We start from the raw sequence: 288,358 nt of genomic DNA on the forward strand, positions 1-288,358 counted from the left end.
TAACCTACAGATCTACCCATTTGTAGAGATGAATTCTGCTTTAGAAGAATGGTAGAATGACCAATTATTAATGATAGACATTCCCTGAAAAATAGGAGCTCTCCAAATGACAAATACTAAACTGACTGATCAATGAGATAGTAATTGGCCTCTCCAAATAATCTTACCATCTCACAGGCTATACAGTACGAGATGCCTTGGCCATATCCCTCCCTTTAGCACAAGGGAGCATCCCAAGATCACTTGGCCAGATTTCATCATAGACACCACTTCAAGGACACACACCAGTTTGGAGGTTCGCAGCAGTATTTCTCTTTTACCTTGTTTCATCATGTTTCCTTTGGAGTATATTCATAACTCTATTGTAATAAAAAATTGTGTTGAGAACTTATTTCCTTTGGGGGAATGATTCAGAATGTGTCGGAAATGTGGTAGTGCTTTCTGGCTAAATATTAAGAATAAGAAAGGAAATTCAGCAGAAATCCAACTCTGAAGATAGTGTATCACTCTAATAAATACAAAGAAGTTTATTATACGCTTCTTAATGATTAGTTTTGCTAGCTGGATAACTCTCGACAGACCCTCCATTAACCCCAGCTGTATTAATTTCACCACAGTGATTAAAACAGGAAGATCATCATGGTAAAAGACCTAGTTGGCCTAGGAAGTTTTTCTATGATTCCTCTTTTGTGTTAGTATATATATATATGATGGAAGTATTTATCTGAAGAGTGCAATTTTCATGAGGATATCAAGGAGTTGAGTAACATGTTACCCCAAGGAATGTCATGAGGGGAAATCACACATGTGCACATGCACATGTGCATATATGTGCATATTTACACATACCCTAACATACTCTACATACCTTCTGATATGCCTATGACATTCCTTCACACAAGTGAGCTCTTTCATTACACACACACACACACACACACACACACACACACACACACACTTTCAGATGTTAAGGATTCTTTAGTCAAATAGTCTCCAAAGTAGAAAATTTAGTTGAGCAGTGTTGGGCTGTAGAAGATCTTCTATCAATGTTACTTGGAAGATAAGGCTTTTCTCTTCTATTTATGTACTTACTTGTTTATTCATCCCCCAAGTTATGTTTACTTTATGGATGCATACATATTTATCTTACTTGGGGGGTTATAATCCAATGTAGTTAACTATTTTTGTTCTCTAATTGCTATTTCTTTCTCATTGGGAACTACTTAGGTCTGGCTGTTGTCTTCTCTGTAGATTTACCCCTGGGTGAAGGTAGGCTTCACAGACAGTATCTTTTTTGGGCTTTGTGGTATAGAAAATGCTTTATTCATTGGTGTCATTAGGCTGGAAAGTAAATGGCCACATTTTACTTGTAACTTAACAAATACTTGAGTGTGCGATTGCCCCATAAGCAGCCTTTCTCTGGGACAGTTCTCCACATGTGCAGAGTGCTTAATGATGTCTAAAGTATATCCTGTTACATGGGGCCATTTCACTTCCACATGTCCTGGATGCACGATGATCAAAATATTTAATAATTCTTACGGATCTAAGCATCACCAATTAGTCAGAACCCACCCTGCCCTTGGCAGAGGAGCAAGGTCCCAGAAGCCACTACCCAGAGTCAATCCCTTAGCTGTGAAGGGGTGGGCTCAGGTTTGGGGGAGGGGGTGTTGCTAGGATATGTGTAAAGATGGTAAGGACAGGAAATAGAGGATATCCTGCTGCCTCCCAGCATCACTGAATATTAATGTTCTTTGTCTGGGAGGTGAGGGTTCTTGTCACTCCACCCCACCCTCTATTATTTTTAAGCCCTGGTCCTGGGGCTTGAACTCGGCATGGATGCTGTCCCTGACCTTCTTTTGCTCAAGGCTAGTGCTTTACCACTTGAGCCATAGCTCTACTTCTGGCTTTTTCTGAATGGTTTATTGGACAGAAGAGTCCAATGAGTCCATTCTATCCTGGCTGGCTTCCAACTGCGATCCTCAGATCTCAGCCTCCTGAGTTGCGAGGATTATAGGCGTGAGGCACTGTTGCCTGACTTTTGCACCCCTTTTTCCAAAATTAGTAAAAAAAAAAAATTATGCTTAAACTGCAGAGGTAGATGTTAGTCCCTGTTTGCCCCAAATATTGCCTTCACAACAGCATATATATTTGGAGTAAAAAAATTGAATTTTGTATCTAAACCAGATTCAACAGCACCTTCTACCTTTTATCAAAATCCTTCACATGATAGGAAATGGCACATTATCAATTTGAATTCTAAACCAAGGATGCTCAAATTGACTTAACTCTTTTCTTTTTAAAGATCTTTTACTTGTGAGGGAAGAAAAGGTATTTTCACACACACACATAGTATGTATTATATACATACCATGAAAATATATTTTTTCTACTTTAATCGTTTTTCTAGAATACACTGCTCTAAGTTAGTGCCAATAATGGTCTTCTTTCGCTCTCTCCTGCTTCTCTCAGCTGCCTGCCACTCTGCACGTTTGGGCCTGACAAAAGACTGCTGTTCTCATTGGGCAGTTTTTCCATTTTCTCATTTTATCGTTCATTTTCCAGAACAGATCCCTTGGGTAGAGGTGCAAGTTTGCATTTTCTGCTTCAAGTTGAGGCATGCACCTGTGTGTGTGTGTGTGTGTGTGTGTGGGTATGTGTGCAGGTTTGTATCTGTATGTGAGGAATTGTGGATTATTTTTTTGCTGACTCCTTAAAAACCTCAGAGGTCCCAACTCTGAACAGGTGCAATTAAAATACAACCCAAAACACAAGCTTGGCAGATAGACTTGTATGAGAATTTCAGCCTTACTCATCAGGCTGTGTGAGAACTGGGTATTGACTTTATTCAACATAATATGCAGGCAAGATGACCACAATGCTTTGGACTGTGGTCAGAGCACCCAGTAAAAACAAACACGATTGTTTATCTATCCGTTTTATGTGGGGGTGGAGGTAGATGGTAATGGTGTTTATTTGGTGTGGGTGTGATTATTCAGTTTCTAAATCTAGCAACTCTGCTTCTTTTTTAATCATAGGAATTAGAAATAGGCCTCAAAGAATAGTGCTCCTGGGGAAACTGAACAGAGCATGGGCACTGTGTTTATTTCAAACAATAGAAGGTCTTCGGCTTCTTTAAGAAGGCCAATGTTTTTCGTATTTAAAAAAAAATCCAAGTTGAATCTATTTCCACTAACTCAAAAACTATGTTTTATGCTACTATCATTCCCTTAGTGGGAAATGTAATAAATGTGTGAATGTACCTGTTAAGAAAGTCATTGAAAACAGAATGCATTTCCTATGTACATGTGTTTCGTAACAATATTGGAAATAAGTTATTCCAATTATCTTAAAGAAAACATTTTGAGGCAATAGTATTAGATTCAGAATGATAAAGATTCTTAGAAATACAATTCAGGAAAACAGTGGGATAAAGTAGAACCAAGTTGCTTTCATCTTTTTAAAAAAATCCTGTTTTAAATAACTGTATAAGGAAGGAATTTAGAAATCATCAAGTGAGTAGATTCAAAAGCTCAGCCATTCAATTTTAAACTTTTATAAAATATGATAACCATATGTTTAGCCACTTTATTATCTGTAATTTTCTACATTTAATAAAAATGTGTTCTCTTCCTATGGAAGCCATCTCTGCCATTTTCTAGTGGTTGCTGAAAAAAAAAATAAACCACAATGACAAAGTCAAGAAAAATGTACCTGTTGACCTGTGTTTATAGAACTATTCCATAGCCTGGTTCCTTCCTGTGTATCTACCACTGTCCACAATATCTTCTAGAGCTGTTCATTCCTGGGCCCCCATGTCTTCTAAGAGGAACAAGACCACTGGAGGTGGAATCTTATGCAGAAGATGCAGCAGTAATTAACTTTAAGGTTAGAACTCCTTTAAGATCAATATTTACTGCCTTAGCTCAGGTTCGCCAGCTTTAAAGTTGAGTTGTTAATAGCATGTCACTCATGGGGTTGTTTTGAGAATTAAATGAAATTAGAAGCTAAAGGTTCTTATCCAGCAGAGGTTAATGCTTAATTAATGTAGGCTACCAATGTTGTGCATTTCCTACTGGACCATGGATAAGGGAAACCAATGAGTAGGCTCCTCTGTCAATAATAGCATAACTTGAGCTGGAAGCATGGTTCAAGTGGTAGAATGTCCAAAGAGCAAGCATGAAGCCCAGAGTTCAAACTCCAGCACTATTGGAAAGAAAAGAACAAAAAGGACAGCATAACCTAATCAGCCATCTCAGAATTACTGAAGCTGGCAGGGAAGACACTGAGAAAGGTGACACCAGGAATCCATGAAGAGCTATGGCCAAACATAATGTCTAAGGCGTTCTAACCCTGGCCCCCTATGAACACTGGACTATCCAATTTACTTAGTCATCATACAATTTTGCTACGTTCAACTTTTCATCATGTGCATTATTTTTGTGTCCCTGTGTTATATTGGACACATCTGATAAGATGACTGCAATGACTAAAGGTATTTCAAACACAGAGAGTTTAATACAGGGAAATGGTTACATCAGCAAAGATAGACCAAAAGTGCAGGGACTATGAGATTAATAGTAGCAGGAAGTTAGTACCATCTCTAGGATTGAAGAAAGAGAAGAACCAAGCACTAACACCCTGGATTTGAAGCCATCTTTTGGAAGGTGGAATCTACCAATAGATTAGTAGGCAGGAAGTTGTTGGAGAAAGATAAGGATATCTGAAGAAATGCAGTTACAGAGTTGTCGCTCCACTGCCAAAGATACCACATGGAACAACATGGAAGAGAAGTTCTCTGGCTTCTGTTGTCCTCTTGCCCTTCAGCCTTGTACTCCCAGCCACACAGCAACAGAGGCCTGCAGAATGGAGATGAGAGGCAGAAGGCACAAAACCGGGCAGGCCCAATCCTGAGAGCTGCGGGCTTGTTTCTTCTCTGCTTCTTGTGATAGACATGTGTAATTGCCTGTTTGCAGTGGGATTCTCTCTTTAAAGATAGGAGCTGCTAAAAAGGGTGTCCTGAAATGCCATGGGTAAATTGAAGAGTACAGACCTAAAAGTGAAAAGAATATTAAAAATGAAAAACAACAACAATAAAAAACCCTCGTACAACTCTGTAGATTGTGTTTCCAGCAACAACCTGATGATTTGGAATTTCTTCGCTATTATGTTTTGTTCCAGTAAATCTTGATTATCTATGTGATCAGCCTTCTCTCTAGGACCTAGAGATAATTATTAGAAAGAGGCTAGCTGTGAACTGATCTAGATAACTTTGCACTTGATAGGGATTTGGTTTGCCTCCTTATGTCAAGAACTTTTAAAGTAGCATTCAAATAAATGTTTGCATATGACCCATGTGGATGATAGATTTTAATTTTCTATAATCTCTTTTTATTTTTTTATTGTTTTTTTAAATTTTTATTGTCAAACTGATGTACAGAGAGGTTACAGTTTCATACGTTAGGCATTGGATTCTATCTCTTTTAAAAATTATATTTTATTATCTTTACGTACTTGTACAAAGGGTTACTATTCAATGAATCACTTTATAAGTACAATACATCTTGATTAACATTACCCTTTCCATCATTCTTCACACCTATTTTTTTTTTTTGGCAGTTCTGGTTCTTGAACTCAGGGCCTGGGCACTGTCCCTACGCTTCTTTTGCTCAAAGCTAGCATTCTACCACTTGAGCTACAGCCGCATCTGGCCTTTTCTGTTTATGTGATATTGAGGAACTGAAACCAGGGCTTCATGCATACAAGGCAAGTACTTTACTACTAAGCCACATTCACAGCCCCTCCATACATTTTATTCATATTATTGAGGCACTAGGGTTTGAACTCAAGGCTCTGAACTTGCTAAACAGGTGGTCTACCACTGAACCACGTCTAGCCTTATAATCTCCTATGTAATTGCATTAGTATCTTCCCAGTCTCTCTGAGTTGTGTGTGTGTATGTGTGTGTTGCACCTCAAATAAATATTAATGCTCTTGAGATTTCCGAGAAGTATCAAAGCAAAGGCAGTCCCTACATTATAGAGCTCATTTGAGTTAATCTTCACAGCACCAGAAATTCTATCCCCTTCTAGAATGTTATTGGGTGACACAGGTTTTCCCATTTCCATTGCTTCATGGCAGAGAGCTAGGTTTCAACAAGACTGGCTATTAACAGCCTGCTATTGCTGGACACCAGCTAGTAAAGTGAGCTACACATCAACATCTGAAAACGTGGAGGAACTCCTTCCAAGCCTGGTTTTAACTCATCCTGACACTTGTCTGATGGTTCATACTTTGCCTCCAGGAGTTCATCCACAGTGTATTTATTTTTAAACCAATCTTTGCAAGAGCTATCACTTTACTGACAAATCAGAGAGTTACTGGATGTTCAGCTGAAAATATCTCTGGGTATTCAAGGAGCCTTGGGATCACAGAGCCTTGGCCTTCATTGTTTATACCATAACTTGCTGCTGCATTTCATACACCTGTTTTGTTTTTTTTTTTTTGTTGTCGGTCCTGGGGCTTGAACTCAGGGCCTGGGCACTGTCCCTGAACTCTTCAGCTCAAGGCTAGCCCTCTACCCCTTAAGCCACAGCGCCACTTCCGGTTTTCTGGTGGATATTTGGAAATAAAAGTCTCACGAACTTTCCTGCCTGGGCTAGCTTTGAATTGCAATCCTCAGATCTCAGCCTCCCAAGTAGCTAGGATTACAGGCATGAGCCACCGGCACCTGGCTTCATACATCTGTTTCTTGAGATCATTCTTTCTTGTTTGGAGAAATATTATCCTTCCTGCCATTTCTTGGTGGAATCCATCCAGACATGTGGATATAAGTCTGTTTTGTTTTAGAAGATAGGGAGGATGTCCTCTTGCTCTCTACATTACTGTCTCACTACCAATTCCTCAACATGGCGGCCATGGCTCCTCCTTCACGCCTTTAGGTATGGTCAGGAATGTCGGGTTGGCTATTTACTAGCAGAGAAAGCGTCAGCTTGTTGGGATTGCAAGCTTACTGGTCCTCCTTGGTCCCGCATTTTTTGTCTAACCTGAGGGAGTTGGGTAGTGTTGGCTGATGTGTGGCCTGGGGCTGGGCAGTTCCCCGTAAAGAGTTTTTAGTAGAAGGAACAAGAGCTGAGTCACCTGAACAGACCTGTGTGCATGGCATGACCTAATATCTTCCTTTCTCTCCCCGTTCCCATCTTTCCTTCACCCTAACTTCTATTATCACTTACTCTGTTTTCAGTGTTGTTTTCTCCTATTAGTGTCCTGAGTGTAATTAATGACAAGGGTGTGTTTAGTTGAATGGATCAAAGTGCCAAAGGATTTCTGATCTCCTCTTGGATGCCTGGGAAAAGTTCCTTCTGAGAAGATGGTGGACGTGCCACATATCTTCCTACATTTAAACACATGTCCACTTAACACTAGCACCATGCCTTACATAGATTTCTGAATAGCAAAATTAAAAGCTTCTCATTTACTTATAGCATTGTTTATAATAGCGAAATAGTAGAAACTCAGAAAGCAGAGGTAGAAAGATCACAGCCTGAAGCAGACTTTATCTGGAGAAACAAACCAAAACAAAAAGGATTGGGCTTATGGCTCCCTATTTAGTGTGAGGCTTTAGTTTAAAACCCAAGAACTGCCCCCCCCCCCAAATAATAGTATTTCTAGTACTGTTGTTACTTTTAAAAGAGAACTCTGTGTGTGAGTGTTAATAAGTGAGCAATTATTGACTTGTAAGTTGATTGCAAAGCATTTAATTTTCAGTTCTTCTAAAGTTTGCACATATTTCTTGTTAACATTGATAAGGCTGGGCTATAGCTCAGCAATAGGGCATTTGCCTTTCATGCCTCAGGCCCTGGGGTTCTTCTCCAGAACATTAAAAAACAAACATGAAAGTAGTGACAGAGGAAATACATATTCTAGTTCTTATTGCTCAGACTTGAAAAACCAACACTTTATAAAGGTGTCATTGACCCACAGGAAGCTCTACGTACTGATTGTATACACTTTTCTGAGTTTGGAGACAAATATCTATTGCTCAGCCTTCTCGTGCTGTCTGGTTTTTATGGTTCTTTAACCAAAGGTAAAAATAAATATGGGGAGTGGATAAAAGGAGGTTGTAGCTGGGCACCTTTGGCTCATGCCTGTAGTCCTTACTACTGAAGAGGCTGCAATGGCAGTTAGCCTGAGCAGAAAAGTCTGTGAGACTCTTATCTACAATTAACTACCCCCCACCCAGAAAAACAAGTAGTGGTTCAAGTGGTAGAACACTAATGTTGAGCAAAAAAGCTTAGGGACAGCTCTCAGGCCTTGAGTTCAATCCCCACGACTGGCATAAAACAAGAGAGATGGGGGAGGGAGAGGTTATATATCAAACAATAAAGATAATCATGAGTTAAATCTTTATCATCTTTCCTCACCATAACTATTGCCATTTTCATCACTGACCTAAACAATATATTTAAAATATTATTTTGATTACTTCTCCTGCTTTCATACATACATATGTGTGCATTGTAACAAAATAAAGCTTTTCAAATGGGTGGCTTTAAAAGTGAAATTATTTTATATTTTTCTCTCAGCCTCGATAGCCATTAATGGGTTTATCTATGTGCACTATTGCCTGTATTGATAATTGCCTAGACTTGGTTTCTGAATTGAAAGCAAAAGCAACATACATTGTTTCACAACATACTTTTTCATGTACAATTTATTTGGGACATTTTTTATGTCACCTCCTAGAGCTCCATCTAGGAGATGTTTTTAAACACATGGGTAAAATTCAACTGTCAGGCTGTATCCTAATGTACCTGCAAGCCATATGTATGTGTTGGAACATCTTCCCCCTCTTGTGAATCTGTTATTCCAATATTATAAGAAAAATGCTGCCATGGAAACTCTGTATTTGTATCTTTACACTCTTATGAGAGTATTCTTGTAGTATGGATTTCAAGAGATGGAATGCTTCTTCTTAATTAGTTTTCACCAGGTGGTTTAGTTGCAGATTCTGTGTCTTAATCAGCATGTCATCTTCATGGAATCCTGCTTAACTGAACCACTTAAACATTCAGAAAATATAACTGTCTTAAAATGGCAGGAGCCAACATGTTTGGTTTGGTTTTAATCACAATATATCCAGGCAGAGAGTGCCTTTATCATGTTCCCTCTTTTTGATCTCCATCTGAAAGAGAGAGAGACAGAGACAGAGACAGAGACAGACAGAGACAGAGACAGAGAACGCACCCTGGGGTTGAGGAAGACTGGTCAGATTGATAATCAGGGAGACGCTAGGTGATTAACTTGTCGGTGGAAGTTGCAATAATCATTCTAAAAACTCCTTGTCTGGGTGATTCAGTATAGTTGGCTTATTACGATTCTGATGGCAAATTTGGCCTCCAAGGTAACCAAATACAATTCACAACTTATACTTTCCTCCTACAACTTCATAGATCTGTCTCAAATCAGAAAGTATCTCCTTTCTAGTGCTACAGGTTAAGAATTCTCCATACATTCAGAAATGTTCATGAGGTCTATCAAAAACCATTCATGTCACAGGCAACTTCCTACTATATAGAAATAAAAGTACATGCACTAAGCTGCCCACTATGTCATGGATGAAGTTTTTTCAAGTTATGTAAAAGAATGAAGATGTAAAAGAATCGTTGGGTTTTGAATGTTCCCTAAAGGCTTATGTCTCTAGAAAGTGCTATTGGGAGAGGGTGGCTTCTTTAAGGGGTGGAGCCTAGTAGGTGATCTTCAGGTCATTATGGGTGTGACCTTGAAGGAGATGCTTTTGTTTTCCTTCCTGGCTATAGGCTGAGTAATTTTGCTTCACCATGCACTTCCACCATGAGGTCGTCCCGCAGACCAAAAAGCACCAGTAAAATTGAACTTTCTTGCATAAGGAGGCATACTATGTGTCACAATATAGGAGAAGAAAATGATTGTCATAAAATTGGTTGTGACTCAGAAAGAGGAAATTGCAAGTGGGCAAGGATCACTCTTTGTAACAGTATACTTTTTTATTTATGCTTATTTTCAAAAATGCATATTCATATATCCAGGAAGTTTCTTAAAAAATAAACTGGGTGAGAATTGAAAGGAGAATCACAGTTGTGAAATACAAATCAATGAATATGCACATACAGGTTTATTTAAAATATGATAAAAAGTAGAGTAACCACAGCCATGACAGTAGTTACTACAACTACTATAAAATATGCCAGTAGTTTATTAATTACAGATGACTAAAGCAGTTGTTTTATATTGATTCTATTTTTATTGCTCTCAAAAACCAATGTGGTTCTATTATTTTATTTTTACAAATGAAGAAATTGAGAATCAGGGTGACTTCGAAATGTTGCTCAAATTCAGTTTTGAACTTTGAAGAACCAGGTTTCAAACCCACCAGTGTTATCTTTTGATGCAGAAAAAAAGGCCAAATAATTGGTTTGCATTTAAATATTTATTTGTTTTTCCTAAATTGAGCAAGCTTTGAAATATTGAGCTAGTAGGTCAACTTATGTCTCTCAGTATATGACTGGCATCATATAAATATTAAACACATATATGTACATTGATTAAAAACAGTTTTTTTTTTTGCTGTTGATGATCATGGGCTTGAACTCTGGGCCTGAGTGCTGTCCCTGAGCTCTTCAGCTCAAGGCTAGCACTCTACCACTTGAGCCACAGTGCCACTTCTGTGTTTTTGGTGGTTAATTGGGAGATAAGAGTCTCACAAACAGACTTTCCCACCTGGGCTGGCTTTGTACCTCAGATCTCAGCCTCCTGAGTAGCTAGGCTTACAGATGTGAGCCACTGGAGCACAGCAAAACCAGATTTTTTTTTCATTAAAAATTTGTGCAATGCTTATTATATGCCAACCAGAATTCTGCATGTTTTACAAGTGTTAAGTTGCCTCTAGTCAGTCCTCGGTGTCCTAGTACCCACTCTATTTTATCCCTAAGATGTTGAGAGCTAAGTATCTAGTTAACCTCCTTTCTTCATTTGCCTACAGAGAAGTATCTTTTTCTAAGATCTCCATCAAGATCCCTATTTCTGGAGTTTAGTAGTTTATCCTACTACTCCTACAGATCAATCAATTGGAAGTACTTAGAGCATCATTTTCTTGCTGGATTCCAGGGGAAAAGAAAAATTATATTCCTCTGCAAGCTAACAAATGACTATTTGTCTTTTAAAACTTTCTGACAGCTTTTTTTTTTTGTGCTACGTGGAGGGGAACATCAAATCCCTTGAGGTTTATCCCTGTAACCTTCACAACAGGAAATGTGCATGCATCTTGGCTTTTTTTCTTCTGCATCTGATTTTATTTCCTTCAGTAAGTGCTAAATATGCTCATTCAGTTATTTTCCAGCATAATATTTCTCCAAATCACCCAGTAGCAAGTCTTAACGTGTCTGTGTGTTGATTTAATGAAGAGATCACAGCCTCTTTCTCTGCAATGCCACAGGGACACAGGCTAAATTCTACTCTACAAGACAATTAAGACAAGGGTAAAGCCCCAGTGATGGAGGAGAAAACAGTAATTTTATTCAATCATTATTTGCCTGATGTACACATGAACACAACAGACAAACTAGTTAAAATTCAATTTTCACTTGTATTAGCCATGTAATCGCTAGATAAAGGAGCAAATGTGACTGCTTTGGTGAATTTGGTTTAGATTAATGTCCCCCAAAGGGCCAATTAGTAAAAGACTTGGCGGCCAACCTATGGTGTTATTGGAAGGTGGTGGAAACTATAGAAGGTGAGGCCAGGAGGTTAGGTAACTGGGGACAAAACCTTCAAGGTAGTATTAACACTCTCAGGTTTTTCTCCTGTGCTTCCCAGTCAACATTAGCTGAACAAGACCCTTCCTCCATGATGTGCTGAGTTCCTATCTCAAAGCCACTGGTCCAAGTGACCATGAACCAAAACCTCTGACAGTGTTAGGCAAAATAAACTTATCTTCTTTACAAGTAGTTTGCACTGTATTTTTTTTGTCACAATAACAGAAAGTGGAATATCTTCTTCTATTTATGGCTAATCCATTCATTGCTCAGTTGGCAACCGTTGAGTATCTATCACAAGCATAGTCCCAGCCCTCAAGGGGCACACAGCCCAGGTGAGCATGAGAGTACATTGTGTGTGTGTGTGTGTATGTGTGTGTAATGGTGGTGGCGGCTACATATGGAAAGCTTTGAAATAATTATACCACAGTTTATCAAAGACAGTATATTAGGGGGATTTGGGAATGGGCTCTCAGAGCAATTGTGGGGATCTGATAAAGTTGGGCAGGATTTCCCCAAAGGACTTATTTAACACTTGAGTTTTAAACACTAACTGATTGTATTGAGCAAAAGAAAAGCTAAAGGAAAAGACAGTTTGGTATTTGGGAGAACACTAAGTCTCAAAGCATTCTTTGTGGCCACTAGAATTTTTTAATATGAAACTCAAGGAATGAATTAATAGATGAGAGAGGGGTAGGTGCATGTAGGATATGAAAACTGGCCTTAGCATTTATTCTTTATAATTTTTGTCCAGAGAGGGATAAAACAGGAAAAGGCAGTGTGAGATCTGCATCCTAGAAAGAGTTTTAAAAACTATGTGTGTTTGGGGCCTCACAAGTCAATTCTGAGGAAATCATAGGAACAAAGATTTGTCTACTGGGGAAAAGAGCAAATGTATGTCTACTCTTAACTGTGAAAATTTGTATGTATTCTAAAGGCTCAATGAGGTAGAAACTAGAAATAAACTTTAGTAAATTTATTTGATGGAAAGTATTATGTATCTTAAAATATTAAAACTAGCTCTTAAACAAGGAAAGCTGCTTAAAATAAATACAGCAAAAAAGTCAGTGACAAAGCAGCAAATTTACAATAGTCAATGTCCAGTTTTCAAAGCAGCATATTCAATAGTGAATATTTCTTTAGGCACACAAATTAGAACACACCAATTGACACATCCTTAAAATGAATACTTCTGAAAAGTGGATTTATAAGCATTTAATTTTTTTCTTTTTACTTACTTACATTTTGTAGTTTTTTTTTTTTTGTTTCTCTTTTTCTTTTTTCTTTTTGTTGCCAGTCCTGGGGCTTGGACTCAGGGCCTGAGCACTGTCCCTGAGCCTCTTTGTGCTCAAGGCTAGCACTCTACCACTTGAGCCAGAGTGCCACTTCCACCTTTTTCAGAGTAGTTTCTTAGAGATAAGAGTCTCATGGACTTTCCTGCCTGGGCTGGCTTTGAACTGCGATCCTCAGACTCAGCCTTCAGAGTTGCTAGGATTACAGGCATGAGCCACCAGTGCCCAGTTTCATTTTGTAGTTTTAAATAATAAATCATTTTACCTCTCTAGCCTGAGAATAAGATTATTGCAAATACTTTATATAAGACAAATAACCTCACTTTGGGAGCAGTTTGAAGAAATATAGAGGAGTAGAACTATTCCTATGTTAGGGTTAGAGTTAGGGCTTAAATTATTTCTTTTTGATAGTATGTCTGTACTATCCAGCTTGCTCCAGTTTCTGGGACCTTGGGCACTTTAGAACAAGAATCAGAAGCATGGCTGCAAGTCATTGCTCAGCACTGGGTTTGGAATAAATGGGTCTACACAGGAACTGACCACTTCTGTCACTCTGCCTTGGCAGCTCTGGAATGACTACCATCTGCCTGGCGTGAGCTACCAAAGGCTCTTTCTTGCTTGAAAGAAGGCAAAACCATACTAATGGTACATATAGCTCAAGAGGCAGAGAGCTTGCCTAGCATGTGCAAGGTCCTGGCTTTAATGCTCAGTACTGGAAACAGCTACAAACTCACCACTCAGCCTGTTGAACTACGGCTCATTGATTCCTGTTGAGGTCCATGAAGACATCATTCTGAAGTCATTGAAGTCACCTTCCAGACCTCAGCCCATCCTTTCTTAATATGCAGATCCAAGCTTCTCAACTATCACTTGGTTTCTTTTAAAAAGTCATTTTCGTCTCACCTTTTCTTTTTTCTGGACTCATGTCAATACTTGCCCATTGGTTGTTCTTTCTTTCTGGTTTGCCTTCTTATAAAGTAATAGTTCCAACATTTCCATGTGCAAAAGAACCAGCTGTGCAGCCAGCTGTAAAGGCAGATTCTTCCCACCAATCTTTTCTGCTTGGCAACCTGCATTTTCAATGGCAAGTAATTCTTGTTTTTTGATGATGGTGAGGGGAGCAAGCACAGGGGATTAAACACAAACTTTGCAAAGCAGGTGCCTTACCACTTGAGCTATTGCCCCAAAAAGCTACTGCTTTTTTTACACGGGTTATTTCTGAGACAGGATTTTTACACTATGTCCAGGCCTGGACAGTGATCCTCCTATCTGTGCTTCTCCACCTTGCTGGGAAGAACAGGTGAGCATCAGTGTACCCAACCATTGTGCTTCCACTTTAGCTGGGAAAACGTGTAGGAGCTGTGATGCTCATCCATTGGGCCCGAAGGAGTTTCATAAAATTTCTTGTTTGACTGTGCTAGTCTCAAATTATGATTTTCCGATCTCTGCCTCTCCCATAGCTAGGAGGCCTATATAGGCTTGTGCCACTATACAGTACATCACTTTCTTTTCCCAGTATGTACAATATAATTCTCTCCTTCAACACATGTGTCCTCCTCTAGTAGCTCCAGGAAACTGCATTATACAAAACGTGCAACTACAATATATTTATAGCTAGGTCAGGATCCCCCAAATAGATTCCTGGAAGAAGAATAGGCGACCATAAAGAAGGAGGTCCTTGGCACTTCAGAAGTTGCCTAGAACAAAGTTCCATAGTTTCCACTAGTTCTCAAAGAAACTGCTGTCTGATATGTTAAAGAAAGCCTCCAAAGCCATTAAACAGATTTGTGCCTTGAAAACGAGTCACCTCCACATTTGACACGCTTCATCTCTGAACATTGTGCAGCTTTGCTTGTTTTCTTGGGGCATGACCTACATCTTGGCTTAGATTCTACTGCCTTGGCAAATCCAGGAAGAACATATGCTGGAAAGAGGTGCAGAACACTGCCTGCCGACCCCCTCCTCCCCCACCCAGCAGCCCTCTCCCTTGGCATTGTCTGTGGTTACATTCTTCTTCTTCATGCCAGCCTAGCTCACCCTCTTTTAGGCTACTGGCATCCTCCTGTTCATTTCTGTACTCTTTAGAATGTGTTTTAACAAAACAGAAACAGGTGCTGAATTATATTTTAAAAGGGGAAGAATGAAAAGATTTATGGGTTTTGGTATACATATCTACATTTATTGCTGAGATTTTGGCTAATATATATATACAATTTCTTAAATACATATACAAACTAATGTATATGTATAAGTGAATATATATAGTATATATATTTACAATGTATAAATATCTATTATATATCAAGTGTATAAAACTATATATGTTTGTTCACTTTATATATGTTTATACACTATATATATATGTTGTAGTCTCTAACATAGTGAGAGAAGGTGATTAGCATTCATTGTAGATATTCTAGATCTGCCAATGAAGTCACACCTTGAATTGGAAGATAAAGGAAGAGACAATGTCATAGGTACTTGGATGAATCCATTTTCCTGGTGGTGAACATGGTTGTATCCAATTCCCAGTGGCACCTTGTGACGGTGTCCGGTGTGTCACAGTGATGGCCTGGGTGATGGCTCATTAGCTCAGTTCTGTGGTATAGTTGGCAGTGGTTTCTCATTGCGTATATCTATGCTGCTCTTCCCCAGCATCGGAGAGTTACTCCATACAGTTCCCATCTATCTCTTTCTGCTTAAACTATGCTTTGTTTCTGTTTGCTGTTCTGCAAATATCCCATATGGAACCAGCTACTATATATCTTTTAGCATCTTTTTGATGACATCCTTTAAAAAAAAAAGATTTAGTGTCATCAAACATTGTCCCTCACTTAAAGATCGTTATGATAATGTGCCTTTTCCTTTCTCATTTAATTGATCATGGAAATGTCCAAACTTACCATAAAGAAGAGTGAAAAGTTCAGTAAATTTATGCATCCCACCACCCAACTTCAATGATCAACCACTAATTTATCATCTTTCTTTATTTTGTACTGTGTGTGTACGTGTGTGTGCACGTGCCTGCACGTGTGTGCACATGCTAGTTCTGAGGCTTGAACTTGGCCTGGGCACTGTAACTGAGCTTTTGTGCTCAAGCCGAGTGTTCTACCACTTTGAGCCACAGTGCCATATACAGCTTTTGGGCATTCAATTGGAGATAAGAGTCTCAAGGACTTTCTTACCCTTGCTGGCTTTGAACCATGATCCTCAGATCTCAACCTCCTGAGTAGCTAGGATTGCAGAGATGAGCTACTGACATTTGTCCTTTTCTTGTGCCTTCTTAGGAATAGCAGTGAAATATTGGGATAATATGGCAAATTCAGGACATCATATTATTTCACCAATAAATACCTCATAGGTATTTATAACAGAAAATAACTAAAACAATAGATAAGTGGAACCAAGGCTGTAGCTCATTGAGAGATAGCTTGTCTATCATGAGAAGGTCCTGGGTCCAATCTCCAGAGCCACTTCTCAAAACAAACAAATAAAAAACCCCTCACTCTTATAAGACTTTTTATTTGGTATTACTGGGACTTGAACCTGAGGCCTCATCTTTATGAGTCAGGCACTCTGCCACTGAGCCAAACCTCCAGCTTTTATTTTCTTCTTGTTATTTTTGAGATAGGGTCTTGTTTGCTGTTCTATCCAGACACATGCCTGAACTCCAAGTCTATTTCATGCTTCTTACTGCAACTGGTGTGAAAGTGGGACCCACCATGCCCAGCACCTTCTATTGGGATGGAGTCTTGTGAATTTTATTGCCAGAAACCGAAAACTACAATCCTCTTGAGCTGAGCCTCCAAAGTAGCTAAGATTGCAGGTGTGAGCCAATGATACCCAACTTCTTTCCTTTTTTTTTCTTTTGAAGACTTACCTTAGTCACATTTTCTCTAAAAATTCTTCATTACCATTCCTACCTTTACCAGTTTCTCTTTACTTAGACACTTGTTCTGTGTACCTGCTTATTGTCTTTACCTATTAAATTATATCCAATTCCTATTTCTAAAATGGTAGGAAGCATATCTTGAGGGCAGGGACCACGTATGTGTTAATTTTGCTGTCTCCTCCATACCTAGTACACACTGTTCCTGGCACAGATTAGATGTGTCATAAATAGTTACTGAGCTGGGTGGGTATAAAAGTACAGATCATATACCAGCTATCTGCTGCTTAGCATGCTCCTTTGTGTGAGGCTGTCAATGGGTCACACTCTTCTGTTTCCATTATCAATAAATATTCCCTGCTTTCTTCAGGGGCATTTTCTGTTATATGTCAGTAGTTATAGTGAAAGACTGAAAGACTAGAGTTTTGTAATTGCTAAGCTGATACAATGTGTCGCTTGCGCTTTCCCCAAATCCCAGCTCTCAAAACCAGCCCATTTTATGGTGAATATTTACTAGTGCTAAATAAAAGACATGCTAACAGGCAGCTCCTGGGAGGTGCCTAGACACTAGTGTAGCCTTAGAGTTTTCACTTAGGTGACTTAGTTAATTACTTCTGAGAGGACAAACAAATCAAGTGAGCTGCTAATCTGCAAAGAATATGTTCAAGATTGAGTTCACAACAACAAAAGGACCATTGAACAGCTTTAAAAGAATAGATTCCAAACCACTTTCTCTTACATTTGACCTTACACCATCTTCTAAAACAAGTTTCCCAATTTTTTTCCCCTTCATAAATGGGGAAACTGCAGCTTCTAGGAACCGTAGGACATGCCTAAGATTGCACAGAACTTCTTAGAAGAACGAGGGATTTCAACTCTTGGGTTTTATACTTGCAAATGCTCCTTTAACTTTCTGCTGCCTTCCGATGCCCCAAGACACTGTTTTGTCGTCGTCGTTGTTGTTTTGAATAAAAAGAAAACTTCCTACTGGAACTAATCAGAGGGCAGGACTGGGAGTACAAATGAGCCTAAAAGCGAGTCTTTGATCCCACCACCTTAAGTGAGTGTTGGGAAGCTCAGAACTGGGTGGACACACTCCTGACAAGTTAGAACAATCTCATTTGAACTCCCAGCCAACTGAGAAATTGAAAGCAGACCGCCACGACCCTGTTTTGTAACCTCGTGCCTTTTCCAATTAACCAAACCTTCCAAGTGCTGCTTTAGATTAGGGGGTGGCTAATTGGATACGTGGGGAAGGGGCAGCACTCCGCGGGTGAATAGCACCGACAAAAGCCCCGAGTTCGTTCGTTCCAGAAAGAGAACGCACAAGAACCACCTCCCCCCTCCCCCCCTCGCCCACTGATAATTTTCATCCGAAAGCGAAGTTCCCATCCCCGGCTCCATTGGAGGACGGGCGGAGAGGTCCGCAGCAGCCCCGGGAAGCGGGAGGGCTGCTTGGGAAGTCCTTCTATTTGAAGGCAAGCTCCAGTGCTGAAACTTTCCAGTGCCAATGCCCTTTAGTATTTTATTTTTAAAACCAGGACCTCAGCGTGCCCAGAGAAGAGTAACGGTAGGACGGCAGGCCGAGTCCTTTCTGATTAATATTAAATATCAGGGTCTGTACCCTTGAGGCGAGTGGGAGAGGCGGGGGGGGGGAGAGGAGCTGCTGACATTGACAATGAATCCAAACAGGAGTTGCACTAGCGGTGTCCACCACGTTGCCTCAGCCCGCGCACGGGCTTCTGGGAGTGGTAGTTTTCTAAGGCCAGCCGCTTCCCTGATGATCCCGGATGCCCTCGCGTGCGAGGAACTACAAATCCCAGTCAGCACTGGGCCTTCGGCCCCTCCCCGCCGGGGTGTGAGTGTAAACTCCCCGCGCCGGGGCGGGCTGCAGCCGCGCAGGTTAGCGGGGCTGAGCCGGGCACTGCGCGGGGCGCACGTCTTTTTTTGGGGGGTGGGGTTGGGGGGGGGAGACTCAGGCTCCAGCACCTTTCCTTCGTTCCCCGGGCTCTCTTTCTCACTTTCCAATAGTGAAAGGCGGGCGAGAGGGGGAACCATGCAGTCGGAATCGGGGATCGTGCCGGATTTCGAAGTCGGGGAGGAGTTTCATGAAGAGCCCAAAACCTATTACGAACTCAAAAGTCAACCTCTGAAGAGCAGGTGAGCGGTGACAGCCCGAGGGGGTGCGGCGGGAGGCCCGGGGGGCGCCCGCGCCCGCCACGCGGGGCCCGGAGACCCGACTTCTCGAGTTCTGAGACAAGGACCCCGTGCCCTTGCCTCGGGGCGCAGACGACCGGCCCCCCGTCAGGTGGGGGCCGCAGCCGCCGGGCCCGCGTCGGTCTGGATCCCGGGACGGAGCGCGCTTTGGAGGGGCGCCGGGGACCCGGGGCTGGCGATGCCAGCTGCTGAGACCGGGTGGGGGCTGGGGAGCGACCCGGGTCCAGGTGCGGGGAGGGCGGGAGAGGGAGGGCGTGGAGGGGGCGGAGGAGAACCTGGGCGGAACGCGTGGCCAGGTGTGCTGAGGGAGGGCACAGTGTCTCCTGAACCCCTTTTCTGAAGACACTACCCCCCTCCCCCGACCCAGCGGGCTGAGGGCTCGGAGAAGGGGACTTCGGAATGGGTTGGGAAGCCTCTGAGCTCTCCAGGAGACTCTGCCGTGCGGCCCCGTTGGGCAAATTAACCTTCGGCGGCCCATTCCAGGTGGAGGAAGTTCCCTGGCGCCCCGCCTCTCACCTGCTGGACCGCACGTGGGAGCGCGCTGGGGACACGGGCAGGGGGCGTGTCTCCTGGTCCAGGTGAAGCTCCCTGGGGAAGAGTCCAGAGCCTTCCATGGATGGGGTGTGTGTGTGTGGGGGGGCGGGGGGCTTTGGACCTGACAGGATTGTTGGGCATGCTCTCTCCTTGGGAGTGACACGTGTTTATTTCGCGAAGCCCGTCACAAACTTTAGGGAGAGGAGTGAAGGCAAGCCCCCCCCCCCCCAATGTGGCGCTCCCATCACCCTCCCCAGCTGTGCCCACTTCCCTTGTGCCACACTTGTTGGCCACTTCTGTTCCCGCTTGTCTGGCAGAATGGGGTGCCATGCTTTCCTTTCTCACCAATCCGCCGGCCACCCCTCTGGGACCCTGGAACTTCTCATTTTCTCTTTTTACCCAGGGAGAGATGGTCATTCGAGTCTGAGATAAAGCAGGGTTTATTTCCATCTCCTCAAGTTGTGAGATAAGATAAGGCTGCAACTAGAAGTTGATCAGTGGAGCAACCATCACAACCTTCCTGCCCTGGCCTAGCTGTGACTTAGGGTCTGGGCAGTGGGGGACCCGCTGGCAAAAGGGAAGCTGGTCCCGAAATCAGGGTTAATAAAGGAGGGCACAGGGGTCAGGAATAAGGCGGTGAAATCTTTGCTTCTGGAGACAAGGAAGGTGGATGGCTCCTGGTCTGTTGAAAAGTGGATCTAGGTTTGTTTCCCTCTGCACCGAGGTAGGACTTTGAGCCCTAGTCGAGGGTGAAAGTCTGGGGATGAGTAGACCTTTTCTGGCTGTGCTGGCTGGAACACCCTTTAACACACAGTTAGGAGGGAAAACTCATAGGCAGTTAGATGCATGAAGCCAGCCTTTAGTTGGTGGTTTCTCTTCATAATAGCTATTCTGTGAGGGAGCATAGATTGTGTGTGTGTTGGGGGCTGGGGATTTTGAGTAATATTGTGTAAAGGGGTATTGTTGGTTATGCTCATTGGGGCTTTATGTGCATTTGGCTGAAGGGACCAGTGTTTTACTGAGCAATCTCTGCTTTTGCCTCTATAAGCAAATGCTTACATGGCCAGAATGAGTGTGTGTGTGTGTGTGTGTGTGTGTGGTTCTGAAAGAAATGAATTAACTGGACTGTTTGGAACATTTTTGATGGTAGCTGATACATAACATTAAATGAATTTGAGGGAGTGAGGAAAATGCCATCTGGAAAAAGCCAGCTGAGTGCCACCACGCTCTTGGTGAAGGATTTGGGCTTGTTCTTTTTACAGAGTCAGCAAAAAGGACTTACAAGGGCACACATCTTCAGCAGCTCTCTAGTGAGCACATGTAAGAGAAAAAAATGTAGGTACGTGGGAAGAGATGGCTTCACACGTTGGTTCTTGAAGCAGGTGCAGGGGCTGAACCAGCTTGAAGAAGGCTAATTTTTTTTTAAGTTGTAAATCTTGTATGTGGAGCAGACACATGCTCTTTGAATTAAACCAGTTAAATAAAATCTGTGAATAATAGATGGAGCTGGCAACGTTTCCCTGTGCTGTTTCCCACAGTTGTCGAAGGTATTGTCATTGACATCTGTTGTGTGACAATCTGTTGAGCTGCACATTGCTGAGACCTTCTTGTTGCTTTTATCTGAAGTCTTTGCTATAGCATTTCACTCCTTATATGTCGTAGTTAAAAAAAAAAGTTTTGTAATTCAAAGGTTAACATTGCTGCTGAAGCCTGATCAGCTATCCAGTGTATTTTTCATGGAGTGGGGAAAAAGATCCAGAATCTGGCCCATTTCTTGCCAACTCCTATGTTTCTGCTCTGAGCCAAGCCACTATCAGCCCTTACCTGAGTTATTGCAGTTGTTTCTTAGCTGGTCTGCCTTCTGTACTCATCCAGTTTTACCAGATTTTCAATTTGGAAGCTGAACTGTTCCTGTAACATTTTTTTTTAATCAACAAGAAAGTGACTTGATTCTGTCACCCAGGAATCACTTGGCAACCTCTGGAGTCTCTTAAGATCATCACAGTGAATGGGGATTATTATTGACCTTCAGCTGGTAGATGCCAAGGATGCTGCCGTCCCTTCTACAGCACACAGGACAGCTCCCTCAACAAAGCATCACTTGGTGCCTGTGTTGAAACTGAAGGTGCATCATGTCATCATCTGGTGAAGGCCCTGCTCTCTACGTGGCTTCAAGTTTTCCTCAGTAGCCTCAAAATTCTTTAAATGGCTCAAGGCAGCCTGCATGGTCATACTGGCTTTTTTTCTCTTGCTGTCCACCGCGAAGCTCCCTGTGCTTCAGCCAGATTGGTTTCCTCATGTTCCTAAAATTTCCCGGGCTCCACCTTCACCTCATGGATCCTTGTATAATGCACTTGCCACTTCTCGACCATCTTTTGCTTAGACAGCCACTCCCTGTACCCCCCAGCTGCTAGTATTCCTATACATGTGCCCATTCTTCCTACCACACTGCTAGTATGAACCTTCTGTAACTCTCGTGGTCACCATTTGCTATCTGCATTCTGGGTCTTCCTTGTCCAGCTTTGCCTTTTCTGGTAATACAACCTAACCTAGTACCTATTTGATCAATCCATTGTGTTGGTTGTAGGTGTCTCCATACCAGACTGTAAGCTGAAAGGGAACAAGGATTCTGCTGTGTTTCTTGTGAACTCTGGGATCCCACACCTAAGAACAGTTATTCATCCTCTGTACATTTATTTATTTATTTATTTATTTATTTATTTATTTATTTATTTTTGCCAGTCCTGGGGCTTGGACTCGGGGCCTGAGCACTGTCCCTGGCTTCTTTTTGCTCAAGGCTAGCACTCTACCACTTGAGCCACAGCGCCACTTCCAGCTTTTTCTGTTTATGTGGTGCTGATGAATCGAACCCAGGGCTTCATGCATGCAAAGCGACTACTCTGCCACTGAGCCATATTCCCAGCCCCCCTCTGTACTTTTAACATATTGGTCCGGGTGATTCTCTGCATTTAGGGGACTGTCAAATGTATTGAAGGATGTTTAGTAGTACCCCTAGTCTTTTCCCCTGAACTGGGCACAATCGTCTCCACTGGCCTAAAATTGTGTCTGCAATAAGTATTTCTTGTTGGATTTTAGTTTTTTTGCACTCAACATTGGGTTCTCCACCAGGCTTTTTCCAAAGAGGGATTTATATGTGCTCTAGTGGGGCTCAGCTATTGAAGTATTTATAAGAAGAGGCACAGTTAATTCCTAATCCTCCTTGACTTTAGGAATGAGAATGTAGATTGTGTGGACCTCATTTCACTCATATTAGCTGATGAAGCTGTGTGCTAGGAAATATTGTATTGAAGAATTGGTTTGGGAATTGGTTGTATTTTTGAGTCCTCTAACAAGGTTTTCAGAACCTTTGTGTGTTCTCCTGAGAATGAGTTCTGAAAAGTGGGTGGAGGAGAATATCAGAATAAACCCCAAATTCAAACACTAGCATAGTCATGTCAGAGAAACAAATGTGGATTTGTTCAGTGAGCTCCTAGGAGCAAGAGAACTCTGTAAATCTTTTTGGATGGAAAAACAACATCTTAGAACATGGTAGCTCATGGTTCCTTTGTTTGGTTTCCCCTACAAAATTCTATGGCTTTGTAGTTATCTTTTCCTAGGCAGAGTTCAGGATTGGCTTATTCGAATTCCAATTTCTTTTTATATTTTTATTTTTTTCAAATTTTTATTATCAAACTGATGTACAGAGAGGTTACAGTTTCATACATTAGGCATTGGATACATTTCTTGTACTGTTTGTTACCTTGTCCCTCATACCCTCCTCCCTCCTCCCCCTTTCCCTCACCCCCCCCCCCAGCAGGTGTTCAGTTCACTTACACCAAACAGTTTTGCAAGTATTGCTTTTGTAGTTGTTTGTCTTTTTTTACCCTGTGTCTCGCAATTTTGGTATTCCCTTTCAATTTCCTACTTCTAATACCAGTATAGACGGTTTTCAATATACTCAGATAAGATTACAGAGATAGTGTAGGTACAACCACAGGAAGGTGATAAAAGAACATCATCAATAATAGAAGCTACAGATACATATGGGACGTTGAAAGTAGTTAGAACTGTGATATAACGATTCTTTTTATATTTTTAATACTCTTTTAGACAGTTCTTATTAAACTTCTTGTAAATTCAAAATAAGAATGCAAAAGTATTAGGTTAATCATAGAAAGACTGGATGACAACACTGGCCCCGAATATGGATTCATAGATGTGTAACATTTATACTAGCATGTGGTAAAATGAGAAAGACATGTCACACTCATGCACACATACAAGTGGGTACAAGGTCACTATTATTTCTTGGATTTGTGCTGAGATTTTCCTTTCTGTCTTCATATTAAACATACTTTCTTTGTGTGGCAAAACAGATAATCAGCTTCTTTTTTTTTCTTATTTCTGGAAGTCATCTTGGCTCCCCCCTTCCCCCCAGTTCTGTCTAGTCTACAGGGAATCATTAGTAGGGAGAGTAAAGTCTTGTTCTGGCATCAGCTGGATGACCTTGGGCAGACAGGCTGACCTACAGGTTTAGTGTTCTCATCTGGCAAATGGAGGCCTTCTCCCTGGGTGTCTTAAGAGCATAAAGTTTAACACTGACTTTGAGAAGTTATTAGGGTGGTACCTGGCATGTAGTGAGTGCTCAGAAAATGTTAGTAGATGTGGTTCTTGTTACTTTCTTTATTACTTAGCAGTGAACTCTTACATTCTGGAATGTGTTTGTACTTTGTTGACTATAGCTAGCTTCTCGGGGGCAAGTATTATGCAATAAATTTCTCTCAATTACTTTTTTGCTTCTAATGAAGTGTTCACAGAATTAGTATTACTATTGACATTTCATAATTTTGACCCAATTTATAACAATTCCTTTTTGCTGATTGTGGCATCACCATATACATACAAATTCTCCTTTAGCATGCACTTTTGAGTCCTAGTACATGCCAATTAATACCAATCATGATACTGATATTTATTTAATATGAACCAGACTTTATTCTGCATATTTTATTGTATTAACTAAGTAATTCTCATGTCAGCCATGGACAAACTGTATTTTTAATCTTTATTTGACAGGAAAGGAAACTGAGGCATACTAAGTACTAGATGGGACCTGGTTTTAAACTGAAGTGGTTTATGCTCTTGTCACCTAGACTATATACCACATGAAAGGCAACGTACATGATGGTGCAGAATTCAAAGATGGTCCACTCTTCTCTCTCCAGAACTGCAGTAGGGTTAAGGGAAAAGAACACATGGGTCCAGCTGTGCTATGAGACAATGTTTTCAAGTAGGTGTTTATCAGTAATGGGAACTTACTGGAAGAAGGAGAATTGGGGACTATTTTGAGGATGAATAGTGATACTTGTGTTTGACTTTCAGGGTGAAGCAATACTCAAGCCTGTTCTTTTTTTTTAAGTTAAATGTACTTTTTTTGTATTATACAGGTGATGTACAGAGGGGTTACAGTTACCTATGTAAGGCAGTGAGTGTATTTCTTATCCAACTTGTTACCTCCTCCCTCATTTTTCCCCTGCCTTCCCTCTCCTCCTTTCCCTCTCCCCCCATGAGTTGAACAGTTGTTTACACCAAATGGTTTTATAAATGTTACTTTTGGAATAGTTTGTCTTTTTATCCTTTGTCTCTCAATTTTGGTATTCCCTTTCCCTTCTCTAGTTCTAATGTACATATGTACAGTATCCAGGGTACTAAGATCAGATACAGCGATAGCGGGGGTAAAACCATGGGAAGGGAATATGAGAGAAAAGAAAAGAAAAAAAAGAATACTGTTTCACATAGCATGTTGAAAATAATTACAACAATGATATACCACTTGTTTCCATAATGTGGAGTTCATTTCACTTAGCATCATCTTATGTGTTCATTCAGGTATAGCTATTGGGCTATTGTGATCTTCCGCTATGACTACTCAAGCCTGTTCTTTTGTTTTTGGTTTTGTTTTTGTGCCTGTCCTGGGGCTTGAACTCAGGGCCTGGGCACTGTCCCTGAGCTTTTTTGCTCAAGGCTAGTGCTCTACTACTTGAGCCACAGCTCCACTTCTGGCTTTTTGGTAGTTAATTGGAGATAAGAGATTCATGGAATTTCCTGCCCTGGATGGCTTTCAAACTACAATCCTCAGATCTTAGCATCCTGAGTAGCTACAATTATAGGTGTGAGCTACTGGTGCCCTGCTCAAGCCTGTTCTTTATAGGTAATGGCCTATGCTTTGGAGGGCATCAAGCCACAGGAATGGTAGCAGGAGTGGAGGGAGTCATATTGAAGCTTTGTGGTCATGGTTTTGCACTAGCTGCTGCATTGGTATTCATGGTTGTTGAGTCTCAACTTCTTTACCTGTGAAACAGCATCAGTTGAATTCATCCTTGTGGGGTTGGCACATGTTTTAAAACTGGGGCAAAAATGTGTAAATCTAATTTGCATGGTATCTAGTACTTTTGATACATGATATAGTTCTTTTCTGGTAGAATTTTACTGTGATCACAGTTCTTTTCTACTTTCCAACAAGAGCTAAAACATGTGTAGAATCATGTATCTGAAGCAAAAGACACAGACTTAGGTGCCTGAACCTGGCAGATGTTCAAATCTTATTATGCAGATTCGTTTTGTGGGATGATTAGATGGAACTCTTGATTAAAGTGGGATTCTAAGTGTTGGTTTTGGGTGTTATTGGAGATTTCCTTTGCCCGAGTACTGCTATTTATAGAATTTCTTTAAGTGTGTGGATGTTTAATTTCCCTTTGAGTTCTGCAGTGCAGTTTGTACAGGCTGATGTTTATATCTGCTCCAGTTGTGCAAGAAGTGGAAAATATCCTTTTTTTAGAACAGGTCACATGTGCTTACTGTCAGGAATAGGACCTCAGTGTAAAAAAATGTATCTTGGGACAAATCAAAGTTACTAAATTTCTCTCTCCAACTGCTTTGTTTCAGAACTGGCAGTATTAGGATAAATAACAGGACAAGAAAATCCTTGGCTACCTTTTTTTGTGTGTCACTTTTCAAGGACAACAAGCAACTTCATTTGTGTGTGTGTGTGTGTGTGTGTGTGTGTGTGTGTGTGCATGTTTGTGAGTAGATGTTAAGTAGAAAATGTACTTTATTGCCAGGTTTGTTTAACCAGAGTAAATTATAAAAATATGTTTGACAGCATTCCAAATGTGCGTTATTTGGAGAAAATAAGAAGGCAGGACAGGGATATTAAGTGCAGTAATTAAGTCTTTGATATTATAAAGATACATTTGCAGTTTATGACTTTGTGGAGTGTAGTCAACATTGTGCAATGAGAGGAAAAGTCTATCTCAGGGCACAAAATCTGTGTCTCTGTGGAGACAGATGAGGGCAAAAAGACCCCGCAAGGCAGCCTGGGATCTCTATTGAAATACCTCCACTCTCTTTTGTTGCCAGGCATTTCAGAAGGCTGGGTTTGGCTCCTTAATGGAAAGCCCATTTCTCCAGGTTGGTTTTAAAATTTTTATTTAAAAAAGTTTCTTTTGTTTCAGTCATGGGGCTTGAACTTGGGATTTGGGTGCTGTCCCTGAGCTCTTTTGCTTACCACTTTGAGCCACAGAACCACTCCCAGTTTTCTGGTGGATAATTGGAGATCTTAAGCGTCTCATGGACTTACCTGCTTGGGCTGGCTTTGAATTTCAGTCCTTAGATCTCAGTCTCCTGAGTAGCTAGGATTATAAGCTTCAGCTACTAGCACCTGGCTAATTTTTTTTTAAGTAGTTGTACAAAGGGGTTTCAATTCAATATGTCAGTTTATAAGTAGAATGGATTATAATCAATGTCACCCATTCTATCATTCTCCCAACCCTACCCATCCTTGCAATTTACCTAGTTCCATTTCATGTATGTACATTGAATATTATGACTGTATTTTCTTACCCTTTCTCTCTCAATTTTCTACCTTGAGTTCAACCCTTCCTTCTGTGACAACACAAGTTGTTTCTTTTCTTTCTTTTTTTCCTTTTTGTGACAGTCCTGGAGCTTGAACTCAGGGTCTGGGTGTTGTCTCTGAGGTTTTTTACTAAAGGCCAGAGTTCTATCACTTGAGCAACAGCTCTACTTCCAGCTTTTTTGGTAGTTAGTTGGAGACAGACTTTCCTGCCCACGCTAGCTTTGAACCGTGATCCTCAGATCTCAGACTCCTGAGTAGCTAGAATTATAGGAGTGAGGCACCAGCACCTTTGCAACTGATTGTTTCTTAAACATGGGTTTTTAAAAATTTCCTTGCATCAATTTTCTTTCCTGTGGCCTTTTAGGCATGGCATTAAGAATAAAGAAGTAGCCTTTGGGGGTATTGTTATGAGACATCTATCCTTAGATTCAGGATGGCGAGATTCTTCTAGCAGTGCTTCTGGGGGCTTCTCAAGAGCTAGACGTTGTCTGCGGGGTTTTGTTGATGATGACTCCCGGCTGCTGTCCATCTGGGCTGGAAGGTGAATCCGAGTTGGTGGTGAGGAATGTGGTCCTTTGGAGAAGCTGGGGTTAATGGTGAGAAAGGGGCTCCCATATCGTGAGGACCCTGCTTGTCTTCTCCAAGTGCCTTTGAACTCTATCCTCAGGCATGTTAAGCAGAGGCAGAATAACTGTTAGGTCAGAAGGACCTGGAAGTATTTGTTTTTCTTAGTCCTTCTCTTCTTCTTTCCCCTCCCTTCTTCCACCAGTTATTTATTAAGTACCTTGAGTGTGTCGACCTCCAAGCTGTGGGGATGCCAATGTAAACTAGATAGACACGGTTTCTGCTAGCAGGCTGCTTCCATCTTGGAGGGAGGGACTTGCCAAGTTAATAATGAACCAAAGAATGAAAACTAAACAGGGAGTTATAAGTAGAGCACGAGTGAGAAAGGAGCAGGCTGGATGATCAGGAAGGACTTCATGCGGGAGGTGTTTTGAGGCAAGACCTAAATGGCTGACATAAAGGTACACATTACTTCTGTGACTTTGGACAAGTTATTCAACATCTCTGCGCTTCATTTTCTTCTTCAGAGAAATGGGGCAAATAACTACCTTGCAAAGCTTCTGTGAAGACCAAAGGTAATAAAGCGGCTAATGTTAGGTTGATGTTTAGGTGTTCAAGATTGTTCATAACATAGGATGTGATGTGTTCATAAGGCTGGATATGAATGAATAATGGAGCACATAATGTAGACGTTAATCTACAAGTGTCTATACTTTGGTGTTAAGTGGTTTCCTCATGTTAAAGCCGGCACCAGTGGCTCACACCTGTAATCCTAGCTATTGAGGAGGCTGAGATCTGAGGCTCAAAGTTTGATGCCAGCCCAGGCAGGAAAGTCCATGAGCCTCTCATCTGTAATTAACCATCATAAAGCCAGAAGTGGAGCTGTGGCTTAAGTGGTAGAACACCAGCCTTGAGCGAAAAAGCTTAGGGACAGTGCCCAGTCCCTGAGTTCAAGCCCCAGTGCTGGCAAAAACCAAACCAAAACAAAACTCCAAAACAAAAAAAAAATTAATATTGAGCAGGTCAGAGATTTCATTTGTGTCTTTTAAAAACCAACCCTGAACTAAAGGTGGAAACAGACCTTGTTATTTTGTTATCCTTTTCTTTCCTCTAGAATTTTCTTGTTGACTGCTGTTCCTTTACTCCTCTGCCTGGGGCTACCCTGACATCCTGTCTGATCAAACTTACCCTAGGATTTCTTTATCTTTATTTTTGGGGTGTATGCGTGTATGGGGATGAATTATTTGAGGGAGGTGGGTAAAGGAATGATCCAAGTAACTGAGGCTTCAACAACATAAGATTGGTTTTGCAAAATGTTCACACCAGCCACCAACTCCTGACTACTCCTAGTTGTGTGTCTCAGCCCTGGCCTATCCAACTCCTGCAAGATGTCAACGTTGATGCAGAAATGAAAAGAAGAAGCTCTCCTCCCACACGCCCTGCCCCCCTGCTCATCTGCTTGACTTACAATGGCATGTTTTTTAAGGCAACCTCTTTGAAAGTGGCTTTTTTTTCTGTCTTTTGTAAAGAACATTTGAGTTTTAGTTGTGTTCTTGGATTCTTGTACCCATGGAATCGGAAGTTGGAAACAGGAAGATCCTGGGTCATGCAAGAGCACATGTTTTAGATCCAAATGTACTGCCTAGGTCTAGAGTGCATTGGTAGAGTCCTGCCTTTTTGGAAGATGTTGTGGCTTGTTGAGCAATTTCAGGGAGGCATCTGTGGTTGTGACCCTCCTCACCCCTGCTCCTTCCCCCCAAATGGGGTAAATTGCTGAATCATTGACTCCACCTTCCCATCTGATCAAAAGTGGCTTAAGAAGGTGCTTGCCACAACCATCTGAGAATGTGTGCCTTGGATTTGTACCTTCTAGAAAGCTAACCTTGTCTCAATGGGAAGAAGCTATGAGGCAGAAGATTTATTCAGTATAATGGCTAGATTTATATTTGAAACTATAGAACAAAAGACAGATAGGGGTGCTGTATGGCCTTTGGTACATTTACACCAGGAAGTATTAGCAATGTTTTTTTTTTTTTTTTTTTTGTGAAGCCTGTTTGGGTAAGACATGGCCCGTTACTCCTCTTCCACCATCAATGTCTTCCTCTTCCAAAATGGCACAGACAGCATGCCCAAAACTAAGTTAGTCAACAGTAGTCACATAGTAATAGTCACCCTTTCTCTGTCAAATATACTGTGCAAGCGCACGTATGTGTGTGTGTGTGTGTACATATGTAGTTAGCACTTGTAAGCAGCAGGTGAACAGTTTTGTTTCTCTCTTGTACTCTGAGTGTTCAGAGAAGATCCATCCAAATTTAAGATGTTGGTTCTTTGACCAGTAGAACCCTTTGCAACTAGCTTTTGGCTAAGAACAGCTATGAATAAATGACAAAATAGTATTGGCCAATTGGGTCCTTTACTTGGAAGGGATAAGGATGGCACTAACCGTATATTTTTTGACAATTCGATGTATTTCTTTGTAAAGGAAGAGACCCTAGGAGCTTAAATGCAGCCACCTTTACAAGTGTAAGCTGCTGGCACGATTCTTTGTGGCATTGCAAATATGAGTTTGCCGACTGCTGCAGGAAGGTACATGTGCGGCATAACGTAAGAGGTTGGCTGCTGGCTCATAGTGTACTAGACAGAGTGTAGACTTTTTGGAACCATACCTTGCATCATTGTAGCATGGTAATTTCCCCTGGTCATTCCACTAATAATATTTTCATGTAGGTAAATGCTAGGTGAGTAAATGTTGAGTGACGGGATCTTGGAATGCACATCTAATGACACTGATTATGGATGGGAGTTTCAAATCTCTTGTTGATTTAGAAGTAAATGAGAGAAAATGGAAATGAAAGGATTTTTCTTTTTTTTATTAACCTTTTTTCTTTATTGTCAAAGTGTGGTACAGAGGGTTGAAAGGATTTTTCTTAGTTCTTAGTTTTGTTTCCTTAGTTGTTCATTTATCTGCCTTTGGAGGAGGAAGGGGGCACAGAAATGGAGGGACAAAGCATGAACAAATGCAGCAATGGTACTTACTAGGCACTATGTTGAAATGACCATACAACTTGTGGGTGGGAACAGGAGTGAAAAACTGGGAGAGAGTGAGGGAAGGGATGACACTATCCAAAAAGAAATTTACTCCTTATCTGACTTATATAACTGTAACCCTTCTGTATATCACCCTTACAACAATAAAAATTTTTTAAAATTAAGAAAAAGAAGCAAATGAGTTTGGTGCTTTCTTGGTCATAGGTTCAAAGTCACTGAAGTGCCTAGGTTAACAGGAGCTGAATGGCAAGGACAATTAATTGGAATTTGGGGGGAAGTCAGTGATACTACAGATCATTCTGTTGGCTTTAGGTCATCTCTTATGACCTTGTCTTTCTCATTCTTGGATACATATAACTGACATCTTTCTAATCGGGTATAGGCAATCATTTTTCCTTTCCTTATACATTTCTAACACGTGTTCACTTTTGTTTTGCTACTACTACTCTTCCCCCCATCTGAAAACTTTTATTAGTGCATGCTAATTGTACAAAATGTTGAGTTCACTGTGACATTTTCTCTTACGCATTTAATGTACTTCAATCATATATATCCCCCTATTGTTGAAATCTATCCCCTCCCCATCTTGTTGGTCTATTTTGTTTTCCAAATACTCCTCCAGCTACTTTCATGCTTTATTTAAGGCTTAAGACTCCCCATACTAGAGAAAGCATGTGATAGGCGTCTTTCTGAATTTGGCTTATTGATGTGATTTTGCTCCTTTTAATGACTGAATATTCACCCCATTTGTAGGCACCTAGGCTGATTTCATGACTTGGCTGTTATGAATAATGTTCTAATATGGCTATGCAGCTATCTTTATTGTATGCTGATTTTGATTACATTTGGTATACACCCAGGAGTTGGATATCTGTGTCATATGCTAGTTGGATTTTTACTTTTTTGAGAGATGTCTATACTAAGTTTTAATAATGACTGAATTATTCCTACCTCCATTCTTACCAGCTCTTTCTTTTTTTTTAATGATAGCCATTCTAACCGGGGTGGGGTGGAACCTCAGTGTAGTTTTGATTTTTGCATTTCCCTGATAACTGACGATGTTGAGAAGGTTTTTATGTATTCATTGGTCCTTTGTATTCTTTTGACAAGTGTTCAGCTCATTTCCCCATTTATTGGTTCGACCATTTGTTTTTATATGTAATTTTTGAGTTCCTTATACGTTCTGGCCATTAATCTGACAGAAACATAATTGGCAAAGATTTCCTCTTGTTCTGTAGGCTGTCATAATTGTTCCCTTTGCTGTGTAGAAGCTTTCAAATTTGATGTTATCACATCCAGTTTTGGGGAAAGAACTCATTTCAAATGCTCAGTCCTATGGTTTGGTTTCATGGCTTGAGGAGTGGAGAATTAGACACAAGCCTGACTTATATGTCCTTATATGCTCCTTGGCTTCAAGGAGCTGCATATTACCCAGGCCATGGTGAGTACATCACTAGTGTAGATCTAATAGAATTTTTATTTTTGTGGTATTGGGGATTGAACTCAGGGCCCCGTGCTTGCCAGGCAGTTGCTCTACCATTTGTGCCACACCTCCAGCCCCATTTTACACTGTTTTAGGATCTTGCTTTATTCCCAGCCCAGCCAGGTCTTTCATCTCCTTCCTTCTGTTTCCCTGTGTTGCTAGGAATGATAAGGTTGTGCCACCTTGCCAAGTCATTGTGTTTCCCCTGTAGTTGGGAAGACAGGTGTGTGTCACTGAACCCAGCCATTGAGATGAGTCTCCTGAACTTCTGTGCCTGGCCTATCCTGGAATCATGATCCTCTGACCTCTACCTCCTAAGTGGTGAGGATTATAGGCTAGAGCCACTGCATCTATCTTAATACCCCCCACCCCTTTTTTTTTTTTTTTTAAAGTGAGAACTTTACTTTTCTTAAACTATTAGGTAATTATCAATGGTCCATAATTATCTCTGGCCAGATCGTACAAGCAATACTCCACTATTGAGTAAAAATACTGAATGTATGCTGATCTGGTCCAGGAATGTTTCATTCCATTGTAGCAGGACAACAATAACTCATTATGGAGGCACGGGGAGTTAAAGTAAAGCACTGTAGTGATCTCAACCTCATGATCATCAGCTCCCCCTGGAGGTCTTCCGGGATACCTCACTGCAGTTTCTGCCCCTTTGCCTTTCTAGCAAGCTACTGTTGGGTTTGTGGGAGGCTTCACCACAGGGCTGTTGACACTGTGAAAACCATAGCATGAGATAGTATTAGTAGTATTAGTAGTAGTAGTAGTAGTAGTAGTAGTAGTAGTAGTAGTAGGTGATTTTCGCTCAATGAACTTGAAAGTATTACAGAGATGTGTGATATAAATCATATGTTGGCTTGGGCTGTGTCCTATCAAGTGGTAGAATGCTCAAGTTAACCATGCTTAGGCCAAAAAGGAATCTTTTGGTTGAATAACAATGAAATCCAAGTGACTTGAAGTTAACTTCCCTTTAGCACATGAAGGAGCCCTAGCTCCATGTCAGAGGGGAGGGCAGTTTAATCCAGACTGTGAAAGTGCGAAGTGAGGCAGACTGCAAGTCACTTGACTGAAAGATTTGGTTGAGAAATCGGGTGATGGTGGTTTGGGGCATGTCCACATGACCAGATTGTTTTTCACAAAACTTCTGCTGAATAAAATTTGAAATACAACTGTCAGCCTGTTTTCCCATCTTTAATAAATTCCAGACAGTTTGTAGAGTGTGGGAGCTTCCAAAACAGAGGGGTGGAATGACTGGGACCAGCCAGCATCCATTTCATCCCACGTAAGGCTGTCCTGACATGGTAGTCCTTCCCTTTGTTCTGAATCTCAGTGAGTTTCTGGTGGTGAGGGAGAGACGGAGAAGGGAGGGGCAGGGCCAAGGCCAAGGGTGTGTCAAGACAAATAAAGCCTATAGAAAATTTCCAGACTCCCTTTTTATCTGAAATGCAATCTGCCCCCTGTTTAGTCCACTTTGACTCAAGTATTTTGATTATTTTTTCTGTTGGTGCCTGCTGACCTTCCTTAGACAAAAAGCCCTGGTCTGTTTCTGTTGTACATAGGTTAAGAGTTCTAATCAGCCAAAGAAGTTTTAGGACTAAGACCGATTGGAATTGAATTTCCGGTTTGATCATCTGTTAGCTGGCATACGTTTGGTTAGTTTATTCTACTGGTCTCTTAACAAAAGGCAATGGATGAAAACATGATCTGAGTTATTAGGGTCACTATGTGAATTAAAAGAAGTATGGGTAGAGTGCTCAGTCCAGAGCCTGGCTCAGCCCTTACTTCTCGTTACCTTCATATTCATAGCTGTCGTTTGAATGGATTTGAAATGACTCGTAACTAATTTAGATTTGGAATGAAGGTTTAATTTTTGACACCACCAGGAGGGCGTGATTCAACTATAATCAGCTGAGAAGGAAGAGGGTACTAGAAGAGAAGGAGGCCTAGATCATCTTTAAGTTGGGTAATCAGCATGAAGATCTTGGAAGCAGGGCATATAGTGGGGAACGGTGGCATGCCTCAGAGGTTGCTGTTTAAGGATGGCACGAGTTATTTACATGCAGGGCGTTAGCTTTTGTTGCTAGCACAATCTTTATCAATGTGTTTCCTTTCATCATAATTACAGAGCATCGCTGGGTGGAGGATGCATAATAAGCTGCACTAATTGGGGTTGTGCAATACCAGGGCAGTGCAGTAGCTCAGCGCCATTGCTGTCCTGGCATGGGTACCTGCAATTCCTAACTGTCCCACTCTGGCCTTGTCTGTGCTGACTTCCTGCTTTAGCTTCACAGGTTTAACACAGCAGCCTCTCTAGGCAGTCATCCTTATAAACACAAGGTCTGGGTGCTGTCCTTTTGCTTTATTTCTCAAGGCTCACAAACAGCCACTTGAGCCACAGTTCCACTCCCCAGCTTTTTGGTGGGTTAATTGGAGAGAAGAGTCTCATGCACTTTCCTGTGATCCTCACCTCTCAGCCCCCTGAGTATCTAGGATTACAGGTGTGAGTCACTGGTGCCCAATAACATTATATGTCACTAACCTCAGGATATCTGCACTTTCTGCTCTTTTGGGATTTTTCTTTGGTAATTGTGCCACATACTGTTTAAGAAATTAACATCTAAACCTTATAAATTATAAGCATTTCCCTGATAAAACAATCTTCCTAGAAGGTAGTTCTTTCTTTTCTTTTCCTTTTTTTGGTGGTACTGGAATTTGAACTCAGGGCCTCCCATTGAGTGCAGGTAGGCAGGCATTCTGCCACTTGAGGCATACTTCCCCCTCTTCGTGCCCTGGTTATGGTTGAGATAGGGATTTCACTCTCTTCTTGAGCTGGTTTGGACTGCTATCCTCTTTACACTTCCTGTCAGAGCTGGGACAACAGGTGAATTCTAATACTTCTACTTTTTTCTGTTCAGATGGAGATTCATGAACTTTTTTGCCTGGGCAGACTTGACATTGAAGTCTTTCCAAGTTAAGCCTCTTCCATAGCTGGGATGACCAAAAAAAAAAAAAAATACCATGGTGCACAGCTATTGGTTGAGACAAGTATCTAATTTTTTTTTTAAATGAGGCTGGCCTTGAACCTCAGTCCTTCAAATTCTTACCGTCCGAATAAACTAGGATGATAGGTGTGAGCCACTGGTACGTTAGCGTTTTCTCTCATTACCTATAGACCTTGTAATGTTTAAAAAAATGAGTCTCAGTTTTCTCACTTGTAAAATAAAACTATTCAATAATAGAAGTTTCTTCTTGGGACCATTGTGAGGATTCCTGAAGCTAATGTGCGTAGGAACTCCTCCTCTGTACAGTGGGTTAAACAAAGAGATATAGCAAACTACATCCTCCTTAATTCCTGCAACCATGCTCTATCAAGTCATTCATTGAATTGGTGAATACCGAGCCACTGGCACCAGGGAAATGAAGATAAGTTCCTAAGAGACTCTGAGGGCAACGTTTTTGTATTTAGCAGTGTTGTGATCATGTCTGAAGAATGCTTGATTTCTCACCTGCATTTTCTCTATAGGGCACTCTACCTTAGCACTGTGCTTTAGGCTATTTCATCCTATATTTATTTGTTTATCTGTGTGTGTGTGTGTGTGTGTGTGTGTGTGTGTGTGTGTGTGTGCTGGTACTGGGACTTGAAATCAGGGCCTGGGTGCTACCCTTGAGCTTTTTTGCTTATGGCTGGTGCTGTACCACTTGAGCCTCAGGTACATTTCTAGTTTTTTGGTGCTCAATTGGAGTTAAAGAGCCACATATTTTTCTGTTTTGGCTGACTTTGAACCATGATCCTCAGATCTCAGTCTCCTGAGTACCAGGAGCCACTGGTGTCCAGCTGGGTTCTTTTAATAGTGGAGTCACCAACATAGATTATAAAAGTGCAAGAAACATGACACTGTACAGACCTTGAAAGGACACTTGTTTGCAGTTCTGTCTGAGCTCTGAAGAGAGAGTGGGGACCGTCACCCTGTTTGACCTCACTTGAGAATGAGCTACAGATGTCTCTCATTCTGTGTTTGTCTGAAGTTGACTTTGCAAATGCTGAAAATGTTGATGTGTGTGTGCTGAAAATGTTGATGTGTGTGTGTGTGTGTCACATGTAAGTATTAGTGAATAGTGAATTAGAAAATGGACAATCTACAAATAATGAGTTGACTGTATTAAAAATTATTCTTCTCTGGCCTAAAAAGCTGGGAAGATAGGTTCAAACATTACACGACACAGATGTTGTAGATTACATAGTATGGCACACTAATAGAGCTATTCCAAACCAGGCATTGGTGGTTCACCCCTGTAATCCTAGCTGTTCAGTAGGCTGAGATCTGAGGACTGCAATTTGAAGCCAGCTTGGGTAGGAAAGTCTGTGAGAGTCTTACTACCAGTTAACCATCCAAAACCTAGAAATGGTGTTGTGGTTAAAGTGATGAGTGAGTGAAATAGCTCAGGGACAGTGCTCAGGCTCTGAGTTCAAGTCCTAGTACCAGAAAAAAGCAAATCAAAACAACAACAACAAAAACCCCTTCAAACCAAACTAAAAAACACTTCCCAGAACCTGAGTTTCTATTTTTTGTTGATTTTTTTTTTCTGATAAAAACAGCCCCTCACTGGAGCTTTACTATGCAGCTCTGGTACTTTTTATTTTGCTATCTGTTCTGTTCTTTATATATTTAGGATGGTGAAGTTTGAGAAAAAAATAAATGATGGGACTTTTGCTGGAGAAATCAGCAGAAAGCTGGTGGATGGCTTAGAAATGCTGGTGTAGACAGTTATGAAGTCCCTAGGCCAGGCCCACTTAGGGTCTAGTTTCAAAGTGATGATCTTGACTTCCTCTTGTATTAGAAATTAGCTTAGTGCAGTTCTCAACAGAGTCATCATTGTAAATCTTAACTGAATCCTTTTAAGAAATGTTTGGAGTTCTTTTAGGAAGAAGAGTTACTTGTAGTGGTTCTTTCAAGTTGCAGAGCAGATAGAACACACTCTTTTTTTTTTTTTTTTTTTGGCCAGTCCTGGGCCTTGGACTCCGGGCCTGAGCACTGTCCCTGGCTTCTTCCCGCTCAAGGCTAGCACTCTGCCACTTGAGCCACAGCGCCGCTTCTGGCCGTTTTCTGTATATGTGGTGCTGGGGAATCGAACCTAGGGCCTCGTGTATCCGAGGCAGGCACTCTTGCCACTAGGCTATATCCCCAGCCCTAGAACACACTCTTTAACAACAGCAAAAACACCACAACCCTCGTAACAACAGCAGCAGCATCTGGTGTTTTCATAGCCTGCATTACAGGTGTCCCTGTGTTGTAATCCGACAACGAATGGCTTGTTATTGTTTGTGTGTGTGTGTGTGTGTGTGTGTATGTATGTTTGTGTGTGTGTCTGCATCTTGTGAGGTAAGGAAGATAATTCCCCCCCCCCAATTTCTCTGTTTTAGAATTGACAAGAAATGGAAGTGGCAAGGACAGATAATTCAGATCTCATTGAATTTTAGACTTATTAGAACACCTATTACTCTCCAGCTAGGGTCTGAAACCTTTAAAGTACTTTGTGCCGGGCTGGAGGTATGGCTTAAAGAGTCAAGTGCCTGCCCAATTAGGGCCAGGTCCTGAGATGAAAAGCTCCAGTGCCATTCTGTGGCCCAGACAGTGTAACTGGAACCCCAGTACCACCAAAAGAAAAAAAACATACACACACACACACACACACACACACACACACACACAACGTTTTGTGTAATATAATCCTGATGTGAGGTGAGTAAAAACCCCGTGTTATAGAGGAAAAAGCTGAGGCTTGCTTATCGATGTCTCTTGGCTATGTTAAATCACTCAAATAAAGGTGGCAAGGAGATTTAAACCAAAGACTATCCAACTGCAACTGCAAAGCTCACCCCCTTCTGCACCGGGCCATGGTGACGCCGGTGCTCTGCGACTCTGAGGGAGAGGCTGGACGGGAAGTGACTAGGAATGACAGTTCGTGTTGATTTTGGAGTATACGGAGGTTAGGTTTCTGATGAAGTAAAGACAAAGGACTCAGGGTGTGGTTGAACACTTGAATCCAAGATAAATAGATATATCTATTAAAGGTGCTCATTGCGTTCCTGGCTCTGTAGTCCTTTGTTTTCAAAGGTGGCTCTGCAGAGGGAAGGGTGGCAGGCTATGAAAGCTCCATGAAAGGTAGCAGAAGGTGGGCTGGTGGCTACTTAATCATTCCTAAGGGTGTGGTCTGTTAAGTTGTAAGTTTTCCCTATTCCTTATTAAAGATCTTTGAACGCTACTATCTGATTATATCAGCTTGTTATGCCTGCACACCTGTCCTGTGTTCTACTACCACTGAACATGTAGCTCCCGACATCTTCCTGTTCTTCACCGCTCCCATCCTCTCAACCCCTCCTAACCTGACTTGTTAATTGCTTTTCTTGTGTGTCTTCCTAAAGTTGTAGCTAGTCCGTTCCATTTTGGACTGTTTATCTTTGACATGCCAGAATTCTTGAAACATCATCATGTTGTGTAATGAGCATAACTTCTGCCTTGACATGTGGGTGTTAATCGCATTAGTCATCGCAAAGTATTGAGTTAAACATTTTCAATAAAAAGGATATAATGATCTAACAGAGAGGAAGAAGTTATAAAAATCCTAGTTGATGACTTTAATGGTGGGTTCCATGAATGATGAATTAGATGGGCAGCATAAGTGTAAAAAAAAGCATTCTTATTCTTAATTAGTAGGATAGAGAAAGAACCAACAATTAAAAAAAAAGGGACTTCATTCTTGTACATAACAAGAAGAGCATAAATGCTTCAAATTTCCATTGCTTCTGTGTTTGAGTCTTTATCTTTTGTGTATCTTTAACTCCCACAGGAAATGTTAAGGGTTCCCATGAGACATTATTGATAGGGACTCCTGGGCTGCAGCTAAAGCCAAATTAAGATCCCTTCACTTTGTGACGATCCCCGCCTGGGAACCCTTTGCAACATACCAGAGAGCCCAGGCTTTCCTGAGCAAATGAAGTAGGTCTTTACCTATGGAGTTGGTTTTATGAAGAGTTTTGGGCAGCATTACTCATTGTGAAGTTATGAGCCTGCTGCCCTGGTTTATCTCCACCGACATCGCTCCATGGCGGAAGACTGAATCCTCATTTGTCTGCGTCTCTGGGCATCTAAAGATGGTAAGCTACATTGGTTTTGCTTCTTGCTGGGGAGGGTGTTGTGGGCATTGGTTTTTTTTGGGGGGGGGGCAACCGGCTTTCTGAGATCATTGTCTAGATGAGCATTTGGGCAATCAGTGTATTAGATTGATGTGCTTCTGTTTTATTTCCTGGGCCAGAGGTTTAAATGAAGACACCGAATGCTACTCCCGGTCTTTTCTTTGCTAAGCAGTCTTTAGTTGTTTTGGCGAACAACTTCTGAGCTATATGTCTTTTCTTTCCTAGAGAGCTTACAAAGAAGGAAATGGTTTCATTGTCTGAAGAAGGGACTAAAACAGTAGCTATGACTGCTGTTTGAATTTTCTCAACAGCTGATGTTTTCAAAGGAGGTTTGGCGAAAACACATAATGTATGGGGATCTTTTTTTTTTTTTTACCTAGTAGGATACTTGGACATATTGATCAGGGTTGTTATGATCTAATTAGCAAGTGATGACATTTTAGGAGGATTTGTGAAGAGGAGATGTACTTTTCATCAGATTCCTTTGTATTCTTTCCTTGCTCGGATTATCAATGGCTTGTACTCCAAAGTAAGATGTTGAATTTATTTGCTGTCTTTATTCACTGAATCTGTAGATAAGGACATGGTTTTGAATGGGAGCCCAGTAACCTGTTGATGTAAAGTCTATTTTACCTTTCATGATTACCATCATTAGCACCTCCCTCCTTCCTGGCTGAATTCCCTGTCATTTTAAGTAGGCAGCAATTACGGGTTTGCTAAAGAAGCTGGCTCCTGCTGCCAAGGCTCCTATTAATCATCACTCTATCTCTAATTCAGCCTTCTTAGTGTTGAGAGAAGGTGTGTGTAAGCGTGTGGCAGAGCAGCTGCGATGGCATCTCCGTAATAATCTCCTTTCAGAGCTGCTTGAAAATGTTCACTGGACTCAATGTTCAGCCAAAGGGTCAGGGCGGCCCTGGTGAGTGTTTTCAGCCCTCTTCTGTAGGTTGTTGGGTCGGTCAAGTTTGGTGTGGTTTTCTTCTGCCTTTGATTCTGACCTGACTACCCACTAATGGTTGGTTTTGGTGTTGGGAATTCAGACTTCTTTACAATCTGCCTCTGAACGGAAATGGGACATCTTGAAAGCATGTAAGTAGTTTTCTCAGGAGTTGTTTTCTCTGCCTGTCTTGAAGAGACTCTGTGCTTGTCTTCTAGGAGGTAACAGGAATGATAACCCATGTAACTCAGTGTTGTCAGTCCTGACTGGGTATCGAATCTCTTGACTGGTTGTTCATGTTCGTTTCCAGAAGCCTTCATTTCACTTGTGTTTTGGTGAACATTTTTCAGAAGTTCCGCTGGATCATTTGATTAGGGCTGTTTTCCACTGTTGAGTGTTATTTTTGGCACAGTTCGTGTTTGAAGCTGTAGAAGTGATTCACTGAAAAGGGAATAAACTTTCCACCATGTTGTTCCATGCATTTTCCAGTCCCCCCCCCCCCAAGTTTCTTTTCCCTCTCTCAGATGACTCTGCACTTGTAGTTCTGTCATCTCTGCTGGCTCAGATCGAAGTGCTGATGTCACCGAATTTCTTAAATTACAGCTGGTAGACATGAACAGAAATTGTAAAAGAATACCACTTCCTCATTTTGCCATTTTCTTGACTAATTATTGCCCTTTCAAGGCCTGTAGGAGGCTGGGGATTTGGTAAATTCTTGGTCTTGAAGTTCAAGCAGCAAATTTTGTTTCCTTTCTGTTATTTTTCGAAGATAATTTAGTGCCAAGGCCTCTGCTCTCATGTGCCCTTTAACAACCCCACACAGATTTTATTCTCCTGATTTTTGGCTTTGAACTGTCTTCTATGCTGGGTAAAGGGTTTTGAATACTTTCCTTAAGTAAGTTTCCTTATGTAGAATATTGTTACTCAGCAGGCTTTGACTACCTCCAGGCTGTTACTGGGATTAGGTGAAGGGTTCTCATTATTTTTCTGAGTTTCTTTTTTCTTTGAGTAATACTTACTCTGGTCCCCATGGTCTCTCTCTTTCTTCTCCTGTCTTTCTCTGTCTCTCTCTCTGTCTGTCTCTCTCTCTCTTTTTTTGCTTGTACAAGGGCTTGAACTCAGGACCTGCCTGTTAGCTTTTTTGCTCAAGGCTGGTGCTTTACCACTTGAGCTCCATGTTTGGGTTTTTGCTGCCTAACTGGCAATAAGAGACTCAATGGACTTTCCTGCTTCAAGTCTGGCTTGAAGTCTTCATCCTCAGACCCCAGCCTCCTGAGTAGCTAGGATGACAGGTGTGAGCCACTGGTTCCTGGTTCCCTTGTTTTCTTATTTAGATTCTGAGTGCACTTTATGATAGTTTTGATTGATGGATTCCTTCAAACATTGATTTTTCTTTCTTTCCCTATTCTAACATCTGGAGGCTGGGGCCTCAGGCTTTCTTACCTTTCCTTGGAGTTTGAATGGTGGCTCCAGGAACCTTTTCCTGGGACTTCTCTGGGCTTTTGGTGAAATGTTGGGAGCTACCTAGATGCATGCATGCAGTATGGTCAAGCATGGCTTGGTGCTATTGATTGAACTGCAGTCCTGTGGACACAGAAATAGAAAGGCTTCAGCATTTGCACTTTCCTCTGGTGGTATTTTTGCTTATTTTGTGTATTTGTATTTAGAAAAAGCAGCCATATGCAAACTGCTGACTGACTATTTTCCCTGGAATGGAAACCATTTGGATTATTTCAATGAGTTCTAGCTAAGATTTGTTTGTTCACAGTATTAGTTTTGTTTTCTGGTATCCTGCTTAGAATACGATCAGAATGTGTCTTTTTATTTTATGGAAATAAGTACTGCTTGGTGCCTTGGAATTTCACAAAGCAACATGAATTTAAAAGCCATATGTTTACTTCACACAGTCAAAACAGAAAACTTTAGTGAAAATTATAGATATATAAATATTTTCATCTTGGGGCCTTTTTTTTGGATTTTTAATAAACTGAATTAGTTGAAGATTTTAGAGCAGTGCCTTTTTTCTGGTTAATTTTCTTGCTAATAGATTTCTCATTTTTGAGAGAAAAGTAAGATTATACAGAAAAATTTCAGATCAAAATCAGATGTTCTAGAATATTGGATGTGAGGTGGTAACTGTTCCTTTGCTATTTATTGTCTTTCAGGATGGACTTAATTTAGTTTAACTTTGAATTTTAAGGTTTGGATTATGAATAAAAATTGGATTTCACTATTTGAAGAACTAATAGCTTTGATTTAAGTTCTTGAGGATGAGTTACACTTGTACAACATCTGGAAAGTTGGCATTGTAAGAAGGATCTGGATACATGTAGCTGGCATTTCTTCTTAACACTGTGAAGAGAAGTTGTTTGAAATAGTAAGCTGTTAGGAATAGTATAGCTATCTGCAAAGCACTTCAGATGTCCCTGGAGTTTTTAATTTAAAAGTTTTGACAAATACAGTAAAAAGTGGAAAGAATGAATAGTTAGAATTTGGATGGGTTGTTTGGTATGAGATTTTTCTTTACAAAAAGATTTTTTAAAAAAGTTATCTAGAAAGGTACCTAGGAAGATGTTAGAGGAACTATGGATTAGGCAGTAAATAAGCTACAAATTTTACTAGGATATCTCATTATTTCATCCTAGCAAATAGTACCTTGTTGACGTGTCACTTCCTCAGTAAGTAAATGTTGAGGGGATGGGAATGTGGCTTAGTGGTAGAGTTCTTGCCTAGCACGCATGAACCCCTGGGTTTGATTCCCCAGCACCAATAAACAGAAAAAGCCAGAAGTGGCACTATGGCTCAAGTGGTAAAGTGCTAGCCTTGAGCAAAAGGAAGCCAGGGACAATGCTCAGGCCCTGAATTCCAGGCCCAGGACTGGCAAAACAAAACAAAAAAATAAGAAAAAAATAAATGTGGAATGAATGAATGAGTGAATATATTGGGAGGTCTAGTCTCAGGCTCCTCTGTGCACCCAGTGTGTGAGCCTGGACTAATAATATATGAGTGCTCTATCTCTTACATGCAGGATAAGGACTAGCTCAGGGATGGCGGGCTCCCATTGATTCACTGTTCAATGCACTAGGCTTTCTTTGACTCTTCTGTCTGAAGTACCTCATCTGGTTCTTTGATTTGGGGCCATTTGGTTTTTAGTACCTCAAGCCCCATTACAAGTCAGCCACATTTTGGGAAGTTTCTTGGTCAGTAGGCATTCACTTAGCCAAAATGACAGCAATATGCACATGGACCCCTCCATTTGGTACTATTTTCTAGGCAGAGTTAGCACATACGAGTAGAACTTAGTGAATGGGTTCCAACAGTATTCCTTTGGTGTCAACAAATGATATGCTTCACAATTTTTTTTCTTTTGGTCCTGGGGCTTGAACTTACGGCCTGGGTGCAGACCCTGAGCTCTTGTGCCCAAGCTAGTGCTTTGAGCCACAGCGCCACTTCTGGTCTTCTAGTGGTTAATTGGAGATAAGTGCCTCACAGACATTCCTGCCTGGGCTGGCTTTGAATGGTGATCCTCAGATCTCAGCCTCCTTGAGTAGTTAGGATTACAGACATGAATCACCAGTGCCTGGCCAACCTCCACAATTTTTTGCTTTTATTCATTGAAACCCAAACTTAATTCTTGAACATCTGTAGCATGCCAGATACTATTGCAGTGATCAGATGACTGGCCCAGAAGACATGAGCTCTTGGGACAAGGAACAAGCAAGTCTCTTAGAAGTACACTTTGAGTTAACCAAATGATTCATGCCCAACTAATGAGAGGAAACCATTCCAGGTGGATATCCAGCATAGCACCTTTGGGGTTGGCTGGAGGCCCAGGCAGCATGGCGAGCCTTATTTAAAGAAATAGCTCTCTGGCTGACAAATGAAGGCTAGGTTGGAGTGTGGTTAGATCTAGTGTTCCAGAGGCTAGTTAGGATGGTTCCAGCTGAAGCATCTCTGTGAGCAATGATGATACATTACACACTGTGAAGCTCTGAGGACAAGTTATGATTGCAAGAAGGTACAAATCTTAATCCCAGGCTTCAAGGGCAAATGGATCAGAAGTAAGACTGTCCACGCTGCGTACTGGTGATAGTTAAGTGATTGTTCATTCATTCACTCATTCATTTTGAGGTGCCTCTTCTGTCTCCAGTACCTGAGAAACAAGATAGGTGTGGTCTTTGCTCTAAGAAAACCTCTGCTTTAAGAGAAGACACAGCAGGCAAACACTGTTATGTATTTAATTTTTTCTTTTTCTTTTCTTTCTTTCATTTTTTTTTTTTAAAGTGCTGGTACTGGGGCTTGAACTTACGGCCTCATACTCTTTGCTTGGCTTTTTCATTCAAGGCTAGCATTTTACCACTTGAACCACACCTCCAACTTCTGGATTTTGGCTAATTGATGATAAGAGTCTCTCAGATTTGTCTGCCTGAGCTGAATCCAAACTGGGATTCTCAGATCTCAGCCTCCTAAGTAGCTAAGATTACAGGTGGGTGCCACCAGTGTCAGGCTTGAGTAAATGAGTAGAATTCTAAGGGTTCATGCTATTCACAGCCCCTCTATCTCCCACAGCTAATTAGTAGTCTGATAGCACATTCTGCTTCCTGAAATAACTTTTGGGGAATAAAATAGATAACCCTCAAGGCCTATAGAGAGGCCTTGCATTGAATTCACATACACATACACAAACAAGATCCTGCTCTTCATTCTAGAGATAGATTAAATGCCTAGAATAAGACATATAGGGAGTTCTATAGATAAATTTGTTCCAAGCAAAGTTCATGATAGTATCGCATTGTTTCTAGACTGTACTTCATACAGAATAATCCTGATCCAACAAAGGAAGTGTTGGTCCTTCCATACATATTTGGATCTTGAAGCAGCCTTTGGTGGTTGCTACAAATTAGTTTTTAAGTCTGTGTTACAGGTTATTGCCAGAGCTAGGGATTCATGTTTAGCAGCAGACTTGGCCTTGAGACAGTAAGACCGACAGACATGAGATTAGTGGCATATTGTAAAGAGATGTTTTGGTACAGAACTGGCAGTAACAACCAGTTCTTCCCCTAAGTAGAAATCTTCCCTACACTCCTCATCTGGCAAAGAACCACCTGTTATAGTACATAGTCAAGTTCAGCTGAATGGATCTGATGAAATTCCTAGAATAGCAAGTCATTCAAGTGCTGTACTTTGTAGAAGAAACATTCTAATTCATGATACCATCAGTGATGGCTGATGTTGCTGGAGGGATCAACCAGTCCCAGTTTGTGTCATGAGGACACACAGCAGACTGTTGGGGCTAAAACTCTGGCTGTCCTAGGTTTGAATCTAATTACTAGCTGTGTGAGTCTGGATGAATTACTAAGCCTTTCTCTTTCTTTACCTGCAACATGAGGTAGTGGTTAAGTGTGTAAACTCTTTGTTCAAGGCTGCCTGGGTTTGTTTGTCTGACATTGGGCAACTTGCTCCTGTTTTGTCTTAGCTGCCTTATCTGTACAATAATAATGATGATGATGATGAAGATGATGGTGACAGTCACTACCTCATAAAGATGTGTTAAGAATTAAGTGAGATTATGTGCACAAAGGGCTTGACACAGTACCTCGCATGTAGTTAGCACTGAGAACACCTTACTCAGCCCTTTTTCCTATCATTGTTGTACTGAACTTTCTAAAATGTTCTGTAATACTATTTGATTACTACTTTGTTTTTTTTTTCCCCTGAAAGTTAAGGGTTCATAAAATATACTTTCTACTATGTGATTTTTGTCTTTTTTAAAACTGAAGATTTAATGAAAGAATTTTGGGGTTAGGGATAAGTGCTAGAGAAAATACTGCATTTCCAGTAAAATTTTAAATTTGTAAGATAGTATTATGATATACTTACACTAAAAAAAATTCTTCACTAATTGACATTTAAATGTCATTAGGCATCCAGTATTTTTATTTGCTAAATCTGTTAACTCCCATTTAGGAGTAAAACTTACTCATTTAGTTTTTCATTTAATTTTATACTTAATTTTTAATATTTTGGTTCCTGATGCTAGGGCTTGAGATCAGGGCTTTTGCATTTTGGATTTCTTAAGAAAAATTTAAATACATTTATTATTATTATTGTAAAGGTAATGTACAGAGGGGTTATAGTTATATGTCAGATAAAGAGTACATTTTTTTTTTGGACAATGTCACCCTATCCTTGGTCTCTCCCAGTTTTTCTCTACTGTCCTCACCCACAAGTTGTATGGTTCATTTTCAACCTAGTATCTAATGAGTATCACTGCTGCATTTGTTCACCCTTTCCCCACCATTTCTGTGCCCCTCCATTTCCCTCCCAAAGACAGAAAAGCTAACAAAAAAGACAAAAGGAAAATAAAAAGAGCAACAAAGGAAAGAAAACCTCTTGTTTTCATTTCTTGGAATTCATTTTGATAAATATGATTTTTTATGATCAGAAGCACATATGGCCTGTGCCTTTCTGTTCCTCTCCCAAGAGTATCCTCCTTTGGTCTCACTGTGTGGTGTGGTGATGTCTACAGTCCTGTAATTCATCATGTCCCAGTGTATTTTAGATCTAGCTTCTGCATATGAGAGAAAGCATGCACTGTTTGTGTCTCTGAGCATGGCTTTCTTGCTCACAGCTAGCACCCTACCACTTGGGCCACACTTTCAGTCCAGTGTTTTGTTGGTTAACTGGAGATGGAGTTCTGCAGACTTTTCTTCCTGGGCTGGCCACAAACTTTGATCCCTGTGGTCTCAGCTTCCTGGATAGCTAGGATGACAGGTGTTGAGTCACTGACACCTGGCCTTCTCATTCATTTTTTACGCATACACATAAGCTTATGCAAGCAGTGAATTGGTCTCATGGAATATAAAGTATAGAAATAGTTAAACAAATTTGGAAGAGTATTTCCTAGAATTTCTTGTGTTTCTTTCTTGGAATTCATAAAGCAGTGGAACCACCAATTTAAGATTGTATTGACACCTGAATACATAGTGTGACATTGCCTGAAATTCTGAAATGTGCTGTGTTGCTTCTACCCAAAGGGATCTATTAATAAGAGCACATTAGTGGGTAGGTATGCATTCCAGAGAGTCCTGAAAATCTCATCATCTTCAGAGGAAATTACCTTAGTACTTTTAGGAGTCATCTATCCAGGAAATGTCTTTCCTGATGGTTGGCTTGTTTTTCCAAGTAGGAAAATAAACATGTTGTGTGGTTAGGCTAATAACTTGGAGTGATTTCATTGTCCTTAGCAATTTAAGCTAATTTTGAGTAGGTTTGGTCTTTAATCTACTAGACTAGCTGGCGACTTCAAGAAAGACACATCCAAGACTCAGATCTTTTGAATTCAATCGCTATCAGGTATTTTCTGTGCATATAGAAGAGGCAAATTTACAGTGTAGTTCCTGCCTTCAAAAGCCTTAGAGTTTAATAGCATACTACAACAAAAAAACATAATTGTGAAGAAGGCAGATTAAGCAAGGTAAGGATCCAAGGCAAGTGAAACCGGGTCCCAGGAGATTGATTATAGGGACTGATTAAATCTGGTGGCCATGTAAAGTAGGAATAGATTAGAAGTAGCTTCCTTAAGGGTAATATTCGAGAGTACTTTTCAAAGATGAGAATGATTCCATTCGGGAAATGAAATAAATGCACTAGTTGCAGGCTAGTATTCACAAATAGCTAGAAGTAGCTACACTTTGAAATGAAGGAATGACAAAAGGATACATGGTATCATCATCACTTCCCCCAATCCTTCTCCCTCAGGTGTTACTGTTTATAGTGTTGAATTTCCAGATGAGAAACTTGACTTGAGGTACGTGGAGCTGGATCTATTCCAAGTTGGCTCCTTGAACATTTGTCCTGCACCTGCTCTTGCCACATAGGAGAAGCCCAGAGAGTCTTGGGCAATATTTAGGGACAATCTTACATGGTCACTTAATCAATCTGAAAGTTGTAACTTTAAACATATTTTTTTTCTTCCTAAAATGAATGGTTCTAGGGATCTTGGATTTGTATTGGGAAAAGCAACAGCAGAATTCCGTGAGAAGCCTCTTGTGAGGCACCCTTGAATTTGAGTATTTGCTTAAATAACTTGAAAGCCAGCTTAACTCATTTCCTGCTGAGATGACACTTGTTTATTGGACTTGGCCGGTAGCAGAGTTAATAGCCTTAATGGTTTTGAATGGTCCCAAATGATTCTCCAGCAGCATCCCTTTAGTAAGTGGGAGAATTTTCTAGATGGGGGAGGAGGGTTGCAGCACCTGCCTTGCTGTTTCAGAGAAGACCTCCACCCATCCTAGCTTCAGCTCTGGAAGTTTGGAACCCTGTAACATTAGTTACCATTGCAGTAAATGCTCAGGTAATTCCCAAAGATTCTTTTGGGGGTACTTTTTCTTGTGTTAATTCCTCGTGAAGTTAACATTTGAAAACAACCTTAAAGCCAAGCATCAGACACCTTTAATCCTAGCTACTCACGAGGCTGAAATGTGAGGATTATGGTTTGAAGCCAGCTGGGGCAGGAAAGCCGGTGGAACTCTTCAACTCCAAATAATTGCCCCAAAGCCGGAAGTAGAACTGTGACTCAAGTGATAGAAGTGTAGCCTTGAGCAAAAAAAAATCTCAGGGACAACACTCAGGCCTTGAGTTCAAACCCCAGGGTCAACAGAAATGAAAAACATAAAACCGAAATGACCTTGATATTGACATTTAGAACTTGTTGAAGCCACCTAACTTGATGTCTGTAGCATAGAAATGGAAGTGTGATGGGGTGAGCATGCTGGTTAAGTGATGTGGTGTGGAGAGCTGGATTGGCTGGCCTGCCCAGTTCACGAGTGAGATGCTCAGGGTTAGCATGGAAATCTTTTCCCTTTTAAAATGTACATATGTGTTGGACTAGAAGGCTTTATAGTTGGCTGGAAATAAGCTATTTAGCAGTCTGTGCCATTTTATTTTAGTCCAGAGTGGCGTGTGTCTCTCAAGTTCAGACAGGCTGTTTGTTGTGGATGTTTCTGCTCTTTCAGCTACTGGTGGGGTGTGATAGAGCTTGGCTGTAAATCTTTATTGGATTCTTAAACATGAAAGAGCATAAACTGCTTATTTAAGTTTGGGTCTGACTGAATAATTATTAAAATTTTTTTCCTCTTGATGGCCAGACCAAATATTAGGTAGTTTTCATATCTTCCCTTGGTTCCTACTGCCTTGTTTTTGGCCTCTCTTAGCATCTTCCTTTATATATCTGTCATTAAGTTATAATTGAAAGCTTCGTGTTTTATATTTAGAATGATGCATGGAGGTTCAGCTGTGCCAGCCATTCAGACTTAATGGCAAATGTTGGCCTCTGCCAGAACAGTTTGGAAATCTGGTTTCATTTTGAGGACGTCCGATTGAAGAAACCATTCCCTTTCCTTCCTAAGCTGAGCTTGCACAGGGATGCAACTCAGAAGTGATTTCCACTTCTCTACATGTAAGAGTATTTTTTTTCCAATAAAAATGTATTTACTTACTAGCTTTCTCTTCCAATCCAGAGTCATATAGCCTCAAAGGGCTTGGCTCTGGTGAGTGTTGAGGTCGCTTTCTTCCTGAGTTTACTGACTTTTGGACAGAGTATCAGTGAAGGTCAGCTCTGGCGTGGGCGCACTGCGATGACAGATGCCACTCAATACACACACGGAGTGAGTGTCCCAGAAGCTGCCGGATGCTATCAGATATTTCATAGCTCTCGACTTTTCTGGGTTTGGGCCACTTTTGAACTCTGTCCATCAAGCCATGGAACTGGCCATTGAGCTAATATTTACTGACATTTTGCTCTGTGCCTGGCACTCAGTTAGCTTTGAGGAATACAATGGGAGAAATCAAACTGTTAAAAATCTTGGTACTCATAGTGCTTATTCTGTGTGTGTGTGTGTAAATATGAAAGTAAGGTATTTAGGTTTTAAATGATGAAATATGCTAGAGAAAAGGATAAAGCAAGGATAGATTTCAAGAACCTTGTAATTTAAAAGTTGAATGGACAAAGAAGCCTCACTGAGTAACTGACAGACCGGAAAGATCTGAAGAAGGTGGGGGAGGGGGTCACAACGGTGTTTTGGAGAAAATGCAACAGAGACAAGGATAGGCCTCTGATTTCTAGACAGGAACACAACATTGAGGAATGGCATGGCTGGGGCAGATTGTGCAAAGTGGGAAGGAATGCGAATGGAGATTGGGAGAGAAATGGGATTGGAGCCGAGGCAGCCACCAGGGGAGTTGTAAGACTTTGCTTTGTCTGCCTAGTGAATGGGGAGCCATTGCAGATTTCCAGCTACTGGAGTAACATGATCAGACTAATTCAGTTAGCACTCCATTGTCTTGAGGGGGTGGGTGATTTATGAAGTTGGGTATCATTAAATTCATTACTTTGTCTAGTGGCAAATATGTTGGGCATCTAAGCTTCCATTTTTTTTTCTTCCTATAAAGCCATGATAAATTTTAATAGCTTTTTAGGTTTTTAAAAAAAATTATTGTAGGGGCTGGGTATATAGCCTAGTGGCAAGAGTGCCTGCCTCGGATACACGAGGCCCTAGGTTCGATTCCCCAGCACCACATATACAGAAAATGGCCAGAAGCGGCGCTGTGGCTCAAGTGGCAGAGTGCTAGCCTTGAGCGGGAAGAAGCCAGGGACAGTGCTCAGGCCCTGAGTCCAAGGCCCAGGACTGGCCAAAAAAAAAAAAAAAATATTGTAAAGGTGCTATACAGAGAAGTTATAGCTACCTGTCGGGGTTTTTAGCCCCCTGCGCTCCCCTGACCCGCGGGAGAGACAGGGAAGTCATGCCCCAACCGGACAAGCCAAGCAAGGAAAGGGTCGGCAGGCCACCCACACCCAGCCCTCCCTCACCAGAGGACAATCAGATGGCCTGGGAGTCAAGTTGGCGCAAGATCTCGTTTATTGGGGAAGTACATGCCACTAATATAAGGCACAGGAGCCAATCAGGTCTAAGATCGGCAGGAAGGAGAGGGATGAGCTGTCCATCAAAGGCGGAAGAGCCGGGGTGTCACAGCCCACAGAACCGCCTCCGGGTTATAACCAAAGACACTTGTAGCAGCTGCGTGTTGTTGTTAGGCACCACCATCTTAGCCACATGTGGCCCCAAGACTGAGAAACAGGCAGAGCCAGCTAGTTGACTTCCAGGTGTACCCCACATCTGCCACTTTTTGTTTTACTGGGGGGGGGGGAAGAGATTGACACTCAAGAGGGAGTCCTGTTACTGCGTGGGGCAGCTGTCCTTGATCGAGCTCCTCAGTGCCCAGCAGCAGGTTGCGTCCTCGGCGTTCTCGGGGCCGCCATTTCTGCGCCACGCGCTCCTGCTGGGGCCCCACAGTTGGTTCATGAGCAGCTGCGCGTTGTCCCGTGCCAGCGCCCGCAGCGCTGTTCAGCGCCATGTACTCCCTCGTGGGAGCGCCGGTCCCCAGTGGCGCCGCTGCTCGCCTGCTGCCAGCACGTGGGAGGCCGCGTCCCACACCAGGCCACTCTTGTTCCAGGGGCGGATGCCTTTGAGGTGCGCAAACTCCCTTGCGCTTACTCCCGGGCCCAGCCGGCCCCCTTTCCTCTTGCCCTTCTGGCTGCTGCTTCTCCTCTTGGCGGACTCCTTCTGGTCCTCCTCTTGCATGTCGTTCCTCTGGCTGGCTCCGGTAGGCTCTGCACCACTCCTTCAGTCAGCCGGGTTCAGCTTTCCACTCTGCTCCTCCAGTCCGTCTGGTTCCACTCCACACCGCTTCATACCCCTCCTCTCTTCTTCCTTAAACAGTCTTCTTTGTTCATTTTCCTATCGTCTAAAGCTTAGTGTGAGATTGCCCCATCTTTTCGGGGATACCCTTGCCTTGGGTCATCTAAAGCTTAAGTGTGAGATTGCCCCATCTTTTCGGGGATACCTCAGAACTTGCTTGGCTTGGATCGACGAATTTCACTTTTAGTGTGAGATTGCCCCATCTCTTCGGGGATACCCTTACCTCGGGTCATCTAAAGCTTAAACCTACTCTTCCTTGTGCCCCACATTGGGCGCCAGTTGTTGGGGTCTCTAGCACCCCCACGCTCCCTCGACACATGGGAGAGACGGGGAAAGGCATGCCCCGACTGGACGAGCCAAGAAAGGAAAGGGTCGACAGACTGCCCGCACCCAGCCCTCCCTCACCAGAGGACAATCAGATGTGTCTGCAAGTCAAGTCAGTGCAAGATCTCGTTTATTGGGGAAGTATGTGCCACTAATATAAGGCACAGGAGCCAATCAGGTCTAAGATCGGCAGGAAGGGGAGGGATGAGCTGTCCATCAAGGGCAGAAGAGCCGGGGCGTCACAGCCCACAGAACCACCTCTGGGTTATAACCAAAGACACTTGTAGCAGCTGTGCGTTGTTAGGCGCTGCCATCTTAGCCACACGTGGCCCCAAGACTGAGAAACAGGCAGAGCCAGCTAGTTGACTTCCAGGTGTGCCCTACAGCTACCTAAGTAAGGTAATGAGTACATTACATTTTTTTTTGAACAGTGTTACCCCTCCCTCATTTTCTCCCACTTCCCTGTCCCCCTCCCAAGTCGTAAAGTTCATTTCCAATGTAGTGCCTAGTGACTATCACTGTTGGCTTGGTTCACCCTTTCTCCCACTGTATGATACTACCGACTCTGGATTAGGTAACCTCTTTCCCCCATTTTGATTTATATGAATATTTCCTATCTGTAGCTGTACATTTCCCTTTGAGTATGCAGAGCTGGATTACAGATGTGTAAATTATTTCACTGCATTTTAATTTTCTTTTCCTTTCTCCCCCCCCCTCTTTTTTTCTTTCTTAAATTTTTTTTTTTTGCCTGTACTGTGGTTTGAACTCAGGGCCTGAGCTATTTCCCTGAGCTTTTTTGCTCAAGGCTAGTGCTCTACTACTTGAGCCATGACTTTATAATTGGCTTTTTTTTTTGGCCAGTCCTGGGCCTTGGACTCAGGGCCTGAGCACTGTCCCTGGCTTCCTTTTTGCTCAAGGCTAGCATTCTGCCACTTGAGCCACAGCGCCACTTCTGGCCGTTTTTTGTATATGTGGTGCTGGGGAATCGAACCCAGGGCCTCATGTATACGAGGCAAGCTCTCTCACCACTAGGCCATATCCCCAGCCCCTATAATTGGCTTTTTTATGGTTAATTGGAGATCAAGAATCTCACAGACTTTTCTGTCTGGACTGGTTTTGAACCATGATCCTCAGATGTCAGCTTCCTAAGTAGCTAGGATTACAGGTATGAGCCACCTGAGCCCAGCTGTACTTCAAACATTTTTCCATAAATATCTCACTGAAAACCTTGCAAACTGTGAAGTGATTTCATATATTGAGGTTAACAGTGGCTTGTAGACTAAATAGTGTGGATAATCACGGATTTGAGCATGATTTATAGCTTTTGTATCTCATCATTACAGGAAATAGAATTTATTTTATTATATATACATTTCTTCTTTATTGTCATAGAATTTATTTATTAAGTGTCACAGTGAACTATCACCTGTGACATAAGGATAAATAAGACACTATTTCTCCTCTCCAGTTGAGGAGATTGTCTGGGTTAAGGTAGTACCAGCAGTGTTAATGGAAGTAAAGAAGGCAGGAATCCAGGTCCAGTGTGAGGCCTAGATAGACTAATACACAGGCACATTTTCACACTAGTATTTTTTTGTAAATGTACATAAAGTAGATTTTTATTTGTACACTGTTGTCTTAAAAAAACACAAGGAGTGGGTATACTTCCACACAAATAATGTACATGATGAACCTAAAATATCAATTTTAAAGCTTTGAATTTTTTTATTAAACTTTTTTCTTTATTGTCAAGTGTGGTACAGAGAGGTTACAGATTCATATGTAAGGCGGTGAGTACATTTCTTGTTCAACTTGTTACCTCCTCCCTCATTTTTCCCCACCTTCCCCCTCCCCCCAAGAGTTGTGCAGTTGATTTACACCAAATGGTTTTGTAAATATTGCTTTTGGAATGGTTTGTCTTTTTGTTCTTTGTCTCTCAATTTTGATATTCCCTTTTTCTTCCCCAGTTCTAATACCCATATAAACAGTATCCAGGTATTTAGATGAGATACAGTGGTAGTGGGGATACAACCACAGGAAGGGAATTTAAGAGAAACAAAACAATAAAACAAACACACTAGTATTCTTTATGTTTCCAACATTCATTTAGGCCTCGTGCCACACAGGGCAGGAGGTGTCAGGCCCTGGCAGCCTTTCTTCTATAGCCCTGAGTAATTTGGCTCTGCCCCAAACTTGCATCCTGTTGTTAAGCACATCAAGGGCCTGCAATCACCCATCTCTAGAAGGCAGTGTAGAGACCATCTTTTATTACACAAGCATAAACTTTGGGAATCTTACCCTGCCCGCTTCCGTGAGAATGCTTCATTCATTTCCTGTTATGTGTTAGTGCCTCTTACACATGGTGGCCCAGGTAGCATGTGGACAAGTAGCTTTAGCTTTGTCTTGTCTTCCAGTCTCCAGGGTGAATTTTGTCAGGTAGAACTACAAACATTTTATCCAGTGAAACAACCCAGTCCTCCTAGTCCATCAAACTGGCCTCTTTTTGCACAGTCTACAAGTATTACAAGTTCCCAGGCCCAAGCATTCTAGAAACACCTACCCAAAAGGTAGGAAGGCTGCTACCAGCTCAGATTGGTCTCAGCAGAGTCCTGGCAAATACTGACCGGTGGGGAATTGGAGGCCTTACTGAAAGGAAGTGACCATGGTCTCCAGTGCCATGACTCTCAGGAGGATGGGGCTAGATCTCCATACCTGAGCTGTCCCTGTAGCCATGCTTAGGGAGGGAATGACTATGTCACTGAATAGGGTGAGAGCTGAAGGGAAAATAGAGGCCTAGAAAGGTGAAGGGGCTTTCCATTGTTAGTGGTGGAGCTGGAAACAAATATAGGAGCTCCTACCTTCCACACCACACTGTCCCTTTCCAGTTCTTTCCACTTCAGCCCTTGCCACAAACTCTTCCTGCCATCTCAAGACACTTGCCAACCAGTCTTCTGTTTGTTTTCTACTTAGTCTTCAGCCTCAATTTAAAGGTTGCTTCTTGATCCATCTCCTGGGTCCCCTCTTCTGGGTTTAGGTTGCTGGGCTCTTTAATTGTTTCCAGATCCTTCTTGTCCTACTGCTTCCATAGTTATCACATTTATCCGTGCATTCCCAGTGCCATGAGACCAGGATGTTTTGGCTATTTTGTACAACTCTGTATTCCCAGAAGTTAGACAAGGCTCAGAGAGAGATAGGTGATACACTAATATTCAGGATTAAATATTTTTATAAATGAAAAAATAGATTACTTCGGAAAGGAATGTAGACTTTGGATTTTCTCTTACCTATTCATACTAAATATCTATGCTTACCGTAGCTTAGGTTAATAGTAGCTACTGACTTTGTATATTATTGAAGATCCAGATTCTTTTTTCTGTATATGTAGTGCTGAGGAATGAAACCCAGGGCTTCATGCAAGCTAGACAAGCACTCTAACACTAGGCCACATTCCCAGCCCAAGATCCAAAAGATATAATTTCTGTTTCTAGTATGACCAAGTCTGTGGCCTTGAAATATTTTATTAATGTTGTCTCTGTATAACCCAAAACTCAGTGAAACATACAAATCACCATTCTTTAATTAGTACAGGCTTGACATGTAGACCTATGGTTTATCTATTTATTTTGCTATCATTGCATTTTCATTTCTTCTGTTTCCATAAAAAAGAGCTTTAATGCTATTTGGATTCCCTCATTTTATTTATTAAAAATGAGCAGGGAAACTGTTGCTTACTTTTAATATTTATAATGCTTTTTTGGAGGGATTTGTTTTGACTTCAGAGTGAATCATTTAAGGGGGTATGAATAAAAACTAAGCTTTTTTCTTGAAGAATAAGCCCAAGTTTTCTACTGTGTATCAAAAAGAAAAACAACAGAGGACTTTATTTCCAAAACTAAGCTGCAGTAAGTGTTCGTATAAAGAATGGGCTTTCCTCACGCTGAGTTGGCATGCTTAATTTATAGAGAAAGCAGGCATTGTTTTGCAGTGTGCACTCTGGTTATACAGGCTTGCAGAAAATTAGCTCAAAGCTATATATGAATAGTCACACCCTAAATTACACAAACTGAACACTTCTAAAATCTGACTTGGAAACACTTGGAAAATCTGATGCATAGTATTTACCAGCCACTCAAGCCCCAGGAAAAAAAATAGTGAGGATATGGGAAGTGAAGGCTAGAGATTGCTTCTTTATAGTCCCTTGTGCAGCATTTGTTAGCTGTGTAACTTTTGGTAACTAAATTAACTTCTCTGAGCCCATCTAAGAGCTCCCACCCAACTGATAAAAATATCAGCTGCTTTTGTGAGGGTTTTATGATAGAAAGTGTAGAAAATATCACAATGTTTAAGCACGTTATAAATGCCCTATATGTACTGTTATTACTCAAGGAAGAGTACAGGGAGCTAGGGACACAGACTTTGGTAGCTGCTCTGGCCTAGATTTGTCTCCTGTAACTCACCATATTTGGTGAGTTTCTTGACTTGGCCATGTTTGAGTTTGCCCCCATATGCAGCACAGTAGTATTAATACTATAAGGGGTTATAGTATATAGTACATATATACTATAGTATTTACTATATAGTATATGTTATACTATATAGTATATATAGCATATATACTATATATAGTATAGTACATAATACTATAGTTTTATATAGTATAGTATATAATACTATATATACTATATTATATAGTATATATACTATATACATAGTATATATGTACTACATGTAGTACATATATATGTATATATGTACATATAGTATATATACTATGGTATATATGTATATAGTATAGTATATACTATAGTATATATGAGTACTATAAGGGATTGTGCAGAGTAACTGAGTTAGTATTTGTTAAGTACTTATAACAACTCCTGGTTCCATAATAAGGGCTATGCAAATGTGCAGACCGTGATTGAGAAGACTAAGCCCTACAGATAGAAGGTCTGGGCTCTATTACATTATATGCAACGATGAAGAAGTTGCTTAACATCTCCCAGCCTCAGTTTCCTCATTTATATTATGGGGATGGTTCCTGTTACAGTATCAAGTTTTATGAGAAGCCAGTGAGATGATGCATATGTTAAATGCTTAGCATAAGACTTGGGTCATGGAAAATATTCATTAACATGTGGGTATAGAGAAGACGTCTTATAATTGGTACTAGAATTAGTGTTATTGTTTCCATTATTTTTATTTCTGATCCTTTGTCACTGACTAGAATTCATTCACATTTGATGGTGAATTCCACAAATATGATTAGTGTACAAAATATAGTGCTGAAGTGGGCTTATTATTGTAACTGTTGACATATTTACCTAAAGGAAGCCTTTCCAGCCAATTGAAAAATACCAAAGAAAAATCTTATAATAATACAGGCACAATTGTAAAGGTAACAAAAGATCCAAGTCTGGGTCAGCATTAATTGTAGGGTTTTATATTCATAGAAAATGAGTCAGGAAACAACAGGAACTAACTTTTCCAAAATAAGAAACAGAAAGTGAACACATCAACCATTGAAGTTAAGTCTGTATCTATTTCTTATCTTGGCTGGGTTTGTTCTCAGACACTAAAGTTTTGACCTGGCTTACATTTCCAACATTAAATCCCAGCGTGGTGGTAGCTGTGCATCTCCGGAAATGGCTAAGCCCAGATCCTAGCATTGGTAACATTTTCCACTTAAGCCATTGGGGTTGCAATAGCCATATTTAGACCTTTCTGTTGTTTTGCAATATGCCTTTAAGTTCAACTTCCTTTTTTTAAAAAAGGAAAAAGAAAAAGAGGATAAAGAAGGAAAAACAGTAATTATAGTACAGATCTATAAATGATACTTGAGGGAAACAGGGCTTTGACCCAGAGTCCCCTGTGGTTTAATGAAAGGCAGGGCGTGCACTGAGCAATTGAACATATAAATGGTTGTGTCAAGGCTGATTATTGGGTACTTTTTTTTTTTTTTTTGGTGTGCTGGTACTGGGACTTGAACTTAGGGCCTTGTGCTCTGGCTTGGTTTTTTTACTTAAGGCTAGTGCTCTACCACTTGAGCCATACCTCCACTTACAGGTTGTTTTTTGCTGGCTAATTGAAGATAAGAGTTTATGGATTTTTCTGCTTGGGCTCGCTTTGAACTGTGATGCTTAGATCTCAGTCTCCTGAGTAGGTAGCCAACAGCTACAGCTTGCCAGGTACTTTCAAGTCAAATATGGAAGTGATGATGAAAATCCTAAATTAGATGTTCTGGAAAGATGAGCAATGTTATTCAATCAGAAATGTATGGAGAACTTCCTCTAGATATGTGTAAATAGCTTTTCATAGTGTGGCAGAGTTTGAAGCAGAACCTAGGAAAAAAGAGATGAATTTGAGTTTGTTGTTCTTGGGTTCGAAAAATTGGAAGACTTAAAGCCATGATGAGTGGGATAGACTTTTTATTCCAAGGCCAATATGGAGGCATTGCAAAGCTTTAGGAAGGAGAGCTGGGATCCTATTTGTGTCTCTGAATAATCACTGTGGCTGTACCAGGGAGAATGGTTTGTATTCTTCATGGTGCAGAAGAAATTCTGTTTACCATTTGTCACCAATTTTGCCACCATTTTGTCATCCACAAAAGCAGTAAGACATGGTACAGACAAGAGATAATGCCCCCCTGAGCTGGCGTGGTGGTTGTGACAGTGATGGAGAAGACGAACGGGAATGGGAGATAGTGGAGAGGCAGGATGGTGGCCTGAGTGATTGGCGGGGACTGAAGGGATGGGGCGGAATGATGGTTGGAGCTCTACTTGGGCAGGTAGAACAATGGAACTGTTCATGGAGATGAGACTTGGGGAGAGAACAGGTTGGAGAGAGTAGATATTTTTCTTTGTGTATGGGACATAGGCACTGGAACATTGATTGCTTGAGACAGCTTTAGGACAGGAACTACTCCTGGTAGTGTGTATTCATCTGATTTTCATTTTCATGCATGAAATCTAGTAGCCAGTTAACAGCTGTTTACACAAAGAAGGATTCATTTAACTCCATACAAGAAGCCCATGAGTCTATAATCACCGCTATTACTTGGTGGCTCCATGTTTCCTTGACTTTTCACTAATGTTTGTCACTTGTAGTGTCAGTGTGGTTGCAGCTTCTCCAGGCATCATATCTGCTTTAAGAAGAGGGAAAGAAAGACGAGTTTAGTGCTTACAGCAGGAAAACACAAGCTTTCTCAGAAGTTCCCTGTAGACATACTACATTTTATTGGGGAGCACTGTGCCAGATTGTAACTTCTCCACAGACAAGATCGTGATTCTTTCTTGTTAGTATGAAACCAAGCAAGTGCAGATTGTATATGCAATTAGAAGTGTTGCTTCAGCTGGGTTTTAGCTAAGGGAGGGAAGGAGATACAATGTTTGAGGACATAGAAGAGTTTAATCATATGGGAGAGGAATATTAGTGCTCATATTTTCTCTCATCTCTGCAGTGAGTCCTAAGCTCTTGTCTCATTAACATATAGATTATGAAACATGTTTAAAATTTGACTGTATTTTTCTCAGGTGTCTTCAAACACACACATCTCTGCTTTGTCTTTAAAATATATTAAGTAGATCTTTTCCCAATCGGGTTAAAATTCTAACCTGCAAAAGTTTCCCCTTCCCCCCCCCAAAAAAATCCAAATCTTTCTTCTAGTAAAAGTCTCAGTGGACCTCTCTAAGTTTAGAGCAAATGTGGAAAATTCCACTTAGCATTCACAAAATGATATGCAAGTCAAAGTAGGGAATGTATGATGGAAAATGTCATACCCTTTCCTGTGACTTTTGTCTCTGTGAAGGATACAATTATCCTGTGTTTTAAACTAGAGACGGGAAATGTACAATCTGAAGGTAACATTGTTCAGGATATTATAAGATGTAAATATTTGTCCTTCACTAGAGCTTAACTCAAGTATCTCATCACCCAACAAATGCAGAATTCTCATGGTGATTGTTTAGCAACTGGTGGTTCTGGAGATAATATCCTGTCGCTGAAGTATAGGAGAAGGAGCAGAGATCTTGGAAAGAGCCTACCATTTATGCTCTGTGATGTCTCTGAACTAGTTTTGTTTATGACGGTTGATTTCCTTATCATCTTAGATACACACGCACATGCGCATACACACACTCTCACAGAGAAACAATACTGTGGCACATCGAAGGTACAAGTAAAGCACAGAGGGATATGGAATAGAGAATGATTAATTTCTACTGAGAGACATTGTGGAAGGACAGCGTTGAGCTCCTTGGTGGGCACTTCTGAGTATTTACAGGGTGATGGTAGATGACTATAACCTAGCATGTGCACACAGTAGATGGTGATTCCAGGGATTTATTGTCTTAAGTAAAGGACTCAATGAGGCTAGACCTGATAGTCTATCTGGCTAGGGTCAGCGTAGGTTGTTCATGCTGCCTCCTGAAGATACTGTCTTCCCACTGAGCTCTCTTTCTGAAGCATCCAGAATGGATTGCCTGTCTAGAGGAAGGCTTCCGAAATTCCTATGGAATAGACACTTAGCACAGTTACCCCCGGGGATTTGGGAGTCAGCACCTCTAGAAAGAAGTTGGTGGACTCCAGACAAGTCACTATATTGCATACTTTCAGTGGGCCAAATTTAGATCATGGTTTACAGATGGCAGCCCTGCCATATGCAGTATGTCATCTTAGGGGCCATAGAGAGTGTACCAATACTGTAAGATCCTCATTCTATTGTAACCACTTTACAAAGATGTTCATGGAGCTGAGTTGTTAAGGATGTGTCAGCCACTCAAGTTACTTATTTGCATCATATGCTCTTAACTTTTTATATCATGTCTATCAATCAGTGGAAGCCAAGGCCTCATTACCCTCACACCCACATGCCTAACCCTTGCAATAGAATAATAGTAGCTAACATTTATTGAACGCTTATTATATGCTAAGGGCTCTGCATGCATTATCTAATTTTATCTTCACAACAACCCAGGTAGTTACTGTTATTCTTCCTTTTAACAGATGAGAGCACTGACATTTACAGGGCTTGCATGACTTAGCCTAAGTCACGGAGTTAATTGACAGGCAGTGACCCCAGCCTAGCACTGATTTCCAAGCCTCTCAGAATGTATGAAGTGTATTGCTAGGTATATGCTTTCACGTGCTATTTTTCACTATTCTTATTTTTTGTAGGCCTTGTATTGCCTAGCGATCATTTCCTGATTAAGTATCTTTGATAGTAACATTAAACATTTTTAATATTTAAAATTTAATATTCCCTTTTATTTCTTAGGATCTCTACCAATTTCTAAGGTAACCAATGGGCCCTTTCATAGAATTTGTTTTTTTTTTTTTTTCTTGCTCTCTGTTGGAGTAAATCTAGGAATACGTACTCTGTTTTAATTGAAATTACAAATAGTAAGCTTTGAGGGGGATTGCTTTCTAGCCATGTGTTTTACAGATATCTAATGAACATGAAAGGCAACTTATATCCTTTGTACAGATGAAGGTAGAGCTCGTCCTGTTCATGATAAAGGAGACTGCTCTGATCTCACTGACACTGCTTTTTGGTGCCAGATGGTATAGCTGAGAAGAAGGAAATGGGTTGGTTTGACTTTGTTCCTTCTTTCCCAGGTAGCACCTAGAATTCTTTCTCCATCAGTAGGATGTCCAACTATGTAAATGCATGTGAGTGAAAAGATAAGTTCTTTTCTAGGTGTGAGAAAAACGCTGATTGGGAAGCAGAGACTTGAATGTCTTCTGATGAGTTGTGGGGAAATTCAGGTACCAGAAAGTATATGTGTGTGTTTATACACACAGCACACACTCACACTCACACCTCCTCTACATGAAGGTTGTGCATGGATGGTTAAAACATGCCAGAATAGATATATTTTTGGTTTGTCTAAAAGTAGTGTTTCGTAAAGTATATTTGAGGACCAACTGTCAGGTTTATCTGGAAGTGTGACATAGATAAAGATTCTTGAGTTGTGATTTGAGGTCTCCAGGAATCTGCATTCTGCTCAGCTTCTCTGTGATTCTTTGCTACATCACTGTCTTTGAGAACCAGGATCTGAAATGTATCAACCTGAAGATAAAAGTTGAATGTAACTTTGTCCTCTTTTTGTCGTTTTCCTTTTGGCCTATCTCTCTTTCTCCTTCAAATATATTAAAGAAAACAATTTTACAGTTTATCATGGTTTTTAAAAAATTGTTGATAAGAAGCTTTTATTTTTTAAATTTTTATTGTCAAAAAAATATGGAACGCTTCACGAATTTGAGTGTCATCCTTGTGCAGGGGCCATGCTAATCTTCCCTGTATCGTTCCAATTTTAGTATATGTGCTGCCAAAGCGAGCACTAAAAAGCTTTTCTTAATTTTACCAATATAACCATTCAGTCTTTGTCCTTTACAATTGAACTTTTTTTTCCTTACTCTTTTTTTATACCCAATTTTCTCTACAGTACATCTCCAGCAAAGAACAATATGCAACTTATTTTTTTCCTCAGGATGAACCATGGCTTTCTTGGCCAGTGGGTGTTATAGTCAGTGTCTGCCAGCAACTTTTTATTCCTTCTTACTAGAAATTACAGAATTTAGTATAAACATTTCTAAAATTTATTCAGTCTATTTTTTTTTATTTTTGAGGGGAGGGGAAGAGAAAGGAAGAGAATCAGAATTCTTTCAGAAATCATGTTGCCGTTTCTTCGGGACCTCAGGCAAAATCTCATAGTCTAGAAGACATTGACAGAGCTAAAGAATTTAAATGGAATGTTTAAAATGCCAAGTTCTTCCTTGAAATTATTCCTGAAAGATGAAGTCTCTCTCTACTTCATCGTATTATGGGAAGTCCTGCTGGGGGCAGAAGCCAGTTCACATTTTAATCCTTGCTGTCCTAGATCACCCATCAGTTTGAGTAGATACTTCCTAAAAGATACATTAAATTAAATCCCCTAACATACAAAGATGATAATTCAAGTGTTCTAAGGTTAAGAAACTATGAGCTTTTGAATAGTCAAACCCAAGGACTGTATGCACCTCTGGAGACCCCCAGGTCAGTCTCAAGGTCACACGACCTCATCTGGGAAGATGACTGATAGTTTGGCTTTGCTTTGTCTGGCTGGGAGATAAGAGGGAGAGCCTGTTATCTTAGTTACAGCCCTTGTTTGGAGTTAATCTTAGTAGCACAACCCCATTGTCTTCCCACTGTGCCTCTTCTACGAAAGCTTCACGCTGGCAGAGTATCTTTGGCTCCAGAGCTGGGCTGACCCCGAGGTGCTGAGCAGAATTCAGGTTTCCCCGAGAGGGACTTGAACATTCCTCAGGAGGGCTGAGCAGGGCAAGCTGAGTGGAGCCATGAGTCATAGCGTGCTGGGGCAGTTATGACCTGAAATAACAAGACAGCTCTACCAGCGGCCACAGCAGTAATTTATTACCAGTAGCTAGCATTTATTGATGCACCCAGCATGCTAGGCACTCTACTAAGTGCAGTACGTGCATTATCTCTTTTAAATCAGAAGAGCCCTGTGAGCTAAGACCATCCTTTATCCTTTATCTCAGTTTTGTAGATAATTATCTCAAGGCCATGTGACTGTGAAGAAATAGGAGTCAGACTTGAACTCTGATCTCATAGAAGCTTGGCTTCATTCATTTAATAACACTATTCTCTTTACCTAAAAATACGTTTTGTAACTAGCATTTTTCATTTCTTTTTTTGTTCTTGTCTTTTCTTAAATCACATCATAGCCAATTTTGCTTTGTAATGTGGACTTCTTGAAGATTTTCTTTTTTTTTCTTTTGCCAGTCCAGGGCCTTGGACCCAGGGCCTGAGCACTGTCCCTGGCTTCTTTTTGCTCAAGGCTAGCACTCTGCCACTTGAGCCACAGCACCACTTCCGGCTTTTTTCTATATATGTGGTACTGAGGAATCGAACCCAGGGCTTCATGTATATGAGGCGAGCACTTTACCACTAGGCCATATTCCTAGCCCCTTGAAGATTTTCTTGTCTTTTTTTTTTTTTTAATAAATTGAAGTATTGAATGAAAAGGGAATATGATGTGAAAAGTCCTTCCTTGATGAAACTGAGCAAGGCCTTTAGCCCGAGACCATGTCCATTTTTGTTTTTTGTTCAAGGAATCTTGGGAAGTAAAATGTTGGGAGGATCAGATAAGAAAAAAAGGGATAAAGTAGATACATCTGAGTTATTTATTCCTCCTTTTTAAAATTTTATTTTTATTTTTATTACTTTTTTTTGGTCATTCCTGGGGTTTGAACTCAGGGCAGGGTGCTGCTGTCCCTGAGCCTCATTTTACACAAAGCTAGTGCTCTACCACTTGGGCTATATAGCACCACTTCTGCCTTTTTCTGAATAGTTTATTGGAGATGAGCATCTCCTGGACTTTCCTACTTGGGCTGGCTTTGAACCATGATCCTCAGATCTCAGCCTTCTGAGTAGCTAGAATGATAGGTGTGAACCACCAGCACCCAGCTGATTTATTTCTTCTTAGAAGAGAAAAAATGATACTAAATATAATTTAACAATTGTAGGTCAGAAGTCAATAATAGTACCACAGGAGGTTTTCTTTCTTTTTGAAGAAATGTTTTGTAAACCAATAAGTTTGGGAAACTGTCATTCTAACATGCATTCTGAGAACACTAACACAAGTGCTGCAAAGTGCCAGACCTATCTTGAATGCCTCCTGTATGCACTGTACACCTTTTATAGGCATGGACCGGGTGATGCGGGTGCTGTTTTCATCCTCTTACCCGGTGAGGTCAGGTCAATTGTGGTTACTCTTGCTGAACTAGGATCTTCACCAAGGTAGTGAGCTCCAGACCCTGGATTCCTGTCTGCCAGTACCTGTTCTGATACCATACACTGAGCTCATTTGTATGCAAAGCATTCTTTCCCTGTGTGTTTATATCTAATGCCTTTAGCCTTTTCCACTATCCTAATATGCATCCGAGACTTAAAGCTGCTGAAACATCCAGCACACCAGCAAATATACAAATACCTTTGTTCACAATCTGAGATATATCAGACTATGGAATTATCCTAACTTTATGAAGGGGGAGGAGAGTTGAAGGGTGGATGCCTGCCAGATGGACTTGGGGAATTACCATACACCAGGACCATTGTATTCTCACTTTGCTTCCCCTCAGACCCAGGTTTGAGACATCAGGGAATGTATTTGTGCCCCCAAGGAATCCCTGAGAGTCTGCTTTCTTTGAGCAAGTACTCAGTATCTGGTCATCTTTGTAAGTGGCTTCATTGCTGTCTCTAGAGCCTGAATACCTTCTTCTATCTGTTGTATGGGAATGTTGACCACAATGCTTTTGGGGATCCTTAGAAGAAGGATGTTTTTGAAGTCTTCAGAATGTCACATCAAACCTTCAGACATGTCTGTTAGCATAGGACAGAGTTAAAGCTTTTGATTATTCAGGGAAGGAAGTAAAGTATATCTGCTTACTGCTTTGGGGAGTTATATCTTCAAATTTTTGTATTTTTTTTTTGTCTTTTCTTTTTTTTGGTACTAGGGATTGAACCCAGGACGTTGCACTTGCTACGCAAGCTCTTTGCCACTGAGCTACATCCCAGCCCATATCTTCAAATTTTTATAGATGGTGTTGAGATGATTGGTGTTAGTTTTTGAATGGCATTATTGTTTCTTATAGTACAATGGAAGTCATGCGTTTGTTTGATTGTATCCTTTTGAAGTCTAAATATTTGGGGCTAGTGTCCCAAATGTGTATGTTGAGAACTTATGTGATTGATAGGAAATATGTTTTTGTTTTTGTTTTTGTCAGTCCTGGGGCTTGAAATCTGGGCCTGGGTACTATCCCTGAGCTCTTCAGCTCAAGGCTAGCACTGTACCACTTGATCCACACAATACCACTTCTGGTGTTCTGGTGGTTAACTGGAGATAGTCTCACAGACTTTCCTGCCTGTGATCCTCAGATCTCAGCCTCCTGAGTAGCTAGAATTACAGGCATGAGCCACCAGCACCTGGCTATATGTTTATTTTATTTTATCTTTTTCTCTTTTTTATTGTGAAAGTGATATACAGAGGGGTTACAGTTTCATATATAAGGGAAGTACATTTCTTATATGTTTATTTTAAAAGCCTTATTTTGGAATTAGGATTTGGTCAGTCTGTCAGGTAAATTCTATTGTAAATGGAAAAGTCTATGTGAAACAACCTGAAAGATTTACCCAGTAATTGAGGTGAATAGTCCAATGCCGGGCTAGATTCACCTCCCCTGGGTCCGGGGATTACTCTCTCTTAAGTGTGTTCCCCTTTTCACCCTCTCCCCTGGGCCAGGGTGGAGTGAAGGGACACGGGTAAGCCTCAGTGCATGTGGCCGAACGAGACTCCTCATGCCCTTCTAAGAAAAGACACGGATGGGTGGGAGTCCTGGAGAAAGCCTCAGGGGCGTTCTGGTTTATTCAAATGAGGAGCCAACAGATATACCCCCAAAGGCAGGCACAGGAGAGGGGCCACTGGTTGGCCACAAGGACTATTCCTCAGGTGATGTCCTGGGACTTCCTTTATGGGCGGAGACCCAGCTCCCCAAGGGTTGGGTTCTGGGGTCCCCCGGCCATCAGACATGTGCTGGACCCCAGGGGCAGGGGCTGCCTTGCTTCTCTTCTGGTTGAAGCCGGAAGGTGGGAGGGACTACCTTCTGCAGCCCCAGGGCTGGGGGAAGGGCAGAGTCTCTAAGGGAGCCCTAGTTGCCCTTCCCCCCCTTAAGGCCAAGCTAAATCCCCAACAGTCCAGGGTCTTTGGGAGTTGCTTTGCCCTTTGGGGTTGTTATGATCAAGACATCCACTCTGCCTGCATGGCATCTGTAGGCTGTGGTTTGTTTTACTTCATATCAAGATGTCTTCCGTATACTCCTGGGGTAAGGTCTGAGGGGAGAGATATTTCTAAAAGCTCATTTAGAGTATCAAACCTTTTTTAGTGGCATACAGATGTCCTATTCCCATTTGTGGGCTGAGGTTTCAGATGGAAATGGGTTGAGGCCGATTAGAAAAGACACAGGCACCATATTCTTTTCCTATAGTCTCAGGTAAAGTGAGCCTTGCCAAAGGAGATGTGGATCCTAGAAGAATCCAGGGTGTTTTGCAAAGTCAGAGAACATGATACAGATTTAAACAGATGAGATTCATGACAATTTACCTGATAGTTTTCTCTTAACACGTGCATGTTCACAGTTATATATGAAACTGGCCTTTAGTCAGTCAAAGGTTAGATCAAGAGTTATTGCTAAAGGATCTGGTTTCAAGTTCCTGTTCATCTGTTAGTACCATGGTCTAGGCTGGACCAACTTGAGGGGTTTTCTTCCTTTTAGCTTGTTGAAATGTTTTTGTGGTTTGTTGTTGAATTTGTAAAGTACTACATCGGATTGGTGTCTGGCCAGTGGTTTTTGACTCTACATGCCTTTTGAATGAGTGAACTTGAGGTTACATTAAGGCAGGAAAAATTACCCTAACTTTCTCTTTTCTTATTGATTGCAGTATGACTGCTCAGTGTTTCTGACATTGGGCTTTATAACATTACATTTTGTTCCTCAAAAATTACACCACTCATAAAAATAAAACAGTTACTACTAAATGCATAATAGCAAGAATGGTGATCATTGCCAAAAGTTCTTGAGAGCTGACTATGTGCCAAATAAGCACTGGGCTCAGTGCTTTATATACACTGTGCTGTTATTCACTGCATCAGTCCTGGGAAGAGGTGTTGCCACTGTCTCACAAGATGAGAAAACTGAGGTTAAATAAAGTATACAAGGCTGAGTAGACAGGAAAGGAAGTGGCAGGGCCCCAACCCCTTTGACTCTGGGAACTCCTCTTCCTCACAGTTCCTTCCATCAGCAAGGCCAAGATACATTGGGTCTGCTTCACCTAATGCTGAGTTTCAAAGTGTTGAGAGGTTGCATTATTCCAAAAGTCCATGTAATGTTCATTAGTGCTTCTACATATTAGGGGTGTAGAGGATCGGAAGAGAGCAGTTTACAGCTTGGGCCTTGGAAAAACATGACTCAGCAATCTTTCAACAAAAACATTTTTCTGTTTTAGAAAACACAATTTTTAAATTATGTTTTTATTATTTCTAAGTAGTTGTACAAAGGAGTTACTATTCAACAAATCGGCTTATGAATATAATGCATCGTGTTCCATGCCAACTCTTTCATCATTCTCCCTCATCCCTTGGGGGAACCCGGCCCCCCCCCCCCAGTTCTCCTAATTTCATAGGCTATGCATTGAATATTATGACTGCATTTTCCCCTCACTTTTTCCTCTTCATTTGGCTTAATCCCTGCATTCCTCTTTCAAGTATCAGTTTCCTGGTATTCATTTTGTTGGACTGTGAGTTTTTTTTTTTTATGGAATTACACCATTTGAATTCTCCCCTACAAACACCATATTTCAGTTAATGCATTCATTTACACTTGCATACAACCCTGTTGTGTTTACTTGTACATTTGTAAATTAGTCCTAGCTTCTACATATGAGAGAAATCATGCTTCCTTTGTCTTACTTCATTTAATGTGTTTTTCTTTGCAAATGATGTAATATTCTTCCTAATGGATGAGTAAAATTCCAGTGGGTGTATATACCATGTTTTCTTGATCCATCGTCCATTGAGGGGTATCTGGGCTTTTTCTATGCCTTGGCTACGGTGAATAGTGATGTGATGAACATGATTGTGCAGGTAGGTGGCTTTATTGTATGCTGGTTTGTAATCTTTTGGATTTTTGAAAAAAAAAACAACAACACCCAAGTTAGAAGATGCTTTGTCTCATAATCTCAAAACACAAATCCAAAGTGATGCTACCAATATAGTGCTGACAAAAAGATCCAAGTTGGCAAATAAAATAGAATAGAGTCCAGAAATCAACCTTCGCACATATGTGAAAAGGTTGCCCAGAGACTGATATACCCTATGCAAAAATTATCTTAAAAGATTAATGAAAATACCTCAAACTATAAGAATCTTACAGAAAACATAAGGAAAAAACTTTATAATATCAAGGTTGACAATAATTTTCTGTATATGAAAAACCATTTGATTGTGTCAGCCTGATGCCAGTTGCTCACGTATATCGTCCTGGCTATTTGGAAGGATGAGTTTGAAAGAACTATGGCTCAGTGCCAGCCCAGGAATGTATACTAGACCCCTTCTTAACCAATATCTGGGTTTGATGACCTCTGCCTGTTATCCCAGCAACATGAATGGCTGAGATTGGTGGACTCATGGATCCAGGCCAGCCTGGGCAGAAAACTTCCTGAGACACCATGTCAGTGGAAGAAACTGGGTATGTTGATGACCACCTGGCGGCATCCCTGCTAAGACAGGTGGCTTCAAATAGGTGGGCCATTGTACAGGTGCTCATCCAAGCAGGAAGTAAAACCCTATCTTTGCACAAAAAAAGGGCTGGACATGTGACTCAGGGTAGAGTTCCTGTCTGTTAAGTGTGAGGCCCTGAGTTCAAACTTCAGTACCATATACACACAAACACAGAAAAACCATGACATATATCTATCAAATGACACAATTAACAGAGTACAAATGGATATAAACTATGTAAAAATTATGGAGCTGATATAAGGTCATGTCCTCAACTAATGAGAGATGCCTACAACTCAATGACAAAATAATTATAAATATTAATAAAATCCTATTGAAGTAGACAAAGGATTTGTGTAGACATTCTCCAGAGATGATATACAGATGATCACAAGCATATGGCAAGACATTTATGATCACAAATTACTAGAGAAATGCAAATCAAAGCCACAGCTATCTTGTCATATTCATTAGGATGGTTACCATCTTTTTTGTTGTTGTTGTTGTTTAAGAAAGTGTTGGTAAGGATGTATAGAGATTGAAGTTTTTGTCCACTGTTAGAGGGATCATAACATGGTGCAACTACTATACAAAGCAGAGGGAGGTTTTTCCAGAAATTAAAAATAACAGCACCAGAACATGCAGTCATCTCACTTTTGCATATATATCCAAAAGAATTGAAAGCAAGGTCTCACAGAGACATTTTGCACATTGGTGTCATGGTGGCTGAGAGATAGAAGCAACCCAAATGCCCACCCACAGATAAATAGGTGGTTGAAAGACATTATGTGAACAGTGCGAAAGTAGTCCCTCTTTAATAAGATGAAACTCCTGCCACATGATATATTGTGGATGAATTGTGGGATCTTATACTGATGGGATAAGCCAAATTATAACAAGAAAGAAATACTCTGCTTGTGGGTGCTAGTGTATAGTGGGTGTAGAGTTCTGGTCTTGTAAGATAAAAAAAGTCTGTGATACCTGTTGCATGGCAGTATGAATGTCTTTAAGATCACCAAACTGTACACCTAAAAATGGTTAAAATGGTAAAGCTTATGCTTCATGATGTTCTTCTATCACAACTAAAAAGTGTGTGTTTGTTGTCTGGGACTAATTGAATTACTTCATTGACTATTCGAACATCGTACTTGAGATTGAAAACCCCAGCTCCACAGGCTGACTGTGGTACGTAGACACACTTGCATGTCTCCACACTTGCTGCTGAAAGAAACAGTGGTCAGCATTTAAAGAATACTAAGAAATTTCACACAGCAATCCCTATTTCTAACTTCTTTGGGGGAAATCTGGGATATTTGGAAATTCTGGGGCCCTATTCTGTCCAGTCATCAAAACACTGGAGCCAGAGTCTCATGGGGCAAGTAATTAGACTGTATTTCTTAATTCATTAATTTCTTATACCTGCTTAAGGTATAAGTGTATTCTCGAGGCGAGCACTCTACCACTAGGCTATATTCCCAGCCCAGTGTATATGAATATGCACTCAATGCATACACGTGAAGACTAGCTTCTTGATTTGTAATTTAAAAAATATTAAGCACCTTAATTCCTAATGTTGTGCACGTGGTGCTGCAGGCTTTGCTAGCTGTATACAACTTCTTAGCGTCACTAAGCTCTTAAGTCTTCTGTTTTTGGTTTCATCGTTATTACCCCTGGCTTTCTATAGGAGCATACAGAGCCCTTCATGCCCCCTTTCTTTTGCTGTTTGGCAGGCAGCATATGTTGTCATGTTCTATATATAGACCTGTGAAGTTTCAAACGTGAACGCTTTTGATGGGCCTCAACTCGGTTTGCTAATCAGGGAAAATGGTGTGATTGGCACCGGTCCTTTCAAGTCCCAATGGGAATTGTGAAATCCGGCCTCAGCAGGCAACTGTGATTCATTTCTGGGATGAAAGCAAACCTTACAGCCACTGAAGGGTTCTCCAAGTTGTTTTTCTTTTAAGGGTGGTGGTGGTTGGTGCTTGGTGGTTGTTTGAGTGTCATAACTTAGAAAAGAGAAATCCATGTTCCTTCGTTCCTTTTTTTTTTTTCCTTTTCTTTTTTTTAACTAATGCTGGCTTAATATGATCATAAATCATTGTTTTGCAAGCCCCAAACATATCCGCCTTTGTGATTGTTTCATGTGTACACTGTTAGAAATGCCATTCTACAGAAAGAGTCCCAGAGAACCAAGGGGCTATCTCTTCATGGGGAGCTAAGAATGGTTACTTAAGGATATAAATTTTGCTTATTTGAAAGTTCAAACTGTCCCTAGTTTTAAACGATTTACCACTTAAATATTACTACCCTTTTGTCTTTGGAGATATGGCTATTGGAATCTGATGATTTTTTTGGGGGGGGGGGGGGTAAGAACCAGAAACACAGCAGTCATGGCGTTTTCAAAGCTCTGCACTGACATGGATGTGTGTGTATGCATGCAGGATTACACATGGCTGCACGGTTCTTGCCGAGTATCTCATTTGTGCATTTGAACTTGGGAAAGGCAGTTTTGCATTTGGAATGATAAAATAAGGGGCCTTATTTTCTGGTAGTGGTAGGACAGAGGTGAGGTATTCAGGACACATTCTAGAAATGGAGACATGCCTCGTTAAGGTCTTGTGTCTTGAGAGTTGTTTTTCAAAGAGGAGACTGAAGTGCTGTGTTCTTATCTCCTCTTGCCAGAAGTGAGGCTGTCATCTTGCACGGTTAGTGTCTGTTTTGAAAAGAGATATGATTCTCCTTGATCCCATCGCTTTCTGCCGAACAACTTTTGAAGATGAGTAGAGGATCTGAGCCACAAGACAAAGCCAGCCCCTTTGGACTCAGCTGTGCATTGCTAACTGCAGGGGCCCCAGAGCTGGAGGAGAACACCAGCTGTTTCTGTTGCTTTTCTGATTTTTCTTTTACCGCTTTCGTCCATTTAGTTGGTCAACAGCAGCACTCACTGGTAAGAGCAGGAACAACAGACTGAGTTGTCCTGCGAATTGCCACAGGGATGCTCCGCTTTTCTTGCTCTCTCCTCTCTGAGCTCAGCTTTGCTTTAAAGGGTTTTAAAAAAATGAACTCCAAAAGATGAGGAATATATCAGTGAGAAACAATCCAGTTCCTTCCACTGTCATTCCTGATCATCCTTTTCTAAATATATCACGAGGAATAGTCCAGTTTGTATCAGTAGTCTCTCCCCTGTACACAAGAAGAGATTATGTACCTTGAGAAATTTAATTCTTATAAAAGTAAGCCAGGTGTCGGTGGCTCATGCCTGTATTTTAGCCACTAAGGAGGCTGAGATATGAGAATCAAGGTTTCAAGCCAGCCCTAGGCAGAAACATCTGTGAAACTCTTATCTACAATTAATCATCAAAAAGCCTGAAGTTGAGCTATGTGTGGCTCTATTGGTAGAGTTTAGGGAAAAAGCTCAGGAACAGTACTCAGGCCCTGAGTTCAAACCCCAGTACTAGCGTGCACGCGCGCGCACACACACACACACACACACACACACGAAGAAAACGTAGACTCATGCTGTGTACAGTGTCCTATAACTTTCTTTTAAGATTCCTGGTTCTAGGGATCAAACCCAGGGCCTTATATATGCTAGGTGAGTGCTATATCACTAAGCTACAGTCTTGGCTCAGTATCTTCTGTCTATATTTCAGTAGTCATCTCTATGTTATGGGCATTTTTCTATGCTAATCTATGCTGTAAGTCATTATTTTTAATGGGTGCAAAATTTTTCATGGTATGCTTCGATAATAATTTACTCGTGCAATTTAATTCCCTATTGATCGATTCAGATTGTGTGCAGTTTTTCCTCCCACTATAGCAAATAGTGCTGCATATTTTAGTTGTGCTTCTTTTTTTAAAGAAAGTTTTTCACTATTGTGATATTTGAAGGAAAGTTAAAGGGTTTTGTATGTTTTCTTTTGTTTTAATATATCTAACATTTTATCTTGTTTTACCAGTCTTTAGCTTTTCAAACTAGCCAGTTCACTTCTTAGACTCTTCGCATTTTAGTGATGTGTGCTATTTGGAATTTTTCAATGTTGGCACTGTTGTTTGATTGGGATAGTTCTTTGTTGTGGGTGGTTGTCAGATACTACACAGCATCGCTGGTTGGATCCAGATATCCAATCCCTGGAAGACTCCACTATCCCTCAAATTGTGAGGACCAAAACTGTCTCCAAACACCACAAAATCTTCCCTAGGAGGCAAAATGATCCTGGCTGAGAACCAACACTGTGTGTATTTAAAAGCCCAGACATATGGCAGATAATTAAGTTGGTTTTAAAAACATGTATTTCTCTACACTTGGCATCATAAACCTAATTAGTGTCACACAGGACTTTGATGAGGTGTGTGATGACATTTTGGTCTGTGGTGGACCATAATGACACTTCTAGTGACTCTGGAGCCATTTTAGTTCAGATAAGTACACCTGATGGTCAGAGATCAGCAAAATCACCTATGGACACATGCCTTAGACCGTATCCCTGTTATTATGCCTTGTGGGCTTGTGTTGGAATGCATGTCGATAATGTGTTCCAGATAATGAGCCTCAGCTCCTTTGTCCAAGTTGGTACTGGAACCTTCTTGAGTTTATAGAATTTTGTGCTTAGATAGGGTGTCTTTACTCACAAACTGTCTGCGTCAGGATGTGTGAAGGTTTTCTGGTTTTGTTGAAGCAATATGTAGTCAAATTAGTGACAGAAACGACATATTCCATCATTTTATCCGAAGAGATTGGGGTAGCTCACAGGGTACATAGGACTCACAAGAACGTAGGATACAGTGGTGTCCCAGTAGCCATCAACTCCTCGTCCGTTTCCCACAGGGTCACCTAACTCTGCCCTGGAGGGAAATAGCCCCACTTGGGAGGAACCTTGTGGAATCTGCTCTGTGATTCTTCTGTGAAAACATGAGCTGTGTAGTTCTTTAAAGTGTCTCCATATTTTTTCTTTTTCTTTTTTTATGCTGGTACTGGGGCTTGAACTCAGTGTCTGGGTACTGCCCCTTAGTATTTTTGCTTAAGGCTGGCCCTGTACTACTTGAGCCATAGCTCACTTTTAGCTTTTTGATGGTTAATGAGAGATACTAGTCTCATGGACTTTTTTCCTGCCTGAGCTGGTTTTGAACCTTGGTCCTTGGATCTCAGCCTCCTGAGTAGCTAGATTTATAGGCATGAGCCACAGGCGTCAGGCTTCATGCTTTTTCAAATGACCATTTAATTGATATTTTTAATTTAAAAAGGCTATGTGTTTTCATATGGAAACAAAGCTAGGCATCAGGCCTTTAATCAGAAGTGTGACTGCTTATTTAAGCTTTGGCTTTTGTTTACACAATAAGTCAGATGGCCTGGTGTTGTTTGATTTAGGAGCTTTCCAAAGGGGTGCTTATAGAGATTACCGAACAGTTCTGTGGCTTGGGGTATAATCTGTGTGTGTCTCTTCTTTTGCCTAAGTGGCAAGCTAAGGTGATTGACAATTAGTTGTGATGTCTTTCATTGGCATTTTACATTTGTGACTTCTTGGTCTTGGACTACCTTGGACTTCAAGGTAATAGACAAACATGAAAATTCACATGCATTTAGAAAATAGCAGTGCCATCTACACTGCTCTGCATCTGTAATTTATTAAAGAATTTATTTAAACATGAATACTGTAAAATGTTCTTTTCTGCCTGGAGTCAGCAAGCATCTCCAAAAAAATAGAAACCACTAGCCTAAGCTCTTTCACTCTGGCTTGGTTTTGCTTAGTTTTGAACTGCTTGGAGGTGGAATCAGTGCTCCTTTGCGAATGTCTTCTTTCATTGAGAAATGTTCTCTGAGGGATTCATTTGTCTTGCAGCAGTCAGCAGGAATGTGTGCCTTTTGACAGCTGGTGTAGTAGGCTATATAACCTTTCTGCTCATTATGTGCCCATTTGGGTTCCTTCTCATTGTTTTTTTGGTGTTTTGTTGTTGTTGTTTTTTTGCCAGTCCTGGGGCTTGAACTCAGGGCCTGAGCACTGTCCCTGGCTTCATTTTTGCTCAAGGCTAGCACTCTACTACTTGAGCCACAGCCCCACTTCCAGTTTTCTCTATATATGTGGTGCTGGGGAATCGAACCCAGGGCTTCATGTATGGGAGGCAAGCACTCTACCACTAGGCCATATTCCCAGCCTGGGTTCCTTCTCATTGGGAGCCAGGAGGACCAGAGCTTCTCCGAGCACCCTTGTACAGCTTCCTGAGTAGTTAGGATTACAGGCATAAGCCCCCAGTGCCTGGCTTAAATGTCATTTAAAAAAATCTATAAATATACAATAAGCATTTTAGAATGTAGTAGTTTCTCTTATTTTGTCCATGTGCATACCATATGCATTGATATGGGACAGGGGTCTCTAACATAAAAAATAAAATCATCCTTACAAAACAACATTTTTTTCTTATTATAGTTGAAGATTGAGGTGTGTGGCAATGTATCCTTTATGGTTCAGGAAATGGTATCCAAACTGGAGGAATTTTTTCTTTTAGTGCCAGTGAGGAATCCCTTGAGGTAATTTTTGTACATAGTAAAATGTTCAGTGCACTTAGGCTCACTGCACTTTGAGAAGCTGACAGTCCATCTTTTTAAGATGATCCTGAAACAAAGCATGTGTGACAGGTAGACTTTTCTGTCAGACAACACTTCCGTTGTCTTGACAACGAATGAAACATTTCAACATCCTGGGGCAGTGCCATAAACAAGTGATACCTAGGGGCTGTATAGTTAAAGGAGAATAAGACCACTGTGATAATATAAAGCTTTCAGAAACCACCCCTTTCATGGGAGATGTTCCTTGTAGATTTTCTGATTCCAACATAAGCTAAGTACACTAGCAAAAATCTTCTGTTGTAAGTTGGTAAATTATTTTAAATAATGATACACAGGAATTGCACTGTGTTTTAGTCCAAATGAGTCACTTTGAATTATATGGTTTTCTTCAAAATTATTTACTGTCACAGATAAATGGAAAACTGTATTACACATGTCCCAGTTGCTGAAGGTCTCATATAATGATTTGGAGGGGTATTTTATTTGGTGTGGAAGGCAAGGTCTATAATATAAGTGGAAATGGAGCTGTGGCTCAAGTGGTGTAGTGCCAACCTTAACTGAAAAGGCTAAGGGATAGCACCTGGGCCCTAAGTTCCAGATCCAGTACTGGCACGCACGCACACACACACACACACACATACACACACACACACACACCATCCATATAAGTGGTGAGTTATTATACATCAATTATACTAAAGATTGTTCACTAAGTATTTCTGGGGAATTCATAGGTTTGGCAAAACAGGAAGGGTTTTCTATCTTGATAGACTTGATAGGAGAAACCGAAATAAGTAAATAAAATCTTGGTTTTGCATTAACTTGTTGAAGGGAGCTAGATATGATAAAGGGGTGATTAGGAACTTGAGCCTATTTCATTCTTTTTTGTTCTCTTGAATTTTCATATTTTTTTCCCTCTCAAGGTCCTCTGGTTGAAATTAACATTTATTTTCAGTCTTGATTTAAAAATGTGGATGCTCTGACCACATAATTCATGGAAAAATGTTTCCCTATAGATGACTAGATCAAATTTATTTCTTTTGCCCATTTCAGTCACTTTTCATCTCTGACTGAGCTTATCTTTGTCATCCTGAGCTCTCAGTGGTGTGGTTCTGTGTATGACAGTGATAGAAATCTTGGGGACTCCTACTGCTGTGGGTCAGAGAGTACAATGAAGATATGGATGTTGGTTGCAGAAGTAATGCACATTGTAGGTTTTAACAGAGGGCCTTAAACTGATCACAGATAGAATGGAGAGAGGGGTGACTCACAGATTTAGTTTTTAATTAATGTTCATCCAAATTGGAGAGGGAAAACCATGTCAAACTTTATTGGCTTCTGTGAGCCCAAATCCCAGTTCTGTGATTTTCTAAACTTAGGAACTTTTATGTACTCAGTGTGTGCCTGAACCTGACTTAGTTCTGTCTCACTCTCCATATCCATGAGAGGGGAAAATGTTCTTACATCATAACAGTTATTAGGAAGATTAAAAGTCCAGCTGAGCCAGGCACCACTAGCTCATGCCTGTAATACTAGCTATTCAGGATTCAGGAGGCTGAGATATAAGGATCTCTGGAGTCAGCTCAGACAGAAAGGTTTGTGGGATTATCTCCACTTAACCATCTAAAAGCTGGAAGTGTAGCTGTGTCTCAAAGTGATCGAATGTTAGCCTTGAGCACAAATGCTCAGGCAGAGCACTTAGGCTCCGAGTTCAAGCCCTTGGATAAGCCCACATAAACCAAAAAGTCCAGCTGAGGTAAGTGTGCTCAGCACCATTCTTGGCACCATCGTAGCTGATATTCTTACCATTTTTACCTTGTGTTGATGGAAGCCAGGCAGATAGACTTCTCTAATTCCAGTAGTATTCATCTACCACCATGACATAGCTGAGTGATTTAAGTCATGTAATCTTGATTTCCTCACATGCAAAATTGGAATCATAGTATATGTCATTCAGGGTTATTGTGAGGAGTAATGATAATGTATTTAAATGCATAGCATGGTTCTTGGCAGGTAATAAGCATTTAGCAAATGATAGCTGCTGTATGACCATGATGGTAGTTGCTGTTACTATCATAGCCATTATGGTTTTATTGTGTAGCCACGTGTCACTGTTTTCTGCTGTGGTTTCCACAGGCAAGCCACTATCATCTTTCTCTGGAATTACAGTAGCCTTCCAACTCTTCTTCCTGTGTTGGTAGAAATACCTTACATGGACTGCCCTTTGTTAACCTCCCTAGTTTCCCACATTACCTCCTCACAGTGCTTTCTGTGCGTCAGCAACAGTGCACTTTATTTACTATTACGTTACATTCCTCTCCTTCCCTCAGGGCCTTCGCATATCCTGAATTTCTTCCCTTCCAACAGTCCATGCTTCCTTCTACCTCTTCTTGTACCCTTTCTTTTACTCATTCACTCTTTAATATTCTCTTGTTCTTTACCTTAATCTTGTCCCATACTTCATTGTAGTCACTTGTTATTTTGCATTTGTGTGATCAGTTGATGGGTTATATGTCTTATCGTAAGGCTGGCTGTAGGTTGTGTGAGAGAAGAGACAAGGTCAGCTTTGAACTGCCATTGCACCATTACCTAGATCCCTGCCACACTCATTGGTTGATAGGATAAGGAAATCAATCATCACTTGATGGGATGGTAATAGAATGCAGCTAGGCAACCTTGCCGGAAAGAGAGGAGGCTGTAGTTAGGAGCCTGGTTCCTGGTAGGACACATGGAGAGAGGGCAGTTTGCTCTGGGTCTGGAGCTCCATGGAGAAAGATGATGCAGGTATGCAGGAGGAAGGAATGAAGACCTGTAGGGAGGAGGGAAAGAGGATTAGCAGGAGATTGTTGTAGAGTGTTGAAAGGAATGAGAAGTGTCTGAATAGAACATTGTACATTTAGTTCCTTCCCTGTAGTTCTTATTACTTGGGTTATATAAATGATACCTTCTTTTTTTTTTTTTTCCCAGCTCTGGAACTTGAACTGGGACCTAAGCATTGTCCCTGAGCTTCTTTTGCTTAAGGCTAGCATTCTACCTGTTGAGCCACAGCTCCACTTCCTGCATTTTTTGGGCAATTTATTGGAGATAAGACTCTCATGGACTTTGCTGCCCCGACTAGCTTCAAACCCTGTTCCTAAGATCTTAGCCTCCTGAGCAGCTAGGATTATAGGCATGAGCCACCAGTGCCTGGCTAACATCTTTTTTCTTGTCTTCAGGTAAAATTTTTTTTTAATTTATTTATTGTCAAAGTGAAGTACAGAGGGTAACACTTTCATACATTATGCAGTGTGTACATTTCTTATCTAACTTGTTACCTCCTCCCACATTCCCCCCCACCGCCTTCCTCCCCCCATGAGTTGTAAGTGGTTTATCATAATTGTTATTTTCAACATACCATATGAAATTATGCCCTTTTTCTTTTGTCTCTCTTTCCCATGGTTTTACCCTGATATCACTGTAACTGATTTTGGTACTCTGGATATTGTATATACGTGTATTGTAATTAGGGAAGGGAAAGGGAATACCAAAATTGAGAGACAAAGGATAAAAAGACAAACCAATGCAACAGCAATACTTACAAAACTATATAGTGTAAACCAACTGTAACATCTTTTCTTTTAAAAGTTATTTTTGAATCTGCTTTATAATATTTCCTTTTATCCCAGATTGTTGTGTCCATTTATTTATATAAACAAAATTGTACACCAAAAGTAAAGAAGCAATAGTAATTTAATCTTTAGTTTGTCTGCCTTTCCTAGGACAAACTTTTCCTTCCCTTTCTCAGTTTCTTTTACTGTCTTTTTTACTTCTTTTTTTTTTTTTTTTTTTTTTTGCCAGTCCTGGGGCTTGGACTCAGGGCCTGAGCATTGTCCCTGGCTTTTTTTTTTTTTTTTTCCTCTTCTCAAGGCTAGCACTCTGCCACTTGAGCCACAGCGTCACTTCTGGCCTTTTCTGTATTTGTGGTGCTGAGGAATTGAACCCAGGGCTTCATGCATGCTAGGCAAAAAATACTCTTGCCACTAGGCCTATTCCCAGCCCCAACTTCTTTGATTAAAAAAAATCTCCAGGGACTGTGTCCTGCTTGTCTCTATAAATCCTTCCATTTAGTTGCAGGTTTATCCTTCTTGTTACTCATAAAAGTCCTTCCAGAACCAGGGGCTGTACTGATATGTTTCCTTTCCTTTTTTTCGTGTGTGTGTGTGGTTAGTTGTAGGGCTTGAACTCAGGGCCTTGGTGCTGTTCCTGAGCTCTTCAACTCAAGGCAATCTCTCTACGTCTTTGAGACACAGCTCCACTTCCTATATTGATGGGTTTCTGAGGGGAGTTTTCAAATTGAGGTTAAAACTTAGGAAGGAAGAATTCTTGTTGGACATTTGCTGAGCTTTGTGGTTTCCTTTCTAGTAATTATTTTGTTATGAAATGGTTTTCTGGGATTTGTAGGAAATACCATGAATATCTAATTTTTCTTAGAAATATGATTAGTTAATTGAAAAGATAAAATTTAATAAATATCGGGGCTGGGGATATGGCCTAGTGGTAAAGTGCTCACCTCGTATACATGAAGCCCTGGGTTCGATTCCCAAGCACCACATACATAGAAAACGGCCAGAAGTAGTGCTGTGGCTCAAGTGGCAAAGTGTTAGCCTTGAGCAAAAAGAAGCCAGGGACAGTGCTCAGGTCCTGAGTCTAAGCCCCAGGACTGGGAAAAAATAAATAAACAAAAAAAATAAAAAATATAATTAAAAAACTTTAATAAATATCTTATTTTTTTTAAAGTATCTCAACTGATAGCAATTTCTTCAGTGACAGAAAATAAGAGTATAATCACATATAGTTGCCTTAACATGGAAAAGACAAGGCCAGGATTTTTCCCTACTTTGCTGTTTTATCACATGAAAGAGCAAGAATTGCTGCTGCTGTTATTTTTATGAACTCCATTCACCTAACTACTCATACTTATTTCATTAACCAGAAGGTTTCCCACAGTGGGGAAGAGGTAAACTGTTTCCTGGATGTTGGGAAGTCCCTTTCTTACAAGAGTATATTCATCATGGATGAATGAGTCTCATTTACATTTTTTCCCTCTTTTTTTGTCCTCTTGTTGAAAGAAAAGAGACTCCATGTGCATCCACGAATGATAGGAACAGCACCTAGGCCCTGAGTTCAAGTCTCAATCCCAGCAAAAAAAAAAAAAAAAGATAGGAGGAAGGGAGATTTTTAAAGGAAGAACAATACAGATGTGGTGAATTTGATCAAAGTACATTATGTACATCTTGTAAATGTTTACCACAGTAAACTATTTTGTACAATTAGTTTAGGCTAATGGAAGTTAAATTTTAAAAAAGGAAAACAACTGTACACTAGCACTTGGCTTGACTCTTATGTTTACTCTTTTTAACCGGAGCTTTAAAATGCTTATGTACAAAGCAGGGGCTCACGCCTGTAAGCCTAATTACTCAGGAGGCTGAGATCTGAGGATTGTGGTTTAAAGCCAGCCTAGACAGGAAAGTTTGTGAGACTCTTATCTCCAGTAAACTACCTTAAAAAAGCCAGAAGTAGTGTTGTGGCTCAAGAGGTAGAAGTGTAAGAGTGCTAGCCTTGAGCAAAAGAAGCTCAGAGCCCATGCCCAGAGTTCAAGCCCCAGGAGCAGCAACAAATAAATAACAGTAGTTATGCATAAAAGTGCTGTTGTGTTGACAGCTTTAATATGTGATTTGCTTTTGTGATAAATGAGGGAAAGATTTTTTTTTTTTTTTGGATCCTGACATGACTACTTTCAACTTCTTTTTGTGCTGCTTTTGAAGGACTTCTGCAGGTTATAAGAGGGGACCCAAGGACCATTGGGGTCATTCTCAATGAAGAACTCTGAGCATGAGGAAGGACATTTATGATGATGAATTTGATATATGTATGTGTTTTTCTCTTCTGCCATATGCTTTCAGTGAAGGAAGAATATTAGTATAGCTCACAAGACTCCACTTTTAAGGCTCGTACAATATGGAATAGATTATTACAAATATTTGAGGATTGAAAAAAATGACATGTTTAGAAGAGTTGATGTAGAGTTATCATAATTTAGTTTGTTTAATATAGAATAGTTGTGGAAAAATCTACTTTGCAAACAAATTTTGGATGTAGAATTTTTTTTTTTTGCCAGTCCTGGGGCTTGAACTCAGGGCCTGAGCACTGTCCCTGGCTTCTTTTTGCTCAAGGCTAGCACTCTACCACTTGAGCCATAGCACCACTTCTGGCTTTTTCTGTATATGTGGTGCTGAGGAATCGAACTCAGGACTTCATGCATGCTAGGCAAGCACTCTACCACTAGGTCACATTCCCAGCCCTAGATGTAGAAATCTTAGCAGCACTAAACTTCTTTTGATGTAATGATTCTTTTTACTATTCTTTCAGCAGTGTTAGTTTTTTTAAGTCAGGAATTTGATAATAAAGGCTTTAAAAATAACAACAACTTTGTAGGCCAAGAATCAATTTAGAATTTAAAGACAGGAATCTTTCCCACCATAAAACATACTTAGCCCACTATAAATTTGTACATACAACCACAAGATTTATAGATCATTATAGGTGAGGGTCTTCAAACCCATATGGTAAGAACTCAGGTGAAAAAACCAGATCAGATTTGCAGGAATTTATGAGGATGATAATTCTTGCAAAGATATAAGATGTGTCCGATACAGAGTGAGACAAATGCTATCTGCTGAGAGATTTAATACTTGCTTTCATTCTGTATAAGGCCTTTCTATAAATAACAGGATTTGATGGTTTAAAGATGGAGCTCTTTTACTTAAAACTCCATGAGCCTAGGAGCTCGTAATCAAAACCGCAATTATTGTTAGTTTGGTTCCATGTGTAATTAAGACAGGAAAAAATTCAAGCCAGTAAAATGAGTAATGCAAGGAAACTCTGATGTGCAGCTTCCTTTTGAAGATGGCTTTTCACATTCATTCCTGTCTGGGTCTCTGTTGAAGATTCTTATCTTGGCTGTAGAGATTGTTTACGATACTCAACACAAAGGAAAATACCTAAAGTGGTCTGTCTTTTCTTGGGGGAAGCCCCCTAGGGAAGTATTTTCTGCCTGGGCCATAATGTCTCTTGACATGATTTTACCTGGCATGCTGATAGGTGGTCTTATTCCCTGTCTTTCTCATTTTTAAAATTCATGTTGTATGTTGTAGCTTTCTGGAACCATAGGAGGGATGACGTAGCCTATCTCCAAGGCAAGGAATGCTTGGATGTTATTTTTCAGCCTTTAGCGACCCGGGGATATTTTTTTCTTCAGTCTGAAATAGGCAATTTAGCACTATGGTTAAAGTAATATGGCTTTGATGGAATTAATGATCCACTATTGGCGAATACCCAAAGCAGATTCACAAACTGTGATTAATTTTACATTTTCCTTCCCTGCTCTTGCTGCTGAACAAAGGCTTTTTGTGTTGATTAAAGCCTATTAGTAAATGGAAATGTAATTTCCTGTCTTCTACCCTAATGGTTGAGTTTGATGAGTCTTGCTTGTCTTTACTGACGTATGTACAGGCAACACCTTCATTTACTAAGTCTGGCAATTAAGGCAGAGCACTCTCCTGAATGCCTATGATGGATAAACTACTTTGATTCCTTTATTTGGGTCAGTGTTCTTTCCACAGCCTTTGAGGCACTGACCTCACCAAAGCAGTTAATCTTCCAATGACCCATTTTGGAGTAATAAACATTAAGGTACTTCTCTGAACTTGAACTGAAGTGTTAACTTATGTAGTAGCTAAGCTACGTAGATTCTAATGCTACAGACTGTCATGAATTGACTGTATTTTGATGGTGCTTTCTGTTTAGTAATTTGGTGTGTTAGCTGCTTTGTGGATCTCTCTCTCTTTTTCACTGATAAGGAATATGTATTTAAAATTTGAGTACACTGTCCTAAGATTTAATACTCAATAATTCAATCAGTACTTCTTTCTATAGTTTTTATATTAATGGTGTTCAGTGGTGAACTAAGATTAACATGACCATATAAGTTTTAGTCTAGTTGGATACCTTTAATAATCAAAGGGAACACTTGTAATGATCATTGTGGGACAGCAGCAACAGATAGGAACTTCTCGAGGAACAATGAGAGGAACAGAAACCCTAGTTAAGATGTCTCTGTCTTTGTGGAGCTTGGGGTCCATAGAGAATGCCTCGATGGATCTAGTAATTGATAATATATACTAATTTACAGCTGTGAAGGAATTATATAGACACATAGTATTGAACTTGGTTATTGGTTAGGGAAGGTCTTCTGAAGAATCTAAGGTTTGTATTGAGAATTTGGAAAAGAGTAGGGAGAGAATATTTCAGAAAGACAAGGCATGTGGGAAATGAAACAAAACAAAAAACTTTGGGTAGGAAGATAGATGGGGTGTTTAATGAACCATGAACAAAACCAGAGTGACTTAAGCCACACCATATGGGACTCTTGACTGTCCTGATAAAGTTTTAAATTTTTATGCTAATTGCAGAGGAGCTATCATAGAATTAAAGGAGGGTTATTAGGAGAGCTGAGTCACATGATTGATAAGTGCCAAGTTCATTTGAACTATAGAATGGAGAAGAGACTGAGTTGACATGGGTGGAATGAAGCAGGGCTTGGAACAAAAATCTAGGGAGTATGGGTTTAAGTGGCTCTCTCTTAGTCCCTCTGGGAGATAACTGTGACTTTAGGGTAGAAATAATAGTTAGAACCAATGGGCAGATTTGAGAAGTACTTAAAATGTTTAGGAGAAAATCTCTTCAGGACATATAATCAGGCTGTTACGAGGAATGTAGGATTACAAAATTCTTTTGTAATACATGATGGAAAGTCAGCCTGCTTTGTAAATTTCATGGTAGCATTGAACACAGAACACAGAACAGGCAGAATTACCTTTGGTGACTTCTGAGATGGTCCTTAAATGAGTGAGTTTCTGGGAAGTAAGAGTGTCTGAGAATATTCAGTTCTTGGTTAGCACCAGGGTACCACATACTGTATGTGATGGGAGTCAGGCAAGGGGTTTGTGTGGAGGAGGGGACAGGTTTTCAAACTCTTATGCAAGTGGTGGACATGACCCCAGCCAGTAATGCCGTGTCATTGAGTTCTTACCTGATTCTTCCTTCACTGATGCCTCTTGGGCATCATGACTAAGGTGTCATTTGGGCTCCAGAGCCATCATTTTCTAAATAATACCCTAGTGTTTTGAAGGGGTTAAGTAGACAGCTCCCAGGTGCTTCTTCTATGGTCAGGGCACATCTTAGACATCGAGCCCAAGTGGTTTATCACATGACTCTTTTATGAGGCTGTTGTTCAAACTAGAGTGATATAATAGAGCTTATGAATTAAAAATAAAAACCCCACAGGGTCATGTGAGAACTAAGTTGTTCTTTTTTCATAGAACCTGAGGTTTCATGAGTATGAGAGTTGCTCTGGCGCTCAGCATTGCTGTGGCAGGACTCACTGCTGCTTCAATGTAAATGTTTGCCACAAGAGGAAATACTATCGCTTGCTCTTTTCTTGGGCCCTGGGTGCTTTTTTGATTCCTTCTGCTTTTATTACTTACAGGGCTTTCTCGTTGATTGGGCTTATCGTTTGGGTTTTCTACAATCTCAGCTCAGATCTAGTACTAAGAACATGAAAATTTATACTAACAAGCAAAATTCTGCTTATACTTTAGAAATTAAACCTCAATTTTATGGCATTCTAAAATAGTTAAGATTGTATCTTGAACATCCTTCCAAAGTAGTGTTTGAATTAAATACAAAGCACAACTGCTTTGTGGGTTTCTCTTCAATTTTTTGCTTAGCTGTATAGTATAGTCTTGATGAGTGGTAGAATGTCTACTCTATATGAAGAGATTATATTTGTTAGCGGGTTTTTTTTTTTTAGATTGAATGAAGATATTAGAAGTTTTGATTTTGACCTCCTCTTGCACTCATTTTTGGTTTGGTTTTGTTCTCAGTATTCATTTCAAGCAGGCTCATTTGCTTGAGTTTAGCACTGAATGGTTAAGAAGCATTTGTCTACTATGTCCAAAACCTGAGTTCAGATTTTCACATCTTGTTGCAGGATTTGATACTGAGAATTATTGAGGCCAGTGTTTAAAAATCATTTAGGTCGATTTGATTAGTTCTTGCCAGTTCATTTTTTTTTTATACTAAGCTTTGAGTCACACTTTACATTAAATGTGGCTAATGTTTTCCATTCAGTTCTTGAAACCTTTCACACTGAATTGGATATGTGGCTTAAGTTCAAACTGTTTGTCATAAGCTGGATCCTTGGATTATTACTCATTGTGAGCTTGGCATCCCAGAGATGTTTTCATACATAGCACTATGTTCAGCTTGTAGCATTAAATAATAGAGCTGCTATTTACTATAACACTTTTGTTTTTGTTTGTTTCTGCTGATACTGGGGGTCATGCTTCATGTCTGGATTGGCTTACTTGCTCATGACTGACACTCAACTATTTGAGCCATGCCTCTACCCTGGCTTTTTGCTAGCTAATTAGCTATTGACTCTCAGAGATTTTTCTGCCCAGGCTGGCTTCAAACTTTGATCCTTCAGCTTTGGCTTCCCAAGTATGCAGTATTGCAGGTATCAGACACTAGTGCATGGCCACTTTACCTTTGTTCAAAAGATAAATAAGTTTTAATTTCTGAAAAGGTAAAATTTTTATCATTATCTGTATGATATATGGGACTCACATGTTCCTTTATGTTTGTTGGGGTCTTCTATGGTAAACATTCTGAAACATGCCTGTAATCCCAGCACTAGGGAGGCAGAGGCAGGAGAAATGAGTTTCAGACTAGCCTTGGCTGTTTAGTACAATCTTCTTAAGAAGACTATATTGATGGTATCGGTGACAAAGGAATAGTAATGCCTACTTTGAAAGGCCATGAGGACTAAATGAACTCTTTGATTTGCTTATACAACATATATTAAGCATTGGCTGTGTCTGATACAAAAACCCTACTGGAGATTGAGAATTAGGCAGAGAACAAAACTTAAGTCATCACCCTTCTGGAACTTACATTTCATATTTTTATAGCAGTTTATATAGGACCAGTAAAAAGTAGATTTACTTTACACAATTTGGCAAAATCATGTAAGCTAAAATACTGTGCTAAATGATTGGGGACTTTTCTCATTTTGAATTTGAAGTAAAAATGGAAGGTTGATACGATCTGAACATGAATTTTAAGGTTCTAAAGCAATGTGTTTTAGCTAGAACTGCATGGTAAAACCAGCTGGGAAGCTTTTAAAATAGTAAAATAGCTGAGTTGAGAGAGATTTGGATAATTAGTGTAAGGTAAGCGGTTGTGGGTTACTTTTTTTTTTTAAGAAAAGCTTGAGACCATTGCTTTAAAGGTAGGAATATTTTATGACTTTTTACACATTGGGGTTAATGACAGATTTCCTATTTCTGTATCAAAAACTATAGCTTGATATAGCTAAGCTATTAGGTATAGATTGAGCAACTTTGATAATATATTTCAAAATACCATCTATATTTTTTAAAATTAGGGGTTTGGTTAAATGCAATGAGGGTGACTGCGTAGTGTTAGTATTCTGCTGTTTTACAGCATGTTGACTTAATGCCTCCATGGATGAATTATCTATTACTAGAATGGTTCCTGCCTTGCTGCCTTGTTCTTTCTCTTCCCTGTAGCCAGTCAAACTAGTGATGGACATTTGACCAAAGCTTATCAGATCATCAGTCTGAGCTGATTCACTTTTGCGAGAATAAAGATACAAATACCCTTATCATCTGTGCATGTAGAGGCGGGAATGGGATCTTGATAATCACCTAGGACCATGTGTGAGCTGAAGACTGTGGCCCATAAGATAGAATGATGACAGTGATACCTTGATATCAGACCTGATGCCACTTCCAGTCCCCATGGGCCCAGCTGTGCTCCATTCTTGTCCTTGGGCTACTTTGAGAATTCTTGTTCTCTATCATTTCTCCTTTCCTCAAACTCTCCTCAATAACTTTCTGTCCTTTTGCAACCCCACATGCTTTGTGTGGATCATTAGGTCAATAGAAACTTTTCAGTAACCAAAGGGGGCAATACTAAAAATAGGAGTGGGGTTTGGAACAGTAAGAAAAATATTACAATATTGTGGAAAGAATGGGATGGTAAATTCTAGTCTTAGCTCTATCCTAAAATAGCTCAGTGACCTTATCCAAGGTGGGTGACACTACCAGGTTTGTCTAAAATGGGAATGGTGCAGTCTCATAGGGATGGCATCATGAAAAAAAGAAAACATTTCTTAGTTGTAGAGATGCTTAAAAGGTAAAAGGATATGTCAGCCAGGGCTTCACCCTGCTAGCACCTACTTGGAGATTGCAAGTTTTGCTGTTTGCTCTCAGTCAGAGGTAGTACACAATTGTGAAATATGCCTTGGAGGCCATATTTGTAAGTGTTTATTTCACTCCAAACTGAATGTGTCTTCCTCTTGTCAACTTTTAATATTCGTAGCCTGAATTTTCCCCTAATGGCTGTGCTTTTCATTCTCATGATTTCTAATTGTTTGCTGGTCTAGATTTAGTCTCAGAACTTTAAAAGTATATGTTAGGGTGTAGTTCTACTAGCTTATGAGGTTCTGCTGAAAATATGGGTAACAGAGTTCTCTGTGTTATGACTTAGTGGCAAAGGAATTGTTTTTCTTTGCGTTCAGTGAAGAGCATGATTTACACATAAATAATTTGGTTGGCTGGTCTGGTCTTCTGTTGTGGCATCCAGAAATCATTGTTTTGTTTTCTCCCTGGTGGATTGGACCACCGAATCTATTGCTTGGTAGTCAGGTGTAGTGACAGACTGAGGAAAATGGACTTAGCTGTGACTGGCTTAGTTTTTGGACACCCTGAAGCCTGACTCTTAGGAAGGTTTTCTCATTCTCCCAGATGTTACCCTAGAAGATCACTATCCTTTGACACAGGTAGCTAAAGAAAGATAAAGTAAAGAGAAGATTGATCTGTCAGTAAGTAGGTAGAATGTAGACATAACCCTTCCTATCTTTTAATTCCTTTACACATTTACAGCAAGTGGTGATGTTCTTATTTTCAGTATATTTGGAAAGTAAGTCTTCCTCAAAGTTACCTCTAAGTTCAGTTTATGTGAGAGACAAAAAAAAATATTAATTTTGGATAGATTTTACCACTGAAAAGACCTAAGTCAGTTTTCTTTGTTTTCTAAATTACTTTCAGTTGCTTCAGTACAAAGAAAGGTTCTTTAATGCTGCTTATGGATCTGAAGTTGGACTACAAGTCTCTTAAATCCTTAGCAGCTTTTCTGGATTTACTCACTCTCAAATATTTGAGATTTCTTTATAAGGTGTGAAGTTAATCATCACTGGGAAGTATGAGTGAAGTTGGCAGTACTGGTTTTATTGTCTTAAGAAACAAAACATAAAAGCAGTAAGAAGTTGAAATAGCATTAGAATCAATGGAGAAATCAGTAATTTTGTTTATAATTATCTCATTTTTAGGTGGGTATTACAAACAAAAAGGATGCTGAAAGGTCTTAGATAAAATTCTTACCTACTGGTTACATCTTACTTTAATGAAGCACTGAAAGAGAATTTCTTTTTTTTTTTTTTTTGGTGATGGGGCTTGAACTCAGCTTCTGGGGGCTTTCCTGAGCTTTTTTTTTTTTTTTTTTTTTTTTTTTTTGCCAGTCCTGGGGCTTGAACCCAGGGCCTGTGCTGTGTCCTGGAGCCTCTCTATCTTCAAAGCTAGTACTCTACCACTTGAGCCACAGCACCACTTCCGGCGTTTTCTGTTTATGTGGTACTCAGGGCTTCATGCATGCTAGGCAAGCACTCTACCACTAAGCCACATTCCTGGTCCCTGAAAAAGGATTTCTTATTCATTATCTTTTAGGGGCCCATTAAGAACTACAAAAGCTTGATAGAGGGCCACAAAGTGTTGGAGTAGTCTTGGAAGATACTAAATGCTCATCAACAATATTTGTTATTCATCAGTGTTTCATCTGGCCTTCAATCCACAGAGTAAATATAGTGGTTGATTTGGCTCATGGAAAACAGAAAAAGAAGTATATGCTGATTACTGTTTAACTGGGAAACTTTTCGATTTCCCTCTTAAAGAATTTATTCTCTACAAACTTAGATCCATTTCCATTGCCGTGAGCTCATTCGTCATATCTGATGACACTAACTTGTGGCACATTTTATAAGAATGTATAACTTAAGTATTAGTTGACCAATTCACTTATTTAGGCATTTAATACTTAGCAGCAATGTGTAATAAGATATAGGACGTGTTGCCAACCAAAGAAGCTCGTAAGGGCTCAGTGTCCAGGGTTTTTATTGAAGGTTATACCAGTGTGAGCTGAGTAGTGTCAGTTCTTCAGATTCCAACTCCTTTCCCCAGTCAAAAGCAGACATTTATTCTAAAACATAATGGAGGATAAACTTTTCTGGAAGTCCTTAGAAATAAATATTTACTAGAAATACAATGTAACGGCAGACCTCAGATATGCAAAAATATTTTTAAAGCAGAATATTTCCTGGGCTTAGCAGTTAGTTCCTAGAGCCAGTCTTGAAGACAGATAGGGCTTTCTTTGGAATGTACAGGGCAGGAACAACTCAGGCCTGGTGAGTTTATCCTTTTCCTGCTCACATGTCTAGTAATGTGTTGGAAGCTAGTCATTGTAGATATTATGTTGTTGGGTGTCTAGAGTTGGTTATCTGTAGGAGTGTTGAATTTTGCTCTGATAATTGGTTCATTTACTTGAAGGTCAGTTTGACTCTTTTCCTTTTTTTTTTTTTTAAGTTTTCTGATAGTGCATCTAGAGGAAGCAAATTGTAGGGCTAATTTAGCCTTCCTCTCAGTGTGTAGCAGGGGGTGTCTGTTGAATATCCTGGGGTTTTAATGAAATATCTCTGCTTTGGAGAAACTTCAGATTGAAACTTGAATGTCTCCCAGCCTTTTGTGAGCTCTGAGAGTTGTTCAGTGTGTAGCTTCTTTAGAGAAAGATGTTGTTTTTTTTCTTCCTAGTAGTCAGCTTTTATCTCTGCCCAGATTCATAGCACCTTACCCTTTACATAGTACATATTTGTAATTTAGCTGAATTTGTATGCATATTACTATTTAGCTAAAGACATATAAGGACTCTTAGAAAGATTTCTAGATCTTCCTCTTCACATAGCTCATTCTTGGTCTATATATTTTATTTACCTATTCTTCTTGAATTCTAAACCTTTTCTTCTCAACTCACTGATGTTGGGGCCTCTGCTCAGGCTCCCACTCTCTGCCTCTCACAACCTGTAAAGTATTTCTGGATTGAAGCCTAAGCTATCATCCTTCTCATCTCATTTGTCTATCTTTCTTCAGGGATTACAGTCATAAAATGCTTGTTGTTTAATGGCCAAATGGTAACGTTCTATGCATTTTAAAGCTATAGCTGAGTAGGAACAGGGCTTTGAGAATCATGGGCTTCAGATTTTTGTCTCCAGTGCTTGCTATCTTTTGATCTTTGGCAGTTAGCATTTCGAGTTAGCTGCTTTATCTGTAAAATGGATATCAAGACACCCAATTTACAGGGTTTTATGAGCCTTGTTTATGATAGAACAAGTTAACTGTTTAGTATCATTTCTGAAATATGCTGAGGCTCAGGCATTGATGATGATGGTGATGAGAATGATGGTGGTGGTGGTATTATGGCTGTCTATATTTATTTGTACTATGACATAAAAATGATTTTTTTTTTTTTTGCCAGTCCTAGGGCTTGAACTCAGGGCCTGGGCACTATCTCTGAGCTTCTTGTGCTCAAGGTTAGCATTCTGCCACTTGAGCCATGGTGCCACTTCTGGCTTTTTCTATTAATGTGGTACTGAGGAATTGAACCAGGCTTCATGCATGTTAGGCAAACACACTACCACTAAGCCACAATCCCAGCCCAGAAAAATTATTTTCTTACATTAAGAAATGCACTGCTGCCAGTGTTGTGATAATTAATTGTCACAAGTAAGGACACATGATCAAGCAGAACATAGACATTTCTTTTTGACTGCTTGCAGATCTATAGGAGACATCACAAGAAGATTCAGTGATGGCATGTAGGTGGCAACTGAGACTGTTTATACTTGCTCTGAAGCCATGAAAGTCCTAGACTATTAGAAGTGCTTTGAAAAGCCATTGTAACTTGAATTTTTTAAATAAGTTTCCTAGTACATATATGTATTGTTTAAATAAATGAACTGAAAACATGATTGTAAGGATATGTGTATGGAAAAAAGTCAGTATTTTTATGGATTTAATGAAATTGTGTGTCTTACTCTTCAATCCCATTTGATTAATAGATTAAAATATCATAAGATTCATTTTGAAGAATGTTTATGCGTATCCATACTATACTGACTTAGGGAAAATATCTGAGTTGAGGGTAGGATGGAACTCACACTAAAATGACTTTTAAAGTTGTGATTGGCTAAAAAAAAAAAAACACATCTGAAGGGCACAGCGCCTCTTCTGGTGTTAGCTGTATTTCCTGTAACCTTCTTCTCAAAGAGCCATCCTAAAAAAAGGCTCAACCTTGCTTTCTTCCTTCTTTCCAAAGACAGTATATCAAAAAGTAGGACTAATTTAAGCTCTGCTAAATGTCCAGATGCAGCACCTGGGAAAAACGAAGTTCAGAAGTTCAGAATTTGGAACTGCTTAAGCTAGGGGAATCTTCTTGCTGTGGTTGCAAGAAATGGGTCTGGTTCTAGAAGCTGGTAACTTCTTTTGGGCTAGCATTATTCTGTTATAATAGTTGGGGCTGCAGCATGCCTGGGCCAGTAGCTTGTCCAAGAAGTTGAAACCCTTCTCAGAATATCTGTCCTGAAAATAGCTATGTCATTGCAACTAGAATTTGGAAGAGCAAATTCAAAGACAAGGAAATCTTCAGAGCTGTATTGTCCTGTACAATATGTCTCGCCACAGGTGGCTGTTGAACCTTGAGATGCATTTAGCTCTGATTTGTGCTGTAAGTGAAAAAACCCATACCAGATTTCTTAAAAAGATGTAAAATACATTGTTAAAAATTTTTGTATGAATCAATGTTAAAGTAATTGGGGTATATCAGGTTAGGATAATAAAATTGATAGTACCTGTTTCATTTTGTCTTTTTTCCTAGAACTTCTTGAAAAGTCAGGTGTGTGTGTGTGTGTGTGTGTGTGTGTGTGTGTGTGTGTGTGTGTGTGTGTGTGTGTATATATATAACAGTGTTTCTATTGAGAAGTACTGCTTTTTGGAGCATCTTTCCTGGGAATGTATGTGGAACTTTTCCCTAATAATAATAGATTGCCTTTATTTTGAAATAGATCAAGTCAGGTATGGTTTTTCCACCTTGGAATTTCGAAGTTAGTTCTTGGTAACGTGTAGTTTAAAAATGCAGTAGTAAACACAAGAGTATGATTTTTTTTTCAGTCCTAAGAAATTTCTCGAAACTCAAAGCTGTGCAGAGCTAAAAATTCATTCTTCATTGTTTTTTAATTTTTTTCCAGCTCTATTTTTAAGTTTCTGCCAGGCTGAAAATGTTCAGTCCCTTCTGGGTTCTGATAGCCTGGTAAAAAGTTCTTTGTAAACCCAGGGGATGTGATAGAATTGGCACAGGAGAAAATTAATTTGGTTGGTATCCATGAATGGAGTGGTGGTTATGTGCAGGGCTTGCAGAGTTCCTAGTAATCAATCATTGTAGAAATTCTCCTGGGAGGCTGGGCTTCCCAACACTCTACTGGGGCTGTAGCATGTCAAGATTCCTTCCTGTGAAAACAAATAGGATGTAAGTAGGCACCACATCCATGTACATTCAGGACAATTGTTTGACATTTATATTCTCTCTTCCCCTTCACACCTCCCTCTCTTTTCAGTCACTGTCTGTGTTTCTGTTTATCTGTCTCTGTGTTTTCTGGAAAAAATTAAATAGGGCTTTCTGTAACTTTTTTCCTTACAACCTAGTGTGATAGGATGTTTTCCAGCCCCACATTTTCCAGTAATTTGAATCCCAAACTCATAATGATACGGCATTTTCTTGTCAAAGGTGAATCAAAAACAGGAAGCTTTTCATTTTGTCTCATGATGATGGTTGTTGTAAAATAGTAATAGCGAGGAGTTCATTTTTTCCCTTTCTGTTGTCAGATTCTTTTGGCTACTTAGCTTCTGCACAAAGTGCTGAAGCCCTGCATTCAGAATTGCCGTTCGATGCTCTCTGTAGAAAATGCATTGGGGAGCGCGCACACTTAACTGGGTTATAAATAGTATCTGCCCTGACAGTGCCGGACTTTTCTCAGCTTCTGGAGACATTGAAGCCTTTGTTTTGTGGGTCGCTGCCCCCTCCCTCTTAAGCTTGACTCATAAACCCTGCAAAAACTAATGAGGTTGCTGAAACTTAAAATCTAATTGGTAGGATATATGGGAAACAATGAGAGACAGTGGAAGCCATGAGCTTTGAATCAGGGGAACTTCTTTCTCTGCAACTCTCTCACTTTGCAATTCATTGTTCCAAGTCCTTGAAGTCATTTCGTTTTCCTTTAGTAGGATCAAGTTAGATTGGGGAAAAATAAAATCCACAAGTACATAGCTATCAGGATTAAAATTAGGACCCCAATCTCTCCACCTAGAATACTGAGAAAAAAAATCATGGAAGCAAAGCACCAGCTTGATTACTTAGTAATATCTTATTCTTGCTTTAAAAAAGATTTTGCTCTTATATTCTGAGGTTATATATAGTCATTTATTATAGAGACCAGCCACAGATCTGACGTTTCACCTGTTTACTGATGACTTTGAACCAAAAATAGTTTTAAGTTAATATTTTTCCTCAATGACTTAACATTGTAAAAGCAAAACAAAACCAAGAAACAAAAGCATGTAATCAAGACCTTCTAGTCTTCCCTCCCTCTCCCAAGCTGAAAATATGTACCTGGTATGAAAGTACCTGACTCTGAGCCTTGGTGTAAAATGTGATTCTCAGACAGCACTTGCTATTAGATGCATAAGCAAATGTGATAGTTCCTTTCTTGGATTTTCTCAATTCGCCCAACAAGTATTTCATGTTCTATTCCTGGGAATATTATAGGTCCTGGGGAAATAAAAGTCAAAGTGGTAGTTCTGTGTCTTCACAGAACTTACATTCCTATGGAGGAGAAAGAACAGATGTAATCAAGCCAAGTATAAATAAACAAAGTAATGAAGCTGTGGGGAGCCAGGCAGCTGAGTATGGGAGAGAAAGAGTGTCATGGGAGTTCTGTGTGTCTCTTCTCTGCTCTTCCCTCCTTGCCTGTCCTGTGGAAGGGTGACTAAGTTCTTTTCCAGATTTTGAGTTTGTCTGCCCACACAGGCAGACGCTTGCTTGTTCCAGTCGTTTCCTCATTTTCTGTTTTCTTTCTTTCCCCCAATCTCTCTTCATCCCAACTGAAATTTATGATTAAATTTGAGTACTTTAGGTTGGTAGCCATGAAGTATATTTGCTTCTATCTTTTTCATTTAAAAAAAAAATCAGCCTTTCTACATTTTTGTACTTGTTGCTTGTAGGCAGTATGTAGTTCTACTATGAACCTCTGTTTTTGTCTTGGTCCACTGAGGCTGCTATGACAATGTGTCATAGCCTGGGTTGCTTAAAAAAGAGACATTTATTTCTCATGGTTCTGATGTCTGGAAGTTCAAGATCAAGGTGTTAGCTAATCGAATTCCCAGTTGCGACTGTCTTCTTAGTTTGACCCTTCCAGCCTGCGTCCACACATGGCCATTCCTCCTCCCCTCCCCCCCACCTCCGGGCCTCCCCAACCAGTGTTAGAAGATCTCCCTTCTCTTCCAGTGAGGGCACTAATCCCATGCCCAGGGCCTCACCTTCATGACCTTGTTTGACCCGAACTACTTCTACAATGTCCTTACCAAATTCCTGCAGCTGGGCAATAGGGCTTTATAATAGGAATTTTAGGCTAACCCACAAAAGTCCTTTCATGCTTTTTTTTCCTCCTTTTTATAAATACACTTTTGGTTATTTTATTTCTTTTTGAATTAGAATCTTTTCCCGGACCTCGTGTTCTCTATAAGGCCAGCACTTTTTTTTCTTTTTAATGGTTGAAGTATTTTACATGCATGTGCGAAAGTAGAACATTTAAACCTTTTACATTTGTTTTAAGAAGCGAGGATGGGTATGAGGAAGGGAGATGGAGGAGGTGAGTTTGATCTGGGCACATCATCCGAACAGAAATATCACATACAAATCCTCTCGTACAACTAATGAGTCAATCCTAATTTTAAAGATGGGGTTAAAGAAGCGAATAAACCTGGCCATTTTATGACACATTCTGCATCTTCATCATCGTTTAGAAGTGGGTAAGGCATTTGTTTTTGCAGGAGACATTGAATATGTAGATATCTCTCTTCAACAAATGTGTCCATTACAACCTCCTCTCTCATACTAAAAGGCCAGAAGGTCACCCTATGGCCTTCATCTGAATGCCATGGTCAGATTGGAACACAGGTTTCCCCTAGCACAGGAGAATTGGTGGGAATTGAGGTGATCTTCATGTGACCTTCCCACATCTGTCACTGAGTCTGTGGCACCTACTTCTCCCCTGAGAAAAGAAATTGAAGGTTCTCAGAAGCCAAGGTGGTTATCAAAGGCCAGCACTTTTGATCTGTGCTGGTGAATTACAAACAAATGTTAGGTGGTTGCCTTTGTTTTTGGATCTTACCTGTTGTTAGAATCCTTTGTAACACTTCCCAATCACAAATCCTTTTTTCCTAAGCAGTAATTGAATGTGATTTCCTCTGTGGTTCAAAATATGCCCTCTAGCGTATGTTTTGGTTAGCGGAATGACCAGAGCCTGGACAAAAGGCTTGAGATTATCCTATTTCAAAACAGTTACCAAATCCATGTAAAAGGCTAAGCAAAGGTCAAATATGAGCAATGTTGTTTGTGCCTCAGTTTGAGATTTGATACTCTAAGTCTGTTACTGTTTTATCAGAAGATGGATGCTACCACTGTTTTCCAGAGGAGGAATCATCCACAGTGATTTAGTGGGAGCACAGAGTAAGTAGAAAGGCACCATTTGGATGTTCCCTGGGAAGCAAAAGCCCTTAATTTGAATGAGAAGTACTTCTATTATGTTCTATTACATCTCTACAAGAGAATTCTCTTGGTATTAAGTCAGTTTCATGGTTAGGAACCAGGATAATTTTCAGAAGAACATGCTAATAATATCTGTAGCATGCAGGGTGATTGCTTTTTAGACTTAAGTGCAGTTCTTTGATGTAGCCTCTGGTAGTTATCCATTTATTTTTTCTAAGGTTCATAGTTACCCTTTATTATCTGCTCTATGAAAGTGGATCTGGGATTAATGTTTAGATAGCATAATGCTAAGCTTTGTCAAGAGAGGGCATCAGAGAGACACCAGAGGAGGAAGTGGTTTTCCTTCCCCAGTCTGCTTTGCCTGTGCACCTGGCCACCACAGGCCTCATGACTTCTCCCTGGCTTGCTTTCTACATCATGGGAGATGTCTCCAGTGCTCCTTAGGACTTCTCCATCACCTGCACCACACATGGACTTCGAAGGTCAATTAAGATCCAACGTACTGCACATTGCAAGAACCAAATGAGTAAAAGCCGGTGGAATAGGAATACCTGGAATAGGAATACCTGTGCTATTACATATCTGAACAAATAAACAGATCATTGGAAAACCTGGAGATTTTCCAGCTATTTGTAGTGGAAGATGAGAATGATATTTTGGGATGATTCAGAGTCAGAATTCATGAAGGCAAAATGTACAAATTGTGTGTGCACATGTGTGTGTTTTTAGGATCTGAGAATGAAGCTGTTGGGGAGACCTAGTCAGTGAATAGCCGTTCCTCCTTCTGGAGACTATGTACAGAGCTATAACATCTACATTGATAATCATTACTTGATTAAATAGATAGGTTGCGCTTCATTTCCTTCTCCCCTTGCATCTTGTGATAGGGCTGCAGGCAGCCCTGCCCTGTTTTTTTGTTCCTCTTTCTGTGCAGATTCTTCATCAGTGTAACATGGCAAGGGTCAGAACAAGGTGGGGGAAGCGTGTCTCCTTATTTATGATAGGCAGACTGATACCAGCCTTGTAGGGTTTTGTACTTGGCAAATAATGAAATAATGGATGTTTTGTGCCATGGTGAGCACCTCAATACTCAGAATGGAAGTTACTGTTACTTTAGGTTAAAATATCATAAATGGGTACAATAAGAAGTTTCATTCCATTTGCAGGTACATCCTGACTTTTATCTTCTTGGGTTGTGCATAAGCTTTTCTTGGACAGTAATGTTATCTTTATTTCTCTCGCTCTCTCTTCTCCTTTTACTTGTATTATTTATTGCCTGTAATATTCCAGGTATTGGAGACAGAGACTGAATAGCAGTTTTATTTTTAGTGAGACCTCTTTTGTACCTACATTCTTTTTTCACCTTCGTTAACTAGGCTTACATTGAGATCCTTTTTGCTTACTGTTTTTCTTTTTTCTTACTTTGCCTTTAATTAGCATTTCTTGTTCTACTTTGCTTTGAAATGGCAAATCCTTGACATGAGGGATGTGTTGCAATATTTCCAAAGAGTTTTCTATTTACCATTCCACGTGCCTTCACATCCTTCCACATTCCACCATTCCTCAAGTCATAGGCATGTCACACTTTTAGAGGTGCTGAGCGGAGCATAGACCCTGACCATTGGAACTCATGGTCTGTGCATGGAGCAGGACAGTTGGGCTAGGTTTGCTGGTGACCTTCCCTGTTGCCATTGTCTTGTTCACATCCTTCCCTCTTCCCCTTCAGCCTCTTCCTAGTGTGACCCATTCTGCCTGCCACTACAGGGTAGACTCCTCCTAGTACTGTAGCTACCATTTGATCCCCATAGTAAGAACATGTTAGCACCAAATCTTTAACATCCACCACGTGGATGTCTAAGGAAATGGGGCCTGTTCGTCAGCCAGCTGAGCCTAGGTTTAGCTGCTTTATCCAGGGAGTCTAGCATTTTAGCAGCTTAAAAAAAATGGCATTGATAGTGGCTCTGTTCTTTGTACTGTCCATCCATAACTAAGATTTGTGGATCAATGTCTGTTTGGAACATATTTGTCTTGGGTAGAAAGACAAAAGAAATAGTGGGACTACAGAGCAGGTCTTCAAACTTCTTCTGGGATGTGGTACAGGTCACATGTACCTATAATCGCCCACACTGATGTTAATGGGGAGAGAAAGCCAGACCTCCCAGAGGGAGCAGGCAGTGGAGACAGACTTGGGTTAGTTAGTGACTAGCAGTCAGCTTTTCCATTGTTTTAGTGAATCAGTGGCTGAGATGTTTGTCCATAATTCCCAGTGTGTTTCTTTTGTCCATTTTATTCAGTGGCTTCATTTCATAAATGATTTTGACTTTCACATGCGTTCAATGTCCTATCAACAGACAAAAAGGTATACAAAGACAAGAGTCTCATAGACTTTCTTGTGTGGACTGGCTTTGAACCATGATACTGAGATCTCAGCCTCTTGAGTAGGATTGCAGGTGTGAGCCACCCATGTCCTATTTAGTTTAGTAGCTTAAAAAAATCAACCAAAAAAACAACTTGCTGGGAATGTAGCTTAGTGGTAGAGTGCTTGCCTACCATGCACGAAGCCCTGGGTTTGATTCCTCAGCACCACATGAACAGAAAAAGCCGGAAGTGGTGCTGTGGCTCAAGGGGTAGAGTTCTAGCCTTGAGCAAAAGGAAGCCAGGGACAATGCTCAGGCCCTGAGTCCAAGCCCCAGGACTGGCAAAATAAACCCCACAAAACCCAAAAAACTTCTTCAGACAACTTTACACAATAAATTTGTTTCTGAGAGCTATTGCCACATAAATATAGGGGCTAGTATATCCACAGATCGTATTCTCTACATAGGTTAATAGAAAACCACCATGGTATTTAGATAATTAAATGAATCTGATTATAATTAACCTGCTCAATGTATAGTATGTTATAAAATGAATAATTTGGTTTTAATTTCTGTTCAAATCTCAGATAATTTGAATGAAGACATAACTATGTATTAAAATATCATTGGAGTCTGACATCAAAAATTTGATAGGGAACAGAATTTTATTTTTATTATCAGCTAGAGAACAAAAACATTGGTAGATTAATTAATAGAGTGTGTGTGTGTGTGTGTGTGTGTGTATCTAGGAGTCATGATCCTCAAAGTGATCTATGGATTTGAATCATGCATGAAATACATTGATGGTCAGCAATAAGATCAGAAGAAAAAGCAGAAGTGGTCAGAAACACAGAAATCAGAAAGTGTAATTTTAGATCTGTTTTTAATATGAATCAGAGCTTGCAAATTGTTGCATGTAATTTGTCTTAAAATTCAGTTTTATTATTTTTTATAAAAGTATAAATAATGAGCCAGGCACTAGTGGCTCACACTTGTAACCCTAGGAAGTTGGGATCTGAGTATCATGGTTCACAGCCAGCCTGGGAAGGAAAGACCATAAGACTCTTAACTCCAGGTAACCACCAGAAAACCAGAAGTATGCTTATGGCTCAAAGTGGTAGGGCACTATCCTAAAGCAAAAAAGCTCAGAGACAAGTCTAGGCCCTGTGTTCAAGTCTCACAAATGACCGAGAAAAAAAATAAAAGTATAAGTGAGGGATTTAGAATTAAACATAGAAGCAAATATCTTCATAGCTGATTTGTGAAGCAGCGTTACTATAAGAAGAATGTGGTAATGGGGAAAATCTCTTATCATTCCATGGGCATAATTGATGGTAAGGAAAGCTGTGATTGTTACACAAAGCACTTCACTTAGTTTTGTTTGTGTGCTGATACTAAGACTTGAACTCAGGACCACCTTGCCCTCTCACTTAGTTTTTTTATTCAAGGCTGAGACTTTCCCACTTGGTCTACACCTCCACTTTTGGATAGTTGCTGGTTAGTTAGAAATAAGAGTCTCACGGACTTTCCTGTCCTGTGCTAGCTTTGAACCTCGATGATCAGATCTCAGCTTTCTAAGTAGCTAGGATTATAGAAATAAGCCACTGGCACCAGGATTACATTGAGCTTTTTAATGATTTTCACCTGGCACCCCTCCTTACTCTCCCAAACTGTTTTGTCTATTTAATTGTGACATTTTGATCTATTTATTTATAACTTAGACTGTTATAACAAGAATTAAGTCTGAGGAATTATCCATCCCTTCAGACATCACTTACTGAGCTTTGTACGATGTACTTGTCTATGATTTGAAAATTCAGCAGTGGGCTGGGGATATAGCCTAGTGGCAAGAGTGCCTGCCTCGGATACACGAGGCCCTAGGTTCGATTCCCCAGCACCACATATACAGAAAACGGCCAGAAGCGGCGCTGTGGCTCAAGTGGCAGAGTGCTAGCCTTGAGTGGGAAGAAGCCAGGGACAGTGCTCAGGCCCTGAGTCCAAGGCCCAGGACTGGCCAAAAAAAAAAAAAAACAAAAAAAAACATGAAAATTCAGCAGTATCAAAGTAAATAAGCAATCCTCACGCTCTTGTAACTGATATGAAAAGAATTCGAACAGATATATATATATATATAAGTGTATATGCACAAACTGCAAGGTGAGAGCTCCACTCCCAATGTTACTCAATTTCCCTTGTGCTACCAATGGATGCTAAGACCATCCCCAATGTGGTTTTGTGCCTGAACACTGCCTCCTGTAGCAAGTCTTAGGCAACAGATGTGGATGGCTTTTTTTTAGCACCATTTGTATTCGAGGGTACACTGCCTCCCAGTTTGGGGATGCCAGTGGAATGATGGGAGCCTTAGACGCTAAGGAAACATTGGCGTTCATAGCCCTCATTTCCTTCTCTGTGGATGCCATAAGGAGAAAGCTAGCATTGATGTGTTTTCTGGTTCTGCAAGACCATGTTCTAGGCTTGTGGATCTAGGCTGGAGTGTTGGGGAGGTAACCAGCCCTCTGAACTGTGGACAGCATTGTGTGTCTGTGAACTTTTCTGTGTGTGGGATGGGGGAGTCCTTTGCTTTCTTCAGATTCTACAAGTTGTTCAGGACCAGCAAAGCTGAAGAACTGCTGATGTCCAGTGACCTAATGAACCATGATTTATTCCCTCCCATCCCTCCCTCCCTCCCTCCCTCCCTCCCATCCCTCCCTCCCTCCCCCTCCCTCCCTCCCTCCTTCCCTCCTTCCCTCCCTTCCTTCTTCACTTCCTTCCTTCCTTCTTTCCTTCCTTCTTCCTTCCTTCCCTCCCTCTTTCCCTTTCTCCCTCTTTCCCCATTCTTTCTCTTTCTTTCCCTCCCTCCCTCCCTCCCTTCCTCCCCCTCCCTCCCTCTCCCCTCCCTCCCTTCCTCCCCCTCCCTCCCCTCTCCCTCCCCCTCCCTCCCTCCCTCCCCTCTCCCTCCCCCCTCCCTCCCTCCTTCCTTCCCTTCCTTCCTCCCTTCCTTCTTTCCTTCCTTCTTCCCTCCTTCCCTCCCTCTTTCACTTTCTCACTCTCTCCCCATTCGCTTTCTCTTTCTTTCCCTCCCTCCCTCCTTCCCTCCCTCCCTCCCTCCCTCCCTCCCTCCCTCCCTCCCTCCCTCCCTCCCTCCTTCCCTCCTTCCCTTCTTTCCCTCTTCGGTCTCTGGCACCCAGCCTTTCTTCATTTACCATACTGACAGTGAACATTTCCCCCTGTGCCTTGCAGTGCGAGGAAGATCTATTAGATTTCAAACCCATTCCCTGTTGTGCGCTCTGAAGTTGGCTATCTCATCATTATGACTCTCATCTTTTTTTCCTTTTTTGCAACATTCTGTTTGAGTAGATAGGATTAGGTAACTTGACTGGATTCTCAAGATGTATTTCCACATATGTATTTCGCAACAATCTTGATTTCTGGCAAAGGTTTCATTTTTGTGAAGGGCATTTCAAGGAGTGGAGCTGTCTTGTAAATTTCTGAATGCTTGGGTTATTTGCTGCCTTTTACCTCTCATTTTCAGGTTAGTAAAGTTGCCTATCTTTGAATCTCACAATCAATCAGCAAGTGATTATTAAGTTTATATAGTGAGGAACAGCAAAATAACATGCTGAAAGGTGATTTTTAGAAGTGAGTTCAGAGACTAGGTCTGGTGGCTCATCCTACCAAGCTACTCAAGAGATAATTTCAGCAAGATCATAGTTCAAGGCCAGCTGAGGCAGAAAGTTCCTGAGACTCTATCTCAACAAATAAGCTGGGAGAGGTGGAGCATGCCTGTTATTACAGCTATGTGGGAAACACAGGAGGATTGCAGTCCCAGGAGGCTGGCCCCAGGTAAAAGAAGAGGCCCTGTCTGAAAAATAACTACAAGCAAAAAAGCTAGAGGCATTCCCTCAAGTGGCAGAGCACTTGCCTACCAAGTCCAAGGCCCTGTGTTCAAGCCCCAGTAATACCACCACCAAAAAAGGGAAGATTAATCTGGCAAGCGCACATGGTTGGAGAACCTATCACAATGCCTATGAGAAGGGAGGACACACTGTGGGAAACAGTGAGAACCCGATGTGGTACTACAAACTAGCCTAGCCAGTCTCCAAAGCATATGTCATACTTTTACACTTCCATTAGCAGTGACGGGACATTCTAGTTGCTCCTTGCTCTTACTAGTACTTCATGACTATTGTCTAGCAAATCATGCTCCAACTTAATGAGTGAATACAGTACCTGTCATTTGATTCTTTCATGATTGTTGGGATCAGGCTGTTCTGGCACAGGGTCTCTTATGAGATCAACACATGATGGCTACCAGACTTACAGAAGGAGATAATGGGCAGTCAATGTATAATTCCTGCTTATCATCTTTCTTCATCTTGAGGGAGCAGAACCAGGCTGGAGTAAAGCAAAAGACTTCCTATTCAGGATCACCCAGGTTCTGGTCCTGCCAAGAATGAAAATGAGTTTTTATTGAGTATGTATAATACAAGTAAGATTGTCCAAAGCAATATACATTATCTATAGATTGTTTTCTTTAATATAAATGATTCAGATTTATTTCTTGGATAGGCCTTTCCTTAGCCAACCTATCTGTAAATAAACTTTTGCTATTTACTTTCATCTTACTTTTGATCACTTTGTAGTTTTTTTTCCTATGTAGCCCCATGTGTCCATGTTGTCTGTCTACCTTTCCACAAGTTCAGGAAATAAACAAAAGAAAGCCCCATGATAGCCAGTCATTTTCAGCCCTACTGCTGCGCACCTAGTAGGATTGCTGGATGAAATCTGGGTATCTGCTGAAATATGAATTTCTGGTGGAATAAAAGCAATGTTTTAGTCTAGGACTATTGCAGATTTGGGGGCCTTAATAATGTAAGTATAGCTGGGTGGCAGTGGCTCAGTCTGTAATCCTAGCTCCTTAGGGGTTTGATGGTTTAAAACCAAGCCTAGGCAGGAAATTGCATGAGATCCTTTATACCAGTTAGCTAGCAAAAAAGTGGAAGTGGAACTCTGACTCAAGTGGTAGAGTGCCAGCCTAGAGGGGAAAAGCTAAGGGGACAGAATTCAAGCCCCAGTACCAGCACCAAAAACCAACAAGCAAACACACAACCCTCTATATGCCAAATCCTGGACAAGATTAGACTGAAAAATTACTTGTGGTTTTTCTGAAACTCAGATTTAACTAGTAGCTTTAGTTGCCGACTCTGACAACCTTGTTCCTGGTGTGTAGGTCATCATAGGAACTCGGTGTTTGGATGAATGTGTGAGTAAACCATGAATGAAAGAGCTCTTTTTTTTTTCTCTTGTACAAATTTGCAAGGTCATTCAGTATTATTATTTTATGGCTATTATTGAAATATTAGTCAAATAGTGCAGTAAGCTTGTTCAGGGGCCCAGGACCAGGTAGTAGAGCTTGGGAATGAGAACCAAATTTTGGAAGATGATCTCGTTGGCGTTATTGACTCTTCTGTTCTTTGTAGTACCTCATCTTTTTTTTTACCTTGTTCAAAAGCAATTTCCTCCTTTTGGCAGTTAGATTCCTTACTTGTATCAGAAAATGGAACATTCTTCATCAAGCTAACAGTTTATCAAAGGTTCCTTAGGAGCCAAGGATCTGCTTGAGTCCAGAGAAGTTGAGCAGAAGCTGAGCAGTGGGGATCCATGCACCAGCAGCCTTGTGGAATGCATCCAGTGGAGATACTGGTGGTGTGTCCCTGGGCAGAGATTGCTGCTTGGCCCATCCTAGCATAGATCCTCCAGGCCTCACAGCCAAGTCTTGGCCTGAGGCCTTCCTGCTAAAGCTGCCTCTTCTGCCAGTGCTCTTCCCACTGCTGGTTCAGGCGTATCCCCATGGCAGAATGGATGATACATGTCTTGAGCCTAACTTCCAGGGAGCTGGGCATGTAAACAATCCGAAGGCAAAGGTATCTTCATTAACTTGTCTACTCACATAAAAGGGGCTCCCCTTTGCACACATAGAAATATCTTGAAAGGTAAAGAGTAGGCTAAAGGATGAATATCTCCACCTTGGCACCTCCTCTTAACTTTGGTAGTAGTATGTGTTTTAATTTTTTGAAAAGACATCATGGCTTTCAACCTTGTTAGAAAGCTGAATTGTGTTTGTTTTGATGGGGGGGGGTGTCTTTGTATCTTCTGTATTATTATATTTAAATTCAAAGGGGTTTTAACTGAACTGTACATGTCAGTTTATGGCTACAATGCATTTTGATCATTGTCACCCCTTTTATCATTCTCCCCCTAATCTATCCCACTCCACCATCCTCTCAAGTTGTCCGGTTCCATTTTCTGCACAGTACTGAGCCTATATTCCCAGGAAGCATGCAACATATAAGTAAATTAAAAGATACATTCTTTGGCAAGGTAGGCTTTGACACGTGATTTTTCATGTACATTTTCAAAATTTCTCATCATGATTAATGTTAATAAAACAACTATGAGAAAACTAAAGTTTGGAGATCCCTTATCTACAGTTTTGAAATACAAATGTCTCTAAATAACAAAGGATAGTGTGTGTGTGTGTGTGTATGTGTATATGTATGTGTGTTTCTGTGTTTCTGATACCTCATTTGTCAGAATTGGCTGACCTGAAATGACTCAAGCCTATTTATAGTCTTTATTATCCCACTTAATTGAATATTCATGTTTCCTGGCAGATATATTAATGTATACTTGATTACAAGCTAGTGCCCTGATGTCACTGGAGATTTTATATTGCATACGATCTTCATGATTTTTATAAAGTCTGGGGAATTCTGGTATTCCAGACTTACCAGGTCTCATGGTTTTATTTGTTTATTTGTGGTGCTGGGGATTGAGTCCAGATCCTTGTACATGTTAAGCAAGTGCTTTTACCACAGAGTGACATCCCTATTTTTGAAGCATATAAATATAATACACATAGATCCACCTATGTACACTTGTATAATATACACATAGAGAAAGTTCGAGGGGGATTTGATGAAAACTGTCAACAGTGATTACATTTTTTTTGTGCCATTCCTAGGGGCTTGAACTCATGGCCTGGGTGCTGTCACTAAGCTTCTTATGCTTAAGGCTAGTACTCTACCATTTGAGCAAAAGTTCCCTTTCTGGCTTGTGTGCACGCTCTCTCTCTCTCTCTCTCTCTCTCTTTCTTTCTTTCTTTTTTTTTTTGAGTAGTTTTTTGGAAATAAGAGTCTCATGGACTTTGCCGCCCCGGCTGCCTTTTGAACTACCATTCTGAAATCTCAGCCTCTTGAGTAACTCCATGAGCCACTTGTGTCTGGCTTACTTTTTAAAGACAGATTAGGATAGGAAGACACTGAGAAATGAAAATATGCTTTACATACTTCTGTATTCTTCATACTTATTATATTAAAACAATTATTTTCAAATGCCAAAAAGATTAGAGTAGGGCTGATTAGAAATTTGATTGTACTTAGAAAAATAATTTTCTAAGATGCCTTGACCACTAGGCTGTACCTTCATATAGTAGCTCAACACTACAGGCTGCTGACAAGGGCCCAGAAAAAGTTATACCTACAACAGACAGCTTCCTGTGTTCTGACAGTGACAGAATTTTTGTCAGCAAAAAGCATCAATTTTACTTAAAAAAAAAAAAAAGGTGCCCCAAAGTGTGGTAAATAGTTGTGACTCCTCTTATTAGTGATGGCTTTGGCATGTTTCACAAAATCTGAGCGATTACTCATCCACTGTCCATTTGCAGAAGTTCTTTAACAAAAGCCAGATGCATACGTCGTCACAGGGGTTAGTAGGTGGATGGGAAGATTAAGCTCAGTGAGACGTGGGAGCGTTGGCTCGTAGCTAGCTGTGTTTTGGCTTGTCAACAGGCTTCTTTTGAGTCAGCCTATAGGATGGCTTCCCGGGGTAAGTTTGATTTTTGCTTTTCGGAGTTTAAAATATATGTTGCAAAGATCTTACTAGTTTATCCTTTGCATTGGGTTGTGTGAATATGCAGCATGCATACTATGAGGAGAGTGTTTATCAGATTCCAGTATATCCTGGTGTTCCTGTTCCTGGTTTTTATAGCTTTACCTCCCTTGTTCTTAAGTTTTAAAGTCTTATGCCCATGTGCTGAAAGAATGTGCCAGGGAAATTGCAAAGGTCACATGTAAGTTGTTTAGCTAGTGTGCTGAGAACAGTATGATTGAACTGGAGCCTTTTCTGACTCTTAGAAAGGGAGGGCTTCCAATAAATTAGTGCAGTACACTTTATGTGCTTGTTTATGACCTTAAAAATGGTTTGGATTTTGCTCAGTGACTATTACTGATGCTTTATGACATGTAATAATGGTGTCAAGTTTTTCCTTTTTTCTTTTTGGTCCTGAAATAATGTCATGCTTGTCACTGTGAAGTTCTTTATTTTCCTTCTTTTAAAGGGACTTAACAAAAACTTTGAACCTTAGAATAAGACTCTCAGTTTTGGACTCCAGAGAATGTTGACTCTTGGGGTCAGGAAAGTAGGGACTGGCCAAATGCTTACAAATGAGCTTTGTGGTAATTGCTGCTGAAATTATGAAAACATGACTTTTTCCCACTGGATGTTAAATACCCCTTTTCATTAACTATAGGACTAGTAATGGAATCATGTGATTTCTTTTTCTTTCTTTCTTTCTTTCTTTCTTTCTTTCTTTCTTTCTTTCTTTCTTTCTTTCTTTCTTTCTTCCTTATCATAAGTGTTTTTGAATATCAGTTTTCATTTTATGGCTCTTGTTTTCTTGTTTTTCTTCCGGTGGCTGACACAGCCCAAGACTTTATCTTCTTGTATCTTTTTAGGACACTACATGGTAATGGGTTCCAAGTTGCTTTTTAGATAGAAGAGCCTGATTGTATCCTTGTTAGCCACCGGCTGGATGCTCTTGCTTTCTGCTTCCTCCCTAGCTTCTGGAGCTCACCACCAAGGTGATGGGCTGGGGCATTTTTGGGTCCATGACTTGTCCAAGTGGCCATAACATCTTCACAGGGCTCACGACTCTCATTTGCTCATCTACCTGCAAATAGAATCGAATCAATCTACCCTAATTGCAGTTGTTAGATCAAGAAAGACAGATATGTAAAGAAGTGTAAGGGAATTTCATATGATTTTGTAAAAAAAAATGAGTACATTTATAGGACCACCTTTAAAATTAGAGCTCACTGTTCTGAAGGAGCCTCTGAGATAGAGAGTTGCACCCCGTGGTGTTTTGAAGCTCTGGGTGGGTTGTGTGAAATTGTGTTCCCCCTGCTTTCTTGGCACCTGTAATTCTTGGGGATGCAGGGTAGGGGTGCAAATGTGGGTAATTCAGCTGATCTGCTGTGTAATAACTTTCATGCTGGTATAAGCAGTGGTGTTATGAGAGCATGAGCCTTGCTGAAGGGAATTTCAGACTAGGTGCCTTGCTGCTAGTCCTCTGAGGGAGGAGGGTCTGTCTTTTGCTGTGTGATGTGCTTTGCTACAAAATTCGTGGTGTCCACTGTCCATCCTTTCTCAGCATGGTCTTTCCAGATATGTTACTGGGGATCCCACGAGGTGCCCATTGTGAAGATGGAAAGAAGTGTTACATGGGATGAGTTTGCAGAGTTCCTCGTGTCATATGCACAGGGACTTTGAAAGGGGCAGGCCTTGAGAGAAGGGCTAACTGCTTCCTGGAAATTGTTAGACTAGTAAGATAATTGCCTTGCTCAGTAAGAGAAAGGCAAGAGTACACATCATGGTGGAGATCAGTACTTGGATAGTACTAGAGATGTAACCCACTGATGTTTTTCTGTTCCCCTTCTCTCATTATCTAGAACCTTGAGAATACCAAGCAGCTGGTTTTTTAAACAGAAGGAAAAATAAATCAATGAATTTGAAGGCAGATGACTCTATGTAGGAATTACCTGGCCTCTTATTATTTTGTCTTGCTGCCTTTATTTATTTGGGGGTGTATGTTCCTTAGTATTGCATTAAAAGATGAGAGGGGAAAAAAACTCCACAAACAGCTTTTACCTTGGAGCAGTGTGTTGCCCTTAGGAAATTTGACTTACGTAGGTTGAATAACAGACATATTTCTGGATTTTGCAAGGGAAAAGTCAAGATTAGGCTTAAATACATACACACATGAAAACAAACATTATATGCAAATAGATGCTTACCCACTTCAGTATACACATATATGTGTATATATACATATAGTATGTGTATATGTATTGCATGTATTATATCTATATATTTACATGTACATGTATATATGTACATAATATATTTGTATGTAACATGTATATATCTATGTATTTTTACACTGTATTCACCAAAGGAAAAGAAATCTTAAAATAACTGCTGAAAAAAAAGAGGGGAGGATAAATAGTAGGCTGTCTCCATGATAGCCTAAATGTGCATATTTACTACTTAAAATATTCAGATACAGCTTTGTTTTGCGTTGTTAATTTTAGTGGGAAAATATTTGAAAAAGAGACAGACCAAAGGGCAGGAGATAGTTCTTGATGCTGTAATTTGCAGGAGACGAATAATACATCTCCATTTTTTTTCCAAATGTGCTATTTATATAATTTATATTTTTAACAAATCTTTGAACAGGAATGAAAATAGTAATTAATCTTCAGGGGAAAAAATGTTGCAACGATGCCTAATTTGGAAACTTCAAGAAACCCTCTTGGTTTAGCACAGTCTGATGAATCTTTTAATTTGTATGTTATAGAGCTCTGAGCTGAGCAGATAGTATTCTGTGATCGAGTCAACTAGGGAATACTTGACTTATCTCAGAAAATCATACTGCGTTTGGAAGTAGCAGGTAAAGCCTACTTGGAGAAATGAGGCCAGGTGCCAGAAAAAAGAGAGTCTGCAAGGAAAAGCATCCAAATGGCCATATATTTAATTAATGAATGATGCTTACTTTTACTCACTTTTTTGTTTGCCTCTAGTTTCCTTCAGTGGATAAGTGCATTGTTTGGAGCAGAGTAATATTATGACACATCCATTGTAAGCTTACATAATTCTTTGTTAAAGCTTGAGTTGATGAGTTCTTCACAAACACGGTGCCCAGCTAATTCGATGTAGGTGGTATTCCTTTACAAATTGTCATGCAGTTGGATTTACATTTTAGCAATTTACTTTTTCTTTTTTTGATAGTAGGGGTGTTTGGATTCCAGACCCGCCACTTGCAAGGCCCATAATCTTCCACTTGAATCGTGGCTCCAGTCTTCTTTTGCTTTTAGTTGTTTTTTTCCCTCATAGGTTCTTGCATTGTTGCCTGGGGCCAGCCTCCAAGTGTGATACTTCTGCCTCCGCCTCCTGTGTAGCTGAGACCACAAGCACATGATACTAGCCTGCTTTGTTGGATGAGATGGGCTCTTGTTAACTCTGTGCCTGCACTGATCACCTCAAATGGCGATTCCTCAGATTGCTGACTTTTTTTGAGTGGCTGGAACTATAGGCATATGCTACTATGCCCAGCCCCCAAATTCATTATTTAAAATAGTATTTTATGTAGATTCCCACTATAGTCAATTCTGCTATATCCTAACATATACTTCAAAAAAGCTGTCAGTAGTATAAAATCATGAGTTGATATATAACAAAATGGAATTTAGGAGCCTAGTATTAAAAAATTCTTTAAAAAAACATAGGAATCTAATAAAAAAGAGTTAACACTTTATTTATTGTTATTTAAACTGGTTGAGCAATGGATCAACACAATAAACTTGGCACTTAGCCTTGAGCTTGATAGTGGGAATGGCCTCAGAAGTGTTGTGGCCAATGAGTGATGAAGTAGTACAAGGAAGTTTATCTGAAATTGACCCAATCACTGTAGGGCCAGATATGAGTGAATGTGATGCATAACATGTGTGGTAAACTGAGGTAGCTGGTAGATGTTTGGAGCGTATTTTGTGTTTTTCCACACTGCATGGTGGGTGGAGTATTCTAGACACACCTAATTGGTTTTGAATACTTATATATACTTTTCACATACTTATGCATAAGCAAACCAATGCTCTTTGGAATCATGCTCAAATTATTTTGGAACACTAGGGCTGGACTACTTTTGTGTTTTCAGAACAACACACTGGCAGGCAGACTACCTATGAGGCACATGAAGTGTAGCTATCCTTAATCTAGGTCTGATTAGCAAAACGTTTGGAGCCAGCCTCCCCATTACCAACCCAGCTGCTCTTTGAAGCATCACTGTGTCTGCTGTAAGCTCAGTCGCCCTTTAGTTCATGACCAGAAGCAGAGACAGCATATTTTTTCTAGTGGAGACGTTTGGTTCTGCTTGTGTATTCTCTTGGCTGATGACTGGAGGCATGCCAAGTTCTGCAGCTCTTATAACTTTCAGTTCCAGTGCCACATGAGCTGTCTAGTCAAGCAAATGGCCTTGAACTTAAAACACCATAGAGGAAAACACACAGGCCCTTTTCAGAGAGGCTAACCTTGATCATAGTGCTGCTCAATGCTTACCTAATTCTACTGTGAAAAAGAGATATTTATGGATTTCAGGCCCAAGGACAGAGAAGTTCATTTGTTTCTCTGGAACACATTAAAACAAGGAGGGAGGAAATGTATGTTATTTGAAGAATTTTCGGTGGAGCAAATGTTTAAGGAAGGTGTGAGATTTTAAGGCTTCTCTAAAAGGATCACTAGTTAAAACATTTCATGATATCTACTGTACCATCTCAACCTACAGTGACCTAGACCTGTCGATATCTTGACTAAGATTGTCACATACCAGAGAATTTGTGTCCCTACCTCCCCACTGCTCAGCAGGTACTTCTATGAAATTATATTTCGTATTGTCCCACAGTTGCCATTGAAGAGCCTAAGAAAGAGCCATCTAAATCTTGGTTGTGGGGGTTGCCTGTCTTGTGGGTTTAACAACGTCCTCTTTATGAAGACTGTTGGGAGAAGTGTCTCTGGTTTCAATACCACAAATGACTGTGCTTTTTACACAACTCTGGGTTTTTTATAAATTTTATTTTATGGATATAGTTAGTCATGTAACCGATCATATCTTCTTCCTCTTTACTGCCACAGACGTGTTTGCTTTGACCCACACATTTTTTTCCCTTCAAAAACCAAAAGAAAAAACATTTGCCAACATTGGAATGAGAAGAGTTCACACACAGTGTGTTTGAATGACCAGCGTCTAATGAAAGATGGCATCTGGCCACTTTGGGCTTCCATGTTTCCATTGCAACTGTGAGAATCCATGATGTATTCTGATTTTCCTGAAAATAGAAGCGGCTCTTTTCAGGTTTATTTCACTGCTTCACTTTGCCTCTCTGGCCCTTGAAGTTGTTAGACCCCACGCCCTTTGGCTTACAAAGAAATCTGTAAGAAATTTGTCAATTCCCTTCAAGAGATGGGGGTAGACTCTGGTTCACATTTGTATATTCACCTTATTCTTGAGGTTATTCTTCCACCCTTTGCCTTTCATCACTTGCATCAATTTTTTTGTTATTTTATTTGGGGATGTAGTGCCTTTTATTTTTTCCAGTAGATTATTTTAAAGTCTCTTTGAGAAGATAGCTACAAGTAAACATTTTTCTCCTGATTATATTATTTTTACTTTTCGCCTGGCAATCTGATTTTGGCCTTTTTCTTTGACTTCTCTTTGAATATGGAGTTCTGAAATCCTTTATAGGTTTACTCTTTAAATTGGTTTAAATTAAAATAAATTTGGTCATTATTTACAGAAAATTTGAGAATACATGCCTTTCTTAGTACACCTTTGTTTTGTACCTAAGACTGGTTGGTTTTCTGTGAGCTTGCATTAAGAACTCAAGAGTTGAGTAAATCAGAATAATTGTCTACTTAGTTCTAAAGAGAATTTACTAGGATACTGTGAATTTCCATGGAGATAATTATTTACTGGGTGCAGAAACCATGAGGAGACCTCATTTACAGTTATGGACAGAGGCAATGCCATGGGTCCCAGAAAGTTATCTGAGAAGATAATCGTTTCCACTGGCCTGAAGACCTGCTGTTCAGAACCTCGCTACTAGCTGTGTTTATGGGAGCTCGAGTAGTGTTGGAAACAACTCAAGCGTTGGTCAACATGTAAAGGCATTTATTTTCACATACAATTTAGGAATTCCTTATTTCCTTGAGAAATCTGAAGGTCCCATAAAAATGGACCAGAAATCATCCTTGGATGTGTTTGGATCTGGCTCACCACACTCTCTGTTGCCTCTGCGATGCTGAGGGTGACTGCCACATGTCTGGTGTCCCTTCATTTTCTCTATATGTAACACATTGTTTGTGAGTGCACCCAAGCTGATGTTGGTTAAACTTATCTCCATCCATAGCCGGCAGTGAATTGGATTATCATTAATGCCCTGCTTAGGATTATCAGCTTCAATAGAAAGAGTGTGGTATGTATGTATGTATGTATGTATGTATGTATGTATGTATGTATGTATGTATGCATGCATATATGTATAAGTATAGGTTAAAAGATCACTGAGACTGACAGGTTAGATTGGCTTGTAAGATGAATCCCTTCTGAATAGAGAACTGGACTAACTGAGGAGTGGCCCAAGCAGCTCTCTGGGAGAAGGGAATTGTGACCAGGGTACAGCAGGAAGAATATAATCTCTGCAGAATCTGGTACCAGTGGCTCAGACCTGTAATTCTAGCTACTGAGAAGGCTGAGATCTGAGGATTGCAGTTCAAAGTCAGTGTAGACAGAAATGTCTGTGAGACTTTTTAGTTAACCACCAAAAAGCCAGAAATGGAGGTGTTGCCCCATTGGTAGAGTACTAAAATCTAAGGGTCAGTGGCCAGACCCCTGCACATATGTAAACACACACACACACACACACACACACACACACACACACACACACACACAATCTCTGGAGAGAGTATGCACTGAATTAGTCATTATATGTGTCTAGTGCCCTTTCTTAGGAGTATGAACTACCTCTGGTTGCTTATGTCCTCAGATCATGTCTGTGAACTAATGTGTAAACATACCCAGATTCAACGTTGGAGAAGGACTAGGATTTGCTTTTTCCTACTGTATATCTAGTACCAAGTCTGGTCGTTGGTGTGGTAAGTGTTCAGTAAATATTTGTGCAATTAATGAGCAGATACAAATAGTTTTAAAAGAATAAAAAGCATCCCTGAAGAACAGTCAGGCGAAGAAATACATAATAGATATAGATAAACAGTCATTGTCACAGTCTCGAAGATTAAAGGCAATGAAGAAGATGGCTAGGTCTGAAATGTGTAAAAAGCAATTTTCTTTTAGCAATGATTTTGTATTTTGTACACTTAGCAAGACACAGCTACCAAATCAATTGGGGATTTAACAATCGAATGAAAGGGCCTGATCATGCTCCAGGGGGTTCAATGGACCTAAATGAGGGCAGATTCTATCTTTGTTTTGTCACATCTGTTGTTATTCATTTGTATGTCCTGACTTCTAGCTACAGACTTGTAAATATTAAAGTGCAAAGAAAGCCAAAGCAAGAATATTATTTTCACAGTCTGTCATAATGCTAAGCTAGAGTCCCACTGGAGAGATTTTGCCTGCGTCTTTCTCATGAAGGGCACATTACAATTAGGGAAGAATAGAAGACTAAAATAGTGTCAATCAAGACCAGGCCTACTTGAATCCCTTCTCTGCCTGAACTCTTTAGATCTTCCTTATAAGTGGGAAATAAAGTTAAAGGTAGTAAGTGGCAGAGCCTGGTAATTTTTACACTATAGGTTTTGTTCATAACTCCTAGACTCCATAGAGACAAACTAGTGGTTACAGAAACTGAAGTGAGAGAATTCTTTTTTTTTTTTGGCCAGTCCTGGGCCTTGGACTCAGGGCCTGAGCACTGTCCCTGGCTTCTTCCCGCTCAAGGCTAGCACTCTGCCACTTGAGCCACAGCGCCACTTCTGGCCGTTTTCTGTATATGTGGTGCTGGGGAATCAAACCTAGGGCCTCGTGTATCTGAGGCAGGCACTCTTGCCACTAGGCTATATCCCCAGCCCGAGAGAATTCTTTTTGATTGTTGGTTTTTAAGTAGTTGTACAAAGGGGTTTCAACTCCACTAGTCAGATGATGAGTTCAACATATATTTTGATCAATGAAGTGTGAGAATTCTATGAGGCTAATGGTGGTGGTGTTTGTGAGAGATGGACCTATCTCTTGAAGGTGGTTTTTTTCCACATGTAACAGGTGTCAGGTAGAAAGAAAGATCTTTGTAACACACACTGCTCTGCTTTTGTTGCATCTGCCTCAGAGACTGCTTTGGATCCATGTCTTGGTTTTCTGAAAGCCATTGGGACCTCCTTCCTCACAGGAATCTGTTTTGGGGTTTTGTTACCACCCACGTGGTAACAACTGCCCTGTTCCCATTCCCACACATGTTATGGCCTATCAGCTCATCAGCTCTTCCCTCGCAGTCCCCATTAATAATGTGCGAGCAACCTTATCCTCTGGTCAGCCTCCACGCCTTCCTCCATTCTGTCCCTGGGTCAGGAACAAATTCCTCTACTTGTCCTAGAACAGTTAGATCTCCTACTGCTTATTTTCATTGCAGATGGAGTTGACCCTTCTTATGGCTCTGCTTTCGCAGGAGACCCTATTTAAAGCTGAAAGGAAGCTTGGGTTCAGAGGGGATTGTTGGAATCCAATCCCTACATTTTCCTTTCCTGTGTGTGCTTTCAGGAGCAGGGGACCCTGGGATTTTTGTGGATGGTGTCTATGCAGATGGTAGAGATAAACAAATATCCTGCCCAACTTTCTGGGGAAGATGAAAAAAAATTTTCCCCATGACTTCATTTTTCCAGAGCTGACTCTAGCAGGATTGCTTTGGCATGTAATGGCTGGCCATGGAACATTTGAAAGAGCCAGGGTTGCATGAATATTCCATTACCATGGCCGGGGAATCGAAACAGAATACCTTACATACATTTCTTAGAGTTCTCATAGACAGATTGTAGTATATGGCTTTATGTTAGCTCTTAGATCACATGAAAGTTTTAAAATGAACTGAAAGCATAATGATTAAAAAGAATGCTGAGCACGGATAGCTCACAGCTGTAGTCATAGCTACTCAGGAAGCTGAGATCTGAAGATGGCTGTTCAAAGCCCGCCTGAGCAGAACAATCTTTGAGACTCTTTATTTCCAATTAACCATCCAAAAGCTGGAAGTAGAGCTGTGGCTCAAGAGGTAGAGTGCTAGCTTAGAAGGAAAAATGATTAGGGAGAATTTCCTGGCCCGAGTTCAAGCCTAGTATTGGCAAAACAAAACAAAGTAACAGCAATAATAAAACCAAAACAACAATAGCAAAACAGAATTGAGTAGAATACTCTTTATCATTTCTCTCTCTCCCCATAGTAATGTTACGTTCATGTGCTCACACGGTGACATAGATGACTGGAGTGCAGAAGGTCCTTTCAAGCCTTTAATATCTTCATTCTCTCTCAAGAAAACAGAAGATCCTGATGTTATAAAGAACCTATTTCAGATGTCCTATTGTCCTAAAGACGGTTACTATTTCCCTTCTCTCCTTCTCTGTTGTATACATATCCTATTATTGTGTGGTGAATGAGAATATATAATAAGGCATGAATTCACAAGGAGAGTATGTTGACAGTCAATATTTTGCTCTGAGACTTTGGGCAGTGATCTTTTTATTTTTTGTATTTTGTGTATCCTGGACATAAACCAATGAGTTCAGTGATAGTGCTGATTTAGAATCTCTTGGGGCAGGCTGTGATGGTGGTGGTAATGATAATGTTAATAATAAAGGGCTACAAGATATTGAATATTTATACATGAGGTTTTGTGTCAGTGCTTGCTAAGCATTATTCCTGGCATCATCTCACAGCCTGTGAAGGTAAAACCATTTTAATCTCTCTCAGATGAGGAAACCAAAGCTTAGCGAAATTGAATGAGTCCCTTTTGGGTATGCAGCTAATGAGAGATGGGAGGGTCTTGGATTTGAACACAGTTCTTTCTGACCCTAGAACTTGGGCCCTGATACCTCATTCTCACCACATCCTTTCCAAAAGTAGGAAATTTACGACTGAAATATTTCAGTGGCTTGTTACCTATTTCCCTGTTTTCTTCCTCTTTGCTCATCAGAACTTTTGCCACATTTCTACATCATGGAATTCTTGGCAAAGGTCATCTTCTTCCCCCTTTTTTTGTGCATATAGCTCTCAGTCTTCAGAGTTTGTCTAACCTGGGTTTCTGCCTTTAATTCTGGGCAGTTTACATAAGTTAGCTATTTAATCAATCCAGAGCCATCTAATCTGTGGTCCAAAGACTCAGTTGAGAATACTTTCTATAGTCCAAGCATTCAGTTTGTGTGCATTTGCTTGTGAGACTATTCTCTGCAAAGAGAAATCATTTTTGTAAGAGTCTCAGGAAAGGAGTTCAAAATAGTATTGTTTGTAAAATTTTCTGTCCTTCCACAAATAATGAGCACATCTAGATATAAAGAGAATATCCCACTCAGATTTTATTTCTCTGAATGGCTATACTGATAGTTTTGTGTACCTAGATAAGTGAATGTGTTTATCTGTAGGACTGTGAAGTGGTAGATAATCCAGTGGGCTAAGAGTGTAGGATCTGGGTTTAGACTGTGTTTTAGATTGAATTCCTGTGTTTGCAAACCCTTCAGCAAGTGTTAAAGTTGTTGAGAACCTCATTGATGGAGGGACTCTTTAATAGTAGTATTTTATTATAAGTGTATATGTGTGTATGTATGTATATATTTATGTATGTTTGTTTATTTGGTCATGGGTCTTGAACTCAGGGCCTGGGCACTGTCCATGAACTCTTTTGTTCAAAGCTAGCACTCTGCCACTTTGAGTCACAGCACCACTTCCAGTTTTTTTGTGCTTAATTGGAGACAAGAGTCTTACAGACTTCCTTGCCCAGGCTGACTTTGAACTGAGATCCTCAGGTCTCAGCCTCCTGAGTAGCTAGAATTACAGGTGTGAGCACCTGACAGTAGTAATAATTTTAAAGGGTTGTTACTGAAGACTGTTAAAGTGTGGAATGGAAATGATATTAGAACCTGCAGGGTATGTTCTATAATTAAGAAACTTTGACCCATTTCAAGGGAAGAGCTTCTCAGGATTTTCCTGAACTATCGTAGAAATATGAAAACTGCCAGAGCAAAAGGCGTCTTCATGCCACTCCCTAGTCTTAAAGACTTTGAGCCGTCATGCTGACTTTTGCCACAGTGGCAGGTGCAGGGCTGCTACTTTTCTGAAATGTCACTTAGCCATTTCCCTTCCCCACGGCCATGACCCTGGTCATACAGTATCTTGGGCTCCACATTGGACACCCAAAATGCCAGCTAGTGGAAATTTTGTGTGGGCACTTTGCCCCTGAAGGACCGAGACATATGCTTTTTGTGTTTAAATCAACAGAAAAAAAAGTGCAGCTGTTACCACCCCTCTGCATAATTGTTGAAGTAGTCCTTTTCCTGGTGTGCTCTTAGAGACTCCAGGGGCTACGGCTGTCACTTGCCATTTTCTCTGTGTTGTTGCAGGTGAGTACAGCAGGTCACACAAAAGGCAGAGGCTACCAGCAGTCATCTTTGCTGGCTGACACAGCAGTGATGCATAGTTGTACCTAGATCAGGACAAATGAGTTACTTGTAATAGTCTAGCTACCAGGGTCACATTGGCAAGGAACCTGTAGAAGGCTACCCCCGTGGCATGCATTGGACATACAGAATAGGTAGCTCCCAACCTCTTGGAAAAAAGAGTTTATTGTGAACCAACTGCTGTTGTCTTCAACTTGTAATCCTAGCCACTCAGGAGACTGAGATCTGAGGATTGCTGTTTGAAGCCAGCTCAGTTAGAGAAATCTGAGAGACTCTTACTTCCAATGAACCAGCAAAATGATAGAAGTAGAGTTATGGGTCAAGTAGAATTTTAAAAAGCCAAGCAACAGTCATTACTGGCACATACACATACATAAACGCACACACACACACACACACACACACACACACACATTGAGAGAGAGAGAAAGAGAGAAAAAGAGAGAGGAGAGAGAGAAGGAGGCATTCTGAGCTAGATTTTAGAACCATTCTGGTAGTTGTTGTTTTTTAAGTGCCTACCAAATCACCATATCTTTTTTTCCCCTTTATTGTCAAAGTGAATACAGAGGGGGTACAGTTTCATATGTAAGGCAGTGAGTACATTTCTTTTTCTTTTTTAATTTTATTCACAAGGTGATATATAGAGGGGGTACAGTTACATAATGTAGTAAGTACATTGCTTGTTTAACTTGTTACCTCCTCCCTCATTTCCCCCCTCCCCTCCCTCTTTCTTTCCCCCCTCCATGAGTTGTACAGTTGGTTTACACCAAATGGCTTTATAAGTATTGCTTTTGGAATCGTTTGTCTTTTTATCCTTGTTCTCTCAATTTTGGTATTCCCTTTCCCTTCCCTAGTTCTAATACACGTATATACCCTATCCAGGGTACTAAGATCAGATACAGTGATAGCCAGGGGTGAAGCCACAGGAAGGGAATACAAGAGAAAAAAAAAGAGTATAGTTTTACATGGCATGTAGAAAATAATCTACCATTTCTTTTTATCATTGGTAACTATGGGACCTTGGCTGAATCATTTGCAAATTTTTTTTTTAAAAGTTAGAAACAAATAGCAGCTTTATATATAATTGCCCCAAATAAGAAACAAGTTGAACATTTTTCCACTAGTGAAGGGATCACGTTGCTGTAGTTGATCTCACAGTGGAATGAGTGCTAAGTAGTAATAGAAAGTCACAAAACTGCTGGCACCAGCAGCTGGCTGCAGGAATCTCGATTCTTCTTCAGAATGAAAGGAAGAGCATGGGTGCTGTATGACTCCATTAATTTCATATTATGGAAGAGGCAAAATTATATGGAACAGAAAGCTGGGGTTGGAGACTGGAGGAATGACTTCCAAGGGGCTGTGCAAGGGAATTTGGGGGGCGGGGATAGAATGGGACTATGTCTTGATTGTGGTGGTGTAGGTCAATTGTATGCATTTCAGATCTCATAGTCCCATGCAAAAGTAAATTTTATTGATTAAAAAGAATAAAAAGACACTAGTAAAAAATAGGATGGTGTCTGCCTAACATGATCACAGAACGACATTGCTTTGAAAAGGGAAATATATGTAATTGAATTCTGTAAATTCAATTCAGATTTCTTTTCTTTTTCTTTATCTTTTTTTTTTTTTGGCCAGTCTTGGGCCTTGAACTCAGGGCCTGAACACTGTCCCTGCCTGGCTTCTTTTTGCTCAAGGCTAGCACTCTGCCACTTGAGCCACAGCGCCACTTCTGGCCGTTTTCTATATATGTGGTGCTGAGGAATCGAACCCAGGGCTTCATGTATACGAGGGGAGCACTTTTGCCACTAGGCCATATTCCCAGCCCCTCAATTCAAATTTCATAAGTGTATGACTGACTATAATTCAGGCTTCAGAGGAAATCTTATAGGACATACTAAACTGCACTCATTGATAGGACACTCTACTATGGCATCACCAGTAGCCTTACACATGGAATTTCCTGTCTGGTCTGGCTTCTAATCATGATCCTCATATTCCAACCTCCTAAGTAGCTAGGCTTACAGACATGAGCTACTGGTACCTGGCATCTCCAATACTCTTGTGCCTCTTTGTTAACTCCTCTTCTTATTATGGTCACTCTTCTGACTTCTAATACCATACACTAGTGATATTGGTGTTTAATTTATGCAAAGTGAATGTATAGCACATGTATACTGTCACTTCTGGACTTTTTTTTTTTTTTTTGCTTAGCAGTATATATATGAGACTCACTTCTTGTTTCATGTGGTATTCTGTTGATGAGGATTTGAGTTGCCTGTAATGAGCAATACCTCCATGTATGTTTTGGCTGTATGCTCTTCAGTAAATATGTAGATACTTCTTTTCAGTATATACCAAGAAGTGGACTTAGTCATTAGGCATGCTCATACTGAGCTTTGGTAAATCATGTAAACTATTTTTCAAAAAGTGTTTGAATGAGATTGCTCACTTAGCAAATGCTGTGTGTTTAGCACCAACCATTGGTAATGAATGCATCTTTCATTTTATTGAAGAATGCTATTTTAGATAGGAAGAGATGGTAATTCCACAAAGGGTATCACAGCCAAGAGAACACTCTAAGCAAGTATTCAGATTTAGAGAGAGAATAAATTATTTATGTTTATTAAACTCCTTATAATGGAGCAGTCTAGAAAAGTCAGCCCCCAATTTGAACCTAAATAATACATGAAATTAGTCCACTGCTTATTGGCTAACCATTGATATATTCTCTCCCTCTCCCCTCTTTCTCCTTCTCTCCCTCCTTTCTCTCCCTTTCTCCTGCTCTGTTCTTTTTGTCCTCCCCCTCTCCTCCTCTGGTGTGTTGGTCCTGGGGCTTGAACTCAGAGCCTAGTCACTGTCCCTGAGATTCTTGAGCGCTTGTTTGGAGGTTCTAGCAGGGGAGCGCAGCTACTTGTAAACCCTTGACCTAAGACCGGCCCTCTATGGGGGATGGTTGGCCGGTCGTCCTCTTCCACCGAGAGCGCAGCTTCGGGAGGGAGGCACATGGAGCGGTGAGGGAGGAAGGGGACACCCTCCTAGCCAGCCAGATCAGCTGAATCAACCCTGGCGATCCATGGGGTGACAGATGTCACAGCCAGATCACCCTCACATCCCCTGAGATTCTTTTTCTCAAGGTGAACACTACCATTTGAGCCACAATGCCATGTCTGGCATTCTCTTATTGGAGATAAGAGTCTCATGAACATTCCTGCCCAGGATGGGTTCCAATAGCAATCCTCATATCTCAGCCTCCTGAGTGGCTAGGATTATAGGTATGAGCCACCAATGCTTGGCCTTTTCTTTTTCTTTTTTGCTGGTACCAGGGTTTGAACTCAGGGTTCTCACACTCACTTGGCTTGTTTGATTGACTGGCCCTCTACCACTTGAGCTATGCCTCTAACCCAGATTTTTACTAGTGATTTTGGACATGGAGTCTTAAGGACTTAACCTGCCATAGACTAGCTTTGAACTTCAATCCTCCAGATGTCGGTTGCCTGAATAGCTAGGATTACAGGCAGCAAACACCAGCTCCTGGCAAAATCATTACTATCCTTATGTAGCTTTATGAGAATACCAAAATCCTGCTTTATGAAGACATTTTCCATTTGTAGGTGTAGATGGTTTGTGGCAAGTAGGCAGAATAATTTTGTAGTTCAGGCTAAAGTTGAGCCTTATCAAAATGACTGAGGAGAGTGGAAATACAGTTAGGTTGTTGACAGATAAGATATGATGAATGACTACTGTGTATTGGGATGGGGGAGGAAGACTGAAATGCCTCTCACCCTGGTACTCCCTTAGCTGGTAACATCAGAACTCACTCGTGTTTGTCTTAATATCTCCCATCATTATTCTTGATATCTCTACTTTTTTTCTTGTACTCCTTATTTTTGATTCTTTCTAATCTTACCTACATCTTACATGCAGGAAAGTTTAGTAAAGAACAGCAAAACAAATAATGGTGTACACGTGTATCCATTTTAAATATAGAACATCCTAGAAGCTTATCACTGATTGCATCCTCTTCTTCATTCCCCTCTGAGATAACCACCCTTCTGAATTTTGTTCTAATCACCTTTTTGGGTTTTATTTTGTTATAGTCTGTGCTTTGAATAATTGGGATCCTGTGGCAATATTCTATGTGCCTTGTCTTTTGTTGACGTTTGACTTTATCTCTATGTAGAGGTGGCTAATTGAGGCTCATTCTTGGCCACTGTGTGTCATGATGTTGTAGAAATAATCCCCATTTAATGCTGAGGATGAAACCCAGTCCACATGCTAGACAAGTACCTGTTTTCTCTTAATGTTTAATTTATTGACTCAAATGGTCCACCTACTATGGCAACTATGATAACAATAAACACATTGAAATTTGTGGTCAGTGATTGCTCTTAAGGGCTTGGGACCAAGTTGTTTTCCTTGTGGGAGACATGTCTGTCTTGCAGTAGTTTTTCAGCACAGGAGCTATCTGATATTTGGAGTAGATTTTCTTTACCAAGAGGCTGTCCTGGGCATTGTAGGGTGGCTGGTAGCACCCCTAGCTGCCATTCACCCGATGCCACTAGCATCCCACCTCCCCATTTATGCAAGTCAAAAGTGCCCCCAAGCATTGTCAAATGCCTCCTGGGGGCAGAGTTGTCCCTGCTCTGAAACTTCCTTACCTGCAGTGGTAACCCTTGTCTTATTTTCCTGTCTCTCTGCCCCAGCCCCAGGTTGATGACTATGAATACAGTGCTTACCTCTGTCTGGGATCGGAACTTTTCCTCATCCTAGAGACCTAGTTGCAAGTGCCTTAGTGGTTAAGGTGGTACTTGTGCCAGTCTGTGAGTTCTCATGGACTGCCAGTCTATTTCTGCCTCCTTGCAATGGTCTGTCCCTAAACCCTTTAGGCCTAGAGTTTGTCTTTATATCATAGGTTTAATGAGACCACCTGCTCATTGCATTTATAAATTGTTTTCATTTTCCCCAAGCAATAGAAAGGAGAAAAGGAAGCATGGATGGATAATTGGATGGATGGATGGATAGAAGGATGAAAGGAAGGGAGGAAGGGAGGGAGGGAGAGAGGAAGGGAGGGAGGGAGAGAGGGAGGGAGGAGGGAGGGAAGGAGGGAGGGAAAGAAGGACATAATATTTTTAAGTGTCATTTTCTACCTAGCAAGCACAAAGCCATGTGTTTAAACCCTAGTACCACAAGAATTGTTCATATTTGAAGAATATGTTTTCTAACATTATTAGTAGTACTTTGATGTGGTAGAAACTTTTAAAAATATAAAACATTAAATTCAAATATACTTAGTACATAGCTTTCCCATTACTTTATGTGTGGATTTAGATTTCCAAGTATAGCTTGAAGATGTATCTGTAAAGTTGGCTCCATCTAGTGTAGGAAAGTTTTGTGTAGCTACAGGAAAGACAAAATCCTTACTAGAAATATCTTTTGTTCTTGAAATTAGAAGAAATCAGACCAAAATAAAATTGGACTATTAGCTGGATTCTTGCCCAAGAAGGAGACACAGACAGGCAGCAGTAGTCTTCTCAGCACGGAAGGGCAATCATCCCAGATTCATGCCTGACAGTTTTGTCCTAACAGGCTCGCCTTCCTCTCTGCACCCAGATTCTGTTTCCAGGCACTGTCAACAAGCTACCATGCCACTTCACGTGTGATATGCTCAGTCCTTGGCCAGGTCCCCACTTTTCCTGCATGGAATCATATCTGAGAGTCATATTCATTTTCCACAGCTAGAGAGATTAGGGCTGGGCTGGCTTCCTGTGATTTCAGAGCACTGTGTGGTTTTGTTTTATCAGACTGAAATTCTTTGTAGCTGTTAGTGTCTCACTGTAAGACACTATTTCTGGGCTGTGTTTAATCTTCTTTCTGCACCTTCTTTATGTCGCTCAATTAGTGTTTTCACACATTGTAGCCATTGCTGTGCTAACTTTATTACTTGTACCCTTCCTCCCTGAAAATACCTAAGGCTTGAAACTTTAAACGTAGACTCGGAAGGCAATATTATAATACGTGGAAGCCACAAGTGAAAGTATATTTCAGATGAATATAATGAAAGAGAAAATTCTTGCAAGGTGTGTTCTTACAGTTGCCCAGGGCAGTTGTTGAGAGCTTGAAAATATATTAGCATTAGAGTCTTGTCCCTCACATGAAAGAAATTGGAAAATCCCCTCTCACTGTGTGATTCCGTGGCTATTTAACATGGAGTTTGTATGTCGTCATTTAAAATCATCTTGAATTCCACATTTGGGAAACTCTGCCCAGGGTTGATTGACCATCTTAGCCAGAGAAATGTATCATTTCCAACTTCCTAAAGTCCTTGTTTCCCCCTAGAAAATCTTTTTGAATAATTATTTTCCAAGGATGTCCTTACATTTTCTACCATTAACACTTACAAATTGTGCTGATAGATTACTTTTTTTTCTGCTTCTTTCTTGTAATTTCATATTTGCTTAGTCCTTTCTCTAACCAGGATTGAGGTTTTTTTAAGGTCATCATTTCCTTTTGATCTTTCATGCTAGTGAATGCCATTCATTTAATCCATGCTTGCTATAAATACTCAAGGAATTGTGCTTCATTCTCTGTTTTGCTTTTTTTTTTTTAAACTTTTTTCTTTTTTGTCAAAATGTGGTACAGAAGGGTTACAGATTCATATGTAAGGCAGTGAGTACATTTCTTGTTCAACTTGTTACCTCCTCCCTCATTTCCCCCCTCTTCCCCCTTTCCCTCTCCCTCCAAGAGTTGTGCAGCTGATTTACACCAAATGGTTTTATAAGTATTGCTTTTGGTACATATACACAATGGAATTCTATGCCTCTGTTTTTTTTGTTTTTGTTTTTGTCCTGGGGCTTGGGGACTCAGGGCCTGAGCACTGTCCCTGGCTTCTTTTTGCTCAAGGCTGCCACTCTGCCATTTGAAACCACAGCGCCACTTCTGGCCATTTTCTGTATATATGGTGCTGGGGAATTGAACCCAGGGCCTCATGTATATAGGAGACAAGCACTCTGTGCCACTAGGCCACATCCCCAGCCCTCTGTTTTGTTTTTTAAAGTCAGGTCATGGTTATGATGGCAAAAACAAAAACTACCATGTTGAATTGATGAATTACTTATCCCATCGACAAATACTTGTCAAGTATCTCTGCTCTGTGTCAAATTGAATGAAGAAAACTGGCATGGTCCATGCCTCATGGAATCCAGAAGCTAGTCATAGGGCCATGGGGAGTATAGAGAATCAAGAAGCCACTCCAGTGCAGGTTCTAATTCTGAGATGAGTTTGCTTTTGTGATAATTGAGAAGCTTATAGAAACTTGAAACCGAGACAGATGGAGAAGTCTGTGGGCCTTGCAGTTAGCTGTAAAGTCCAGATCCATGACTTGTAATGTGTTCATTTTAGGGGCCTTGATTTCTTTGTTTAAATAAAGAGAATAAATGTGAATGTGTATGTAAATATGAGGTACAAGGATCAGTGTGGGCTTCCGCATGACCCTCCCCATCCTCCTTTCCCAAGCTATGCTCTGTTCCGATTGTCTTTTCATGTTTTGAGTCACCAAGAAATGAAAATGCGGGCTGGGGATATAGCCTAGTGGCAAGAGTGCCTGCCTCGGATACACGAGGCCCTAGGTTCGATTCCCCAGCACCACATATACAGAAAACGGCCAGAAGTGGCGCTGTGGCTCAAGTGGCAGAGTGCTAGCCTTGAGCGGGAAGAAGCCAGGGACAGTGCTCAGGCCCTGAGTCCAAGGCCCAGGACTGGCCAAAAAAAAAAAATAAAAAAAAAAAAATAAAGAAATGAAAATGCATCCATCCTTGATCAAGTATTAGGAACTAACAAGCCTTATTATCAGGAATACCATTGTGGATGGTACTTTACCATCACTAATCCATGAAGTTTCCAAGGAGTCTGTTTAAAGTAGCAAATGATTTTACTGTTCAAAATTAATCTAAAACAGGTCTTTAAAGAGTCTGGTCTAGGCTGAGAATGTGGCTTAGTGGTAGAGTGCTTGCCTAGCATGCATGAAACCCTGGGTTCAATTCCTTAGTACCCCATAAACAGAAAAGGCTGAAAGTAGCACTGTAGCTCAAGTGTAGAGTGCTACCCTTGAGCCACAGAAGCTCAGGGACAGTACTCAGGCCCTGAGTTCAAGCCCCAGGACTGGGAAGAAAAAAAAGAATCTAGTCTATACTATAACCCAGATGGTAGATCAAGCATATTAAATACAGCTTAGGACATAGTAGATACTCAATACATAATTGATAAAATGAATGTGTTTTAATAAGAATGGTTTTTACTTTTCCATCATTCATGATCTTGTTCATACCTCTTAAAAATAAACTTTTAAGCTGGGGGAGCCAGTGGCTCCCACCTGTAATCATAGCTACTCAGGAGGCTGATAGCAGGATTGTGGTTTGAAGCCAGGAAAGTCTATGAGACTCTTATCTCCAATTAACCTCTAGAAAAGTGGAACACTAGCCTTGAGTGAAAAGACTCAGGAGCAATGTCCAAGTCCTGAGTTCAAGGCCCACGAAAAAGAAAATGAAATAAGTAAATTAAAAAAAACACATTAGGAATCAGATTTGGAATGTTTATTATATTCCCTTTCTTTTTTTTTTCAAATTTTTATTATCAAACTGATGTACAGAGAGGTTACAGTATCATACGTTAGGCATTGGATACATTACTTGTACTGTTTGTTACCTCGTCCCTCATACCCCCCTCCCTTCCCCCCTTTCCCTTTCCCCCCATGAGGTGTTCAGTTCACTTACACCAAACAGTTTTGCAAGTATTGCTTTTCTATAACATAGCCTGCCCTATTATGGCTGGCAGTTAAATAATACTTAGTAAATGTTAAAGTAAGAATCAGGCACTACATTTTTAGAACACAAGGCTTCATGTTTTTCAAGGAAAGATGTAATTTTTTTCTCTGTGTCACTTTATGGCAGTATTACTTGAAATTACACAGGCTATTAATTTAAAATATTGGTTATTTTAACTTTCACTATCGACATAAATATACACTTTGATTATAGGCAAGACTCCCTAGAGTGTGAATTAGAATCAGAAAACTAATGCATATTGAGTTTATTATGATTGATTGGATTTAATCAACAGACAGGAAGGATTTTTGTGCAAATATTATTTTTGCCATTTTTAGATCCTGTTTGCTCAGCATAACTGAACTGGATGTCATTAGTATAAAAGGGGGGTACTTGAGATGCTTCAGACATTTGGGAAATTTGACTATTTCACACAAGCTAATCTGAGTACAGAGAGGTTCTAGTTTTTTCAATTTCATCCAGTTTTGCTTATTTACATATATAATATGCTCCGTGGCTTATAATAAAAATAAGTAAGTTAAAAACATAATCCACACATTGAACTAGAGGAGGTTTCTGGTGCTAGCTTTGCTTGTCTACTATTAGAACTCATAGACTATCATCGCTATCACGTCGATCTATACAAAAGGTCATATAAATACGGTATAGATGGAAATGTGAGACTCAGAAGTTAGATAAGGCCAGCTAGTGTGTGAACAGTTTATGCTTGTTGTGTGTGAGAGTGGATTAATTAGGTTCATTGATTATAACATTAAAGAATAAAGCCATACTAATAGCTTATATATCTGTCTCTGTGAAGTCACATCAGACAGGATGTGAGATGCCTCTTTAGTGGATTGTGTTTTTATTCTCAAGATAGTTTTCTCAAAAGAGTTTGTTTATTATTTATTCTTATCTTTAGTTGTGCAAAGGTGTTTCTAAAGAGTCTTAACATTAGTTTTTTCTGCCCTTGCCTGTTTGCACAAGCATCCAGATCTGTAAGGATATTTAGAAGGTCAAAGTCAGGTTTATGCAGCGGGGTCATCTTCATCTTTCCTGTCGTCTTGACCATCATGAAGGGTTTCTCTGGGTACCAGGTACAATGTGCTTAGCTTGTCTTTCAGAGGATGCTGTCATATTCTTGCAGGGAAATCGGTCTCTGTAGGAAGGAAAAACAGAAACAAGGCAGGAGAGACAAAAATGTGATTGAGTGGTACTGAATGGTTATTTCTGCAGATAGGTAGTCATTAAAAATTTTCCTTAAGTCATGCTGTGGTGGTTCAAATTAGAACACTGGCCCAGTTCCCTGTACCTGTACCCTAATACTTTATCCATGAAAATCATTTGTGCTCAGCCACTTAAAAACTCCCAAATAAAAATTATATATTTGTGTGACCCATTTATGTCCCTGAACTTCTCGACTAATTCAATATAACTCTAAGTAATATTTTATGGATCCGTTCTTACCTAATCTCTCTTCCTTTTATCATTTGTCTCTCCATGAATCTATAATCCAGCTAGCAAAATACTTATTGAGCACTTGCTATATGAGAATAAATATGCATAAAGGATTCCATCCCCTTCAAGAACAAAGCAAATAAAATGACTAATAGATGAATTAAGTGCCATAAAACAAAGGGGCTAACACTTAGAGAACAAAAGGCAGGAGTGGATGTTTCTGCCATTGGAAGGATGCTCAGGGAAGTCCTACCTGAGGATAAAAGGTGACCACATCCACAGGTGAGAAGGAACCAGCAGTGAGAAGGAGTCCTCTGGAGCAAGCAAGAAGGTCTCTGTGTAACTCCTAGTGGATACTTTGCAGAATTAAATTCTATAAGAAACCTGTTTATTCAACAGATACAGAAATCTTGTCCTTGAGTATTTTCCCACTACCAGTTAGAGAAAATTCACATACAACACATCATCTATGACTCCTATCTGTTTTATGTTACATTGGCTATTCATTGTTTCCACACTAGACTCTCATGAGAATCTTTAGCCCATGTAGAATTCTTAACCTTTTCCTAGTCAAATTCATTATTTGTTGGGACCAAGATCTTTGACATTTTTTACTTTTAGCATCTCCTCCATATAAGAGGATGGGATAAAGAAAAGGCTCCCCATGTGCTTCTGGTAAGAAGAGGGAGCATTTATTGGGATCATAAGACTAGGTGGGTCTTCTGAAGTCATATGGAGGAGGTAGTCTTGGGCTGCTATAATGCCTGGTCCTTAGTGAGCCATTATTGGCTAATTGTTGTCAACTAGTAAGTAGGGGTAGGAGCTCACTGAAAAGAACAATGGTTATCAAAGGGGGAAAAAAACCATAAAATGGCAAGCTTGGGGAACAGTAGGATCTTTAATCCCCAAATAAAACAAGAATCCCAAAGCATGATAAAAACTGTAGCTTTTCTTTAGCTACATTTTAGACAGAATGACAAGTAAAACTTCTTATCTCTTCCTTTTCTCTGTTAGAGTAGTGATTGGATTTTTCCTTCCAAAAGATTCCAAAGCCCAATTTAGCTTCCAAAGAAAAAGTGGCTGTCACTTGGATGGCTGATTGTTTTAACTCCTACTTCAGCATTAAAGGGTCAGTCAGGAAGACTTTTTATAACTGGTTGATTTGTTGCATTTCAGGACCAGGAATAGGAATTCAGATTTGGGATGCATTGGAGGGCAAGAAAAAATTTAAATTTCAAATTAAATTATTAATAATACAGTGGCAAGTACTACTTATTTTGCTGTTTGATATTTTTAATATTTTTCCCTTAGCTCTTAATTTGTATTTGATGTTAGGCCTTGAATGTGTGTGTGTCAGGTTGTGTTGTAAATATTCATATGTACTTCACATGGTTACAAACTCAGGATATGCCCAAGACTGCTGCTGCCTGAACACTGTAGATTTGCTTGCTATAGTTATATTTATTGTCCATCAAACTGCAGACTGCTTATTCTTCTAGGGAGGTAACTGTCATCCTTGGCTTCTGGTGTTCAAAAATCACTCTGGATAGTTGGCGGTGATTTGAGGGTAATGTTTTAGTATTGGGGGCACATGGAACACTTCCTAAACTTTGGAGATAGTGGCAGATATGTACATTTAAGTTAAGCCTTAGTCCCCCTTTCATGGTAGATTGCAGTTGCTCTGTCCAGGGAGATTCCTTGGGAATACTAGCATCATTTGACGCTTCTCAAGCACCATAAATACATTGAGTTCCTATGCATTAAAGTAATTTTATGTGAACATGTATATAAATGGCGAATGGAAATCTTTTTGGGGGGATTAGGGGGTGGATTATCTGTCGTCAGAATAAGAAGTCACATGGTGCTGCCGGCTGAACATGGCAAAGGGTATTTGTCTCCACACACTGCCAAATGTCTAGATTTGATCCTCTGGGTTTCCTGGTCAGTTTTAAAGCCCATGGAGGGCATCCACTTTTCCCTGGGTGTCAGTGTGTAATGTGTCATAATTTCAGTCTAAAATTTGCTTGGGCAACTTAATGCAGCTCCACCTAATACTCAAGGTGGGAACAAGTCTGCTTCCATCTTATAAAAAGTAATGCCTTGAAGGTCTCAATACAGTAAGTCTATAGCCTCTCCTTTCCTTTGTCTTTTGATTGCACTGTATGTTTTGCCTTGATTCTCATAATGAGCCACTATCAACCCAGGTTAGGCAGCACTAACCCAAAGTGACATCATATGAGCTTTTTTCTTTTTCTTTTTGGTGCTGGTAATGGGGCTTGAACTCAGGGCCTGGGCATTGTCCCTGAGCTCCCCACCTCTCCCTCAGGGCTAATTGTCCTTCCCAGGTTTTCAGCCTGAATAAAACCCTTTGGACTTTTGATTTTGTCCTTTCTACTCTTTTTCTTTTTTTACCTTTTTTGGTGCAAACTTCTACCTAAACATTGCAGTAACTAATTCCATCTGTCTTCTAATTGGTTCTCATCTAGAGGCCAGAAAACCCTTTCTAAAAACTCTAGTCTGAGCTCTTGCTGCCCTGTTTACAAGCTCCCGGTGGTTTCTTATTCATCTTGGGACAAAAGCAATGACCCTGTCCTGCCCTTCCCAATCTTGTATGTCCTGGCCTGGACACTACTTTGTCTCCTGGGTACCATGCTTTTCCCACCCTGCCTTCACTAGGCTCAGTGAATTCCTCTGCTAACTTCCAACCTCAGGGCTTTTTGTGTGCTGCTGTTGCTGCCTGGGAAATTCTCCCTCCACCTCTCATTCTGCCGAGACCTCAGCCATTTTCCCTCCTTAGGGATGGCAACCTTTTCTGACTTTGAGATGTTTCCTGTTTCATCTTCTCATAGCAATTACCACATTTATCATGACAGATTTATATGATTATTTGATATGTGTTGCCCACTTTTAAGTGTTTCTACAGTGCCCAGGACAGAGGAGGTGTTTTAAAAAATACTCACTAGGGTATATATATACACAATGGAATTCCATTCTTCTATCAGAAAGAATGACACTGCACTGTTCATAAAGACATGGAAAGACTTGGTTAAAATCATATTAAGTGAACTAAGCCAGGAACCACCCCCCCAAAAAAAAATGGGTTGCATGGTTTCCCTCATTTGTTATAACTAGAATATACCCATAAGTCTACAAGCAAACACACAGGATGATAAAAAACAAAAAAATTACACTTGGACATGATAAATCAAACAGGACTCTAAACATTCACACAGTGAGACCTAAAGAGGATTTTCTTAGGAGAGTATCAAGAGGCTCAGTAGCTATGTGCATATGATCATATAAATGATGTTTTTCAAAATGAATTCCAAGAAATGGGAAAAAAAGTTTTTTTTAAAATTATTTTTCCTTTTTGTTCTCCTTTGCTGCTATTTTTGATTTCTGTATCTTTTATCTTGTATGTAAGTTTATCTGTTTGGGGGAGGGTAAGGCAGAGCACAGAAATGGTGGGACCAGGGGTGAACAAATGCAACAGTGATGCTCACTAGACACCATGTTGGAAATGAACTATATACAACTTGTTTGGGAGGGAAAAGCTGGGAGAGAACAAGGGAAGAAGTGACACTGTTCAAAAAGAAATGTACTCATTACCCGATGTATGTCACTGTGACCCCTCTGTTCATCACCTTCACAATAACAATATAAAAGTTAAAAATAAAAATATATTCTGGATAAAAAAGTAAATGTAAAAATACTCACTAGACCAATGAATGAATGAATGAATGGTGAGCAAAGAATAACCAGAATTTGGTTGGCTGAGATCCTTAGCTGGATATTTCCTATTATTATATAATTCCAATCTAATTATAGTGTGTAGTGACTGAATGGTTTTCTATCTGTTCAGTTTGGAGAGAAACTCTTGAGCACAGAGAGGTGAAGTTCCTTGCCCTGGGTATGCGGCTTGTCAGTGCCATGTGTCATTGTTCTGACCTTCGGATTGTATGTGATAGGGCAAGGCAGCCAGTCCTATTTTCTAACTGTAAGGAGGCTTCTGTGTGCTGAGTCTGGAGTTGCTGCATAAATATTTGATAATGTTGATGCTGTCATGTCTGCATTTTATTTTATTTTATTTTAGTGTGTGTGTGTGTGTGTGTTTGAGAACATGTTTTGCTGCTTTTCTTTCTTGTATACCGGTGTGTTCAGAATAGGATTGGGTGAGGTGTAAGGATGCACAGCCTGAAGGTGCTTGATGGGGCTCACTGTTAGAAGCAGTTTATGTTTTACCTCCACCCGGATGTGGCTAAGCACAGCCCTTCTTGCGTTCCTGGGGCCCAAGGCTAACAGAAGCTGTGCAGATCTCTTAACCTGTCAGCAGAAGGTTATGCTCACTTCCCAAGCTCCAGAAATGCCCAGGCATGGATGCAAAACAATGAAAGCTGCACAGAGTCCATGCCCAAGATCTCCCCAAAAGAGAAGGGGGCTGGAGCTATCCTCTCCAACCACCCCTCACCGCCCCCCCCCCCACCATGCTGTGAGTCCATTAAGTGTTAAATAGCCACCGGGGTGTGAAATTGCCTCTCTTCAAGTTATCTAGAAATACACAGCCCCTGTAAGCCTGAACTGGTGCCTGAGCAGGGGAGGCTAAGGCAGCATCCCCAGGGCTGCCCAGCTGCTGGGTGGATCTCTGTCCATTGGGCCTGGGTCCTGGGTCCCGCCTTTATGCCAAAGGAGGCAGCAATTTGTCCTGCAGGTGCTGTAGGTACTGGATTAAACAGGTCTGCTATTGCAGACAGACACCAGGCACCGTTGTAGCGGGGAGCTGTGTTTGGATTGGAGTTTCCAGGGCCTTATCAGGAGCCACCCCTAGTGACACAGCGTGTGCCAGAACTAACTTTGACTTTCACTCTTCGCCAAGGGCTCGCAGAACACCTTAAAGGAAAAAAGATGGAGGCGCTTAGATTTCAGATGTTCATGCCATGCTCCTTTGAAAGCTTGTATCTGTAAGTGAAGTTTTATTCTGGACATAATCTTGGGACCACTTAGCAGGAACATTATGTTATTATTGTTGTTTTTTCTGTGGGGGAGGACAGAGGAGGAATTATAAATACTGAATTACAGAATACAGAGGGAATTATAAGTACTGGAGCTGTGACTCTGTTTCTGGCTTTAATCAGTTTCTGCATAACTTCTGATGGGTGGATGGGAGAAGGATATCAACTACTTTGGGAAGGGGCACAATGAATGCTAGTCCATTGTCTTTGCTGTCTCATTCAAATTGAATATTGGTTTTAAATGAACAATGACAAGAAAAATCTGTTAGAACAGAGCTTGATTTATGATTTCAAGGGAGACTGCAGCCCGGCTCTGTTATGGAAAACAGAAAAGAATTTTCTTTTAGAAAACAGTATGCTTACTAGTAACATTTTTCAAAACTATTCCATTGTAAACACTTTGGATTCTCTCTATCTCTCCCTTTTTCTCCCTGTCTTTCCTGCAGTGATATCAGTTCCATTGATAAATGTCTCCTTTGCAGTTTTTGTATGTTGATATTTTTCTTTTTAAAGAGAAAAACAAAATATCTCGATATCAGAATCATTTGGCTGGTATAGAAATGTAGGACAGGTTTGAAATTGGCAGTCTGAAAGCAATACTAAAGTGGAGACATACTAAGTGAATAACAGCCCTCCCCCCACACTTCTCCCCAGCTTTAACATTGACTTGCACTGGTAGGCGATAAGATTCCAAAACCAGTATGAAAAGCTGGGCTCCTAAGTGAATAAGCATTCAAGCAAATCAACTTATGCAAATCCACCTCTGTAGCTTAATAATTATTTACTGAGCGTTCCTGGGTCATGGGAGAGATTCTGATTAAGTGAGAGAGGCATTCTGCCCAGCAGCTTGGGAAGGTGTGCTAAAGCCAGCAGGAAGAATGGAAAAATACTAGATGTAGCATAACTATTTTTAGAATTGGATTCTTAAAAAATAAAATTCCCATCAATTGAAATGTGGGTGAAAGTCCGTTAGTTTCAGCAGATACATCCATAAAAGGTCTTAGAAAAGGTAGTTTTAAAAACAGTTTCTAATTCCTGGTGCTTCTGTTGCTACTGAGTTACATTTGTAGCTGCTTTAGATTTTTTTTTTTCATTCTGTGTATCATTAAAACAATTGATTGCTCATCTCTAAAATGTTAGGTCATTTTATGAACAAAGTATGTATAGTTACATGTTTAAGATATCATTATGCCAGGAATTGGACAAATTTCTGCCTTACGAATGAGATACTGGGGAGATGATGTCAGTTCTTCATGATTCATACACTACAAGAGTATACCACATACCTTTTGTGTGTGTGTGTGTGTGTGTGTGTGTGTGTGTGTGCACGTACACGTGTACTGGGGCTTGAACTCATGGTCTGAGTGCTCTCCCTTAGTGTTTTTGCTCAAGGCTAGCACTCTACCACTTGAACCACAGCTCCACTTTTGGCCTTTTGCTAGTTAACTAGAGATAAGAATCTCATGCAATTTCCTTCCTTGCCTGGTTTCAAAAGCTGCTCAGCCTCCTGAGCAGCTCAGATTATAGATATGAGTCACTAATTCCCTGCATAGTGGGTTTTTTAAATTAAATACAAACTTAAAGCAAATTAGTGGATGATACCACTGGATGAAATGTACCCATTCTGGTATAGCATATTGTCATAAGTAAATTTTCACCCAAATGAATCCTTAATTATATTGTTCAGTTAACTAAAATACCTGCCGTAGGGCCATACATCCCTTATAAACTCTCCAAATGAAATTCCTAGCAAGCACCCTGGACAAAATTTGTACACAAAGTTGTTGCCCATTAACTTTTCTTAGGCCTGTTCATTGAGGAAGGCACAAACTGTGAATTAGTTCTATAATAATTTCCTATAGGAGATGAAAGAGACATTACAGCAAAAGGCAATATTTTAGAATATCGTATTTCTTGTCAGTTTTTAACTAGTTTTTAAATATTAGGATGTTCAGAGCATGCTGTTTTGAAATTAAGTCTGTATAGAGGATTTTATTGTTGAACTTTTATTTATTGTCCACATTGTTGATGGGCTCCATTCTAAGCCTCTTACTTGTATTAATACATTTAGTTCTTAGAGCTGCCTTTTGACAAGCTGCTTTTTCTATTTACGTTTTACAGATGGGGAAGCTAAAGTGTGAGCATGTAGAAATCCTGCCCAAGTCATACAGCTAAGAAATGATAGAGTGAGGATTTCAACCCAGGCATTCTGATCACTTATCTGTGTGACATTCAATTATTTTCCCATGAACTATTAAGTGGATCAGGATTTATTCCTCTTGTTTTCTATTGAATAGATTTCTCCCATCTTGTTTTCAGAATTACTAATTCATAATGTAGTTGAGGTTGCGGGATTAAGTCTGGATGCTACAGTAGTTTTCTGTCAAATAGTTTAGCATAGAGATAATTGCTTGGGCTGGGAATGTTCCTTAGTGGTAGAGTGCTTGCCTAGAATGCATGAAGCCCTCAGTTCAATTCCTCAGTACCACATACACAGAAAAAGCCAGAAGTAGTGCTGTGGCTCCAGTGGTAGAGTGCTAGCCTTGAGCCAAAGAAGCTCAGGGACAGTGCCCAAGACCTGAATTCAAGCCCCAGGACTGGAAAAAAAAAAAAAGATACTTGCTTTACCAGGATAATTCCAGTCAAAGACACGGATTATCAGTTTCTGCAGCCAACGGATGGATGTACCCATTAGCCAAGTATGGCTTGTGTTTCCACGTCTGGAGGCCATAGCAACAGTACAACTGGATGAAACGGGAGAGAGGGAAGCTGCTTCATTAAAGTAGAATCAGGGCACTTTTCCAAATAACTGGAATAGTTTTCTGGGCAGGCATGCAATACTATGTAATCCCTGGAAGCCATGCCTCCTGTTTGTAAGAGTGTTCCTTCAATGAGGGCAGGTGCACATGTAAACTGCTCCTGACATCATAGTAGGTACTTTTGTGTGGATTTCAACATGGTGTAACCAACTTTGCACTTAGTAGATATGTTGTGCAGCAAATGTTACATGATGATTAGCCAAAACAGTTGGAATCTTCTGCAGCCCTTTCACATTTTGTTTAGACAAGAAAAGGCTCATGACCTGTCCTAGAGGCAGTTATTTGAGTATTTACAAAAGGGCTTCCTACCTTTAAATGTTTTGTTGTTGGTGTTGGTTGTTTTGATGTGTTTTCAGTCCTGGGGCTTGAGCTCAGAGCCTGGGCACTGTCCCAGGCTTCTTTTGCTCAAGGCTAGCACTCTACCACTCAAACCACAATGCCACTTCTAGCTGTTTCTGTTTATGTGGTATTGAGGAATCGAACCCACGGCGTGTGCATGCTAGGCAAGCACCCTATCACATTCCCAGCCCCTTTACAATGTTTTCTTCCAGTTACTTTCTTATTCATGTCTAAATTCTGACATTAGTTGTTCCCAATCCCCCTTACCCCCCAGTTTGGGAGTTTAAAAAAATGCTGTTTTAAAAACCACCTTAATGCCCTATTACTTCTACCTCATAATAGGTATCACATTCAGAGCTTTTTAAAAACACAGGAGCTGGATATGAGTGGAATTCCATTGTTGTAGATAGAGTCAATAAGAATTAAAAGAGTGTGGTTAAGTGGAAGGAAGTTTGATCTGAAAGACAGAAAATGGACTGTGGGACACTTCAACTCTGTCTGTTTTCTACTCTCAGTGGTCTGGCTCTCAGAGGCAAGTTCCTTGAAAGAAGCAGAGTGTTAAGAGGGCCCCAACTCATTGTGACAACTTGGAAAATGAAGACCGGTTGTGGTTTAAAAAAAAAAAAGAGGAAATGGCAAAATCCACATCTTAGTCAAAATTACCTCCTAGGAACAGATTGACATCCCTCTTTGGAGTTGGCGGAAGTAGGAAATACTTGAGGAGTGGTAAAAATACCAGATTAACAAAATCTGGTGCTGAAAGTAGCTTGGGAAAGAACTGGTCAAATGTTACAGAGGTCTCTAAACATAGTTGATCCTTTCTCTCCATGAAGTATTTTTCATTCTATCCCTTCAAAGCCTTCTATTTATCCTATATGTTTGCATATGTATATGCATATTTTTATATGTATATATAATACATACCTATGTCTGAAGTATTATGTGTATAAGTCTGTACAGAATTAGAAAATGAAAATGACTATATAAGATCGATGAAGATTCTTTTTCCCATACCCCCAAGATATCATATTTTGTATCTTCTTTCAGCAAGTGTTAATATGCTGAGAGTCTTATTGAGGTTCTCTTTTATTTTGATCTAAGAAATTACTGTGATTACTCTTATCTGGTAAATGCTGAAAGTCCAGCTTACAGAACATGGTGTCCCCAGAAGATCAGGATTGTTCACATTTTATCAACTAGCTGGAGACTTGGGGTTCAAAAGAAAAGATCGAGATTTTAACTTCTGTGTCACTGGTGGCACCACATGATCACAATGTTTTCCCCTTTTTATACAGCTAAAGGTACAAATCTCCACTGCTACATAGTTGGGAGACATGACAGCCCTAATGTCTAGCCATTTCTAACCTTTGGGAAATTTATATTGGTTATAGAAAAACAACAAGGGGGTGAAAGTCATGCTGCCTTTTGCAAGCCCTTTTGTTTTCTTTGTACTGGAAACTTAGAGCATTTATGAATGCTAAGTTTCAAAGGAAAAAGAAACAAAAAAAGCTGGAATCCTAACTAAAAGATTTTCATTCCTTTTCTTGTCTACTAAGGCCCAAATTTAGTGAAGACACAATGCTAAAGATCTCAGTGTCTGACTGCAAGGTGAAACCTGCTCCCTTCCACAGGGGCATGGATGATTCTCCCAGCATTAAAAGCATTGGAACCAGGGACAATACAGATCCTTACTGGGACTTGTTTCCTCTGTTCATCTTGAAAAAGTTCCCTCCTGGAAGGAATGGAAAGATGGAGGAACTGATCACTCTGAAACTTTAGACAGCAGGACTTAGTGTGAAAAATAAACCCTCCTTGTAGCTGGGCATTGGTGGCTCATGCCTGAAATCTTAGCTATTCAGGAGGTAGAGATCTTAGGATCGAAATTCAAAGCCATCCTGCGCAGACAAATCCAAGAGATTCTTATCTCCAACTAATCAGCAAAAAGCCAGAAGTGGGGGCATGGATCAAGTGGTAGAGCACCAGCCTCAAATGAATATGCCCAGGGAGGACATGAGGTTCTGAGTTCAAGCCTCAGTACCAACATTAAAAGAATCAAAGCAAACAATAAAAGATCACTCACTAACTCTGCCCTGGTGTGTGGAGGCACTTTGAAAAGATTCTTTTTTTTTTTTGGCCAGTCCTGGGCCTTGGACTCAGGGCCTAAGCACTGTCCCTGGCTTCTTCCCGCTCAAGGCTAGCACTCTGCCACTTGAGCCACAGCGCCGCTTCTGGCCATTTTCTGCATATGTGGTGCTGGGGAATCGAACCTAGGGCCTCGTGTATCCGAGGCAGGCACTCTTGCCACTAGGCTATATACCCAGCCCCTGAAAAGATTCTTAAGAGTTCTTTTTTTTCTGATAAAATAGACTGGGAAGGGGTAGTTTCTGTTGAGTTTACTTATTGGTTCCTTTTTTAAAAAATAATAAAATAGTGGTACCACAGCCATCAAGGTTCATCAGCAGTTTCTGGATAGATGTTTGGTTTCACGGCCCATTTGACAATGTTGGGTGGTATTTCTCCTCCCATCCCATTCACCTGGGGAATTTGCGATCGGGGACTTGGAGGATCTGGCCAGGCTCCCTGGACATGGACAGTGGGATGGGAATTTCCATGGACATAGAGGAACGTGTTCTGTTCTGAGAATCATAGGTGTGGGTTCATGTTCCAACACTCCTGCTGAATAGATCTGTAATCTTGAATGTTTTACTCATAGTTTCCAAACATGGCTAAGTATCAGTATCAGCTACAGAATTTTTGTAGACAGATTGGTTCCTGGGTCTTATCTATAGTAAAATTAGAAGTCCCAGCCATGGAAATGGGGAGCTTTACTTTTGACAATATCCCCAGCAGATATTGTGGCAATCAGCTTTTTGCATCTTGGAAACTTCCCCCTCTTGCCTTGGGCTTGCAAGTGCTACAGTTATAGGAATATCCCATGATTCCCTGCTTCTGTATCTTACCTATCTGTGGGATAATTTTCTTACCTGAATATGAAGGGAATACTACTGGGTCTTCCTGTATCTCTGCCCTCTGTGAACTCCAGCCACAGGGCCTCATGGGGATAAGTAAATTATTCCTAACTGCAAGTAAAGACCAGAATCTGAGCTCTTCCAATAGAAAGGTTATCATGAAGATTATTTTTTTTTCCTAGAGAAAATTTTCATGGCTCATGAGAGAAATACAGATAGAATTAGCTTTTCTATTTATCCCTGCAAAACTTTGTGAACTTCTCACAATTAAACAGGGATTGCTTAAACTCTATGAGACAAACCTTGTATGGTTCCCACATGAACTCAGGCTTTTATACGAGGTGATCACTCTTGCCACTAGGCCATATTCCCAGTCCCTGAACTCAGGCTTTTATAAAAGACTGTGCTTTTTTTTTTTTTTTTTTGGTATCAAAAAGATGTAACACTCTTATATCTTAATATTATAATTTTTAAATCATTTTTCCCTAGTCATAATGTTAAGCTTTTTACGTCTGCTACAAAGTTCAGTTCTTACCACGATACCAAGGGGCAATGTATTAAACATGCTATGAATAAGAAAAGCCATAGTGTAAGGATATGGATTCATGAGGCCACAGTTAGAGGTGAGTGTGTAGCAGAGAGGAAACAAGGAAGAGGTCGTTGAGCTCCTTCTATCCCTCTGAGTTCCAAGTGACTGGATTCCTGAGACTCAGCACTGATTCTCAGGGTCTCATAAAGAGGTATTGACACCACTGTCAAAGGTTAGTGGTAGGATGTTGGGCTATGGGACCTAGTGGAATTTCTGATTCTTACTGATTCTTGACTCTTGATACTGATTTCTCTGATTCTTCTGATTCTTATCAAGTGGTTGATAACTGTTTGGATTGAAGAATGTGCCAGAATTCAGAATCCCTGTTCAGTATACCTATAACATTGTAGAGGAGGAAGAGACTCTGAAGGTTAAAAATAGAAAGTCAGCAATAGAGGTGCAAACTCCGGTCAGTGGCCACCTTTGGTCCATATGCTCCTTTTCAGTCATTTTACTGATCACTTTAATTTAGGTAATGTTTTTGCTCTCTCAGTCCCTAGTGGAGGTGGGTTTTAGAGAAGCTCAAAGATGTCAAGTGGCTGATGAAAGACCATTCCTTAACAATGACTGAGCTAGAACTTGAGACCATTCAGTGCCTTTCTTCCTTGAGCCAACCAACATGGAACAATTCCCAGTGTCAAGAGGAGTTGCTTAGCTCTGGAAGTGGTAGTAAAGACAGTTGCCTCTGTGCTAGTTGACTTTCCTTTCAGATGGAGAGATATTTCCTTTCGCATATGGAACTAGATCAGAGTCCAAAAATTGGAGATAATTTACTTAATGTTAAGACATCTCCTAAGAATTAATGTGATCATGACTTTCAACTGTTAAATCCCAGGTAGTCCCAGCACCTGCCAATGTCTGTTTGTTGGATAAATGACCTTTACATAATCTGATTAAAAGGATTCAGACTCATGGAATTAGGATTATCTAGCCAGGGTTGAGATTCATGGGCTCAGGGATGAACAGTTCACTTTTAAAATTAAATACATTTGAACATCTCTCCTTAGGTGTCATCAGATCTTCCTTGTTAAAGTAACCATGCTAGTCAACCTGGGTCATCCTCATGTAAACCTCAATTTGAGTTGAAAACAGTGTGCTCATTTGTCCTGCTAGTGTAGGGAAATGTAGATACCTTCATTCCTGTCTCTGATGTGATCATTGCAGATCCCATTATATCTAAGCAAAAAGGGATGTTCAAAAAGGTGAAGGGAAAGGCTGAGGAAACATGATTCATCCTCCACAACTTGGAAATATTCAGCAGGCTATTTGTGCAATGAAGTGACTCCAGTGTTTTCTTTGTTTAAACACCGTCAATAAGCCGAGCCTTGTTATACTTGCATAGATAGAAAATCTACTTAATATTTTTAGTAGGTCTTTTATTGGTCTATTGTATTAACATGTATCCTTTTTTTCCTCTGGAAAGATACAGAAAATGCTTTAAATGATTTTATGACTGACTTTCAAGTATGAAGCCTTGGTGTGGTTGATAGTAGTTTAATTTATCCCAGGAATGCTTTACTGTTAATTGAAAGGATTTTCCCCCCAGTATCACGGCCAATGACTTGTCTTATGCAGCTAATTAGTGCGATTATTCTGCAGCTGCATTTGCTATCGTACAAAGGTTTGCTTCTGTTTTTATCAAAAGGATCAGTCTCTCCGAGAATGTTTGGACCTGACAGGCTTTGACTAGTAAGACCACTTACTTATTTATTTTCAAATAGCCTCTCTCCCACACCCCTTCATTGTTGGCTTAAGAAAGGACCTGTCAGCTTTGAACACATATTCAAAAGTAAGAAAGTCCATTTTCTTCTGATGCTCTTTTAGTAGATGTTTAGCAAGTAAACAGATTATTTTACTGTTCTCTTACTGTGCACATCAGTACACTATTAAAATAATAAGTGAGATATTAACACTGGCCACTGTTTCTGTAGGAGATGTAGGGGAAAAACACTAAGGGAAAGATGGTTTAACCCTAAAATTTTTGGAGATGTGGAAGATATTTGAGAGAAGTAATGTACTCAATACGGTCACTGTGTACCTTCTTATTGTCAGAATATTGTATGTGAAAGACCGAGGCTTATTGCTTCTACCCGAGGCTTTTATTATCCGAGTCATTTCTTCATGTCCTTCTGGTAGTGTCTACTTGCATATATCCTGCCACTGAAAAAATAAGACTTTATTATAACTTCACATCTAATTGTATTCACGGATGGCAGCTCTTCCCATCTCTTTTTTATTAGTCATTTTGTGTATTTGTGCATATATGCTGCCATATACATTGTGAATCAGGCTGAAAATTGTCCTATTTTATAATTTACCCTAATTGCATGCATTTCCTACTACACAGTACAGTTTAAAAAAATAGTATTTTATATGGAATTCATGTGTCAGAATTTACTTAATTCTCACAGTATGTGACAAATTGAATTGATTCCAAATATTTTACAACTTGTAAAGAGCTTTGTAATGTAAAAATTCTTATTCTTCCATGTTTTGAATTACTTACCCAAGAAGATTGTCCATTCACAGAATTTCTGAATCAAATTGAAAAAAATTATATAGCTCTTTGATAATATTTTCTTTAAGGGATTGTAATATATGCCAACAATGATTCACAGTAGCATTATCATCTTGCTTTTGTTGTTGTTGTGAACTTAAAAAAAATGGAATCCTTCTTTACAGTGCTATTTTGCATCTGGCCTTTAGAACTTTTGCATTATTTTAGTCTTATCACCCTTACACCCTTGCTATTTTCTAGAATACAGAGAATTATATGAATGTATTTTAATTTACTGAGCCAATTTCCTGTGGTGAAAATAAGGGAACTTGGAGTATAATTGTTACTCTGTGATTTTGCTGGGACAGTGAGACTGAAATGCATGCTGCTTCATCCTATCTCCTGTACTATCACCTACAGAGTCTGAAAGTGCCTCTACTTAGGTAGCAGCTAACGATAGTCAGTGGCCACAAGGCTCAGTTTGCCTTTGTAGGTAGAGGCAGTGTTGGGTGTGTTCTCAAGGAAGAAAAATCAAGAAGTATACCTCCACTACAAGATTGAATATGATTTCAAATATTCCTTTTTTCCCCCTGCTTCCAGAGGTTAAGGTTTTATGATAGTTTTCTTGAGTACAAACTTGAGAAATGATATTGTGAGAAATCAATGAACAATTAAGTGTTCTAGACTAGAATAATAACAGTAGGTATTTATTGGGGCAGGAATACATAGTGCTTATTATATAGGGAATTTATGTCCATTGTTTTATTTAATCACCAAATCCCTAGGAAGTAGGACTTTAAAATAGCAGTGATGCAATAGAAATGTGAAAGAAAAAAAAAAAACCCTCACATGCAGTTTTATGTTATTGCTAGTATGGAAACTGAGGCACAGAGGCACAACCACTGGTTGCTGTCATACAGCTGGCAAGATAAGCAACCAAAAACTCTATATGGGAAAAATCAGGATGTTTTGGTTCTTCATTGTGACGAATGCTTAAGCCTGTTAGACTTGGTGTCTAAGGCCCTGGGAATTTCACAGAACACTCATATCTATGGTTATGCCAAGAGGAATTGGGATCAAAGTGTTGGAGAGGGAGGACCTGGCTGTTGGGCCAGCTAGTCTTCTCCCCTTGCCCAAAGACTGAGGTCAGATTCAGTGTTCACATTCAGGTCCAAAGGCTTAGGTCAGCAGTTCAACAGTGAATTGTACTACTTGGATCTTAAGAATGTTTACCCGTGAAAACACTGACCTTCTCTTTAAATAATTCCTGGTTAGTAACCATTTTAGACCTCGCCAAGGAGTTCAGATGCCAGGCCCAAGGAGTGGCTGTTGGTTTCATTCAATTCTTTTTTAGAAAGCAAACTGAGTAATTTATTTTTAAATTGGGAAACCGGGTGTCTTGAAGATGCATGGCTTTCTGGTCCTGCATAGGCATTGCTATCATCATTGGTGGCCATGATTAGGTAATATGCACTATAGAACATTAAAAAACAAAACCCCACCAACAAAAAAAAAACCACACTTGGATAAAGCATGCAGATGCAATCAAGCTGACTTACTTTAATTCAACTACAAATGACTACAATCCTGTCACCTCTTGATTTTTCAATTATGTGGAGTACCATTCTGCACGCACCCTGATTATCTTTCTGCAACCTCATTTCCTAGTTTGGTGCCATTGAGGGCACCCCAAGATGTAACAGAGGGTCTCATTAGGACACTAAATGTAGTGTGCATTCTGCTTTGCCCACAGCAGTTCCGCGGAGCATCCTGGGGCCTCCAAGCCTCCGATAAGCTCCTCCAGCATGACATCACGCATCTTGCTACGCCAACAACTCATGCGTGAGCAGATGCAGGAGCAGGAGCGCAGAGAGCAGCAGCAGAAGCTGCAGGCCGCCCAGTTCATGCAACAGAGAGTGCCCGTGAGCCAGACACCAGCCATAAACGTCAGCGTGCCCACCACCCTTCCTTCTGCCCCCCAGGTGCCCATGGAAGTCCTTAAGGTAAGTGAGCATGGCTCTGCGCTTCACTGGAGCCTGTTTGGTCTTTACCATTTTCTAAATTTTAAAAATTTATCTGAATGCATATTTGACCCATCAATCTCTGATCCACAAGTAACACCTTTAAGTCTAGACTTTAAAATTTATCTGAATGTATATTTGACCCATCAGTCTCTTATCTCTAAGTGTCGTTTCTAGTGGTTTGGACACATTTGTATTTTAAAAGTAGGATACAAACCAACCATGTGGACTAGTAATTCTCCATAAATGGTAGAAATGGGACAATTCTCCATGAAGAGCCTAAAGTAGGAACAGGTGTTTGCTATAATGACGTCTTTCCATTCTTTTCTTTTGGGAGAATTACAAGATACGAAGGTTATCAGAAATGGGCCTCTTCTGATAACTTGTATGTATATATTTTAAAAATATGCTCCTCAACTAGACTTCAACTTTTCTTCTTCTTTCTCTCTCTTTTTTTAATTTAGCAAATCATGTTAACTATAAAAACTGACTCTTATATTAAGTTTCTTCAGATACAAAACTGTAGAAATGGATAGTGTGCCTTAATAACCAGACCACATAATCCTTTTACTGAAGTGAGTTGTCAGCTTAAGGTTTCTTTGATTTCTTGCTAGAGTAGAAACTGCAGGAGCTTGTTAGCATTATTCTATTGGGGACATATAGCTTCCTAATTACTAGAGAAAGTTGTAACACATCTGAAAATAGAATTCCATGTCACCTATGGAATTCACATCATGGAATATTTCTTGTTTCAGGATAAACTTTTCATTCTTAAGTATGACTTTGCTCCAGGAGAGTTAAAAGTAAGGGAATTTCCTTAACTTTTATTACTATTTTTTAAAATTTGTACCCATTCATCTAATTGATTCATTTTGAAAACTCCCAAATGCTGCTGTTCATTACAATGTGAACTTTACATGCCAGTGCTTCATATTGATCTTTGTGTGCATTTCTTTTCTCAAAAGAAAAAGTCTCCTGCTACTTAAAATTTACTGTTAAAGCAAATAAGAAGATAATGTGTTATAATGAGGAATATGTAATTCTTAGCAGGAAGTGGGAAAACAGTACTTCAAAAAACAACTTTAAAGTCAGTATTTATTTGCAGAGATTCTTTTAAAATGCAGTAACATGGTAATGGAGCTCTTGATAAAGTAACTGAAATTGTTAGGACAGAAGCTATCCTAATGGTTTTTCAAAAACTTTTACTCAGACATGATTGTTTGAAATTTTGAATATTGCCACAATTAATGGATATTTTGCTCTTCTTCCAGTTGCTCACAAATAAAAGCAAATTTGTCACTTTTGAATAGATTATGCATCAAACCTTTCTTTTTTGTCTAGGTGAAAACTTATGATTACTTTGTTTTTATAAATTAATATCTAAATTGTTTCATAGTTTGTGTGACTCATAATTGCTTTTTCTATGCCATATGTTATTTAAACTTGTATGAATTAAATTATGAGATATGGAGATTATCTATTTTATTCAATCTAAAACAACTGATTTGTAAGAGGACTAATAGATTGGGTTGGTAGTTGTTTACATATTCAATTCAAAGATGCTATTTCATTTTTATGTTAAAGTATATTCAATTGAAATAAATTCTCCTATAAGGGCAGCTACATGTATTGGTAGTGAAATTATCCATATACAAATGTGAAAAAACACCATTTCTATATCATCTTATAAATCAATGTGATTTTAAAATAGTTAAGATACATCATTTTAAAACAAGTCTTAAAATTTACATTACATAATTGAGTGATCCATCCATTTTTTTCCTTGTATGTTCTATGTGTCCTGGTAACACATTGGATGAAACTACTACCAAAAATTGTCCCAAGTTAAAGCACAAATTATTAAAACTAGAAGACAGTTCAAATAAAAATGGGTTACTAATAAATTAATATTTCATGCTGAATTGATTTTATCTCTAACTTTTCCATTTTTTGTTTTTCAGTTGTATAAATTACAAACTATAGTTTATAGTTATATAAACTGAGCAAGTGTGTCAAGTAAATGAAAGAGGTGTTGGCATAATAGCCTGGATAGGTTTGGTAGCTATTTATACAAGTGTTAATGCCCTTAAACAAAGTGCCAAATAAAAACAGATGATTTTTTTTTTATTCATTTAAGACATCAGCCTAAGAAATTCAAATAAAATTTCAAGGATGGTAAAAGCGTTTGCCTCAGATCCTTACAGACAATGCTTTGTAAAATTAGTTTGCATAGTTTTAGCAGTTTCGTGTATGAAAATGTTGGTCTAACAACATTTATTGTGGATTTTATTGTAGAACAATTTATTGTAGAAATTGCCATAAGAGAATTGTGGTCTTTTTGCTCCCTATTTTATGATGGTATACCAAGGATATAATTTTAAGAAGTAAATGGCTAATAGCAAAACAATTAATTTGGTTAAACTTAGTCTATTTTTCTATGTACATCTGTTTTCAAAAAAACAGCTAATACCAGCATAGTCTTTGAATACATTGTGTTGTCTGTTGTACTGAATATTTTCTCATAGGATAAGCCCAAGCCAATTCTTCATTTAATTTTTACAAGTTAAAATTGCTGAGGCAGAACATGTGTTCTCTGCTTCTCAGTGGAGGTCTATGTACAATTAACATCCTTGCGTGGCTTAGATAGATGCTCTGGTCAAATCTCTTCTTTTCTCATGATTTATAAAACTTGAGAGAAGAAAGGCTCTAGTTAATTTTCCCAACGTACAGACTTCAAGGTACCAACGTTCTTCTATCAGTGGGTTGGGTTTCTGGTTTTAAAAAGCTAAATTAGTGTTTTCAGGTTAATCCCTTTCTTTGGCAGTGGGACATGAAGCTCTCTGAAGCATGTTTAAAAATTGTTGACATCTGGTAAATTTAGGAGTAGGTGGAATCCACATCACTTACTCCTGTAAGTTTGTGAAGCCTTACAGAGTTAGCTGATAGATTTTATATTGATTTAATTAGTTTGTGGATGTGCTCCTCTTAATGATTTTCATGTTGTGTAACAGAAAATGATGAATTTTATTGCTGAATATTTGCATATTAAAGGTGTTGGCTCACTATGTTTCTAAAGAACCAAGTTACTCGATTGAGTATGGTAATTCAAGGATGTTTCTTTGCCACAAGTTTGACAACACTTGAAGTACATAATGCATTCTGTAGCAGTAGTAGTAAATATATCATGTATTTAAAATTGTGAATTAATGAAAGAGATGAAAGAGTCATTACAAAGCATTTACAGAAATGGTTTCCTTTACCACCAGGTTGTGTTGGCATTGAGTCATACAAACTTGAGGTTTATCATTTGAATTAGCTTCTTTTAAACAAAAGCAGGACTTGACCTTGCAGTCATGTTAGACTTCAAAGCTGATGGCTTCTCATGCTACTAGCCATGGAATTAGCACTCATCAAGCATTGATTGTCAGTGGCTCATCCCTCTATCTTTAATTATTGAAACATCTGACCTGGGACTTCCAAATTCATCAAGATTTCTTTCCCCATTACCTTCCCTAATAGATTATAGTTTGAAAACATTATAGTTAGAAAACATCTTGCCGTTCAGAAAATTGTAGTGAACTGTCAAGCATTAGCAATTCCTTCTTTCCCTCCCTCTCTCTCCTTTTTATATTTTGCCACATTTGAGCTTAATATTTTAAAGAACAAGTATTCTCCTTGTAATAGATCATCCATTATAATTTTTTGGTTTGTGTCGGGCGAAGTTCTTAGGAATTTTAAAGAAAAAAAGTTTGGTATTTTTACTCTATCTTAAGTAATGTGAAGAAATTTGTAAGAATTCCTTTTTTCCAAATCATGTCAGAAGTTGGGCACATTGTTCTGTAACTAGAAACAACGGTTGCTGATCATCAAATACAAAAATATTTGGGGCAGGCCCTTATGGTGTAAACTGAGCTTACTTGAGGTGTGTGTTGGTTATCTCCATTTGGATAGAAATTCTGGAATGTTGGAATGGAAGTCCTGCTTATTTGTCACTTCATTCTACAAATGATATTCCTGGAGTTTTCACCAGGGAAGGAATAGATGAATGAGTAGGTTGTGGGTCTTTCTCTGTAAATAATGAAATTCTGTTTACCTGGAATAGTTTTTCAGGGGTGGCTTACTTTTATGGAATTACAGTAGATTGATGACCAGTTCCCACTTTTGTGAGAACATTGAAACACTAGCCCTAATTGTACTCTTACTTGTTAATATTTGCACAAAATGGAAATGATCTCTCCTTTGATCACAAGGCAATCGGGAAAAATAGAGAAATAGCAACATTCAGTGTCTACAAGGCACGTGAGCTTGGGGCTTTTAGGCAATGTTTTATCACAGAGCCACACACTGTGGTTTAAAACTTTGATGGAATTACTGGTGTGACACTGGAAAGAAGGCAAAGGGACCTTACTCATTGCAGGGACATTAATTAAGGGTACATTTGCTGGTAGGTTGAACACTTGGTATATTTTAGCTCAATTGTTCCGTTGGTAACTAACCTTGTAAGGTAGCTATGGTCAGCTTTATCCTCTAGATGGTAAAAGTGAAGCACAGAGGTGTTCTTTCTGGCATCTGGTCATCACATTGAATTCTATAACCTACCCTGTCAACCTTACCTAAACACCCAATTGTCTTCTGTGGTTTCTATAGAGCTTAAGGATGTATTCTAAACCATTTCTAAACAACCATGTGATACAGCAAAGTGGGAAGCCGGGGGAGAACTGCAGAAGAGTCTCACAGGTTTAGGAGAAAGATAGGGGATCTTAGGCATTTGAGATCATTAGTAAGGCCCTTCTTTACTGAGTAATTAAACTGTCTAAAAGAGTCTATATGGTATACTGAATGAAAGAACTAGATGTCTTTTTTTCCTAGATAAGAAGCCTGTCTCATCTCTCTGGCTGTGCTGATAATTTTTGGCTTAGTTATTGTCATCATTATGAGTTTAAAAGGCACTTACAAAAAAAGCATCTCTGACAACATCCAAAAATCCTAAATCATATGCTTTCCAGTTCTATATCTTAATACATTTGTGTTGTTTTAAGTGAGTTTTGAAAACTCAATCCCATAGACTTAATAAACTTCTTTTAATATAAAATGTCACCTGAAGTTACCGTTTTATTTTCACTTTTTCTTCCTCGGTTCCCTGCTTATGATTGGAACTTTTGCTATATTCTCACTTAAAATTGGGATTTCTGCTGGCATTTCTCTTTGCTTTTAAGTGAATGTTCACTGTAATAAATATTACATTATTAACTGGGCTCCAGTGGCTCATGCCTGTAATCCTAGCTACTCAGGAACCTGAGATCTGAGGGTCGTGGTTCAAAGTCAGCCCAGCAGAAAAGTCCCCAGGAGACTCTTATCTCTAATGAACTACTCTAAAACTGGAAGTGGTGCTATGGCTCAAGTGAGAGAGCGCTAGCTATCCTTGAGCTCAAAGAGGCCCAGGGAGAGAGCCTAGGCCCTGAGTTCAAACCCCACAACTGACAATACATTATTATATGAAAAGGTGAGAGCTACCCTTACAAATGTTACTTAGTTAATCCCAACAGTTAAGGAAACGTAGACATGAAAGACTGCTGATGGACTATCTTTTCAGCAAATAAGAGAGATTGTAAAAACATGTTATCAAAAATCTAAATTTACCCTTGCCCTATTAAAATAAAAGAGTAGAATCTGTGTTAAAATTATGGAAATCAGCATATTGGCTTTGCGCAAGGTTATAGTTGCTGTCAGTATGGAATATTGGCTCTTGTCCTGAATATGTCTCTTTTTTTTTACATGTTTGAATATCAGTCTGAACATTAAGAAAAATTTACCATCCTGTAATCCAGCAGCCTTTCAATCTTGTTTATAACATCTGATATTTGGGGGTGTTAATGTGTAACTATATGAAAAATGAAATAAAAATTGGAGCATAGGAAACAGACCAACTAGCAGGCTGCTAACACAGAGAATAGTCTTAGGAAGGAATTGCTTTAATCACTGATTTTAAAAATAGGAAATGCCCTAGAAAAGGATCTAGACGAATCTAAACCAAGTGTTCTTACTGTGGTGGTTTCTGAAGTGTGTGGTGAGATTGGTGGTCAAAGGCTTTATTACTCTTTTGTTGTTGGCAATGTCTTTTCTTTTATCTTTGCATTTTTAAGAAATTAAAATAGCTTTCTCCTGTGCATGTAAAAAGTAAATTCCGGTTTGCTCACACTTTTTCTTTCTTTCTTTTTTTTTTCCTTTGGTACTGGTCCTGGGGCTTGAACTCTAACTCTGAGGCTCTGGTCCCTGAGCTTTTTTACTCAAGGCTTGCATTCTACCACTTCCAGCTTTTTGTGGTTAATTGGAGGTAAGAGTCTTAAGGACTTTCCTGCCCAGGCTGGCTTTGAACCTTGGTCCTCAGATCTCATCCTCCTGAGTAGTACCTGACACCCACTTTTTGAGGAGTACAGCCTTTCTGTTAGGTGAGTTTACTAGACTTAACGTGTGTAATATAGCTCATTCCTACAGGAAAAATAACAACACATAAGGATCTTGGAAATTAAAATGAATAAGAGGCTCTTAATCACCTTGTTGTGAGTAATTTTTAAAGTAAGTTAAGAACCCAAACATGAAAAGCACAATTCATATTTCTCCTACATTACGACTGGCATGACTTTGTTGTAATCTTCTCTGTTGGCTCTGGGTTTTGTATAATTAAAATTTAGGGGCTGGAAAGTTTGTTGAGACTTAATTAGAAGTGACAAACCAGAGACATTCCTGCCGGTTAGGAAGGGCTTAAGAAATTCTTATTGGCTAAATTACAAATAAGTAACATTTTTCTGAACACTGCATGGTAGTTCAGAGTGGCTAAAGGTGACAAGATTAGCTCTGTTTTCCTAGTGAAGTAGTAAAAATTAGATTAATAAGTACCAGCCAAAGAACCTTTTCTTTCTTTCCTTTTTTTTTTCCCCCACAAGAACCCTTACCTTGAGTATTTCTGGCTGTGGAGATTGGTGCCTTAATTAGCCACATGTTCTTTTTTCCTCCTGAGAAATGAGTACAGGATAAAACCGGGGGTCGAGACGTAACCGTGCACTGACTTAGCACACGCCGCTAAGTAATTCATCGAGGAATGTTGGTAATTAGTCCTGCCTCTTTCAACTCTTGGCTTATTTTATAAAACCGGTTGATTTAAAATAATGCCTGCTGATTTATTGCCCACACGTTTCAAGAAGGGAACTTGGCTCTTAAACAAAAGCAAGATTGTGCACTGATGGAAAACGTGCCCTTTGGTTTTGTGTTTTTACCAATTCTGAGGGGTTATCCATGTCCCCTATTAACTTTGTTGCATTTTCTTTTACCCCATTCAGCATTTTTACTGGGCTTTCTTTTGTGTCTTGTTGAAGAGAAAGGAGGAACAACTTAAAAAAAAACCCAGGGTCTTCAAGGGTTTGGATATAAGGTGCTTGTCAAAGTGTATTGGCTCTGTGTGGTTTGATGGAACTTAATTTGACTGTCTGGTGAGACAGGCTGTAGTAATGGCTTTTGGTCCTCTCTCATTGTTCAATGCTTGGTAATATTTCTGACATCCAGGTTAATCTTAAAAGATTAAATTTACGAGATGCACTAGACCTTATGTCTGCAACCTCATAGTCTTAGTAACTCAGTGCTTAAGTTATAATTTGGATGCCAAATTCTCATGCTAAGCACTGCAGTTTATTATGCTGCGAGATGTGACTATAATTGACATCCATGTTGAAAACTCAGCGTTAGCTTAAGTCTGGTATTTTGTTAATTAATTTAGGCTTTTTTTTTTCTTGTTCTCTTTAGAGAAACAGAAAAGTGAGGGTAATAGTGGTGACCCTAAATGAGGGAAACCAATAAAGTGGCACTACTTGATTAAAGTGAACTGTAATACTCAACTTGATAAACATGAAATGTGAGTAATATTGAAATGCATTGTGTCTGTGTATGAAGATGGCTTAAGGAATCTTATTGAAAGCTGTTACACCACAGAATGTTGGGGGCAGTGAAAGAGAGAGCAATAAAATGGATGTTCTGAATAAGTGTAATATATGTACATGCTAAATACTATATGGTTAAGCAGCTCGGTACAATTAAATTTTCCAAACAAACAATGAGAGAAGATTGAAACAAGCTCTGTTGGGGACAGGTGCCAGCATGAGGGGGAATAGGAACAGAGAAGATGAGTAAGCTGAATAAATGAATATAGACAACATTCTATATATGCATATGTGAAAACAGAACAATGAAACCTGTTGAAATTGTTTCCAGAAGTGGAAGAGGGATAGAGGAGACTTAACGGGACGGGGGGGGGGGGGGAGGGCAAGAACTATCACAGTAGCCCTCCCTTTACAACTAATGTGTACTATTAAGAATCCTCTAAATGGAATATGAACTGCATACATGAGTTCAAAATTTCTAGTACTCTCAAAAACAGTGAAAAGAAAGAGATGAAATTAATTTAAATACACACCCAGTATATCTGCAGTACTCTCATCTTCACCTATGATCAATATAAAGATCATTTATACGAGAATTTTGTATTTTTAAATTTAAGTCTCTTTGTACTAAATCTTTCATACTGTCCTCAAAGTTGGGTATTTTATATCTCCAGCATGTCTCAATTTGGACACTAGATCTTTGAAAATCAGAATTACTTCCCCTGTGTTTAGATTGTATAAAATTTACAATTTAAAAAGTAGACTCACAAGAGACATATGGTGGCTTAAGCCTATAATCCTATCTGCATGGGAGACCAAGATCAGGTGATGGAAGTTCTAGGTCAGCTTGTGCATAAAAGTTTGTGAGACTCCATCTCCACCAGGCTGGGTCTGGTGGCAGGTGCCTGTTATCCCAGCTACAGGGGAAGCACAATGGCTGGATGCAGTGGGGCATGTCTGTCATCCCGTGAGACACAGGGGAATACAAGTAGGAAGATCACACTACAGGTCAGCCTAGGCATAAAGGAGACTACCTAGAAAATTACCAATCCAAAAGGGACTGGAGATGTGACTCAAGTGGCAGAGCACATGCCTAACAAGTGTGATGCCCTGAGTTTAATCCCTAATACCATCAAAAAAAAGAAAAAGTAGATTCATATGCCCATGTTGTTTTAAATTATATTTAGGAGGCTTTTCATAACTAAATGGACGATGTCTTTCCATTTCAGTTGAAAATGAATGCTATAAGAATTCATTTACTTGAGCAGAATTAGTCACATTTCCAGGGTCAATAGCCACATTTGTTTTAAGACTTTTGAATTGGACAGCACAGATCTGAAGAATCTTAGCACAGTGTTTGGTAAATGGATCATGCCCAAGAAAGGGTCCTACCACATTGTTAATAATAAATGATAAAGATTTATCATTAATAATCATCTGACTATGGAAATTATCATCTCCTAGTTGGCATCTTATGGGCCACTATTATGCCTATCCAATACTAATACTTTTCTACTATCCCCTACCCAAAAAACCCCTCAGATTTTGGTCATTATTTTCTTCTCATAATTTGCAGCCCAGGTTAGCTGACATAGCGCATGTCTGATTGCTGATGTAGCTACTTTTAAGGGAGAGCCATGAAGAAGCACCCCAGCAATGTGACATTTTGACCTGTCATTGCCAATATCAACCTATCCAAAGCTGAACACAGTAACAGTGCTTGACCACATGGTCACACATCTTACATATCAACACTTGATCCAGCTTCTTTCCAGTCCTTCGCAAGTTACATTTCCAACACACTTGTCTAGTGTGCTAAAGATATCTAAATCTTAGGGATGAAAAAGTGCTTTATTACTGTTGTTGGTGAAAAGGAGACATCTTATCAGAAGGGTCTTGATTCTAGTTTGTTTGCTAATGTACTTTGGGTAGTTACTGAGTTCTTATGAAAAGTACTAACTCAATTTTTGTTGGATTTTTATCATTTTTATTAATGCAAAAGTTAAGATACCCAAAGAAACATGGACTCTATGGCCTCCCTTATTGGGAATAATTAGTACAGGTTTAGGCAAGCCATAGCAGAGCATCACAAGGCCCAATAGCTATACCCTTAGGAACACATAAGATGATGCTAAGTGAAATGAACTCCATGTTATGGAAACAAGTGATATATCACAGTTGTAACTACTTTCAGCGTCCTATGTGTATGTGTAGTTTCTATTATTGATGATGTTCTTGTATCACCTTCCTATGGTTGTACCTACACTATCTCTGTAATCTTATCTGAGTATATTGGAAACCGTGTTTACTGGTATTGGAAGTAGGAAATTCAAAGGGAATACCAAATTTGAGAGACACAGGGTAAAAAAAGAGAAATAACTACAAAAGCAATACTTGCAAAACTGTTTGGTGTAAGTGAACTGAACACCTGGGGGGGGGGAGGGAAAGGGGGGAGGGAGGGGGGCATGAGGGACAAGGCAACAAACGGTACAAGAAATGTATCCAGTGCCCAACGTATGATAATGTAACCTCTCTGTACATCAGTTTGATAATAAAAATTTGAGAAAAAAAAGTTAAGATAATTTCTAAATTAACTTGCAGCAGATTTTTAGGAAAAGGCTGCACAGCTCATAATTCAGTGAAATAGTTCTTGTATTATTAATTAGGCATGGATGTTTTATGGCTGATAGTAAAACCAGAAATACTACACCTAAAGTAGTAATTTGTGTTTTGTTAGGTACCTTATTATTCATACTGTAAACAATGAGTCGATTACTTTGGAATTAGTACACAATGTTGGAGAGATTTCATGTGTTCTTCATACAATTCCAAGAGACAGTGAAGTCACATTCTTGTACAAGTTGCAAGCAAGAAAGCTAAGATAGCAAAAACTTAAACATGCTAGAATTCCAGAAAGAAAAGTCATTATGTTACCACATTTCATGACTTTCTATTTGGAGTCATCTATGTTCTATCAATGTTTATTTTAATATTTTCTTAGTACTTTCAAACAGTAAAAGCTAGTATACATCTCCAGGTCATTGCAAGTTGATTTCTGTTTTCTTGTGGCTATTCAGGTTTGTATTAGAATCTCATTTCTAAATAATTCTTCTGACTTATGAATTGGTACAATCTTAATAGACTTGATCATATAGTATTACAATGTAGTAATAGTATAGTATAATCAAAGTATCCATTTATGTTGGTAATTGTCATAGACAGTGAAGACTAGCTGAATATTCTGGAAAGGCATTGGATTTTTGTATAAAATCTTCATTCAGTTTGACATGAGGCTAATGTATTTAGAATTTAACCACAATCATGTTCCTTGGAAAGTATTCCACAGTTCACTGCTTCCCAAAGTGTCTTTGGGGATCTGCAGCCCCCACATTACCTGGGGCCTTGTTAGAAAAGCACATTCCCTCAGCTTATTCCATGCCTCCTGAGCCAGGAACGTGTTTCCATCAGCCCTTCAAAAGTTTCTAAAGAGTGCTCACGTTTAACAGTCACTGTTGTAGAAACCTGGAAATTCATTTGTAAGCAGCATTAAAACAATAAGGTAAATGCAGGTACAAATTGAGTCAGCCAAGTTTCTATGCCCTACGGCTTCTGAGACCCTGCAATGGATAGTCATGGTTTAGTACTGTGAGAGGAGGGTGGGAGGAAGATGGGCAAAGGAGTGTTGCTTACAATTGACTGGTATGGGTTAAAAAATTTGCAGTCGCTATCCAGGATATTTTTATGAGGGTTTAGGCTGTTACATGAAAAGTTGGTAGAATAAATTAATCTTTTAAACTCTTGTGGAAATGGGTTAAAGGTAAAATAAATAGTTAAAAACTTCAAGGCACTTGTTCTGGAGAAGTGATCCTGCTTTATAGTACGGCAACCACTGCGTTTTTCAAGGAGCTCTCTGAAGGGTCAGTGAATCCACTAGTCCACAAATATTTGGAAATTATTAACATATCTCATGAAATGAACAAAGTGAGAAATGATTCCAAAGCTACACATCTCTTTATTTATTTATTTTTCCCCCCTGTGGGTACTGAGATTGTACTCAGGGCCTAGAGATCTCTCAGCTTGCTTGGCTGGTGCTCTACCACTTAAGCCAGGCCTAGTTCTTAGCCTATCTTTCTACTGGTTATTTTTGCAGATGGAGTCATCAGACTTTCCTGTCTACATTGACTTCTAATTGTCCTCTCCAGATATTAGCCTCCTGAGTAGCTAGGATTATGCGCATGAGCAAGGAGTGCCTGACTTCAACACAACTCAAATAGAGCCTTGAAGTATTAACTTGTAGAAATGGCTAAAAGCTGTTTTTAAGCATTTTTAGAGTAGATTAATTTTCATAGCAAAATTGAGTGAAAGCTCCAGAGATTTCCCATGTACCCCATGCATGTGTAGTCTCACCATTATGACCATCTCCTTGACAGAGGGCACATTGCAATCAATGAACCTGTACCTTCGTATCATCAATGAAGTGCAAAGCTTATGGTGTTGTGCATTCTGTGGGTTTGAAATAGATAATGATCTCCCACCAGTTATGCATCATAATTCTAAAGTGAAAAGCTACATCTTTTTCAGAAAATTGAAAAAAATCTGCCAAGTGTTATTTAACCTCTACCATTTAGTTGAACATAGTAGTGCACATCATTAATCCCAGCTGTCTAGGAGGCAGAAGCAGAAAGATCATGAGTTTGAGGCAAGCTTGGATAAAGTTATTGAGATCCTTTCTCAAAAACAAAATAAAAACAAAAAAAAGTGTTGGGGTTGTGACTCAAGTGGTGGAGTACTTGTAGTCTCTACACCCAGTCTGTTGTTGTTTTTTTTAAATTCTATTCTTGGAATTTACTTAAAAAAATCTATATAGTTAAATATAGCAGAAAATAGTTTTTTATTTTAGCTTTTATAAACCCTCATGATATATATGATTTTATAAACAGCTGGTCTTGTATGACCAAACTCTGACATCAGAGTTCTTCCTGTTGACATAGCCACCATTACTCTGTCTTCCCTTTGTCCACTGGAATATTGATATTAACAGAAAGTATTTCTCTTCCCTTTTTTCTCTTTTTCTGTATTGCTTTTTCTGCTTTTAAAGGCACTATATCCAGAGCATATGACGAGCTCACTTTTCTGGCTAGAATAAAACCAGTGTTCCTTAAGAAAAGACCCAGGAGCAACTCTTTCTGACACTAAAAGAGTCCTTAGTATGGACTGGCTGCTGAACCTTATTTTCTAGGCTTAGGATTTTGTTTGGATTTCTGTGTTGCAATTAAAAATTCTTCAAAGAATGCAATCCAAAGGCCTTGGATTCTGAGTCACACTTGACCTGGGCTCCAGAGTTAGATGGAGAGTGTCTAAATCCTTTCTGCTCCTTAGTTCCCTTGTCTGAAGACTAGGGATAATGAAGTCCTGAGTTCCTAGGATTGCTTGAGGAATACGTGATACCCTACTTGAAAAGCACTCTGCCCGCCCTTACTACTACTGCTCACTCTCATTAACATTCCAAGCAGAAACGCAGTACATAGTAATTTTGCCACACAACAGGTTCTTGAGAAATGATTGAAAAGTTAATGCTTTGGCAAACGTTGGGTAAAGTTGATTCTATGTGCGATCACTTCCCTAGAGGTTCACAGAATATATAAAGATTCCTTTATCAAGTTACTGTTGAATTACACTTTAGCAGCAAGGAATTTTTTATTCTTAAAATTCACCTGGCTATTCAGGTTCTCCTAATAGTATCTGTTTGGAAAGGAAGGAGGATAATGTAGTGTTTGGCCATTTTTTTAAAAAAATAATACATCCTCAGAATACACTCATTACTCAAGTCTTACAAGTTGTTTTGATGATTGGTAGCCAAATAACCCAATTGTCTATTTTTTACTCCTGGACAAAGTGGTTAAAAAAACTAGCAATAAATTTTAAGAAAAATTAATAAAATGGGGTATCAAAATGCTCCCCAGTTCTAAAACTAAACATTTGCTTAAAAGCTGAGATGCTGACATTTTGCTTCTGGAACTCAGGTTAAATAGGAGTAAATGCACATGATACTATTAACATTTAACTTTTAAAAATATTACTTATTTAAGGGAGAGGGAAAGACGGGAAATGAGGGAGGAGGTAACAAATTGTACAAGAAATCTACCTACTGCCTTACATATGAAACTGTAACCCCTCTGTACATCACTTTGACAATAAATAATTATTCAGAAGACAATATTACTGATTTAGGCAAGTAGAGATTCAGAGTGCACGTAACCACAGTCTCTTAGTCTTATGATATGTGTTCAAGGTGTTTTTTAAATAATTATTTAGTAGAGCGTTTCATCTTGCTATTCCGATGTGAAACCAGTAATCACATTGCATAGTCCCTTCTATCTAGCCTGTTTATACCTTGACTCATTTGCTGAGCTCTCTTTAGCTTCTGCCCATTATTTCCTAGCCTACAACCATGTTCTCTCACCCTGACCTTCATTACTTGTAATTCATACACAAGTTTCATCTTTTATGTTTTTTTATGGGCAATCAGGAATGCTGAGATGAATTTATTAAACTGAGACAAATTGTCCAAGTATTCTACTTACTTTTTTACCCTGAGTACTCTGTGTTCATACTTAGGTCTAGAGGACTTTCATATTTGCTGCTGGAGTGTTTATCTTACTTTTCACCATGTAATTTCTACTTGAGATAAGACCAGTGGGCAATCCCTTCACATCTGGCAAAGCTCACTACTTTACCATCACTACTCTAGCCATGAAATCAAAGAGATAGACATGGTATATACCATGCCTCTGCCTGGGCCTCTACTCTGACCTTTATGACCTTAGGGACATTGCCTTCCTGGGCCTCCATGTCTCCAGCTGGATAGTCTGAGATGTCCTTCCTCCTGATATGCAAGCCATGTCCCTTTTTCCTTGGGAAGTACCCACCTGAAGATCATAGAAATTTCTTTTGTGATAAGATGAAAGAGGCAAAGCCTTTGATAGACGCATTAGGTTTTTTTTTTCTTTTTCTGAGTGTTATATACACATAATAGCCATGATGGTAAAGAATTGCAGTGTGTAAGCCAGTTCCAGTATGGTTTATGGTCCAGTATAGTTTATGTCTCCAGTTTCTCCTAGGGTTGAGTCAGAAAAAAACCCTCATATTATTATTTACTCTATTATTTTGGTTTGTGGCTTGTTAGCTATAGTAATATTAATATTGGTGATCAATGATTAAATTTCTGATTCCATCAATCTTTATTATAAGTCTTTATAGACTTTTCAAGCAGAGCCACAGCACAGATTTTCTAGGAAGAGATAACAGGGGAGTCAAGTAGACTGCAACCATTTCATTTACAGGAACATTGAAATCACACTATTAAATATTTAAGTGGAGGGTTTACTAAACTCCTAGAATTAACATTCTTCTGTAATACAACTTGTGGCCACAGAATGTTCTATAGCTTTTATTTTCTTTCCTTTCTTAAGCACAAAACAAATAGAAGCCAGGGGTATTGGTGTTTATTACCTGCCATTCAGTTCTCTGTGTGTATATTTGGCTCTTTTCCCCTTCTGTTTACATATTGATACTAATTTCTATCCTGTCTTTAAGAGAGAATGTGAGAATGTGTAGTGGTGTGTGTGTGTGTGTGTGTGTGTGTGTGTGTGTGTGTGTGTGTGTGTGTGTGTGTGTGTTGACTAGTCTCTCAAGGACTCAAGGAATTTTCTTTCTCTGGTGATCTCTTCACTTTTTTCTCTCCCCTTTTAAATAGTAACTGTCCCACCCTTCTCCCTCTCCTTTTCTTGCTTTCTCACTGTCATTCTCTCTCACTGTCTTGTTCTCACTCCCCCTCCCTTTTTCTACTTCTTTCCTTCGCTCTCCCTCCCACTAATGCACAAATCTGGAGATACATGACCTGGCCTGGAATCCTAGCTCTGACCTTAGATAACGCTGAGCACATGTATGAGTCTCCTTTGAGACCATAGTTTCTTCATTTGTAAGGTGGGCTCTTTTATTCTGTCACACTGTGAATACCTTACATGTTATTGGTAAGTGGGAAAGTCATGTTACTATCACATGATCTCATCTGATATCATATCAATTGTGGGAGCTCCATTTTCTGTAGCATGCTAAACACTGCAAGTAGTCATGGCATGCTTTCCTGTTTACAGAGAAAGCCATAGACTAGGTCCTTTGGAAAACTCAGCCCAGTGTCTGCCATCTTGCGGGCACAGTGGGGGTCTAGGCTGGGCTTCTCAGGGAGCTGGCAAGAACCCAGGAAGCATCTTCTGGCACTGCTGACTTTGTTAACTCAGGGCACACCTCAAACAGGCTGCATCTGGGATCAAAATGTTTAGAAATGATCTGCATAGGAAGCCCTTGCTATCCACGCTCTGCTTTTTGAGAGAAGCAGTGGCTACCTGTTCTTCAGCCTTTGGGATGCTGGCTGCAGATGCCAGTAGAAGTTTAACCAGCGGCTGTGTTGCTCAGGGTTACTGATTGTTCTTCTTCGTGCTCTGGTTAAGAAGGCTCATAGGTATGAAGGAACCTCCCCCGCCCTTTTATTTCCTATGAGCCCTGCTAGTCACACTGTGTGATTTTTGCAGAATGTGTTTTTTAGGGCCACATGGATTGAGTCCTAGCAGATACACCTGAGCCAACTTCAGTGTTGTGGAAATGAAGTGAATTAATGTATGTAAACAAAGTGGCCCAGTTCCTGAGAGATTGCCTTTGAGCAGAGACTCACAGGACAAGGTAGAAAGTACTCAGTGGGTAGCTGGTACCTTTGAACACCTACCTTCTCTCCATCCCAAAAGGCAATTGTTCTTCTTTGCTGGGAGGTGCCCTGCACATACAGATGACCACACAGCTCAGCTGCGGCCGGTGACAGTTGTATTTCTGTGCCAGTAAACATTGAAGAACAAGTGGTAAGAACACAGGGTGAAGAGAAGCATGAGGAGAGAAGCAAAGCAATAGGAGGTAGTCTGGGTTTGGGTGTGAAGGATTGCAATGGAATGTAGTAGGAGGTGAAACCAAGAAAGTGTTGGGAGGTTACGCTGGACAGTGAGCCAGGTGAATGGATAAAATTCAGTTGGCATTCGGCTTGCTTTTGTTCCTCTGATGTGTTCACCTGTTTTCCTTGAAGAGGAGATAGTAGGAATGTAGACTTCTGTAGTTTCTGGCAGAGATGGGAATGTTATTTTAAGAAGCAGAATATAATTGGAAATAGGGAGATGACCAAAATGTTTTGAGAATAAATGAAGGCATTGATTCTAGAAGTCTCAGAAGACAAAAGAAAACAGTCATTAATTTAAAAATGGAAAGCCCAGGTACTGGTGCCTCATACCTGTAATCTCAGCCATTCTGGAGGCTGAGATCTGAGGAATGCTGCATGAAGCTAGCCTGGATAGGTAAGTCCATGAGACTTCTATCTCCAGTTAACCACCAAATTACTCAAAACAGTGCTGTTGCTCAAGTGGTAGATTCCTAGCTGTGAGCAGAAAAGCTCAGGGACAGTGCACAGGCCCTGAGTTCAAGCTCCGGTTCACATTTAAAAAAAAAAAAAAAGAAGAAAAGGGAATGGAATCTTGTTAGATGACAAGGAGAAGGAGACCTAATACTAAATATAATGCACATAGAGGAAAACAGAATGTAGCAGAGATTAAGAAATAAATGATCAAGAGCTTGCAAACAATGTCTGGGACACACGTTCTGCCTCCTGCTTATTTTTGTAGTTATTTTTAGTATATAATCATATTCATTCATAGGTTCACAGATACTTTCACATGGTAATGGCAAGTTTTTCTAGTGCAACAATACCTCATGGCTCACAAGGCTGAAAATAGTTGCTCTCTGGACCTTTATAGAGTTTACTAAGTACTCATAAAATGAGACTAGGAGTCAATCTTTGAGATTGGAACTCACATTTCTTTTGTTCACCTCTGTATTCTGGGTATTTTTCATTGTGTCTAATCCATAGGAAGACCTTACAATGAATATATATTGAATTAATGAATAAATGAATTAGAATAAATGAGTAAATGGACTAAAGAAGTCAAATCTACTTGGCCCATAGCTATTACTATTTATGGTTAGTCTGTGCTACTTACCCAGTTATTCTACACTGATTATTGCAATAGTGTTGAATGGGAATTGACAGACAACACAAATATTTATTGAGTGCTAACAATGTATGAGGACATTGTTCCTCATTTGAGGATACAATAGCAGACATTTTTATGTGGTTGTTGGAACTCCTAATAGAGGAGACAAATGTTAATCAAGTAGTTATAGACATGAGTGCACAGTTCGAACTTTAACAAATACTAGAGAGGAGAGGGCACATGTAGTGTCATAGAACTGGTGATGGGGTCGGATCTGATTTAATGACCCAGAGAAGGTTTTCATATTGACACCTGTCCTGTGATCTGGAGAATGTGTAGACTTTATTTGGCCAAGGGATGATGGAAAATATTTCAGTCAGAAGAAGCTACATATGCAAGGAGGACCTTGTGGCAGGAGAAAGTAGGCAAAAAACAAAAGGAAGGGTGTTATTACCAGAGGTAACACTGAAATGGGAAGTGTAATAAGTGAAGCTGGAAAGATAGGGGATGGATTTTGTAACCAGGATGGGAAATCCACTGGCTTCTGAAGCTAACACTGATCCTGAGCTGCAAGTTTGGAATGCAGGGGTAGAGTAAATGTAGTCTGGGGAGAGTGGGAGATTACCAGAGGTAATTTTGTTAGAGAAGAGAACGGTGTTGATGGAACTTCCCAGTAGAGCCCAGGAAGTACAACAATAACAACAACAACAAAACAACCTATCAGGAGATGCAAAAGACTAAATGTAAAGCTTAGAGAACCTGACATGATAAAAGAAGAGTTTTGAGGTCAAAGAAGAACTGATCAGTGTCCAGGAAGTGAAGGATTAAAAAGTGTCCCCAGAATTGGTGCTTTGGGTGGTCCATTGAAAGAACAGGTTTGAGAGAGATCAGAGCCAAAAAATGTATTGGATAATTAGGAGAGAAGAAATAGAAATGAACATCTATTTATTTGCTTATTCCAAAATCATATGGAGCATCTGTACCTTTGAAATCTTATGGTGAGCAAAACCACACCACAGCCTCATTGCTCCCCTGAGCTGCTGTTATGTAAGGAAATGGACACCTGCTGACAGGTATGTGTTACAGCCATCTTCCAACCACTGCCAAAGGGGTGAATGGATCCATGAAGGTCCTGGTAAGTGTTATGAAGATAAGGAAGAAGGTTCTGTGGAAATATATGACAAAAGACGAGGAAAAAGTTTGGGCGGGAAGAGTTCACCTCCTCTAGAATTGAAAGCAGCACTGGGATTAACTCAGTGAAGTGTATGGAGAGATCAGTGGTTGAATTGCAGGGTGAGGGTGAGAATTGCACAAGACAAGGCTCAAAAGCAGGCAGGGCCCAGGGCATCTAGGGCCTTGTAGACCATCTCAGCTCTCCTTGTCTTTAATCTAAGAGTAAGCCTAGTGTGCTCATTGTAGAAAGAGCATGGGCCTGCTTTACCTTTCTGAACTGGCATGAGAAGGTAGCCTGCACAGGGCTCCTCATCTCCCACTGTTTTCCCATTTGTTGAGCACCTTGCAGGAGTGGGAACATAAGACCATGGGCTGTAGAAGGCCTATGGCATGATTGGGTATGTGATGGGACAGACACGTGTTTTCTCATCAACTCCTGAGGGACATCTGCCTGTATCAATACTTTTATATAACTTTTGAACAATGTTATTTTATCCAAATAGCCCTTGGCAGGAAAAAAAAATTCCTTACTTCAGGGAGAACATTCAGAAAAACCACTGGCTCAGGTACAACTTACATTTGCCTTGACAAAAGGACATCCTCCTGGAAGAACATTCTCCTAGTGAGTGTTGTGAACTCTGGACACAGTATAAATTCTTACTTCAGAAGATAGGGCTTTCTGGACCTCCAGTTGCAAACAGAAAGGAAAAAAAATACAAGCACCTTCTGAGAGGAATGATTTTCAGAGCCATCAGCTTTAAGTTTAACTTATTGCTTGGTGGGGGCTGTGCTGAAATCGGTCTGGGGTCACCACAGCAAAGCATGTGAGTGTCGCAGGGACCATGTCCTGTGAAAGTCCCTTCTAATACTGGTCTGCTGCTGCTCTGTTTTCAGATTGTGATGAGTTGTGCAAGCCTTGCTAAGTGCAGATGCATACAGGATTCCTCCTAGAATTCTTCGCTGTCTTTTCTTTCTTTTTGTTGGTGCTGGGGCTTGAATTCAGGGCCTGGATGCTATCCCTGAGATTTTCTGCTCAAGGCTAGAGCTCTACCACTTTGAGCCACAGCTCTACTTCCGGTTTTCTGGTGGTTAATTGGAGATAGTCTCACAGACTTTCTTCCCCAAGCTGGCTTTGAACCTTGATACTCAGATGTCAGCCTCCTGAGTAGCTTGGATTCCATGGGGGAGCCATTGGCGCCCAGCCGAGGTAACAAACAGTACCAGAAATGTATCCAATGCCTAATGTATGAAACTGTAACCTCTCTGTAATTCAGTTTGATAGTATATATATATATATATATATATATATATATATATATATATTATATATATATATGCCAACAGGAAAAGTGATGGATTTTCCAAGGAGGTGATGGCAGGTACCAGTAGGGACTGAAGACCGGAAGCAGTGGCCTCTGTGACACTCCAGTCACAGTGGGTGGGTGGCCAGCTCCTCTGCTCCCAGCTAACACTCACCTCATCCAGCTCTGTTGCAGACAGGTTATTTTTACATTGGTAATAAGTTTTCTGTCTTTGGAATTAACAAATTGTGATACTTCCTGGTTGCTCTCCTTGCTTATGTTGCCCTGTTTTCTTACAGCCCCTCTGCTTCAAGAGGGCCTTATTAATTTGTTTTGCATAAATATGTACAATTACCTGAATTTCTTTTCCTGCTTACTGGTCCTGCTATCCAAACACCTCCCACATGTTCTCTGTGCTCGTCCTGATTGACTCGTGAGGTGACACTGGCTGACACTTGGCAAACCAGTGACCTTCTTTTGGAGCTAATAGAAGAGAGTAAAGGAGAATAGAGAGACCCCTTGTTCATTAAGGAGGAAGCAGAGCAGGAGAAAGTTACACCTTGAACACTTGGGAATATTTAACTGGATGATTTTTTTTTCAAGAACAGAAGTAACACATAAGGCAAATAAAGGATGAGGTGCAATGTTCATTCAGGGAAAATGAGACAAATGGGAGGAGTGTAAAAGATTGGACAATTTCTGCCTTATATACTCTCCTTTATGAAATTCCTGACTTTTTTACCTGCCAAAGTTACAGGAATTATCCAGAAAAATAATATCCAGAGGGGTAACATGGATTTAAATTATATTAAGCACCAAAGCAACACTTAGTGATCTCTCAGAAAAGTAGTTTTGAATTTCAACAACGAAATTAAACAAAAAGGAAAAAAAATCCCAGCCTGTGATGATGGAATGAGATATGTGTGAACTCCTATGAGCTCTTTAGATGAAGGTTGTTACAGCACAGCTTTTTCTATGCCCATGAATCTGGGTTTTGGTTGTGATTTTAAGCAGGGCAACTTGCAGTCTAGCTGGTTAAAGGGACAGCTGTTTAAACAATTTGCAGTGCTGTGACCCAATGTGATTTGAAACACCTTCCTGTTACAAGTATGTGCCAACTCAAAAATCAGATAATAAATTGAAAATAAGATGTAGCAATACTCAGGTATACCTTTAGTAAAACAACCTGTGTTAAAAATTCTTGTATTCAGTGCTTCTTTTCAAAATAAGAATAATATGTTAGTAATAATGCAGTTACCTTGGGCTTTGTTTAGAACATTGTATTTTTTTTACTGAACTTTATCAATATGTATTTATTCAACAAAATTATATGTTTTATTGTGACTTTTCATACATACATATAATACATTAGGATCATATTCAAACACAGTCACCACTAAAATTTTATGTAAGTTTTTACTAGTTTTATTTTGCCAAGAATTAGATAAATTTCATAGGTTTGAGCACAGTTGTCAATTTCCAGATCTAGTTTTCAGTGGGCCCACCCCATCTCTGCCTTTCTGCTCATTCTCTTTCCCGCTCCAGCCCTTGCAGTTTAATTTTCTTGAAAACTCTTTTTCAGAGCACAAGTAGAATTGAATGGATTCTGAGCCCAGGGAAGTTTGCTACTGTTTAATTCACTTTCTTCTGATGGCCCATGACATGTGTGAGAACAGCTGGTCTTGCTTTCTCAGTACCTCTGAACTTTTGCCTTGGCTATAGCCAGATGAAGAAATTCATTAATATAGCCAATTCCCAAAGCAGGCATTTAACACACTTTTAGCTATCGAATAAGATCCATGGGAAAACTCAGATAGCACTTGGAGCCTCTAAGACATTATATGAAGTAAGCATAATGAGCCTATTTTAAAGTACTATTGTGGTACAGGTGACAGATTGATTTATCTCCTCATGTGTCAGCCGTGAATATAGAAGTGTCCCAGACTTGGAGTGGTCCTCAACTCTTGTCTCTGTGGCAGCCTAGAGGGAGATGGATCTCTGCCCAGTCATACAGGGTGGCTAGCAAGAGCTGGTGGTAGTGTGACCTGCTCTAGCTGTTTGATTTGCATTGGAAATGGGAAGCAAATTATGACTGGGGGTCCTTCTGGCAGTGGAATGGAGACCTAACTTCTAGATGGTATCCAAACATTGAGAATTACCTGTCTATGAAATAGACACTTGCATATAGGAATCAGAGTATTCACCTGTAAGAAACACATTTACGGCATGTGAATGCTCCTTTCTTTCTTCATTTTTATGAGTTAATAAAGAAACTTTCCTCTCTAATTCTGTCTCATTTTGCTCACTTACATAAATTCATTAGGCAAGGACAGCTAACGACATATTCCTAGTATGTAAGGCTCAGTTTGAAGTTTGTAAGAACATAAACCTGGTCTGGTTTACTCCTGGGCCTAGAACTTATAGAGATATACCAGAGACTGAAAAGTCTGTTGGATGAACTTGTCGTTTAATGCCTCCCCTCCCCCCCCCCCCACCCGCTTGTTTTTCCCATGTGAGTGACCCAGCTGTCCAGTGGCTTGTGTGGATGATTGATCTTTTCCTTCACATATAGCTCATAGGTTCTTCTGGTATAAAATAGACCCCTTTGAAAATCAGCCTGAGGCTCCTTTTTTTTTTTTCTTCTTCTTCTTCTTCCTTTTAGCTTGTATGGTGCTGGTTTGATCTTCAGACACAAATACCACTTTTAATTACTGTGTAGTCTTTAGTTATATTCCAAACCTCTGGAATCCTGGTGTGCTGACACATTCAATTCTTTGTTTTTGGCTTCATTATTGACTTGCCTTTCACTTGGTTGTTAGAAACTTAGAAAATTGGGTTGAAGTTGCCCCTGACCCTTGAATGTATACTTTTATCTTTTAGGTAAAATGCAAAAGGGAACTCAAATGGATTTAATTGTATATTTTAATAAGAATAATTGTACTAATTTTCCTACAAAAATACCTTAGTAAGCAGAAGAATTTAAAAGTGGTATTTGCTATCTTATTTCCTTATTTCTAATTTTGTTTATAGATATTGTAAGCCATAGGTACAGTTTTCCAAGTTTGGGAGTTAGAGTTCCATTGTAAACTGACCACCTTTCATGGGTTTTAGTTCCAGTTATTACAAAACCATAGAAATGGCAGATTCAATGCATATCATAAGAACAGCTTTTCTTTCTCTTTTTTAAGGGCCTGGGCCCTGTCCCTGAGCTTTTTTGCTCAAGACTAGCACTCTACTACTTTGACCCATAGCCCCACTTCTGGTTTTCTGGTGGTTAACTGGAGATATAAGTCTCATGGACTTTCCTGCCCCAGTTCACTTTCAACCGTGATCCTTAGATCTCAGCCTCCAGAGTAGCTAGGATTACAGGTCTAGGCTACCAGCGCCCAGCTGTTTTTCTTTCTTTTTCTTTTTTTTTTTTTGGCCAGTCCTGGGGCTTGAACTCAGGGCTTGAGCACTGTCCCTGGCTTCTTTTTGCTCAAGGCTAGCACTCTGCCACTTGAGCCACAGCGCCCCCTCTGGCCGTTTTCCATATATGTGGTGCTGGGGAATCGAACTGAGAGCTTCATGTGTAGGAGGCAAGCACTCTTGCCACTAGGCCATACTCCCAGCCCCCTGTTTTTCTTTCTAATGTTAGTCTAGTTTGTGGCTGAGAATAGTGATTCCCGAATGAGCTAATATTTGGAATGCTCAGGTGATCTTTAAAAAATAAAGATAGCTAAGCTCAAGAATGTGGAAGTAGTCTGGCTTACAACATGAGTGAGAGGATAAGGTCATGGATGTGATCTAAGAGGTTTTGAGCTTCTGCTCCTGTTAACAACCATTAAACACACAAACACACACACACACACACACACACACACACACACACACACCACCCCACACCACCCCCCCCCCCCAACACACCTTAGATGAGGAGGCAGCAAGGGTCATCTTCTGTCAGGACAGCTAATTTCATTACCTATGCCAGGTAGCAACCTTGTCATTAGTGACTTCCTTCTTAATTTAGCCTTTGTTGTTGTTCTTGTTTAAAGTCAGTGGTATTCTAGGAGGAGTGTTGTTGAGTTTCCAACTAACTGAGACCCTCCTTTGTCATCAGTCATGAGTATGGAGCTCATGTCGTGGCTATGGGAAACATGTTAGCAATATGTGAGTCTGAGACACTGGAAGTTAGGAGGTCTGGGTTCTGGTTCTGCTCCCCCCATGAACTGGATATGTGATCCTGAAAACACAATTATGAATCTGTTAAAATTCCTTGTTTTCTCATACACATAAAGGCAACTCTAATTGTATAAGGTTGGTAGAGGAATATATAACATAACGTGTATGCATGTAAAAACTAAGCACCTAGATGTTAGTGGATGCCATTATTGTGTTATTACTACTGCAGATTTTGAACCCAATATCTGAGAACAATTTTCCATGTTTAGATTGAAACATTACTACTTATGATCATTCATGAATTTGTTGTCTCCTTTTGCATTGTCTGGAATTTATATCCAGTCATTTATTTAACAAATTAACACCGTGTGCCAATCAAAGGACGAGAGATAGAATAATTAATGAGACAAAATACAAATGAAAAGTATCAAATGACAAATATATAAATGACAGATATACAACTGACAAAATATTACTTCTTTTAATTTCCCCATCATTTATACCAATTACTGAGAGTACTGACACGTGATCAGTTTTAGATTTTATATATTTGCCCATCCCAGCCAGGTACTGATTAGCATGAAAAAAAAAAAAGCAGAAATGCTATGAGTTTGGTCCATATCTTTTTTGTGGCCTGTCCTGATTTTATCCTTACTTGGTCATAAACCTGCATAACCTCTAAGACCCAGTTCAGCTACTGGGTCTTAAGAGTTCTCTGACATTTCTCCTCCTTGCCTGGACTGACCTCCCCCCTACTATCCACCCACACCACCTCCCTGGACACTTCTTATTTTCACATCCAGATGATCTGTAACTGTTGGGAAAATGGAGAACTGCGTGCAGGTCAAGCACGTCCGCACATACCTGGGGTTTTATCTGTATGCACCTGGGATAGTGGGGTGGAGGTCAATTCTTCAGTACCTTTTCCTGAGTCTTATTTTACAAGGTCTTCAGTGTTGTAGTGAGTTAGCAGTTTGAAAATGCCTTTAGACTGCTCGATACAAGACAGACGATGCCCTAAAGTGGACCACGGCATCCACCTAGGAAGACTGTGTTTTTGCCTATTGTAAAAGATGCTTAGGGACAGATGTGTAGTACAGAAATTGGCATTCTGTAGACTATATGCAAAACTTTCTGGTATATAACCTCTTTTGAACTACTAGGTGAAAAGGGTCGGTGATATTTAAAGATCCAAACAAACAACGCAGTTGAATATGTGAATGAATCATTTCTTCATTGAATGGGTGTTGAGCATACCATAACAAAATGAAAACAAAGATCTTCCCCTGATCCAGATATTTTTTGAGAGCCACACACAAGGGACAGCTTTGAAATAATATGGACAAAATTAATCCATAAATAGGGTATTCTTTTGAGATCACACTCTAAAGGGTCCTATTATATCGCCAAAACGTGTATTCCAGGTCATCTTTGATTCCAAACAGCAGATCCTGCCAGTCTGTCCTTGGCAGTTTTGAGCAGTGTTAAGTGTGGGCAGACCATCTGCTTTCCCGACGAATCATCCATCGTTTCTCGTTCTAAAAGGGATTTTTTTTCCCTAGGCCACTGGGTTCTCCGCCAACCCTTCACATGTCTGAGAAATAAAACTCCCAAACACACTCCTTGCTTTTGATAATAAGCAGATCTGGTATGAATACAAGGAAAAGCATGTTTTTGCCGAGCCCAAAGGGAGTTCTTCCCAGCTGACTCAGGACAGGCTTAAAAACAGTAAACATTAAAAAAAAAATTCAGAAAGGCGGAGGGACATGATTAATTTTTCTCTGTTTAATGGTTTTATTTCAAGAGCTGGTAAACCAAATCTCGGAGGCTTTCCCCTTCCTTGCAAGAAGGTCTTGTATTTGCCACATTTCTTTTGCCTTCAGTCTTGTTATACAGTGCAGGCTGGGCGCAAAAGATGGCCAGATAACAAAAATGGTCTCACCATGGCTGGTTGTGTCATCCAGTAATTCTGGGATTATGACTAAATGTTATACCATTTTAAACAGCAAGAAAATATTACCAAGGATCTGTGTAGGCTCTCTGTAGGCCCAAAGATGCCTTCTCCCTGTCATAATGCAATTGAAAATGAAGAGTAGCTTCTGTTTCCTGCTCTGCCTGATGAAATTGAAAATAAAAGTCAGCTCTTTTGATTTGTATATCTCTACTGCATTGATCAACTCACATTCCTTTTATTAATGAGTACTCCTGTTTTTATTTTAAAGTAATTACATTTTAGTAAACGTAATGAAATCTTTTTTTTTGGAAAAATCATATTAACATAACAGTAAACAGTATGATGTAATATCAAAACAAAGTGACAGGAGGGGAAAATGGGGGAGGAAGGGGCAAAGGAAGGGGGTGACATTGACCAAGAAGCATATGGAATTGTGATTCCTTTGTACAACTACTTAATAATAACATTAAAAACAAAAAAATGGTTATGACATTGATACCTATTTATTTGTGATTTGTTTTCCATACTATGATTCAATCTTTTATAGTCTTGGGCAATGAATAAGTATTAATTGCTAGTAATCATTTAAGTTGGTGCAGTTTTTCTGGAAGAAAATCTAGCAAAGTCCAGGAGGTAGTTCAGTGGTTTTCACATAATTTTAGCTGGTAATTCTACTTAGGGTTCGTTTTTCTCCATAGGAGCCAAAGTTACAGATCAAACTAAGAATCTGATCTGAAGTTAGCTAACATATATTTTAAGATTGCTATCAGTTTATCTAGTGAATTCTGCTTATAATTTGACATTGTTTCTTTGATAAAATTTGTTAAATAGGAATGAGTCCTTAAACCATATCTTGGGTGCTTATGGTGATAAGATGTGGTTATTTCCCTCACCAATTGCTAAATTCTGTTGGGTTTTAAACTATTCTTGTGAGAGATAGTATTAAACAGAAACACAAACTTAAAAGATAACTGATCAATAGGAAAACAATATTGCTGACATAACTACAAGGCAGGAAATAAATACTTAGAAGAAAGAGCTCCTGAATATCAATAAGAAAACATTTAAATGAGAGACAAGGCAAAGAATATACACAGTTCATAGAGGCTCAACCTGATTTCTAGCTAGAAAACTACAACTTATAGCAAAAACTCTATGCTATTAAAATAGATTGGCTAACTTTAGAGAGCCTGGTAATAACATAGTTTACTAGAAGGAGTGTGGATTGTTATCAATCACTGTGGGGAACCATTTGGCAACTTTTAGTGAAGCTCTCCTTGTGTGTGTGCCCCACTAGTAATTTCATATCACTAAAGAAGCTAAAGAGGATACGCCACAATATGCACACATAAGGACCTTTCCCAAATACTTGGTGCTAATTAAAAAAATTATATTGATAAACTAGACTTGTAGACTAGATTTAAAGACATAGACTTGATTTCTGCATTTGTATAGAGATAGATCTGGGTGTGTTTATATGGATTTGTTATTTTTTTAAAGCAAGCTTAGGAACATATGTATCATGTAACTATATACTTATTTTAAGTGTGCAGGCTTGATAAATGTGGTGATGTTTTTATTTACTTCAGTTTTAACTAGCCTGGAATTAAAGGTAGAAAATGCATATAAGCTCTAAAATTGATTACTCCCTGAAGATATAATTGAAAGAGGGTGGAGACTTTTGGCTTTACATTGACATTTGCCTTCACTTTTGGAGTTTTTAATAATCTGCTTTTACAACACACTGTTTAATGAACTTCAATAGGATCACTGATTTTTTTTTTTTTTTTTGGCCAGTCCTGGGGCTTGGACTCGGCCTGAGCACTGTCCCTGGCTTCTTCTTGCTCAAGGCTAGCACTCTGCCACTTGAGCCACAGCGCCACTTCTGGCCATTTTCTGTATATGTGGTGCTGGGGAATCGAACCCAGGGCCTCATGTATACGAGGCAAGCATTCTTGCCACTAGGCCATATCCCCAGCCCCCACTGATTTTTTTTTAATGACAGTTCAGTCAGGAAGTATGAAGGAAGCACAGCCTGTGCCGTGCTTTCTGTTTTATACCACTGTTTCTTTAGGACCTCAGTCCTTCCTGGAGAGATCTCATTTGCTTTATGTTTGTGATCGAAGGTTTCTTTAAGACTTCAAAGCAGCAGCAGGTAATGGACCAGTGATGATGGTCCACAGTTGAGTTTGCATGAAGGTGACTCAGACTTCAGCCCTTGAGACGCTCCATCACGGAGAGCAGTGATTGACTGCATCTTGTGTGTGATGATGCAGTTTCCTCTTTTTACATATAAGTAGTAGCACAGTCCACTGGACAGAGGGGACAGCCAGGTGTTGTCGGTGTGTAAACTAAACCAGTGATTTTACATCACCCTGACGAATGTGTTAATAGCATGATAAAACAAAGGCCCTTGAATTATTCAGGTTGGTGGTTTTTCACTCAGCCTTCTTATATTCAGGGTGATGGCAAGCTGTAACAGCTTTAGGAAATGCAGTATAGATTTGATACGGCACTTTTTATTAACTGTGACACAATGCATTAGAGAACTTTAAATGTTAAATGAGTAGTGGAATTCTCTTCCTTTTTGAAATGTGAATTAACAAAATAGTCCTCTCAGGTGAAGTTGTTTTCATTGCCTTCCCCTATTTCTTCTGTGATTACTCTCTTCTGGCTCATTATGAGACAATCTCAAGGTAGGGGTTGGGGGTGTAGGGGGCAGGGGGTGGGATAGGAGATACAGAGAGAGTTTCATGTTCATCAAAATCTTGATATTAGAATTGAAAACTTTTGTTTCCAACAAATAGTTTTACATGTCTGAAGAGGATATTTATTTTTACAAAATATAGTAATATTTATTTTTATTATTTAAGAAATTCCTTGGGACTACTTATTTTCTAATTTGATGCTTTCTGAGCCATGGGGAGAGAATTTTGGATATTGTATCACCATTGATTTCTTGTTATCAACCCATTGCCATTTATCAGCTGGAATGTCAAATGTTCCTTCTCATTTTTTTTTAAATTAAATTTTATTGACCAGGTGTTGTGCAAAGGGGGTACAGTTACATAATAAGTCAGTGAGTACATTTCTTGTGATATCTTAGACCCTCATTTTTCTTTCCCTTCCCTAGATCAGGTAGGCATATATACAATATCCAGTGTACCAAAATCATACACAGTAACCATGTAGGGTACACCAAAGGAAATTCATCTAGAACTTTAAACGTAACATCAACAATAGAATCCTCCAGTGTCCTTGAGTTGTTTTTGCTTATCCTCATCTTATATGATCATGTGTACATAGCTGTTGAGCTATTGTGATCCACTGATAGGTCTAGTCTAGACCTTTTTATGTTTAGTAGTTGTTTTGTTTTAGATACATAATATAAAGTCGCTTACCCAAACATGTGGAAATACCATTTGAAAAGAAGTTTGTTGTTTTGCAGACCTGGTCTCTACTGTCCCCTCCTCTTCCCTAACAGTCATATATCAAGGAGACCATGCCTCTTGTTCTCTGTATTCTAGGCTTGTCTCGCTCAACATTATTTGTTCAAGTTCTGACCATTTCCCTGCGAATACCAATATATTATTCCTTCTCATTTTAAAACTATTTCAACCTTCAAAGATAGTATAGAGATCATCTCCCCATATCCCTGTACTAATATCTCACAACCACTGTTTTGTTATTAACATTGATGGGATACTGTTAGTGTGTAGATCTTATTTAACTTTTGCCAGTTAATTACTAAAGTCCTATTTCCGGATCAGGAGGAGAAATTTCCTGATCCAGGAAGAGGATATTTCAGCTGTACTGTGCAATGAAAACTCTAACAAATGAACTTGAGACTCTATTGTATATTTCCTGTCTTTTACAAGTTTTTACTTCCTGTAGCTTAGGGATATTTGTCCTCTTATGAATGGCTGTAGTGACAGCTGGGGAATAGAGCTGATGTCATCATTGTGTAGTAGAAGATGAGTAAGTACTGGAGAAAGATGATGGCTAGGGCTGGCTAGATCTGCCAGTGAGTGCTCTATGTCTATTGCTCATTGTTAGAAAAGATTAAGAAACAGCAGCCTGAACCTGAGTTCTTCTTTTTCCAAAGACCTCTCTTAGTCTGGGTTTCTTCTTTAGCAGTGAAGGCCAGTTATTCACTAGGATTATATTCCAGATGAATGGGAGGGTCTAATCCTGTAAAAATAATGGCTAATGCAATGTAATTCCTAGAAGTTCAGCTCTTTTTTTTTTTTTTTTTTTTTTTTTTTTTTTTTTTGCCAATCCTGGGCCTTGGACTCAGGGCCTGAGCACTGTCCCTGGCTTCTTCTTTTTTTTTTTTTTTTGCTCAAGGCTAGCACTCTACCACTTGAGCCACAGCACCACTTCTGGCCATTTTCTATATATGTGGTGCTGGGGGATTGAACCCAGGACTTCATGTATGGGAGGCAAGCACTCTTGCCACTAGGCCATATTCCCAGCCCCCCAGAAGTTCAGCTCTTAAGCAGGTGTGTATGGAACATCTGCTCTGAGCAATGCACTGTACAAAGTACACATTTGATTTTAATGAGCCCCACAAAAAAACAACAAACAAACAGGGGGCTGGGTATATGGCCTAGTGGCAAGAGCGCTTGCCTCTTATACATGAAGCCCTCGGTTCGATTCCCCAGCACCACATATACAGAAAATGGCCAGAAGTGGCGCTGTGGCTCAAGTGGCAGAGTGCTATCCTTGAGCAAAAAGAAGCCAGGGACAGTGCTCAGGCCCTGAGTCCAAGGCCCAGGACTGACAAAAACAAACAAACAAACAAACAGAATACAAATAACTTGTGTTCTGTAGGTTAGTCATTGTGCAGTACACAGATACAACAGAGGCGCTAAACATGAGCAGCCACACTTTTCTCCAAAGTTAAGTAGAGATATTTCCCAATTCCACAATGCACATTTAAGATACAGGCTGGAGAGAAACATTAGAATGTCATTTCATTCACTTCCACTGGGAAGAAATTTAGGAGACTTCATTTGAGATTTTTTTTCATATTGAAAAGCTTCTTTTCTAAAGTAGAGTGTCTACTAGAATCCTTTAAAAGTCATAATTAGCTGGGAATATAGCCTAGTGGCAAGAGTACATGCCTTGTAAAAGTCATAGTTAATATGATAAAAGCATGTCATGTAGTTTGTGGCTATCATAAGGAAATTCCAATACATGTAAATTAAGGATAGTGTCCTTTTATGTCTGTATAAACACATATATCCAAACTTTTAAATATGTAAAACCTAATATAATAATTTTTTACAGCATAATGCTATATGTATTTACAAAATTAGTCAAATCATAATCCTCCATCAGAATTTTCAAGGTAGCAATAGTAAGGAACTCTGTATTAAAATTAACACAAAATAAATTTAAGGCAGAATATTGGGTTCTTGCAGATTTGCTAGCAGGTTAAGGGGACTGGGCTTGGAGTTGGGTAGCACCTGAGTTCAGTGCCAGTGCCTCTGATTGGTGCATTGTGAGTCACATGTTCACTCCATACTTTAAGAAGCTGACAAACATTTTGCTTTGGGCAATTCCTTTTTTTTTTTTTTTTTTTTTTAGGTTTGATATTTTACACTCCTTCTGATGTGAGATCTTTGTAGATTTATAATTGAAGAAGTTTGGGTCTGCTTAAAAACTTGCAGCCAAGCTGTTTGTTGCATAAATATTTACTCAGCATGGTTTTCTTGTTTTTTGGTGTAGTACTGCAGAGCCTTGCCTCCTGCCCAGGGCGCACCCAAGCCAGGACCTGCCTACTTTAGCCTTCCACGCCTTGCTGGGGTCACAGGGTGGCACCACCACATTCAGCTTCCCTTCTTGATGAGGGAGTTTCACAGACTTTGCTGTCCAGGCCAACCTGCTATCACAGTCCACCCTATCTTGGCATCCAATGTAGTTTGGGATGACAGACTGCCTGTTACTATGCCAAGCTATGGGTTGAGGAAGGATCTTGAAAACGTTTCTGCTCAGTCTAGCCTCAAACAAAGATCCTCCCATCCTAGCCTCCCAGTAGCAACATTGCTTTTTACTCTGGTATTAGTAAACCAAATACAGGACCAAATGATAAATATCCTATGTCTAGACTAGGTAATTCCATGAGCATGTATTCTCTTAGAATCAAATGACATTGTCTTCCTACGAAGATGCCATGCTTTATCAGCTAGCTCCTTGTCAGTCTGCCATTTTGATTGTTAAGAGTCTTGCTCTCCCCTGCACGAGTCTGGAATCCTCATCTGTTACTGGCCAGTGCATGTCGGGCACAGTACTGAATAATAGGGTACAAAAACAAGAAGGACTTGGCTTGTTATTGAAGATTTCCCTTGATACTGTATTCTGGAGATTGATGTGTATGGATGTATTTGAAAAACTATAAGTAGACCATTTCTGGGAATAATGGTCAGAAAAGTATCATTTGTTGTGAATAAATAATTATTGATATTTGGTTTAGCAGGCCTAGTTTGAAGACATTCCTTTGGTGCTATTTACCATCCCTGACATGCATGAAAGATGGGGATATTTGACTTGATGCATTTTGTTTCCTCCTTTGTTTTTGCTGCCCCTGGCAGTTAAGGTCAGCTCAGTTGCAAATCTACTCTTTGGTGGTTGCCTTCATAGCACTATGTAGAAGGGCATTAAGGGCTGTGGCACAGCTGGAAAGGGGAAGGGGAAGCACAGAACTTTGCAGCATTGTCTCCTTGTATTACATTTCTTCTGTTCTCCTCATCACCGAGTCCATTTCCATGCACTTGGTACCTCGCAAGGGGCTATTTATAGCTCCCAGAGTTCCCTGGAAGTGGGATCTTGCAACCTTTGGGTGAGTGAGGAATAAGACAATGCCATTTAAAAGAACCCAAATTCCAGCTATTCTCTCAAAAAATTGCAGCAGCGTAATCTTGTAGCATTTCCACGGGCAGATTGTTTTCTCTTTAGGGATGTGTGTAAAATCTCCTTCAGGAAAAGGAAGCCGTGGTTTGTTTGAACAGGACAACTTCTGCTCCTTTCATGCTAGCATTGCCTGGAGACCACATTAAAATTCCACTTTGATCAATGGGAAGATTAAAACCATAATGTTGTCAGAATTTAATTCCCACTATGAGAGGATTTATGGTGCTTTTATTTCCCCATCTTTTTTAACTCATGTTTAAGCTCTTAACATTTCCCCATCCTTATGTTTTATGTTTTTACACAGAAAAATCTTGTCATTTTTCTTTTGCCACATTTTGTCTTCTGGGAGACACTGTGGAGTGGTGACAATTGTGTGATGACAAACTTGGTGATGATAATTTTGAGGATTTGTAAGTGAACGTCTTCCTATCACTGACAGAACAAACAGCATTGATCACATCTGCAGGGCAAAACTGATACATGTATAGTTTGGTTGCTTTGGAGCCCAGCAAACCCATGTTTAAGGCTCCAGCTGATGAGGACACACAGAGGGCATCAGGATGCTTATTTAATGCTCTGCTCTGGTTTCCTCATCTTTACAATGAAACCAGAGATCACACTTAATATTCATTATGAGTGTGGGGTAAAATGGAAGTATATAAAGGCCTGGAAGCGCTGCCTTACTGCTAAGAGGTACTCAAAAGAAGATATTTTTCTTCACCAACTTCATTTTCTTTGAACTGTATGTGAAAGTTGTTATAGCTGATTTTCCTACCATGTGATGTAAATAATCATATTCTTTATTAGGGAACACGGTTACCTTACATTGCATAATTTAGCCCTTTACTGAGTGCTTTTCCTTAATCATTTGTATTATTTCAAGAAACCTTTTATCTCAAAAGTTCACTTTCTAAGCATATTTAGTGGCAAAAGCCTATCTCATTTTCATTTGACCTTTCAGTACCAAGAGAGAAGGAAATGCTTCTTCATCTCCACCTTGCATTACAAGAAAGCTGTTTGACAGTTGAGACCATTTACTGTTTTGCTATAACTATGAGTCCATTTAGGGTTACAGCTGTAGTTACTTGACTAGCATCATTTGAGGCAGAACCTTGTGGAAATTGTATTGCTCAGTTTAATACTATTTCTACCATTTTAGCTTTAATTTTTTGAGTGAATTAAACTTATAAAAATATTCAAGGAGGCTGGGTGCTGGTGGGTAAACATGCCTGTAATCCTTGCTACTCAGGAGACTAAGATCCGAGGACTGCCATTTGAAGCTAGCATGGGCAGAAAAGTTTGTGAGACTCTTAATTCCAATTAACTACCAAAACCAGAAAATGAATAGTTTAATTCCTGATAGTTTGGGGGAATACAGATGATTTCTTTCTTTTCTTTTTTTGCCAGTCCTGGGGCTTGAACTCAGGGCCTGAGCACTGTCCCTGGCTTCTTTTTGCTCAAGGCTAGCACTCGGCCACTTGAGCCACAGCACCACTTCTGGTCGTTTTTCTGTATAGGTCGTGCTGAGGACTCGAACCCAAGGATTCATATATATGAGGCAAGCACTCTTGCCACTAGACCTTATTCCTAGCTTCTACAGATGATTCCTATGCAACTAATTGTGTATACTAATTGTGACAGACTAAGAATTAATTAATGAACATAGCTAGGTGTAGTAGGCCAGGCCTGTAATGCTAGCTACTCAGGAAGCTGAAATCTAAAGGTAGAGGTTCAAAGCCAGTGGGAAGGAAAAGCAACCACCAAAAAGCCAAATGGTTCAAGTGGTAGGTAGAGCGCCAGCTTTGAACAGACAAAAATCAAAGAGACAGATCTCAGGCCCTGAGTTTAAGCCCTAATATTGGCACAAAGAAAAAAAGAAAGAATTAGTGAACTACAGGGTTTTTTTGTTTTTTTTTTTCACATACAGCAATGCTCCCTTATTTACTATTTTCAGAAAGAAGGGACTTTCTAGCCATACACTCAGATATATGTGACACACTATTAAATGATATCCAGGAAGACAGAGATTAGAATTGTTTGCATCCATTCTGTATAGTCTTAGGACATAATACTGCATTTCTCAGCCTAGTATTTCCTATTCTGTTACACCCACAACACATGCTAGTAGGAAGTCCTGAGTTTTGATTAGGCTTCTTCCACTGATGATATTTTTCCCTTTTGCCAATTATTACAAAGAGAAGACTTTGGATGGCAAAGAAGATACGAAATAACTTTTGGCTATGAAGCTCAGATATGACATGAAAGCACATAGATAGTTTAGGAGGTTCTGGTCACCCCTGTATTTGATTAGGTTTTGTGTCTTTTCTGAACTCTACCAGTAAGAGAAGTAGAGTGTGGGTCTTGGCCTAGTATCTTGTAGGTTGGATTTCTGCCCAGTGACACTATTGTGAACCCAGAGAAATCTCTGTGGTCAAGAGCTATCTTCTATACTTTGGGGTGTTCAACATCAAACCTGGTCTCTATCCAGTAGATTCCATTAACACCTTCTCCATCTCACGCCCAGATGTGACAACCTACAGTGTCCCCAGCCATTGCAAATATTCCCTGGTAAGGCAGTCCCTGAGAGTTATTGGCTTAAAAGTTTGAGAACACCTCAAATGTAAACTGTGACATAGATTTTCTTCAGCCAGCCTTCCAATTGTGAGTTCCTTGAGGACAGAAATGAGATATTTATTTCTTTTCATGTAGAGATTGCTGTATCTATTACACATAGACACAATTTCAGGAACAGTTACTAAACTGTTGCTTTATTTTTATTTTTTTGAGATTCTGGAGATTGAATCTAGGGTGTTACACACACTAGGCAAGCACTTTACCACGTAGTGTGGTAGAGGGTTGTTGTTGTTTGTTTTGTGTGTGTGTGTGTGTGTGTGTGTGTGTGTGTGTGTGTGTGATTTGTGATTTGAAAGTAGGATCTCCATTTAATCTGGTAATCTGGACACTTCTTCCTAAATTTCTTTGACAGTGGCTTACAGTGAAATATTTGGAAACTGGCATTTTAGAGAGACAGTGGCCTATTATTTTCTTTCTTATAAAAGACATTACTATATCATACAATATTTTAACCTTTTCTTTACAGATCTCATGATGGTTACATGGTTTTAGTTAACAAAAATTCCTATTGAGTCTGAAAGATGCTGCTTGCCTTCTAAGACCCACTCCTCCATCTCCCTCATGAAGAAAGAAGAGAAAGAAAATCATCATCCCTCAAATTGCCCACACTCCAGAGGCAATTGCACTGGAACAAATGATCATTTAAAATTTCCCTGTCTTGGTTGATGCCCTGCTGGTTTGGGTGGCAGTCTGCTTCACTTGGGAATTGTATAAAGCTCTGATTGAACAGTCAGTGCCCACCCAGGTGACAAACTCATTGAAAAGAGAAGCTTATTTATAATGAAGAATGAAGACAGGTACTCAAAACAAATAACTGTTACAAAGGCTCCCTGTGTTGTTTCAAAGCCAAAAACATGTTGCAAATATGAATTCTGTAGATAAGTTACAACATGACAGAATTTGGCAAAGCAACTAGTGAACCTCAATTTTCTCACCTTGGAAATGAGGATAATGTTCATCCCTACCTACTCTCACGGGTTGTAAAAGAAAATGAATAAATCCATTAGAAACTTAGAAAAACTACCGGGCACTTACTAAGTACTCAGTACTTGCTTCCTTTTCACTTTTTTTTTTTTTTGGCCAGTCCTGGGCCTTGGACTCAGGGCCTGAGCACTGTCCCTGGCCTTTTCCCCCTCAAGGCTAGCACTCTGCCACCTGAACCACAGCGCCCCTTCTGGCCGTTTTCCATATATGTGGTGCTGGGGAATCGACCGGAGAGCTTCATGTGTAGGAGGCAAGCACTCTTGCCACTAGGCCATATTCCCAGCCCACTTCCTTTTCACTTTTAAGTTCTTCCTCCTAAATATGAAAAACCTTGATAGAGTCTCATTTTCACAGTGTTTTCACAGTTTTGGCCTATGTTCTCAAAAGAAGCATTCAGTCTTTTTTTTTCTTTGTACCCTTCATTATTTCATTATTTTGTCACATGCACACACACACACACACACACACACACACACACACACACACAACATGGGACAATCTCAGCCATGTACATTAGTCTTACAGCTACATCCTTCCTTTATATGTATACCTTAATCTTTCTGACTGTTTGTTGAAGGTGATTAATCTTTTTTTTCTTACAGATGATTTTTTTCTTATAATTATGAAAAATAAAACACTCCCTAGTAACCCAAAAATGTTTAAATTTCAGGTTTTTATAGTAGTCATATGACATCAATGTAGATCTGTTGCAGCTGCCTTTTAGTCTGAAAGAGGTAGTCCTGACTTTGACCTCTAACTTGAGCCGAAAGGGTCAGTATGGATTTTTGTATCTTCTGGACATGTTTTAAAATTTCCTGTGGATCTGAGATACCCTTCCCCAATTGTTGAGTCTGGTACTCCGGGCAAATACAACTTACTTCACTTGTTATCGAGCTGGTTTCCATGACTGGTGCTCAGGCTGACCACAGGCATCTCGCCAAATCCATGATCAGTTGAAGGAACATGGAATCAGCTTCTTAGAGAACATTCCAGGCTAAGATGCACTACTGCAAGCATAATGCAGACATTTTATTGCTGTAACAGGATAACAGATTGACTGTGCTTAGAAGTATATATGCTACCATAAGACTTTTACTTTTATGGAAAAGAAGATAGAAAATGAATAAAAAGAGCCAGGCCCCAATGGCTCATGCCTGTAATCCTAGCAAGTCAGGAGGCTGAAATCTAAGGATCTTGGTTTGAAGCCAGCCCAGGCAAGAAAGTCCATAAGACTCCAGTTGTGAAAAAGAAAACAAGAAGTGGAGCTGTGGCTCGAGTGGTATAGTACTAGTCTTGAGCACAAAGGTCAGGGGTAGTTTCCATGCCCTGAGTCAAGCCCCAGGACCAGCACACACATAAAAAGAAAATGTAACTAGACAAATGGGCTCTGTGTCAATGTGTACACAGCAGCACTGAGAAAGTTATATGGGGCCTTATTTGTAATCATCATTATTTCACCCATTGTTCACTCCTGACTTGTTTTGCACATTCCTCCCTCTCACATGCAAGGCCTAGACATGTGTCCAGTGTCTTGGTCTATTAGGCTTCTTCAAGAAAAAAAATACAGGCAAAAATTTGCATACTATTTTCAGGAGTTCTCTGCTCCCTGGAGCCCAGCTCAAGCTTCAGTGACATAGCTACCTTCCAGAAGAGAGTTCTTAGCCTTGTTTGTAAAGTTCCTACTTGCAGGTATCTTCCCTAGGATTCTTGTTTCTCTTGCCCTCTCATCTCTCTGTGATAATTGAGCTAGCTAAGAAGAGCAAAAGATGGTTTCAAGAGGCAGAATGTAGCCCTACCTCCCTCATATATTCTTCTTTCCTACAAGGTGGAGTCAAAGATGCTCAAAACTGATCTACTTGGTTGTGAAAGCAAAGCTTCTAGGACTAATAGTAATAGGCAACATTATTTCCTCGTTGAGCATTTTCTGTGTGCCAAGTACCTGTCATGCTGCATCTCTGAAACTTACTGACTGCAACAACTATTGCAAACAGAAATTTTGTAATTTCATTTTACAAATAGAAAGCACATGTCTCTCTCCTATAAGCAACTTGCTCAGGATTTGAATGCAGATCTATCTGCAATTCCAGCTAGACATTTAGCCATATAGTAAACAGCCTATCTGCACTGTACTTTCAATCGATAGTGCATAACTCCTAGCTTATATGTTCCAAACAGCTTACTATTGGATATTTTACAGCTGGGTGTATTATTTGTAGTAAGGTCTTCATGACATTTGAGATAGTTTGAATAATTGTATGAGAGTCTTTTAATGCATATACTGTTTTCACATTAGATCTGATACAATCCAAGAAGCCAGACACAAGGTCTAGGAACATACATTTTATAGCCAACTGTATCTCAACATTTTTGGACAATGCACCATGATCTCTTTTCTGTTTGTCTACAGGACCCTCCTGTACCAATCCCAACCCCTGTGTGATATTTTAAAAATGCTCATCAGATCATGCCACTTTTCTGTTTCTCAGCCTTCCAGATCCTTTATACTTATCAGAGAAGAATACTCAAAACTCCTACTAAAGGCCTACACAGCTGCACATCATCCAAGCCTGACTAGCTCTCTTAGGATATACATTGCCTCGGTGCCTACCTCAGCCATGCCAACTTTGTTGTTAACTATCTCATTCTTTTTCTTCTGCAATGCCAAGCTTTTTTTCCACCTCAGGCTCCAAGCTCTTCTGGGCTTCACTAAAGCAGCTTCATCTCAACACAGTGGCCTGGTCCGAAAGTCATGTCTAGGGGCATTCTCAGAAGCTTACTGTGTTTTATTTTCTGCATTGCACTTGACACAATATGAGATTCTTAGGGTTTTTTTTTGTTTGCTTTAATTGCTTTGTGCCTTTCCTTGCTTCTCTCAATGTAAATATGTTTTCCATGGGGCCAGGGTCTTTGCCTTACTTGCTCAGCACAGAGAGCAGTGCTCAATAAGGATGGTTGAATGGATGAATCATTAAAATGGTTGGTTGTGGTACTTGTGTGTGACCATGCAGTGTAACACCCGCACAGCCAGGAAGTGTGCTTGAGATTCTGCTGTTATTGATGGAGTCAGTTCCAATGCAGAATTTCATCACCATGTAATCTACAAAGCAGGTCTTAGGAACTACCCAAGACTGCTGTTCCTCAGAAGCAGGAAGACCCCTTGGTCTCATGATACAGACCCTGAAGTCTTTGTATTATTTATTATGAGGCAGCTGCTTTTGGCCAGTTTTTAGCTCATGTGGACTTGACCTTCAATCCAGCAGCATTCAGCTCTGTGTCTGATGGGGGGCTTGCTGGGTGACCTTTTACTTAGGCCCAAGGCAATGTTTTCCTCTCTGACAAACTTAACCACTGCCAGTTTCTTAAGAGTGCCGGCTCCTTCCTTATGAAAAGGAGCTGTGCTATAATCAGCTCTAATACCCGATACACTGGGAACAATGGGTGCATTTTGGGGGAAAATGCTAAGACAAGAAGAAGTCTGCCATTCTGAGACAGTGCTAAACTGGGGCACATGGAAAAGTTCTAACACGTGGGATGGCGCGCTGACAACAACGATGAGGAGGGGAATTTGGCTGGTCCTTACAATGGGCCATTATAATGGCCCTGCTGGACCACGTAATCACAGCCCTTTTCAAAATCAGAAAAATGTGTCAAATATTATGCAAACATAGACTGTGATTGAATGTTAGACTCAAAGTTGCAGAAATAACAGGGTCGTCTTAATCTTACCAAATATTTCAAGAAAACGCGAAGCGAGGCAAATGTTGCTGTTGTATATAGACTTCCTGTGTTTGTTTATATTATAAATGTTTCAAAAGAGAGATTCTGCCAGAATATATTTTACTTACCCAGATATGTAGTCTTTTGGGGGGAAGAGGTAGGGGTAAGATTTACAGTACTTTAACAAAAATATAGAAAGGGAGAAATAAAATATTACAACATTTTATCTTTAAAGTTCTACTGAGTGGCTTATTATTAAGTTGGGAGTTTGGGCCTTGGTTTTTTGTTTATTTGGGGTTTTTTTTTGCCTTTGCATTTATTTTAGCAAGTAATAGTTAAAACCAGTTTGGTATAGCAGTATATATAGTGTTTTAATTTACTATGTGTTCTCACTTAAGAATTCTCCTACTTTTCAAAGCTTCATAAAATAGGGACATATAGTAATCTATTGTATGTATGTGTACATGGTGGTTCTCTTCTTGGACAGTTTTCATGGTAATGTCTTACACTCAAAGGGCCCTAATGGCCTCCTAGTTGAAGGCTATAAGGACTTGCTGTATTGTGGTAGCCCCCAGTAGAAAAGGCAGCCTTCTCTTCTGCAGTAGTGTGGCATGCTCTGAACCAGTCACTCATCCCATACACTTAGCTCTTCCAGAGCTTTCTGAACTACTGAGAATGAGTGAGGGACTGTAGCACCTCCATTGTCTCTGTGCATTTCCATGGGTTTCCAGAGTCCTAGCCAACAACCCCTTTGGGAACTTAAGCAATCTGGTCTTTTGTCCTTAGTTTGTGTTTCACAGTCTATATGCACTTTAGCCACAGTGGCCCTATTTGTTCTTTGATTCTTTGAAGATTTGCTGCATGCCTGTTTTGTGCAGGCCAAGTTCTAGATGCACCACAGAGGGATGAGGAGTGCTGGCTGAGGGTATTTGGGATTTTGAGTAGATCCTTAGTATAGTTATGGAAGCTAAGATCAAGATTCTTGATCAAGCTGGGGTGGGGAAAAGAAGTAAGCATAATGGGCTGAAGGTTCTCAAACTTTGACGTGCTTTTGAATCTACATGAGGAAGTAACACATGAATGTAGATGTCCGGGTCATACTCCCAGAGATTCTGATTCATTATCTATTGTGGGGAGTCCCAAAATGTGCATTTGTAACAAGCTCCTGAATAAGGACTTTGTAAATACTCTGTAAGTACTTTGTCATTGCTTTTTCCTGAGAGATAAGTAGGGAACTATTATAAGTTAGGGTTTAGTTTGGTTTTGTAGAGCACTGCAACAGTGAGATGTATGTGTCAAGGATCTCTCTGAGTCTTTGTACTGCATATAGACTATAGGTGAACAAACACTGAAGCAGGTAGAAGGCCTAAGAGACTTTCAGTCATCTAAATGAGCGGTAATGATGGTGAAGATCAGGTGGTAAGAGTATTGTGAAAATCAGTCAAGCTCTCTCAATATTCTGAAGATAGACCCAATATGTGTTAATAGACTAGATGTAGGATATGAGCAGATAGTATTCTACCATGCCTTCATCCCAGTATTGCTGATTATCTTGCAAATTGCATTTCGTAGACTTTTCTGCTTGGTCTGGCTGCAAACTGCTATCCTCTGTATCTAGCCTCCTAAGTAACTAGGATTACAAGTGTGAGCCACCAGCTCATGGCTGAAGGTTGTTTCAACCTAGAAGATATAAGAATTTCATGTTTTAACTTAACAGAAAACTGGGGTTGCCCACTCTTAAGATGGAGTTGTCTTGGAGGAGACGACTTGAAGGGGATGCTGAATATGCTCAGTGTGAGATTTCTATAGACCTTCAGTTGCTATGGTTGCACAAAAAACAAGTGGCTGTCTGGAGTTAAGAGAAATCTCAGATATAGGGGGGCAGTTAAATCCACAAGACTGGCCCCCGAAACAGGGCTATGAATAGAGAAAGATAAAATAAAATAGAGCTCTGAGCCTTGAGGCATTCTAAGAGGGTGAGAAGAGCGAACAACTAGCCAAAGAAACAGAAGAAATGATAGCGGAGGCAAGAGGAAGTCTTGGTGAGTGTGGTACACCAAGTGTGAAGTAGGGAACATGGGCTAAGAGCCTACTTGCTCTTCCTGTAACAAATCCCTGTGAGTCTCTGCCTTTTGCTGGGATGCTCAGCCTTCCAGTGGCCGGGCTCCCCTCACCAACATCAGATCTGTGATTAAATGGCACCTTCTCTGCAAGGCCCCTCCCTGAACCCACGGTGAAGACTTGCTTAGTTGCCTTGCAGTATTTGTTGAATAAATGATGGGCATGTAAGTCTTTTCTAATGGAAACAGCAGTCCAGGTGAGGACAGTGGTCAACCTGGTCAGGGCTGGTGTGTTCCCTGGACCAGCTGGGTCAGCATCCACTGGACACAAAGGCATGCGGAATCCAGGGCTCCTCCCAGACCTATGTTACCACACTCTTCAGTTTACAAAGTCCTGGAGTGATGTGCATGCACACAGAGATCTGCATCCAATCTTGTGTTTAATTCTTTGTGCATAGCAAGAGGATGATTTGGGTATATTCTTTTGCTAGCAGCAACTTAAAATAAGAAGGTAAAACTGTCAGAACTCTTTGAGTTTTTCCTGAGTTTAATCAGAAGTTATTACACAATTGAAAAACAATACAAAAGTGTGCAGAGAATTTTCCAGAATGTTTTAGGTGGTTATCCCGGCTACTTCTCTCTTCACTGTATTTTCAATGTCCTAAGAGTGAATATAAAGTACATATGGTACTCGGCAGATAATTTTGAATGGAGGGATGATGATTCTGCCTTTTAGATTTAAAAAATCTAGCTATCAATGTGACATACTCATAAGTAATGATTGATAGGACCCTCAGAGTCCAGGTTAGCTGGAGGCAGGACTAAGTTTATTGGATCTTGTTTCTCCTCTCCTCATATGAATTGGATTTTGACCGTGGAAGTTTTATATTAAGATTATAAATATAATCTGAGGCTGGCAGCTATCATTCCCAAATCTTTCCTACATCTATCAGACTCAGATAAAATGTGATATTGTTTCTATTCTTATAATCTTTGGTTCAGGTTGAGGGGTTAAAAACTCCCCCTCTAGGTCCCTAAATATCATTTGTACTAAAACCCCATGCCTATCTTACAGTTTATAAGAAACATTTTTTATGCCATTCATTAGCTAAGGTAAAAGGCATGCTAGGAATTTGTCACAGGGCTGGTTTTTTTTTTCCTAATAGCACATCAAAATTTGAGAACAGGAAATATGTTCTTTCTTTTCTACCCATTTGTAGGTCATTTTTCTGATTTTAGAAGTCCTCAAAGTACTAAGACAGGAAGGAATATAAAAGAATGCATACCTATCACTAAACTTGCAAATTTATACATGTTTATTTGTGCATGTGTGCTTATGAGTGTATATCTGGAGCTACCCCAATTTATCATTCCCTCTTTCCTCACTTAAAATATGAGATCAAATAGGTCACCAGAGAAGTATGTCTCTGTAGCTTGCCCCTATAGCCAGAATAATAAAAACCTAATGGAGGTTTCTTACCCTGGCTAGATAATCTCCTTATTTTCTTCCCAGAGTTTGTTTCTTTATCTTTAAAATTGGGATAATTAGGCATATCTGTCTTCTTACATGGATGCTGGTCCGTTGAAGGCAATATTAGGAAAAAAACAACTCCCAGTTTCCTCTTTATAAAAACTATCCCATTCTTTACTACAAACTTAAAAAAAAACCTATATTTTATAAGAGATTTCAATTTTAGTTCATAAAACTTTCTTTGGGAGTAGGGGGTCAGCATTTTCTATAAAATGAGAGCAGATATTTTAGGCTTTCCATGTGAACTCTGAGGAATTGTATCCATGTCCTTTAAAAAAAACCACAAAACTACTGTTCAGTTTGCTGAGGCGGCAGGAGGCCAGCCATGAGCAAGATTCAAGCTAATCAACATGGATGTGTCCAATAAAACTTTATCAACATTGAAATTTGAATGGCGTATCAGTTTCATGTTTCATGAAATAGCATTCTTTGTTTCCATTTTCCCCATTATAAAAAGATACAACTTATTCTTAGCTTGTAGGTCAGACAAAAACAGGCCGAGAGCTTAGGTTGGACTCAAGGACAGATGTTACAGTTGGAAGACCCAGAAACTGCAACCATTTATATATAATTTCCCTTTATTTAAGTACTCTTTATTATATGTGGTTTTTATTCTCCTCCTTTTAGGTCACAACTCTTCTTATTACCCTTGATTTTGTTTTTTTTTTTGTCTGAGATACCTTTGAACAGATTGTACAGAAAACAAGACTGGATGTCCTAGAATATATGTCCTGGGCTTGTGTTTTCTTCTGTGGTAACATAATTATAAGATAGGAAAAAAAAAATGATACTTATCAGCCATGACCCTATATAAGCCTTTACCCAAGTCACTTAAGAAAATGAGCTTTCTCTGTCTTAGCATTTGCTTGGGGATTTATGAGTGCATACTGACCTTCTTTAGAAAATACCACTTAAAAAGCAGCAGGACAAGAATGGCGTGGTGATGGTGATGTGGTAGAGAAAACCAACGGACAGGATCACAGTCCCTTTAATACTTCTTGAATTTACTGAAATAAGAAAAAGAACAAAGTCTCTTCTTACATTTGAAATAAGAAATATCAATCCTTCATTGCCTGGTTCAAGAAAATAAAATAAATGATCCACTAAAAGGTTCGTGGGACTCTGTACTCAATTTTAATTAGATTTTGCCTAACAAGTACAGAGTGGGTAGAGGAGAAATGGCCTTCAGATGGCTGCATTTCTTATTCAGTGAGCTCTATGAGAGCCAAGATGGAGGTATGTACAGTGACCACCATACACTGACCAGTGTGGGCGACAAGATCTTTTTAGAAGAAAACTGATGGGCAATAACCTGTCATTGTCACCAAGGAAGTGAGGACGCTACAGGGTGGCAATCAGAAAGTTGCCCATTTCAATTCTTCCACTGTCAATTCACAACCTGAATGTAGAAAAGAAAGCGGGCAGACAGATAGGAAAAGTAGTGAAGAAAGGTTTCAAAGCCTTTGGATTTCCCCCACTTCCCCTTACTAGCTAACATAATGTATAAGAAATGGTCATGGCTAGGCGCTGGTGGCCCATGCTTGTGATCCTAGCTACTTAGGAGGCTGAGATACAAGGATTGCAGTTTGAAACCAGCTTGGTCAGGAAAGTCCCGGAGACTCTTATTTCCAAGTACCAAAAGCTGGAAGTAGAGCCGTGGCTCAAGCGATAGCATGCTAGCCTTGAGCACAAAAGCTCAGGGACAGTGCCCTGAGTTCAAGTCCCAGGACCAAGCACACAAATGAAAAGAAAGGGAAGGAGGGAGGGAGGGAGGGAGGGAGGGAAAATAATGTCATTACTGTTTTGTGATAAGGGGATGAAGTATTGTTGCTTTATTTTATGGTGTGTGCTTCCAATGCTCAGTAATTCTCAGCTTTTATTATTTGAATTCTTTAATTGGTTTGGAGGTCAAAGACATAAGCAAACTATCAGGACATCATGAAGATGTTTCTGTTGTCTTTAATGCTCTGTCTGTATTTGATTGACTAGTCCCAGATTAATGAAAGCAAAATAACTAAAAGCCGATGGATTTGGATGATGGACTATAGAGAATTGTACTTTTATAACTTCCCAACTTGTCAAGGAGTCTCATAAGGACATCACAAGGGAGAGCGTGCAGGATGAGGGTCTTTCTCCTGCATCTGTCAGATTAGAGAAACAGAACACAGAGGTTATGCCCCATGTCCCCAGGGGTGTGTGCTGTGGATAATGCTACAGGGTTCTCTGTATTCTGAATCGGGGGCTCTCTGTTGATCTGAAAGCTCCCTTGCAGTCATCCTGCCAGCTCCAGTCTAGTTTCAGGGCAATACTAAGATGCTCTTTTGCTTTCTGTCATCTCATAGGTATCCGGTAGTTTTTCAAAGGCTACAGAATCCAGTAGGATGTGATCAACTTTACGTCCTGGGAGCTATGTATACTCTGCCATATATAGTACTATGTATACACTGTATAACCTTCTTTTCAAAAGTTTTAAGTTTTACTTCCTAATGTAATAAATAATGGTAGATATAATCTGCTTAAGCACCGTTTATTTGAAGAGCTTAAAAGAGTTGTAAGACAAAACGTTGGAGGATTCATGGTTTAGATATTTTCTGTTTCCTCATTGAGGGCTGAAAGTGCCTTGTAGGAAGCAGGCTTCATTCTCATCCTCATTGGCTATTCCACGAGATGGAGGCATGGAGAAGGTAAAGACCTGCCCCAGGTCCCAAGACTAGAATTTACCAATCCAGAATCTGGACCCATTCCTCAGGAAGCTCTTAGTTCCTTCTGACTAAGTCATTAGACTCTCCAGGTCTTAATGGAGCACCAGGAAATGCCTGGGTCTGTACACTAGTTTCTCAAAAGAAGAACTACTCAGAATCCAGGCCATGCTTCAGGAAATATCAGAGAGATTTTGTTCATTAAGACAGTGTGAAACAGACCAAATGCTCAGGCTTTTGTAGTCTGAGTCCAGCCTCCTGTATTGATCCATTCTGATTTTGTACTATGTAAAAAATAAGACAATTGGGTTTTCTTTGGCAGGAATACCACCCTATGCCACCATTTGTTGAGATGGGGTGGGATGGGGGGTCTCCCTAACATTTTGCCTTGGTTGGCATTGAACTGCATTCCTTTCTACCTCAGCCTCCTGATCTCAGCCTTCCAAATAGCTGGGAATACAGATATACATATGCTATCATGTCTGGTTTATGTGTCTGGTTTTGTTGTTGTTGTTGTTTTTAGTTTAGAGTATTTCTCCTTTAAAAAGTTTATTTTTCCAAATACCTTTGAGAAGTTAGAACATATAGCTAGACTGAACAGAAACAACCACCTGGCCAATCAGCTATAGCTTATAGCTTCTGTGCTTTTTTTGGGTCAGTGTGGGACTTGAACTCGGGGCCTGAGCCTCTTTGTGCTCAAGGCTAGCACTCTATCACTTGAGCCACAATGCCACTTCTGGTTTTTGAGTGATTAATTGGACCTAAGAGTCTCATGGGAACTGTTTGGCCCAGGCTGTCTTCAAACTCGATCCTCAGATCTCATTCTCCTGAGTAGCTAGGATTACAGGCGTGAGCCACCTGTGCTTTTTAAGTGTGATGCGCATCTTTTAGTTTGCCATAGAATTCACCACCCTCTGTTATTCCCCAATAGCTCATATCCCTCATTTTCTTTTGCCTGTTTTAACTGCTTGCCTACTACAGATGTTTGTCTACTACAGACCACTTATAGGCCATATGCAATTAACTGATTGAGAACACAGACACAGTGGACACAACAATACATGTCATCTACTTACCCAAGGCTAGGTATAGTAAGGAAGGATCTTACTGACAGTGCTAGGCAGGGACCAAGTTGCTCCCTTTCTTACTAAAGCATAAAATTCTGATTCATTAAAATCTAAGAATCTGCCAGCAAATTAACATTTATTTTTAAATGTGCAGGCCTTTCTTTTTTAAGCGTAATAGTGAAATAAGCACATTCCTCTTGTTGCCCTCATTTTCTGTTTATTTTAGTCATGTTTCTGTCCTCATCATTATCGAGTCTGGACCCTTTGTGAAGTTTCAAGTGTCTGTGAACCTCTGGGAGCCTGTGAGATTAAAAAAGAACACTTGGAGATGGTCAGCCTAAAGCATTTTGTTATCTGGAGCACTTAGGCCAATTTATGAATCTCAAATATGTATGACTAAAATGCGGTCTTCTTATCCCAGTAGTAGTAAGCATGTGTCAACATTTTACAATGGGATTGGTTTGCCTCCTCTTCTTTTGCTCAGCCATGTTTTAAACTGGGAGTCATCTGGGCTTCCCATTTGTGCACAGTACATATTCCATAATTTGTACTGGTTAAGCACATAACAATTATGCATCATGATGATTTCTATGTTCCCTACTTGAGGACTGGGGAAGACATGTCTTATGTTCTTTGTAAGTGTGCCCCCAGGTATATGTGTGAGTGTTTGTGTAAATGTGTGTGTAAATATGTGTACATATAACTGTGTGTGTGTGTCTCTCATGCTGTTTAGGACAGACACCTCCCCTCCCTCTGATGTGAGATCAGAAGGCTAGTTACAAGTGCGCCCAGCTAAGAATAAGGTGCCTGTTGAGAGCAGGATGCAGAGTACAGCTTGAAAGTTCAGCCCAGTGTCCTCCCCACTGAGAGCCCATCTTCTTGAAGTCGGAAGTGGCAGCTTCTTGGCCATTAGGAAAGTCTCATGTGTAATATTTGCTTGTAGGCAGTGTCTCCTCCGAAAGGGGCACCCGGCTCTTAACCTATTACTGAAAGAGAAATACCATTGTCTATTAATACGACTGGAACGAAAGATGAATAGTGAATTGGCCTTGATCTGACAGTGAGTTTGACTTTGATAGCTCATCCCTTAAAAAGGTTCTTTTATATTTAAGAAAAAAAGCATGACGTCAAGCCAGGGAAGGGGGGTGGTGCAATTGATATCGATATTTAAGCCCCAAATTGTAGGAAATTTTTTTAAAAAGCCCCTTGTGAGAACTTTTTTTTAAACATGCATAACTAATTAGCTTAGGTTATTATAAGCAGAGCCGCTCTGACAGTTTCCGGCAGTGTCTCAGGATACCTTGTTTATAGTGCCTTCTGTATGCCGGCTGCTCTTGGAATTGGAATTGCAGGAAGTCAAGGGAGGACTAGTCTACAGATTCTCATTGGATTGGTGCCACATAAAACATTGTTATGCTGGAAATGCTAGAATATAATCACTACCAGGTGAGCTGCGTTCTTACTTATCTTTGGTTTCTGAGATAACAATGCTGTAAAAATTGACTCATATACCCTTTAAATGTCTCTATAATAAGCACTCTGGTTTCAGTAAATACAGATCTTGCTCTCTTAATGCCGTTTATTGTCTGGTGCCCTTAGAGGTAATTCAGTATGCTGGTGTAGTCTTGAACAAAGTAAAAATTACTAGGATTTATTCTCCTGGTGTGTGGCCGTTCATAGTTCATAAGATTACATTGTGTTTATCAAGGGAAAGGGGAGTCCAAATTGATTTTTTTTTTAGAAAAGCATCCCAAATTCTGTATCCAAGTTCACAGGAAAAGGAGGGGAAATCCTGATTGCCGATGACAGTGTTGCCTTTGAAAATGCATCCATAGGAGTGTTGTGTGATTGAAAGAAGCTGTTTTACATGCAGTCACTTTTCCCATTGAAGTTGTTCAAAAGTAGGATGCTACATAATCATGTTCAAAGGGATTAATCCACAGCTCATTGATTTAGCTATTGAAAACTTTCTGTTTATTTTCTACAACATTTTACAGTTGATTCTTAGGATGGGTATTCTGTATCTGTCAGGGATGGGGAAAGGGTTAACACAAAGTCATTCTGTTTGAAAGAATGTGGAAGGTAAATTGAGTTTTGCATTGTCTTCAAGTTCCTTGTGTCTTTTGACATCTTTTCAGGTGTGTTGGGAGATTTTTTTTTCTATTTTTCTTTTTCCTTTTTTACCCCTGTACAGAGAACTTGTGAATTTTCAATAGTGAGAGATGAGAAGGGTACAAAGTTTGAAAGAGATGTCTAATGAGTCCGCAGACAAAGTTTTACCTAAATCCTCCGAGTCAGGTTTTGAACTTCAGTAATATCAAAATCATTAGCGCAGTGCCTGGTCCACAACTGAGCTCAGTAATTGATTCTTTTCATGGATTTGTCAGTCTCTTGCCTTGTGGCTGAAGGAAGAGCTGTTCAAAAGTTAAAAAAAATAATAGTAATAATCATGCTCTTCTTTTCCCTTCGTGACTATGTTCAGGTGCAGACTCACCTGGAAAATCCTACCAAGTACCACATACAGCAAGCCCAAAGGCAGCAGGTAAAGCAGTACCTTTCTACCACTTTAGCAAATAAACATGCCAACCAAGTCCTGAGCTTGCCATGTCCAAACCAGCCTGGCGATCATGTCATGCCACCAGTGCCCGGGAGCAGCGCACCCAACAGCCCCATGGCTATGCTCACACTTAACTCCAACTGTGAAAAAGAGGTAATTTATGTCTCCTCTCCTCTCCTCTTTCCTTACACTCAGTAACTGTCTGTTGGGTATTCTTGCCCTTAACTCTGGACTCTATTTTGTTCACCTGCACACCCCCCCCCCCATCACTAGCTGCTGTCTTTGATTCACCAAGTGTGGCTGTGACATTGCCAGCCTTGTGTCCCTGCCACTGGGTTATTGGGTTTATTGCACATGATGGAGACTTGAGCCCGCTCTACGCAGAAGGTGGAAGCAGGAAGCTTTCTCCAGTATTCCTGCTACAGCGCTGAGTGCTCGCTTCCCTCCCATACCCTCCTAAGAAGCAGCAAAAATACAAAGAGAGGAGAAGGGGAGGTGGGAAAGGAAATGCAAAAAATAGAAAAGGTGTGGGACAGGCGGTTTTGAAGTTCCGCTTGTTGTGAAGGTCTGGAATAGTATTTTTATTTCTCTGAGTCGGAAAAAAAAAAAGTAAAAGTACGGAATGTGTGTGGATGGATTTAAATAATAGAGCGCAGTGAAACTTGAACAGAAAAGCCAAGGTTTGGTGCTAGCTACATTCCGTTCCATAACGAAATAGCTTCTGCTGCCCGTCAAATCTGCTTTGGTGAAAGGCTGGCTTGGAGACAAGACGCGCATAGACCTTCAAGCCCATTGTTGTAGCAAATGTGAGAGCATGAAAAAAATTCCTGAGAGGACAGTTGTGATTTAATGATTGTTGCTTTCAAATTAGGAAATGATAAGCCTCATGTTAATGGCGTTTTCACTGTACTTTGAAATGTTTATGTGAATTCCCAGGTGACTCTTCCAAAAGTTTTTTCTTAAAAGTTGCATTCAGTTTTTTCTAAAAAGTTAACACTGAAGCACTGGAGGGACTAAGTCTTTTCCCCTAACTGAGCCCAAACCAAAAGCTGATTTTCGCTGTTTTGGTCATCTAGTATGATGACTCGGTACCAGTCTGTCCTTCATTGTGCTGTGTCTTGCTCAGATGCTTTGTCTGAAAGCTACATCCATCATGTTGCTCTACCATCAGCCTCGTGTGAACATGTCATTTGAAAAGCCATCTGCCATCTCAAGTCACGGCCCATTTCTGTTTGTGTTTTTGCAGGGATTTTATAAGTTTGAAGAGCAAAACAGGGCAGAGAGCGAGTGCCCAAGTATGAACACGCATTCCCGCGCGTCGTGTATGCAGGTACTGGATGACTTGACGGCCTCAGGATGTCACACTTTATAATGACAATCTATATTTGTGGCTCATCACACCTTTCTGGTGGTGACTTAAGGGTTTAGGGCTTGAGGGTTCTTTTTCCCTTCCTTCCCATTGATTTTTTTTTTTTAAGTAGGAGAAACTATGTTCAAGACCATTTTATTCACACTAATTCATGATTCAATAATTACTAAGGCAATTCAGTGTATTTTTCCCTAGATGATCTTATATCATAAACAAAGGGGACAAAACATATAGGTCTTAATTGAAAAATAAGATATAATATGTTCTGTTTCACTTCACTTATCATCATTAATGTGTTGGGAAGATTTATAAGGTAGCAATTTTTATAGAATATTATTGTATTATATATATGTATATATATACATATACATATATGCTTTTTTTTTTTGTCCAAGATGGACACTCAAATTCAGGACCTGATGCTTTTGCTCATTGGCTAGCACTCTACCAACTGAGCCACATCTCCTACCCCAGACCTATATATAGGTCTTATAAATGGAACTTATAAATGGAACTTCATTGTACATAAATTCTGGAACTCTATTAATATATCTTAGATATTAATAATATCTAGTGGGTATTTTACCAAGTAATTAAAGGTTCTTGTATAACATTTTATCTAATGAAAACATTGTACTTCATCTATTTACATATTTATGTGTATACACAAATATACAAAAGACAGTATAAGCAAACTGTTGTTCCTTTTTGAATTCCTACATTTTCCATATTAGAATTTAGAATATTGTCCATATTCTATAATCGTTATGTTTTCCAGTATCAACTTGCATTGCTTTTGTCATAAGAGGGAAGTTTTTTTTTAACCTCATAAGTACCCTAATTTTATTTTCTTCAAAATAATAGTAAAAATTTACAAAGAAAGATTGTTCATATATCCCTGGCCTCTTTTCCCATTTGTCAACTTTGTTATAAAATCATCTATTACAAACAACATGAATAAAACTGGTGTGCCTAGAGTTGGAACCTAACAGTGTCCAACCATTATTCAAAACCTTTTACTTCCTCTTCTCAGTCATCCCTAATTAGCACTTATGTTAAAAATGTTTACTGTGGGGCTGGGGATATGGCCTAGTGGCAAGAGTGCCTGCCTCGGATACACGAGGCCCTAGGTTCGATTCCCCAGCACCACATATACAGAAAACCGCCAGAAGCGGTGCTGTGGCTCAAGCGGCAGAGTGCTAGCCTTGAGCGAGAAGAAGCCAGGGACAGTGCTCAGGCCCTGAGTCCAAGGCCCAGGACTGGCAAAAAAAAAAAAAATGTTTACTGTGTTCCTGACACAATTAGCAATTTATATAGTTTATTCTGGAATCGAACCAGAATCTGGTAAAGTGGCAAATATTGCTGGCTTCCAGTTTTACAGGTTGGCACACTGAGGTACTTAAAAAATGGAGGCCTTGCCCTTAGTTTAGAAAAACAGGAGAACCTGGATGCCAACCCAAGCCTGAGCTGGTGGAGCCTCCCCTGTTTAAGAGGCGGGCAAGCGGACACAGAGCGCCCTATGCAGCTTGAGCTTTCAGTGTGCACTGTGGAGCCCTGCTGAGGCCCGGCAGAGGCACACCAGCCGACTCAAATACACCAGGCATTTATTACCGACCAACATTTCCGCAGGCTCCCCTGCAACTGCTGCAATGCACACATAATCACCGTTGTTTATTACCAGAACTGGTGCTTGGGTACTTCAGCAATAACATTGATCTAGTGGGAATGGCAGTGCCAAGACTGTAATGGTAACTTGGTCCTGGTGTGCTCCTCAGGGAGCACCAGGTACACTGGCGGCTGTACAGGGAGACACTTGTTTTACAAGTCACTGTACGATCAAGGCAGGGCCAGCCAGGGGCTTTGAGAGATCCCGTATGACCAAAGGGTTGAATTAACCAGCCATGTGTGCCTTCTAGAAGGATATGGGAAGAAAAAAAGCAAAAAGGGAACAGCAACTGTCACTAAAATGAATCTTTACTGTTTAGGACAGGAAGTTCAGCATAGTGGTTGAAGATGTAGGTTAAATCACAGCTCCTACCTAAAGTCATGCATGCTCCCGTGCGTGACTTTAGACAAGCTGCTTCATCTCATATGGACAAATGCTATAATAATAGCATCTACTGATGGGGTTGCTGTTGGCATAATTAATGTATTCTATGGAAATCCCTAAGCGCGGTGCTTGGCACGTAGCAATCACTCCAAGGCTAGCTACAAGGATTATTCACATCACCCGTGGGTGTTAATGATTTTCCACAATATCTTCACTTTTGTGGAAAGAGGAGAATTTACTACCGCTTTAGGTAAGAAAGGACTAAGGAGATCAAACTGTAGTTTTTTCTTATTTCTGTCTCTTTCCCATGGCTCCTTCTCCTACAGATGGATGATGTGATTGATGATATCATTAGCCTGGAATCCAGTTATAATGAAGAAATCCTGGGCTTGATGGATCCTGCCTTGCAGATGGCAAATACGGTACTGATGACCTTCTTCATATTTGTTTTTCCCTCAGGGAAAAGCTTGAGATATTTCCAGTGTTTTCTTCTTTTTCCTGAACACTTTTGTTTGTGGCTGATGAATTTATTAATAATAAAATAGAAAATTATCATAGGCTTTCACAAATAGGGTGAATTTGGTATTAGAAATAAAACTTTTTTCACACATTAGAAATAAAACAAACATTTCAAGAGCATCTCTGAAACTCCGTGATGAAGTTGTACATTCCCTGGAATCCAGTGCGTGTTTGATAGAACGGGAGACCTTGTGATTCTCATTCATGCCTTATGCCCAACTTCGTACACCTCAGCCCAGGAAACTACTATGCACTGTTCTGTTCACACCAGTATATAGTTAGCCTGGACAAGTTAATACAGTTTTAAATGGAGGTGTTTCCATTTGCCGTGTAGCATGATACTGAGAATAGTCTTTGAAAAAATCAGAACTTACTGTATTTTAGTTCATAGACTAGTGGTCCTCTGAACTTGTGTGTTACTATGGTGCTACTGTACATTACGTATTTCCCTATGTCATTTAGAGCCTCACTTGTTTGTTTCTTTTACTTCACCCTTTCATTTGTGTCTTCAGTCCCTATTTCAACAGTCCTACTAGTCTTTTCTGTCATTTTCTGTAAATCCAGTTGTGGTGATATCATTAGTTTTAGATTTGAGTAGGTAGTTTTGCACAAGATTCCGTAGCATAGAACCAAGTCAGCTCTGTAGATAATCCAATCATTACTATGAAACCATTGTATTCTTTAATAACTACTGTTTCAAAGACTCATGTTTATTGAGTTGAAGGAAGAAAAGGGTAATTTTGTGGCTTTTATGAGTATGGGGTTCCTGTTTACCAAGAAAATGAATACTTAGGATTATTGAGCTGTACAGGTTAAAGTGGTGCAGATGATAAATTTCATATTGAACAGTTTCTTTTTATTACATTAAACATTGTCTCAAAAATAAAAATACTTCCAATAGTTTTCTTAGGAACAAGATAGCCTTTAATTCAGCCAAGTGAATTTCTGAACTTCACATGTTCTTTTCTTCCCTTGTTGGTGCAGTTCTTTATGATACCTTACTTGAATACATGTGAAAATAAGTCTGCCCTTGAATCTCAGAGCTTCGCTAGGAGATTTAGGGTTTTGTCTACTTCCCCTCCACTTAAAGTCACCGTCGGATTTCGGAAGAGCCACATGATCTGTCTTTTTGATAAATCTTGTGCAAACTCCCCCAACCTCCTTTGGACCTTTGGTTGGCCTTTGTAGGACCCTTCACTTCCAACTTGAAGCAGCCCATCAGATGCAAGCTGCTCTTGTCAACATCCAGAATTCTGGAGTGTACATGAGCAGAACACTTGGGGAGCTTGCGCCAGGGTATATTTATAAATATACCCAAATGCAGTACATATTTACAATGCCTTGGTGCCCTAGCAGCATGAGTGAGCAATGGCCCAGTCATCTCAAAAATCTTTACTTAAAAGAATGGCCTTTTTGCCATTGGTGTCAAATGGATTCCTGAGCATACTGAAGAGAGCTGTAGAAAGGACATTTTATATCAACATTAGTTGGCCAATCAGCTCCTCTCCTCTCCTCTCCTCTCCTCTCCTCTCCTCTCCTCTCCTCTCCTCTCCTCTCCTCTCCTTTCCATTTCCTTTCCCTTACCCCTCCTCTTTTCTTTTCCTTTCCATTCCATTCCTTTCTTCTCCTTCCTCGTTTCCTCCTTCCCTCCCTCCCTCTCTTTCCTTTCCCCTTCCCCTTCCCCTTCTCTTTCCTCTTTTCTTCCTTTCTTTCTTGCAATGGTAAGAGCCTTTGAACTTGTCTGGCCCAACCAGTACCCACACTTCTCTTCCATGTCCTTCATATTCCACACCAGATATCAGGTAACCAACTTCTTTAAGAGCTCCAAGAAAGGATCTGCAAGAGAGGAGTGAAAAAAATGCAGGGGTCAGAAGTTGGAGAACAGTGAAACCTGGGTTCAGATTTAAACATTGTCATTTATAGTGTGAACTTCCATGCCATTTAGCTTCATGAAGTCTGTTTCCCCCGTGGGTCATTTTACTTGGTACTATTATAGCCTTTAGCAATGGAAATTTAAGTTATATTCAACAACACTGTCTAAATTGTGTACTGCAGTTTGTTCGTTGTAATATTAAATAAGATTTTTCTTTCTCTACTGGGATTTGAACTCAGGGCCTTGAACTTGCTAAGGCATATGCTTTGCCACTGAGCCATGACCCCAGGCCTTTTATACTTTACTCATCTTTCTGATAGGGCCTTACCTTTCTGTCCAGGGCCAGCCTTGGACCACACTCCTACTTAAGACCTTTCAAGGAGCAAGGATGACAGCATGCACTCTCACATTCAGCTTAGTTGTTGAGATGGAGTCTCACTGCCTTGTCTTGACTGGTCTCAAATCTCAGTACTCACCATCTCTTCCTCTGGGATAGCTGGGCTTGCAGGTGTAAGCCACTACAATCATTAAATAGTCTTGGTACTATTTGTTTATTCAGCTGCTATTCACCAGGCATCTGTTATATTCCAGGCCCCATGTTAGAATAATATAGCTTAATCAGTGTCCCTCATTTGCATATTCCACAAACCAGCCCTTTTTGAAGACAGTTATTGTGACTCTATGCTTCTGTCCTTTTGAATGGATATGCGTGTCTCCTTAGCCTCCATTGGTGTTGAGGTATTTTTCCTGTGTTATTTGATTGCTCAGAAACTTTTTAGAATTGATCAAACATCTGTTAAATGCCTCTAGGTGAAGTGCTAGATATTCAAAGGAAAGGTACGCCTTCTGTTCTCATGGGGGCCTGCCATCCAGAGGGGGAGACCAAGTCAGCCAGCCCATGGGTAGAGAAGTATAAGTGAGGAGAGGAGAGGCCACCTCAGGAGAATTCCCAAACAGGAACTATCCCCTGATGTGAATGAGTTCCCAAGCCCTAAGGAGTCCCTTGCAGCCACCGTCAGAAGACACTCACTTTATCCTGCCTTCTGCTCATCTTTTGTTCCACCGTGGTGGCAAAGGCAAAATGTCACCTAATTGGAGTCTTTTTATGACAATTTTTTTTTTGCCAGTCCTGGTGCTTGAACTCAGGGCCTGAGCACTGTCCTTGGCTTCTTTTTGCTCAAGGCTGGCGCATTACCACTTGAGCCACAGAGCCACTTCTCATCGTTTTCTGTATATGTGGTGCTGGAGAAGCGAACCCGGGGCTTTATGTATATGAGGCAAGCACTCTTGCCACTAGGCCATATCCCCAGCCCATGATAGAACTATTATAGCGTTTTTGCCACTCTCAATCAGATGCCTGAATGCATGCTCTTGTTTTGTTTGGGGGGGGGGGAGGGGGACTGGGCATCCAATCCAGGGCCACATGCGTGCTAGGCAAATGCTCTACCACTGTGTTTCAGCCTTTGCATGCTTATTTCTTTTCATTTCTCTGTGTGTGTGCGTGCACATGTGTGTGCGCATGTGCATGTGCATGTGCACACACACCAGTACTAAGGCTTGATCTTAGGACTTAGGCACTGTTCTTTACTTTTTTTTGCTCAAGGCTGGTACTTTATACCACTTGAGCCACAGCTCCACTTTTGGCTTTTTGGTAGTTCATTGGACAAAAGAAGTCTTCTGGACTTTCCCAGCTGCCTTGGAACTGTGGTCTTCAGCCTCAGCCTCTTGAGTAGCTAGGATTACAGTGTGAGCCATGGATGCCCAGTGAATGCTTATCCTTTAGTTTGTTACTTACCCTCGTTACCTCAGTTTCCTCATCTTCAAAGTTCGGGTAATGATCACTTCTACCGCAATGGAATTCATGTAAGAACTGTAAGAATTAATCCATAGCACGCATCAAGAACATTGTCAACCCTGATAAGCTCTCACTAAAAGTTATCAGCTCTTATTTTTGATAAGCCTGGGCTTTAGTTATCAAAAGCACTAACCACACTATTCACACTTGATATCTTTTTCCATACAGTAAGATTTAAGTTGAATATTCTTTATGGTGGGCATTTTTCCCCCTTTTGGTTCTTTGAAATGCTTTATTTCAAGTTAACTACATTTAAAAAAAAAGTGGAAGGAACACTTAGCGAGGAAAATATCCTAAGGGAATTGAGGTCTAGAAATAACTATTGGAAGAGCACAAGGGCCCTCTTGTACCACCACAAACAAAGAATAAAAGTCCCAATTTACTTGTGTTCACAGTGTGCAATTGATATTCAGAGAAGGGGACCATCCAGGAAGAAAAAAATAATAACATTTTACAGTGACCATTTACTTGAAAAAACATTCATTTTAGTGGAGTAGAACCCTGCCGAGCTCAATTCAGACCATGGGTAGGACAAAGGCACAGGCACCGATACCTTCTTTTTATTATTGTGGCTTTCACTGTACAAGTGAAGCCCCATCTGCCTGGTCAGTGTTCTAGGTAAAAACCCAGCAAAGTTGTCGACCAGCCATATTAACGGATAACTCTCCCTGGTTCTCAGTTCCACAGGTGTTATTTTGACCTAATTGTGAGGCTATGTATATAGGGGAATTCTCTGACATAGAAGAGAACCACAGAATTGTTAAATTTTTCTTTTCATTCTTTTTTTTTTCCTCCTTCCTTTCCTTTTTGGGATCCAATCCAGAATCAAGAGTGTGTATTCTGAACTTATTTTTTAAAAAAAGTTCATGCCTATAATCTAGCTACTCAGAAGACTGAGATATGAGGATAGCAGTTCAAAGCCAGTCCAGACAGGAAAGCTTATGAGAGGCTTATCTCTCATTAACTACCAACCCCACCCCACCCCCAAAGCCAGAAGTGGAACTATAGTTGAAGTGGTAGAGTATAGCCTTGAGCAAAAAAACTCAGGGACAGTGCCTAGGCCCTGAGTTATATATGTGTGTATATAATTTATATCATTTCATACATACCTTTTCCCTGTTCTTAGGAACATAATTTCATTCTGGAGTTTAGAATTCGATTTAAAGTGGATTGGTGGAAGACTTGGAGGTTTATCTTTAAGCTAGCTATACATATCACTTGCCTATTAGTTATCCCTAACAAATCAACATAACACAATTCCATGTTTGCCATCCAATTCATATAGGAAAACATATCTCTATGGTTTATATTCTACAGATGTGGGAATAACATTTTTTAGCCTATAGCTTTGAATTTTCAAGTTATATTCTTGCTTTATTTAGAAGTGTCCTATAAATCTGAAACTGAAAGGAATACAGTTTTGGATTTCGGGGGCATCACTAAACTTGATTTTCATGGCAGTAAGATTTCTTTTTCTGGCCCCTTATAGCACCTGGCTGTAACATGCATGTGCTTTCATTCCATGGGAACAAAGTTAGACAAGAATAAAACTGAATACATAGAGCAGGCAGGATTGTCCTTGAGAAAGTGACCTATCTCAAATAGAGCCACTTAGTGAAATGACAGCTAATAATCAAAGTCACTTTTTATCAGTTTCTTAGCTGGAGGGTTCAAGGACATTTTAAATTAGCAGCATGTGTCTTTACTGGCCTTTATAAAGGAGATATGTGTATTATGTTTCTGTAGATATTACAGGTTCTGCCTGCAATAAGGAGCCGAAGAGGGGCCTGGGGTCTGCTGATCTGCCTATCCCAATCTTGTTAGAGCCTATCAGAAAGTCTCCTGTGAACACTGCCCTCCAGCCCCACCTCTCTAGCTAAGAGTGGCACTCATGCAGTATTTATTTATAGGAATAGATGAAAATGGTTACCTAGAAAGGGAAACCTACTTGATTCTATTTTTATTTCATGATAGATTTCCATCTGCATGCTAATGGCCTTTTAAGAAAATGAACAGCCCTACAGGTTAATCACCCCTATTCCAAAAATCCAAAATGTTCCAACATCCAACACGTTTAAAGTGCCAACTTTATGCCTTAAGTGGAGACTTCTACACCTGACCTCATATAACAGGTCAGTCAAAAGGCATGCACACTTAAAATACTATATGAAAGGCAGGTGCACTTAAAATACTATATAAAATGAACTTCAAGTTATGTGTAGAAGATGTATGAAACATGAGTGAATTTCATACTTAGACTTAGATGTCATCTCCAATATACCTCATTTTGTGCATACAATTATTGCAACAAAAAAAATAGAGAAAAGTCCAAAATTCCCACAGCTTTCTGGATATATTCCCAGTAAGCGATACTCAGCCTGCATATCAAGTACAGGCTTCATCAGAAAGATTTGGTCACTACATATTTTTGGTTCTACTTAAATGCTTTCCGAATTTACTTCTCTTTCATATGATCTTTGCAGCGTGCCATCAAAGGAAGGGCTCAATGACCCCAAGTCTACTTAGTCAATAATCACAATTAGAGGGATTAGTTGAAATAATATGAACATAGTGTCACAGTGGTAAAAGAACAAGGTCATGTAATTCTTCATATTTAATATTTAGAATTCTTATCAAGGCCTGAGAAGGAGAAGTGCTTTATGTAGTGTACAAACTACTATAGGAAGTAGTTAAAGGGAAGTGTATACCCAACCCAAGAGGTCAGTGTCAGAAGAAATTAAAAAAAAAGAAATGTACTACTTTAAAACATCCAGTAGTAAAGGGAGAAGAAAGCCTCTGAAGTTAGTTTTGAGGAGACCCAACATTTTGGTTCTTTTATTAAAGTCTCTGGGCTCCCTCTTGTGGCTTTTTGAAAAATTTCAACTTTAGGAAATTAGCAATAAGGAAATTACTTCTCTTCCCAAAATTAAACACATTTTATTGCCTTAAAAAGAGAAGAGAGAAGTGAATAAAGAAAATGAAGGAAATTTACTGTAATGGGAAAGTCAATCAGTTAATATATTCCACATAAAGTACTATTTTATCATCATCACCAACATTTACTACAGTCAGCTTTGGGCTTTGTTCTGCTAGTTGTAGGAGATAATGCCCTTGACACATTATCCATTGTTTCCATGACCCAAATATAAATCCCCCAGGTAGTTATTAGAACCATTGTAGTATGTGAGTATGTCCTTCCCTTTCTTAGCTAAGTCGTACAACTGCTGAGTGAATGAAAAGTAAGTATCTCATGTTTTAATACTTAAAAAAAAAAAGAAAAAGCCAGGTGTTGGTAGTTCATGCTTGTAATCCTGGCTAGCAGGAGGAGGCTGAGATCTGAGGATTGAGGTATGAAGTCAGCCAGGGCAGGAAAGTCCATAAGACTTCTCTTCAATCAACTACCAAAAGGCCAGAAAAGGGTTGTGTCTCGAATGGTAGAACACTAACCTTGAGTAACAGAGCTCAGGGACAGCCCCCAGAACCAGCCCCTATTCCTGCTCCCCAACGAAAAAAAAAAAGCAAACCAAATCCATTTTTTATACCACCTCTTTTCTTTTAAGGAAGCCTGGAATAGGCTAACTATAGTGTGTCTAATTACTATTGCACATCTGTAATCCCACCTAGTTGGGAGATGGAAGTAGGAAGCTGTTGTTTCAACCTGTTGCTTCAAGGAAGCTGTTGCTTTTGGGATGGGGTGGGGAAGGGTGTAGTATGACGCTATTAAGCTGACTACCATAGTTCCAATGGGAGGTGTTTCAGTCTGAGGCGGCCTAACCAAAAGCATAAAGCACTTGTTGGAACTAAAGCAGAAAGGATTGTGTCCTAGCTCAAGTGGTAGGGTATTTGCCTAACAAACACAAAATCCTGTGCTTAAAACTCCGGAAGAGGGGGTAGGGGTGGGGGCAGGCAGCCTGGAGCCTGGGAGTGGATGTGGATTTTATCTGAAGACCTTGGGAAATGTTCAGCAATTCACTGCTGTTCTTTTTTTTAGTTACCAGTCTCCGGAAATTTGATGGACCTTTACAGCAACCAAGGCCTGCCACCCCCAGGTCTCACCATCAGCAACTCCTGTCCAGCCAACCTTCCCAACATTAAAAGGGAGCTCACAGGTACATCAGTGAATACACTGCTTACTGTAATATTCCTTATAGTATAGTCCTCCTTAGGCAGAGTCATTGAGATAGTAATGTGTGCACTCTATCCAACTCCTGCATCTGCGTTCTTCAGTCTCTAGTCATCTAAACACTGTGTGCTATTTTACAGTGGAGGGTTTATATTTGAAAATCCTGGTTGCCAGTGTTTTCCTGAGACCCAGGGTCATGGTGATCACTTCAATGCGGCAGTGAAGGCAGCACAGTGTCTTTATATTACTCCACCCAGCCTAGTGTTTATATTACTCGTAAATTTCCCTTTGACACCCACACTTAAGCCCATGGTTGGGATTAAGGTTAGGACATATTTCTTACGGCTTCGTATGCCTCCTGTTACTAACTCACGTGTAAATGAGCAGAAAATAAATTATGAAATGGAACAACCACAATTATTTTTTCTTGACACCTATGAAGTCACCTGGTTTCATCACTTTGTTTAGTGTTTTAGAGAAGGTACTTGACCATTGAAACATGACCAAAAAAAACCCAAAAAACCCAAAACTGTGGTAGAGCTAGCCTTCTCCCCTGGCAAGTTTTAGGGATCTTGTCCCACAAGTCCATGCCTCCTGCAGAGTTAGGGAAATTGACTGAGAATGTGGCACATGGATTTGGTGCAAAACATCTCTATCCTGTTGAAAAGTATCTTTCCAAAAATGATGGCAGAAAATGGTGGCAAAAGCAAAACATTTTTTAAATTCATTCATTTGGGTTAAAAGAGTAATTAGTTAAGAAGTGAAACCATCCAAAGTCAAAAGCCAGTAGGGACCTTACCAGAAAAGAAACACATGACAACGAAACAACCCCTAAGAGTCACTGAAGAGAAGTGTGTGCAAGTGAAGATCTGTCATTCCTTCCTCTATGAGGAAAGAAAAATCAGGAATGATCTTGATTGGCCATTTCAATTTAGTGACTTCAGCTTCCGAATTATATGATCTGTATCCACATATATGCATATATAGTCAGGAATCATGTAATGACCTGGGTATGTTCTGACAGGTACATTGTCAAATGATGTATGAGCATCATAGAACATGCACTTACCGAAAGAAGGCTGTGATGTCCCTAAGTGCTCACATCTGATAGGACCATTATCATCCATGTAGAACATGACTGTAGATACCCATATCTAATAACCTCCATATAACTTTTATATGTATGCACCTTAGCCACTGTAAGTCACACTACAACACTTATGTTTTAAGAGAAAATTGTAAATTGTAATGTGTAATATATCAGGTATCACTCTTGAAAAGAAACTCCTAGAGGTTCCTGAAGTCAGTAGACATAGCATGTTTTGTTTTATTTTCTTCTCAAAGCAAAAATTAATCTCTCCACACAGAGATCTCACAAGAGTTGGTATGCAAAATACAACTTTCCAGATGGAATTGCTCTACACATACCAATAAAGAGTTGCTCCTAAACGTTGTTAAGTGAGGTTCTTCTAGCACATTCTTTGGAACCTGGATATACATTCTGAGAAAATGAGTTCCTTTTCATGAACCACTGGAGGACATGCTAATCCCAGCTGGGGAGCTTTTCTACTCAGTTTTTATGTCAGGGTATTATTACAGTGTCATCTGAAATCACTGAAAAATTATTTGGCCTGAAAAGCAAATTTGGTTTCTGGTAGTAGAATATCAACCACAAATGTATAAGCCTTTGTTATTTATTTTATTCTTTTTAACACTGGAATATGTTTGAAGTGCCCTGTGTGTTTGCCATTGGTGTTTCACATTTGTGGAAACATATTTGGTATGTGTGGCTTTTGAAAAAGTACACATTTTTTAAAATGTCATTTAGAAAATTATATTTCTTTCCAGATAGGGTAACACTGTATGCTGATATATACAAAAATATAATGAGCCCCTTCCCCTCAACTAAGACATGTTAACAAAAGTCTTAATGTGCCAGGTGCTGTTGTCTAACACCTGCAAATCCTAGTTATCTCTAATTAAACACACACACACACACACACACACACACACACACACACACACACACAGAAGTGGTGCTGTGTCTCAATGGTAGAGTGCTAGCCTCGAGCAAAAGGAACTCAAGGATAGTGCACTGGCCCAGAGTTCAATAAAAAAAAAGAAACATAGAGTGTATAAAAATGATATTTTTTTCTGGGTGTTTGTGGCTTGTGCCTGTAATCCTAGCTAGTTAGGCGGCTGAGATCATAGGATTACAGTTAAAAGCCAGCCAGGGCAGACAAGTCCATGAGACTCTTATCTCTGGTTACCCACAAAAGTGGTAGTGGCTCAAGTGGTAGAGCCTTGAGCACAAAAGCTCAGCAGTAATGCTCAGGCCCCCAGGTTCAAGCCCCAGGACCAAAACAACAAAGTCTAAAGAAAGATATGTCTGTCTGTCTGTCTGTATATATGTATGTGTGTGTGTGTGTGTGTGTATATATATATATATATATACACATATATATATAATAAAATTATGTTTTAGTATCCAGGCAGCTTAGCTTCTGTATATGTAGCTGAGTTGTTTTGTAGTTAATATTGTTGTGTCTGTCCGATAAAATTTTCAATTTCTAATTCCATCATTCACGTGCACAGCGTGTATTTTCCCTACAGAGTCGGAAGCAAGAGCATTGGCTAAAGAGAGGCAAAAAAAGGACAATCACAACTTGAGTAAGTCCATTTTGTTTATGTCCTCCTGTGACATTCGATCTTCATAGCCCAAAACATTGTCCAGAAACTTTGGGCCGAAATCAATGTCAGTAGCAATGGAAGGTACAATGTAAGGAAGAAAAAAAAAATGTTTTCCAGAGAAAATGTAAACCATGGTATATATTTTATTTCTGATCAAAATGAATTTTGTGTATAGACTTACTTTCTCCTTCTGGAGAGTTCCTATTTCTTTCATTTGTATATAGTAGGGTTTTTTTTGTTGTGGTTTTTTTGTTTTCTTTCTTTTTTTTTTTTTTTTTGAGGAGACTTGATCCCCAACTACCCAGTTATAAAGGCTGTTCACTCTGGTACTTATTAACAAATGGAGATTATGGGATCTCTTTTTCCAGTGAGATTTGGAAGAGAAAAGAAAAGAAACAGCTCTGAAGGAGACCATGGAGCAAATGGTGAAAGCACCTCTCAAATTTCTGTCTTTAACTGTCTTAAGAAAAAAAATTCTGATAACATTGAAGATACCTTATTGAATTTACTCAGTGAAATCTTTCATCTTTTCCTATAAAAAGTTTAAGTTCATGTTTCATGTCCTCAGTGAGGCTGCACAATGAAAGAGACTGGGCGTGGAGGTAGGAAGTAGTTTGTGTGTGAATCTCTCACCTTTTATCCTCAACTCATCTTTTTCTAAATTGATTTGCAAGAATCAAAGTCCTCTATAAATACTTTTTCTCCTGACAAAACAGGACTGCCTGACTTTAGAAAAATGAACATTGTGTTCTGAAGACCTTGTGCTGTCAGAAACCCAAATTGATCTGCTTTTTAAATACTATTGCCTTGGCCAGGTGCTAGTGGCTCATGCCTATAATCTCAGCTACTCGGAGGCTAAGATGGAAGGATTGTGGCTCAAAGCCAGCTCAGGCAGAAAAGTCTGTGAGATTCTTATCTCCAAATAACCACCAGAAGACTGGAAATGGAGCAGTGGCTCAAGTGGTACAGTGCTAATTTTGAGCAAAAAAAAAAAAAGCTAAGGAACAGCCCCCAGGTCCCAAGTTCAAGCCCAGTACTGACAACATAGTTTAATTAAAAATTTTTAAAAAATACTATTGCGTGATACCCCACAGTGGACTACAAGTCACATGGTAAGTTTCCTACTGCGGTGTGTTTGTGTTATTTTTTCCTTCTCTCTATTATAAATGGTATCACAGCAAACATTTATGTGTATTGTTCCGTGTGTAGAACTGAGAAATGGACTGGCAGGGTCCTAGAGGGTTATTTTTACTCTTGTCTCAGCCCTCCCCAGTTCCTGTGTCAGATATAATAAGTTTTCTTCATCTTTTAATCAAAAGTTACGGACCTCTATCTCTTAGGTCTTCTCTTAGTTTCCAAATAATTTTAAGGTATTTTCTAAGAGGTTTTCTTTTTTAACTTAGAAATAAGATAATGGGCTATTATCCAAAATTTTTACTTAAGTGAGATATGGAAAACGAAAGTTGCATCTTGTCAAGAATGATATTTATATATATGTGGATACCAGAATTCTCAGTTGTCAGTAAATTCAATAAGCTACACTTCATGGCTCTAAAATAATTATCATCTCTCACCAAACCAGTGGAAATTCATACCCAGGGTTGGATTGCCCTTTGACCCAGTCCTAGAAAGGAATTCTAGGAATTTATCTTTTAGGAATATTTGCCAAAATGTGCCAAAGAATATGTTCACTTATTCAAGCATTCATGCAACCATTACTGGTTACCCACACCCATTTTTCTATGGGGAACTATTCTATAGACGTGAACCAGTTAAAATGGTTTCCATGTTTCCTTCAAGTCAGGAGTTTTCTACCACATTCTACTCAGGAGAGGAGCCAGTGGTGGAGTTGTTTGTGTTTTTGGTGTGCTGGTGCAGGTGTGTTTACGTGGGTGTGTAGGTGCATGGACAAAGATCTAGAATTCTCCTTTATTAGTGATAGGCATATATATGTGTAAAAAGATAGCCTTTACGTTTTCCTGTTTGCTTAGTAATTAAGTCTATTTTTGTTAACGTTGGATTTTTTAGGGGGTAGGGAGTAATTTTTCCTTTTCTTTTTTGGATGTAAGTTCTACTATGTAGTAAGTTTCTAATCCTCCTGTTTTAGCTTCCCAAGTGCTGAGCTTGCATTCATGTTCTACCATACCAGCCCAAATTTGGTACTTAATCTTTTTTATTATTGTTATTATAAAGGTGGTATATAGAAGGGTTATAATTACATAAGTCAGGTAATGAATACATTTCTTTTTGTACAGTGTCACTCTTCCCTCATTTTCTCCTAGTTTTTTTTCCTCTCCCCCTCCCCCATAAGTTATGTAGTTCATTTTCAACATAGTGTCTAGTGAGTACCAATTTGATACTTATAAAGGACATTTTACAAACTTTGTTACCTTTATAATGTTTATCTAGGAAGTCATACACTAAGAATAGAGTGTGGCACTTCTACATGTTGACAGTGAAAGATGACAACAGTGTTGACAATGTTGACTTGACAGTGAGAAAAGACAGATGCACACTCATTTTCAGTGTAATTCCACTTCAAACGCCCTTTTGTGCCAGGCACCTTTGGCACCTAGAATGCAATAAATATTGAATAATACTGTAAGCAGTTTAATAAAATATGCAAATATTAGAGGATGCAAAGTTCTATGCAGATATGAAGGACAGCCTGGGCATAAGAGTGTGGGCCATGTTGGATCTGTGTGAAATAGGATGACCTGAGAACTCTGGGAACTACCAGAGGGAGGTGAGGACAGAGCCATTTGGATATCTGAGAAAGTGCTCCAGGCCAGGAGAAGGCCATTTGTAGTCCTAAGATGGAGGATGGTTCTGGCTCAGTTGGTGAAGCAGTAGGGAAGGAACACAGGTGAATCACCAGAGGAGATGTAGTCCCCTTGAGAGAGGAGTAGAAAGCGAGATCAGGGTAGTACAAGCCAAGGATAGTTAGCTATTTGACTTTTCTCTAGACTAAATGGGAAGTGCTGGTACAGCTTTGAGAATAGGTAGCACACTGTGACTTACTTTTTTTTTTTTCTTATTTATTGTCTAAGTGATGTACAGGGAGGTTACAGTTTCATATGTTAGGCCTTGGGTACATTTCTTGTACTATTTGTTACGTCCTGAGATCCCTCTGGCTGCTGTTTTATCACTAGACCAGAGTGGATAGGGAATGGGCATGAAGAAAGGAGAGATGCCAGCTAGGAGTATTAGAATGATAATTCAGGCAAGGAATGATGGCAGTAACTAACTCTCAGGTAATGATAGAGGTTGGAAGAGGACAGTTTGATTCTAGAAACAAGCCAGCACATCATATTTGATGGCAGATGAGGATTGTGAGAGGAAGAGAAGTATAGAATGGACTCAAATTCTGACCTGAGTCACTGATTCGATTGTTGTTCCTGTTAAATGAAGAAGGTTACAATTTAGCCTATAGATTGAGGAGAATAGAAAAGATTAGGAGCTCATCCCTGAAGGATCCAGGTGGCCTGGTCGATCTCCACATGAAGATGTCTAGGGGCCAGCCGTATGAACTAGCATTTCAGATTAATGTCTAGACTGGAAATAGACATAAAGGAACATATATCAATTTGTCTACTAAATTGATAATGGTTTTAGAAATAATGGGCTTAATGAAATACTAACATATTACTTTTAAAAAAACATTTTAATAGGGCTACTAGGGTATTTAAAATTACGTATGTAACTTTCATTTTCTTTCTTTTAGGCAGTGCTGTGCTACAATGAGGGATACACACACACACACACACACACACACACACACACACACACACACACACATCTCCATATCATGAGCCAAGAAACTTTTTATATATTTTGAGCAGTTAAAAGGAAATCAAAAGAAGAATCATGTTTGGTGACATGTGAAAGTTGTGTTAAAAATCACATTTAGTATCATAAAGAATGCATGCTTTTCATGAGTGCACTTGCATTGTAGATGATATACTCAGTTGATATTTTATTTTTAATTTAGTCAGCAAAAATGTGTGGAAATTTGTTTTCTCTCCTGTTATTAGTACAGTATGGATAATCCTCCATTTTGTAGCTTTGCCTACAAGCAGGAAGAGCTTGCTCTCTGAGCCTCTGCACAGAGTTTGCTGAGCCCTGCTATTCTCTAGTGTTAGCTTTGAGTTCTGTCAATTCTCTACTTACTGCTGATGACTATGTCATCATTTGTAACTGAGGACGCCAAGTTGTTACAGCATCAAATGTGAAATCATATATAAGGGCTTTGTAAATGATGCAGTCCTATAAAAAGGTAGCTCTTTTTTTCTTTTAAGTGCTTTAGCAACAATGTAAAGGGGAAAAAACTGCTAAAGAGAGGAGACTAGGTTGAAGTTTACATTGTCCTGACCTGGTGAAGTTAATGTGCATGTACCTTTAATGAGATGTGCTAAATGCATACGTGGTACTGTTACTAATAGCCCTTTCCTGTGCTCTTTTCCTGAAGTTGAACGAAGACGAAGATTTAACATAAATGACCGCATTAAAGAACTAGGTACTTTGATTCCAAAGTCAAATGATCCGTGAGTACAATTGCATGTTAATCTGTCACATATATTCTTCAGACCCTCGTATTTCCTCAGTTGTTGCAAAATAGTCTTAACAAAAATTAAAGAAGTTCCTCCCCCTTTTTCCTTTGGTTTTTTGAAATACTGATTAAGTCTTTCTTTGCGTTAATTGCATCAAAGTAAAATTTTAGACTTTGTGCTGAAGAATTCTTGAACATGAAGTGGGTGGTTAGCTTTGAATATGAGGAACTAGTATCTCTGAAATCTGGGAATCTTTAGCAAATAAATTCCAAGACACTGAAAGAAAAATTCTCCAAAAATTCTTGAATTCTCAGTAACTGTGAAAACCATTTGTAGACAATATGCTCTTTATTGTTTGTTTTTTTGTTTTTTTGCCAGTCCTGGGCCTTGGACTTAGGGCCTGAGCACTGTCCCTGGCTTCTTTTTGCTCAAGGCTAGCACTCTGCCACTTGAGCCACAGCGCCACTTCTGGCCATTTTCTGTATATGTGGTGCTGGGAGGCAAGCTCTCTTGCCCCTAGCCCATATCCCCAGCCTGACAATACGCTCTTTGACTTGTTCCAATATCTCTAAATAGGCACTGGTGAGCAGATACTGAAAACTTTTGAGTTCACCGATATTCAAAAGACAAAAGGTCAAATTTTTTAAAAATAAAATCTTGCATCTCTTTGTATGTTTTAACAATTTGGAAAAATTAAAGAGTAATAAGATCTAATTCTCTTATTAAGTACAAGTCAGCTAATTTGAGTTTCAGCCTTTCATTTCTCTCTACCTTCCCTCTCAGAGATAATGGCAATAAAGATAATTTTTTCATGTCTTCCATAGCACCTTATAACTACTTGCATTGTCAGCAAATAGAACAACAAATACACAATTTTTATCCATTAGAATTTGGCCCATTTGAAGTAAGGGGCTAAGAGGACATATATTTTTTAATGCCCCCCCAGGCATTCTCTGAAATTAGCCGGTGAATATGACCTTTAAGCTCCTAATAAAAGGTAAAGATGAAATCAAGCATTATTCATGCAAGGCTTATTAAATTTGCTATTCCCATTATTGTTGGGGAATTTGTAACAAAATAAAATAAAACCATTACCTATTGTGAAATGATTTGATGAATGTGCCAGTGCAATTTTCATCTTCAACATTTTGCTTTCCAGGGTTTTAAGGAGAGGCATTTTCCAACTAAAAACACTGAAATTCTCGGTTGTACAGCACAAATTTATCCTACTAAAGGGCCATGACCTTCATTTCCTATGGCCAGTCTTGCATGATAGTTGAAATTGAATTCCCATTTTCCTGTTCTTGATCAGCTTCCACTTTTTAGCATATTCTTTTAAACTGTGGCCTGTGAATCTCTTTGGTAGTGTATTATAAAATTACGGGGCTGTTGTTAAGCCTGTATTTGCATATCTTCTTTCCTCATTGTCTGAGGTTACTTAGGTGTTTATAATCTGAACTGATGATGATCTCCCACTGGAGGCCTTGTGTTAAGATACAATGGTATAATCTGGATGGTGGTGGGGGATTCCAGAAGGTGCCTTTTGTGAGGACCCATTCTGTCTGATTCATATCTCACCTCCATGCCTCTCCTTCTCACAGCAAGTCTGCATTAGTTGATTTCATATATGGGAAACTTCTCTATACTTCTGTATGATAAAAATGATTTCTCTTATTGCATATAAAACCCTTTCCTTTATGCCCAGAAATGTGACAGACTTGAGTCTCTCACATAGAGGTTAAGCCCTAAGATAACCAAACCTTAAAATCCAAATGGCTGCTTGGCTTGGAAGTTCCAATTCTGGTGGCCCAGGCAGGGCATTGTTCATTATAATCATTACAATTATGTTTCTCTCTGGCTACTAAAGTTTCCATTACTTTGGTTTTATCCCTGAATGTTAGTTGTCTGTGCATACGCTGGATATCTCAGGATACCTCCCTAGGTTGCCATCTTTGGTGCTCAGACCCCTGGAACTCAAACTGGAAATTCTCTGGGGGCCTGAAGTCGTCCTCCTGGGGGAACTTGTGTTTTGTTCTTGGCTAACCCATATGAGGATCTATTACGAGGTGACTTATTTTAATGGTCCACCATTCCTGTGTCCTACCTGATGCCTCTGATCTGCTTTTAGCAGTCATAGATGACAAGCTAAATAATTCTCCCTACATCAGAGGCTTTTTGTTTTTATCATGTTATCATTATCATCACCGTCATCATCATCATCATCACTGTGATAGATATTGTCTATAAAAGAGTTCATATTAATTTCAAGCAGCATAGAAATATACATAAATACTCTTTTTTTCAGGAATGCTCTAAAAATTTCAAAGAGCTTTTACTTGCATTTTAGTGGTGGTCTTGGTTTTCTTACATATAAATATGCACATCGCAGCACTTACTGGTTAAGAACTGAGAAGCACAAAGCTCTGGCTGGCTAACTAGTTGGCAGCTGTCTTCCAACATATCTGTGGATACTTAGTTTCTAGTTAGTAAAAGATAATCATATTAGAACCTACACATTGATGTTGTTATTATTGCCGGTGTTATAAAACACTTCAAAACACATGTGGCAGCTTAATAAATGCTGTAGATAGATAGCTATTTTAATTGTTAATTATTGTGTCACGCATTTAACACAGTGCCTGAATTGTGTTGTAGACTGTTCACAGCATATTCATATTAAGATCATTCTTGGCTACAATAATACATCTATGACATTGCTCATACAAGTGTGGCATCATATTTTGTAGAGGATGAAATGGATACAGAGAGAGTAGATGCTTGACAATGCATGATGAGAATCTCACAGGCAAGCGGTGGGATCTCGCAGGATTTTTTTCTAACATAGCTTATTCTTGAGTGAGTAAACTTTTATTGTCCTAGCAACCTATTCCTAATTAATACAGTGTTTAGGAATGTTGGTTTGTAATCAACATAATGGGATTTAAGCCTTGATTTCCCCACCTTATGTAAGTTTTGTAGGTGAGACTGTCTCAGGTTCCCACTCTCCCACCGTGTCCCTCCCTGCACCCCAGGTGCTAGTGTGGATCAGGTATGAGAACGTACACAAGGGGTTGGCAGGGTCTGAAACAGCATTTATTGGTACAGCTGAAGGACTGGAATGCTTTGAACACTCAATTTTCATTGCACCGAAAGTCCTTAAAAGGTCCTTCCTTTTTTTTTTTTTTTCTTTTTGGTCCCAGGGATATGCGCTGGAACAAAGGAACCATTTTAAAGGCATCCGTGGACTATATCCGAAAGCTGCAACGAGAACAGCAACGGGCAAAAGAACTTGAGAACCGACAGAAGAAGCTGGAACATGCCAATCGCCACTTGTTGCTCAGAATACAGGTACCTGCCATGCTGTGTATTAACAAGACGGTAGATTACTGGCGGCAGGATGGGAGGAGGAAGAAGATAATGAGCTATGAGGGAGTTGGCTTATATAATCCTATGTAGGGTACCCTTACTATTTGTAGATTCTGTGTTTGTGATTTTGCTTACTTGTAAAAAAAAAATGTATTGGTAGCTCCCAAATCAACACTGGTGTTACTTTCCTAAGTAATATGCATGCAGGTGCAGAGTCACAAACTTGAGTAGCCTATTTTGCTCATTTATAGAAGAGGTCAACAACTCTGCCAGAGTGTGGTGGCCTGCCCTCCTTGTAGCTTTTTTTTTTTTTTTTTTTAATATCAACAAGTTGTCATTTGGCCTATTAGTATTATGTTTCTCACATCACCTATTTTTTTAATTTTTATTTTATTTGTTATTTTGGGGGGCAAGGTTAGGGTTGTTTTGGCTTTGCTTGTTTGTTTTTTTGTCAGTCATGGGGCATGAACTCTGGGCCTGGATGCTGTCCCTGAGCTCTTCAGCTGACATCTAGCGCTCTACCACTTGAGCCACAACGCCATTTTGCCACTTCCACTTCCGTTTTCTGGTGGTTAATTGGAGATAAGAGTCTCACAGACTTTCCTGCCTGGGCTGGCTTTGAATCACAATCCTCAGATCTCAGGCTCCTGAGTAGCTAGGATTACAGGTGTGAGCCATCAGCATGGGCAGTGTTAGGGTTTTGACCTCTGGGCCTTGCGCTTGCTAAGCAGGAACTCTGTCACTTGAGCCATGCTTAATCCTTTGTCCTTTGGTTATTTTTCAGATAAGATCTTGTGGGTTTTTTGGGTTATTTTGTGTGTGTGTGTGTTTGTTTTTTTTGTCCAGAACCAGCCTGGAACCAAAATCCTCCTATCTAGGCTTCCTGTGTAGCTGGGATGACAGTGTCAAACTTGTTACCTCCTCCCTCATTTTTCTCCCACCTTCCCTCTTTCCCAATGGCCCCCTCCCCCGAATTGTACAGTTGTTAGCTTACAACATATTGTCTTGTAAATATTGCTGTTGCATTGGTTTGCCTTTTATCCTTTGTCTCACCATTTTGTTGTTCCCCTTCCCTTCCCTAATTCAGATAAACATCTACACAGTACCCAGGGTACCAAAATCAACAGAGGCTAAACCATAGGGAAGAAAAATGCAAGAAAAAAGAAACAGTTTCAAACAGTACATTAAAATAACAACAACAATGAAAAACCACTTGTTTCCATATCATGGGGTTCATTTCATCTTATATGATCATACATAGTCATTGAGCTATTATGATCCTCTGCTGACTATTTTAGACATATGCTAATTATTACCAATGAGGGAAACCATAGAGTCTGTGTTTCCTTTTGGCCTACGCTGGCCTCAGACCATAATCCTCTGGATCTCTACCTCTGAAGTAGCTGGGACATTTTTGTTCTTTTTGTTGGTAATCATGCTACTGAAAATGAGATGGTTCCAAGTGTTGTCTATTGTTGCTAAGGGCAAGAGGACTGTGTTGTGCCTTACAGAGAAAACACAGGTGTTAGATAAACTCCATTCAAGCAGGAGGTATAATTCTGTTGTCTTTGTGCTCATTATTCATGACTCTATAGCATATATTAAAATGTATCTTTAAATAGAAATATATAATAGCAACATAACAGTAGTAAGCTATGGAAGAAAACTATATAATATAATATAATATAATATATGAATATATATGTATGTACATACTGTGTGTTGATTGTTGATGAAAATATTGTGACCAGGGGAACCTAGCCTCCCCGCCCCCCCAAATAATGATTCTGTGATCACTAATTCAGCATTTCCATTGACTTTGTAGAATATAGCTACAATAATTAGGGTAAATAAAAGATGCCTTAGTATTTGTAGGCTGTAAGGAACAGTCACACCCATGTTTTTGGGGAAAGCAGCATATAGTTATTGGAATTGACCATACATATTGTGATTATGCCATACATACATTTCATTTAAATGATCCACTTTTGGACAGACAAATACTAAATAAGTGTATTGGCCTGTCATTCCATCTGCTATTCCATGCTCACCAGTGTGCAGAGATGAGGAAAAATCCCTTTAGAAAATTGGCTCTTAGCACTCGACCTCTCATGCTGGGTTTCAGCACCTCTGAAGTTGTTGGCAAGGGCTGACTCTGCCATTGATCAGTGTGCCATCCAAGCCTAGTTTTAGGTCACTTGTAGCCTTTGGCTAACCTGTAAGAGTCAGTGACCCTATCTTCTTGAATAGATGGACCTCCTTTTATAGATATACTGTAGCACTGAGGTTGCCTCTCCAGTTCTCAATGTCACTATTCAGAGTTATTTTATGGAACAGCTGTACAAAGCTTGACACCTTAGACCCATTGTGTTTCCCTTTGGGGTATTTATCTTGGATACTGAACTTTCTGAATTGAGTACTTGGTTCATAATAATGGTGTCCGGGCCTCCCATTGTTCCACAGAACTCCCATTCATGGCTGAGGCAATCCTCAGCCACGGGGCTGGAAGGTGGAAGGTGGCTTAAATGTCATGCTGCCCTTAGCATCTCAATGATGAAGTCATGATTCCATGTTATTTGGAAAGCGTTTCCCCTCTTGCCCTCTCCACCGCCTTTTTGGCTTTTCTTGTTTGTTGCATGTTTTATCTCTTCCATAGGTAGGCATTTATTTAATTACTGGTACTTGTTATACCCATTTGTAAATACAGCTGATATTAATGTGTTATTTTTTTATACAAGTATTGAAATGTAAGAAGCATATTCAAAGAGAAATTTGATTTGCTTTTATTTCAAGTTTGCAACCCATGTACTCCTGTGAAAGAGGAATATTGTGAAATGTGTGTACTGGAAATTCCTCAGTGATGACGTCTTGGTTTGTTTCCCATGACTGTGAGGCTGCCTTAGGATATCCACATAGTGGAGAAAACACTGTTAATTAGCGAGGCTCTTTGGACGGTGAAGGTAGAATGCTACCGATTTACCTTTCTATTTGGAAATCTCTGCTTTATTCAGCTAACAAACATTTTTTCAGTAAACAGTAAAGGACTAGAATAGGTTTATCTGGTTTTAGAAAAGACAATCAGAGTGTACAGGGGTGCTATTGTTATTAGCTTGTTGGGCGTCCTTACAAGATCCCCTGTTGTCAGCTTGGGCCTAAGGGCTTGCTTTCATTTTCAATCTAAGTGATGCATACAGAAATTGTCACAGAAGAAGGAGCAGGAAGCCCTATTATCAGAGGAACTGCCATTTTATTAAACAGCCCAAGGGTTTAAAATGATGTCTGAAGAGACTCATATTTCTGGAGCTAGTGTAAGGGAACATGGAGGTACTAGCATGACATCCTGTACTTCTAGGTCATCCAGAGGAGGGGATCACAGATCCATGTTAGAAAACACGGACTAAGAATGACTTCTAAGATACCTCCATTTCTAGGTTAGTGGGCAAAGGCTAAGAGGCCATATCATAAGGACAGTACTTCTCTAATAGGTCCCAAGGGCTTCATTCAAATGTTTTTGTATGCTATTGCATCACATATGTGGATTACATTGGTAATAAAGAGCCCCTATGCTTATTGGGGATCAATTGCATCCCCCTGCTTCATCTTAGGGGTGTCTAGGGATACATAGAGAAGAAAAAGAGGAAGAGCTTATTTTGAATGCGTATTGAATGAAGTCCTGGGGGCAGCCTAGAGCATTAGGAAGTATATCAATCAACCAGAGCTGCTACAACAAAGTGCCATTGACCAGTTCGTTTAAACAACAGAAAGCTATTGGCTCATCATTCTGGAGGCTGGTAGCTCTAGTCAACATGTCAGCAGGTTGGTTGTTCTCAGGCCTCTGCTTGGCTTGCAAAGGACCACTTTCTCTTCATGGCCTTTCCTCTTCTTCTTATGACACCACTCTTGTCTTGTTGGGTTAGATCAACCAATGCAATCTTATAATTCACATCTTTAAAGTTGCTGTCTCTCAATAAAATGGCATCACCATCTATTGAAGTTAGGACTTCAACAACGAGCTTTGGGAAGGGCACAGTTTAGCTCATGATAAAACAAAAAAGGGAAGGTGAAGAAAGTATAGGAGGGAAGCATTCATTTTATGCATGAGAACTACATTGTTGATTTTTTTTTATTCAATGATTACCTTTACCATGGTGAGATGGGATAAATGATGCTTCTAGAACTTCAATTGTCATGTTACCATGTGCAAGGCTTGCCATATCAACCAAACTTTACTTCTGGGTATCCCTAGGGTTTTAGTGATTTTTTTCCCCCATGGCATTCCTCCTAGACCAAAAGAGACATTTTTTTTTTTTTTACTTAGTTCTGAATAACTTATGGACCATTTAGGCCTTAACAGCTTAGTAGCTATTGGGAAGAGGGGGAGGAGTAAGGCATAAAACCTGGAAGAAAAGTAGCATTTCAAATTTTACTTTTTAAATAACTACAGTACTTATGAACGAGATCCATGTGCTTGCGGGGCACTGCACTGAGTACTGGAGCTAGGCTGTATTTGAGATTACATACCATGAGCCTTGCCTCCTGTTCTGTGCAGATGCTCATGTGGTCCTAGCCACAGTGCCCTTTCCCCCCACAAAAGCAGTGGCTCAATGTCCAATTTTTTAAATAGTATCTGTAAGTAGTTATACAAATGCGTTTCAATTCAATATGTTTGTTTGTGATTACAAAGCCTCTTGATCGATGTCAACCCTTTCATCATTCTTCACCATCTCTCCCAATCTCTCCTGCCCCTTCAGTTACCTGATTCCATTTTCACATATGTGCCTTGAATATTTTGATATAGTCACCTGTCCTTTCTCTGTCTGTTCATCTTCTCCGAACTCTTTGAGTATCTTCAGGGCAGTATCTCAGTGTACAGCATAGAGACTGTGAAACTGTGCTACTATTTACTAAATACTTGTCTTTTATTACTTTGCATTTAATTTTCTTTTGTTGGGTTGGGATGTAGCTCAGTGGCAAAGAGCTTGCTGGGCAAGTGCAAAGTCCTGAGTTCAATCCCTACTACCAAAAGGACAAAAAATATACAGTTTCATTTCTTTTATGTTTCTTCCTATCGTTAGCTAATCATTTAAAATTTTTATTACAAAGGGGCATCTTTGTAATATATATGATGTTCTTTAATCAAATTCACCCCATCTCTTTCTTTTTAAAAATTATTTTGTTATAAAGGTGATATGTAGAGGGATTACAATTACATGAGTCAGGTAATGAGTGCATTTCCTTTTGTTCAGTGCCCCTTGCTCCCTCCCCTCCCCCAGTCTCCCTCTCCCATCTCTACCCACAAGTTGTATAGTTCATATCAGTGTCCGTTCATATCAGTGTCCAGTGAACCCCACTGCTGCACTTTTTGCCCTTTTTCCCTCAAGTTCTGCACCTTCTTCCAACCCTTCTGAAGATATACATGTGAATACATCATACATAAGACAGAATCACCAGAAAAGTAAAATAAATACTAAATCTATCCCCCTTCTTCCTTTCTTGTAATAGTGTTGGGTGGGTTTCATTTTGCTATTTCCATACATATTCTAGAATATTCATCCTACATCCTGTCCCATTCCTCACATTTGCTGTATTTCTCACCCCCTAAGAATCCCTGTTTTACATTCATTCATGTATTATTATTATCATTATCATTTTGATTTTAGGTCTAGATTTTGCATATGAGTGAAAACATGTGACATTTGTCTTTCTGAGCATGTTTTGTCTCACTCCACATGATTATGTCCAGTTCCATTCATTTTCCTGCAAAAGGCATCCTTTTGTTTTTCTTTATGGATGAATACTCTATTATATTATACATAATGTGTATATACATATACAAATTATATAATATATAAACACATACACATATCGTTTCACATTGAAAAGATGACCAGCATCCAGAAAACATATAACAAATGCTAATGAAGTTGCAGGGGAAAAGGCACCCGCATACACTCTTGGTACCTTGGTTCCGATGTAAATTACCCCAGCCACTATGGAAATCAATATGGAGGTTCCTCAGGAAACTTGACAGTAGGACTACCAGATGATCCTGTGTCACACTCTCGGACATATATCCAAAGAAGTGGAAATCTGTACAAGAGAGATACTTGCCCACTCATGTTGTGCTTTACCCACTAAATCGTCTGCCTTTGACATCTGTTGTAGGAGCTTGAAATGCAGGCTCGAGCCCACGGACTTTCCCTCATCCCATCCACGGGTCTCTGCTCTCCCGACTTGGTGAACCGGATCATCAAGCAAGAACCAGTCCTTGAGAACTGCAGCCAAGATCTCCTGCAGCACCAGGCAGAGCTGACTTGCACCACCACCCTCGATCTCACCGACGGCACCATCACCTTCAACAGCAGCCTCGGGACCAGGCCTGACAGCAACCCAGCCTACAGCGTCCCCACAAAAATGGGCTCCAAACTGGAAGACATCCTGATGGACGATACCCTCTCCCCTGTTGGCGTGACCGACCCACTCCTCTCCTCAGTTTCCCCAGGAGCTTCCAAAGCCAGCAGCCGGAGGAGCAGTATGAGCATGGAAGAAACTGAGCATGCGTGTTAGCGCCACCCCGCATCATCCCAGACGGCTCCTTGTTTCTTCATTAGTAGACTTCATAACTTAACCTGAAAGGGTTCTCTTGATAATTTTCCTTTAATATGAATTTTTTTCATGCTTTATTGATAGCCCAGGACATATTTTATTTTTAGAATTTTGTGAAACAGACTTGTATATCCTATTTTACAGCTACAAACGCCTCCAAAGTATTGTACAGCAAAGTGTGCAGTATCTGTGAAATGAACTCTCCAGACAGGAGCTTTCTGAGCAAGAGGATTTTTGCATCAAAGAAGTGTCTGTGTGCATTATTATTATTATTATTATTATTATTATTATTCAGGGGAAAACTTGGCTTGAGATTTTTATGCTTGTGACTTCTTTGGCAATTACATGTAAAGTTTAATTGAAAGAATGTAAGGCAACCCCCGCTCCCCACCCCACCCCCAAAAAGAAGAAGAAAAGGACAAGAAGAAAAAGAGGAAAAGACACCCATACTAGCCGCCCTTTTCCAGTTTATAAATGTATTGATTCATTGGTACTGCCTTAAAGACACAGTGCCATTCATTCTCGTATCATTTAGTCTTTACATTGCAAACTATTTAACAGAATAGTATATTGTATAAGACAAAAAAATCACTCATTTTCATGAGGGTTGTCTGGTTAGAATATGTAACTGATACTAACCAAAATGGAAGGGAGCTAGACCAAGGCTCTGAAGATTAGAGATATGGTCCAATCTTTCTCTCTTTTATGTGGTACAGTTACAGTTCTCTTTAATGAGTGTGATCCAACTTTTTCATAAGATGTATTTTATTTTGAAGTGGGAAGGAATGTCCTCTCAAAGTAAAATATTGAGGAGCACTGAAAGTTTCCCTTCTTTTTTTAATTTCCTTTTTCTTGCTTTTTGATAAGAAAACTGAACTGGGCATATTTCTAATTGGCTTTACTGTTTTTATTTTTAAATTCTGTTTTAGTCATCTGATTTGTACAGATTCTTTATTATCATCATTCTTTTCAGTGTTTGTATTAATTTGTAAGAATTTGCATCTTAAAGTAGCAAGTTTTCAATATTTTTTACAGCTCACTGGTGGTTTTCTGAATTCTTTGTACACCCAAGAAAGAAAACTTTTCTGCAAGGTCTTGCATTTAAGCAAGCTTTGCAAATATTTTGTACATTACAATCTCACTCAAATACTGTTTTCCAGTATACTTAAGATGTAGTATTAATAGGTTTCAACCTGGCTTTCTAGAAAAATACACTTACATATTTATTTTTAGGATACGAAGATAGCAATATTCTTGGAAACTGATAACCACCAAAGCGATACTACATCCATTATGGCCATTTAAATTGGGGTTTATTGCAACAAACTTGCTAGATCTTTTTTTTTTCCTAAGAGAGAAAAAGAAATACTATATTGGCAAATCACTGTTACTTGTTAACAAGTTTCTTAACAAGCAGACATGTTGTAAAGTTAGTTTTGGTGCATTATCTACTTGTGTAGCCCTATGCAATAACAGTAGTGTTACAGGTATCAAGCCTAGATATTTTATACAGACAACTTATAGTGTTACAAGCCAGGCTGTTGGATGGGATTTCTCAGTAGCAGCCTGTGATTGAGTAGTGAGTGACATAAAGCATATCCATTCAGAATGAAGTGCCTTAAAAATGTAGCAGTAGTCTCTTTTGGCTTAGCACTGACTGAACTATAAAGTCAGAGAATGTTACACGATGGTATCTGTAGTGAAAGGAACATGTAGCATGGTGCCTATGTAGACAATATAAGAGCTTCCAATTTTTCCTTCAGATATTTTTAATATGAAATATATTTTAGTGACAGAGTGCCAACTTCTTTCATCAGAAAATCTTATTCAGGAGGGTTTTTTAAAAGTGTTTAAATGTCTAATGTGAATTGATGACGGACGATGGAAGGGTTTGAGAGAAGCGATTGTCAGATGCCTAAATGGATGGCCTAGGTGGAAATTATCAAGTGCATAGATCCCATGCACATTGGGCAATGAGTATCCTTGGAAACATTGATGATGCTTTCAGTTTTATAGCTTTATTACTTAAGGGGGTAGGGAAAATAACTTCCCATTATTTCAACCCCCTTAGTTGTATAGCTCTTTTCCTAGACTAGTAATGCAAATCTGCATGAACAGCTAATTGTACCATAGTGTTCATCGATACAATCATAGCATTGTCTATTTTTCTCTTCATATTTATATGGGGGAGAGGGGACTGGATGCACAAGTTGAAGATCATGACACTATGAAGGTAGTTTTCCTTAGCTGATCTTGAGGGTTTTTAACAAGAGAGCAAAGTTTCACAAAGCTGACTCACCCATGGTCCAGAGAAGACAGCCGTGGTGGAGCAACTGTACAGGAAGCTTTGTGGAGGAAGGTATGGCATCTTCTACCACTACCCTGAGTCTTGCAGCCTCTAAGCTTGTCGTCACCTGCTTTCCTGTGATTGTCCTCCAGAGAGACAGCTGTCGGGCTAGGCAAGTGACCAACCACAGGATGCAACCTTGGGGGTGGTTTTATTTATTTCTTTTCTGCCAAACAGAGTGTGGATTTGATTCAGAGACTAGTTAAGCCAAGAGACAGTGGTTTGGGCTTGTTTGTAATGAAGGATCCATACCTCTCCCCTCATCCCTGGGTGCAGAACTGTAATGCAGGGTTGGGCCTCCCCTTTGGAGCGACCAAAATACCAAAATAGTTCATCTGCCTCTGGGTAAGGCAATGGAAAAACCAAACTATCTGACTTTGCCAAATAAAACCTATACAACCAACCCGGTCTTATCTAGAGGATGACAAAGTTCTTTCTGGTTGTTTTTTAAAACAATAAAGCAATAAGAACAAATAAATACTTAGGATGTTAAAAGATACACAATAAAGCACAAAGGAATGCACTTAATTAATATTTTTGACAAATGCACTGGGGAAAAGTTGACGTTGCTAACAATATAACAAACCCTATTTCTTGATAAAAATGACAAATGACTGTCTCTTGTGGACGCTTGGTACTGTAATATTAACGATACTCATGGGCTGCTAGAAGCAGCAATAATTTCTGTATGGTCCATAGCACTGTATATTATGGATTGATATTAATGTATCCAATGAAATAATGGAACTGTTGTTCTCGATAGCCTCATTAAAGAATTTGGTTTTTCATGTGGTGGCCAGTTGTGTTCACATCTGTTTTGAATGATGTTTTGCCTTTATTTTTTAAAAAGTAGTGTACATTTTTCTTTTGATATAGTGAATAGCAAATTGCATGTTTTTTATTTATGTATCTATTTATTGTGGTGGTGGTGTGTTTGTTTTGTTTTATTTTGTTTCAGTTCTAGAGGCCTGGGTGCTGTCCCTGAGCCTTTTTTGTTCAAGGCTAGTACTCTATCACTTGAGCCACAGCTGTACTTCCTGCTTTTTGCTGGTTCATTGGAGATAAGAGTCTCACAGACTTTACTGAACAGGGTGGCTTTGAACTCCAGTCCTCAGATTTCAGCATCCTGAGTAGCTAGGAGTATAAGCATGAGCCACTGGCACCCAGCTGCATGAATTTTTTTTTAAGGCCATCAGTAATTTTTTTTTTGTTTTAAATGCCAGTCTTAAGATGTTACTTTTTGGATAGGAACTTTTTTTCATTACTTTATGATGTGCACTGAAATGAACTATAATTATGCAGCTTTTCCCTTGCTCTGAATTTGGGGAGATTTTGAACTCCCAAATGTCAAGAATCCATTTTAGATATAAGAGTTTTATTTAAAATGTTTCAGTGAGAGGTGGCTTTACAAAAAGAGAAATTGTCAGAGAAATCCTTGCATATTTACAGAAAAGATATTGGGTTTTTAAAATACAAATTTACAATAATGAAGGCTTAATATACCCAGCCTGCCAGCTCCTAGCTTTTTAAAAAGAAATACAGTACTTAAGACTCATTTGATAAATGTTGGATTTGAATTGGGATGTGTCAGACAAAACATGCCTTTATTCCCTAGCTAGACCTTAAACTTCTGCCCTTTTAAAAAAATATATTCTGGCTTAACCTCTGGAGAGAGTGAGCAAGAAACTTCCTGTAATGCTTCTAATCTGTCAACTTTTTCTGAAGTTTTAATTTTTTCTTAAATTATAATATATCATAATTGAGGCCTTTCTTTTTCAGAGTTATTTGAATTATTTATATTTCCCATAGAAATATGACTGTGTGAAGTCTTAAACTCATGTAAAGATTAGGAAGATTTCCTAACCAAACAGGAGAGTTTTCTGGGCAAAATTAAAAGCAGGTAAGCTGAAAGCTGAGGCTTTTCATCTTACAAGGGATATGCAGTTATATCCGAATGGACATGTCTGCCTCTTGTTTGCTAGGTAACAATCAACTTGATAGTGCACGTGGAATGAGAGTGACTTTATTTCATGTCTGTAGATACACATTTATTAAAGTTTTTATTAAGACAGTTTGCGTTTTCAAAAATTATATGCAGTTGGGCTCAAAAGCATATAGCAGCTTCTCAGGAGGCTAAGACAGGAGGATCATGAGTTCAAAACTAGCCTGGGCATTATAGTGAGACCCTGGCATGTATTTCTATATAGGGACAGACAGTCTAGAAAATGATTAAGCATGGACCTTTCCTGAGATTGAATCTTTGCCCAATTCATTTACCCTCCCTGAGCCCTAATTTTCATTCTTTCATGGAAGATAGAAACATCTACACCACACAGTAGTCTTGTGAAGACCAGTCTAGATAAAATACTAGTATTTTCACTTGGCAACCCATAGGAATTACTCAGTAAGTGGTAGCTGTTTTTATCTTACCATCACAATCACCTTAATGATTGAAATAGAAAACAAAGTCCCTTGAGTTTTTAAAATCATGCCATCAGCAGTGGTCTGCACAGCATATTTGGAGAACTACCATATTGTAGTTCTAAGATTTGTGTGGGGACCAATGGTGTGGCCGCACCTGGCATGCACCACCACAAATAATAACAATATTTCTGCGAATTAGCAAAGTAACAGGAATTCACTTGTCTACTCTGGAGAAGAGGACATTGCTGCCTTTTGAGATGCGGGGTTAGGATATTTTAGACAATAATTTTAAATTTATCACACTCAAAAAACATATCCTCAACCCCAATGACCTACAAGTTCCATCACATCAACCCTTTGTACTCTACAGATGTTTTTTGGCCATAAGAATAATTATCTGATACTATTATTTTCAGAAAAATATGCCTTGGTGACATTTCTATTCTTTGCAGAATTAAACTTTAGAATTTTTTGTGATATGCCAGGACACTATGCAGCTATATGTGATATCTTAACTGTATCGTGTCTGTTCACTTTCCTGTCCATGTTGAAATGTTTCCCAGGATTTTATCTTCATTCTCACTTTAAGTTCAAGGCCCCTTGGAAACAGCAGCTAAAGAGCCAACCTGCCTAATGCAGTCAACAGGAATGTACCTTGTTTTTATTGGTTTGTGTATACCAAGGTTTATGCATGGCCAAGTCACATAAGGGAAGCCTCTTTAAGAGGAATGATGAAGTTGAGTATTCACTATATGTATTTGGTTCTTTGTTTCCAATCTAAGCCATGATAACAATGGCTTTGGTTCTTTGCCTCTGTTAAAATGAATTCCTACTATACATCGTGTACAAAGTACAAGTGATAAAATTTTCAGTGTCCCAAGGGCTAGACACCAAAGAGGATAAAAAATATGGAGATGCTTTTCATCACAAACATATCAAAAGCTTTCTATTTACATAAAATTTTGACATAATCATACTTGTGTTCAATATTTATCAGTCTTTTGATCCTCTTACCTATACCAGATATACTAGAAAGTGATATGAGTATATACAAAAATCAAATCTTAACAACACATCTAAATGGTAAAGACAGTTTGCTTTTGAAAAAATTTGCATTTTAAATCTCTAATTATGGAGTCGGTTGAAGATATATTCAAATGGGTGCAATTGTCACTCAGAACTCCTTATATATTATTCAGACAGCAAAATCTGTGGAGATAGAAACCACTAAACTAAGAGTTCCCAAACTTTGCTTTATGGAGCTAGTTCCACAAGCTGTTCCAAAAGTTGCTTTGAGGAATGGGGGTTTGGAGTTGGGATGGTGGTGTGAAACACTGTAGTTAATCTTGAGAAAAGTTAACTTTGGGAAATGCTGGGCTAAGCAAATTTGAGCAGTTATCTCTAACTGTAAGACTTCTCACATTCTAAAATATGCAAATGTGTCTTGAGAGTGTTCAGGACTTGGAAGAGATGTTTTCTAATCTTATGTGTGTTGGGGGCACACCTGTTAATGTTATAAAAATAACACCTTCCATATTAAGGTAAGTATGCATATATTTGGATTCTAAGGTAAAGACCTTTGGTGCTGGGGGAAAATACTATTTCTTTAGAAATTAGTTTAGGTCTTCATTGCCAATGAAATGATTAAATTCTCATTCCACAAAGTATTTATCTTAAAACTTATTTGGACCAGGTGCCAGTGGCTCACATCGTTAATCCTCACTACTCAGGTCTAATAATCAAGGTTCAAAGGCAGCCTAGGCAGATAAACCCCTGAGGTTCAGCTCTAATTAACTAGGTGTGGCTTAAGTGATAGAGCACCAGCCATGACCAGAAAAAGGCAAGTGACAAACAAGGTCCTGAATTCAAGCCCCAGTACTGACTCGAGAAGGAAAAGACAAAGAGAAAAGAATGAAAGAAGGAAGAGGGAACGAAAGGAGGGAGAGGAAAAGACAAAAGAGAAGGGAGGGAAAAATCTGAATTTTAAAAGTAGCATGTTTTTATTTTCAATGAGAATATTAATTCTGGCTTTTCACAAGTTCAATGTATCTTTTCTGTAAATGGCAAGACTTGAAAGAGTTTATTAAGTATTTCCTCCACCTTTAAATGTAGACAACTATGTATTTGGGATATACTGTAGAGATCTTGGCTATAGAATAGCAGCTTTATCACTGTAGGTTCTCATTTTTCATGGAAAGATATTAGGAAAAATTGTATTGATAATTTGTCAATAATTAAATTATTTGTCTATATACATATATATCTTTATAACAGCAACATGCCCTAAGAGATGGGCCAAGTATATCAGAAACTTCACTCAATATCTTTTTAAAATATATTTTTGGAACCCATATTCTTTTCCTGGTAATAAGTGATGAAGAGAACAAAGTCTCTTGAGAGGAATGGGGGGATGTGTTAGTTCATAGCAACGTAGAGTCCAGATGGTAACTGTTCATGTATTCCTGACTTCAAGAGCTCAAAGAAGGCACTTGAGCTGCCTGTCACTACTTATCTAACTTTGTCCTCTTTGCAGGTGGATCTTCTTCATGAGACCCCTTTGACAGTTTCAGAATCCAGTGGAATACAAACCAGCATCTATTTCCCTTTTGATATGGCAAAGTCCCTGTATTCATACTAGTTCTTACCACACCTACTTGATTGACTTGGCTTAAAGAGCACCATACCAGCTAACCAGGTCTAAGTCATGTGTACCCTCAGCTAGCTTCACCCTGTGGATAGTTAAGAATAAAGAAGAGGGGTTCCCCTATACTAGAGGCCTTCACTGCTCCCAAGAGAGAAGAAGAGGATGATGGATAGGCCAAACAACAGATGTTCTTATGTCAATTTCATGATGGGTCAAGTCTGCATTTACCCTTTGCCAAACTTTTGGTCCTCTCAGATAAATTTGGTAATCCTTTTTTTTTTTCTTTCTTAACCACGAAGTGATAGAAATGGAGGAACAGGAGTTCCCATAAATGTTTCTCTTCCTCCTTATTTACTACTAGTTCTTCATACATGTCAGCTCTTACCCCTCACTAAGTCCTCTTGCCAGAGCTGAGGCCTTCCAAGTCTCAGCTTTGTTGTGAAACTCAGAGGACTCACTAAGCACATGTTCCTCTAAATAGACATAAGCACACCTCAATCATTTCCAAGGCTCTCTGGCTTTTTAGAATAGCTTCACTTACACAGGCAGAAACCAAACTAACTCTATTTGGCTTACACCTGTAAAGAACTAGTCTGTTACTTTAAGAAGCAAAACTTCAGGGGCAGACATCAGAATGCAAGCTCAGATACTTAAGTGGCCAACTTTGTAAATATATTGAACTTTATGCTCTCTCTTATTCTAGTTCCCTCTTGCTGGCTTCATTCTTAGGTAGACTCCTAATGAAGTAGCAACATGTCTGGTGGCCTCAAATCTTTACAGTGTGTCAACTGGTCTGGAAACAAAAAGCATTCCTCTTCTCTGAGTCTGGTACAAATTGGCCAGTATGCTTAATCCTAGACCAGATGTTATTGGTAGGGTCCGAGACACCAACAGGCTCTGTCTAATCCCACTTCTGTCCATTGAACCAGGTTGGACCAGACACATCTGGAAAGATGTGATAGTTGATCTCCATCTCTAACAACTAGATTAAAAGGCACCTAGGATATTATCAAAGCTAACCTGGGTGTGTCTGTGAGAGAATATCTGTACTGGAGGGTTATGACCTAATTAATGATTTATCTCTGATGGATTTAAAATTTGAATAGACTATTAAGTGCTGGTGGCCTTTAGAAGGTGGAGCCTTACCTTGGAGGAAATAGATCAGAAGAGGAATCCCTTGGGGACTCAGTCTTGTTCTGTCCTCTTCCTGTCACTGATCCACTCCGCTTCCTGTCCTCCAGGATGTGAGCTGTTGTGCAAAACCCTTCCCACAGTGATGGATTGTAATTTCTGAAACTGAGCAAAATGAATCCTTTCCCCCTTCCATTGTCCCTCGGATCCCAGTGCTTAAGAAATCTGACTAACAACAATGGGAAGGAGCAGCCCTCAAGCAGGGAAGCCCTGCTGTCACTTGTCCATTCTGCCTGTGTTGGCTTCCTCTTGCAACCTCTTGCCTTTTTCTGTTTCCGATGCTAGGCACAAAGGTTTTCTCCTTATGTTTAGAAGCCCTAGAGAACAACACACACACTCTCTCTCTCCTTGCCCCAACCTTCTACATGTCTGCTAGGGGCTTAGGAAAAAAATCCAAGCCATTCTGAGTTACCAGAATCATGTCTTGGAAAAGGAAAACATACCTCGTGGAGCAACGAACCTCCTGATTAGGCAATGCTTAAACTTTAATGCTTTGATTTGAGTTAGGCAGAAACTTTGTTTTCTCCTCTGGTTTCCTGTTTTTCTAGTGGCCTTTGGCTAATAGAAACTGGATATGTGACCTGGTTAAATAATTTTTATTAGTCATCATGGTTCAGTCCTGTAATACCAGCACTTGGGAGATTAAGGTGTCACAATTTTGTTTTAGGCCAACTTGGGCTATGTAGTGAGTTTGAAGCCAGCCAGCACTACATTAACAAAATCTGTCTCAATAAATAATATTCACAATTTTTACTATAATTAGAAACATAGGCCAATCCTTAGAGTGATGGTATTCTTTTTTGTTGACATCCTTACACTTTGTAGGAAATCTAGTGGGTTAGTACAGTACAGACTCTAATGGGGGTCACTCAGTATTTCTCTAAAGGGCCAGATAGTAAATACTTTAGCTTGTATGACCCAAAAGTTGCAGGTATTATGATGGTGCTTATATGAGGAGGAAAACAAAATTTTTAATTAATACAATTCAAACTATAATTGAGTATAGTGCATATCTATTAGAAGAAGAATGCAGTTCTTTGGGGGGGGGTAGGTAATTACATTTTGTCTAATTGAGGTCTATGGCCTCAAATTGATTATAAATGTGTACCTGTGAAAGTCTGTGAGACTCTCATCACCAGTTACCATTTAAAAAAAAAAACACTGGAGTGGAACTGTGGCTCAAGTGATAAAATGGTGGCCTTGAGCCATGGCTCCACTTCCAGAGGGAACAGGTATGACATTCCCGGTGTACTAAACAGAAGGAATTTATTTCTGGCTGCAAAGGGGCTGTTTCAGCTCGCATTCATTCTTTTCTTTCTTTCTTTTTTTTTTTTTGGTGGCAGGGCTTGAACTTGGGGCCTGAGCTCATTTTGCTCAGTGCTTGTGGTCTACCACTTTGAGCCACAGCTCCACTTTTAGTTTTTGAGTGGTTAATTGGAGATAAGAGTCTCTCAGTGGCTGGGAACATGGCCTAGTGGTAGAGTGCTTGCCTCATACACATGAAGCCCTCGGTTCGATTCCCCAGCACCACATATATAGGAAGAAAAAAAAAAAGAGTTTCTCAGTCTCTCACAGGGCTTTTCTGCCCAGGCTGGCTTTGAACCACGATTCTCAGATATCAGCCTCCTGAGGAACTAGGATTATAGGTGTGATCCACTGGTGCCCTGCTCAGCCTGGCTCAGCAGCTGTGTGTGTGTGTGTGTGTGTGTGTGTGTGTGTGTGTGTGTGTGTGTGTGTTCTGAGGCTTGAACTCAGGGTCTGGGTGCTCTCATACCTGTCCCCTCTGGATTTGGGAGTGGCCAAGAAAGAAACTGACTATCTTCTTAAAGACCTAGATTGTGGATCTTTTGTTCTGACAGCTTAACCAAATATGCAAATAGGCTATTTTCTATACAATTAAAAGCATTTTTTTCTCCTCTTCCTTCTCCTTTTCCTGTCCCTCTTCTTTATCCTTTTAGTCAATGACAATAATTCATAATTTGTGTTATTTCCTACTGGCCTTATGACAGTAATCTAAATTAATGAGGTTTTTTTTTCCCTCACTTAAGCAAAAAAGTAAATTAAATTCTCCTTTGTGGTTTAGATAAGAATAGTTGAAAAGCTACCTAACTATTTTGGTGTGTTTCCCAAACAAAGCATGTAAATATAGTCGTTCTTTTAGAATAAGAGAGAACAAAACCCGTAGGAAGTGTATCTAACTTTGGTGAATGAAACCTGCAGGCAGATTTTATCTATTTATGGGGATTATTATGAGTGAGCAGATAATATTTATTTCTTTTGTGATAAGTTGAACTTTTTAAAAAAATCATATCTTTTTTGAGATAAAAACTGTTGTGTGATACAGATACATATTGCACAAAATTGGAAATTCTACAAGCAAGAAAACTAGTCCAAATGCAGTTGTATCTACTAAGAATCACTGTAGAAAAAGAGAACAATGGTATTGGCTATGAATATGTGGTAACTTGGTGAAATCTTTCATTCCCCAAGAGTGGCCATTTAACCAGAAATTTATAAGGAGGATCCATCATACTAATACTTAATGTCACCAAAGCTTTCCATTATTTTCTGTCCTGCACCTAATATTTGCAAGGCTTGCTGAATACTGACACTCTTTTGCTGCTACTGTAGTCCCCACTTCACCATTTTTCACTGCTTTGGGTTCGATTCCTCACCACCATTTATATAGAAAAAGCCAGAAGGGGTGCTGTGGCTCAAGTGGTAGAGTGCTAGCTTTGAGCAAAAAGAAGCCAGGGACAGTGCTCAATGCTCAGGCCCTGAGTTCAAGTCACAGGACTGGCAAAAAAAAAAAAAAAAGGAAATGTTCTGGTAGCCAGGCACTGGTGGCTCTTACCTAACTATTCAGGAGGCTGAGATCTGAAGATTGTGGTTCAAAGCCAGCTGTGATAGAAAAATCGCTGAGACTCTTTTTTTTTTTTTTTTTTCCCCTTTCCAGTCCTGGGCTTAGACTCAGGGCCTCAGCACTGTCCCTGGCTTCTTTTTGCTCGCACTCTGCCACTTGAGCTACAGCGCCACTTCTGGCCTTTTTTATATATGTGGGGCTGGAGAACTGAACCCAGGGCTTCATGTATACGAGGCAAACATTCTTGCCACTAGGCCATATTCCCAGCCCGCTGAGACTCTTTAAGTCTAATTAACCAGTAGAGAGTTGAAAGTGAAGGTGTGCTTCAAGTGACAGAGCAGAAACCTTGAGTGAAAAAGCCAAGCAAGAGCAGGAGGTGCAGAGTTCAAGTTCTGTGTACCAGCACACACACAAACGTTCTGGCATCAGATTGCAATGGTTTCCCAAATTGTGGGTCTCCTAAAATTCACAGGCATTTACATGTTTAGATGGTGTGTTATGTTTTGTAAATTTGAAGTTAAATTTTTTTTTTTAAGAGGGAAACAAGACGTAAAGAGAAATCAGGCAGAAATAGTTTGAGGTGAGAATATTGAGGATGGATTGCAAACGTCTTCCTGGAGAGGAGTCCTTTAGGGTGCGTTCAGCGTAGTTAGCTCTGCTGAAAAGTGTTGGAGAGAAGGAGGGCGAGGTAGAAGCTTGGTGGCAGCAGGACTTAAGATGATGACTGCTGGAATGAAGTTTGTTCCAACACGGTGAATGTGGTGACTAACAATAAAGCAAGCTTGCAGTAAGAAAGCAGAGAAAAAGAAAATTTCCACTTGAATCATCATGGTTATATCATCTCAATCAGGGATAAGTGGTGTTTTTATTTCTTTGTTTCCTCAAGGCCATATTTGGCTGTTTCTTCATTTGTCAAAAATCCGAAGAGGAGAGACTTGTATGATAATGCAAACCCTGTTTTCAATCACTAGTTTTGCTCTTACTGGCTTGGTTTCCTTCATGAAATGGAGCTAAAAAAATTTTTTTATCAGTAATGGTGTTGGCTTCATTTGATATGTTGACCTCTCCAGTTAGCTAAAATCATTGGACAGAACTTGCTTAGCTGTCTAGTTGGGAGTGGTCAATATGGTGTGTTTTATGAGCCATCAGTTAAGATATAAACTAGCCTTGGTCTGTTTTGGTGACACTTAACATGCACATTTATGCTTATATGCTCACTGTAGCATCTGCACACATACACACACACTTGTGTAAAAACCAACCAGAAACCAAGTGTCAAAGTTAACCATTGGATCTGAAATATCATTCTATAGAATATTGCTGGCCTAAAGCCCATTGTGAAAATATTTATGGTAAAATGAGAAAAATTAGAATAGTTCCTGAGCTTTCCATATACCTGTTTAAAGGACTATTATTTATTTTTAAATAACATACTTTATCACAGTTGTTGAAAATTACCTTTTTAATAAATAAGAATAGTATCTGAATGTTGTTTGCTCAGCTCTTGCTCAAGGAGTATTATCTTAATGTGGCTTATGCAACCCCTTAAACATACTTTATAAACCTAGGTGGAGTCTACAAGTTGTCCTCGGTATCCTATGGATACAGAGATCTTCTGTGATGGGCTTTGGGTCTCTCATTCTGGGAGTTTGTTTGCCTATGTGGTTCAAGATACCACTCATAGATAGCACAGTGGGTTGAGGATCAGAAGGCTCTGTCTGTCATTGCATAATGGAGCAAACAAGCTTTGTGACTCATGGTTTCATCAGCTAGAAAAACAGAAGTAACACTGGGTTAGTATGACAATCAGCAAAGTGGTTAATATGCTTATTTCCACAAGGTAATAGTTAATAACTATTGTCTTTATAGCACAGAGATTTCTTTCACATAATAGTCATCTTTTTCAAAAATAACTATTATTAGCCGATATATCTTGGTTGATGTTTTTAGTCTAAATATTATTTTCATTATAAAGATGTAAAGCCAAAGTTCATCTTTATGTAATATGAAGACAAAGTTTTCAAATGGATTTTCTTAATAAAAAATAGCAATATGGTGATCCCCCAATCCATGGGATATGGATTTCAGGACCCCCTTAGATACCAAAATCTGCACATGGTAAAGTCCCACATATGAAATGGAACCTATTCGCATCCCCCTATGCAATTTAACTTGTCTCTAAATTATATATGTGTGTATGTATGTATAATATATACTCAATGTCTATGTGCACCTGATCATATAAAATAATTTATCAAAAATTATATACATGACTGAATACAGTATGAATTATACATAAATAGTTCTACTGTATTGTTTGGAAGATAAAGATAAGGACAAGGACAGAAAATTATGTGCCTGGTTCACTGCAGAGACACAACTCTTCAAACATTTATGAACTTTAATTGCTAGAATCTATATCCTATAGGTACAGAAAATGGACTATAGTTGTTTTGATTTTTTGTCAAAAATGCAAACAGAGCTGAGTGCTGGTAGCGCATGCCTGTAATTCTAGCTACTCAGTGGGCTGAGATCTGAGGATTGCAGTTCCAAGCCAGCCTGGGCAAGGAAATCTGTGAGAGAGACTCTGATCTCCAGTTAACCACCAGAGAACTGGAAGTGGTGCTATGGTTCAAAGTGGTAGAGCACTTGCCTTGAGCAAAAAAGCTCAGGGACAGCACCTAGGGCCCGACTTCAACCACAACTGACTAAAATTAAAAAAGAAAGCAAACAGAAATGTGACTATAAGATATAAGACAAGTACTTGACTCTTCACCGCAAAGTAATGATTTCCTAAACATGGTACTGGTATATATTTGTTAAAACAATTGCCTACTTATTAATGTACATATAGATGATAATGTTGGCATGCTCTTTTCTGTTCCTCTATTAATAGACCTGCTTCTTAACAATATTAAAAATGTTTTCTGAAAACAACTCATGTTACATTTCTTCTCTTTCAAGACCCATGTGCACAGATAAAGTCTATCACCATCATCTTAAAATGTGTGTATGTTTTGTGTGTGTGTGTGTGTGTGTGTGTGTGTGTGTAAAGCATTCTTCGAGTTTGCTGTTTCTTCATGGAACGTATTCATTCACATGTTCAGGTCCATACACACCTGGTCTCTTGGTTTTGTGATCGGGAATATGGACATTGGAGGCAGCCTGGCTTTGAATTCAGTCCTGTCCTGCTCACCCTCTGTTCTCACACTGAGCAAGATATCTAACCTGTCAGTGCCTCCTGGTCCTCCTCTATAAAATGCTACTAAATAACAACCTTTACCTTTTACAGTAAATTTTCTGGTATTTTATTTCGTTTGCTAGGCAAGCTCTCTACCACTGAGCTAAACTCCCTGGTTTTCCTCTGCCAGGGGAAAGACTAAATGACTGAACATGCATCTGAGGACTTGTGCTTGTCACTTCCTACCATGCAAGCAAGAGTAATTTTTTCTTGCTTCCCACCAGCCTTCTGAGGAATGTGGAATGATCCAACGGGCCCATTTTCCTGTGTTTTTCTTCTTTCAGATTCCTGACTGTGGCACTTACCTAACTGCTGCATAACAAAGCAGACTGGGATGGTGATGTGACACAAAAGACATGTTATCTTGCTTGAGGATTCTGTGAGTCAGGAAGTGAAGGGTTCTCTGGGAAGTAGGTTTTTGTCTTAATCTCAGCTCTGTGATTTTGGGGCCTACAGCTAAAAAGATTCCAACAGGCAATGTTGCAATAGTGGAGGGTCAGAATCACCCAGAGGCCCCTTGGCCCTCAAGTCTGACATGGCTGGAATGACTCAAAGACTTGGCTCAGTTCGGACTATGGGCTGCAGTGTTCCCCTGCCCCCTTAGTTTCTCCCAACATGGCGGCCATTGTCTAAAATGGCGGCCATTGTCTAAAATGGCCTCATCCCAGAACAAGTACTTCCCAAAGCAAGCAGAAGTTGCATGGCCTTTTATGGCCCCATGTCAGCAGTCTAAAAGATGTCCCACCATATCCCCTGGTCCGAATAGTCACAAGCCCTCAGTGATTCACTGGGTGGAAGCATCAGCAACTGGTATTGTTTTCTCCATTTAAACATTATTCTTCTCTGTCTGCTCCTCCTCTATAGCACTTGTTACCCTAGTCCTTCGGATTACTGGTCCCATCGGACAGTATTGACAAACATGGACCCCTAAGGTCTGGACAGAGAACATTCCCTCATTAACCTTTGTCCTTCTTTCTGCAGCTCCCAGCAAGCGCTCGTGTCACTGCCCTCTCCTGGCGCCCTGCCCCACACCTCCTTTCTTTGCTCTAGGCTCATCTGCCTACAGAAAAGCCACCGGGGAACATCATTTCATAATGCGAAGCAAACCTTCCCTCCATATTACAGATTCCTTTCTGGTCTGTCTACATCTCTGTGAAGCTCCGTCACAAGGAAGAGCTATTCTTTTGTAAAGTGGAAAATAGAAATTCTTCCACAGGAAATAGAAAAGACATAAAGCATACGCCAAACACTTCATTACAGATTGCCTCAGACTCCAAGAGTTTCCGTCTAGGGGAGATGAGAAGGCACAAGGGAGACATATTACTAGATATTAGAAAGATCTATTCTCCCTATCATTTCTCAGTTTAACGCGTAGGGAGGCAGCACAATGCCAGAGAATTCTGTGGGAGCAGAGAGTACCTGAGGCATGATGCCTTAGAAAAAAAAGAGTATATTTAAGGTCACATGAGGCCTTAAGTCTTGAAATTAAAGATAGAAACAACTGCCAGGCACTGGTGGCTCATGCCTGTCCTTCTAGTTACTCAAGATGCTGAAATCTGAGGATCACAGTTCAAAACCAGCCTAGACAGGAAAGTCTGTGAGACTTTTATCTCCAGTTAATGACCCGAAAAGCAGAAGTGGTGCGGTGCCTCAAGGTGGTAGAGTGCTAGCCTTGAGCATAAGAGCTCAGGGATAGTGTCCAAGCTCTGAGTTCAAGCCCCATGACTGACAAAAATAAAATATGGAAACAACAATCAGGGAAGGATCTTGTAGAGGAGCAGAGATCCAACCTTCCACCTCCCACACGGGCCACCAGGAATGACACGGAGGATGAGATGCCTTGTTTCTTCAGTGGCTGTGTCCTGTTGGCTCCCCCCAAAGTATACACAGAGGCTCACAGGAAAGAGATGGAACCCCTCAACTATGAAGGCGAACCTTTACCTTCCATAATAAATGTTGGGAAGCCCTGATTAGGAATTATCCTGATTTAGAAAAAGAAAGCGAGTAAAATTGTTTTACACACTTCAGTGTATATATTGCAATTCATGGTAAGCACATGCATTTAAGGTTTCATAGTGGGTATATCCAATAGAATACTATATGGAATTAGTTTCTTTAAAACTAAGTCTTATTTCTGTTGCCTTGGGATTTTATTATCTGATTTTTCTTTTTCTTTTTGTCAAAAAGAGACAAATGGAAATGGTTACAATTTATTTAAACCTCACTGACACTGTGTGCCCAACATTGCATTAAGTGTTAGAGAGATTAAAAAAAAGATACTGTATTTGATCTTACAAATAAAACCCACAGGCAGGGTACCAGTGACTTAGATCTGTAGCTATTCAGGAAGCCAAGAGCTGAGAATTGTGGGTTCCATTCCAAAGCCAGCCTGAGCAGGAAAGTTTGTGGGCCTCTCGTCTCCAGTCAGCCAACAAAAAGCAGAAAGTGGAATGAATGGTGGCTCAAATGGAAGAGTGTACCAGCTTTGAAGGAGAAAAAGCTAGATGACAGCACCAGGGCCCTGAGTTCAAAAGTCCCTGTCTCAGTACAAAAATAAATACATAATGCTAACATTCGAATCCTTGAGGAGAGGTGTGATTTCTTGGTCCCCTCAAGCTAGGTCTCAGCAGTAGACATAAATAAGTTTATGAGGAAGCTAGTGAGTTTGAGGAAGGCATGTACTTGGAGCTTCTTGCTCCTGACACACAATCATGGTCTTTGTGTCAAGTTCTTCCTCTGGATAGGTCAATAGAAGCCAGTGGACTCTGAAACAAAGCACATTCTTGCTGCTCCACCTATAGTAAGGTTGTTGCCATTGTATGAAATATTTAGACAAAACCCACTCATTTCCTGCTCATCCTTGCTCACATGAAATTTGCGGAAATAAATGGCATCACTGATTCCTTCTTTTGTTTGATGTCAATGTAAGATATTCATTAAGAAAATGCACCAGATAAAATGTTACCTTAATTACGGTATGGGAAGGTTTTAATGAAAGGCAAATTCTTCTTTCTAGCTTTAGGCTTAATTCCACTAGGCACCTCTGTTTATTCCAATGAATTACATCCTAGCACTCATGGAAATCATGTAACAAATGCATAACTAATGTGACATTCACACAAAACATCGCATTAGTTCCATACGATCGGCTCTATTCCAGTGAACACCAAACCAAATCAAATCATTGTAATGTGAGTTGTGATTTAATACCCTAATTTGTAAGTAGTTTTGTCTGAACCTGGCATGTTATTTCTACTGCTCATGGTGTTTTGGAAGACTTACTAGATGCACAGTTGTTTTGGCTTGGTTATCTCTCTCTCTCTCTCTTTCTCTTTCTACATATCCCCTGTGTGTGTCTACACACCTAAATAAAAATGTCAAATCATATTTTACTATTGCATATATTCTGGATTTTCATCCTACTAGCCTCAAAATTGCAAGATGATAGTAGTTGATTTCTTTAGTCACTCAAAAGTTACCATAATGTAACCTGCTTTGAGGTTCAGAGAATGAAGAATTAGGAAGAAACCAGATTAGAACAAATATTCCAGCCCAGGAAAACTTAAAAGTTGGATTGTCTTGTTATAAAATGAGGCCAAAGTGTGAAGTTAGCCTGTTTTGAAATATGCCTCCTTTCTGCCTGGAGCAGTCTTTTCTCTTCATGTGGAAAGCTTGCTTGCACCCTTCAGGCTGAGCGCAATTGATTTGTCTTAAGGCCTTTGCTTGCCCTATTTAAAACAGTCCTCTTATATCAGCTCCTTTATCACATCATCCTAGCTCTTCTTCTTGTCTTTCAGTATCTGCTTGCCCTTTTCTCTTAGCAATAGAGCTGTCATAAACCTACCTACCTTATTCATGGATTTATTACATGCAATTTTGACCAAACATGATATGCATAAGCAAAGATTTTTTTTAAGTTTTTATCCTACCCTCAAGGAATTCTAGGCTTTTGTTTTTGTAGCAAAAACACAAGTTTTTATTCATTTGGCAGTGAGTCAGAGAAGGAGTTTTGACTGTCTCAAGCTTTCATACAAAACACATCAAAAACAAAAAAAGTTGAATTCTTCTGCTCCTTATGCAACTTCCTTCTACAACTCAGTTGAAGGGGAGCTTTCCATCAATCCTGTCTTAACACAAAGTGAGCAACAAGCATGAATGCTTGGTAAAATCCTCAAGCTTCCTTACCTATTCTGAAGAGTGATAACTGACCTTCTTTCATAAGAGGGAATGACAGAAGCAAATTTCTGGAGCCACAGCCCATACTCAACATATATAGCAATTAGTTTAGCATATGAACTTGGCTCAACAAAGCAGGATTTTGTGCTGATTCATCAGAATAAGATGACAGTATTAAAAATTATTGCTAGCATGGTACTTACTGAGACCCTCACAACCTTGGTTAAAGTTACTAGTAATGGTGAATTTTTGGTCACTGAGAGCTAGATGTTTTCTGTGTAAGACTGTTTCTTTCCTAACTCTTGTTTTGGTCAGTATTTTTCTTTTCATTGTTTCACTTGTTTATTATCTTTCCCTCCCCTTAAAAAATCTAATCTCAGCCAGGTGCTAGTAGCTCAACCCATATAATAGCTGCTCAGGAGACTGAGATCTGAGGATCACAGTTTGAAGCCAGACTTGTCAGGAAAGTCTGGGAAATTCTTTTCCTCCAATTTACAACCAAAATGCTGGAAGTGGAACTGTGACTCAAATGGTACAGTTCCAAACTTGAGAGAAAAAGCTAAAGGACTTCACTCAGGCCCAGAGTTAAAGTCCCAGAACTGGCGCGCGCACACACACACACACACACACACACACACACACACACACACACACAAATCTAAGTGGGCAAAGATCTTTGGAATTTGCTGTTAGAGCACTATTCTGTTGAATGTTCAAAGAATGAATGGACTAATTCCTTAATTCCTTTATTAGAACATATATTTTGAGAACTGCAAATCTGGATGAGTAAAAGTAATTCTATTTGGAGGTGTAGAGTTGATGGTGAATTGAGAAAAGTTTTTTTTTTCTTTCCCTCTCTAGACATTAAAAAAAGAAAAAAAAAACCCGGATGAAATTAGTGGTAGATAAAAATTCATTTCTAGCTTCTAACATGGAATCACAAACAATAGAGGACATATAAATAGAGTAGCAGCTTTATTAATAATACTTCCCTACTCTCTTGGTGATCTTTTGATGACAACCCTACCAGAGGCACCCTTTATCAGACACCAAAGCAATTTAGATGCTGTCACATGCCTTTCTTGATATATACGTATTAGACATAAAGCAGTTTTCTGTTCTTTAGCTTATTTTAGTATATAATTAAAACTCGACTGTCTGCTACTAAGCAACGGAGCATGGCAGAGGTTGATCACATCCTATCACAAAGATAGAAAGAGGAAAAATAATAAAAATAATCATACACATTCCTGTAATCAGCCTTCTGATCTTAATTATGTTTTAACTCCTTTGTTATGCCAAAGGCAATGCCTAGTGGCATTTAAAGGACACTTTCACTTTTCTGAGTAAGTTTGATCTAGTTCTTTAATTTGCATCTTAGTCCATTTATGGAATTCGTAGGGGGGGGGCATTTAAGGTCATAAAGCGTAAGAGAAAACTGAATCAGGACCTGTAGGGGCTGTTCAGGTCTTACTCTTGTGCAGTACAGATAGGAATGCTACCAGAGTCTAACCTCTGGGAAGCTGCGGCTAAGGTGGCGGTACAGGCAAGGCAGGAGAAAGCTTGAAGGAAAAGGTGGCAGGATTTGCACGCCACTGGGCTGCAAGGGTACAAATATGCAAAGAGCAGCCTTTCAACCTGGGTCCAGATGTGACTTCTAAAAATGTTGATTTCTACTTTGCTATCCAATGTACCTTTTTTGCTGGAACCTTCCATTTCACATTAATGGTGTTTCTTGGGAAATACGTCAGTTTGGGAGAATATGCTCAAAAGGAATCTGTCATGATTCTCTTCTGGCCCCTCCTCCCTCTCCTGAAAAGACTTCTAAATGGGAGCATCACTCATTCATTGATGCATTCATTCCCGGAATGAATCATCCGTGATTCTCTCCTTTGTGCTAGGCTATTGTTTGTTCCATGGGTACCACTGTGAACAGTGCATGAGAGCAGAGTTCAAAGTGACTGAGGCTGCTTCAGTAGAGTTCGTGGAAATGACTGGGGGAACAACTTGGTTAATCTGGAAGGGCATGAGTAAGCATGCCTGAAGGAGAGCCCAGACCCTTTCTCCTTGCTCACCAAGGCAACACCACCTGTGGGTTTCAGAGAGCCAGAGTCCAGGCATGTACCCTGCAAAAGGACTCATCCCAGAAAAGTTTTATGACTGCATACTAAGAGACAATGCAACTTCTCTAACGCCATTAAAGGGACTCCATTTTGACTTAGATTTACTGTCGATCACTTCAAGTTCTCATCAGTGGACAGCGTGAGGGGAAATATTTATTTATTTAATGTCCTTTAAAAAAAAATCCAGAGTCACTCATTCTCCACCCAAAGATTTCTGACCAGGTGACATTTTCTGGAGCTTAGACCTGCTAGAAAGGTATGACTTTCTGGTGTCAGAAATGAATAAACACACAAAAGATACAGGGGATTTCATACGATTCCTCTACCTGGAGCTAGGCACGCACACTGGTGCCTGGCAGTTTGCTAGGTTTTTATCCCAATCTAAACTGTCCATCTTCCTTGTCAACGAGTTAGGCTCACATTCTAAGTACGACCGATTACCAAGGTTAGAAAGGGGGCCACTCTTTAGTTCCTATCAAAGGTTTCCTTTCCTTTTCCTTTCTTTCATCATGGCTGTCGGTGTGCCATGGCTGGAGGAGGTTGATGTCAGTGGCAAGGTCCTTACTAACATTCCTTTTAACTCCATTGATAAAGATTTCTCTTTTTAACAAGCAACACACTGAGTAATTACAACTTATCATTTCACTCCTTCAACACAACATTTATGTCCTAATATGGCTAAATGGTCACAAGCGGCACAGATAATAGTCAAAAAGCAAATAATGCCAGGAAATATCAATACCAAACAACGTCAAAATACAAGACAGAGCACTTTTCCTTTTTTTTTTTTTTTTTTTTTTTTGCCAGTCCTGGGGCTTGGGACTCAGGGCCTGAGCACTGTCCCTGGCTTCTTTTTGCTCAAGGCTAGCACTCTACCTCTTAAGCCACAGCGCCACTTCTGGCCTTTTCTGTTTATGTGGTGCTGAGGAATCGAACCCAGGACTTCATGGATGCCAGGCAAGCACCCTACCACTGAGCCACACTCCCAGCCCCAAGACAGAAGCACTTTTGTTTGACAGGAAAAGACTACTTTTTCCTCACAGACTTACCTCAGAAAAATGTGGAATCCGAGAGAGGACAGGAAGAGCTGTCCTATAATAGTGAGATACATTAGGAAAAGCAAGGAATTACAGTAGGTTCATACACATATCACTACATGTTCATATAGATTCCTAGTGGGAAGGAGAACTGGTTTTCCCCAGATCTTTATAATCTTTCTATTATACTCAAGCTGACATGGCCTCTTGTCTCTGTCTCTTTCTCTGTGTGTCTCTCTCCCTCTCAACATCAACTGTAATTTTGTTTCTCTGTGCAGGGTAGCTGGGATCTGTATTGATTAATCATCCCAATTCCTATTAGCTCTGCTTTCACTCAACTAGTTAAGAATTAAGGTCTTTCCTCAGTGGAGCTGTACACAGATTACTTTCAAAAGTTGTTTCTAAGCCTGGAATAGGTGGCTCATGCCTGTGATCCTTCACTACTCAGGAGGCTGAGATCTGAGCATCACAGTTCAAAGCCAGCCCTGGCAGGAAAGTCTGTGGGAGTCTTATCTCCAAATAACCACCAAAAAGTCAGAAGTGGAGTTGTGGCTCAAATGGTAGAAAACTAGTCTAGAGTGAAAAAGCTAAAAGACAGTATCCAGACCTTGAGTTCAAGACCAAGTACCAGGACACACACACACACACACACACACACACACACACACACACACACAGTTCTAAGAATATTAGCTCAGAATCTTACACATTAGAGGTTCTCCCTTAGGGGTTAGCCAGCCATTAGCATGAGCAGTTGCATACTTGGGAAAGAGAGATTTCATTTATATTTATGGTTTTATTGTTGTAGTTAACCTAACCCTATGGTCCAACTAGTACTATCAGAATCAAAGTTATCTGTGCCCTCAAGTTTTAATCAAAAGTGGATCGTGACATTATATAAGATGTTAATATTTCCCCTAAGTCTGGCTTCTGAATGATTAGCCAAATTAGCTCTTTTCTGTTACCACAGCATGTGAAAGAGTTTTAACAACTCTTCCTATCTTTCCTTGCCAGCGAGGTTCTGCTTAGCAGCTGGCTATCACTCAGGAAAGCGTTACAATCGTAGCACTGGCTTAGCCAAAAGGCCATGTTTTTGCTGTAGGGTAAACTTGTTAAAATTGGGAATCCAGCCAGGGTCATCCATCTAAGAGCATTGTGAAAGCTTCTTAGGGTTTCTCATCTAGCTACGGTCTAATTAATTTTCAAATGGACAAAATAGCTTCTTGGGCCATGGAACAGGCATTTTCATTCATTGGAGTGAAGCTGGATTTGGCTCCCAGCAGGGTCACGAGAAATTCTAATGGCTCCTTCCCCTCTTTGTGTGTCCTCAGGAGAGCTGCAGTTGATGTCAACAAAGCAAGATTTGTGCTCCAGGCAATTGGAGAAGATTCGGTTTCCAGACAGCCAAGTTCTTTGCCTTCCCCTACACCGCAAGGGTAAGAAGCAGAGCATATGGGAAGACTCTGTAGGCCCTTTTACATGATTGGATTTAGCTCCGCTCACATAATGAAATTGTTGAGATTGTTTAAACCTTCTGCAGGGACTTCTGTTAGCAGAGAAGAAAACTTGTACTAAAGCCATAAGAAGATTGTATTATAGATATAATGGAATCTTTTTTTATCTTTTGCCTAGTTTTCTACACAAGGACTGACTTTTTTTTTTTCTGGGCAGGAAGCCAAAGGTCTATTTAATTTCTACTTAAAATTTTTCATGTCCACTACTACTATCCCTCTAGATGGTTGTTTCCTAAGTTAATAAATCAAGACAAGTCTAGTGGTACGGTTGTGAATCTTTGGGAAGCTTCTTTTTTAAGGTGGTTATTTTTCATGGTAAACATGAGACCATTCCCAGTAAGTATGTTCTCATGTTTTCAGGGTGATATTTCATTTGACATCACCCCAATTTCATGAAATATTAAACACAGCTTTGTCCTGAGAGCCCATCTGTGATTGAATAAGACCAAAGTAGACTAGTCTAGCAAGTGGATTCTCACGAACAGGTGAAGTTCTTTCTTTCTTGTATTTTGTTGCATTTACTATGTTTGGGTGGTAGAGAATTAAAAAAAATACTGACTCACTTAAAATGTCTAGGAGGTTTTTTTCCCAGTTAACTGACAGTTGTGTTTAAAGAAAAAGGATTGAGGGCTGGGAATATGGCCTAGTGGCAAGAGTGCTTGCCTCGTATACATGAAGCCCTGGGTTCAATTCCCCAGCAGCACATATATAGAAAATGGCCAGAAGGGGCGCTGTGGCTCAAGTGGTAGAGTGCTAGCCTTGAGCAAAAAGAAGCCAGGGACAGTGCTCAGGCCCTGAGTCCAAGCCCCAGCACAGGCAAAAAAAAAAAAGAAGAAGAAGAAAAAGGATTGAGAGGAGTGGCATAGGTGTTAGACGCTGCCCATTAGGGCCTTCAGTTTCTGAGAAGGATCCATCAGGATCGTTAAGAAACGAATGCAACATGTTGAATATGAGTTCCTAGAATGTGGCTGGCACAGAAAACCCCCACTCTGGCTTTTATTTCAGGAAATACACAAAGTGCTAGCTTTCCTTTTGCAACCAGTCATGAACAATCAAATGTACCTGATGACCAGTTAGAAATTTACACTGTGAGATTTGAAAATCACCATTCAAAGTCAGCCCAGGCATGAAAGCTCTTGAGACTCTTATCTCTGACCAACTACCAAAAAGACAGAGGTAGAACTGTGGCTCAAGTGCTAGAGAGCCATCTTTGAACATAAAAACTTAGGGACAGTGCCTAAGCCCTGAGTTCAAACCATAGGACACACCTACCCATAAAACAGTTTTACTTTAAGTTCTGAAGTTCCACCTTAATTGGACTTTTGCCCACTAGAGGCTGTCTTTGACTATCCATAATATAATATAATATAATACAATACAATATAATACAACAGTCCCTCGACTTCCTACCACTTCCTGCAGCTGTGTCCCTTGGTCATGCAGTTAGCAATACACAGCCTTCTTTCATTCTGAGACTTCCTTTGGTCTTTGACAAATGAATTCACAACTTAGGACAGTATCTTGTTGTAAGAAGGATAGAACATTGACATTTTCAGCACAGATCTGCAGGTACCTCTTACTGTATGCTACACACTCTTCTCAGCATTAAGATGAAAGGTTTATCATTTTTTTCTTTGTCCAGGTATGTTCGGTGAATCCATATACAAATTGTATACATACTAGTCATTTATCACACTGTTTACTCAGTTTAAAGAGAAGTGATTCCTTTTTAAGCAAGTGTCAATAAAACCAAGGAGTTTAGCACGACATTTACAGCTTACTTGTTAAAGAGAAAGTTATTTTTATAGTTACTGTTATATCATGGTATTGTGATCAGACCAGCATCAGGCTACACCAGATAAGACTCAATTAATTGACAAGTATACAGCAGAATTTCTTCTAACTGGTAACATGTACTTTCTTTTTTTAAAACTTCTAGAATGATAACATATTTGTATAGCGATCTATATTGACAATATTCCTGTTTCACCCACATTTTATATCTGTGTTCAGAATTAAATGAAGAAAGTTATTCTCAACATGCTAGCAAAAACAAAGGCAAGCTTCAATGCCAAATATAAACATATTTCTGTTTAGCAAATAGCAGGAGTATATAAAACACTCCCATTTCTCCTCTCACATAACAGAATGTTCTAGGCTTACTGTATTAGTTAACAAATTCAAGTCTGTTTATTTTGTTTGAAAATCCACTTCATCCATAAATTAGAGCATTACACAATAACACCAGAAGGACAATATCACCATTGTTTGCTTTGACAATCATCGCATCCCACAGAGTCCTGTCCCACTGTTAGCTTGCTGTCATCAAGCCATTGTTGCTTTCCTCTGTCCTGGGCCTCTCTCCTAATAGCATTCAAATTATTTAGACACTCAACAATGTTTTTCCTATCAGTGTGGACTTCCAGAGAGTTGGAGCCTCCGTAGGATGACCAAATAACCCTGGACTATTTATCTTTCTACAAGTCATTGTTTCCCTGGACTCTGCAGAAGCCGAGTTGCAGTGTGTGTGCAGTAGGGGGTGGGTAGCTTCTGCCCAAGCTGGTTTGTTCCATTAGACAATGAGGCCCTTTCTTTGGAGCTCCCTCTGTGCCCAGCCACACAATGAAATGGCTCAGGCCAGGGGGCTGAGGTGGGGACTTTGTCACAGTGAGGACTCAAATTCCTACAGTAAGGAATTTTAGGGCCAAAAGGGGTGTTTTTCTTTTTTTTTTTTCTGTCATTATTAAATTTCTTTGCCCCTTTTGTAATTGAAAACCACAGGCCTTATCTCTTATTCCCTTTTCCCTCTAGAATTGCTTTCCATTTGTTTTTTCTTTCTTTCCTCCCTTCTCTCTCCCTCCCTCCCTCCCTTCCTTCCTTCCTCTCTTTTTATGCAGATTCTGGGTCTTGAACTCAGGTCCTAGGAGCTGTCCCTCAGCCTTTCTATTCAAGATTAGTGTTCTACTACTTGAGCTGTAGCTCCACTTTCAGATTTTTGCTGGTTAACTGAAATCCAAAGTCTACTTGAATTTGCTTGTGCATGCTGGATTTGAACTGTCATCCTCAGATTTCAGTCTCATGAGTAGCTAGGATCATAAACTGAACCTATCAGCACTCAGCTCTACGTTAAAAAAAAATTCCATCTGCTACTTTTTTAAAAAAAAATCATTGTATCTTGTGGAATAACAGAAAATTAAGGAGACAGACACAACTGTGGTTACCATGAAATAGGGTTTCTAGTGCCTCCCCTCCCCTGCAAGCACTATATTTTATATGTATTAATATATATATATATTCTCACTCATTTTTTAAAAAAATGCAAGTGTTGACTTACTCTGCATATACTTCCTGTGTTATTCGTATAACAGTAAGCAGAGGATGATTAGCATTTCTCTTTTCCAAATAGCACACTGTATTTATTTACTTGTTTGTTTATTGGTCTGTCATGGGGCTTGAACTCAGGGCCAGAGCACTGTCTCTGAGCTTTTTCACTCAAAAGCAGCATTCTATCACTTTGAGCCACAGTACCACTTTCAGTTTTTCTGGTGCTTAACTGGAGAAAAGAGTCTCATGGACTTTGCTGCCTGGGCTGGCTTCGAACTGAAACCCTCAGATCTCAGCTCCTGACTAGGTAGGATTATTACAAGTATGAGCCACTGGCACCCAGTTCCAGAGAGCACACGTTTTATTTGGAGAAGTTGCCACCGTCATATTATGCCTTCTCCTCTTGGCCTTTGAACTCAAGTGCCCTGTTCTTTGCTAGCAAAGGGATAAGTGTGTAAGTGAGTTCTTTCCTCTTAGAGGAAATTAGTCCAGGAGATTGGAAGGTGGGAACACATTTCAAGTGCTGTGCCAACATGAGAACAGCCTGTGAGAGTTCTCACCTGACTCAAGTCGTCCAGAGCTGTGAACGCCTGATTCTTTCTCTGGCTTCTTGTCCAGTCTGTGGGAGCATCTCATTCCACTTGTACCTGGACAGGCTGCAATTATGTATGATGCTTTTTACCATCATTAAGTGAAAAGAAATTCATAATGAATTTAGAAATACTTGACTCGTATTAAATTTGAAAGACTTGGGTCTGGGCACAGGTGGCTCATGCCTTTAATCCTAGCTACTAGGCTGAGATCTGAGAATCACAGTTCAACGGCAGCCTGGGCAGGAAAGGTTTATCTCCAAGCAACCACCAGAAAACTGGAAGTGGAGCCGTGGCTCCAAGTGGTAGAGTGCTAGCCTTGAGCAAGAACGCTCAGGGACAGAGTCCAGGCCCTGAGTTCAAGTCCCATGACCAATTACAAAATAATAAGACTTGGAAAATCCTTATAACTAGAAACATTCAACCCAAGACATATAGTAAGTATATCAGCAAATCTAGACTTATTTTATTCTTCTTTTTAAAATCAATTAATTGATGTTGATACTGGAGCTTGAGCTCTAGACCTCAAGGTCTTGTCTAGCACTCTGACCCACATCCTCACTTCCTATTTAATTCTTCTTAATGCCTGTGTGACTTCTTTTTTAATGGACACAATATGGGTTATTTAACCAGTCCCTCATATGTGGTCCTTTAAGTTGTTCTCATGTGTTTTCAACTAATATTTGAATATATATATATGTGTGTGTGTGTATACACACACATATAGTAGTGTTTTAGGTGAGTAAATATATACATATATATATATATTTTTTTTTTTTTGCCAGTCCTGGGCCTTGGACTCAGGGCGTGAGCACTGTCCCTGGCTTCTCTTTGCTCAAGGCTAGCACTCTGCCACTTGAGCCACAGTGCCACTTCTGGCTGTTTTCTATATATGTGGTGCTGGGGAATCGAACCCAGGGCTTCATGCATACAAGTGAAGCACTCTTGCCACTAGGCCATACTCTCAGCCCTATATATATTTTTACATATAAAATATGTATATTATATATATAGAGAGAGAGAAAGAGAGAGCTGTCTCTGGAAAGGTGTATAGATTTATCAGGAGAGAGGATGAAACCTAGGAAAGGCATTGCTAATCAAAGAATTTATGCATTTTTAGTAACATCAAACAAGGCTTAAGACTCTTATGTGAGAATAAAATTACTGACTGAAAGCATAAACAAATAAATCTTAATATTAATGTAAATATTAATGACAGTTTAATTGTATGAACCTTGTAATCATGAAGTAGAAGTATACTTCTTATTGAATTTAGAAAAAGTAAATAATTTTGGGGGCTGGGGATATGGCCTACTGGCAAGAGTGCTTGCCTCTTATACATGAGGCCCTGGGTTCAATTCCCCAGCACCACATATACAGAAAACGGCCAGAAGTGGCGCTGTGGCTCAAGTGGCAGAGTGCTATCCTTGAGCAAAAAGAAGCCAGGGACAGTGCTCAGGCCCTGAGTCCAAGCCCCAGGACTGGCCAAAAAAAAAAAGTAAATAATTTTTAAGGACTATGAAAATTCATAAAATCACCAAGAATAGACAACCTACAAATCATGTTTAACTCTCCTACCTACAATGCAACCCTTACCTCCATTTGGCATTAGTATTTCTTTGTCCAGCTCTTATACTTGTTTTAAAGAGGATTATTATCCATTATAAGTCTAAACAGAAGCTATGACAATATTTAAAAAAAATCTAATTTTAGGGGATTTTCTACTTACTGTAAAAAAAATGATGTAATTGCTAATAGAAAAACCTATTCTCTGCACGTACTGCTGTGTAAGTACCGCGCTAACCGATTGCGCAACTGGAGCTCCAGAAAAACCTATTCTTTATAATTTCAATTTTCTGAAACTTTCTGGAACTTTCTTCATGGAGCAATGATCAATTATGGCTATCATGTATGTGGGCATGAGATACAAAGAATTGTTCTGTAGTTTGGAGCAATGTTCTGCAGACTTTAGGTAGATTAGGTTTGCTAGCTTCAGTTTGTGTTGTTAAAATATGTTATATCCTTACTGCTTTTGTTCTTTTGATCTGTTACTAATGGAGAAAGATAGGTTAAATTTTTTGACTGCTGTGGATGAATCTTTTCATTTTTAATTCTGCCATTGGTTTCCTCATATATTTTGAGACTAAATTATCAAGTGCATATAAATCTTGAATTGCTATATTAGCAGTATGATGTTAACCATTTATTATTTCAATTCTTATCATTAGTTACAGTATTGGTTTTGAGTTACTGTGTATTTTGTGTTCCTTTATAGCTCCCAGGGTGTTCCTGTTTTTTTTTTTTTTGTTTGTTTGTTTGTTTTTGGCTCTGGGGCTTGAACTCTAGGCCTGTGCTCTAGTCATGAACTTCTTTTGCTTATGGCTACTGCTCTACCATTTGAGCCGTAGTGCCTCTTCTGGCTTTATATTGTTCCTGTTTATGGTATACTTTTCCCTCTTAATTTTCTTTCAGTTCGTTCTATTTATTCCTTTACATGGCATGTCTAGTTTTTTTTTATGCTTTGCTTGTGAATCTGGTCAGATGATGTTTATCACTTAAATGGCCTATTCAGTGCATTTACAATTAATGTAATTATTGATGTATTAAGAGGTGTCATCTATCTGTCCAGTTTATTTGCTCTTCCTTTGCCTTGACTTTTTACATGATTGTGGTGTTTTAGGTGAGTAAAAGAGTTTGTATTAGCTCACATTTCTTTCTAGAAAGTGTGAGTTTTACTCACATCATCTGGTATTCACAGTTACTATACCTACCTTTGATTTACGAAAATCTAATATTAACATTTTAACCTCTTTATGAACTCTAATGTTAGCCACTTTCATAGTACTTGTCATTTAGTGATTAATACAGTACTATGTATTTAATTTCACATATACAGAAGCAATCTGAGTTATTGTTTTGTAGATTGAAAATCCATTTTGACACATCCTCATATTTACCATTTGGATTGTTCTTGTCTTTTTTTTTTGTATTTTAGTTCTTTCATCTGAAGTCATCTTACTTCTGCTTAAAGTACATTCTTTAATATATTCTTTAGTAAGGAGCTACTAGTGACAAATTCTTTTAGTCTTTTAGAATGAAAGTCTTTATTTTGCCTTCATTGGGAATTAATTTTTTTTTAATTTGCCAGTTTGACAGGTGATAATGGTATTAGACTGCTTTAATTTGCATCTATTTTATATATTTACTACCATTTTCCTTTCTTCTCTTGGGCACTTTATTTCCTACAGTGCTAAAAGCATCTTTTTCTTGTACAACACTGGGGAAAGGCTACATTATTCTCATAACTGGTACAGTAATGTGCTACATAGGCTTGAGTTAACTTTATAGAGTTTGTCTATATGTGCCCATGCATCTGAGAACATGAGACACTTGTCTAAAAGCTGCTTGTGGCTCAAAAGTTACCTCGTGGGCTGGGAATGTGGCCTAGCATGCATGAAGCCCTGGGTTCAATTCCTCAGCACCATATACACAGAAAAAGCCAGAAGTGGTTCTGTCGCTCAAGAGGTAGAGTGCTAGCCTTGAGCACAAAGAAGCCAGAGACAGTGCTCAGGCCCTGAGTTCAAGCCCCAGGACTGGCAAAAAAAAAAAAGTTAGCTTGTTGTGTTTGTAAACTTATTGCTAATCACCATCAGGTTCCCAAATCTCTCTGGGCCAGTGGATGTTCACTTCCTTAACAAGATAAATTATTTTGAGCACAATTTCTTTTTTTTTCCTTTCCCTGCTGAAGTTAAATAACAGTGTACCCTCAAGACATAAAGACTTACAATACTGGTGATGTATGATTATTTACATTGCTTGAACCAGGAATGTTGGCCGAGCTCATCCAGGCCATTCTGTCCCACAAAGGGTGGGGTAAGCTGAAAGCTACCAGTGGAGGTTACTTGTCCAGCATTGTGTCCTTGTGCTTCTGCACGTGGCCTCCTCTCTCCATATGGTGTCTCATGATTTAGGATGCTGGCCTGGGTGCTTTTCAAGCTGGACATCTGGCCTTCCGCTTTGAAAGCGAAAGTTCTTAAAGGGCTCATGAAGACCAGAGGACACAGGACTTGGCCTCATGTCTATAACTGTCAGAGTGCCACCTGCACTGTGAGACAATGGCCATAACAGGCTTCCCTTTTTTGGGAGGTGGGGGTGGCGGCTGAAATGACATGCACATGGAAGGTGGGGAAAGACTGATGAGAGACATGTTTGGGGACCCCTCACCCCTTGTCTTAGCAAGTATTTGGTATTTCTTTTCTGAAGACCAGAACACATTGCTTTGTTCAGACTTATGTTTATTTTAAAGCATAAATTAGAACATGAGAGGCACACATGCTTGCCCACTTGGTCCTTTTCCTTATTGACTAAAGATAGAGCCGACTTGGTCTAAACAGGCTTTGGTGAGTGCAGATGTGTAGGCCACCCTTGAAGAAACTTGCTTCGTAATCAAGAATTCATGCAATGTTTTAGTTTTTCCTTTTGTTTCAGCCCTCCTGGTAATAGCCAATCAAGGAATTATAGTTTTAATAAGTAGTAGACACAGCTGATTTTATCGATTTTAATAAATAATCAAAGATGCCTAAAAGCAAAAACATCAAACAAGTGATTTAAATCCCTAAAACCTTGCCTGTGCTAATCACCAAACCCAGTTAGTTAAATGACTAAGATAAAAATGTATTAGTGTCATTAGGCAAAAAGAACATGCACCAATTACAGTATATAAGTCTTATCAGTTTGCTTAATAAAAACCTGCAATGCTAAATGAGCATCTGTGCTCTTAGACACTTCTGAATTGCTACAGCTCCTCGTCATCCTGGGAAAATCTGGCACCAGAACATATGGAAGAGCCAGACATCGGGCATCGAATGCCTACCTATGTCAGTCAGCTTTTCATCACTCTAACAAAATAAATCAATTGGCTTATAAGGAGAGAAAGTATGTTACAGGTATGTACAGGGTTATAGGTTTGCAGTCCAGGATGGATTGATCCCCTTCCTTTGGGCCTGTCATAACAGGAAGGTGTGATGGAATAAAATCACTCACCTCAAGGTGGGAAGGCACCATTCCTCCATAGGGTTGAGCTCCAATGACCTATAGACCTCTCCTCAAAGGCATGCCCCAATGACCTAACAGATCTCATCTCCCATAGGCCTTACTTCTTAAAGTTCCTTACCATCCTGGGAATCTTTTTTTTTTTTTTTTTTTTTTTTTGGCCAGTCCTGGGCCTTGGACTCAGGGCCTGAGCACTGTCCCTGGCTTCTTCCCGCTCAAGGCTAGCACTCTGCCACTTGAGCCACAGCGCCGCTTCTGGCCATTTTTCTGTATATGTGGTGCTGGGGAATCGAACCTAGGGCCTCGTGTATCCGAGGCAGGCACTCTTGCCACTAGGCTATATCCCCAGCCCGGAATCTTTTTTTTTTTTTTAATACATGGGCCTTTGGAGGGTATTTCAGATCCAAACTTTATCTCTACCATTCCTTCATAGAGTTCTCTGATTTGTTGTTTTCTAAAGTCCCATAGGAAAGAAGATGGAAATGGAGACTCATGAAGATGAAGTGAAGAGTCTAAGCTAATGAGAGGTGAACCTGGGATTGTTTCAGGCTCAGGGCTCAGGGCTCAGGGCTCAGGGCTCAGGGCTGAGCCAAGTACATACGATTCCTGCCATTCCCATGCTGCCTCTTAGAGGGAAGAAAATCACTTGCCAAATTCACCACAGCACAGGGAGGGGGCGGATGCTGTTCTCATTGATACTGCTCTCACATCCCAGAGTTCATATGTTATTTCTAGTAACAGTTCCATCACATGTGATCTGTCAGTTCCATTGTATGTGGTCTGTCAGGAATAATTGGCTCCTGAATGGTAAACCTTATCTGATGGGTAGATCTCAAACAGAGCCCTAGATTCTACACCTGGTACTTCTTCAATTTTGTTATGCTTCAGATACCTTTGGTATTGTGATAAAGACTAGGTACTACTGCTGACACGAATGTTTCTTAAGGCATAGAATAATGTAAAGGAAGTCAGTTTTATTGGATGCATTTTAATTCATGTACCCCAAGTTCAATTAGCTAAAAGAAAACAATACATTGGGGTAGAGGTGAGTTTGTTGGCTTAAGGAATTAGATGAAGGGTCAGAACCAAGTATGATTCATCACTTAATTTTGTAGTTCAATAGAGATTATGTGTGTGTGTGTCCTAAGCTGGCCTTGAACTCCCCATCCTCCTGCCTTAGCCTCTGAAACACTGAAAATACAAATATGTATCATAATGCCCAGCTTATTTGTTTATACATGTTATACATGTCTGTGATTCTTTAAGGTGGTAACAAAGACAAGGCTCTGACTTTCGCATGAAAAGCAATGCCATCTCTCTAACTTTTCTTCAGAATTCTATTTTAGGACTCTAATAAATCCCTAAGATTTGGCCAGAACTTTGAAAAGTACTATTGTTAGGGACTGAACAAGGACATTTTTAAAATGTAGGCCCTTTTTCTTCCAATCCTAACATGGGTGGAAAATTTGTTTTTACTAGTAGTCACTCATGGTGACTACTCATAAAATTTTTCTATAGCCTTAACCAAAGTCAAATTTGACCCAGGGCTACTTTCATTGAATTTAAAATTTAAAATAGTGAAGACATAGTGAAGATAAGATGTCCTAAAATTAAATGAAACTGAAATGAACATAGACTTTCAGAACATTTTTTTAAAATTATGGAAGTGAATTCAATTGGTTAAGAAGTGTCTGGAAAGAAAGCTGTGGGCACTCCAGTTCCATTTCTCTAATAGAAAAGAAAACAAAGATTAGGAAAATCTGATAATGCCCATTCCAACACAGCCTGGGATGGAGTCCAAGAACCCAGACTACAAAACAAATAAATCACTTGCTGTAATGAAGCATGGAAACCAGTGATCTCAGACCTAAAGAAAGAAATAATCACTGTTCATAGGATGCTTTAAAATGTAATCATTAGGGGCTGGGGATATAGCCTAGCGGCAAGAGTGCCTGCCTCGGATACACGAGGCCCTGGGTTCGATTCCCCAGCACCACATATACAGAAAACGGCCAGAAGCGGCGCTGTGGCTCAAGTGGCAGAGTGCTAGCCTTGAGCGGGAAGAAGCCAGGGACAGTGCTCAGGCCCTGAGTCCAAGGCCCAGGACTGGCAAAAAAAAAAAAAAAAAAAAAAAATGTAATCATTAAAGAGGGACTTGTGTAAACACATTCAGGAAGTACCAGATGGAATAAATTGCTAAAAGGTGAGTGCATCCTAGCAACCTAGAAATGGCAATGCTAGATGATGCATGGGGGTAATCATACGAGTGTGTACAGATGGAGGGAGGCAGGACAGGGAGACTCGATGAAGACCTGGCATCACTGACTCCGAAGAGGAAGAAGAGGACAATGTTTCCCTCACTAGGAAAATGGAAGAAACAAATTCTTGTGCAGCCTCCTTTCAAAAGGAGGCCAACTGTACTGACTCATTTTGAATGTTTGACCTCTAGATCTCTAGTGTAAGAAAGTGGCTGTTTGAAGACATTCCATTTGTAAACAATTTGTTATAGCAATGGTAAGAAAAGAATACACCTACTTGTCTCTTTTCCTTCGACTCTCAAGAAAGGCTGTGATGTGCCCCGCTCCAATCAGAGAACATGGATTGCCCCACAGTTTAGAAGGTCCAGCCTAGAGTATGGTGTCAGGAAAGGGAGAACATTTTCTGGTTCTTATCTTTGGTTTTTCAGTGTGAAGTTCTGGTGTTGAGAAGAAGATAAGTGTCTGCCTAATAATTTATTCAGATAAAGCACTAGAATATTGATTGGCACATACATAGTGAATGTGATGATGATGATGATGATGATGATGATGATGATGATGATGATGATGATGATGCAGCAGGAGGAAGAGGAAAAGGGGAAGGAGAAGGAGGAGGATTTACTCCATTGTTCAAATGATTATCTTATTTGGCACTGGTAGTTCACACCTGTAATCCTAGCTACTTTGGAGGCTGAGACCTGAGGATCACAGTTCAAAGGCAGCTCAGGCCGGAAAGTCAGAGAGACTCTTATCTCCAATTATCCAGAAAACCTGAGACTGGTATCTCCACTTAACCACCAGAAAACAGAAAGCAGCTCCAGAAGTGGGGCAGTTGTGGCTCCAAATGGTGGAGTGCTAGATTTGAGCACAAAGAGGTTCAGGGATAGCCCCAAGGGCCTTGTGTTCAAGCCCCAAGACCTCCAAAAAAATAAGGAGAGAGATTATTTTGGCTTAGATTTGTGATCTTGTCCAATATCTTAAAACCTGAGTGAAGATTTTTAAAATTAATAAACCAGAGACAGTAGTTTATCTGAAGTTTATTATGAAATCTAAAATCATGCATGTAAATCACGCAGAATACAGTAAGTGCTCAGTAAAATTCAGCTGTATTGTTATGAGGAATTATTTGTCAGTGAGATGGCAGGTAGAACAGACCAGTAGTAGCTCCTCTTGGTCTTCATTTAGTTTTTCCTTCTTTTTATTTCAGACTGGATGGACCAACGAAGGAACTTTTGTTACATTCCCATTCTATAATATGTAACTGGAAACTGGGGTCCCCAGCCATGAGCCGTCCGCAGTGAAAAAGGTAAGAAGACACTATATAAACATGGCACATCAGCCTGGAGAGTCAACTTGGCTTCAAAGTAAATAATTTAACCTATTTTCTTTTAAAACAAACATGGATGTATTATGAAGGAGAATGCAAATGTTGTATAAATTTTTAAGGATAGGAGTGGATTATTCAACGACTTCTTTATCATAGCTATAGAGACAGAACTCCAGCTGGCTTCAGGGGCTCTTCAAGGGAGATCTTGGAAGGTGGTGTTGCAGAGACAGGACTGGCTGTGAGCACCCTAACACGGCCATCTTTCCTTTCCCAAGTTCGTTTCCCTTCGTGTTGGTGACATTTACATCATCGTTGATCTCATCATCAGTGATCATGACGGTCTTACCTTGAGGTTTATAACAGGAAGCGATGAATCGATAAACCCACCCCTCTGCCCCCACTTCCTGGCATTCCACATTCACCCGTGACACTGTTTATCCAGGCTTCAGAGGGAATCCAATTGGATACCATCTTGTGCTTTCCATTGGAGTTGAATATCTGTATCCATACCTTTGTATATCCCCAAGATCTGCAGGTGTCTAAAAGGGAAATACGACATCCTGGAAAAGAAGAACTTGCAGGTCAAGTCACCTTGAGACCTGCGGGAAGTTCCTTGCCTCTGCAGACCATGCTGTGGTTTTCCTAGGACAGAGATTCATTTCATTCTCCACTTGCAGCTGTAAGGACAAAATGATAAAGGCCAAACCATTTGTTTTTTCCACTCAGTGGGGACAGAAAACAGAAAAGAGATTCTGCCCATGTCCTCCAATCCCTACACTTCTGGTCTTAATCTCAAAGAGTCTACACTGGAGTCTGAGAAAAGTCTTTTCACAAAAGCGAACTATATGATATTGCATGAGTTGTCTAGCTCCCTTTACCTTTCAAACACTCATGGAAGATCCAGAGCTCTATGTTTTAAACAAACATCATCCTGACATTACTAAGAATTCCCTTCAATAGGTAATGTAGACTTTGGTTATGAAATCAAAATAAGTTATGATAAAAAGAACACTTCAAGATGTTACACCATAAAGAGACTTTTCCAAGCATTTGTAAAGTACCTGAGAGATTGCTAGTCACATCAAATGCTCCTTGAAAACCGAATTCAATGGTGAGGAGGTGCCTCTCTCCCAATGAATTCTGTGTTAGTACACTAGATGTTCTGGGAAGCTTTGTTTGATAAAATCCAACTCACGTTTATTGATGGTGGTGTGGCAATGATTACAATGTGATTCAAACTACTAAGATCTGAGTTGTCTGAAGACACTGTGGAGAAATAAAATTTCAAACCCAGAACCAGAAGCTTGGTGAATTCTTGCTTGGATCTTCCTATTGCTCTACACTGAGAGGTTAAAAGATAGTTTCAAAGTTCACCATGCATGCCACAGTCAGACAAAGGGGGTTGTTTTCTAATATGGCATGGGCTGGGCTGAACAATTATAAGCCTGTGTTTAGTCAGATCTCCACGTGAAACCTTTGTTAGTGAACAGTAAGCATACTAACTTTGAGTCTAACAGTCATCTTCATTCCTTCCCATCTTTTCTTGTAGGCTGCTCTATGTTTTTAAATCCCACCCCCACCCCCAATCACAGGCTAAGGGATGGACTTGACATGATGATTTACACCTGTAACCCAGCTACTCAGAAGGATTGTGGTTCAAAGGTAGCCGAGGTCAAAGAGCAAGACTTCTCAATAAACTGGCCAGGGGCATGTGCCTTTTACTCAAGCTACACATAATAAATAGGAAGATTGCATTCCATGCTAGCCCAGGCAAAAAAGATAGATACTATTAACAAAATAACCAAAGGGAAAAGGGGGTACTAGTGTGGCTCGCGTGAGAGAGTGCCTGCTTAACAAGCAAGAGGCCTTTGGTGGTTCATGCCTGTAACCCTAGCTTAGCTACTCAGGAGGCTGAGTTTGAAAGACCAGAGTTTGAAGTCAGCCTATGCAGGAAAGCCCGTGAGACACATACCTCCAATTAACCAGCAAAAAGTCAGAAAGGAAAGTGTAGATCATGTAGTAGAACACTAGCTGAAATGAAAAAGCTAAGGGACAGTGTCAGGCCCTGAGTTCAATCCCCAGTACCAACACACACACACACACACACACACACACACACACACACACACACACACACTCAAAAATGGAAAGCAAAAATTCATCAGGAGCAAGATTTTCAGGCACACCAGATGAAAAAGTACAACTTTAACATCTTACTGCAACTCAAACATCACAGTCCAGTGTTTGCCAGTTTCTCCCACTGACCACCTGCTGATCTTGGTCTTCTGGGGCAGTGGCATGTGAGGTCACACAGGAGCAAGCCCAGTGACGGGTGAGAGGCGGGCATCTTGGCAGACACTTCCCTCCTCTGTGCCCCAGGGACCCAGATCTTCCAACTGCCCCTCCTGCATTGCTTTCTCTCCACCTTCTACCCATCAGACCGAGCAGGCTCATTCCTTTCCCATTAGCTAATGAGAATAGTAATAACAATAATTCATAATACTCATGATCATTGCAACAGTGAGGTACCATTGATGGAGCACCTCCCCAGCTCACCAGGAATGGTGGAAAACTCTGTGAGGGCATCATTTCCTATGGAAACAGGCATTCTTATGTGAATAAACACACTTTTTCACCGATTGAACCGAGGAACTGAGATTTAGATCTGAGATCCAAGCCAGCTTCTCAGTAAGAAGATTGAAGCAGGCTTCACGGAGTGAGGAAAAGCAAGACCAGGGTTTGAATGTTGTAGTAACGGCAGTGAAATGTGATAGCATTTGTATTTTAGCAGAAGCATTCTGGAGATTATGATCACATCATCTAAGCCAAAAGTGGGAATTTTATTTTCTGGGGGAAATAAATGTAGAGTTCTTCCTGATATTGTCATATTGGCTGTCTTGGGTATAAGTGTGTGTTAGTGTGTATATGTATGTTTGTGCACATATGTGTGAGTGCATGTCTGTATATGTATGCTTATGTGTATTTTGCATATTCACGTGTGTGTGTGTGTGTGTGTAAGAAGCATGATGCAAAGAGAAGGGAGCACATGAGGAATTTTTTTTCACTAAGAGGCAACCAAAACACATTTTCTATTATAATTAGTATTGTGAATTTTTTTGTTTTCAGTTAAAATGTGTGCAATTTTTTTGTAATTAATTTTCTTTTTGTTTCTGTTTGATACTTTTACTTCCCAAGAAGAAACCCAGCATACGTCCTGTCTTTCAGCCTTGTTAACCTTTTGCTGTTTTTGCAACAACGGATTCTATTTTAAAATCATTCAGTTGAAGGAAATGGTGGCGTCCACCCTTTAATAAAAGCAGAGTGCTTATGGCACAAGATGCAAGTGGCAAATGCTAAAAGAACAGCTAAAGAATAGCACATGTGAATAATGCCAAGTGTGTGTCTGCTCAAATTCATTTTATTTTGTTTTTCGAAAACCCTTCTCTCCTCTTCTGTAATTAATTTTCATTAAGGATACAAATTGTGTTTAGTTGAATGGCTCAAAGTGTTTCTCAGATGTGCTGATATTAATCTGGAAAAAACCCCACCATGATTATATATTTTATTATTTGGGGGTTGTTTTCAAGGCACTTCATTAATTGGGCTGTAGTCTGCTCTAATTAATAAGGTTTTAAAATGCATTCCTACAAATCTGTTTTTTGGGAAGTATCAATCTTGACTTAAAAAACTTGCTTGCAGCTGACTTATTGCTATGCATAGAGAAAGCCTGGAAGCCATTCCTTTCTTTCTTTTTTTTTAATAATTATTTTCAAAGAGACCTATGAAATCTTCATCAACACTTTTTACAGAAGCCGTCCTTATCAAGAGGAAGAAAGACTTTGAGATCTAAATCTGCGCAGGAACCAGATGTAGAGGTGGTAGGTGACCTAGCGAGCGTCCTGTCACCTGCTGAGAAGCAGTGTCTGCTGGGAGATACCTTAGTAATGAGAAGGGTCTTTTGTTTTTTTTCAACCAACTTACAGATTTTGTGACTCCAATACTCTGTTGTCCTTGAGTCGAGGCTGGAAAGTACAGAGATTTCTATGACCAGTTTTCCTAGACAATTCAAATGACAACATGTTACTCCCCTTCCCCAAGCCGCCATCTGCATAACTGGATTTCATCAAGAAATTGTACTGAGATTTCAAGAATAGAACAGAGACAACTGATTATTTATAAGAGTCTTTATGGAGCTTCTTTTTTTTTTTTGTTCCTTTAGTCTTTCAGTTGAGAACATTTATGGGACTAATTTCATTTCTTATTGCAAAATCTATGTAGCACTTTGACTTGCATCGTAAATTCTGAAGGCAATTCTAATTGACTCAATGAAGTAAGGTCCCTTTGGACTTTAGCATCTTATCATTTTGCTCTATCTTCTTGGGTTGTTTCTCATGAAAATCATTAAAGAATTCACTGATTCTGACCAAGTTTGTTGCACAGCTACAGCGTGTACAAGATTCAATAAGATATGGTTTAACTTTGTCCTCTTGGAAGAAAATAGTAGCTAATGTCATTTTCAAGTGAGATGGCATCTGTGGTTTTTAAAATGGGGCATTATGCTCACTAAGGTGCTCTACTGTTGAGCTACAACACCAAGCATTTTGGGTCAGTTATTTTTAAGATAGGGTCTTGCTTCCTGCCAGGGCCTGCTCCTGGTCTGTGCTTAGTCTATTTCAGTTGTACCATTGTAGCTAGTATGGGAGGTGCCTGTCACTACATCCAGCTTCTTTCACTGAAATAGAATCAAGAGGACTTTTTTGGGGTAGGTTGACTAGAACTGTCATCTTCTCAATCTTAGCCTCCTGAGTAGTTAGGATTCCTACGTGCAATCCCCCCTGTGCCTGTTTATAACATGAGATTTCTAATTACATAACCATCTCTCATAGTCATGTTTCAAAATTCATATTGGAAAGGAGATATTTATAGGTTTTGTGAGTCATGGTTCTGCCATACGCTTTTCTCATGCTTGTTCTTCACTCTGTGACTATCAATGGTTCTCATTTGTTTACAGTCACAAATTTAGCTGCATTTGCTAGTCTTCTGAAGAAAGATATATTCTTCATTTCTACCCCTCAGTGTGTCCATTCATATTTCTCTTTCCCCAATTGGGTGAATCCCTCTTTCTAGCACTCTTACAGTGTTTCCTTCTTCTTACCTCTTATCCTTCCTGGAGTCAGATCCTCTTTCTTTTCTTTCTTTTTTTTTTTTTTTGGCCAGTCCTGGGCCTTGGACTCAGGGCCTGAGCACTGTCCCTGGCTTCCCGCTCAAGGCTAGCACTCTGCCACTTGAGCCACAGCGCCACTTCTGGCGGTTTTCTGTATATGTGGTGCTGGGGAATCGAACCTAGGGCCTCGTGTATCCGAGGCAGGCACTCTTGCCACTAGGCTATATCCCCAGCCCCCAGATCCTCTTTCTTATCCTTTCCTCAAACATTATTCCCCACACCAGCTCAACATTCACATTAGACCTTTCTTAGGTGCACACAGTCTGCATTGCCCGTGCCTGGGTTTACTCTCAGATTCCTCTGTCTCCCTTAAATTCTTAGCTACATGGAGAGGGCTTTTTTTTAACCTAGAAAAATAGTGTCTCCTATCTCTTTTGTATTCCCACAGCAACGGATACAAGTCTAGACATAGAGTAGGTGCTTAATATTAATTATTGGAACAAGCACATCATTTTCCTGGTTCTCACTCACAGACATGATAAAACACAAATTTTTACTGTTATTTTTGAAAATAATTTATCCTTTTGATTTTTTTTTAACAAATCCTGCTCTTCCATTTGTCACAAATTAGAAATGAGGCAGGCATAGCTTTTCTGAGCAGAGACAATAGCAGACTGGTTAACACAGGAATAATAGGGAAATTAGCTGACATGTCTCAGCAACACATCCTAAGCACTGGGTGAAGTGGAGGGTTGGGGAAAGGAAGGTAGCTGCCCATATGTACAGTCATAGTACATCAAAGCCTTGCTGCCAGGAAATATCTTCACCTGCCTTGCTCTGCTTCCTCCTGCCCAGAGTTTGCTTTGTCCTGATCTTGCTTGTTCTCTGTGAATGCCCCGCCCTCCCCCAAGAGATTTATTGGTGGAAAAGGCAAAGGAGAGTCTCGCGTTGTTTTGTTGTTGTAGACTGGGGATTTGACTTCCACTAGCACTGTAGAACTCAGTCTTTTTGAGTGTCTCACCCAAATCACTTTCCCCCTTACCCTGTGAGCATTCTGGATCTTAACGTTGAGGACAGGGGAACTATAAGTGAGCCTGGTGAGGTGGTTCATGCTGACAGTTCCAGCATTTGTGAGGCTGAGGCAGGGGAATCCCCAAAAGCCCAAGGTTGCTGTGGGCTGTGTAATAAGACCCTGTCAGAAAGAAAGCAGGAAGGAAGGAAGGGAGGGAGGGAGGGAGGGAGGGAGGGGAAAGAGTGAGGGAGGGAGGGGAAAGAGAGAGGAAGGGAGGGAGGGAGGAGGAAGGAAAGAGAGAAAATAGAGAGGAAAGAAGAGAGAAAGAGAAAAGAAAGAGAGGGATAGAAAAAAGAGAAAAATGGTTAGAAGGAGAGAGGAAGGAAAGAAAAAAAGGAAGAGAAAGAAGAAAAGAAATAAACAAATAAAAAGATAGAGAGGAAAATAGAGGCGGAAACCAGGGAAGATTTGACTTCTCAGGATGTTCCGTCCATTGTGGGAGGAGATGAGAGACCATGAAGGCTGTGCCGTTCAGGAGCTTGGGAAATGGGGAGAAGAAGGTGCTGTGGGTGGCCTGGAGCTTCTCACAGACAGCACCATGGGCTAAGAGTGACCTAGGTCTGCAGACACCTTATCTTCCAGTGACCTTAGCTGAATTCCAGACAGGCTACAGGTTGGTAACGGTGGTAAGGTTTTGAGACACACAGTCACATACCGAAGATCAAAAAAATGAAACACACCACAAGATGTTGAATAGTGGGGTAGTTGGGAGGGGGAAAGTGAGAGTTAATGAGGGGGTCAATCTGACTGAAGTGCTGTATGTGTCAAATATCATCAACCCCCTGAAAAGAAGTGAGTGACATGAATGTAGAACAGGTCTTGGGGGGCATGTTGGGGACGAGTGGGAGGAGAAAGAGTGAATAGAGAGGGTGAAGTGGGGAGAATGCAGTCCAATTACGTCATGTACACGTGTGGAAATGGGACAATGAAGCTTATTGAGATTGGTTTGGGAAAGGTGGAGAGTGGGGTGAGGAAGAAAGAAAAGGTGAGTCTGATCAAGATGCATTGCATGTATATCTGGACGTGTGACATGACACCCACTTGAACAACTCATGGGCTTGAAGAAAAGTATAGGAAGAAAGGAATCTACAGGGTATTCTGGAATGAATGTAGAAGTTTTGTGAGTGTCCGGTTGTTTTTTATTTGATTGGGTGTTAATCATTGCAAATCAGAAATCATACTTTCAAAAAGAGGTTGGAGAACAGAGTTGAATTAAGAGATGTTCCTTACTACTGGCTCCTGGAGGTGAAGTGCTGAAAATGAAGGAGGGTCGGTTCCCAAACTGTCCTGGGAGTTTGTGAAACAGGAATTTGGGTACCTGGAGCCTATTTTCACCCCAAAGTCTGTGACCCTGCTGATGGGCTCCCCTGTTCATCTGTCAGGCGACAGAGTCATTTTTATTTGCTATAATTTTCTTTGAGATTGGATGTTCATAATGATTTATTTCAGTAGTTAGCTACAATATTTGCGTCCTATTTAGACAAAGTAATAGAAAGGGTAGCATTGTGGACTTTGACGAATGGAAATGGGCAAAGTGAGCTTGGGAAAAAAATGTGTCATCAGCCATGTAGAAAGCTAGGATTTTGTGGTGACTAATTAATTGTGACTCAATTTTTGTCTTGAGACCTTGGAACATACCACACGTTAATCTCCTTTCTCTCCTTTAAAGAATCTACGGAAATTTTTAAGGGCATGAGAGGTGGACTAAATTGGAGTTTTCTTGAAAGCCATGTTTAAAATTTATCATCAAGCTTCTGCATCTGCCTTTATCCTTCAATGTACCAACTCACTCATTTCAACAACCCACCCTTTGTCATCAAAAATGGACTTAATGTCATCAAGGATTATGGTTTTTTTTTTTTTAAGGAGGGAACTTAAAAAGATCCTTAGGAGTTGTGGAGAGGTTGGTTGGCAACAACGAATTTCATCTTCTCCCTCCCTCCCAGAATAGCACTACCTAGGTGGATGTGTATATTAATTCCCTCACCCCAAGTCTTTTCTTTGTCCCTCTCACCCCCAGATGTCACCATCTCTGGGGACATACATCATGAGAGTGAGGTCTCCAATAATGCATTGCACTAATACACAGTGCGAAGGACAGTGCTGATGATAAATTTCTTAAATGATGGTGCTGTCGAAGGCTAATGACTCCAAGAGCAAATGCAAGGTAATGTGCTGATTTCTTTCCAGGCCTCAGCAAAGCACACAGAAGACATCTCAAAGCTATTTGCACTTAGGGTAATATTGAGATAGACTGTATTTGAGGCCCGTGGAGGCAGCTTGGGGCAAGTGTGAATGGCTCTTTTTCAGTCAAAAATTATTTAATACTTTCCAACTTTGGAGTTTGTTCCCCATTTCTCTTCCATTTTCTCTGTGTTTATCCCTTCCTTTCCCTTCCCTCCCTCCCTCCCTCCTTCCCTCTGTCCCTTCCTTCCTTCCTTCCTTTCTTCCTTCCTTCCTTCCTTCCTTCCTTCCTTCCTTCCTTCCTTCCTTCCTTCCTTCCTTCCTTCCTTCCTTCCTTCCTTTCTTCCTTCCTCTCTCTTTCTCTGTCTCTGTCTTTTTCTTTCTCTTTGTACTGGCATTTGAACTTAGTCCTCAAAGTTGCCAGGCAGGGCCTCCTTCAAGGAGCTGCACTGTTTGAGATACGATGTTGCTTTTTACCCTATCCATGCCTAGACTGTGATCCGCCTATTTTATACTTATTGTTATAGCTAGGATGACAGACATGTGCCACAACACTCAGCTTCTTCCATAGATGCAGAGTTTTCTGCCTAGGCTGGCCTGGAATAATGATCTCCGAATCACCACCTCCCCGTCACCTCCCACATGGCTAGAAAGGCCACACAAGCACCGCTAATGTGCAGCTACTTGTTGAGAAGGGGTTTGTGAACGTTTTACTTGCCATCACCAAGGTCCTCCTGATCTTAGCCTTCCAAGTAACTTGTATTCTAGGTATGAACCACTGCAACTGGGCTTAAATTTGTTTTGAACCCATATTTCTTCTAGCTCCTTCAACTATAAGGACGAATTTCAATTTTAGTGACCTTTTTGATTGAACTTCATTTTGATTCCAACTCTATGGAATATTGACTACCTATAGGTCCTAGTAAGAAAGTAAATGAAGGGTAATATAAAATTTTATGTGCTATTTTTGCCAATAAATCTGTCCAGATACATGTGAGAAAGTTAAATTACAGATGTAGCTAGTACTTATGAGGGCTTACTGTTTGATACCCAACCATGTGTTTTGTACTTTTTCATTGATCATTTTTTAACTTATTGTCCTATTTAGATTTTCCTCTTTTGTGTGTCTTCTTTTGTGTGGGAGTGATTGGGAGAAGAGGATCTGCTCCTTAGCCTTTTTCTTCTTTCCAGTTTTCTTTAAGTTAGAAGGATCCTGCCATGTGTTACTTGTAGTTACAGAGCTCCTAGAGCAAGTTTTGCTCTTTCCTCCTGAAGTTACTTTTCAGTGGTCATGAGATGGGGGTGAGGAAACCTGATCCAGCAAAACACTGGACTGGAGACATGGTTCAGGTGGTAGAACAACAGCTAGGCAAGCAAGCTAAGCAATCACAAGGCCCTAGGTCCAAACCTTTGTATTGACAACAAACACAAAGCACACAAGTAAAAAAAAAATGTGGAGTGATGAAATTTGAAGTTGCAGAGTTGCCCTTTGACTAAGACTAAGCACAGCTCTTCGCTCAGACCCAGGCGCAGGAGTGCTAACCAGCACAGTTGTTGACTGAAATGTCTATCAACCATAATTATTTTAAGTTAACTATAAAGAAACTTACGTATGTGTTTTATACATTTTTGTGTGCCAGGCACATTTTTCTCTACAATGAGTGTCTTTTTTTTATATAAGATGGAAAAAATAATGCAGACTGGCACTATCAATCAAAGCACTAGGACTTTATTTTAAATTTATAGGAATTTGAGGGCATGGTTCTTTTAGGGATGAGAGCTGCATAGAATTAGAGTGAGTCCATTATTTTGATCAATCAATTAACATTTCTAGGCTGCTCCTTTGAACAGCCACCCATATTTGTATTGAATTTATGTCAGCGTACATCAAGCAAACAATGGGAGAAGAGTTGAAGAAAAAAATCTTTCATATTAACTTGAATAAGCCTGGAGTAGAAAAAAATGTAGTTACTTGCTTAAATTATTTTAAGGTTAGCTGTCTATTGACTGAGTTTATAGCAACACAAATTTAAAAATATAATAACAATATATTGAAGAGTGACTTCCTCTCTATATATAATGTATATATATATAAACACAAATATAAACATTTAAAATTTCTTCAACCGAGAGGATATTTGCTCTGTCTCCTTTACTTATTACTTTTTGAAATTCCAAGAAGAAAACAAATTTACTGTAGCATTTTAAGTTAAATAAAAAATCTTTGGTTTGACAGGGCTGCAGATTTTAAACATCCAATTAACAATTTGGTGTCTTACCTCCTTATATGTATACGATGTTTAGTCCTCAGAAATAGCTTAGGGAAAGCTTTACGGATTGATGAATTTAATGAATATTTGAGATTTTTTTTTTAGTAGTGGCCCTCAAGGACACCCTCATGGAGATGAGAGCCCAGTGCTAGACAGAGATCAGTCAAGATTGGAATGACCTCCGGTTCATTCTGCAATTGGGCTGAGCACAGGGACTTGCCACAAAGTTCTCTCTTTGGGGGAGTCAGGAAAGCTTTGCAGAGAAGGAATAGCAGGTTCTTGGGGGCCTTTTATTGTGTCCCTAAAGCTTATCTCTGATTTGGTTGCCCAAGCATGGGATAGTTCTGACACAAGCAGAGTTTGAGAAATGGCTCTTTTGCCAGGTCATTCTCTGAAAGCAACGGGACCTGAATAGAGCAGGCATGGACAGAAGGAAGCCTTTACGTGAGCAACTCTGAGAAGCGTTGGGTCTGTGTAGCTTTTGCAGGTCCTGATGTTTGCTCTAGTGACCTGACAACACAACCCTACTTGTTTTTCTTTCTTATTCATCCCGTCTTCTAACTCCTGCTCCCTGTGAGCTTTTCCCACACAAGCCATCTGCTCCCACACTGTGATGCAGGCTCTGATTTCAGGAGCATCTTAAGCAGGACAGGATGTGGTGCTAGGAGCTGGAGGACATTGGTGCAAGGAGGAGCAGCAAGATTGTATGTGTCCAATTGCCCCAGGGCAGGCAGCATTTGTTTAGGGCATGGAAGGGAATGGAACATGTGGAGGAATAATTAGTATCAATGGTAAATTGGTACAGTCTGATTCATTTGACATGGTATAGTTATAATGCCATCTGTAAGAACTCAAAAGAACATGTTTAAGTTGGGAATCTTTCAATGGGTACTTTTCATCTTAGGGGAAATTAAGCACCATTAACACTTTGAGTCATTAGTGTTTGGTTCTATCTTATTAAAAAGTGTTAAGAAAAATGATAGTGTCCATTTTATATTTCTGTATGATAAATTTTTCAAAAAATTTATACCTCGAAATAATACAAGTGATCTTACGATTAGGTAGGTAAGAAATCTAGGCAGGATCTACTGGGTTTTCTGCCTAGAGCCAATGTGCTGTATTTACCTGGTTGGGATTTTACCAGAGGTTTATGGGATATAATTCATAATGGGCTCATTCAGGCTGTTGGTAGATTCCAGGCCACTTAGGGTAGGTCTGGGGTCCCTGTTTTCCTTTTGTTTTCAGGTGTCCAGATTGCCCGTATTTCTTTACGTGTAGCCTCTTCCAGCTTCAAGCAGGAAACAGCATACTGAGTCCTTTTCATGTTTCAAGTCTAACTTGACAAGTTTACTATCAACCAAAGAAAATGCTTCGTATGATGCTGCTGGGGAACACACCTAGGGTCTGGTTTATGCTATGCAAGTTGTCTACCTCTGAGCTCCCTCTTCCCTCTTCCGGCCTTTTAAATCCTGTTCATTGTTGGTCTTGTGAATGGGGAGGGCTGGGAGTAATTTATCATGGTCAATTTTGTGTGTCAACTTGGAGGGGATTTTTTTTAATGAGCTTCATATTTAAAACCATGTGCTTTGTCTAAAGCAAATTGTCTTTAGTTATTAGGGATGAGACTCATCTAATCAGTTGAATCCTTGACTAAATCAAATAAAGATAGACTAGCCTCCCAGATGTTAAAAAAAGTAGTTTTCTCTGGACTTCATCTACAATGCTAGTTCTCCATATTTCATCCTGTTGATTCCAACTGAAGATTTGGACTCATAATTATAGCTATATCACCCAACTCCTTAAAATGAATCTCCAGCCTCCCTTCCTCTCTCCTTCCCTTTCTTCATCTCTCCCTTTCTTTCTCCTTTTCTATTTCCTTTCCTCCCTCCCTCATTCCCCCTTTGTCTTTTTCCTCTCCTGTATCTTTGAAGGCTCCTGGCTAATAAACCACCAAGAAATCTCACTGAGAAGTGGCTCCCATTCACCAAGGACTTGTAAAGATGACAGGTGTAAGGCCTGGGCACAGGTCTGCACAATGGCTGGGTACCAGGCAGGAAGGAGAACTTTGGTGGAGAACTGGTCTACCTCAGAAATACACATTTGAATATTCCTTTTATGGAGTACTTGCAGGATACCACAGGAATAAATTGTCCAACCTTGCATTTCTTTTAGTTGTAAGTTAAGTTTATGGTCCCACACAAATTCCTCTTCATTACATTGTCAGTTCTTGCAAAAATACTTTTATCTACCATTTATTAGTATATGGAAGCTATGTCTGATGACTTATACATGTTGGGTTTTAAAGCCAAAGAAATACGTGATGGATTTCAGCTCCTCACTTACTTGCTAAGCAACTTGTACACAGGTAATTTAATTTCTGGGGGTTTGTATTAACATCTGTATGAAAAGCATTATAGTAACCACCTCAGAGATGTGTTTGAAGATTAAAATGGATATCATACATGAAAAACAGATAATTGTCACCTGTTAATACCAATCCCTTTTGTGTGTGCTAGGCAGGAGGTTATACAACTTAAAAGCATTATCTGGGGCCAGGAATATGGCTTAGTGGAAGAGTGCATGACTAGCATGCATGGATTCAATTCCTTAGTACCACATACACAGAAGAGCCAGAAGTGGCACTGTGGCTCAAGTATTAGAGTACCCGCCTTGAGCAAAAGAAGCTCAGGGACAGTGCCCAGGCTCTGAGTTCAAGCCCAAGGACTGGCAAAAAACAAACAAAACAAAACAAAAAACACAAACTCTGAGGCTAGGAATATTGCTTAGTGGTAAAGTGCTTGCCTCACATACATGAAGCCCTGGGTTCAATTTCTCAGTGCCACATATATAGAAAAAGCCAGAAGTGGCACTATGGCTTAAGTGCTAGCCTTGAGTAAAAAGAAGCCATGGACAGTGCTCAGGCCCTGAGTCCAAGCCTCAGGACTGGCAACCCCCCCTCAAAAAACAACAACACAGCATTATCCTGTTAAAGTCAAACGGTTTCCTAATTTAAAAACTAAGGTAAGAGTAGATGAAAACAAGAGCATCATGCTAGGAAGCAAAGGAATGGATGCTAGGCGGTTTATTATCCTCACCCTGGTCTTGATATAGAGCAGCAGACTGAGATACTGCTCAGCTCCTGACAAGAATGTCAGAGGCTGTGTCATTGCTTGTCAGTCTGGAAGCATGAGCCACTACTCTGGGATCTCAGATTCTAGGTCAGTGCTTTAGGCTGTTGTGGCCCAGGGAGGCAGTTTCAAGAAAGTGAGAGGCAGCCATGTTGAGAAGGTCGGGAGGAGGATGCTTAACTGTTGCATCCCGAGTCAATATGTCTGTCATGCCTTGTGTTATTCCCACTAGCTGCCAATCATCCCAAATTGCACAGGGTCTTGGGGAAGTGATAAATGGAACCCAGGGCACAATGCAGCTTCTTAGCTTCATTTGGTATGTCATAATCAGGATGCAAATCAGCGACGCTGGCGTGGAAAAGGTCATAAACGGAAAACTGCCACACCTCTTGAGTTTTCACAGATTTTTCAGTGATTTGGTCTACATCCAGAAACAGTCTCAAGACAATAAAAAGGCTGATGAATGGGAACCGGGCAGGACTGCACAACTCTCAGTGAGCTACTTAGCTGGTACCAGAGGCATTTAATTTTCACAGTCTTGCAGTAAATTTCAAGGCAAATTATAAAAAGTAAGCCTCAGTTTTGGTAAGACTCAAATTTATGTGCATAGGGCTTTGTCTAACTAGACTGTAGGGGCAGCTGGCTAAGAAAGTTTAGACCTAAAGGCCTTTGCCAGCGTTCTGAGTGAAAATTTCCAACATTTGTGGAATTTCCAATGACGTCTCTTTGAATACTCTGAGGCCTTGTATGAGACATAACTTGGAAAGTAGAAGTAGCCACTGCTGGGAAGTAGTGTTTTTAAAGGGTGAAGGCAAAAGTTAGGGATCATATCACTTTGTCTAATATATTTAGGGTAATCAGTGTCTTGTTTCTGCATTTGAATTTCATTATTGCCTAATTCAGAATTTGTCTTTCAAAGGAAATGGAGGTCTGTGAGGTAGTTGGCATGGCAACTAGGATCATTGTGTATGGGCCTCTTCATCTGCACTATGTGGGTGCTAATGACCATCGTATGGTGGTGTAAAGATGTACCCAATTCAATGATGGTTGTGAAGCCTGTTCTAATGTGGCCATATTTGGGCCTACAGTAGGAAACCAATAATTTAATTATTAACAAGAAGAAGTATCTATTATAAGATAACCGAAACATTTGTCCTTCCTGTAACTGCAAAGCCTAGCACCCTGTGGGATTTTACTTGAGCAGCAGTTAGACAATGGTGACTGGACTCAATAGTTTCTTTATCTTTTTTTTCCAATTTTTTTCTTTATTATCAATGTGAAGTACAGAGGGGTTACAGTTTCATATGTAAGGCAGTGAGTACATTTCTTTTTTTTAAAGTTTTTATTATAAAACTGATGTACAGAGAGGTTACAGTTTCATATGTTAGGCATTGGATACATTTCTTGTACTGTTTGTTACCTTGTCCCTCATACCCCCTCCCCCTTCCCCTTTCCCCCCCTGTGGTGTTCAGTTCACTTACACCAAACAGTTTTGCAAGTATTGCTTTTGTTGTTGTTTCTCTTATTTTACCCTTTGTCGCTCAATTTTGGTATTCCCTTTGAATTTCCTAATTCTAATACCAGTACACACTGTTTCCCATATAGTGAGTACATTTCTTATTCAACTTGGTACCTCCTCCTTCATTTTTCCCCTGCCTCCCCCCTCCCCATTTACCTCTTCCCCCTATGAGTTGTATTGGACAGTTGGTTTACACCAACTAGTTTTGTAAGAATTGCTTTTAGAATGGTTTGGTTTTTTTATCCTTTGTCTCTCTTTGGTATTCTCTTTCCCTTCCCTAGTTCCTATACATGTATATACAGTATCTAGGGAACTAAGATCAGATACAGTGATAGCGAGGGTGAAACCACAGGAAGGGGGAATAGAGTGCTTGCCTCCCATACATGAAGCCCTGGGTTCGATTCCTCAGTACCACATACACAGAAAAAGCCAGAAGTGGTGCTGTGGCTCAAGTGGCAGAGTGCTAGCCTTGGGCAAAAAGAAGCCAGGGACAGTGCTCAGGCCCTGAGTGCAAGCCTCAGGACTGGCAAAAGAAAGAAAGAAAGAAAAAAAAAGAAACCACAGAAAGGGAATACAAGAGAGAGAGAGAGAAAAAAAAGAAAGAAAGTAAAAGGGTACAGTTTCACATGGGAGGATGAAAATAATAACAACAATGATATAACACTTGTTTCCGTAACGTGAAGTTCATTTCACTTACCATCACCTTATGTGTTCATATAGGCATAGCTATTGGGCTATTGTGATCTTCTGCTAGGACTAACATAAACATGTATTAATTATTTCCTATGAGGGAAACCATAGAACCCATGTTTCCTTGGGTCTGGCTCACTTCACTTAGTATGATTTTTTTCCCAAGTTCTTCCATTTCCTTATGAATGGGGCAATGTCATTCTTTCTGATAGAGGCATAGAATTCCATTGTGTATATGTACCCCATTTTCCTGATCCTCTCATCTACTGAGGGGCTAAAATCAATGGTTTCTTAATGAAGTTCTTTTTTAAAGTGGGAAAATGGATCTGCTGTCTTCTCAGGGCTTCTTCCCCCATTGAAGAGGCTGAGGATCTTTCTCCTGGTGAATCAGGGTCCTGTTTTCCTGAGTGGTTGAACATTTCCTCATTTGAGAGTTCACAATGGGCAGTTTAGGAAGAGAAAATGAATGTGTATGTTCTTGAAAGCCAATCTGGGAGCACAAATCTGGGATTGGAGATCTCATTGGAGAGTCTCTGTTATTTAAATTGCTGAAATGAGACCTCCTAATGTGACCTCAAGCTGATGTCTGTGTCTGTTTGAATAAGAGCTTCCAGTAATTTCTTCCAACCGTGCCTGTGAAGCAACACAAGATAAAATCTTATTTTTCTACCAATGGTGGGATTATATGGAAGGCAACAAATTATACCAGACTTTTGTTGGTAAAATATAATTCAAAGGGTTTTCTTTTTAAAATTTAAAAAGGCATGCATCTTTGAGAGACTATGGAGAGATGATATTGCAAGCTTGCCAAAGATTGTACAAATGACAGCTACGGTACTAGGAATCTCGCCTTATTTTTCTTTGTGCCTCTCCCTCCCACCGTCTCTTACCAGACAGGATAGGTGAAGAGGTTGAGTTGTGGATCTCATTTCTTCTGTTTTGCTGCTTGTGAAGTCTGCCAACAGATTCCACCTTGACAAAGTCAAGGACTGTGCGTTTAATGTTGAACTGAGTGAATAAATTATGCATGAAATTGTGCCGGAGTCTCTAGTGTGCAGAATTGCTCCTTTTGATATGAAAGGTTAATTCAGAAAGGAGTCCAAAATAGCTGGAAATTGTGGGGATAAGTGGAGAGTATTCACTGTTGTGAGCTGTTATTACTAGAAATTGCATTCCCTCTCTGGCTTCCCCGGAGATTTTGCTTTGCCAGTGAATATAAACTGCACTCAATAGAATAGCATTTAGGAGTAACAAGAGTGTATGTCCACACACAATAAAATATTCTAATGGCATTTTAAAAAGAAGTTGTACTTTTCCATGTATATCATACACCCTTAGGAAGAATTTCTATTGCATTTAGGTCAAGAACAAGGCATATCAAAAGTAATGAGTTTTGAGCATGTATATGTTCCAAGGGGCTTCTTGAGGCTTCTGTTTCTGAATTTGGAGCTGGTCCGTCAGTGATTAGGTGTGCAAGGCTGGTTGTGGATAAAAGCCCAAAGCATCCTTGCTTAAAGGAGGAACCACCCCAAATTGTTTTATCACTACCTCTTACATTTCCATGCTCTAATTTAATCTTCGGGAAATTTATGGAGCTCTTCAACCTGCTTCACTTTAAAAGTCTCTGTTATACAAACCCTCATATCATTTTTACGTTAGTTCATTATTTCTAGCAGGGGGAAAAACTGTGCCTGGCTAGAAAGCTAAATTTTCCTTAAAATACACATCCACATATTTTTGGAGCTTGTTAGAGATTCTTTTTTGTGTTTCTATCACAGGGGAACAGAATTGTGCCACCAGACTGTTGAAGTTGTTTATTTTTGTCGCTCTTATGGACATTTTCAGAAACCATCTCCTTCATCTCCACTGGGTACTGGTAGTGTTTCTTTCTTTCTTTTTTTTTCTTTCTCTAATTATAAAGTGATATCATTTCTGACCTGGAGGTAGTTTTTAATTTTAATTCCTGTCTTGTGTTTATAAACTGTGAGACTACATTATCCTGTTGGGAACATTAAGAGATAGGCTTTCATCTTTTGTGTTGATTTTTACAATTAGATATTCATTCAATGTATTAAATTATGGTGGGTGCCAACCAAGATGCATTTTTTGATGTAGATTCTCATCCTTCTGTTTCTCTTATCTATATGTCTTAAGTGGAGATGAAACTTTTAAAACTCTGGATGAGTGGTGGTGAGTAGCTGATGGATTATTGAAAATGTTAACAAGAAGAGCAAAAGAAAAATGATCTGATCAGAGTTTGAAGCCATCCAGGGCAAGAATGTCTCCAATTAACTACCCTAAAAGCCAAAAGTAGAGCTGTGCCTCAAGTGGTAGAATGCTAGCATGAGCAAAAAGTGGTCAGAGACAGTTCCCAGGGCCCAAGTTCTAGACCCAGGACCACACACACACACACACACACACACACACACACACACACACACACACACGCCTACACGCCTACACGCCTACACACCTATACCTGAATACAATACTTGAGTTTTTTTTCCCTTTGCTTTCAAAATATTTATGGAACTATATATGTATGTAGATACTGGCATAAGAAAAATATTGCTGGGAATTTTGGCAGCTGAAATAGTTGTTCAAACATCAAGGGTATCTGTGAGATGTTTTAAAAAAATGTTATTTGTTCCCTTATGGCATTGATAAGGTGCATTTAAAATGAGAAATCTTTAGCCTGATTATTAATACCCAGAGCATTACGTTTCTTTATTCAGCTGTCTGTGGCTCATTAGTCTGAGTTCAGAGCAGCAAACTGGCCTCATGTCACCAGGAACTGTTCTTAGAGCACATAGAAAGTATATTGTGTTTTGGGAGAGGGCGCAATTTTCCTTTTCAGGTATATCTGGCCATATGAGCCTGCTAACTCTCAAGAATACAGTCAGCAGGCTCTGTGGACTTTTGTTCAACATCTAAATGATGATAGTGCAATATTCTACTCAGTGTTTCCAAAAGTACTAAGGGAAAAAATTCATTCTTAGATGTAGATTCAAATGCCTCCAGCAGATCAAACTGAGAAACAATTGAATGGAGACAGGGAGGGAAGACAAGGAAGATACTGATGACTTCTGCTTATAGTTCTCATCTGGTATGACTAACTAGCAGGTTAGGTATCACTGTGTCTGCAGGCATGCACACACATGCACAAAGAAAAGAAAGCAAAATGACATGTTCTGTTAGGGATTTTCAATGTAGCATTTACATATTCACGTGTTAAATAAATTTAACTGTGTATACAATCTAATGTATATGTATAATTTTACACACAATCACAATTTAAACTATTTTATACAGCTTTATATTTGTTTGATATAATTTCAATTACACTTAAATGTATCTTTTATAATTTAAAATAAAAATGTAAATACAATGTCTCACTAGTATAAATGGTATATGTAAATATATATCATTATATTATGATGACAGAATGTTCATTTTTACCCTTTTTTTTCTTTTTGCAAGCAAAGAATCTTGCAAAGAAACAATTTAGAAGCAAATGGAGACTCTTTTCTGCAAGTAATTAATACCTTTAAAAGCATGTTGGAAATAATTAGTTAAGCAAGAGAATCAATCTCTTTTAAAAGCTTCCAATTCACCAGAGGCCAATTCAGCAGCAAGCACCTGCTCACCACGAGTCCAACACTCTGGCGCCATTAACATTTCTTTATATACCCCCCCGCCCCGCCTTTTCCTTTGGGTAAAAAGAAAAATGTATTTTCTTAAAAAAATTTATACACTCTTTCTACCTCATAATGTCCAAAAGCATGATATACTAATTTCTTATTATGGAGTGAATCAACTGGTCTGGGTTTAAAATGCATATATTAAATGCACATAAATTGAATATATTGTTTGTGAGATATTAAATGCATGGCCTTTTTCCAGTTGTTAAGCACAGATATGAGCCTTTAAAGCGCCTGTGTTACCTTGGGAAAATCTGGGACTCTTTATTAGCTCTTCTTTAAATCATACTGGTTATTCCTTTTAACTGTTAATGATCTTTTCTTTTGATAAGTTTCTCTGACTAAAGGATCCTCACAAAAACATGTGGACGTTAATGCGGAGGAAGTCACTCTCTTCAGAAGTGAGTTATCTTTTTAAGCATCACTTGGGCGATATAGGAGAGACCATTTTTATTTTATTTTATCTTTAAATAGTTGTACAAAAGTGTTTCAATTAAATGTATCAGTTTGTGAATACAATGCGTCTTGATTAGTGGCAACCCTTGATCATTCTCCTCCATCTCTAGACACCTGTCCATCTCCTCAGTTTAACTGGTTCCACTTTTACACACTCCCATTGAATATTATGACTGTATTTGTCTACTCTATTCTTGTGTGTGTGTGTGTGTGTGTGTGTGTGTGTGTGTGTGTGTGTGTGTGTGCTGGTCCTGGGACTTGAACTCAGGGCTTGGACACTGTCCCTGAGCTATTATTTCACTCATGGCTATAACTTTACCTCTTGAGCCACAGCTCCATTTTCCAGCATTGGTGGTAGCTAATTAGAAATGAGTTTCACAGACTTTCCTGCTTGGACTGACTTCAAGCTGCAGTCTGCAGATCTCAGCCTCCTGAGTAGCTGCGCTTATGAGCCACTGGTATCTAGCTATCCACCCTATTTTTAAAAGGCAAGTAAAAGTCAAGAAGAAATATTACATAAGGTCGGTACTCATATTCCATTGTATTGTGCTACCATCCATTTCTTGGGAAAGATGTTTTATTTTAACAAAAATAATTATTTTCTTCTTTGGCACAACATCAAGCCTTTTATTCCACCCCCTTCTTTCTGCTCAGAATGAAACAATCTGAGCAGAAAGTACGTATTTTTGAAAAACCACATTTGTAGGTGAATGTGACCAATGAAAATATTCAAAATTAAAAAATAATAAAAATCAAGCGATTGATGCAGATCTTCCTGGCGAAGAGTTTGGAGTTCTGAAGACTGGGGTAAAGAATGGCTGTCCATCTTAACTGCTGAGAAGCTCACTTTAATCCATCAATGCTGTGTATTGATTTTGGAAGATTTGCAATGTGATAGGTGTAGTGGGTATTTTCACAGCTGGTACTGAGTGTATCCAATACTAATATTTACTTTATTATTCATTACGTTCTTGTACTTTCCAATTTTTAGGCATGAAAATTAATATTTACCCTTGTATACACACACACATCCAAGTTTCTTTCTGTTTAGAAAGAATTCTATTTCTTTTATTGCTGAACATACTATTTTTTTTCTATTGCCAGTGTAATAGATCACCAAAAATGGTATAGGTTAAACAAAACAAATTTATTGTTGCACTATTCCAGTCTCCATAAGTAAAATCAAAGTATGAGCAGGGACACACTTGTTTTAAGAGGCTTAAGTGTTGATTTTCTTTGCTTGCTTCTTCCAGTATTTAGAGGCTACCTTTAACCCTGGTTGCATAGACTTTCTTCCATTACCCATGTTGCATTCTTCTATTTCTCCCATTGTCAAGTCTTCCACTGATTCTGAAAAGAATCAGAAATGAAAATGTCTCTGTTAAGACATAAAAGTCATATGGCTAGGTTAGACACACCCTGGTAATCTAGGCCAATTCCTTATCTAAATTAACCTTAGATGTAGCTGCAAAGATTCTTTTGCCAGATAAGGCTGTGTATACACAGGTTCTGGAGATCTAAATGAAAATATCTTCAGGCTATCATTATTTTGCTTACTATATACAGAGATGGAGAAAGTAAGAAATAATCACAATTTCAATTTCCGTAATTATTACCAGGCACATAATGGAGTCTTGGCACCACTTTTGTTGAGGGAGCTATGCCCTTTCATGAAAAGATCAAACTTCAATTTCAACTTTGAGAAAGTAAAACTATAACCTATCCATGTACCCACTCATAACGGAAATCCTGGCTACTCAGAAAGCTAATATCTGAGGCCTGCCATTTAAAGCCTGCCAGGAAAGGCAAGTCCCTGAGACTATTATCTCTAAAAAACCACCAGAAAGTCATAAGCGGAGCTGTGGATCTAATGGTAAAGTATTAGCCTTAAGCAAAAAAAGCTAAGGGACAGTACCCAGGCTTTGAGTTTAAGCCCCAGTACTGGCACAAAACAATATCCTCCTGCTCCTTCATGGAATTTTCATCCTCAACTTTTCAGAGAGTAGTATCTTTGATAATAATGTGGTTAGGAAGTCTATAGCCATGATTAATACAGTGCTGTGAAAACACTTGTGTGGTCATTATTATTATTATTTTAATGGCCATGATGCATTCTGTTACTTAAGTCCCATCACAAGTCCTCTCCAATGAGTTAAATGTTGTTAAGAGAACTCATTTTGCAGGCAAGTGCATAGATTAAGCCCTACCTTCACATCAGGAGAGTGACTGCTAACATTCCAACCCAGGCAGTGTGAATCCTGTGTCTATTATCCTTTGGAACAAAGCAGGATTTGGGATAATTTCTTTTTAGGAACATTAACTGCTTGGCACAGGATGATGGAAAACAGAAGGGAAATCCAGCACTGTAAATTTTACAATGAGACTGAACTTCTAAAGTAAAACCAACATAACACCTTTGTATGTGGGGTTCCTGGTTTGCCAACCTAGTGCTGGAACTGGAGGAGGTGATGGTGTCACTTGTGTCCTCAAGGAGCTCTGTGCCCACTGTGGGGAATGACCTAGGAACAGGCTGTAAAAGCAGATAGAGAGGAGGGCTAGGAACCTAGCTTTGGCTGGCGAGGAATGGTTTCCCAGAGGAGAAGAAGGACCAATGTTTATCACCGTGGCACAACCTGCCCTGCCATTTACCAGCTCTTTGCTGGTGTATGCTTTATACTTTCAGAGTCTACATCTGGAAGATGAAAACACTAAGAGGACCCTGACTTTGAAGCATGATGAAGACACCAAGAGAAGCGCTTGAGATAGTGTCTGACATGCGGCTGGTGGTGGCAGCACGCTCTCATTTATGGTTATCATTACTGTCATTGTTGTCATCATCAGCATCATCATTGGGATGTTTTAGAAATAAATTCCAAGTAGCATGCCAGAAAACGAAGGGTTTAAAAAAATGTTTTTTGTCGCGGCAGCTAAATTATTAAGAAACAGTACATTGTTTTTCACTTTTAAAGCTGGAAACATTTCAGACACTTTATAAGTCCCTGTGATCTCATCGAAGTATATATATATTACTGCAGTGGATGTGTGAAAAGAGCACAGTTTGTTTTTACCCTGTTGAGAATGTGCAATGACATAATGCAGCCCTTTAAGATAACAGAAGCCAGCTGCCCCATTCATATTTAAATATGAGTCACCTTCCAGGGAGACTTGCAAGATTCTATGTGCCAAGCTGGAAAAGTAAAAATTGCCAGCAAGGAGGGAAAGAATAAATTCACACTTAGGGTGTATTATAGCCTAGAAGCCCCATGTAGCTGCAGAGCAGAAAATGGTACCCTAGTGGCCAGGAGGCAGAACTGCAGGGTTATGGCACCCATGGTCTAAGCTACTGAATCTTTGAGACCTCTTGGTATTTGGGGAATCTTTTCCATTTAACTAAGCATATTGTGTAGGAACAGCAATGTGCCCATGTACAAATGTAGTAGACTGCAGTGATTAAAAACAACACAGTTTAATTATATCGGAAAAAATACCACTCCCCAAACCTTGGCTACCCACTTCCAGTGTAGTGAGAAGGAGGATGAAGAAGAGAAGGAAAGGAGGAGAAGAAGAGGAAGTGGAGGTAATTCCTGAATCTTGTAAATTAGGGACAATAAAAGTAAGGCCCAAAATGTCTCTCTTTGTGACTACTTGCTGTGAAATTATTAGAAAGAAGAAGGGCGTGTGATGCTTGGAAATACTATTTTTTAAAATCTCATTTGTTGATTGAATGCACGAATAGGCAATTGGAAGAAGAATGAGCTTAAAGGAATGATAGATAGCTAAGTTGAATGTTCCTCTCATAGATGAAGTGAATTTTCTATGGGAGTCTGTCTTTTGATTTTTGACCTGAATGATAATTGATTCGTGATCAGTTAGTTGAATAGAATACCCAGCATTCACTCCTGTGGAAGCGGTTGAGGGCCAGCTGTGTCTGGACGGTGTCATGCTTGCCTGGAATGGCACTGGGAGTTGTTTTCAGGAGGAGATTCAGCTTGTTATAAAACATAAAACAAATACAAAAGTACGCTTGAATTTTGTCTTTCCATAAAAGCTATTGCAGAAAAACTTGGTCATATGAGTCCTATGAGTACTCTTCCCAAATAAGCAATGTATTTCAAGATGCATGAAAGTATTTAGTAGAGATGTTCTGAATGGCATTGTTTACTGTAATGAAAGAATGTCAATAATAAACTACTTCCAACAGAGGATTCATAATAGCCATGCAATGAAATATTTTGTGCTGGTACAAGAGTGGCTTTGAGTTATATTCTTTATATTCATAAAGACATAACTTATATTTTTCTAAGTTAAAGTAGGTGGTAGACCTGATTTGGACTATTGCAATTGTATTTTAACTAGAATACTTTTGCATAGTATGCATTAGGCTGAACATTTTGTAGAGTGTCTTTCTTTCTTTCTTTCTTTTTTTTTTTTTTTGGCCAGTCCTGGGACTTGGACTCAGGGCCTGAGCACTGTCCCTGGCTTGCTTTTTGCTCGAGGCTAGCACTCTGCCACTTGAGCCACAGCGCCACTTCTGGCCATTTTCTGTATATGTGGTGCTGGGGAATCGAACTCAGGGCCTCATGTATACGAGGCAAGCTCTCTCGCCACTAGGCCATATCCCCAGCCCCATTTCTTTCTTTCTTACCTGAACTCCTTCCATTTCAAGTAACTGAACTGTTACATTTATTTTGGTGGGGTTTAATTTCTCAATTTTATAAAAAGTAATACTTAATTTTTATTAAGGGGATTTCAAAATATGAAACTTTTTTTATTCTGTAAGTACATATTCATAAGGAAAGCAAAAAATAGCCACTCACAAAAATATAAGCCATTTTACAATGTCTGTATCATAATTATGGGCTCTTTCACACTCTAATGTCAACATACTTATTTAATATCAGCATACCCATTGCAATGTCAAGTTACACACACACACACACACACACACACACACACACACTTCAGCAGTGTCAGGGTTTGAGCTCAAAGCCCCGTGTTCTTATTTGACTTTCTCACTCATAGTTGGCACTCTATCATTTGAACCAGGCCTCCACTCTAGCATTTTGCTAGTTAATTGGAGATGAAGTCCCCTAGATTTTTTTTTTTTTTGTCCTTGCCGGCTTTGAAATTCTATCTGCCATGTCTTGCTCATGACTAACTAGGTTTATGGACATGAACCACTAACACCTGAACATAAGGGATATATTTTGTAGGAGTAAATGACAAATCTTGTTAAATCTGCTTGATCAAAAACCTTCCTAACCCTTTCCTTTGTTGCCTTATCCCTTTCCTGCAGTTATCAATGCAGTAGGGAGAGGAACCCTTCTGTCTCCCACTAGATGTACATGAAGGAACATTTTATAATACCTGTATCAAATCTCATTTGTACAATACATTCATGTTATTATAACATCACCAACATGGGTTAACTGTGAGATTTGTAGAGTACCATTTTATCTAACATAACTTGATGAAAGTGTATTAAATGGCATTTTGGAATTAATTGTATTACACATACATATGTTTGAACCATAGATGTTGTACTTTTTTTTTGGTGAGGTGTTGTTTTGTGCCCTGTGGGTTGGCTAGCTGTATCCCCGGATTCTGTGGAATTCCTCCAGAATTGTGAGCAATGAAGAATTCCTCTAGACATTGCCAGATGTCACCTCATTGGGACACAATGGTCCTCTTTGAGAAGCTCTGTCTTGGGTTCACATGTATGTTTCACAATATTAATAAGCTTTATTTCAGGGTGGTAACACATGAATGGTACACTCACTTCTTTCTGCTGATTTTGCTTTAATGTACATGCATTGGTACGCATTGCTTAGTAAAGAAAACCAAAAATCAGGAAAATTCACTGCAAGCCAATGAGAGTTCTGTAAGGC

At 39.7% G+C, this 288,358-nt stretch overlaps 1 protein-coding gene, 1 long non-coding RNA gene and 1 other non-coding gene across 12 annotated transcripts; 1 reads left to right on the plus strand and 2 right to left on the minus strand.

Annotated features, from left to right (window-relative positions):
- The first annotated feature begins 18,921 nt into the window (after positions 1 to 18,921).
- On the plus strand, positions 18,922 to 229,321 carry Mitf (melanocyte inducing transcription factor). 10 transcript variants are annotated; one of them, XM_048356146.1, is made up of 11 exons: positions 18,922 to 19,133; positions 146,134 to 146,383; positions 197,099 to 197,158; positions 197,234 to 197,326; positions 198,420 to 198,503; positions 200,919 to 201,014; positions 208,831 to 208,948; positions 211,558 to 211,632; positions 216,122 to 216,197; positions 219,404 to 219,551; positions 225,735 to 229,321. In XM_048356146.1, exons 1-11 carry the CDS (start codon positions 19,030 to 19,032, stop codon positions 226,134 to 226,136), a joined length of 1,506 nt encoding a protein of 501 aa, XP_048212103.1. In that variant the 5' UTR covers positions 18,922 to 19,029; the 3' UTR covers positions 226,137 to 229,321. The 10 variants fall into 10 exon arrangements, with proteins under 10 accessions (XP_048212103.1, XP_048212097.1, XP_048212098.1 ...); XM_048356143.1 differs by adding an exon at positions 135,032 to 135,116 and having other exon boundaries at positions 19,018 to 19,133; positions 197,099 to 197,326; XM_048356140.1 differs by having other exon boundaries at positions 197,099 to 197,326; positions 211,576 to 211,632.
- Positions 63,187 to 63,293, minus strand: LOC125358915. The gene has a single exon (XR_007212434.1). It is a non-coding gene; the product is annotated as a U6 spliceosomal RNA (small nuclear RNA).
- On the minus strand, positions 164,851 to 191,566 carry LOC125358745. Its single transcript, XR_007212379.1, has 3 exons — positions 191,555 to 191,566; positions 172,556 to 172,561; positions 164,851 to 165,821 (listed from the first exon to the last, which is right to left on the minus strand). It is a non-coding gene; the product is annotated as an uncharacterized LOC125358745 (long non-coding RNA).
- Positions 229,322 to 288,358: the final 59,037 nt, after the last annotated feature.

This window comes from Perognathus longimembris, chromosome 10 (assembly GCF_023159225.1).
Source record: "Perognathus longimembris pacificus isolate PPM17 chromosome 10, ASM2315922v1, whole genome shotgun sequence".
NCBI lineage: Eukaryota > Metazoa > Chordata > Mammalia > Rodentia > Heteromyidae > Perognathus > Perognathus longimembris.

Bases quoted from the DNA above. Each gene is read 5' to 3' on its own strand.
- Mitf (XM_048356137.1), top strand. From the start codon at position 19,030: ATGCAGTCGGAATCGGGGATCGTGCCGGATTTCGAAGTCGGGGAGGAG. The intron at 198,504-200,918 runs GTACTGGATGAC...CTTCTCCTACAG, and splicing joins CCCGCGCGTCGTGTATGCAG to ATGGATGATGTGATTGATGA. The intron at 219,552-225,734 runs GTACCTGCCATG...CATCTGTTGTAG, and splicing joins ACTTGTTGCTCAGAATACAG to GAGCTTGAAATGCAGGCTCG.